This window comes from Felis catus, chromosome A1, assembly GCF_018350175.1.
Source record: "Felis catus isolate Fca126 chromosome A1, F.catus_Fca126_mat1.0, whole genome shotgun sequence".
In the NCBI taxonomy this organism is placed as follows: Eukaryota; Metazoa; Chordata; class Mammalia; order Carnivora; family Felidae; genus Felis; species Felis catus.
This window is the reverse complement of record NC_058368.1, coordinates 45,638,029-45,926,386: the sequence shown is the minus strand read 5'-3', so window position 1 is coordinate 45,926,386 and position 288,358 is coordinate 45,638,029. Positions and strand designations below refer to the sequence as shown.

Genomic DNA, 288,358 nt, shown 5'->3' with positions numbered 1-288,358 from the left:
CTTCAAATATAATTTCTGCTCCATTCTCTCTCTTTTCTCCTTCTGAGACTTCTTTAACTCATCTATTGCTAACTTGATGGTACCAAACTCTTTTTCAGCCTTTTTTTTCTTTTTGCTCCTCTAAAAGTATAATTTTAAATGAGCTGTCTTTGAGTTCACAGATTCTTTCTTTAGCTTGATCAAGTCTTTTGTTGACACCTCTACCATATTTTTCTTTCTCTTTTCATTTTTTGTATTCTTTTCTTTGGTAATCTTTTTAAAAAAATTTTTTTTAACGTTTATTTATTTTTGAGACAGAGAGAGACAGAGCATGAACGGGGGAGGGGCAGAGAGAGAGGGAGACACAGAATCGGAAGCAGGCTCCAGGCTCTGAGCCATCAGCCCAGAGCCCGATGTGGGGCTCGAACTCACCGACCATGAGATCGTGACCTGAGCTGAAGTTGGATGCTTAACTGACTGAGCCACCCAGGCACCCCGGGAATCTTTTTTTTTTTTTATAATTTTTATCTGTTGAAAATATTTTGTTTATGTATTGTTTTCCTAATGTTCTTGAATTATTTATTTGTGTTCTCTAGTAGCTCTCTGAGCCCCCTTAAAACAATTATTTTGATACTTGGTTAAGCCATTCATGGATCTCCATTTCTTTGAGATCAGTTAGTGGAAAACATGTGTTCCTCATGTGGTGTCATGTTTCCTTGGTATTTTATGTTTCTTGTGTTTTTTTTTTTTTTTTGTAATATCTGTACATTTGATGAAGTAGTCACCTCTCTTAAGCTTTACAGTTTGGTTTTCTACAGGTGAGTGTGAGGGACTACCTGTGTGAAGTGTAGCAGTTCTGGTTCCAGAGAGGGTATGGCAGTGTAATCTCTGTTCAGCTATAGTAGTGGATCTCAGCATCAGTGAAAATTGCAGTGGCCTGTGGTGGCCACGACTGGTGGTATCTGCAGCAGGGGCAAGTGCAGTTAGGTGTTCAGTGGCAAAGCCAGCTGGAGTCCTCCTGATGTCTTTTACTTCCATGGAAGCAGTCATGGTTGGAGCATTCTGTCTTAAACCTGGGTCCAGTTTGCAGGTGCACCTGCAGTGGCAGTGGTAGTAGTGTCTAATGCAGAGGCATCTGAGGAGTGGCCACAGAACTAATGTTTGGAACATGAATATCCTTGGAGCAGCCATGTATCTGGGGTCCAGAATGCAGGCACACATTGTTGCTCCAGGGTCAAAGGCATGGGCACTCTCACTGTGGCAGAAACTTCAGCATCTAGGTGCAGGGGTTTACAAAACCATGGAAACAAGGGCCAGGATGGGAGCTCGCCTACTGTGGTGGTGGCTCCAGAGTTTAAGATGTAGGAGTGCTTGAAGTGGCTGTGAAGCTGAAGTCTGAAGCCTGGTCATATGGTGCTCAAACAGCAGCTTCCTTGGTTGGGGGGAGTGGTTCTACAATGTCTTTCTCTTTAGGGGTCAGTAGTGGTGATGACCATTGAAAGCTGCTGGTGTCCTCTACAAAATGAGCTCTTCAGATTCATGCTGGTGAACACTATGTGGGCATTCACTGTGCAAAATGTGCATAATCCACGGCTGCTATCTGCCGTGAGGGTTGTTGAGGTCCTCAGTAAAGGCTGACAGGGTCTTACACACAGTAGGCTACTAGGGACCATGGTGGCACCCACTAAATAGGAAGTTCTGATAAACTCTGCCCCTTTCTTTGTTTCTGACCACCCCTGACATCTCAGCTATGCCAGTCTTTCCAGCAGTCCTTCATGTGCAGTGGTTCTCTGTTTTTGGCTCCATTGTGTTGCTGCAGGTTCTGAGTGGACTCTTGAGCCCTCCTGGGGGCTATTTTCATTTGTGGATGGCTATCTAATAGTTGTTTGTTTTTATGGGGGGCACAAAGTCTGATCTCTCCTATCCCAACATCTTGCTGATATCACCTAAAAATTACACACACACACACACACACACACACACACACACACACACGTGCGCACGCGTGACAATGAAATGCATTTAAAACAGTATCAAAAATATTACCAAGGGGCACCTGGGTGGCTCCATTGGTTAAGCGTCTGACTCTTGATATCGGCTCAGGTCATGATCTCATGGTCGTGAGATCTAGCCCTGCATTGTGCTCCGCACTGAGCACAGAACCAGCTTAAGATTCTTTTTCCTTCTGCCTCTGACCCTCTACTGCTTGCATGCTTGCTCACATATACTCTCTCTCCCCCCATCAAAAAAAAATTAAAAAAATAAAAAAAAATGACCAAAATATCACAATACTCAGAACTCCTATTTTTTAGATTTAAGTGTTACTTCATTTATAATTTAAAATATACATTTGAAGTTAGGATGCCAAGGTTTTATGACCGTAAATAGTTCTGTTAAGTTTTTATAACTTCTGATAAATTATTATAAATTTTCCTCTGAGCAACATTTTGGTTATATTTGATAAGTGTTAATACATAGGGATATGATTGGTTATTTGGTAAATAACCTTTTATTAAGGCTTTGATTTTTTTTTATCTGGGAGTGTCCTTAATTCTTTTTTTCATTTCCAGTAAAGGGAATTTCTTTGATTATAGTATTTATTGTGATTTCTAGTTTTGTTGCATTGATTTACTATCTAAAGTACTATCTAATCAATTTTTTAGATATTTAATGAGTGTGTTATACTCTTAACACTAATATTAGGATCATAATAAAACTGAAACCAAAAGTAAATTTGAAAACAAGTGGGAAACCTTTTTAAAAATAAAATAAGCTTAATTATGTTTATATTAATAACATAATAAGTAGAAGTATCAAATATTAAAAAAATGCAAAACTAAATGGACAGGAATAAGACATTATACTAGGCATCTTATCTCACCATATAAACTCATGAAACAAGTAGATAGAAAATAAATAATGGTGAGGAGGTTCTAATTGATAGAGCAGTGAAACTTGTAGTGATAATTCACATAAACTATCATTTTTATAAAGGTAATATATTAGTTATTTTTTTTACTTTATAATTTGAGACTTAGACATAACACCATAAAAGTAGTGCCATCAGGCATATAATAATTGATGCCTAGTTATTTTAAAAGTAATATAAATAGTTTGTCTTTGTCAAGCAAAGATTAAGTGGCATGCTGATGTGCTGCTTTAGGGAAGGACCTGCAGTCACTCAAATAGAGACCATTTCTTGGGGATTCAGGACACCGGACAGGAAGATGTTATATAATATAGACTTAGGAGTGGGTGCTATAATATAGAATTAGAAAACTTGAGCGGAAAGTATGACTAGGACTTTTCACAGCATTGGGTCTGTAGTAACATTTAAACAAGCATAGTACACGGTTCATCTTTTGTACATATCAACATACAAGAATTTATTAATAAAAAGGTTTAATATTTAATTAATAATAACATGTTCACAAGGAAGAAAATTGAGTAAATTATGTATTTAATGTTCAGTATTACATTTAGATTGTGCTCATTGAAATAAGGCCTATCATTTTAAAAAATATTTACTGTGTGTTTTCTAAATACTGGACTATCTGTAAAACAGACCAAAGCCCTCAACTTCTGGGAATTGTATTTTAAGTTGGGTACGGATGAAGAGATTAAAAATAATAAATATCAATTTTGAAACAAATATTGACTAGGTATATCTTTTTCGTTAAATTAACATGAATTATTTCTTATACTGTATCTGTTTGAATTATATTTTATTTTTATTTATTAAATCTTCAAATCTTTCAGTTTTAACCAGTTTCTGAAATCAATTTCATGAAATTGGTTTATCTCTTAAGTTTTTATGTTAGGGGACACTTTGTCACTTCTAGACCTTTTCCTCTTTCCTCTTTTCTTTCTCTTTAAAAAAATTCAATTCACTGAGCTTTGATAATGGGTATACATTATGATTATTATGTCAGGTATTTCATGAGATTTTTTAAAATGGATTTAGGAGTCTATTTTGAATTCCATGATTTTTCCTAAAGCTCTATGTATTTGGATTTTGATTCCTATTTTGTTTCCACAGGAGACTGCTGTAGCTGAGACCAAAGAAGTGACTTCAGGATCAGCATTTTAGGTAGCAAAACAGGTGAGCTATAATTTAAACATTCTGATGCTTCTCAAACTACACATTAGCACTCTTATCAACACCAAGTATGGACAAAGCAGTTTGTCTTTGTGGTAGTGATGGTTGTCTGTTGGTCACAACAAACACATAACGACACAAGCCTTTGTCATAATACTGAGAGCTATGTTCAGTTGCAGTGATTTTGTGAACATGCTGGAGTAAGGAAGAACAAAAACTCCATGTACCACAACCTCTTGTCAAATGCTTTTTTCCTTCATTAAGGTTTCCTGAAAAATGCATTTTGTAGCTGTTTGGTAAAATATGTGGCACGTAAAATTCAAGTACTAAAATATAAATCTTGTCAACTTACTCTGTTTTGATGGGGATTTGTATATATGTTTACTAAAATATAGGCACAACACAATTTCCATGCTATCTCTAAAATGTTTTATTAATTTTTAGAGATAGCCCAATATTAATTGTTACATTTTATAGGAAACTGTTTCTTTATGGTTAAAATTGCATAAATTTCTTGAAATCAATGAATTTACAAAAAAAAATTACATTGTAGGACACACAAAAAGTCTGGGAACAAAGTGGTATATAGATATAGATATATAATCTAAATTAATATTTTTAATGGGCTTTTAAAATATATTTTTGTTTACTGGTTTTCCTTAGGAATTACATCTCTGCAACTTAGGAAGCTGGAATTTCTTCCCATTAGAGATACAGTAATAACTTTGTAATTAGTGAAATCATTGTCACACGGCATAATCAGCTCATTGAACACATACATTATAGTAAGAAAAAATAATAAAAAATCCTTGATAGTAACATAACTGTCCCATTAAAGTCTTGATTAACTTTATAACAATAATGTAGTATCATTTTACTTTTATAAATTAGCAGACAAATTGGAAATATATCAAACAATGCTTCTGTATCTTTACAGAAGGGAGGGATGCTTAATTAAAATAATATAATGCTGGCAACATTAATTTCTTATTGTGGGGATTTAGCAACTCATTTCAGAATGTGAGGCCAAAATTATATTTCAGCAGTTTTATGTTAAATGTTTCAAGGAAAGCCATACGGCCCCTGGGCACCGCATGACAGACAGTAGTATCAGAAACAATTGATGTGTGTAATGACAATTGCCAGCATCCTTTCCAGATGAGCTGACCCACCCTGATTCCACCCTGCTGCTCCTGTTTGGTCAGCAGGTACCTTTCACCATCTGTTTCTCTCATAGCAGCTGAGTTGTTTCTCTTATTGTGCACCTAGATGGTAAAGCATGTTGAGTATGAAATATAGCTTGTAGGTCATGGGATATTCTAAATATTTGTTTAATTTGGTAAGACTAATTTTAGCTTTGAATGCATTTTCCTTTGGTGGTAGGAAAAGAGTTTTGATTCAGAGCATAATCAGACCAAGGCATGTAAATTTTTAATAGGGACCGTACATATAATTACAAAGATTGCTATAATTTGCTATTTGTATTATTAACATCCTTAGGACGATATAATAATCATTCCTTCTAACTAAGTACCTTGCATGATTACTAAACTGGCCATGAAAACTCTAGAGCCTCCGAGAAAACACGTATATATTCTGTTGGCTTAAAATCTAGACATAATTTTTGCTTTGTCCTTGTATGTCTTCCCAAAAGATCAAAACTTAACATTAAGTTTTTTAAAATCTTCAATTGAAATGAATTAATACTTCTTATATTTTAATAAAGCCCTGATTTTTAATATTATATTTAAGGGATTTAATTTACGTTTCCTTAAAACAATTCTTTCCTCTTGGTTTGAGTGAATGGGAAATAGGAAATTAAGTCATGCTAGGGGCAAGCCTACATTGGGATTCTTCTCAGGAGGGTAGGGTAGGGGCCCACGGAAGAGATGGGTAGAGGAATAGCTCACTTTTAAAATTTGTTTAAGCTTAGTTATTTATTTTGAGAGAGAGAGGAAGAGCAGGGGAAGGGCAGAGAGAGAGGAAGAGAGAGAATCCCAAACGGGCTCTGCACTGTCAGCACAGAGACCTTTGCAGGGCTCGAACTCACGAGCTATGAGATCATGACCTGAGCCAAAATCAAGAGCTGGATGAGATCCTTAACTGCCTGAGCCACCCAGGCGCCAGAAATGGTTCATTCCTGAGAGAAGGAGAGTAGCTGAAATCTGAACCTAGTCATTATCATCAACATTTCCAATAACATTGAATAATCTGACAGGCTAGTATTTTGAAAATGTTATTTTCATCACATTTGTCTTTATTTGTTTAATTATTTTAATGTAATGACAATGCAGAGAAAATCAAGAGTGTTGGTTTTGAGTTATTCCATTAGCTACTTCTGTAACCCTGGATTGATAATTCAAACTCCAAAGTATTTACAGTGGCCTTCCAGGTCTGGAATGATTGGGGCTTTAGTATTTCTGTGAACTTCCCGTTACTCTTGTCCTTCTCATTCACTTGGCTCTGTGTTAGTAGCTTCATCACTGTTCCTTGAACTTGCCAAATACACTCCAGCCCCAGCTTTTGCAGTTTCCTCTGCCCAGATCATACTTACTCCAAGCATTTTCACTTCCTTCAGTTCTTTGATCTAAAGTAACCTTATGGGGCGCCTAGGTAGTTCAGTCGGTTAAGGCTCTGACTTCAGCTCAGGTCATGGTCTAACGGCTCATGAGTTTAAGCCCAGTGTAGGGCTCTGTGCTGACAGCTCAGAACTGGGAGCCTGCTATAGATTCTGTGTTCCCTCTCTCTCTGTCCCTCCCCCGCTCACGCTCTGCCTCCCTCTCTTTCTCTCTCTCTCTCAAAAATAAGTATTAAACAAATAAATGAAGTAACCTTATCAAGTAGGCTTTCCTTGACCACTGAATGAAAAATTTATTCCATCCACAAGAACTTTTTCTCTCTCTTAAACTCCTTTAATTTTCCTCAAGCCCTTCCCAAGCATCTTGACCAAGTTTACATTTATTTATTTATTTATTTATTTATTTATTTATTTATTTATTTATTTTCTCCTCCTGTTTCCTAGAATATAAACTCTAAGGGGCACAGGCCTTGTCTGCTTTGCCTGTAGTATAACCCCTAGACTTTAGAACAATGCCAGGCATACAGCAGACATTCAATAAATAGTTGTTGCATGAAGTCATTCAGCAACCACTTAATAACCTTTTTATACAAGCATTATACTACAAGTGGACTAGAGATACAGTGCTGAATAAGACACAGGACTGCCCCTTGTGAAGATAAATTCTTAGATACAAATTATTTATAATCTGTTAAATCTGCACTTTGTTTAATTTTTCTTTACCTATTGCTCATTAATGAAGGGTTTAGTTCAGTAATCACTAACATTTCTTTTGGTTATAAAGTTTTATAATATTACTATTCTAAGGTCAAGTTAGAGTCCAAATCCTCCTTAATCTATCTTCATTTCACTGTTCTTCTTTATTTCTCTCTAAAGCCTCTTTTGTAAGCAGCAACCACTGTTCCTAAAAGTATGCCCTCAAAATGATCAACTCTGAACTTGTGTGAAAATTCTTCCTTGTACTGAAGGGCACTTGGGTGGCTCAGTTGGTTGTGTCAGACTCTTGATTTTGACTCAGGTCATGATCTCAAGGTTCGTGAGATCGAGCCCTGCATCGGGCTCCACACTGATAGTGTGGAGCCTGCTTAGGATTCTCTCCCCACCTCTCTCTCTCTCTCTCCTCCTCCCCACTCACATGTTAGCGCTCTCTCTCTCTCTCTCCCTCTCTCTCTCTCAAGATAAATAAACATTAAAAGAAAATTCTTCCTTGTACTGAGATCATTCTCTTTGCATATCTTTGTCTGTCTGAATTTTTATCTACTTTCAAAGGGGACCCAATTCCCTCTTATGTAGATTTTACTGAACCAACTCACAGTGGTTACAAAAAGAACCTGCTGATTCTTTTATTCAGTCTCGCAGTGAAAAAATAAATAAACTGAGAACTTGACACATTACTTCTTACTTAAAGTTTATAGCTCATTGAGGACAAATTTTACCTGTGTCCCCAGGCTTCCAACTCCGAAATCTTTTGCCTAGACCTGAATATCATGTATTCCTTTGTGTTGATGTCTTAGTCCTTTCAGGCTGCCATAAGAGAATACCACAGATGGGGTAACTTATACACAACTAAAATTTATTTCTCACAGTTCTAAAATATGGGAGGCTCCAGATCAAGTCACTGGCAGGTTTGTTGTGTGGCGAGGCTCTACTTCCTGGTTCGTAGATAGTCATCTTCTTGCTCTGGTCTCACATGACCCCTATCAGGGTCTCATTATAAAGGTTCTAATCTCATTCATGAGGGCAGAGCCCTCGTGACCTATTCATGTTGCAAAGGTCCTACCTCCAAATACTATATATCAGGGATTAGGTTTTAACATAGGAATTTGGGAGGAATATAAACATTCAGTTAGCTGAATAGATAGCTGTTAGCTATCTATTTATTTATAATACCAAGTAAATACAAATTAACTGAAGTATATTTTATATTGGAAGGTGCAAGACTGTTGACTTATGATAATTCTCAGAGCTTTCCAAGCTTTTCAAAAATATATATCTGATCCTTGTGTACCATTTCCTGAAAAAGATGTGTTATTTAATGACATCTCAGTTTATATAACAAATCAGACTACTGTAATTTCTTCTAGAAAAACATATTTACACACCCTTATATGTGTATATATGGGCAAATCTGTGTTTCATCTCTGTTTTTCTAAATGTAAAAAAGAAGACAGTAGAGATACTTCTTAGATCTATGCATTTTTCACTTAACGCTTTTTGGAGATTTTTTCATATTATATTCCTTTTTATTATCTAATGCTTGCAGACTATCCCATTATATAGAATATAAAAAGAATATAATAACTTAGTTAACTAAGTATCCAGGTATCTCTTAATAGACCCCTTAGGTATTTTCATTGTTCTGTTTTGCTATTCCTGATAAGTGTAATGAATGGAATATATATACTTATACATTTTATACACACACTCCACCTAAATATAAATAGTTTTTCATAAATTTATGGGCCATTGACTCTTTTTTGTGAACTACATGTTCCTATTTTTGGTTGATTTTTGTATTGATCCAGTCATCCTTTCCTTTTAAATTTGTGTGGGTTCTTTGTAAATTGAAGGTATTAGCTCTGTGTCAAGTGTTGTAAATATGTTTTGCCAGTTGTCATTGGTATTCACTTCTTTGAGATTTAAGACAACTCATGAAAGTAAGGCTGTGAAAGCTACTCAAAATTAAGTGGATATCCGAGGCAATTATTCAGCAGAGTCTATCCAAGAAAAAAATGCTCAATCACTTTAATATTTCAAAGGGAAATGTTAATTTGGCTTATTTTTTAGGAAATAAAATAACTGGCATAGCAAAATAATCTTTTCTTTGGAGTGCAATGGTATAAATAATATTTAATAGCTTCTGCAACACAGTTCATATATAATTTTAGATACGTTGTAGGTGTCACAGGAACCTTTTTCTTTTCTCACTTCTTGGTCATCTCCTGAAAGTAGTTGTCTCTGGTCATAGGGACGTGTATTGTGTCTCTTCAGTGTTACCATGCCATTAATAATTCTAACATAATTTAAAGTAAAAGAAGATTACATCTTGAGAATTAAATATTTAGCAAAGAATGATAGATAGTGACAATAATGTTAACCAAAGCAGTCATTTAAGACACAGGAATAAGTACCAAACACAGGTAGAATCCTCCCCTCTTGCCCAACATGGAGAGGTCTGCCTAATCTCCTGTGTTTCTCTGTCTTCATTTTTCCCACCACATACATGAAAAATCACAGTTCTTATTGAGAGAAAGTCAGTTGCATGGTCCCCTTTTCTGATCATTGTGCAGAAATTTTGAATCTTCCCTTTCTTATATAATGTTTTACATATGAAAAAATATTTACATCATTATTATTTTCATTTTCACACTTTCTGGCATGGTTTAGCAAATATGGTCAGGTTTCCACGTGAGCTCACCTCGTACACTTTTCTTCGTTTAAATCATGTTTATTGGTAGCATAGTGGTTTCGATTTTAATTTCTTTCTACTTGTAGTTTAACATAATTCTTCTTCCCATTTATTTGCTACATATGGAGATACCATTTAAAATGGTTTCTGAAAAACATTATTTATACACAGATGTTGTTACATACACATACAAAATCTTTTATCCACAATGCAATAACATAAATAATATCCAATAGCTTTTACCACAAAAGAATTAATTGAGAACACATAAATGTGTTCTAAATAAAAGTGGAATTCTTTTTCATATCTATCAATCATCTGTGTATCTATCCAGCTACATAACTAGATACATATAGATAAAACAAAACCAAGAAATACCTGAAGAGTATATGTATGTGTATTTATGTATATACTTTGTGTGGGGTGTGTGTGTGTGTGTGTGTGTGTGTGTGTGTGTGTGTGTAAACAGAGAGAGAGAGAGAGAGAGAGAGAGAGAGAGGATTTCACTTGCATTTGGTACATTTTTCATTATTGAAAATCCATTGAAAACACAGTGTTAGAGAAACTATTATGTTTAAAAATATAGAGTATCTGGAACAAATCTCACAGTTTTCTATGGAGAATTGAGGTAAAAACAAAAACAGAAACAAAACAATCTTTTTTTAAGGGGTTATTTATTTGGGGAGAGAGAGAGTGGGGGGGCGGGAGGAGGAGGACAAAAGAGAAGGAGAGAATCTCCACTCTCACCGCAGAGCTGGATACAGGGCTCAAATTCACAAACCTTGAGATCATGACCTGAGCCAAAATCAAGAGTCAGACGCTTAACTGACTGAGCCACATGGGCCCCCTGAAGACGACTTTCCATTACCTATAGCCAAGGTGTAAGCACTTTCCTGGGGGACGAGGGCCTGAGTGAGAAGTCACATGGTGCAGATGTTAGGAGGGTGGGCTCCTGATGCCTGGTGATTCGGTTCACTAGCAGTGTCTCATTAGCAGTGACATAACTGTTCTTTGTTTTCATACACTCATTTATAATATATGGCTCATAATAATCCCATCCCTTAGAGTGTTGTGAGGATGGAATGAGTTAATATATGTAAAGTTCTCTGAAATGTTTGGCATGTGGTAAATGCTGAATATCTGGTTGTGTTATTACTGTTATTATCCCATCTTAAGCCTGGAGAGAAGAGACTTTTTCCACACCTTCCTCACATGCAGCAGTCACCCCGCTTTATTTGAAGTTCAGCAGTGAGTTGGCTTTTAGAGGAATGCAAACCGAGTGGGAGAGTGAGGAGGGGGCATGCCAATTAGTGGATGGCAGCTGAAAAGCTTGGGCAGGACTGTTGCAATGAGACGGAAGCCTAGGGCACATGGGAGGGTTGGCAGTAAGGTGAGAAAGGTAGGCTGGCATCAAACTGTGACCAGCGTAATTGTCATATTGAAAACATTTAAAAGTCACTGAACCCCAGCTCCAGGGACAATTTCTACAATGTTCCCTGTGATAATAGCTGTCTTTCTTCCTGAACAGTCTCCTGATCAGATACTATAGGTCTTATAATTTTTTCCCCTATTTTTAAGCGAAGAATGTGATAGACAGGGTAGACTCTTGTGAGAATTAAACGAAATTAAATAGTCCGTGGCTATTGCATTGTATTGTATCGTATTGTCCCTGGCTTACAGATGTGTTCCATAAATTACAGTTGTTATTATTATTAGCAACATCATTATTGTTATCATTTGTATACGGTTTGCCAAAGGAAATCTAAAGAGTCAAAATTACGTATATAAAGAGCAGGACAAGGAGCAAGGCAACTAGTTTTGTCCTTAAACTACAATAAGACCAAGACTAGATCTGTGTCCCTGTCGGAGCGGCTCACCTTATGTAGACAGAAATATTACCTGTTACTGAATGTTGCATCATTTACCAAAATTCTCCTTGATTAACTTTATTCATAAAAGATTGTAAGTATGAAAAATATCCATGTGGGGACAAAATAAGAAAGCTAAAATGTACCACATCCAAGTGAATAAGATATCACATCAGCATCGTTACTATTTCACAGCCTGAAGACAACTGCAGTGTAGTCAACACAGGGGCAAATACAGGCTGCCAAGGAACCAGATGCTATTGCTGGAAAGAAAATTTTCTCGGCTCAGCATCTGGGTCTTGGAAATGCAATCCAGAAAGAATTAGGGCAGGCTGAGCTTTATAGAGGGGAACACAGTGTCCTTACCTAAATGCTGTATGTAGTATAAGAAGTAATATTTGTAATGATTTTCTTTTTTATTAATTGACAAACACAAAACCAGACTGGACTTTTACTCAATATTCCTCCTGGTCAGTGATGACATCTATGAAGACATTTACCGGTTATTAGGTTTGCAAGAATAAATATTTTTGTCTTTGGAGGAAAGTGAGGTTGTATACAACCATGTTTTCGGTATAACTTCTGTGGATGCAAAGATCATAAATGGAAACCTCTGCTTTCTGCTTGACTGTATCTTAGAAAAGTGTAGGACTTGTAGGTTTTGGAATTCTAGTGTTTTCTCCTAATGTAAACTAGTCTCCATAGGGATGAACACTTATGCACCGGAAACATTGACTAAATCAGAGATTCGATGGACAAGGCAAGAGTTAACATTGGCACCAGGTAGAACAATGTGCTTGTTTATTGGAAGTAATCTCATCATCTTTATTTTTTAGTATATTTCTGTTCAGACAAGGATAAAGTGTATATAAAATGATACAAGTATTTGCAAAACACACCCATGCATTTCAGATCCTTATATTTTGCCGTACAGGACTTGTTATTATATTCTACAGGAAAACTTATTTGAACATCTAGGTATCTAAGATTGGTTATAATGTCCTGTCCTTCAACGAATACTCTTATTTTTAAAATATCATTCAGTGTTTGGTAATGGAAGCATACAATTAAATTTCCTAAAAGCATGTACCTGGCATTTAATAATTTGAAGTTCAGAAAGTTGTGTCTTAAAAACTGTGATTTAGGGGTGCCTAGGTGGCTCAGTCGGTTGAACATCCACCTTCGGCTCAGGTCATGATCTCTCAGTTCGTGGGTTCGAGCCTCGCATCAGGCTCTGTTGACAGCTCGGAGCCTAGAGCCTGCTTCAGATTCTGTGTCTCCCTCTCTCTCTGCCCCTCCCTCTCTCACCCTCTGCCTCTTCCTCTCCAAAATAAACATTAAAATTTTTTAAATGTAATTTAAGTCAATAAATCCTAGTTGATAACCTGTTATGTTTAAGGCATTAAAAAACTGCTGGAGTTGACTCAAAGATTTGGAATGGGCTTTTCATGTCCAGAAGTATACCATATTTGACATAATTACAAATATGAGGACAATAGCCAAATACTGACAGATAAATAAAAATTGTGATATTTTTAAAATACAAATGTAGATTTGCTTTATTCCATTTTAGAAGTCTGCAAAATTCCTGTTATTTTAGGTTATCTGCTGAGCAAGAGGATTCATTTGGTCATTTGTTTATTTATTTATGTCTTCTAGAACAATTTTCTTTTAATTTGCCAGTGTCTTGATAACTTAAAAATAATGATATGGCTTTCTAATAGTAAAATAGTGATGTAAACTTATGCTGAATGTCATATATACACATTACTTATAAAATCAAATATGTGCTGAAAAAAATCAAATATGTGCTGGCTTTAGGCCTTCTCCTCTTTTATTTTAAGTGGTTTCAGTTTAGGTGGTTAGAGAAATAGCATCAATGAGACCAGGTCCAGTGATCAAATCCCCCACTTAAACTATTTAATTTCTTGGTCAAGAGCTATGCCACCAAATCTGGAAGGCAGTTTTGGAAAGATGTGACATTGATGATAAGATACACTTGGCGGTCCAGTGTAAATACAAAATTGTTAGGATTTAAAATTAATCCCACACACAAATAAGTCCATAGTGTTTTCACTTTAGGATCATGGATTATATGTGTGTGTTTGTGTATTTGTGTGTGCTTACATGGTAGATGAAAATGAGGTGAAATTGAAATATATCTGAAAAAGAAGACAGAAAACAGTATTTCACATGTGGAACATTCCATGAATAGTTTGTTTTCTGTTAAATCAACAGTTCTACTTGCAAACTCTCTAGGGTTTTCAAAGTCACTGAAGAGAGCCCAAATTAGATTACTTGAATCAACAGTCTTGCGGCTACCCATATATCCACCTCCCTGCTTTTTATTGGATAGAAATTGCTCCAAGTTTTCCAGCTGCATAATCTCTGTACTTTGCATACAAACCAAATCTATTAGATGCATAATAAGGATAGGGTCTGTGGCCATCTTGTTTTTTTCTTGGCTGTGTCCAAAACCGTGTTTACACCTTACTCTTGTAATTACCTCAGCATCTAGCATTGTGTATATTGGCCTTTACAGAGAATGTCTGTTGAATGCAGGAATAAATGGATGAATAAAAATAAAGAAATAGGACATGAGGAATTTACGTTTTACAGAGGTGAAGAAGCCAATGAGAGAAAAGGTGGAAAAATGTATACAGAGTAAACAACCTCACTTTTTGGCAAGGATACTGTAACATTGGCAAGAGAATTAGCAGTATGCTGGCAATGAAGGATGGGTTTCTAGCTGCAGCTCCGCGGTAGAGTGTTTGATAAATCATATAGCTTCTCCAGGCCACGGTCTCCTCATGCGTTCTGGTAGGTCATGAATTGGAACCAGGGCCCTAGTGACTTCAAGCGCCAATAGATTGGCAACTGTTTTCTGAAACTGTGTGCAATTCTAAGACCAGCTCTCTATGCAATGAGCAGTCAAGAGCACTGTGGATGGTTGGTTAGTAATGTCTGTCATGGGCCTTATGGGAATGGTGACATCCATGAGCTAGAAGTTTTTGGAGGGTTTTCAGTGTGTTCTCTGGATTCTTTAACCATTGTTTTTTGGGGGCCGAAATGCTTCTCTTACCTGTTTAACCTCTTGCCAATGCCTGTTTCTTACCAGTTTCACTTAAACCTTTTGGAGACAGAGATTCCAAATTCATCACTGGTGTTCCTTGTGCTATGTTGTCTTTTCCTTACAGTTTGGTTATCATGGATAAGAAGTGGTATTTTAAGTCTCAGATATAAGCAACCTCACGTAAAGCCATTAAAAATTTTAGTGCTATAAAAATGATTTGTTGTTTATTTAATAAGAAATGCAAAATTATTTGATATCATATAAGCTTCTTTGGTCACATAAAGCTAATGAGTTATTTGACAACATTAAGCAATGGGTGATTCTAAAATAATTCAGAGCTTTCATATAGGACTAAACAGTTACATTCAGTTTTTACTATAATTAATTATGTTTTGGGAAGGGTAATCCTAAACTTCCATCTATTATTTCAAGGCACTGATAATCCAAGTACCATGAAATGAAAATGTTATTAACTTTAAACAATTCACTTCAAATTTATATAAGTTTGCATATGCACTTGCTTAAAAAGCTGCCATTAAAAACTGTTTAGTCAGTCTTGTTACAAAAATTCTCCTCTGAATGGCACACATAACAATGTATTCGATCTAATGCATTTTAATTTATCAGTTTAATCAACTTCGGTAGCATGTTGCCAATTTTTTTCCTTTAAACAAGAATATATGGCAATTGATCAGAAAGAATATGCTTTCTGTGTGACTTTGAAACTCTGCCGTTCCTGCTGCAGTTGTGTTGCCGCGATGGATGACTTTCACAACAGGAAATCAGGCCAATTTAAAGTCCAGGCACCAAGCAATTTGAGAACCACCAGCTTTATGCAGTAATATAATTATTCCCTCCGAGGCTCTTAATTGTATTCATCACACCATGATTTCTGCACAAATTAAGCATGCATTTACTGCTATATATAACTTGCTTTGCAGTTAACATTCTGGAAACAAATTTCAAGGAGATAGAATTTCGGACTTATTCATGCCCTGAAATCACAAGTTCTAAATGTTCTATATACTTTAAGGTCATGTTTTCTACCTTCTAGCTTCTAAATAAATGAGATACCAAATTAAGAAAGAACAAATATCTGGAACTGGACTGGATATCTGTATATATATTTTTTCATTACTCCAAGAATTTGCAGAACTCCAAATTCTAAGTATTTCTTGCATGGATGCTGTTTTCCTGGAAGGAATTTGTAGCTAAATCTCATCTACATGTTAAATCACTCAAAAAAATGTTTGAATGTATACTCTATCAAATGTTAATTAATCACAAAATAGATGGCACACATATAGGACAAAAAATAATCAAAGACAGCCCAATGAGTATGCATAGGTAATCTTTCTGTGTTCAACCTAAATAATTTTGTCTGATATACTTAGAAAATGAATTTATATTCCTACCTATTTCTTAAAAAATAAATTGGAATAATGAAAGTTCTTTTTTTTTAATTATTTCATTTAAAAAATCTTAGCTATAGAAGCCGTTTGAATTTCTACAGTATTTTCTGTTTGATTCTTTTATTGGGTTATCTCTCCTTACCTCTTTTATTTTTAACCATATTAGAAACATAGCTTTTTAATATTTGATATGGTTTACTTATTTTCTCTATTCTTCTCATGAGGGCAGGAATCTCTGCCCTCCCCGCCCCACCATCTGGGTATATAGTCTATATGTACCTCTCTACTGCGGTATTACTAGAACTCCAAAAAATGTCTAACACATAGTGGGTATTCAGTAAGTATTTGTTGAATGAAATGCTGAGTAACATTTTCCTTCCTTAGTCTTATCTCATTAGATATATTGTAAACTCCTTGAAGGCAGGTACTCTACGGAGGCAGAATTAGTGCTCTGCATTCTTTCAGTTATTCAAAAACCTTTGTCAAGCAGCAACCATGAGCCAGGCAGCAAACTAATAAAAGACCTATATGGTGTTTGTATTCATAAACTGCAGTGGTTCAGAATGTGGGCTTGCAGTTCCATGTATATCTTTCTCATTCTTTCTAATTGCTGCATACTCTTGTATAGTTTGATGTATTATAATTTATCTAGTCCTTTCAAATGTGGTGGTTATTTAGGTTGTTCCTGTATATTTATATTTAAAAGCAGAGTAAAAGAAAAGATTTTATCTGGAAAAAAAAAACAGAATGTGGGCTTTCAAATGGCTTTGACCTGCTTTTGTTGAATAACATAATTTATTTAAAGCCACTAATATTCAGTTTGTCTATTTGTAAAAACAGGCTAATGACAGCTGTTTAAAAAATTGTTGGAAATTAGATCCTTTGCATACTGTTGGTGGGAACACAAAATAGTGCAGTCATTATGGAAAACACTATAGAAGTTGTTAAAAAACAAATAAACTAAAAATAGAGTTCACATATGATCCAGCAATCCCACTTCTAGTTATATGTCCATAAGAATGAAATCAGGATCTCAAAGAAATATTAGCAATCTCATGTTTATTATAGCAGTATTCATAGTAGCCAAGATGTGAAATAATCTAAATGTTCATTGATAGATGGATAGAAAGAAAATATGGTATATGCATACATGAGAATGCTGTTCAGCCTTTAAAAAGAATGAAATTCTGCAGTATTCAGTGACATGGATGGACTTTGAAGACATTAAGCTAAATGAAATAAGGAAGAGATTGACAAATAATGCATGATTCCACTTACATGATGTATCCAAATAGTCAAATACATAAAATCAAAGACTAGTATAGTACTTAACAGGGACTGAGGGAGGAGGGGGAAATAGGGAGTTATTAAACAACAGGCACAAAGCTTTAGTTAATTAAAATGAATAAGCTCTAGATGTCTAAGGTACAGCATTGCATGTATAGTCAACTATAAAGTATTGTAAACTTAACATTTTTAAGAGGTTAGATCTCAGGTTAAGTGTTCTTATCATAATAAAAATATAATTCCTATTTCCATATTGACTTTTACATTTCTCTGAATTAATAAATTACTTTAGAAGCAAAAAATAATGTTGGAACACAACGCAGTACTGAGTGTATATTGCAGGCAACATAGGTCTGGCAGAAAGAAAGCACTTAGTGGATGGCCACTTACTTCAGAAGAATTTTTCTCTTCTGTATTTTTTACCTAGTATTAAACATACTAGATGGGTAATAGATATTTTTGAAAGGTTGATTGATTTTTTTTTTCTAGAGCCCATCATCCAGTCAGTTATCCTTAGATCATGGGGCTTCTGGAAAAAGAAGGGGTGTCCTAATTTTAATTATAGCTCTGGGGGCAGCTATGAGAAATTGTCTTTGTCAGAGTGGGGGCACAAGCCACAGAGACATGAGAGCAGCTGAGGAGACGTGGGGTCTCAGTATTATAGGAAGGTTGAGGTTTCTTGTTAGGGCAGGCAGCTAGCTACAGATCTATGATAGATGTCTAAGGCAAGATAGAAAATACCCAGAGGTATTAAAAAATTAGATTAGAAAAAACTTGGTGACCAGAAATCCAATTGTAAGACTTCTTACTAATGCAGGTGTGAAATAGTGGAACACTCTATGAGAACAATTGTAAAATGATAGTTAAAAAAAGCAGGCAAGAGAAATACTCACAAGAACTGGAGAACTGAGTGGTAGGGCTTACAGATAAGGTATAAAAAGCAATCAAATATGTGGGCTCCTGGGTGGCTCAGTGGATTAAGTGCCTGATTCTTGATTTTGGCTAAGGTCATGACCTCACAGTCTTTTTTTTTTCTTTTTTTAATTTTTTTTAATGTGTATTTATTTTTGAGGCAGAGGGAAACAGAGCGTGACTGGGGGAGGGGCAGAGAGAGAGGGAGACACAGAATCCGAAACAGTCTCCAGGCTCTGAGCTGTCAGCGCAGAGCCCGACGCTGGTCTTGAACCCACAAACTGTGGGATCATGACCTGGGCCAAAGTCGAACGCTCAATGGACTGAGCTACCCAGGTGATCTTGGGGTGATGACTACATTGAGCCCTGTGTGGGCTCCACGCTGAACGTGGTGCCTGCTTAACTTTCTCTCCCTTGCTCTCCCTCTGCCCTTCCCCTACCTTCACTCTCTCTCTAAAAAAAAAAAAATAATAATAATAGTAATAAGAGTAATAAATAAAAAATGATAACAAAAAAATAAATTACTTACAGAAAAGTAATCAACTATAAAATACAGATATCTAAGTGAATATTTGTGCCATTTACAAAGGGAAGAGATATGCGATGAGGAATAAGTATCCTTTGGACATATTTCAACCACATGATTTTAAGCAGAAATAATATGCTACATAATTATTGGACAATATATTAATGTTCCCTTCCTATCTCTCACCTAAATGTAAGCTTTCTTCTGCTTACAGATTAAAACTTAAGGCTAAAAATTATTAGATATTTTCTCCGTTGTTATCTTTTAAAAAATAATCTATAAATTTAACTAATATTTTTGTTCAGGTAGAGAATACACTTACGCTGCTGTGGAAGGATTAGGAAGTCCAAACTGTAAAAGTAACATAACAATTGGTGGAAACTAAGCCTTCGCATCTATGGCATTTCATTTTTACATTAATGTTTGAAAGCTGATGATTAGAATAATTGATTCTCTGTATATGCACTTAATTGCAATATTTGCTACCATCTTATTGAGCTGAATATTAGATTGGCATTTTGCAAAATCTTTCATTTGCAGATTGTAAGCTTTTAAATGCTGTGCTCCCATCTGTCAACTTCAAGTCCATGCCGTCTATATCCTTTTAAAGTGGTGTTAACACAACTTCATTACATAGTGATGTATACTATACAAATGTTAATTATGTGTTTGCCCTTGTTAATGACATGGCAATGTTACAATTTTGATTTGCTTTTAAAACCTATAGATAAGACAAATTATGTAAAAGGATATAGAAAAGAATCATTAATGTAATTAGATCCAAACCCATTTAAACACATAAGCATAAAATGTCCCTAACATGTTATTAATTTATTCAATCTATTTTTAGGAGGAAGCAATAACATTTGTGATACATTGTTAATTTTTTTTTTATTTCATATACTATCATTCTTATGTGCTAATTAAGGGAAAAAACTAATATAATAACATGACATTGTTTCAAGGTACATCAAAAATAATGTCACGTGTTTTACTAAAATTCATTCTTCATATGTATTCCCTTTTTGTGGAAAGGATAGTAAGCACAATACTTTGAAATTGATTATTATCAGAGTTGTGTCTATTTTTATTAAAATATAACAGCCAATACATTCTGCACACTTCTAGATTTATGCTATTCACATGTCTTGTCATATAATAATTGACATAATGATAATGTAAGAAGAATCAGAGCTAGAGAAAGAAAGAACCAGAAACTGCCAGGTAGCAATTTTCCCAGTAAAAAAAAGAAATCAACTGGAATAGATTCCTGGTATTTTATGTGCCATCTCCTTTTAATAAGATCGCATTTTCAGAAAATCAAACCTGCATAGATAGGGTAAAATACAGAGCTATTAAAATCACTAAGCTCCAGCCTTCCTGAATGACCAACACAGATAAAGAGCAAACACGTGAACAAAAAAAGCTAAGGAATCAGTCGTCTGCAGCAGGAGAAACTGAATCATTACAAAACAAAAAAAAGCATTCTGTGGAAGTGTCAAGAAAGCAGAAATTACTGGCAGAGCATAAACTACGTACAAGGAACATTTATTGTCACGAATATTCATGCCACTTGTATTCCATTTGCAAGAAAACCTTAGTAAGAGTGCCTTGAGGCTTGTGGCACTGTAACCAGCAGGGTGAGTCCTGAGAAGAAAACCTCAAGCAAAAACTTTGCACTGAGGAAAGAGGAGAGTTGGGGGAGAAAGGAGGATATATTTGTGACCAGTGACACAGATCAGCGTGTTTTGTCCTCTAATAATGGGAATTGTGATGGACAGTTCATTGTGCCTTGCATATGCCCAGGTCAGTGCAGAGTGTGTTCGTGCTGAGGGAGACAAGTAGAGCCCCAAGTGAGCTGGTATCAGCTCTATTACTCCTACACTCAGTGCTGAACTTATGCTGGAAACATATCTGTAGTAAATTTTAAAACAATTCACAACACCTCCTTCTGGAAGATAACTTGCTTTGAATACTGCTGTATATATTTCAGTAGGCAGGTAGTGAAAGTTTAAATTAAAGAAACCCAGATAAAATGATTCTCAAGAATAACTATTACATAAACAAGCAATATTTGACTCTTAAATTTTCTTTATGCTATGACAATTTGTTAATTGGGAAACCTATCTCCTGTTTTTCTTTTTATGCAGAAAAGCACACTAGTTTCTTTTATTTTATATGATTTTTATACCTCCTGTGATGCTTATATTTTAAATAATAGCTACTTTAATTCTCAGTTATATTAGCTTATAAAATGACCAAGTATTCTTTGATTGTTTATGAAAAGGATAAAAGTTAAACTTTGTGGTTTTGAGAATATGCTGTAAATGTGCATAAACCAACCTTTTTTTCAACTGGTCCTTATATACCTTTAAAATAATAACAATATATCCTAGAACTTTTGTAATATATATACAGACAAGTTTTAATTAATTATAGAATAAAGACATGAATCATGAACTTAAAGATTATTTGTTCAAGAAAGAGAAACTTTTCATATTAAGAGCCACCACTGTATTAGGAGCTGAGAATAGAATCATAAATAAAATGCTGACCCTGCCTTTGGGAATCTCAAATCAGCTTAATAGCTAAACACAACACAACATATTTCTGGCTTCAGTAACCTGGATGAAACACATCTTACAAAATTGGTGAGAACTTTCATTGATGGAAGAGAGAGAGGTTCTGTGTATATACAGGATAGAAGGATTAAACCTTTTAAAAGAAAACAGTAAGCCCATAAAGATGATGCATTACAAAAACCCTTGAATGTGAGGTATAGAAATCACATTAGAGGCATAACAGTGCAGACGTGGGAATTGAAGTACAAAGAAAAAAAACCATTAATTACAAAATGATACATATTATATATGGTATAATAGTTTATGTGGCTCTTACTCTGAATTTTAGATTGTGTACTTTAGAAGATTATAATACTAAGGATAATATTAAAAACAAACAGGTGTGTGCACGCAATCCTTTACCTTTTACAAGAACCGAGAATCTCTACATGGGCAAGTTTGCAAGGAATTGGAAATGATGGAGTGCTAGTGAGGGAAAATGAATCTAAGAAGCATATCATAAAAATGTGCCCCACTTATGAAGGACCGAGAGTCTTACCTTAGGTCATCACTAAAAGCTTTTCTTCCCATCTGATATTCAAGTTATTGACTGGGCCATGAACTAGAAAATATTCTGAAGATTAAGTAGGGTTTTCTTATTCTTCCATAATATAATAATTTATCTTGTCCTCAGGACTGTTGGCACAAAGAAATTACAAACATATTTAGTATTGGAATTAGAAAAAAAATAGAAAAGAAATCAAAGGAGTGAACAATGAAGAGAAAACAAAGGGGCAGATGAGAGAATGTAAAACAAAAGCTAAAAACTCAAACTCAAAGCTCAAAACAAAATCTCAAAAAGCTCAAAATAGAGCACTGGAGATTCTGTCAAAATGGTCATGATGGTTTGATTTTGAGTAAGCATCAGTAAGATCCTGATTTAGGACAGTGAACATAAAAATGTGGACTTTAAAATGAAAAGAGATTTATGCCACGCACAAGGGCAGTAGTGGGCATCATTGGTTTACTTACCGCAACCTCAGTTTGCAAAAAAATCACATTAAAAAATAAATATATGTGTGCTTCCTTATATATTTACTGTGTTTACTCTCCATAATGAAGGTATTTCCAATTGTACTATTAATGTTTGCTCCCTAAATAGATGTAAAATATTAGTAAGAGCAGGAATCTTAAAAATTCTGGGTTCTGGAGCTGACTGTCATGTAATCTGACACTATATGATACTAATAAAATTACTTAACTTCTCTAGGGTTTTTTTTCTCAACAGTCTGTTGGACATTAAATAACATCCTTATTTAGCTCATAAGCTTTCCCTGAAATTTCTTTGTAAACTAGGAATAGTGATGTTCCTAGAATTGTATATATAAGTGGTCTGTGAGATCTGAAGAACTGTACAACTGTTTGGTATGATAATGATAATATGCTTCAGATAATGTTGATTTGCATCAATATAAATGTATCTTCTCCATGTAGAGTAATTATTGACTAATTGTAGATATTTGTGTGTATGCATAAAAAGCAATCATGTTAGAGAGGGAGGGACCCAAACCATAAGAGACTCTTAAAAACTGAGAACAATCTGAGGGTTGATGGGGGTGGGAGGGAGGAGAGGGTGGGTGATGCGCATTGAGGAGGGCACCTGTTGGGATGAGCACTGGGGGTTGTATGGAAACCAATTTGACAATAAATTTAATATTAAAAAAGTAAAAATGAAAATACAAGTATCTCTGTCTCTAAAATTAAAAAAAAAGCAATCACAATCAAGGGGTGCCTGGATGGTTCAGTCTGTTGAGTGTCCAACTTCAGCTTAGGTCATGATCTCACAACTTGTGAGTTCGAGCCCCACGTGGGACTCTGTGCTGACAGCCCAGAACCTGGAGCCTGCTTCCGATTCTATCTTCGTCTCTCTCTGCCCTCCCTGCTTGTGCTCTGTCTCTCTCTCTCTCAAATATAAATAAACATCAAAAATTTTATAATTATTTTTTAAAAACAGTGAGTAGGATCAGGCATATACATTTTCTTTCTTTTTTCTTCTTAACAGCTTTCCACACATGACAGAAATGTATGTGGGGGTGGGGCGCCTGGGTGGCTCAGTGGGTTAAGTGTCTGACTTCAGCTCAGGTCATGATCTAAGGGTTCGTGGGTTCAAGCCTCATGTTGGGCTCTGTGCTGACAGCTCAGAGCCTGCAGCCTGCTTTGGATTCTGTGCCTCTCTCTCTCTCTCTGCCCCTCCCCCGCTCTCACTCTCTCTGTCTCCAGAAATAAATAAGCATTAAAATATTTTTTTTGGATAGAAGAAATGTATGTGGAGGAAAATCACCCTTTCATGATCTCTAGTGCTTTGTCTTCTGAAATAATTTATTTTAAAGAGTAGTTACAAAAAAAAAAAACAAAAACAAAAAACAAAACAAAACATAGAATCAGCAGTGAGTGGAGAGAATTTTTGAATTATTTTTCATGATGTAATCACTCACAGAAGTTTGGTTAGGTTACTGTCGTACAAAATATCTAACTCTGTATAATGCTCCCAGAAAGACATTTTTAAAGGTCAAGGTAGTTCATGTAACTAAACGATAGAAATCATGATGAATTACATTCCAGTCTTTCGTTACACGTGAAAGAGAAAAAGAACTCCTAGAAAGATGTTACTAAAAAAAAAAAAAGTCAAATTTCTCTAAAAGCATAAAAGGAGAAAAATCGTAACAGAAATCTAAGGATTTTTCAAAATGTTATTGATGATCTCAAGAGGAAGATTCTTTGTTTTGGCTATTGAAATTTGAAAGAAGTAATGCTTTAAGAGTGTGTACTACTCATAGAGATTTGGGAACTTTTTTTAGTGAGCAAAAAATTTGAAGGAAAAGAACGTTTTCTAAGAGAATGAATTGATCTAAAAATGTTTTTTTTTCCCTAGAGTAATTTGGAAATATGTATGAAGAATTCTAAAGAAATTCAAACCATTTACTCTAGGATGTTAAGAAAACAATTTAGAATTGCATGGGGAAATAAACAACTACATATATTGAGGTTATAGTTTTAATAGGGAAATTTGGCTATAACGCATATATTCATTACCATCTTGCTTTTAAAGAATATTTAAGGTTAGAGAAAAACATTTCTAATTCTGTATGATTAATAGAGGCAAAATTTTAAACTATTTGTAATATAAAATATTTCTATATATAACATGAAAGATTGGAAAAATACACACCAATGTGATAACAAGGTTCTGTTTAAATGACAGCATGGTGTGTTATGGATAATTCAAGTTTTCTTATTCATACTTTTTCACATTTTTAAGATTTCCTATATTTTACAAATCCAATTATTTTTTATTGAGTGCTTATTAAATGCCTAGCAAAGTGCCGGGAATGTCAGTTAAAATGGTGAAACGGAGCTAATTATATTCAGGGTGAAAATGTACCACTTTTAAATATTATATTAACAATTATCTTTGGGTATAACTAAAATCTGGTTTGTATTTCAAAGGTGTATGTATGTGTTGCTCTTAGGTTTTCTGCAATAATTGACCTGAATTCAATTAATGGTGACAGAGTCTAGTGCTTTTTTTAAAGAATGATTGATGTAGAGTGTAAGAAATGACCTCACATTTGCAGAAGTGGTATTGTTGTGAAATAACTGAAAGCAATCCCCAAAATGCATAGAAATTTGGTATTATAGAAAGCAGCCCAAGTAAAATAAATGTTTGAGGTCTTTGTTTTGTTTTGTTGTTTGTTTAGTTATAAAGCTAAGGCTTTAGGAGAAGCTGAGTGTTAGCAATTTTAAAAGCTTCTTTTTTATTATTTTGATAATTTAAACCTTATTTTTTTTGTAATAAAAGACATATCCTTCTAAATAAGCCATCTTTTGTGAAACACAGTTTAGTTCTGCACAATAATCTGAATCCAGCAAAGCACACATGTAAAAACACCTTTATGCATTTCCCCTACTTGCCTCATTAGACTCGGCGTTCAAAAGAGATCAATGACTTGGCTGAATTGACAAAATATGCTTTTTCCCTTTTGCTGATGTGCTGTCTAAGACAGAAAATATTGCTTTCTTTTTTTTCCCCCATTCCTCTAAAGCATTTCAACTTTCATTTCTGTAAGTGTTATCACATTCGACGACTTCAACACACTCTCCATTTCACTAGCAATCTGTTAGTGATCTGCCCCTTTCATCTCTCCACAGATTTGTCCTAATGAAATCATTATGGCTGAACTGTTGTTTTTCATCCGCCTTTATTCCATCTCTATACAGTAATAATGATCTCATTTTATTTTCAGAAACACTGACACGCAGCCATAGTTTTGAGTCATTATTTTTATGTTTCTTAAAAGAAAAGTAATTGATTCTCTAAATATTTTGTTTTGTGTATTTACCGAAGGTGAATACAAGACAGTAATGCTGCATTTATTCTGAAAGGTGTTGGAACGGAGCGGATTCGGAATGAACTGGGTTCAAATCTTCTGTCTGCTATTTAGAACTACATGATCTTAAACAGGTAGCTTATTTCATTAAACTTTTGCTATTTCTAGGTTTACTCTGAGTATTAAATGAAAAATTTCATATGGAATAATTAGCTGAGCCTCCAGTAGATAGATGCCAAACTAGATACTTTTCAGGAATAGAGCCTGCTTTTATGACTTAAGGTCACTTGATGTATGCATCTAAGTCATGCTGCACTAACTAGGAGAGGTGCATGCATGCATGCATTTTAACTCATCTTTATCTGTCACTATCAAGTTACTCTTTTTTATATCTTCACCCACCATTGATCTTTAGTAAACTTAAAAACAGATAATCATGTTTACATAAAGTCTCCTTGAAATAAGTATGAATAGAATGTTAAAAATGAGCTTAACGATATGGTTTAAGGATGGAGGCATCAAGATGTTTCTAAACCCCTTTCATGTAAATGTAATTTTTTCCTCTTCGTCATCCTCCCAGATTTTCTACTGCCCCTTTGTAATCTCTCCCTACCCATCTCCACCTTACCCCAGTCCATTTCCCAGACATTCACTGAAGGGTTGTCTGTCAAAATAGATCAGTTTTCATATCTAGAATTTTATATAAATGGAATCATAATAGTATCTACCATTTGTCTGACTTATTTTGCGTGACTATTTTGAAATTCATCCGTGTGTGATGATATATCAATAGTTCATTTTAAGGCCAACTCATATTTTTCCATGGGATATAACATAATTTTTTTATTCACTTATCTGTTAGTGAAGATTTGGCTTGTTTTGGTTATTGCAGTTTTGGTTACTGCATTTTGATCAGCTGCTATGAAAATTTGCATACCAGTCTTTGTATAAACATTTGTTTTCATCTCTCTCGAATTAAAAAAAAAATGAAATGGAGTGGCTGATAATGGAATGGCCAGATTCTATGGTAATTCTTAATAAACTATCAAATTGTTTTTGTAGTGGTTTTACCATTTTACATTCCCACCAGCAGTGTGGGGCAGTGTTTTGTATAGAATTGGCAATATTTCTTTCTTAAATTTGTAGAATTTACCAGTCAAGCTTCCTCATCATGGAGATTTTTTTTTTATGGAAAGGATTTTAACTATATACCAAATTTTTTAATAGTTAAGGGATTCGTCACGTATTGAATGACATTTGGTCATGTTTGTGTTTCAAGGATTTGTCCTTTTTGTGTAAGTTCATAGAGTTGTTGATGATATTTTCTTACTATGCTTTTAATACCTGGGCCACCTCTCTATTTATTATATTGAAAATTTGTTGCTTTCTCTCTTTTATTTTGAAGATCAATCTGACTAGAGATTTATGAATTTAATTGGTCTTCTACAATAACCAGCTTTGATTTCATTGATGTTTTTTCCCTGATTTTCTGTTTTCTTTGTCATGGGTTTTCATTCTACACTTTATTTTTTCTTTTGTCAGCTTGTTTTAGATTTACTTTGTTTTTTCTCCTGTTGCTTTAAAAAATTTTTTTTAATGTTTATGTATTTTTAAGAGACAGAGAGAGACAGAGCATGAGCAGGGGAGGGGCAGAGAGAGAGGGAGACACAGAATCCGAAGCAGGCTCCAGGCTCTGAGCTGTCAGCACACAGCCCGACATGGGGCTCGGGCTCACGAACTGTGAGATCACGACCTGAGCCCAAGTCAGACGCTTAAGTGACTGAGCCCCCCAGGTGCCCCACTTTTTCCTGTTTCTTAAGGTGAAAACTGAGGTGGTTGAATTTGATTGTCTTTTCTCACGTAAATATTTAGTGCTCTCAGTTTGCCTGGAAGTACTACTTTAGGAGCCTCATCCCACAATTTTGATACATTTTTTCATTTTCATTCAGTTCAAAGTACTCTTTGATTTATTTCTTCTTTTGCCAGTGGGTTATTTATGAGTGGGTTTTATTTCTTTGTTTTTAGTTTGCACTCTCCACTGCTGCCCACCGCTCTACTCTCATCTCATTTGCGTTGTGTATAAGGCGGTATCTGCTGTTCTTCTACACCTTGTTCCTCTTGCTGTAACATGCATTTTGTTCTCTGGTTGCTTTTAATGTGTTCTTTTTTCAGTGGTTTGAAGTAACTTTATTATGGTGTACATTGATTTTTTTTTTTTTTGTCATGTTGCTTGTGCTTGGAGTTCGTGGAGCTTCTTGGATCTGTGCGTTTATTTTTTTCTGAAAGTTGGAAAATCTAAATATTATTTTTAAAAATACTTTTCTGTTTTCTCTCTCCCTTCTGTTTGGTATTCCAATTATTTGCACAGTAGACTGCTTTTAAAATTCTCTCACAACTCACTGATTCTCTTTCTGTTATCTTTTTTTCTCTGTTTTAGTTTGGATATTTTCCATTGCTGTGTATTCACTTTGCTCTGTGTAATCTGCCATCAATCTTATCCAGTGTACTTCTCTTTTCTTTTTATTATTGTTTTTTTAATGTTTATTTATTTTTGAGAGACAGAGCATGAGTGGGAAAGAGGCAGAGAGAGAGCGAGACACAGAATCTGAAGCAGGCTCCAGGTGCTGAGCTGTCAGCACAGAGCCCAACTCATGAGCCCTGAGATCATGACCTGAACCAAAGCGGCTTAACTGGTTGAGCCACCCAGGCACCCTCTGGTGTGCTTTTCTTTTCTTTCTTTCTTTTTTTTTTTAATATGAAATTTATTGTCAAATTGGCTTCCATACAACACCCAGTGCTCATCCCAACAGGTGCCCTCCTCAATGCCCATCACCCACTTTCCCCTCCCTCCCACCCCCCATCAACCCTCAGTTCATTCTCAGTTTTTAAGAGTCTCTTATGTTTTGGCTCCCTCCCTCTCTAACTTTTTTTCTAGTGTGCTTTTCAATGCAAATGTTTTGGTCTTCCTCTCCAGAAGTTTGATTTAGGTCTTTGTAAATCTTCCATCTTAACTTTTGGACATATGCAGTTCATAATGTCTGTTTTATGCCCTTGTTCATTAAGTCTGTTATCTGTGTTAGTTCTGAATTGGTTAGGACTCATTGGTCTCCTCATTGTGGATTGTGTCTTTCTACTTCATTGTGTTTTTGGTTATGTTTGGTTGGAAACCAACCAATTCATCTTGATAGGTGATAGGTATTTTTGTGTGCTGGATATTTTTCTGTTTCCATTAATATTCTTTATCATTGTTCTTGCTCATAATTAAGTTACTTGGACACAGGTTGATCATTTTCTGTCCTGCTTTTATGATTTGTCAGGTGGGACAAGAGCAGTGTTTAGTCTAAGGCTAAGTATTTCTCACTACTAAGGTAAAATGATTTGGAGTACCATGAATGCTTTGTGAATCAAGTTTCCCATTCACCTGGTGAGAAAAGGCAGGATTCTTAGCCTTGAGTGACTGCTGTGAACTGTTTCCTCTAATCTTTTCAGTTGATTATTTCCTTGGCCTTAGGCAGTTTGGTTACACACATGCACTGAGAAGTACTCACTTGAATACTCCAGAGGATTGCTTTGCATCCAGTTCCTATCTTTGTGCCTTGCTCTCCTCTGATTCTCTGGCCTGCACACTCTAGCCCCCTTGATCTCCTCAGATCTCAATTTAGACAGTCCAGTGGCTCCATTTGGGTGGGGCTCCTTAGCATGGAAATTGTTTCAAGGCACTAAGCTGACGCAATCATAGGACTCAATTAGTTTGTTTCCTTTTTCTCAGGGTTCATTGTCCATTAGCGTATTCCAAATCACTGTTTTATATATTTTGTTGAGTTTTTGGTTGTTTCAGGTGGGAAATTATGTCCAGTTTGTGTTACTGCCATCATCTAGACTTGGTTTTGATTCTGTTGTTTGCTTGTTCACTTTTTTGTTGCATTTGAAACATGCAAGTGGGATTTTATTATATTCCACTTTGTTGGTCATTGGTATATGTTGTAAATATTAGCATCTTCTAGTCATGTTGTAGGCATTAGATTGTTTTTTGTTATTTGAAGGGTGGGCAGTACTTATGTTTTAACCTTATGAGGGGCAATTTTTATAAATTAATGAATAAATATAGAGTAAGATGTGAATAGTATTAGGGAACCTTAAATTACACACAGTATGTAAATAGAATTGGAATTTTTAAAAATTAACTTTTTCAAAGAGTGCCTTGGTGGCTCAGTCGGTTAAGACTCAACTCTTGCTTTTGGCTCAGGTCATGGTCTCACGGTTTATGAGTTGGAGGCCCGCATTGGGCTCTACACTAATAGTGTGGAGCCTGCTTGGGATTATCTTCCCTCCCTTGCTCTCTGCTTCTCTCTCTCTCTCTCTCTCTCTCTCTCTCTCTCTTCTCTGCCCCTCCCCCACTTGTTCACATTCTCTCTCAACATAAATAAATAAACTTAAAAAAACAAATTTTAATCAAGTTTTAATGCCATAAAAATATGAACCTGGAATTTTAAATGTAGTAAATATGTAGAAATAATGGAAACTGCATTCAAATCTTGTGATTCTTCTAATGACCTAGACATACTCCATGATATAAAAATGTGTACATAATTTACCAAATGTTCCATTTCTATTGAGAAATGTGATATTAGCCACTGACAAAATAATCCTCAAGAAAATATAGAAAATAATCCACACCAACTGAGTTACTCATAGTAAACATACTCATTCTTTGATGCGGAAAAACATGTTCGACTCTGGAACTGAAGTTAAGACAGTGGTAGAAAATTTATAAATAGTGAACAAAATCATAAAGTACAAAACAGTCTTTACATACACCCAACAACATTTTTAAAAAATTAAATAGAGATAAATAATAGCTCTAACTATAGTATTTTAAGATAAAGAAAATGTGAGGGAATATATGTGACCAAATTTTCAAAAAAAAATGGACTTTCCTTAAAAAGAAAACTCTTGAGCCACGTTATCTATTTTTACTCAGTTTGCTCGCTAAAAAACAAGTATTCATCTGTATTTCTTTAGTGTATTATTTTAGAAAAGCACAGATGATGTTTGGCCCTCTAAATTTTCTAAGCCAAGAAGTAGTCTACTTAAAACTGGCTTCAGGTTTCTTTTCTGTTGTATATTTTTACTACATTTTCATAGCATGTTCTGCTTAAAATACAAACACACAGATGGCAAGATACTGTTACCAGCCATAAGGTTGAAGTATGTTTGTGTGTGTTGGTTGGAAAATATCTATAAAATGAAGTACTTGTAGACACTAAACAAAATCCACTCTCTCTAGATATTTTATAATATAGCTACATATGGAGCACTTTAATGACCACAATATATGCTTCTAAAATTAGGCTTGTTTACTTCAGTGAAAAATTATACAGCCTTTGGAGAACAAACCCAAGTTGCCTCCAATTTTTCAGCAAGATGAAAGAAAGGAGTTTGCTAACTGTAACCTAAGGAAATGAAAGAAAAGAAAAAGGGGGAGAGGTTTCAGAATTGAAGCTATTTGAAATACTTTGTGATGGATATTAAAGTATTTGGTATTATTCATGCATTTACATTATGTAAATGTAGTGACTTTTAGACAGATGCCTATATTTGAAAAAAATATCAATTTTTTAAGCCTGATAACAATAAAACATGACAAAAATCTGCTACCTTATTTTACCTATTCCTTTATACGTCAATATTAATTATGACATGAAAACAGAGAAGGTTGTAATGAAGAAGGTATATTTGTTCCAAAAACAGAAAATTAACTAATCTAAGCATTTTTGTTGCAAGATTCTAAACATATGGGTTGTTCCAAAATAATTTAACCAAAAGAGTAGAGAGAAAACCATACCATATAAAAGACCTGGCTAACTTCCAGAGTAATCTATCAGGATAAAATTTGTCCTCCAGATTCAATATACTGGTAAATTAGATCTAGAGAGATAAGTGACTTAATGGCAATAGAGAGACTAAACTAAGAAATTCAGTGGAAATATCAGATGCAGTCATTATAGGTGTAACACTGAAACATGAAGAAAAAAATCATATCAGTTGTATTTGTAAAAATATTAATAATAACAGTTTGCATTAAAACATCATATTTGGTATGGTATTTAAAAATATTCTAACAGTCAACTTTTCATTTTTAATCCAAATATTTCTCTTTGTCTCAACAACAAACAATACTAAACTAAACTAATCATTGAGATTTTGACAATGGTTTCAATGTCTTTGATTATATCACTTATGTCTATGTTAAGGAAAAGTTTCATTCAAGAAATAGGAAATTATTTATGTCTTTATACTTAAATCCTTCCTTGTTTATCTATTTTATCTCGGATATTAGTTATTTACAATACATTGCATTTTAGCTGGTTTCCAGTAACTAAAACTAGTTAATATGGGAATAACTAGATTTATTTTAGAACAAAAAAATAATAATAAATGCTATGTTATTTTGATGGAGTCAGTGGACAGTTGCTTAATTGTACCTAGAGATTCTATTTGTTAAAATGCATGTTATTCCTTTTTTTTCTTCAAGTTATTTTTTATGTATTATATTAATCTTTGGGATCTTGGAAAAAATATATATTAAACCTACTAATTGCTATTTATCCCGCATATCTTTTCTCTTAAACTAAGTAAATGACTGAAAATTAGCTTGCAATTTAAATGATATATTGATATTTAATAATAATTCAATGATAAATGTTAATTGGGAACAAAAATCAAAATCAAAAGTCATGAATTTGTTTTTGCTTACTTTGGCTTATTTGTGTCCTCTCAGAATTAGAGAAGTAGATAGGACACATCATTCTGACATTGCATTGGTTTTTTTTCTTTGCCTTAAGTCACTCATCAGACTCAGTCAATATAATCCAACTCAGGAATCAGACAGATAGAGGGGCTCAAAATGTAATAATAACCTTATAAGTAAGTGAAATAGAAAGTTTTGAATATGAAGGGATTTGAAGAACATTAAGGAATTTCCCGGGCAGCTCCTGAAATTTTATCATTAGACATTCATTGCTTTGGGTAAGTCACTGCCTCTCCCCACCTCCTTTCCCTAGGACTTTCCTTACAGGATTCCACTCAATGAGATTAGTTTTACTTTAGAATGAATTTATCATGCTATTTTCTTTGTGAAAAGGAACCAAGAGAGCATGGCAAATGTAGATTCATTATGAGACAAAAGGAGATACTGATACCTGGAAAGAATAGGCAAGCTTTGCTTTTTCAAAATTTTGTGAAATCACCTTTCTTATATGACTTCAGTTACCATTATGTATAATCTTGTCCTACCTTGATGCTGTAAAACTGAGATTAATTTGTGGATGCAGTGAGGCTGTAAGGAAAGGCAGAAATCCTATTCAAGAGGGGAGGGGATCTCCTTCTCTGGAGCTAGTGAACAGTTTCTACTTCTTCTTACTTTCTATAATTCTGACTCAAAAAAGAAAAAAAATGATTATTATATAACTTATAAATATGAATATATTTACTGAGTTTGTATCATTCAAAATAACCTTAAATTCACTATTTTATCCTCACAAATACATGAGTGGGCTCCTTTAAATAAGTCTGTGCATCATTATTTTTATCATCACAATCAACCTCATAATAGTGAATTTTGCATCAATTTTTGGGACAACACTCATTGATTAGTCAGCCTTTGTACAGATCCATGGAGGTAGGCGGCCTCTCTGACAATGACCATAAACCTCATAATACCCCTAGCCAATTGTGCAGGAAGTCATTCCCTCCCAATTTCTGCAATGAGCAACTTATTCCCTAAAGTGTGAGATTTGATTACCTTTTCTCAGCATGCATTCAGACAAATGTTATTATTGGTCATAAAATTATCCAGCCCAGTGACCTATGGTGACAGTGAATTTCACAAGGTGACTGCCTGCTGAGTGAAGCATCTCCTTTTATTTGTTCTAAATATTTTATATTATGTAGCTTGAAAATAAAGGGAGTAACTTCAGATGTTTAAATACAGTGATACTGGCATTCTAGTTTGGCCAGATTTTAACATACATTTTTCTCATTTGCCTTCACTGATTAAGATTGTGAAATTTTGCAAATAAAAATACAGGATTTTTCCAGTTAAATTTGAACTTATGATAAAAATTATCTTATTGTAAGTATACTCCAGACAATATTTGGGACATCTTTATGCTAAAATTTGAAATGTGTTGTTTATCTGAAATTAAAACTCAACAGGGTATTCTGTATTTTATCTGCCAACCTGCTATTGAGTGATTCATTTTCACCTTCTCTTCGCCAAAACCATCTGTATTGCGATAGGTTGTCTGTATTTAAATTGTTGATTCAATTAACTTCCTTTAGGTGTTATGTACAAAGAAATGTGACAGTGTGTCTAAAATTCTTCTTTGAATTTCTCAGATGGTAACTAAGATGGAATGCTTGATGGAAGTATGTTCAGTTCAAACCCCAAATCTATCTGTTAAAAAGGGGAAGAGAATGAGCAAGAACAAGTCAAATTAAGATTTTTTTTTTTTCTTCTTTGGGGCGCCTGGGTGGCGCAGTCGGTTAAGCGTCCGACTTCAGCCAGGTCACGATCTCGCGGTCTGTGAGTTCGAGCCCTGCGTCGGGCTCTGGGCTGATGGCTCAGAGCCTGGAGCCTGTTTCCGATTCTGTGTCTCCCTCTCTCTCTGCCCCTCCCCCATTCATGCTCTGGCTCTCTCTGTCCCAAAAATAAATAAACGTTGAAAAAAAATTTTTTTAAAGATTTTTTTTCTTTCAATAGACTCTTTTAGACAGGCATTGAAACACTAGCTCTGAATAAAAACACCCATTTCCTTTTTCTCCCCTCTTGGAACTATTTTCATGCACGAAATTGTACGTAAGATTCATAGATGCCTGCTGAACTGTGGCTTGTTGCATCACTGAATCTAGATTTCACTGTTGTCTGAATGCAATTGTCACCATAGGGAAATCTGTGTAGCACTGGAAAGGTCACAAGAGCACCTGCCCAGATGTTAGCACATTATGATTCTCTATGCTGGAACTGTGGTTGGTGGAGATTATTTGTGGAGAAGTACAGTATTCCCCCCTTATCCAAGACATTCCAAGACCTCCAGTGGATGTTTGAAACCATGGATAGTACCAAGCCCTATATATAATGTCTTTTTTCCTGTACATACCTACCTATGATTAACAACAACAATAATAAAATATAACAATTATAACAATATACTGAAATAAAAGCTATGTGAATATGGTCTCTGCCTCAAAATGTACTGCACTCAACCTTCTTTTTGTGATGAAGTGAGCTGATAAAATCCTTATGAGATGAGATGGAGTGAGGAGAATGACACAGGTATTGTGACTTAGCTTAAGGCTACCGTTAACCTTCTGACATATCATCAGAAGGGAGATCACCTGCTTCCCGTCTACAGTTAAATGCAGGTAACTGAAACCATGGCAAGTGAAATGACAGGTGAGGGAGGACTTCTGTATATACTCTCAGAGGAAGTTGCTGAGCAAGGCAGTTCACTGGGTAGGTACCCTGCTACAGTGAATAAACCAGTGTACAAACATTTCCTGCTTCACCAGAAAAAGATGGAAATTTTATTCTACTTGAGAACAATTCTGAAGCAGAACACTTGGAGTGATGGAATTCCGTCCGTACCTATGTGGGAGAAAATGTATTTCAATGGCTGACCATAAACCCTTTGAAACATGGCTAGAGATCTTTCGATAGTGACTGCCAGACTACTGTAATTGTTTATGACATTGTCAGTGTAAAGTAAGAGGCACTATATAGAGCCTCTTTGGAACATGGCAATGCAGATATTCTTAAAATTCTCTAGAGAAATCCAGATGCCTCAGTGTAATTTTTGTCGGGTGTGTTCTTTATATCAACTTTAGCTATAACTGAAGAGAACAATAATTACTCTGAGCAGAGGATGCCGACTACTTCATAAACATACAACACAGTAATGACTCAAAGTTAGACCCAAGGGAAGGCACAGTTGGGTCCCTGATCACATCTTTTGTGTGAGACTCAGGAATCCTATTTTGCTTTGAAACTATAGAATTCTATTCCAGAATGAAAAAAATAGTTATAAAAATGAACAATGTATCATGCATGTCGTGGTGGGTGTTATTGGAAAGAGATGAAAAGCAGACTGACACCATTGCTATCAGTGTAGCTGATGTTATGAAGAGGCCCAGGCACCTATGATGCTGTACAGAACTGTGTGCAAAAATATTTAAATAATCCTACTTCTCTTGTACAGGAGATCAGAATCTAAAACCAGAGTGTGGGGAATTGCATAGTCAAAAGGAGGCCTTAGAAACAGATAACTAAATACCTCAAAAGTTTCAGAACAAATGAAGAAGGGGAACATTTTTGACTTGGTATATATTGCCCTTATTTACAAATCACAATGATGACAGCCACTCTTTATTATGGGCATGCTTCAGTCTTTGTCTACTGGCCCTATCACTGTTGGAGATGATGCAGATAGAGATGAAGTATCAGACTGCAATTCCTTTTCCATAAAGAGGTCTTGTTTGAGTTCATGTATCACATTCCAGGATCAAGAACAAAAGAAAGACTGGAGTAACAAAAAAGAACCAAACCAAGTGAAAAACATGCTTTTCTTACTATACCCTCCAACCAGTTTCTGTACTGGGGGAGATTTTATCCCTCAAAGTGTATTTGACAATGTTTGGAGATATTTTTGGCTGCCACAACTGTGGGGAAGGGGAGAGGAAGAATATTAGGCATTTAGTGGGTAGAGAGGCCTGGAGGTTGCTGAACATCCTACAACGAGCAGGAACATGCCCACAACACAAAATTATTGGACCCAATTGCCAAGGATGAGTAACACTGATTTAGAATAAGCAGGCTGCTAAACTACTCTGGTACATATGTTAGCTTTCTTCTTCTTTTTTCTTAAAATTATTTTTAATATTTATTTATTTTTGAGAGAGAGAGAGACAGAGAGAGAGAGAGAGAGAGACAGACAGACAGACAGAGAGAGCAAGCAGGGGAGGAGCAGAGAGAGAGGGAGACACAGAATCCAAAGCAGGCTCCAGGCTCTGAGCTGTCGGCCTAGAGCCCAATGTGGAGGTCTAACTCATACTGTGACCTGAGCTGAAGTCCGACACTCACCCAACTGAGTCACGCCAATGCCCCAGCTTTCTTCTTTAAATGAGAAAATTCTCTGTTATACTCCAGAATTACTTAGGTAATGGGCCACAGTAACAAGAGCTCAAGTATCCCTGCTATTCTACCTAGTAGGTGGGTAGGTGGATTTGTATAAATCTTCCTAAGGTACAGATTTGGTTATACTGTAATTTTTATGATCCAGTTGCTTTTTCCAAGGAGACAGGTGAATTGTAATACATAAAATTATTGAGATTCTAAGGGCCATCCTGGTTAGGTCAAATACACACACATGTACATACACATGTACACACAAGCACACACGTGCACAAATCATCCTTTTCTCAAACTTAGAGGCTTCAGTATTATTCTAGACACCTAGACTCAAAATCATACAGTTATCTCTTGGGCATGAACTTTGTTGTCAATAGTCTTGTTTTAGAGTCTTATTCTATCTTACCTGTGTTTTTTCAAAAGCTTCTCCTTTTATCCGCTCCTGTCTATGCACACAAAACCTTAACGATGTCATCCCCTGGTTTAATAGGACAGACATACAAATAAAAAACAATTTGTTTCTGTATTAGTTGCAGCTGTCAGTGACCCACAATGCAACACAAAAATGGCTACAGCAGTTCAGAGCTCTGGCCCATAAAGATCTTAGGAATCCAGACTACTTCCAGATCACTGTTTTGTCATTCCTACAGTACAGGCTTAATCTCATGGTCCAAGATGAATAGTCCAGGTCCAGACTTCTGATCCATGTATAGGCTACAAGGAGGAGAGGACGGAAGGCAGGCCATGGACTCCTTCTCTGAGGACACTTCTTGGAATTTCTGCCTTTGTATCATTCCTAGTAACTGAGTCAGATGAGGGCACACTGCTGAAAAGGAGGCTAGGAAATGTTTTCATTTTGGGTAGCCAAACTACAGGGGTTCGGTTGCCAAGGGAACATGCTTAAGGAAAGACAGCCATCATTCCCTGTGACAAGACAGTGGGTATCAAGTTATTCATTCTAACAATTGAGGTTTCTAATATAAGCCCTGACTTAGCTTTTCAGCCTCCTTTTCCACAGCTTATGATCTCTGCCACTGCCAAAGCTTCTTTTTTTTAAATTTTATTTTTTATTATTTATTTTTTCAAAGCTCCTTTAAAGATGCTATTAGTTTTTAAAAGTTTTTATTTATTTATTTTGAGAGAGAGAGAGAAAGAGAAAGTGGGGGTGGGGGAGCAGAGAGAGAGGGAGAGGGAGAATCCCAAGGAGGCCCCATACTGTCATCACAGAGCCCAATGTGGGGCTTGAACCCACGAATTGTGAGATCGTGACCTGAGCTGAAATCAAGAATCAGATGCTTAACAGACTGAGCCACCCAGGCGCCCCTAAGCATGCTAATATTGACTGTAGTTTTTTATTCCTTGTCCTCTGTTGTCATTGTTTTCCAGTGACAAAACTATCCATATTTTGAGGCTGAGCTTCAATTTTTACCATCACCCCACAATCCTTACTGTTACTTCAAACAGCATCCCTGTCTGCTACTGAGACTGGAGGCACCTTCCGACCTGCTGGATCAAATGGCTCAAGCAGCAGAGCCCCCTGCACAGCAGCTTGGACCCTTTGCAGAGCGTTCTCTTGGTCTGGGCCCCCCTCAAAACTAGCAGCTTTTTGGATAGTTTGGTAAATGGGTGAGGGTGACACAGCCATAATAGAAATATGCTGCCTTTGAATTCCAAGGAGATCTTTTCCAACACATACATAATAGCTTTCTGGTCATTGGTGCAGTGTTTGAGCTGAGAAGTGTAGTCTGTACTTTCTCCAGTAATATTAGGAACAACCAGCCAACCTTATTATATTCATTATTTTGTCATGTGTGTTTGGACATATTATATACACCATCACCTAGATCCATGCTTTTTAGAGTTGGTTGATTAGTAGAAGTATTCAATGGTGATATTTTGAGAATCTCTATCACCAGATTACACACCATGGACTATCAGTGCCCTCTTTACTGCTGGGAATAGAGTCATTAGCATCCTTAAATTTTATCATATTAGAGAGATTCAGAACTCTAGAAAGAATTCAGAAAACTTATCCTTAACATTCCGTTTCTGTAGAACCACTTTCAGTACCAAATAGAGTTCTCCAGAGACCAGGACCAACAGAATACACATTTAACCCTTTAACAATGTAGGGATTAGGGCTGGTTGGAAATCCATTTATAACTTTGGACACCCCTGAAACTTAACCACTGATAACCTACTATTGACCAGAAGCCTTACTGATAACATAAACAGTTGATTAACACATAGTTTATATGTCATATGTATTACATACTATATTCTTACAATTAAAGTAAGAAGTACATTTGCAATATAGTACTGTGTTTATAAAAGAAAAATCTGCATGTAAGTGGACCCACGCAGTTAAAATCTGTATTGTTCAAGGGTCGACTGTATACATATGCACATACATATTTTTATAGTGATTTATTATAAGAAATTGGTTCCCATAATTATGGAGACTAGCAAGTCCCAAGATCCACAGTCAGCAATCTGGAGACCCAGGAGAGCTATGGCTGTGGTTCTAGTCTGAATCCTGCTTGAGACCCAGGAAGAGCTGATGTTTCAGTATGAATCCAAAGGCAGGAAAAAACCTGATGTCCCAGCTCCCAGGCAGTCAGGCTGAAGGAGTTTTCCTTGCCCCAGAGAGGTTCAGCTTTTTTATTTTATTCATGCTTTCAACTATTTGGATGAGGCCCACCCACATTAATGAGAGCAATTTGTTTTACTCAGTTTAGGGGTCTAGATATTAATCTCATTCAGAAACACCCTCACAGACACACCCAGAACATTGTTTGACCAAATGACCAAATAAGCATCCTGTGGCCCATTCAAGTTGACACATAAAATGAACCAGCTCACTCCCGTTGTAAAATTCTCTACTATGAACCTTTAATTTATTGGCTGTACCTACTAGTACTCATTGACTGAGTTTATTATTTCATTAAAGGGCACAAAATATTTACTTGTTTATTTCAACATGCCTTCTCTGAAGAAGAGAATTTTTCATATCAACTAGTGCCATTAGGTTATTCTGAAATGCCCATCACTTGGAAAATAGAGGATAGATGTTTAATTTTTTCTTCTATTTGCTTTGTTTCAGCATAAGGAGTTAGTTCCCTAGTTATTTCCGGTGGGGTTCGGTGAGTTGTTTTTGCCTTTATTTTGCTTTCTCTCTTTTAAAAGCAATATACTTTAAAACTCCTAGGTATCATTAATCAGTGTTTAAATTAGTTGTATTTATTACTGTTTTTTTCTGCTTACATTGTTGTATCTTTGCCTAGAGTCCCTTAATATTGGCTCCTGTGGTTTTTTGTTTGTTTGTGTGTTGTTTGTTTGTTTGTTTTGCATAACCAATTGGTCTTTGAAAATGTTCCATATTTTCTGGGGCAACAGTAGTTACAAATTTTGTATATTTCCTGTGTCAGACCTAGAATCAGCTCAAGGAGGGTTCATTCCTATTAAATACTCATAGCTTTTAAGTTTTAAGTATACACATATTTTTGAAAAGAAACAAATAGGTTCATATTTATATTTCCAGTTCAATATGGCCATATATGAGTATGCATAAGAAAAAAAAATAGAGTTGTAAAATATCTTAAAACTAATTTGATGTGTTACCGGTGGCAGAATCTGTTGTGTGAATGGAGGTCTCTGTCCTTGGATTCCTCACAAGAAGATTTACGTGGGCATCCATGCTGGAATAGACAGCCAGAAGGAAAGGAGAAAGCCCAAAGCAGTTTATTAAAGCAAAAGTATACTCTCAAGGTGGGAGAGCCAGCAGGTTCCAGGAGACAGAGCCAGCACCTAGGTTGTTTGGGAATTGGATGTTATTGAGTGTCTCTGAGCTGGGAGGAGATGTGATGTACAGAGGGGTGGTCTCTAAGGGAGGCTGCTTCCAGTCCTTCGGGGGACTCCTCCCACTGGTAGGGACAGGAAGCTTTTGACCCTATAGGGTTTGTGCCTTAACCTGTGGTGGCAGCCTTTCTCCATGGGCTGGGAGCTATAACTGCAGTGCGGATGTATTACAATGAGTCCAGGGGGCTGCCGTGGGACAGAGATGGAAGATGAGAGTGTATGCTCTGCACTTGTGTCTCTTGATTTGTCAGCCCCAAGGTCTTAGAAGCTACAAGGTCAGGATGTTGTGCCCTGGGCTTTTTATGCATAGCTTATTTGTTACCATCCTTGTCTCTAGCTTGTGTTTCTATTATTCCCCTTCAAGGACTTGGGACTCTACCTCCAGCCTTCCTTCCACTGCTCAGGTCTAGCTTCTACCTAATGTATGGTCTCATTTGTAGTAATAATATTGGTGTTAATCCTTAAGACTAATCCATATATGGTAAGATACTCCTTTTTTGAAACTAAATTCAAGTGTTATTTCCTGCTACAAAACCACCTCATGATCCTTGAAGCTTGTCTTTTCTCAGAGTACACCCAAAAGCTATGGGGTCAGCCTATTTGGGTAAACTTCTAAGTATGCTATCTATAAGATAAACAGTCTTGGAAAAACAACTTACACATTTGAGTCCCAGTCACTTTAGCTGGCAACATATGAAGAATAATAATATCTGTCTACCTTCCATAATTGAAGTAAGGATTAAGTGAGATAATAAATATTAAAATAATTGGAACAGTGCCTGACAAATAATAAGCATTTGGTAAATGTTAGTAATTTACAAATAAATCATGGAACATTCTAAATGGAATTATATTCTAACTAGAATTATTTATGTGCATTAAAAATTCTTAGTATACTTTAAGTTTCTTGAGGGCAGAATCTACATTTAAATCAACCATTACATTCTTATTTATATCCAAAAAAAATAATTGTCTGAGTTACTTTGCAGAATGCGCAAAGTGCATACACAGTAGTAGTTAATGTGGGAAAGTGTGTCTGTGTGTGCTTATGTGTGTTTATGTGGGAAGAGACAAGAGAGAGACAGACAAATAGGATAGAGAGAGAGATGTGGGGGAAGAGAAGGAAGGAGGGAGGGAGAAAAGGAAGCAGAAAAAAAGATAAAATTTGAGATTTCCCCCTTCATTCTTGTTGAACTTCTAAAAGAAAGTTCACTAGGTTTGTTATCCAGTATTTGTATAGAGATTGACCCACATACAAATGTAGAATTTCGAAACCATCTTTTGTATTTTTCCTTCAAATACTTTGGTAGAATGTCTGGCTTACCTGCTGAGCAAACAAGGCCAAGTTCTCAGTCAGTTCCCACACCTGACCTTGTGGAACAATATTCACTAGGGATAACCCAAGAAGAAGGGATTCCTCTTGTCCATCATGCTCTTGAGGGATCTCACAGTAATTGGTCAGGTCTGTATGTCAGACTGTGGTGGCACCTGGACAATTGAGTTCTGGGTTTTCAACTTGCATGATGATGGAAAAACCAGCCTTTCTGCTGGTGTGATTAGAGGAGGGGATACAGAAGACCTGAAATGGCAGAAGTTTGTTTTCAGACCTATGCTGTCAGTTCAGCACCATAACTGGGGAAAACATCAACTCCTCCCCTTGTGTGATCAGGGAACTCAACGTTTCAGTTGTATAACAGCATGGGAGTGGCAAGATTTGCCACATTAGTGATCATAGTTGAAGAATAGTGCACCCTTCCCTGCTAAGAAAGTATGTATATGTGTAGGGCAGGTGGGAGAATGTGGTTCTTGGAAGGAGGCTCTGAGGTGTGTAATTTATCATTATTATTGTCTGGAAAGAGAAATCCATAATAAGGGTACGCTTGTGAGCTTCTTCCTAACTCTTCCTGTTCTCATCTCAATCTTCTTTGCATGCTCTTCATTCTTTACTCTGACTATAAATGTTGGCACTTTAAATATCATTTATAGTCCAACAAATCCCACATTTATATTTCCAGCCTAGATATCTCCTCTGAATTAAAGTCTTATGAGCTGATTTACTCATTGCTTTATTCATATTTTCACTATTGAAATCCTCCTCTGTGCTAGGCCTTGTTATAAGCTCTGGGGATGTAGCAAGGAACACAAACATATCATTATTTTGTTCTTATCCATATTTTTATCTTTTTCATATATTTATATCTTTTTATGTTTTGAATTCTGGGTAATTTTCTTAGACGTATTTCCCACTATTTCTATGAAATAATATTTGAAACAGACATTTTTTTTCATGCATTTTGACTCTCACTAGCAGTAGTTTATGTTTCCCAAGTGTTTCATGATTTTGGATTTTGCACTCATCTGCAGCGCTGCCTGCAGAGAAGGCTGTCATTGCAGAGCAGTTGTACTTTATCTGTGGGACCTGTGCATCACAAATGAGTGACAGAGCTGCCACCAATGTTTTTTGCAAGTAGCAAGGTGGCTACTAACTTTCAAAATTGAATGGCCAATTTCCCTAAAATGCAGGACTGAGTTTTCAATTTTTCTGAAAACCGTTTTTTTAATACAGATATTAGATTGAAACAGAAAAGCTCTGTTTATGTTAACTTCAGATTCAAGTTTAAACCATATAAAAAGTATAGACAATAAGGCAATGAAGACCCAAAATGCCACATGTAGAGATTAAACATAAAATAGTATTGATAGAATTAAAGATTTTTGGGAAAAATAACCCAATCCAGTTCCACTTGCTTCAGCTGTAAACTTGATTCTGAAGTTGAAATTCATAAATTCCATGGAGATTTTTATACTTTTATCACATATCTATCCATGAGCCCCCAAATATGCATGTTTCTATAATATTAACATACAGTATATATCTTTCTGCAACTTTAATTTGGCAAAAAAAAAAAAAGCTGTGAGATTAAATCATGTTGATATATGTAGCATTAGCCATTCATTTTCCCTATTGCATTTCATTGTATAAATATGCCACAATTTATCAATCCATTTATTTTCTGTTTGTAGACATTTAGGGTATTACCACATTTTGATATTAAAAGCAATTCTCCAAGGAATATTCTTATGTCTCTTTGTATATAAGAGTTACTCTTAGTATTTACACCTAGTAATTGCTGAGTAGTGAATACATAAATTTTAAACTTTACTAACTTTTTCTAGACTAATTACTAAGGTTGTGTTTAAAATCAATTTATAACTACAAGCCAACAGTATATAAAGTTTTCTATAATTCTACATAGTCAATACAATATTGTCAGTTTTAAATTTTTACCAATTAATGAAACTAAAATATTTTATTGTGATTAACTTGTATTTCCCTAATTAACATGAGGCTGAACATCTTGCATATTTATTAATTTTTTTGTTTTATATATTTTTCATTGCCAACTCATATATTTTATTTTCCATTGGAATGCCTATCTTTGTTTAAATTATAAGAGTTCCTTATAAATTCAGATAATGATCTTTTATACATTGTGAATATTTGTCTCTGATCCCTTTTGTAATTTTATTTTTGTATGATTTGATAACTAGAATTTTTTAAATTTCAAAGCATCCAAATTTATCAATTTTTTCAATGGTTTGCATCTTTTATATCTTGTTCAAGAACTTTTTCCTATCCTGAGATCATTAAGATATTTTCCTGTTATTTATAACAAAAGTTATAAAGTTTAAGTTCCTGTTCAGGTGTTATAATCTGCATTTTTATCTATGGCTGGAAACAAGATTTCAAATTTATTTAGGCCACATGGATAGCTAACTATTATTGATGAGTACATAATTTTTCCACTGATCTGTAAGACTAAGTCTTCTATTTGTCAAGTTTGCATGTGAGCAAACACAAATGATCACAATGGCAAATCAGGCCCATACAAATTATAGATCTGACCTAATATCAAACTTTACCAATAATTTTAAACACACCCAAAATTGAGAAATCCACGTACAACAAAATAGTGATATGTAGAAGTACTGTGGCCCTGATTAACTGAGCTCTTTCAGGGAGATTTGCAGTCACATCCTTTACAAAGATGAGAGCTATATTAGTCATGAACAATCTCCGTTTTATATTCTAGTAGTTACATTTCCTTGGGAGCTGTGCCCTAGGAATTCATAGATTCCAAATTGTTTGTTCATAAGACAGCCTAGGCACACTAGAAAATGGCATTTCCTCTCCCATGAGCTAATATCACTAATGCATTTGCTAGAAAATCATTAAAATGTCTATGAGGCAATTTGATCAGGGTGCCTTCTTTCTTCCTTTTGTGGGGCATCTTCCTCTTAATGTTGACAATGGATCTCAATCTTGCTGTTAACTATTTCCTTTCTACCATGTATAAGTGGATAAAGTTCTGGGTCCCTATTATCTTTTAGCATTCTGCAAATTCCTATTCCAAAGTTACATTGAATTAATAAGGACACAAGAAAGTATAGCACCATAGTGAAGAATGCAAGCTAGACTGATTATATTTATATATTTTGAATATTTATATTTATATAATTTATACTCCCTCACTAAAATTAGTTATTCCACCTATTATATAGTTTTATAATAGTAAAAACTGTTATAAACTGTTGATATCTAGTAGAGTGATTTCTCAGCTGCCTCCTCCCAGACATACAACTACTTGTCACATGTTTCATTATTCTTCTTCAAAATTATATTGGCTGTTTTTAGCCTTTGGATCATCTCTATATGTTAGAGAATCAGATTTTCAGGAATTTTGAGATGAGAGTGATTATAATAAATAGATATCTTCTATAATGTGTCTTCCTAGCTTTGATTATAGAATATTTTTTCTACTTGTTATGGTCTTTTATGACTTTGATTAATTTTTAAGATTTTCTCCGTAAAGGCATATGTATTTTCTATAGATTATTGTACTAAGTACTATGTTTTCTTGGATGATATGACTAAATGTATTTATTTTTAGAAAAGTGTATTTCTAATTTATTCTTGGTGCATAGGAATTAAATTTATTTTTATACATTATTATTATATCCACTGACTTTATTGAATTCTAATTAATTTCTGAATTGGTCTATTTGATTTTTCTATAAAGATGAACTTATTTATGAGAAATGATTTTTCTTTCATCTTTTCCAATTATTTTACATGTTAGATATTTTCTTTGTTTAGCTGAGTTTATCCAAGACTTATAGTACTTGATGAATAGAAACTCTTTCTTCTTGACTATAAGGACAATTCTTATATTGTTTCACTCTTAAGTATGTAGTCTGGGTTTGTTTATTAAGTGCTTCTGTTAGATTAAAGAAGTTCTTTTTACTCACAGTTTGTAATGAGTTATCTTGAATATATTTTAAATTATTTCAAATATATTTTCTGATATTATTATATTTTTTCTTTAACTTGTTAATGTAATGGGTTGCAATAATAGATTTTTAATTAGATACTGTTATACTTCCAGGATAAACCAAAATTAGTCATGTTATAATATTAATTTTTGAATACATAATGGATTCTGTTTGCTAATATTTACATAGGACTTTTTTAATCTATAGTTATAATTTTATGTCTTAAGTTTATTATTTACATAGTGTCCATCTCTGATTTGGTATCATGTGTACTAATTTCATAAAATGGGGAACAATGTGTTTAAATATGACACCGAACTTGTAAGTGAGGTAGAGCTTGTAAAAATCCTTGACTGTTAAGAGCGCATATAAAGTGAGTACATTATTGATTCAACATTTAAGATTTTCTTAAGCTAATTCTAGTAATTTTTATAGTGTTCTCACATTTGATCATTTCCTACAAGTTTAAAATTTACTGATAGAAAATCCTTCAGAGAATTTCTTTAATTATGAACCATTTTCACTGTTAATGTTATTTATTGCTGCAATCTCTTTTCTTAATCTACTCTGGTATGTGATTGTTTTTATAAACTTTCATTTATGCTTGAATCAATGCACATTCTTGAGTCATTTTGGCTGGATTTTCATAGACCATAAATGTGTTTTTCACTTTTTTAATCTTCATTTATCAACTTTTAGTGTGACTTATTTACAAATATATAAGAAATTTATATTAATGTGGATACATAATTATGGCTTTAAATTTTTTTCTTCATAATATTCTCGAGTTTTGGTTTTGCCTTGCATTTTATAGAGTTGTTATTAGGTGTACAAAAGTTCAGGCCCATTTTATATAGTCAGTTCTTCCTTTTATCAGGCTGAAGTAACTGTCTTCATTTCTAATAACACATTATGCCTTAATGTGTATATAGTTTGATGTCTGCCTGTATATCTTATTTGCCTGTTATATATTTTCAAATTCCTTAATGTACTTTTGAATTTCCTTAAATTGTAGGGCTGTCTTTATATATAATTTGTGTCTATTGTAACTACTATATAGATTTTTACTTGTTTTTTTTTTCTGAAGTCTTTTTTATTTAACTGGATTAATTAATTAATTTATGCTTTTGTACCTGGGCTTTTGAATGCAATATAAATACAAATTTCCTTTCTTATATAGGCCAAAGGCTAGTAAAATAATTGTGGTAAATATTTCACAGTTGTTTTTTATCAAGGAAAAAAGAAAGAAAGAAAGAAAAGAGAAGTCCCAATTTGTAGCATTTGCCATTTACTGGGATATAAATACTCCTGCATGGCTGACTTCAAACTACCATCACTGAAAAGATAAATACTACTGGTTTTGTCCACAACCATAAATCTAGTGTCTAGGTATCTTGCACAGTACCAGACATACACTACGTTCTTGGTAAAAAAAGAAAAAAATGTTGAACAGTGGAAAAACCTGTGGCATGATGTAAGAAGGAAGATAAAAGTATGAAAGTACTTACAGGTAGGCTTACTTCCCTTGCGTATCCTCAAATTGCATTCCAAAGTGTGTCATAAAACATACTGTTTACAAAGCATCAATTTTTATTTTAAAAAATGATTACATATTTACTCATTTAATATCTCCTCCCCCTCAAGGGCCTGTGATATAATTCCCACATAATGAACAAACTAAACCTTGTTATCAGAATGGTATGTGATCATTTAAGCCCTTTTCAAACTTTATGTACTACCTAGATTATCTCTCTTAGCTTCTGTTTCATTACCTGTAGCATGGGTTTTTTAGCAACTACTTCACATAATTGTGGCAAGGAGTAAATGGAATAAAAATGAAATTACCTAGCACCTTACTTAGCCTATTGCAGATGTTCAAAGAAGCCAGCTTCCTTCAGTTATTATTTCCAACTAGTTTATGAATGTGTTATCTAGAGTTATCTTGAAGCTATCTAGATTTATCTAGAAGTTATCTAGATAGAGTATATTATCTAGAAGCATTATCTAGAATTACTCATTAAGTGTTGAACCTGTGCAGGGTACTGTAAGTTTGCTGTGTTTTAGGTTCTAGGGATAGTGTATCAGTTTTCTAATAAATGGCATAATAATTTTATATGTCAACACTAAGTGGCTCAAAACAAGTATTTATATGGCTTACCATCTGGCAGTAGGCTTGCTATAGAATAGAGATACTTGGTTCTGCACGCAGATTCTTCCAGCAGGCTAGATAGGTAAGTTCTTGGAGACAGCAAGAACCCCATATGATGCAATTACGTTATTGGCTACTGCCGCATTGGTCAAAGTAAGCTACATGCCCAAGTCCTGAGTTGGTGGGGAGTTGGGTGGGAGGGGGGGGCGGTGGGTAGTGGAAGGCTTGGATACAGGTAGGTGTGACCAGTTGTGGCCATTAATGCGATCTGTATGGCAAAAGTAAGATTTAACAATAAGGTGTTATCTCTAACCTTTAAGAATTCAAATATCCTTAATATGTAGGAGACATACAGATAACTTCATCACAAAAGAGTATAAAAATGGAGAAAAATAATCACTTCACCCAGAAATAATCAAGAAAACCATTTAATAGGATTTGCAGCTTGACAAGGAAAATGGCAGAAGGGAGCAAGCTCATTGGGGAAGAAGGGTAAATGAACAAGATGAAGCAAGAATGAGTATGGTATCTGGAGGAGAGGGTGGGAAGCCAGGCTGCAGCAGTCTGTGTTAGAGTATGTTCAAATATGGCTTCAGACTGCTTTGGACTCTGGTACCTAAATGCCTTATATCAGATCATAATTTATTGATTTTCCTTTCAAGATAAATAGAAATATGTAGGACATATTTCAGATACCTAAGCATTGAGGTTGAGATGTTTAAGGAAGGTAAGAAAATAAGCAACAAAAAAGTGTTTGGGAATGGAACTATAATCAAATTATTTATGACACATGAATAAATGCTTCAGATAATTAATAAGCAAATAGGGTCATGAAGCTAAAGTTATAAAATCTCAAAGTGTATTAAAATGTTGAAATATACCTAGATGCTATTTTTATTAGAGTATATTAAATAGTAGATATCATAATTTGTGATATCAAAATCATGAATCAGATCAATATTATTTTCTGAGTTGAGTACTCAACATAAAGATGGATTAAGGACACTGTTTACCTTGACTATTTTATTTTATTTTTTTAATATAGATACACTACTAGCAAAGAATGTGTTGGGATACTTTGTTATTTTATTTCAGTGCATGCTTTAGAATCATTTTAATACGTTTTATTAGAAATTCCATGAGAGGGGCGCCTGGGTGGCACAGTCGGTTAAGCGTCCGACTTCAGCCAGGCCACGATCTCGTGGTCCGTGAGTTCGAGCCCCGCGTCAGGCTCTGGGCTGATGGCTCAGAGCCTGGAGCCTGTTTCCGATTCTGTGTCTCCCTCTCTCTCTGCCCCTCCCCCGTTCATGCTCTGTCTCTCTCTGTCCCAAAAATAAATAAACGTTGAAAAAAAAAATTAAAAAAAAAAAAGAAAGAAATTCCATGAGATTGGTAAATTTTTCAGTTGAGAGATACTTTCTTGTCACTCAGCTAGGTAATTTTTGCCTTGTGAAGACAAAGAGACAGAGGGAGAAAAATATCAAAATGTATTACATAAATTTGTTTCCAAAGTCATTCATATTGCCCAGTGTATCTCACAAGTATAGAATTTATACAGTTTATTTTTAAGAGCAGTCTGATATAAATTAGAGACTATCTAAAGGCTCAAGGTTTAATTTGAACAAAATTATCAATTCTATTTTCTCAAATAGATTGGCAAACCCAAATATTGCAGTATTTCACTCTAATAGTAAATTTCATTTATTTTATGTTAATTCATTCCCTCTCTAATATACAGATTAGTTTCTCTTGTGCTATGTGTTCACATAAAGAGTCACTGGTAAAGTAATAGATTGCTACCTATACGGTGATCACATTTTTATTAGGTCAGTGCTCTAGGGCAAAGGAAGCAGTTTGAAGTTTTGAGGAACCAAGCTCAAGACTACCCAACAATAAAATTCAGCTGGAAGTACCACATCATTTATGCCAATGTGAATTGCAAAGATAAACTTCATTCTGAAATAAAACAAATTATATATATATATATATATATATATATATATATGTATTATTTTCTTATACCAATTTATTAGATCTACCTAAAACACTTGCATATTTTTGCATGTATTTAGATCACCCCAAATATATTCTTATATAGCAAAGGACACTGGAGACAGAAATGCAATGCTACAATCAGGGATGACATTTCAGGGTCAGTGAATAAATTCCATTAAATCCCAAATATTTGTTCTTCTGTTACTTCATGTACATTGACCTTGACTCTACACAACCGCCTAGGTTTGCTTGTGTATATAATCATACAGTTTGGTATGATTATAAAATTAATCGAAGTCCTTTGAAGTGTATTTTTTCCCTTCATTTCTATTGTTTTAAACCAACTGGTCCCTGTTTTTAAAAATTTTATGGCAGCATTTCTCAGACTTTGATCTGAGGATCCCTTTACGCTGGTAAAATTTATCAAGAACCTGAAGAACTGTTTTTTTATATGATTTATGTCTATTGATATTTACCATGGGAGAAATTAAAACTGAAATTTTTAAATATATATTCATTATTTTTGAACACAAATATAAACCCACCAGACATTAACATAAATAATAGACACTAATAAAAATAATACTTTTCTCATAAAAGTTAGTAAGAAAAATCGCACTGTTTGGCAAATCCATTTAAAATCTGGCTTAATACAAGACAGCTGGATTTTTATACCTCCTCCTTTCCATTTATTGAAATCTGTTTGGGTGGTTGGTTGGTTGGTTGGTTGAAAGATATGAAGATAATCCAACGTCACAACAGATATGTATTTGGAGAAGGGAGACTTAATTTGTCTTTTCCGACAACTGTGGCTTCTCTTTCTTGCCAGAACACCAAATTTAGTAAATGGTAACTTATTCATGTTGGTTTGCAGTGTGGAATATGCAACCATGTTAATGACCTTTATGTACTTAAATTGATGTTACGGGTCTGTTTTGCATTTCAAACAGATTTTTTCCTAAGCATGATTTGTTAACTATGCTTTGTTGTTTTGGAAAGTGTTGGATTCTGGAGTTATGCAGATCTCTTAAATGTTAAAAATATATATTCAATTATGTGATTTGTCTCAATTTTTTTTGAACTTCTTTGAATTTTGCACTTGGTCATGTGCCTCAGTAGCTCATCCTTGTCTCAGCCCTGCTGAGAGAAAAGTAACATTTTAGGCATTGGAAAGTGTATGTGCAAAAATTGGGAAACAAGAGAACACAGAGCTTGTAGTATTTTCATTAAGAGTTGTGACCAAATATTTCAAAGGATGCTGTAGGTACTGACCACATTCTGTTACTAGTATTCCGTTATAGTAACTGGAATTATTGTGATGTAGGCGAAAGAAAAGTCTATATAACTCCTGGATTTCCTACTCTTGAATTTATGATCTTCGACAAGTACTTAAGCTCTTTGAACCCTAGTTTTTTGAAAGGTGAGAACCATAATGCTTCTGTCACAGGTTGTTATCAAGTGAAGTAGGATAATGAACATGATACCACCTCGTTCATTAGAGGTAGGTCAGCATTTAATTAACAATAGTTCAGTTAGTGACTGTTGGCTTGACCCTTTGGGCTATTATAGTTGAGAGCTGAATACAGTATCTTTGTGTTAGAAAATAGTCTGGTTCTTCTGTTGCAAATTATTTTCCAAACCATGGTCTATATATTTTTATCTTCACAGACAATGTAATAAAGCTCTCTCGTAACTTGTTCTATATTAATATCTTATACGGTATTAGATAAAAACAACTTGAGTAATACTATGAAAAGTAAAAAGTTGACATTAGTTCCTGCTCATTGCATTCCAACCACAGTAGTTATTAGCACATTAAAGACACTTCATTTCATTCAGAAGACAGGTATTGTCATTACCCTATTATACAGCTGTGAAAACTGAGGTCTTGAGAGTTTAATAGATCACCTAGGGTTGTGCAGCTAGTACATGACAGAACTTGGATTTTCATACAGGCCTTCTCAGTTGGAGAGACTCAAATCTACCACTCTCGGTTCACTGCCTCCCAACATTTACGTATGCACCCACTTTTCCATTTGATTTAGAAAGCTCTTAATAACGTACTCTGAGTTCATCAAGGAAATGCTTGATTTTATTTACTTTTTAAAGTCATTTCTTTTACCATCTCAGATTTACCCCTGTAATTAATTCTGTTAAGTCACGTTTTAAAAAGTCTTTTGGAAGAAACCTCATCAAAGACCTTAAAATTTATAAATATGTGAAATTTATTGGCTGTTCATTATCGTTAATACCATTGGTTGTTCATTAGTGTCATTAGTCACTTAGCTCAAAGAAATTGATTAGATTTACAAGGCATGTTTGCTGATTACCAGTAAAAAAAACCTTTTAGATATTTGCAAAAATGGACAATACAGGATAGCACACAGGCTGTTGAGTGATATGTTCAGCTATTCTCTGTGGTGATAGTCTGGTCTGTAATGTTCTGGCCATTTTCGTTTAAACTAAATTCAGCAAAATTTTCTTTATTATAGTATCAAAGAGAATTAATTTGGATATGTTGAATTTTAAAATAACTCTCATTGTATCATCTCTGCTTTCCTTAGGTCTACTTCTCATTATAAATATATATGTATATATATGCATATATATATACAGACATACAGAAATATGTAAGTACTTGTATGTATATATACATACACACACACACACATATATATACAGATATTTGCATATTTCTATAGATACATCTTTATTCAAAATTTTTAAATTATAATTTTGTGTTTAGAGTTTCTGCTTAAATTAGCAAAACTGCATTAATTTTTCATTACATACTATCTTGAAGCCATTCAGTGATTTATATATTACACTGAAATGCTGTCAAAAGAATATATCTTTGGTTTACAACATAGTGTAACTGTTGACCTGGGCTATGTTCAGCTGGTGACCTAGGATTGATGTGCTCCACATGTTGTTACCAGAATAATTAATCACAAATATGTGAACATAAAGAGACTTTAGAGAAATTGGCATCTTCCTAATTATCAAGAGTACTTGGCTGTTATCACTGTTATAAATATTTGGGAGGGGGGACTTGAATAATTTCAATTTGTATTTACTCTTACTTTTTTTTTAAGAAATTGTCTTTCCTTACACTTGGATTTAAGTTATATTGAATAAATTTTAAACCCTTCAAAAATATCATTAATAGCCATGATTTCTTTTTCTTTATTGCTTTAAAATTTTTTTCAATTGTTATCTGCAAGCGTTTTTATTAATCAGGCAATTTCAAAGTTTTCTATATTCCTATAAAAATTTAACTGTTAACGTCTGTAACTAACTTTCTTAACAGACCTTATCAATTTTTGTTACAATACATTGCATTTTCCCTAGAGCAGTAATGCCCTTTTGTGGAGTGGTAGCTAGTACTGTACTATGGTGAATGAGGAAAACTGATTAATTGCTTTTAGAATAGTAAATGAAGCCTTTTAATTTAATGAATATTTCAACAGAATCAATTCACTTTGTCTCTCTAAAGGCAAAATCCCATAGGGAGAATTTCTTTGGGGTGACCTAGAGAGCAAATTGGAACCTCTGTGAGGTTGGCATACAATATGTTTTTCACAAGCACTTAGATTTTCTGAATACCTCTAATATATTACCCCTAACCTAAAATGCATTCAATTTGAAGAGTTTAGATTTACAAATTATCCCTGGGTATTGTGAGTTGTGAGGCCAGGGCATGAGTTCTCTCTATCAGAGATCTGTCTATTCTAAGTATACTGCTGAAGTTGGATCTCTTAAAAGGCTGAAGAGTGTAATGGATATGTTGGTAGACTAAGAGCATGTCTATGTGTGGTAAAGGGAATGAACTGCATCTTAAATCCTGTGAGCATGACACAATACAACTCATTTATATGACATAGCCAGTTAGATCTTTGAACTAGCTTGATCTTATAGTCTTAGATTATAAGCCAAAAATCAAGGCAATTTTTTTCTACTTTAACAAAATCATTTACTTATTTCATTTACTTCCTCTGTTCCATTCATTTGAAAATGTAGCAACCACATTGATTATTAAGTAGATTTCTCTGGACATTCTTTTTCTGTGATGGAAAATTTCATAATAATTGTTGATAATTTTTTATTTAATTTGAATAAACTATTGTGTCTTCATTAATGTATATACATAAATATGTATTAAGGAATATTTAAGACATTATTACCCTCAGAAGTAGAGTCAGTGTTTATGAAAAACATATGCACAGTTTGATCTTTTTCCTGTTCTTAGCAATTTAATTTTGCTGATTTTTACAGAAATTTCAGACACATGTCTCATGACTGCTTAATACAAATGTACTAAGAGTAACATGGAGCAATTTAAAAATTGTAAGATAATGGATGTTAGTATTCTACCACTCAATAAATGATAAGCCATGTTATATCCACAGCCATGTTAAAGTAGATTGCCATTTCTTTATTTGCATCTATTTTTTTAATTTACTTTTGATTATATATCTCCCTTGGCTGTTTGGTTTGAAATTAACTGATACATCTATTCTTCAGTCGAATAAGATGTTTTAATATATTCATTAAATTCACCTCAATGTGCATTCAATAAAATATACCGAGGTACAAAAATTAAGAGGACTAGTCCACAAGACATAAAGTTGAATGATACAATAAAGGAGACAAATAAATTACAAAAGCTGTCTTCAGAAGTCTTGTTTTTATATAAAGCAAGCCACAAAGATGTGAAAACTAGAAAGACATCAGAAACATCTCATTAGCCATTTGATTCCTTCTATACTACCGTCAACAAAACTGGAAAGTAATACAATTTTATTTATAATATTTAGGTATTCAAAATTAGAAGTTCAGATAAATATTTGTTTCAGGATAAGTGTAAACAATATTTTTCAAAAATTTTAGACCCAGAGCTTATATTTAGAAATAATTGTATAATGAATCTCAGAATAGAACATAAATCGATAAAACTGGATTTCTTGTTTAAACCTTAAGTGGAATATCAGATCCTGTGTATGTGTATTCCCTTCATCTTCACTGTCTCTCCCCAACAATCTTTGGGAGGTTTCTGAGGCTTTCAGTTGAGGTCACCTGAGAAAATTTGCTTAATCGAGACAGAGGAAATGAAAATTCCCAATGAGTAGTGTTCCCCAAATCAAGCTTATTTTCTATGTAACAGTAACATGACATTAGGAAATTTTTATTCTTCACTGAGCGGCTTTACATTTGATGTCATCTCAAAATCTCTCTATATTCTTTCAGAGCACTTTCAAAATCTCATTTTAGAAGTCATCATTATCCATGAAATGTTTTAAGTTGGACAACTCATATTTTCTCTTTGGAAGGTAATTTGAACAGCTTGGAGGAGAAGATTTATGGAAGACATGAACATACGAAGATCCTGAAGAAGACTAATGCACCCCATTTATGTAGTCTGAAGTTTATAGCTGCTCTCATTAAACAGCTGGCCTGGACTAAGCTGCAAGAGTTTTTGGTACTGCTATGAAAATGTGTTTGACCCATTAGGGTTGCTCCCAAAACTGGCCAGGAAGCATCATCCTATGTCACTGTTTCTCATTTAATAATGAACAGAACTCACTTGAAAATGAATAGCTTCTGCAGTGTTGAATATCTTCGTTTGGGCTGCTGTAACAAAATATAAAGTAGATAGGCTTATAAACAACATGGCCTTCTCTGTCTCTCATTTCTTCATTAATATAGCTAGGGGTATATTAATTTTGTTGATATTTTCAAATAAATAACTTTAGTTTTGGGTTTTATTGATTTTCTTTATTGCTTATCCCTTTTCTATTTAATTGATTTTCACTCCATTTTTTTCTTTCCCCATACTTATCTTGGTCTTAAATTGCTCTTCTTTTTCTAGATTCCTGAAGTCTGGGGATATATTTTTGGTGTTGGACAATTTTCCTTTTCTAATAAGAGCATTTACAATTGTGACTTACTCCTCAACAATTGCTTCAGCTTCATACCACAAATTCTGATATGTTCTTGGCTTTTATTATCATTCAAGATATTGTCTAATTTTCCTTCTTATTTTGTATTTGGCTCATGAGTTGTTTGGGAGTGTCTTGTTTAATTCCCAATTATTTAGAACTCTTTTCAAATATTTAATTTCAAAATTAATCCTGTTCTGCTGAGAGAACATACTTCATATGATTTTGAACCTTTTAAATGTATTGAAACTTATTTATGGACTAAAATATGGTCTATATTGGTTAATATCCCATATCACTTTAAAAGAGTGTATATCATACAATTTGTGTAGCAGTTAGTTGAAGGTGGTTTGTTTATTACTATGGATTTTTTTCTGGTCTAGTTTTTCTATTAATTACTGAACCAAGTGTGTTAACACTTCCAATTGCAATTATGTATATGTTCCTTAAGTTTTATTGGTTTTTATTTTGAGTATTTTAAAGCTCAGTGATAATGTATATCTATATTGATAATTATTATATCTTTACGAAATGTATAAATTTTATCATGACCAGGTGTTTTTTTATTATCGTCTCTAATAATATTCCTTGTATTTAAGTTTTATTTTTCTGATATCAATTTAACTACTCCAAAAATTTTTTATGTATTTTTTTCAAGAATTGTTTTCCCTTTTCCCATTCAATGTTTTGAAGCGTTTATTCTGTAGACAGCATAGATTGTCACTATTTGTCTTTTGTTGTGGTGGTTATGGTTGTCTTTTACCTCATCTCAGCGTTTTGATTTGAATCTCATTCTTTTGGTTAGAATGTCTGGTCAACTTATATTTAATGTAATTAGTGACATAATTGTATTTATTGTATCTTTTTAAAAAGTATTTTTTTGCAAGAGAGAGAGAAAGAAGTAAGTGGAGGAGAGGGGCAGAAGGAAAAAGAGAGAGAGAGAGAGAGAGAGAGAGAGAGAGAGAGAGAGAGAGAAGGAGTATCTTAAGCAGACTACATGCTCAGCATACTGCCTGATGTGGGATTTGATCCCATGACCCTGGGATCGTGATCTGAACTGAAATCAAGAGTCAGGGGCTCAATTGACTGAACCACCTAGGTGCCCCTCTTCTACTGTTTCTGATCTCTGTCAAAACAATCTGATAAGTATTTTATTTCAGTTATTGTATTGATTAACTCTCGCATTTCCATTTTTATAGTTTCTACATCTCTTTTTAGATCATCTGTCTCTCTCCTCTTTATGGCTTTTCGTTTCCTTTGAGTATTTGAATACACTTGTAATAACTGTTTTGAAGTCTTGCTTTGTTAGGTCCAACATCTGTGCTGATTTGAATCAGTTTCTATAGACTGCTTTTTACTCTCAATATAGGTCTTACTTCCATTTCTTTGAATGACTCTAAAATATTGGTTGAAAATGATCATTGCAAATAAGATGTAATAGTGACTGAAATTCTATTATCCTTTTCAAAGCATTCTTCATTTTTCTTCTCCCTTGCTGCTTATTTTAGCCCACCCCCTGCTTACTAATCTGCCTTCTGGAGTATTCCTCTACAGCAGCATACTTTGGTGGTCAGTCAAGTATATGGGTATGGTATATATATACAAGCTTTGAGCTCACCCTTTTTGTTTTTATGAAATGCCTAATAAATTTCTAGTTATTTGCCTGTCTTGGTCTTTGTCTTCTCAGACCTGAAATAGTGAGACTTTAGCTTCCTGCTGCCCAAGATGTGCAGAGATTGGAGATGCACTCAGTTAAAAACAATAGCAACAACCACCTCAAAAAATCTCCAACTCAAGCTTTGTCTCTAAGGAGTACATTCTTCTCTGGTTCCTGCTATGAAGGAAGGCCTTCATAGTTCATAGTTAAAATATTTCAAGCCTATAGTTGTACGGCAGGGTGGTTTATTTATTAAAAGTAAGGTTATCACAATAACATTTTCAGACGTGCAAGATCATAAAAGTTGGGCATCGCGTGTACCCTAAGCAGAAAGCTTCTAGTACAGATTCTTCCCTAAATTAGAGTGATTCTGGGACAAATTAATTAATTAATTAATTAATTTAATTTAAATAAAAATGTACCATGAGAGTTTATCTAGGAAAAAGGGAATCTAAAGAAAGTGGCAAAATCTAAGAAAATTCATAAAAGCCCAGAGTGATAATGAAGGAAGCATCTGTGTTTATGCTATGCATCCAAAGTAGCAAAGAAGAAACATTTCTAAGAAACAGAAAGTGATTGTCTCAAAGATAAACACTAAAAAAATTTTTAAAAGGGCACCTGGGTGGCTCAGTTGGTTAAGTGTCCAACTTCAGCTCAGGTCATGATCTCGCAGTCCATGAGTTCGAGCCCCATGTTGGGCTGTGTGCTGACAGCTCCGAGCCTGGAACCTGCTTCAGATTCTGTGTCTCCCTCTCTCTCTGCATCTCCCCTGCTCGCATTCTCTCTCTCTCTCTCTCTCTCTCTCTCTCTCTCAAAAATAATCAGTAAAAAAAAAAAAATAGAAACAGAAAGTTATGGAATACTCGGGGCATGTGAGGGAACCAAGAGAAGATTTGGGCTATTAAGAAAAATTTTGGCTATAAACTAGGTTTAATATCTATACAAATTAACAAGTTTAAGAGAAAGATTCCAAAGAAAACAAAAGATTGTGCCAGGAAGGTTACAATAATCATTGCAAATATAAAGGCTCATCTGTGAATAGTTTACAGGATCATAGTCATGTCCCCAATGACTGATGCTCTCATCAAATGCTTACATAAAGATATTGAAAGATTGGAGAGGAAGGGGGCTGCCAAGTAAAATACAGGATGCACAGTTAAATTTGAATTTCAGGCAAACAGCAGTTTTTTTGTGTGTAAGTAAACACGGTTTAAAACATATCTATACTAAAAAATATTCAGTTTTCCATGTCAAATTCAAATGTAAGGCTGTCCTATGTTTTACTTGATATATCTGACAACTGTAGGGCTGGGAGGTGCTGAGGTGCGGGTACATGAAGGAGAGCTAAAGTCTCACCTTACTCAGTGGAAGATAATGGAGAAAAATTCAAGTTTGAAATAAAAAATAGACAATATACTTACATTTTAGGAGACATGGAGGTAAATACCAAAAGAAATAGCTATAATAGTTGAAATTCATTGCCTCTAAGAGGTAGAAAATGTGTGGGAGGTGGCAGGAAATTATTTTTCTTTAGAAACATTCTAGAACCATCTGCATAAAAAATGTATTGAAAATAGCAACAAAATAAATAAGCAATTTAAATGCAACCAAAAGTACAGAAAGATAAAATTTAGAAAAAAATAATTTACTGAAAAACAAGTGTTTAGGGTTGAAACTGAAACCTCATTCAAACTATAAATATGGTATAACTCCCATAGCCATATTCTTTGGAGTTTGGCATGCCTGTACTACTATATTCCAGGTGTTCACTCTAAATGCATTATTTTACCACTTCTATTTTAACCATTACAGAACTTTATTGTTGCATATCAAGATATCACTTTGCTTTCATTTTATAATAATTTGTATTTATGTATTAAATATTCCTGTCACTTTCTCAATAACAAACATGAAAAATATTATGAGATGGTACTAGTGAGATCATGAACATAAAGACAGGAATGCTGGGGTGCCTGGGTGGCTCAGTTGGGTAAGCGTCTGACTTGGGCTCAGGCCGTGATCTCATGGTTTGTGAGGTCAAGCGCCTCATTGGGTTCTGTGCTGAAGGCTCGGATCCTGGAACCTGCTTCAGATTCTGTGTGTCCCTCTTTCCCTGTTCCTCTCCCACTGCCACTCTGTCTCTTTCTCTCTCAAAAATAAAGATTAAATTTTTTTTTAAATAGAAAAAGACAAGAATGTAAAAATGATTTACTAATGCTTATATTTAAGTAATTTTCCAGCTAACAATGTTTTATGTTAACATTAATTTTCAGTTTAATATTAAAATCAAAACATGAAAGTAAGATATACTTATGGAAATCTCAAATATCCCTTAGATAACTTTCAAGGATACCTAAAATTCATATATGCCACTTTGGAAAATGATCACTGCCTTCCCTTCCTTCTTTCCTTCCTTCCTTCCTTCCTTCCTTCCTTCCTTCCTTCCTTCCTTCCTTCCTTCCTTCCCTTTTCTTCTTTCCTAGATAAGAAAAATGACAAATTAAAATATTCAAGTTGTACCTCTAAACTATTACTGAATTGTCAATTGAAATGAAAAATCTAAATGACTTCTCAAGATTCAAATTTTCATATATATATATATATATATATGTATATATACATATATATACATATATATATACATATATATATATATATATATGAAAATTTGAATCTTGAGAACATATATATATACATATATATATATATATATATATATATACATATATATATATATATATATATATAGATAGATAGATAGATATATATGAGAAATGCCTTTTAGGGGCATCTGGGTGGCTCAGTCAGTTAAGCATCTAACTCTTCATTTCAGATCAGGTCATGATCTCCTGGTTGGTGATATGGAATGCTGCCCCCCCCACTTAGGGTTCTGTGCTAACCATGCAGAGCCTGTTTGGGATTCTCTCTCTCCCTCTGTCTCTGCCCCTTTCTGACTTGCCTGTGCTCTCTCTCTCTCAAAATAAATAAACATTTTTTAAAAAATAAAAGAAATACCTTGTAGATTCATAGAATTCGTATACAATCTTATTAAATAGGTTTCATTTTGCCCCTTTTAACAGATGGGAAAACAGAGCCAGAGAATTTAAGTATCCCGTAGTTAAGTAATCTACAGAGGCTTTCAGTTTAACTGCACATCTCTAATCACTTTTGAGCAAAAGCCTATCATTGCCATTTTTTTGTTCAGTGTCAGTATTCATTTCAATGCATTCAGTAATATTTTTAATAAAACTTGGTTCTATGAAATTCATAATAATGAAATATTTTCATAATAATATATAGTGAAACATAGGTTTAATGTTCATTGTCTAGTGAGATCATTATTATCAATTCAAGTATCCTAATAGAGTACAAAGTTTGGGGCCAATCTCTACCAATTATGTTTGTTTTGAATCTAATATGATTCCAAAAACTATTTCTTAAAGATGATTTTTTCTTATTTCCATTTAAATTTCTGCAGCTTGTAGCTTACACAGGAGAGAATGTGGGAAGGTTAACTGCGTAAACATTTATCTTTTTTAAAACAAAATCATATACTGCAAAAGACGTGTAGGGAAGTACCAACTTCAACATACCATGAGATTATCCACTTCTAGGATGAGAACCCAAAATGGATCAGGGTTGTATGTTTGGTTTACATCTGCCTTTTTATGTATTAGGAAATACTTACTTCTCTCAACCACTCCTATTTACTTCATCTTTTCAGATGGGAAAACACTTTTCTCTGAATTGATGACTACTTATTTTTCAGCTAAAGTAAATACAGGTCTATATCTCTTTTCATTTGTGTGAGAAGCTGACACATTCTGTCACAACATCGCTTGAGTAAATGGGAAAGTGACAGCTTCCTGGCAAAATTTTAAAGAGATAAACATCTATTTTTGTTTAAACAGCCACTAAAAAAATCAGATAGAAGCTTTCCAGGTTGAAAGGATAAAGAATGCATGAGTAGTGCAAATTGGTAAATGAATGCACGTTAGAAAACTTCTGATGTTTGCCTCTGCGATTTTAACCACAGCTCAGTATTTTGCGGGATTAAGTAATAAGTCTCCAAAGAATAAATTCTATCTAGATGATAGAATCATCCAAAAAGCAGATTAACAGTATGTTTTTTAAAAAATCAAACAATAAAATCCTTAGAAACAATTCTAAATTGAAATATCAAATATTTGCTTTTGAAATTTGTTTTAGTTAAATGCTGTTTAGTTAGTTAGTTTGAAATTTGTTTTAGTTAAATACTAGAAATTATATTACTGGTTTGAAAATGGCTCTAAGAAAACTACTGTTACTTAGTGTTTACATAGCACTTCTAAAATAGTATGTTTTTGAAGTGTTTTTCCTTTATAGGTATTTTACTGTTATATAAGCATTACTATTTTTTAGCCCAGCTTCTCTTAGAATCTATGCACATAGCATGTCAAATTTTTATCTCAGGAAACAGTGTTACTTACAAAACTTACAGTTTTTCTTCTTTATGCAAGTGAGCCTTTAAAGCAGGATTTTGCAATTCACTATCATTTTGTAAAATATAGGGGGAGTGAATGCTTTATATTTAGTGTAAAGAATTTATTAAATAAGAAAATGTTTGTTAATTATTGAGATGTAAGATCACATGAATGTCAGTCACTGATAGCTATTAAATGTGTCATTATTGGATCTTATAGCTCTCACATTTATAATTCCTATTGATAATAATCTTTATATCACTGCATGAATCTTCAGAATTTCCCAGAGCAAGTAAACTGATGTTTAATCTTGCGGATCCTATATTGTTCCAGTAACACTCAGTGAGCCTTGCACTGAAACAACCATAAGGTACTTCTGTGCTCCTGTCTCATCTCATCTCATTCCACATCTCTCCAGCCAATTCACAATTCTTAGAAGATGAGAATGGCAGGAGATTTTAATTTTCAGTTACAAAACAGAGGTTGAGAGTACTAAACTTTTTTTCTATATACTGTTCCTGGTTAAGTAGAATCATATACTGATAATTTTCAGTTGTATGACTGACACAATGATTGGCAAATAAACCAAACAAGTACAGTGTTCAAACTATTCCTACACCTAAGCTGACATGAATTTTTGTAGAAGATGATTGGAGAAGAGTAGTCAGAGATTATTAAATGTAATCTGGGCCAACGGTGCAAGAGTGCCTGGCTCTCAGGGTCCCAAACAAACCAAATTTCACCAGTTGTTATTGACAAAATCCAAAGGCACGAAGACAACCATAGTGAAATGAGAAAGGAGTATGTTTCAGTGAGGTCAACATCAGGAAGTCACTGAACTAATATCCCAAAGCTGTCTCCAAAGTGCTGAAAATATTTCTGGGCTTATATAAGGACTATAAGGGACAAAGGTTAGTGGGTCCATGCAGGGAGAAGTAAAGGTCAGGTCCATCATTTTCTTGGGGTCAAACATGTAGGGTCTTGCTGACATCAGGGCAGTCGTTATTGCTTGAGGTGGTAGTTTTGGTTTCCATCACGGGATGCTTTGTCCTTGGAGTCTTTTGCTTCAGTTAAAAGATAAGCTGGAAAGAAGAATTTAATCAGTTAGAAAGTACAAACTAAGGTCAAAGTGCAAGTAAAGTCCCCTATCATGGTTACTTCACCAAAAATTATTTTAATGAAATATTGAGTAAATTTGAAATACTTTATTACTGTCTTTAAAACAAAAAACTCTAGGGGTGCCTCAGTGACACAGTCTGTTAAGCATCTGGCTCTTGACTTTGGCTCAGTTCATGATCTCAATGGTTCATGAGTTCAATCAGGCTCTGCACTGACAGTGTGGAGCCTCCTTGGGATTCTCTCTCTCCCTCTCTCTCTCTCTCTCTGCCCCTCCATGACTTGTGTGCTCTCTTTCTCTCAAAATAAATAAATAAACTTTAAAAAAAAACATAAGAAAAATTTAAAAATTCTAAAATATTAACTAATTTCCTTTGAATCTTCTTGTTTAGAAACTTTTGTAACATGTATTGTTAAGGTTTATATGTGAGAAAAAAAATTACTAATGTACATATTTATAGATACATCTAATCTTGCACTTCATCATGGACTTTGTCCTGTGCCTCTTCTCTGACAGTCTTTCTGATTCACATATGCAGGGGGAAGTTGGGATTGCAGTCAAGATGTTTGGCAAAAAGCAGAAGTGGAGCAGCTAAAATACTACTGACTCTATGATGACCAGAATCTCCATTTCTCTGACCTTAGTAGTGAACTACTCTGAAACAAGAAGTGAGAAAGGTGGGTTGGCATTTAAATAAACAGCACATTCATTTTACATTGAAGTCTCTTGATTAACAGTAGAAGACATCACTCCTGAAAGCATCTGCGGTGTCAGTAATTCCATTAACAAAGAAGCCACTTTATTATCAACATACTGTAGATTCATTTTAATGTGTCATTTGCACTTCAAAGTCACATAACTTTTATTATGGTAAATCAATTAAAACTATTTCTCATGATAATTTATCTTCTGCAGAGTTTATCATCTCAGAGAATGCAATATTTCCCAATTTAACTTCCAAGACAAAAGTGATGTAATTTGAATGCCTTTTACTGAGCTTATTAAGCATAAAGATCACAGAAATTTCAAACCCTGAAAGATAACTGTTTCATCTATGTGATAAAATGGAAGCCACATTTTTTTGTAGCGTACTATAGGTAGTGGAGACAATATGCTAATTAGTAATATAACCTCATTTACTGATTTTCTATGTCTCCCATTCTAAAAGATAATCTAGTAAAAGCGGATAGTTTTCTCTGATATTACTTTTAAAGAGAACGTAAAGACTTATATAAAAACATTTTATTGAAGATTTGCAAAAGAACTGAATTTGAGGATGATACAGTCACCTGTTTTGTTACTTTTAACGACTTTGTGAGAGCATGCTTCAAAGATTTAATCCATATCTTATCTTTGAAAACTGCCAGTATTCTTTAACGTTCTTGAATATTTCTAAAATAAACAGTTTTAATATCCATTTGCAGCCTAAAAAATATTTGTGTGGAAATGAGGAATTTTATGTTTTTCTAAGTTGAGTAATCTTCAAGGATATTTTCAAACGCTTACCCATTTTATTGTAGTTTTATTGTACAATTGAATTGAACTAAAAATTCTATCAATAGAGATAGAAGATAAAATATTCATAATTTCTTTATGAGTGGCAATCAGAATATGTTAGCTAAGTACTGTATCAAGTACAGGGTATTTTACTTATTAATGCAATTTTAGTAAGGTGTGCTTTATTTTATGATAAAAATAAACAATTTAAATGACTCTTTTTTCTTCTGAGATATTTAAATTTCTTGAAACATCTCATTAGAAATTGATGCATCATGCATTTCTTATCATTGTCTCTAAATTCTCATTTTGGTTCTAAATGTTAAGAAATCTGTGCCTTACAAATCTATCTTTATCCATTCATTTAATCCCTGCAAGGAGATTGTTTATAGCATCTACAGGAGGAGTAGTACTTACAAAAATTAAGTTACTATACACTGTCAGAAACAGATAGTATCCTTAATTTCAGCATTTGTGATGGAAAAGTAGAATCTAATATAGAAGAGAATTTTGCTTATAAAAATGAACAGAGAGTTTAATTAAGTTAATTATAATAAACTCAATGCCTCCCACTATCCGAACAGTGCCTGAAGGACCCTTGGGTCTTGGCAGAATAATTTAGGCTCTGCTGATATTGTTGAAAATTATGAGGATTGAAACTGGAAAGGCCTAGTCTAAAACCTGATATATGCCCTGTGTTTGTTTTACTTTAAAAATTTTAGCCGTTTGTTGTTTTTGGTGGTGGTGGTAGTAATGGTGAAATGATATTAATGTCAATTATTTTAAGGATATGATCTGTAAAGCATTTGGAATCCAGTAGTGTGCAAATCAAAAGAATTCTGCAAGTTTGACTATGATCCCTTACCCAGTCTTTGCCACTAACCTAGAGACTTATAACATCCCTGAACCTCATGGCTATGTATTCCAAATGAATTAGGTTTCCACACCTAACTGATCTTGAATTTGATCAGTCCATCCTTCTTTTTCTCTAACTACCATACAGTGTGACTGCAAAAATAGACACATAGCATCCAGAGGAAGATTTGCAAATGAACTAAATTTCAAGATGATGCAGTTATCTATTCTGATAGTTTTTAATGACTTTGTAAGAAATTACTTTGAGGACTCATCTATTTTTTATCTTTGGAAACTGCCAGGATTTTTTCCTCCTTCATTTTTGAATCTTTCTCAAATAAGAACTGAAAAGGTTTGTGTGGAAATGACAACTTTTGTGCTTTTGTAAATTGAATCCAAATATTCTGAATTGGTATCCACACTTTTACATAACATACCTCCAATATATTATATGTATATTTATTGATGTATAGAGCATATATATGAACTTTTATACTATGAACTTTTATACTAATATATTTAGAAAATTACATTGATATGAGCCACTAATAATAGTGGCTTAATATTATCAATAATTGATATCTCAAGGGAAAATATACACTTAAGGCAAGGCTACTAATACCTGTGGGTGTAAATCTACTTTTCAATTTGCTTTTCAGTTGCAAATCCTTTGAACTGATAACTTTGAATTATTTTGAACAGCTTGTTAGATATTGTCATGTCACAAATGTGTTGCCTCAAAATGAGGCAGATGAAGAGAGCTTTGAGCAATAAACTAACCAACTCTGCTATAACCTTGTTGCCCTTCTGTACTTAAATCATTGGGACTATCATCGATCCATATTTTGTAGACATCCTGTTTAGCTCACTTGTCTATCTTGTATGGGTTAGTTTAGTTAAAAATGGTTGATGATTAAGTAGCAAATCCATTTAATTATGGAAATACACATGGACTGTTGAGCAGTACACCAAACCCATGAGGATAGCTCCTTCATTGTGGAAATCCTGCTCTTCCAAACCTTCCATTATAAACACAACAGACATGAAATAAGACCTGAGAAAGCTTCCCATGTCAATTAATGCATGAAAAACTTAAACACCTTAAAGGGATTATCATTTTAAAAATAAAAATTAAAGATAAGTCGAGTGCTTGCTTCAGCAGCATGTGGACTAAAATCAGAAAGATACAGAAAAGATTAGCACGGCCCCTACACAAAAATAACATGTCTGTCATTTGTGAAGCATTTCATCCTTTTTCTCTTTCAAAAATAAATAAACATTAAAAAATAATGATAAATAGAAATTGTAACATTTTCTTCATATATCTATGTAGTTTATCTTGCACAATTCCTGGTGTGCTTTAGTTCTATTTTAGAGCTAAACCCTCAGATGCTGCTGTTTGAATGCTGTGATTTAGTTTTCTTCCTCCAGATACCAGCATACACATTATACACGTTCTCCCTTCCCCTGGGAGAATGATTTAACTTCTCTTTGTTAAACTTGGTCGAGAGTCATGATTTCAGTTTCTTGTGTTGAGCTCCATCTGTTTCCAATGCAAACATCTTCCAGAGAGACTCCCAACCAGAGGAGAACTAAGGTGGAATTGGCTACTATTTGAAACCTCAAAAGTTTCCCTCTCTTCTTTTGAGAACCACACTGAAATCTTTCACAAGTTTTACTTTAACACCAGGGAAAAAGAGAGAGACCAAAATGTCAGAGCAGCGTGGAAGTTCTCTGCTTCTCTCAGCCTTGAAATGCAACATCAGCAGCAAACCATTTTGTACAGCTAGAAAATTGATTTGAGGATTAGTGCAACAATCTGCATAATTTGAGCCACAGAACTCAGCAGGTACGTGGCAGGGAGAGGTGAACTGGGGGAGAGAGAAGCACTAGAGGGTAGGGAACTGCTTTTGTTTGTGGAGAGAGGACAGAGACATGGGGGAGAGTACAGGAAAAGCACTCCTGAAAGCAGCTGGAGAGAAAGAGAAAGAGTGGAAGCACCTACAAGGGTCTGAACAAGAAAGGGAAAATGAAGAAAGGAGAGGGTTTCAATACCATTAGGACTCTATAAACAGGGGTGGCTCAGTCAGTTAAGTGTCCGACTTGGGCTCAGGTCAAGATCTCACAGTCCATGAGTTCTAGCCCCACATCAGGCTCTGTGCTGACAGCTCAGAGCCTGGAGCCTGCTTTGGATTCTGTGTCTCCTTTGGAGCCTGTGTCTCCCTCTCTCTCTGCCCCTCCCCTGCTCATGTTCTGTCTCTCTCTGTCTCAAAAATAAATAAAAACATTAACAAAATTTAAAAAAAAGGACTCTATAAACAGAGGAGCACAAAGTCAGAAATTCTGCAGCTCTAGTGGGAAGAGGGAATCCCCAGGAGCAGACAGCAAGGTCTAAGGGGTCCTTGGGCCACACAGAGAGAGGTGGTTCCCCAATTGGGAGGACACTTGGGAGAGGCCATGAAGCCGCCCCACAGGAAAAGGTCCCAGTGGGCCCTGGAGAACAGCAAGTTTGCTCGTGTTGGAACAAGGACACTGGGATGCAGTGAAACTTGGCACCAGTTGAGTGTTGTGATTTGCCATAATCTCCTGAACTGTTGCTGCTACACGATCATGGGAACTTTTGCTGGGGCAGGCTGGCACCCAGGGGCCCCTGCAGCAGCATGGTCACATGAGTGTTCCTGGGAGCAACCCAACACCTGACCATTGCTCAGTGAGACACTCCCACAGAGAATTAGAGCAGGCCTAAGCCACAGGGCCCTCAGAAGTGAGGGATTTGGAAGCACAGCGCCATCTGAGATAAAATTCGGGAGAGAGGTGCTGCCTGGCACGCTGACAGCTTGGTCACGGACAGTGTAGAAGTGGGAAGTGGACAGAAGCCAGAGACAAAGGAGGAGTACCTGATGGACAGTGGATAAGGGCAGAGTTCTGACGCTAAAGATTGGGAAGCTGGGTGATGTCATTTTCACCTCTCCTGCACCAGTGCATACACCTGTACACGTGCCACACTGATCCACATCAATAAGCTAAGCAGTGCCACCTAGTGGAGAAAGGAGCCATAACACCAAGTGCCATCCAACTGTGGCAACCTAGTCCTAGAGGATGACCACAGTTCTCTCCACTGGCTTAGTGAACAGACTATAAAGTGCTTCATAGTTTGACTTCTAGGGGAAAGTGGATGTAATTTCGTTTGGATTTTAATCTGTTTGCTGGTCTATCTATTCATGGTTTTTCTCTTTTTTCTTATTCTTGGATACAGAAAGAAAAAAATATTTTACATTTTTATAAAAAAATTAAATGTTTTCTTTCTTTTTTTCTCCTTTTTATTTCCTTTTTTTCTCTATATTATAAAGCTTCTGTCAACAACCAGACCAAAACACACCTAGGATCTAGCTTCCTTTATTTGATTTTTTGTGTTGTTTTCTAATTTTTTAATTTTAATTTTTTTATTTTATTACTTCTTTCTCTTCCTCCAAAATGATGAAAAGAAGGAATTAAACCCCAAAGGAAAGAACAGGAAGAAATGACAGCAGGGATTTAATCAACACAGATATAAGCAAGATGTCTGAACTAGAATTTAGAATCATGATAATAAGAATACTAGCTGGGTTTGAAAACAAGCATAGAATCCCTTTCTGTGGAGATAAAAGAAGTAAAATCTAGTCAGGATGAAATTTAAAATGTTGCAACTGAGATACAATCTTAAATGCATGCTATGGTGGCCAGAATGGATGAAGCAGAACAGCGAATCAGCGATATAGAAGACAAAATTATGGAGAATACTGAAGCAGAAAAAAAGAGGGAACCTAAGACAAAGGAGCATGATTTAAGAATTCGAGAACTCAGTGACTCATTAGAAAGGAATAACATCAAAATCATAGGAGTCCCAGAAGATGAAGAGAGAGAAAAAGGGGTGGAAGGTGTATGTGAGCAAATCATAGCAAAAAACTCTCCTAACCTGGGGAAAGAAACAGACATCAAAATCCATGAAGTACAGAGAACTCCCATTAGGTTCAACAAAAACCAACCGTCAACAAGGCATATCATAGTCAAATTTACAAAATATACACGTACTGGGGAAGAATCATGAAAGCAGAAAGGGAGAAATAAGTCCTTAACCTACAAGAAAAGACAGATCAGGTTTACAGCATACATACCTATCCACATAAACTTGGCAAGCCAGAGAGGAGTGACATTATATATTCAGTGTGCTGAATCAGAAAAATATTCAACCAAGAATTCTTTTTCCAGCAAGGCTGTCATTCAAAATAGGAGAGATAAAGAGTTTCCCAAACAAAAACTAAAGGAATTCATGACCACTAAACCATCCCTGCAAGAAATTTTAAGGGGGACTCTCTGAGGGGAGAAAAGATGAAACAAAACAAAAATACCAAAAGTAACAAAAGCTAGAAAGGACCAGAGAACATCACCAGAAACTCCAATTCTACAGGTAGCACAATGGCAATAAATTCATATCTTTCAGTACTCTAAATGTCAATGGACTAGGGATGCCTGGATGGCTCAGTGGGTTGAGCGTCCGACTTCAGCTCAGGTCATGATCTCACAATTCGTGGGTTTGAGCCCCGGGGCAGATTCTGTGCTGACAGCTCAGAGCGTGGAGCCTGCTTCGGACTCTGTGTCTCCCTCTCTCTCTCTGTTTCTCCCCTACTCTCACTCTGTCTCTCTCTCACTTGCTCAAAAATAAATAAAGATTAAAAGAAAAAGATCAGTAAATGTCAATAGACTAAATGTTCCAATCAAAAACACACAGTAATGGAATGTATGAGAAAACAAGATCCATCTATATGCTGTTTACAAGAGACCCACTTTAGACCTAAAGACACCTGAAGATTGAAAGTAAAGGGGATGGAGAACCATGTATCATGCTAATGGTCACCAAAAGAAAGCTGGAGTAGCCATACTCATATCAGAAATCTGTATTTTAAAATGAAGACTGTAACAAGAGATTAAGAATGACATTATATCATAATTTAACGGTCTATCCACCAAGAAGATCTAACAATTATAAACATTTATGCCCCCGACGTGGTGTCCCAAATATATAAACAATCACAGACATAACAAAGCTCATTGACAATAATTCCATAATAGTAAGGTACTTTACCCCACTTACAGCAATGGACAGAACATCTAAGCAGATAATCAACAAGGAAACAATGGCTTTGAATGACACACTAGACCAGATCGACTTAACAGATATATTCAGAATATTTCCTCCTAAAACAGCAGACTATACATTCTTCTCCAGTGCAAATGGAACATTCTCCAGAATAGATCACACACTGGGACACAAATCAGCCCTCAACAAGTACTAAAAGATTGAGATCATACCGTGCATATTTTCAGACCACAATGCTATGAAAATCAAAATCAACCACAGGAAAAAATTGGAAAGACAACAAATACTTGGAGATTAAAGAACATCCTACTAAAGAATGAATGGGCTGACAAAGAAGTTAAAGAATAAATTGAAAAGTACATGGAAGCCAATGAAAATGATAACATCACAGTCCAATACCTACGGGACACAGCAAAGACGGTCATAAGACAGAATTAAGATAGCAATCCAGGCCTTCCTAAAGAAGGAAGAAAGGTCTCAGATACACACTCTAACCTTACACCTTAAAGAGCTGGAAAAAGAATGCAGATAAAACCTCAAACCAGCGAAAGATGGGAAATAGCAAAGATTAGAGCAAAAATAAATGCTATCAAATCCTAATAAAAACAAAAAACAAACAAACAAAAAACAAAAGCAGTAGAACAGATCAATGAAACCAGGTGCTAGTTCTTTGAAAGAATTGACAAAATTGATAAACCCTAGCTAGTGTGATCAAAAAAAAAAAAAAAAAAGAGAGGAGCCAAATAAATAAAATCAAGAATGAAAGAGGAGCAATCACAACCAAAACAGCAGAAATACAAATAATTCTAAGAGAATATTATGAGCAACTATATGCCAATAAATTGTACAATCTGAAAAAAATGGACAAATTCCTAGAAACATATACACTACCAAAACGGAAACAGGAAGAAATAGAAAATTAGAACAGACCCATAACCAGAAAAGAAATTGAATTAGTAATCAAAAATCTCCCAAAAAACAAGAGTCCAGGGCTAGATGGCTCTACAGGGGAATTCTACTAAACATTTAAAGAAGATTTAACACCTATTCTTTTCAGGCTGTTCCAAAAAATAGAAATGGAAGTAAAACTTCAAAACTCATTTTATGAGACCAGCATTACCTTTATTCCAAAACTAATGACCTTATTAAAAAGGAGAACTACAGACCAATTTCCCTGATGAACATGGATGCCAAAATTCTCAACAAGATACTAGCCAACCAGATTTAACAACACATTAAAAGAATTAATCACCATGATCAAGTGGGATTTATGCCTGGGATGCAGGGCTGGTTCAATATCCACAAAACAATCAATGTGATTCATCACATCAATAAAAGAAAGGACAAGAACCATACAATCCTCTCAGAAGATGCAGAGAAAGCATTTGAGAAAATACAGTATCGTTTGTTGATAAAAACCCTCAAGAAAGTAGGGATAGATTAGGGCGCCTGGGTAGCTCAGTTGGTTAAGTGTCTGACTTCAGCTCAGGTCATGATCTCACACTATGTGAGTTTGAGCCCTACGTTGGGCTCTGTGCTGACAGCTCACAGCTTGGAGCCTGCTTTGGATTCTGTGTCTCCCTCTTTCTCAGCCCGTCCCCTGCTTATGCTCTGTCTCTGTCTCAAAACTAAATAAAAACCTTTTTAAAAATGTAAAGAAAGTAGGGATAGAAGGATCATATATCAAGACCATAAAAGCCATACATGAAAGACCCACAACTAATATCATCCTCAGTGTGGAAAAAGTGAGAGCTTTCCCCCTAAGGTCAGGATCAGGACAGGGATGTCCACTCTTGCCACTGTTATTCAACATAGTATTGGAAGTCTTAGCATCAACAATCAAACAACACAAAGAAATAAAATGCATCCAAATCAGCAAAGAGAAGAAAGTCAAACTTTCACTCTTCGCAGATGACATGATACTCTGTATGGAAAACCCAAAAGATTCCACCAAAAAAACTGCTAGAACTAATCCATGAATTCAGCAAAGTCGCCGAATATACAACCAACGCACAGAAATCCTTTGCATTTCCAAACACCAACACTGAAGCAGCAGAAAGAGAAATCAAGGAATCAATCACATTTACCATTGCACCAAAACCATAAAATACCTAAGAATAAACCTATCCAAAGAGGTGAAAAATCTATACACTTAAAACTATAGAAAGCTTATGAAAGAAATTGAAGATACAAAAAATTGGAAAAATATTCCATGCTCATGGATTGGAAGAACAAATATTCTTAAAATGTTGATACTACCTAAAGCAACGTACACATTCAATGCAATCCCTGTGAAAATAACACCAAAATTCTTCACAGAGCTAGAACAACAATCCTAAAATTTGTATGGAACCAGAAAAGACCCCAAATGGCCAAAGCAATCTTGAAAAAGAAAACCAAATTAGGAGGTGTCACAATTCGGACTTCAGGAGGTATTACAAAGCTGTAATCATCAAGACTATATGGTATTGGCACAAAAACAGACATTTAGGTGAATGGAACAGAATAGAGAATCCAGAAATGGACCCACAAACATATGGCAATTAATATTTGACAAAGCAAGGAAGAATATACAATGGAATAAACACAGTCTCTTCAGCAAATGGTGTTGGAAAAACTGGACATTGACATAGAGAGGATTGAAACCGGACCACTTTCTTACACCATATACAAAAATAAAATGGATGAAAGACCTAAATGTAACACAGGAAGCCATCAAAATCCTTGAGGAGAAAATAGGCAAAAACTTCTTTGACCTCAGTCGCAGCAACTTCTTACTCAACATGTTTCTGGAGGCAAGGGAACACAAGCAAAAATGGGCTATTGGGACCTTATCAAGCTAAAAAGCTTCTCCACGGAGAAGGAAACAATCAGCAAAACCAAAAGGCAGCCAACAAAGGGGAGAAGATATTTGTAAACAACATATCAGATAAAGGGTTAGTATCCCAAATCTATAAAGAACTTATCAGACTCAACACCCAAAAAACAAATAATCCAGTGAAGTAATGGGCCAAAGACACGAATAGACACTTTTCCAAAGAAGATATCCAGATGGCCAACCAGCACATGAAAAAATGCTCCATATCACTCATCATCAGGGAAATACAGATCAAAACAACAATGAGATACCACCTCACACCTGTCAGAATGGGTAACATTAACAACTCAGGAAACAACAGATGTTGGCAAGGATGTGGAGAAAGAGGAACACTTTTGCATTGCTGGTGGGAATGCAAACTGGTGCAGCCACTCTGGAAAACAGTATGGAGGTTCCTCAAAAAATTAAAAATAGAACTACCCTTCGACCCAGCAATTACGCTACTAGGTATTTATCCAAAGGCTACAAGTGTGCTGTTTAGAAGGAGCAAATGCACCCCAATGTTTATAGCAGCACTATCGACAGTAGCCAAAGTATGGAAAGAGCCCAAATGTTCATTGACAGAGGAATGGATAAAGCAGATGTGGTATACACACACACACACACACACACGCGCATGCGCGCGCGCACGCACGCACACACACACATACGCACACAATGGAGTATTGCTCAGTAATCAAAAAGAATGAAATCTTGCTATTTGCAACAATGTGGATGGAAGTAGAGTGTATTATGCTAAGGGACATTAGTCAGAGAAAGACAAAAATCAGATGACTTTACTCATATGAGGACTTTGAGAGACAAAACAGATGAACATAAGGGCAGGGGAAAACTATTATAAAAACAGGGATGGGGACAAGGTGGCCTGGTTGGCTCAGTCACTTGAACATCTGTCTTTGGCTTAGGTCATGAACTTACAGTTTGTGGGTTCAGGCCCCACATCAGGCTTTGTGCTTATAGCTCAGAGCCTGGAGCCTGGTTCAGATTCTATGCTCCCTCTCTCTCTGCCCCTCCCCATCTCGTGCTCTCTCTCTCTCTCTCTTTCTCAAAAATAAATAAATAAACTTAAAAAATTTAAAAAAAAAACAGGGCAGGGACAAAATGTAAGAGATTCTAAATATAGAGAACAAATTAAGGTTGCTGGAAGGGTGGGGGGATGGGCTAAATGGGCAAGGGGAATTAAAGAAGACAGTTGTTGGGATGAGCACTGGGTGTTATATGTAGGGGATGAATCACTGGTTCTACTCCTGAAATCATTATTGCACCACATTCTAGCTAACTCGGATGTAAATTAAAATAATTAATTAATTAAAAAAAGAAAAAAAATAGGGAAAAACAAAGGGTCTTTTGTCTTCAGTTCCACACTCATCCAGGACCACGGGAAGACTCAATAAACCCAGAGTGAGCAACCTATGCTCCCAGTGAGTTTTCCACTGTCCCGTAAAGAATCCATTTTAGAAATTCAATTTTTACTCCTTGTTGCTATTATTTTAAGGAAGATCTTATAAATGATTCCAAGATGCTAAGTCTGTTTTATATGAAAGTGGGGTGAGGGATCATTGGTCACGCTAAGGCACTCTTTACTTGCCCTCCCTGAGGGAAAGTACCCTCAGTGAGTAAAAAATTATATGTAGCTTATCCTTAATAAACAAGCACCAATGCAATTTTGAGAGAGAAGATGTCAAACCAAACCAAACAACGAAAACCTCTTTTGACATTTTTAATCTTTTTTTGTTATTGTCTCTTTCTTTCCACTGTATCGTAAAAATTCTTGAAAAAAATGGTGTCTTTCTTATTGACATGTTCCTAAATTCTGAAATCATATTCTTATAATCATCATATAAAAATGGTTCTTTGGAATGTCACCACTGTCTTCGTTTCCTTGGGAAAAGAAACCAGCCACATTTAATAACATTGAGGACCTGGAGATTGTCTTCATTTACATGACTTTAATATTCAACTGTCTCTGTTAATACAATTATTGGTATGATATTGATATGACCCTGACAGGAAACATGAATAAAGATATAAAGTTACAGATAACTTTATTGTTTGTTTCAGGAACTTCCTAAAAATCTATTTATCCGATAATAGCACTAGTCCTCTTCAAGGACCCTTCCCATAACAATAGATTATTCAAAGGAGTTCAAAAAGACTGTGACCTTTCAAGAGTTCTCTAAAACACTTTCTCAGAACACCCTTACCTTGGCCTAGGCACCAATTCCACCATTATCTAAAAAAATATTTCTCAATCTTGATCAAGCCCCTGCATAAAAGACCTACCTTGTACCAGACCCCCAAACATCTTGCCCTTATTTTCCATCAACCAAAAAAACAAAATAGCAAGTTTTTTTTTTTTAATAACTGAGTTTATAATAGACGAATTGCAATTTGCCGTGGGCAAACAGTGCCCACAGAGACAAGGGGAAGGTCTATCTTGAGGTAGCACTGAGGAGGATTGTTTTGTTTTTGTTTTTGTTTTTTTAAGGTTATTTATTTATTGTGTGTGTGTGAGAGAGAGAGAGAGACAGAGGGAGGTGGAGAGAGAGAAAATCCAAGCAGGCTCTGCACTGTCAGTGCAAAGCCTGATGCAGGGCTCGAACTCATGAACTGTGAAATCATAACCTGAACTAAAATCAAAGTCCAACACTTAACTGACTGAGCCACCCAGGCACCCCAAGGAGGATTGTTTTGAACAGAAATTTAGAGGCCTTGGAGGTGTCTCACTGGCCATGAGTGGTGATTAGTGCCTTACCATGGGGGCAGGGAGCAATCTTCCTTCTCTCTTCTAATTAAGCAGGCTGTAATGAGTGGTATGTACATGAGATGTTCCCCATTCAGGACTTTATTTCTTCATTTTAAATAAGGTTTCCCATTATTCATTATCATACTTGCCACTTCCAAAAAAGGCATTCAAACCCTAAGGTAGCATCTTCCTTTATTCTAGGAAGCAATAACCTCAACTTTGCTTTATCAACTAGTTATTTGGTGTTTTGGTTTGTTTGTTGTTTCTTACGGACTTAGATATTTTACATGTTCATGTGTTCACTCATTTGCTGTATTTTAAAATCAAATTGTATGGGGCGCCTGGGTGGCGCAGTCGGTTAGGCGTCCGACTTCAGCCAGGTCACGATCTCGCGGTCCGTGAGTTCGAGCCCCGCGTCAGGCTCTGGGCTGAGGGCTCAGAGCCTGGAACCTGTTTCCGATTCTGTGTCTCCCTCTCTCTCTGCCCCTCCCCCGTTCATGCTCTGTCTCTCTCTGTCCCAAAAATTAAAAAAAAAAAAAAATTAAAATCAAATTGTGTGTGTGTGTGTGTGTGTGTGTGTGTGTGTGTACATATATAATGTGTAGGTACATTATAAAGAATAGTGTTAATAATTAAATGTACATCTGCTTTCTGATTATGGTAAGATATGGAAGTGCTACATTCCTACCATAAATAATCAACAAGATCATTATTAATTGCACAAATTTTAAAAGCATTGTAGAGATATAAGACAATGGGGACTAGAGGGACTAACATTCCAGAGAAGGGAGACTTTTCTAAAATGAGGTTAGAGTTGCTTCTTCTGGCCTGAGAGAAGAATTAATCTTGGCTGGCCCAGGGTGAATTTCTGTAGCGGGAAGAGAAACCAACAAAATTGTTAGCAATCACATAGTGTGGAGTGAGAAACTAGAGAAGTGAGTGTCCTCAAATGTATGGTCCTTTGCCCACAAGACATTTTCTGTAGAGTGAGGCTATGCAGAAGGTTAAAATGCTATGTAGAAAGCCTGTGAAAAATAGAGCAAAATCTTATAAAGTTCCCTAGTATTGAAAAAAAACAGAGATTTATGATAAGGGATGGGGTTGGGGTGGGTGGAGTCTTTCAACAATGAAGAAATTGAAGTTCTAGAGGCAGAATTGAATGGATTATGAGGACCTGTAGCCATATTTCCTCTGGGGGCACTTCCTGATTGTGGGTGTAGGTGGAGACTAAGAATCTGGGCTTGGTCTCTAACAGAGGGCTGTTTTTGAGGAAAAGGAAACCAGCAGGGATTTTGCATTCTGTCTGGGTTACAGTGATGAAATTGGTGGCCAGATGGGCTAAAATGTGTGGCTTTTTTATATATCAGATATAATATATAATATATGTAATTATATATAATATATAAATATATTAAATATATATTAAATATAATAAGTATATATTTTATAAATATATAAATATTTATATTTATATGTATATTTATATATAAATATATTATATTAAATATATATTTTTATAAATATATAAATATATTATATTAAATATATATTTTATAAATATATAAATATTTATATAAATATAAATATATGTTAAATATATATTAGTATAAATATATTAAATATATATTAAATATATATAATATATATAAAATATATAATATATATAATTACATATATATAATTATATATATATATATATATATATATATATATAAGGCTTTTTTATATATAAAGATGTTTGCTGAAGTTTGAAGGTGTGTAGGGCTGAATGACAAAGAGCTAAACTAAAAACTTCTAAAGGATGGAACTGAGTGTCCTACTGTTTTCCGGGCTGAGGAAACAAAGAATGGTCATGTCCTAGAAACAAGGATAAACTGACTGCTACCAAAACTGCAATCCAGTGCCAACCTAACAAAATTTTTTATTTGATTGAGATATCAATTTAGATTTTAAAAAAATGTCTTAAAGAGAAGATGATGGGGGCGCCTGGGTGGCGCAGTCGGTTAAGCGTCGGACTTCAGCCAGGTCACGATCTCGCGGTCCGTGAGTTCGAGCCCCGCGTCAGGCTCTTGGCTGATGGCTCAGAGCCTGGAGCCTGTTTCCAATTCTGTGTCTCCCTCTCTCTCTGCCCCTCCCCCGTTCATGCTCTGTCTCTCTCTGTCCCAGAAATAAATAAAAACGTTGAAAAAAAAATTTAAAAAAGAGAAGATGATGGACTATCTTTGCTGGTTTTAGCCCACTCCTGAGTTAGGTGGGCAGTTGAATTGGAGACCCTTTACAAGATAGCTGGATAGCTGAAATAGAAAAGAAGAAAAAAATCACCTGCATTGTCTAGAGGTCATTGGAGATATTTGCCAGTCTCACCTTTGGGTATAGGTGAACTTTTTTTTTTAAAAAAACATTTTATAATTATTAAACAAGTGAAGGAGTAGTTAAATAGCTTTGCCAAAAGTATCAATTTATCACCTGTATTAAAGACCATTTTTTGTTTATATAAAATTTCAATGTGGGGTTGTTTACTTTCTGTTTAAATGTCATCTTTGGGCTTTCCTTATTCTCTTGCTATTTTTTTTCCTGGATGATAATATCTTTAACCCTCATTCTTAAGTAATATTTCTACTGAGTATAAAATTCTAAGTTTATAATTAATACTCCTAAGGTCTTAGGCTTACTCAATTGATATTTTTTAAGAATTTTGAAAAATTATCACCCCATTATCTCTAGATGCTGCTATTTTCTCTATTCTGTTAGGTACTTTGGGGTTTTATATGGACCTAGAGACGTGATGGTAAATGTTTAACATTGGCTTTTCAAAATTAAAAAAAAAAAAAAGCCCTGATTATGGGATTGTCAAACTTCCATGGTGTGCATATTCCCCATGGTAAATTTCAAGCTATCAAAGGTGATATTCGTAAACAGACTTGGAAAGAGGTATTGCAAGCTGATCAGAGCTGGTTATAGCAAACTATTGTGTAGAACTTGTGTCTCATTCTCTCTTCCCGTCTTCCATGTTACTCACTTTAGTTGTTCCTCCAGGTTTCTAACATTCTCCCTTAGGTACAATTCATCTGCTAATGCAGACCTTGAGTTTTAAATTTCAGTTTTAAATATTTTCATTTTTTGGGTAATATTGAATAGTGTTTATGCTAATATTCTGCTTTTATGTTCAAGCCTTGTATTTATTTCAACAAATATATACATGTTACATATGTAAAATTTATTTTCTGCTTAATCCTTTCAAAATTGTTTTTGGAAATTTTGTCTGTTTTTGTTGGTTTTAACTCAGCCTTGTTTTCTTTCATGTTTTGTGTTTTTTGACTGTGAACTACTCATTTCCCCTCAAACCTTATTTTTGGAAACTTGAGCTGAAGTTAAGTTTTTCAAAAGGGATGTATCTGTGTTTGCTTATACCATTAACTTTTTTTTTCTAAATTCTCTCTCAAGGTTTTAGACCCTATAACTACGATAATTTCCTAAAACAAATCTATATGGAAACCAAAACCAGATTACAGATTATAGGTTACAGATTTTCTAGAGATTTATCCCTCTTTCCACCTTGTTCCAGGATTGAAAATGGCATGTTTTCTTGCTGTTATTTTTGGCAAAATAAATTTTCTCTCTCATTAATTGTTATTCAAAGGATATAGCCCTTTGAGGTCTTAGTTTTACACAGATTTCTCCTATTAGAGCTTCCATGTTAAGTGTGCCTAGGGATTTATTTCCTATTCCCTGCAAGCTTTAAAATAGCCTTCAAATCAGAATCCCAAGATCTTTAGCATTTAGCAGATACCCTCAGGGCGAATCTTCAAGATGAAAATTGATTTGTTTCTTATATGACTTTGGGGTTCTGGATATTTCACTTGGGGCCTGAGAATTGACTTTCCTGTTTTTTTGTTTTTGTTTTTTTGGGGGGAGAGTCAACTCAGCGATGAATTTCATATACATTTAACTATTTTTTTACTACTTTTTCAGAATGTTATTTCTTTCACTGTAGAAAGTAAAATGAAATATCTAATCTCTCAAGCTAGATCTCAAAACCTAAAGCCAGGATTATTTATTTTTTATTTAAAGCCAGGATTTTAATCTAATGAGAATCCCAAGGACAGAATCCATCAGACTACATCAAAACTGAGAGAAAAAAACTTGTGCTTTTAATCTTAATCAATGCATGTTTTATTTTTTCACCTAATCCTTTTTTAAGGAGCATTTTCAATTTCTTTGTAATAAATTTAGAACTTTTTCAGATTGTTAAATTAGATTCAATTTGCCTAATTAAATTGACTCACCTCACTTGTTTTACATGAAGATTTTTCCAAGTATATAATGTAACAAGCTAGTCAAGTTTCTGTTAACCACAGACAACTGCATTTAACATGCATTAATCACACATCAAAATAACTTCTGAAACTGAATTTTACCCTTTAGTTGAGGCATTTAAGAAGCATCTGTTTTGGAGTTCCTTCTCTGGTGTTTAAATTTTCTCTCTCTGTTCTCTATGCTTTGTGGTAAACCAGGGTATTTCTCTACTTAATAAAAATTATTGTCTTCTCTCATCAGTAGATATGGATTATAAGACACTTAAAATTGAAGGATTACATTTTAATATTATACTTGTGTTGTGCTTCCAAATTTATCTAACAACAAACGGATATTTTTTTTTTGAGTACAGATATTAGGAAGCAAAACAGGAATGTTAGTCATTAATGATATACACCTGTTGGGGGGATGGCATCCAAAAGATGTGACCTCTGATTGACCTGTGAGCCGGACCCAGGCATTGGGAGAGTTCTCACCCCCTCCCCTGTCCTTGGTATGTGGCTTCCTCTTGCTTTTCCCAAGCACAAACTTAAAGATCAAATTGCATATCAAACAAATGATTTTAGCATTTTGGATTGTAGTAGATAGAATAATGGGGCCCACAAAATGTCCACGTCCAATTGCCGACAACCTTTGGACCTGGATGTTGCAAACTAAAACTTGGTGAGATACATGGCAAAGGTGCATTTTGTTAATCAATTGACCGTAAAATAGAGTAACCTGGGTTATTCACGTGGGCCCAATGTAATCACAAGCCTTCTTAAAAGCAGAGGAGGGAAGCAGAAGAGAACCAGTGGGAGTCTTGACCACAGAAGCATAGTCAGGGAGCTGCAATACTGGCTTCGAAGATGGAGGATGGGGTCGTCTATGCAAGGGATGCAGTTGTCTGCTGAAAGTTGGAAAAGGTGAGAATATGGAATCTCTCCTAGAGTCTTCAGAGAGAAAACCATTTCTGTCCATGTTTTGAGTTTATGTTGGTTTTATCTGAGATGAGCTTCTGACCTCCCGAATGGTAAGATAATATACTTAAATTGGTAATGTTTTAAGCCGCATAGTTTGTGGTGATTTGTAATTTCCAGCTTTATTGAGATACAACTGGCATATAATTCTGTGTAAGTTTAAGGTATATAGCCTGGTGATCGGATACACATAAAAAATGCAAAATGGTTAACATTCGTGGTGATTTGTGACAGAGAAAACTAACGTAGAAGTATTTGTTAGAATACTGTGAAATCTATACTTTCAATATTTAACACTTTATTGGCATTATCCAGAACTTATTAATAAACATTGTACAACTATTTGATACTATATTGAGAACTTCTTGCCAGAAATTAAAGGTACAACAGTAAACAAGACAAATCCTGTGCTCAGAATACATAATAATATAGATTTTCAGCATATTAACTTTATTAACCATAAAAGCAAGCTCATTGGGTATAATACTATACATAAAAGGATGAAAGCTGTCTCCTCAAAATGTCATTTAATTTTGAAAATTTTGTTGGTTTAGAGGAAGACTTATTAGAACAAATCTGAGGATGTTGGTGGAAAAATTTCTCAGTCACCGTAAATTTCAATTGCAAAATTAGCCTGTTTGCATATCTTGCACTACGCTTTCTTGCTGTGCTCTAACCAGGTTCTCCAAATGAAAGATGCTCCTTGGTACCTCTGAGTCTTTACGTGTACTGTTCCTTTTGTTTAATCTCCCCTTCCCTATGCTTTTCACTTAGCAAATCCGTGCATTAGTTCTTTTTCATTTTCCCTCCGATTCTCCGTCTAGGAAGCATCCATGATCCTCTTACCTAGGTTATTTAGTAACGCTTCTGTTCCCACAGTATTCCATGCTCATCACTATCCTATTAAAAAAATATATTGAAAAGAAAAAATTTGGAACTATAATAGAAAACGGGTGCAAAAATAAGTATAAGCAAGAAAACCGATTCAGAAAAGAAAAATATCTGAGAACTAGTTCATGACTAAGCTATAAGAGAAAAATTTAAAAATAGTCCCTTTTGGTAATACAGATAGCCTTCATGTTAGGATATCAAGAGGATGGAAATTTCCTTGAGAGAACTGTTGCTATTGTCTCTGATGCTGAGAGTATGTCCTTATAGCCAGGGAGGAGGATGGAAAGTTAACTATCTTCCTACCTCAAGAATAGTGCGAGGTTTTCTCTCAAGAGACCACTGTGGGAGATTGAGCATCTCCTGAAGTGGAGGGACTCTGCAAATTGGTGCCTGTTTCAAGACTGGGCTTATGGTGTGGCTGGAAGAGCAGGTAGATACTAGATTTGGCTATAGTACTTTTTCCCCCCAAACTTCTATTTTGAGAGGGTGAGAAAACACAAGTGGGGGAGAGGCAGAGAGAGAAAGAGAGAGCGATAAATCTGAGCAGGCTCCATGCTGTTAGTGCAGAGTCTGACGAGGGACCCGAACTCGGGAACTGTGAGATCATGAACTCAGCAGAAATCAAGAGTTGGATGGCTGACTGAGCCACGCAGGTCTCCTTACAGTACACTTCTAAACAAATGATGAGGCAAGGGATATGAATGTTCCCCATGGGTCGGAAAATCTGCTCTGGAACCATCACAGGCTCTTCCCATAGTGACAAAGTATTTGACTTTTGTATTCACACTTGCTTGATTATACAATCCTATAGATAAGTATTTATACCTCTAATACAGGACTGCTGCATTGTGACTGACTATAGTCAATTGAACATTGAATGTTGAATGAATGTATGATCAGTTAATAGGTGAGTATTTTTTTAATGTAAATCTAAGCTGCTCCAAAATAGAGGGCCCTTTTTTTTAAAGGCAAAGTGATTTGCAAAACAACCCTTTTTCTCTAATTTTCTTAGTATTTGTCTTATGTAGGTAGGGCATATTCTTTCAGATTAGGTAACTGGCTCAGGAAGAAGGAACTGATTATATAGTTAATAAGAACAGTACTTGTTTTTCTAATTCTTTTCCTCTTTTATTACATCATGTTGATTTAAAACGTCAATTGAATTGAAATGATGAAAGGGTCCCTGTTTTGTATACAGGGAAACATTAGATGAAGTTCTTGAAAATTATTTTTCCTTGTTATTATAATCAATAAATAACTTACTGCTTGAAAGTTGAAATGAGTAGAAAATTGAGAACTTAATGTACCAGTCATATTGTCACAAAAATACACATGAATAAAAAAATATCCCATTTCAAGTATTGTCCTACTTTTTTTTTTTCATTAATAACATTGCTAATTTAATAGCCACACCTTGACCATGCAGCTTTTTTATAGAATCCACTTTCATTACTAGTCACAGTTTTGCCAAGTAAGCTTCAGGGGGAAGTAATTAAATTTAATAGAAGCCACCTTCATTTTGAATCTGCCGTCAATTTAAAGCCATGGGGAAAGGTAATTACATTTAATAGACCCCACAGTTTCTAGACGAAGATGTACGGTATGTGACGTTAATCATTAGCCCAACAGTCTGAAAAGTAAAATCTCACTTAGAACAAACTCCCTCTAAGTAAACTAGACCTTCCTTCTGACTTTTCAACTTAATAGAAGTAAAAAATGATGCCTATTGGACTCTTAAGTATGTTATTGAAATTGTATTCTGAAGATTCAGTTCATTGATTTCAAACAGTGAAACTAAGGTAAATGGCATTTATGAATCCCACTGCAGCATTAATTCCTAAGGAAATATATATTGATAATATTTTTACTAAATATTCCTTAGCCTCCATAACATCTTTCTCTTTTCTAATTGCTGAGGCTGGTGTAATAAACGTGTGTGTGTGTGTGTGTGTGTGTGTGTGTGAATCCATTCTTGTATTTTTTTTTTAATGCTGTGGTTTATGTAAATTAAAGATGTTTACTGAGTTTCAGTATATAGGAGTCTTAAATCGGTGAAAGATCATAATAAATATGAAAGCAGAACATTCCTTTTTGGTAAACACATCTACAAGCCTGACTGCATTTCACTAAGCATTTTATAGGTTCATTATGCCATTTGGCTCACATTGAAGTCACCTTAGATCTAATTTTTATTTTTTTCTTCAGGGTGTATGAATAATTTTTGGCTTCTGTTTAGACATTTGATTTTAGAAATAGTTTTTAAATCAGATTTAGATAATGAGCTTTTATATAGTTCTCATAAAATCAAAAGGAATGTCCCAATAGTTCATGAAATTAGAAGTGCATCTAGAATTGGTAAAATTTACAACGCCATTTTAGGAATATAGGATTATTACTCTTCACTGATATTTTTATTCAACACATTCTTGTGCTTATTCGGGCTGGCATAGTCCTATATAGAGGCAAGGTGGAAAGAGCTAGAAGAATACGAATGAGCATATTTTTCAGTATTGAAGACAATAAGAGTATTTTGCAAAAATTGATCTAAATAGCATTTTGCCATCTTGCTACTTATCTAAAGAATAGTCCTAATTATAGATCTATAACTTAAGACACAATAACATTTTTTTTAGAACTAAAACATTATAGGAAGAGTTTTATAAGGAAACCTTAAGAAATTAACACTTACCAGTTGTGATAAAAAAGAAACCACTATTGTCCTTGTTTTTCAACGTTTATTTATTTTTGGGACAGAGAGAGACAGAGCATGAACGGGGGAGGGGCAGAGAGAGAGGGAGACACAGAATCAGAAACAGGCTCCAGGCTCTGAGCCATCAGCCCAGAGCCCGACCCGGGGCTCGAACTCACGGACCTCGAGATCGTGACCTGGCTGAAGTCGGACCCTTAACTGCGCCACCCAGGCGCCCCTATTGTCCTTGTTTTAAACCTCCATACTTTTCACTTATACTTTTAGCTAGCAATCTTTTAGCTAGCAAGGAATACCAGTGTTGTGTTTGCTCATTTTTCAAGCACCTATTAAGACTCTACTTTTTCATTATCTTTTAATAATGTCACTCATGGTTCTCTGGGATATGTTTCTCCAAGACTGTAACAACAGTTATTGGTCAGCTTTCACTGGATTTTCAAGAAGACTCCTCATGTTTAGTGAAATAAGTAAGAAGTTAAAACAGTCAAGTTTAATCATATCAGGTACCTTGGTTGGATGTCTAGGGCATCCTCCAAACTTAAGAACTATATTTGTTCAACATTTGCAAAAACCTTAAAATTTCAGTATTCATTTTTGGTTTATCAGTGGGGGTGGGGGGTGGGGAGAAGAAACCTAAACAACTCAAAACCAACTCCATGGTTTTCTTTTGGAACTCAACATTGCTTACCTTCCATGTTAGCAACAGCCCAAGGAATAGTTAGAATTCCTCCATTTTTTTAATATTAGTACAATTTTTCTATTCAACCTCTTTAAAAGTCCTATAGCTTATTTAAGTATAGAGGAGAGTTTTACGTCACTGTCTACAAAGTTTGGTTAAAACTCTTGAGTATAAAAACTTGTGTGAAACGAATTTTGGAAGGTTTTGAAAAGTTATGGGTTAAATTGATTAAAACCTATCTACTGCAAAGGGAGTGATCTAAGTGCTCCTATTTATACAGAATGTTCCAATGCTCAAGTATTAAAAAGTAATATGGTTTTGTCAAATGACAGATATTTCAGAACTACTGTTTAAAATTTACTGTCTGATATTTTCTTATGGATTTGGTTTTTTCCTCCAAATACTGGGTATAAAGAAATCCCATAAAAGCTGCTAAAACAAATAATCCCAAAAAACCATTTTGTAAACAATACATCTTTTAAACCCAATTTAAAATAAAGATGGCAAAATAGATTAGCTCTAAAATTACATAGTAATGACTTGGGAAAAACAATATTTTCAGAACAGTATTTTGGTCATCACTAGTATTGATGGTTTTTAAGCAACCTCCAATCTCCATATAAGCTGCCTAATATATTCATATAATAAAGATACATTTTCCTTGTACACTATATAGACTCATGCTACCTAAAGCAAGTGCATCCAAGAAAAGTTTTATCAGTTGCAGAGTATATTGGAGCTGAATAATGAAAAATACAAATTTACTAATCTGTAGCCCATACCCAGCTGTGTTATTGCTTATTGTTAGACACTTCCTGCTATTGCCTATTTCCTTAAAAAATGTCCATGTGAAACATTTTCTGCTTCTCTAAGAGGTCTGCCTACTATGGCATGAAACTCTTAATATATGTTCCATTAGTACTTTGTATCTCCATTAACATTGTGGTGATAGTATTCATCTGAAAAATAAAGGACTTTAAAAAAGAATGCACTGAATATAACCATCTCTCCTCACATGGATCATACAATTTAGTGTATTTTAATACTTGTTATGTGTCTGTTTATGCCACAGTGGGCGAAATACCTTGTTTATTGAAATGTTACTTATCATCCATATGTTACTGAGTATGTAGTTTCAACTAGTACAACAAAGAGCCCCCAAGAATGTGGTGCTCCAACAAGACCATTTACTTCTCAGTTAAATAATAGTAAAAAAGGAAATGAGCTATTCCCAGCAAGTAGATTTTGTTCCACAGAATTGTCCAGAGATCTGGGTTCTCTTCATATTGTTACCATAACAGTCTCTACAAAATGCTCATTGGAAATAAAATGCAAGCCAAACCAGAAATTTAAAAATTTCTACTAACTATACTAGAAGATAATATAATCTTTATTTTATTTATCCCAATATTTCAGATCTTTTCAACATGAGATCAATATAGATCAATTATTGAAATATTTTACCATTTTTCCTACTATATCTTAAAAGCATGTATATACATTATATTTGCAACTCCTGTCAATTTGGATTAGCCACTCAATTTGGACTAGTGTCTGCCATATTGGAGTGTGTAGCTGTAGTGTACTGCCCTTATGTAAATGGTGGAAATTGGCTCACGACCACTATAGTTAGTAGCACTCCTAGAGCTGGGCAGGAAGACCTGCTTCTTTGTATTCTGTGCTGCAAATGGTCCTGCTCATCACTCTGTGCTTCTCAGGATATGGCGGCAAGCCCAAGAGCAAGGGTTCATGTGTACCTGAATTCTGTGCTTCTACCTTTAGACTACAGAGTACTTGGGAACTCCGTATTCCTTTCCAAAACTTTCTTGCTTACAGGGCCAAGACTGTCATTCTGAAGGTAAATATGCAGTGTGTGTACCCGTTAACCTAAAGGAGTACTATTTGGTTGGGGTATAGATGGGGCTTAGACATGAGATCTGGAGTATTCATGCATATCTACAGCCAATCTTACTGTGCAGAACAGTACATGAGACAGTAGTATGCTAATCAGTCAGGGACCTTGAGCTAGGGGCAAGGTTTCCAAGTATTCCCAAGTTGTTACACAGAAAGTGGATAAGTGGAAATTCTAGATTTAAACCTGGCCTTCCAGGTTAAGAAGATGAAATTATCAAGTGAGAAGGCTAGAGAATACTCTATATAACTGTTATAATAGGTCTCTTAAATATTTATACAGGTATGCAGGTCTCCATTTTTATTCTTACCTCAGTCCTTACAGATGTTAATGAAGTTTTTGACCGTATCTGTACCCCACATATAAGGGAGAGACTAAGAGAGGAAAATGTATCCCCACTCATATTAAGTGTAATATTCAGAATTTCAGCCATGATCTCTACTTACAACCCATGATGAAAGCTTAATTACATAGATTCAATTAACTGTGAAAGAAGTGAGGATATAAAGTGTTGAGCTGAGAAGCCATGTGGCCAGTTAAAATATATCTGTAAATGTATTAAATGCATAAAAAGGAAAATGAATATTGGGAAACAATTAGGTATACGGTAGGCTATAGCAGATACCTCTAACTTTCTCATCAGATTTCATGGTGCTTAGTAATCACCCATACCATCAAAAAGTTGACTTTGTGGAAAAACTGAGCTATCATATTGCAGTGTAATGAATCTTGTAATAGGGTGTTAAACATAACCCAAGTTGCTTTGAAGGGCTGATAAGAGCAGGAGCCAGTATGTTTTTTGGCAGAGGAAAACTTGTCTAATTATATTGTTTTATCATAAACACATGATGGTACTCTGTATTTGATGGATGAGTTAGCTTTCATTAAACCCATTAACAAGCATGCCATAATTCTTTGCTTTTACATTGAGTCATTGAATCCTAGATCTTCAGAATTCATAGAAAAAGTTACATCCATTCAGCTTCTTAACCAAAAGATAATCCTTTATAATGATGGTTACATTTCCTCTAAGTTCTTTTAATTTCTTCAACTACTAAAAATGTATTCTTAATTACTCTAAGCCCTCAGGACATTCTGTGTATTCCTCTTAGAGGCACATTATACCATGATACACTTAGCTCTTCTCATCTATGTTTCACTTGCTAGATTGTGGACAATTCAAGACTTGACTGTATCATATTCATCTTTATTTTCCTAGCAGATGTCCCAGAAGACAACACATAGTAAATACTTAGTAACTGAAAATGTTTAAATGGTTTGTAAAAGATTTATCTTTCAAATATGTGAAAGGTATAAAATGTTCTTCTGCTTACAAACTAACAAATTAACCCAGACTTCTCTATAAGAGACCAGAGTTCACAAAGCAATCTAGCACCAGTTTCTCTAAATCTCCATGAAGCAACACAAGTGTTTAATATCACCTGCATGTACAGGAGTTGAACTCCATGTGAGGAACCCCAAAGTTATGAAACTCCAAGTTTATATAAAGTGGTCTGCTTATCTGTTCCTCTGCCCCTTAGGGGAGTTAAGAGAGAACTTTGTTCCAGAATATAAAGAAACTCCCTCTTTGCTCTCCATAGACCCTATTTTTAGCCTTCCTCCATCACCCTGAAATGTAAACCCATGGTTCCAAGGGCAAGACCCTCCAAAGCAATACACAGTATGACTTTCGTTTTTAATGTTTTTAAATTTACATCCAAGTTAGCATACAGTGCAACAATAATTTCAGGAGTAGATTCCTTAATGTTTCTTATTTAGCCAATCCCCCCTCCCATAACTCCTCCAGTAACCCTCTGTTTGTTCTCCATATTTAAGAGTCTCTTCTGTTTTGTCCCCCTCCCTGATTTTCTTTGCTTCCCTTTCTTATGTTCATTTGTTTGTATCTTAAAGTCCTTAAAGTGAGTGAAGTCATATGATATTTGTCTTTTTCTAATTTTGCTTAGCGTAATACCCTCTAGTTCCATCCAGTTAACTGTGAATGGTAAGATTTAATTCTTTTTGATTGCTGAGTAATACTCCATTGTGTATATATACCACATCTTTATCCATTCATCCATCGATAGACATTTGAGCTCTTTCCATACTTTGGCTATTGTGGATAGTGCTGCTATATAAACATTAGGGTGCATGTGCCCCTTCAAAACAGCATACTGTATCAATTGGATAAATACCTAGTAGTGCAATTGCTGGGTATTAGGGTAGTTCTATTTTTAATTTTTTGAGGAACCTCCATACTGTTTTCCAGAGTGGCTGTACGAGTTTGTATTCCCTCCAGCAGTGCAAAAGGGTTCCTCTTACTCCACATCCTTGCCAACATCTGTTGTTGCCTGAGTTGTTAATGTTAGCCATTCTAACAAGTGTAAGGTGGTATCTCATTGTGGTTTTGATCTGTATTTCCCTGATGCTGAGTGATGTTGAGCATTTTTTCATGTGTCAGTTGGGCATCTGGATGTCGTCTTTGGAGAAGTGTCTATTCATGTCTTTTGCCCATTTCTTCATTGGATTGTTTTTTGAGTGTTGAGTTTGATAAGTTCTTTATAGATCTTGGGTACTAACCCTTTATGTGATATGTTGTTTGCAACTGTCTTCTCGCATTCCGTTGGCTGCCTTTTAGTTTTGCTGATTGTTTCCTTTGCTGTGCAGAAGCTCTTTATTTTGATGAGGTCCCAGTAGTTCATTTTTGCTTTCATTGCCCTGGCCTCCAGAGACTTCCTGAGTAAGAAGTTGCTGTGGCCAAGGCCAAAGAAGTTGTTGTCTGCTTTCTCCTCAGATCTTGATGGCTTCCTGTCTTATGTTGAGGTCTTTCATCGATTTTGAGTTTTAGTGTATGGTGTAAGAAAGGGGTCCGGGTTCATTCATCTGCATGGTGCTGTCCAGTTTTCCCAGCACCGTTTGCTAAAGAAACTTTTTCCCATTTGATATTCTTCCCTGCTTTGTCAAAGATTAGTTGGCCATACATTTGTGGGCCCATTTCTGGGTTCTCTATTCTGTTCCATTGATCTTGGTGTCTGTTCTTGTGCCAGTACCATATATTCTCGATTACAGCTTTGTAGTATAGCTTGGTAGAATGTTTGGTAGAATTCCCCTGGAAAGCCAACTGGTCCTGGACTTTCGTTTTTTAGGAGATTTTTGATTACTAATTCAATTTCTTTACTGGCTATGGGTCTGTCAAATTTTCTATTTCTTCCTGTTCCAGTTTTCGTAGTGTATATGTTTCTAGGAATTTGTCATTTCTTCCAGATTGCCCATTTTATTGGCATATAATTGCTCATAATATTCTCTCATTATTTCTGCTGTGTTGGTTGTGATCTCTCCTCTGTCATTCTTGATTTTATTGGGTCTTTTCCTTTTTGATCAAACTAGCCTAGGGGTTTATCAATTTCATTAATTCTTTCAGAGAACCAGCTTCTGGTTTCGTTGATCTGTTTTTTTGGTGTCAATATCCTTGATTTCTGCTCTAATCCTTATTGTTTCCTGTCTTCTGCTGGTTTGGGGTTTCATTTGCTGTTTTTCCAGCTCTTTAAGGTGTAAGGTTAGGGTGTGTATCTAAGACCTTTCTTCCTTCTTCTAGGAAGGCCTGGATTGCTAAATACTTCCTCCTTAGGACTGCCTTTGCTGCATCCCAGAGGTTTTAGACTGTGGTGTTAACATTTTCATTGGCTTCCATGAACTTCTTAATTTCCTCTTTAACGTCTTGGTTGGCCCATTCATTCTTTAGTAGGATGTTCTTTGATCTCCATATATTCATTGTCTATCCAATTTTTTTTCTTGTGGTTGATTGTTGAGTTTCATAGTGTTGTGGTCTGAAATTATGCGTGGTATGATCTCATTCATTTTGTACTTGTTGAGGGCTGCTTTGAGTCCCAGTATGTGATCTATTCTGGAGACTGTTCCATTTGCACTGGAAAAGAATGTATATTCTTCTTTAGGATGAAATATTTTTTTTACTTAAAAATTTTTATTTTTGAGAGATAGAGACAGCATGAACAGAGAAGGGGCAGAGAGGAAAACAGAATTGGAAGCAGGCTCCAGGCTCCAAGCTGTCAGCACAGAGCCTGATGCGAGGCTCAAACTCATGAACCATGAGATCATGACCTGAGCTGAAGTCAGATGCTCAACCAACTGAGCCACCCAGGCACCCCTAGGATGAAATGTTCTGAATATAACTGTTGATCTAATCCAGTATGGCATTCAAAGCCATTGTTTCCTTGTTGATTTTCTGTTTAGATGTTCTGTCCATTGTTGTAAGTGGGGTGTTAAAGTACCCTTGTATTGTATTATTGTCAATGTATTTCTTTATATCTGTGATTGTTTATATATTTGGGACACCATGTTGGGCATAAATGTTTACAACTGTTAAATATTCTTGGTGGATAGACCCTTAAATTATCATCTAATGTCATTCTTAATCTCTTGTTACAGTCTTTATTTTAAAATCTAGATTTCTGATATAAGTATGGATATTCCAGGTTTCTTTTGGCAACCATTAGCATGATAGATGGCTCTCCATCCCCTTACTTTCAATCTCCAGGTTTCTTTAGGTCTAAAATGGGTCTCTTGTAAACAGCATATAGATAGATCCTGTTTTCTTTTCCATTCTGTTACCCTATGTATTTTGATTGGAGCACTGAGTCCATTGACGTTTAGAGTGAGTACTGAAAGATATGAATTTATTGCCATTGTGTTACCTGTAGAAGTGGAGTTTCTGGTGATGTTCTCCGGTCCTTTCTAGCCTTTGTTACTTTCAGTCTTTTTTTTTTTTTCCATCTTTTCTCCCCTCAGAGTCCCCATTAAAACTTCTTGCAGGGCTGGTTTAGTGGTCACAAATTCCTTTAGTTTTTGTTTGTCTGGGAAGCTGCTTATCACCTTCTATTTTGAATGACAGCCTTGCTGGAAAAAGAATTCTTGGTTGAATATTTTTCTGATTCAGCACACCGAATATATACTGCCAATCCTTTCTTGCCTGCCAAGAATCTGTGGAAAGGTCTGCTGTGAACCTTATCTGCCTTCCTTTGTAGGTTAAGGACTGTTTTTCCCTTGCTGCTTTCATGATTCTTTCCTTGCCGGAGTTTTTTTTGAATCTGACTATGATATGCCTTGCTAATGGTCGGTTTTTTGTTGAATCTTGTGGGAGTCCTCTGTGCTTCCTGGATTTGATGTCTGTGTCTTTCCCTAGGTTAGAAAAGTTGTCTGCTATGATTTGCTCACGTATCCCTTCTACCCCTTTTTCTCTCCATCTTCTGGGACCCCTATGATTCTGATGTTTTTCCTTTTTCATGAGTCCCCGATTTCTCTAATTCTTAAATCATGCTCTTTTGCCTTAGTCTCCCTCTTTTTTTTCTGCTTCATTATTCTCCATAAGTTTGTCCTGTATATCATGGCTTTGCTGCTCTGTCTCATCCATTCTTGCTGCCATGGTATCCATTTGAGATTATATCTCAGTTATAGCATTTTTCACTTCATCCAAACTAACTTTTACTCTCTTTTTCTGCACAGAAAGGGATTCTAATCTGTTCTCAATCCTAGCTACTGTTCATATTCTAGGTAGTATTCTAGTGATTCTAAATTCTGGTTCAGACATCTTGCTTGAATCTGTGTTGGTTAAGTCCCTGGCTGTCATTTCTTCCTGCTCTTTCTTTTGGGTTGAATTCCTTTGCTTCCTCATTTTGAAAGGAGAAAAGGAATTAATAAGGTAAAGTTAAATGAAAAAATAAACACACACACACACACACACAAATGATAGATTCTAAATGTGTTTTTGTCTAGTTGTTGAAAGGAGCTTTAGTAGATAAAGAAGGGGAAGTTTTGAAAACTTGAAAAAAATTACAATGAAATAGAATAAAATGGAAGTAAAACAGAATTTGAAAAATTTATAAAGTAGAGAAAAATCATATTTTTAATAAAAATTTTTGTCTGTTTTCAAGAAAATGAAAAAATAGATGAAATATGAAATATGAATAGATGAAAAACAGACTGAAATATTATTTGAAATTACATCACTTGACCCCAGATGTCAAACTATATAGCACTTTATAGTCCATAAACTAGGCAGGCACAGAGACTTGTGTTCATGAAGAATGGTTGGTCCAGTTGGGCGGGGCTTAGTGTAATGGCTCCATTCTCCACTAGATGGAACTGCTTGGTTTACTGGGCTGGATTGTTGTAGCGCTTATAGGTGTGTATGCGCATGTGTGAGTAATGAAAATGGCATTACCCAGCTACCCAATCTCTAGTATCAGAACTCTGTTCTCCCCAATCAGCAATTGTGCACCTATCAGTTGTCTTTGGCTTCTGTCTACTCCCTGCTTACACGGTCTGTGACCAAGTCCTCAGGTTGCCAGGTGGCACCTCCCTCCTGAGTTTTATCTCAGATGCTGCTGTGTTTCCTGACCCCTCACTTATGAGCGACTGTAGCTTGATCCACTTAGACCCAGAGGGTCTCACTGAGCTATGGCCAGGTGCTTGCCGCACCCACGAATGTTCATAGGACCGTGTTGCTGCTGATGTCCAGAGACTGCAGCTGGGCACCAGCCTGCCACAGAAAATTTTCATGCAATTGTGTAGCAGCAGTGTTTCAGGGATTATGGAGAATCAGAACACACATCTGGCACCAGGCTTTACCCTTAATGACCTTGTTCTGGCACCAGCAAATGTGGGACCAGGTGGCCACACAGCCTTTACCAAATGTCCTTCCAGCAGGGGAACTGCTTCTCCCTGTGTGGACCAAGGATTCCCGGATCTCACTGTGCTCTTGGGGATTCTCTCTTCCCACCAGAGCACCACCAGCTATTGAGCTGTGGAGTTTGACTCTGCGCTACCCCTGTTGATAGTCTTAATGGAATTTAAACACTCTTCTTTCTCCTTTCTCCCTTTTTAGTTCAGTCCCTGTAGCTGTTTCCACATTTCCACTTTCTCTCTAGCTGTTTTGGAGGGGGGATGCTTTTCCTGTACTCTCCCCCTGTCTCTGTCTTCTCTCCACAAGCAAAAATAGCTCCCTGCCCTCCACAACTTCTCTCTCACCCACTTCACCTCTGTGCTGCATACCTGCTGAATTCTATGGTTCAGGTTGTGCAGATTGTTGTGTTAGTCCTCAAATCAGTGTGCTAGGTGTGCAGATAGTTTAGTGTTGATCTGTCTGTATTTCATGGACACGGGACTCAGAACTATACAAACAACAAAAACAGAAACCCTTCCATGCTGTTCCACCATCTTGGCTCTTCCACAATCTGACTTCTACGAAAAGCTTATCATTTAGTCCTCCTTTAACCAAGAAGCCAAAATTCTTTGCTTAAGTCTTTACATGGGGGGATGTGAAAAATAGTAGTTTACCAACCTAGTTGATAATGGTCCTCAATTTTTTAGACTTATGTAAAGTGGCTTTGGTTTCTTTCTAATACTTCAGAAATAAAATCTAATATATATGTTCTTAATTCGAAGATCTGTTCATGTCTCCCATTTTCAGCTTAATGGCCTCCCAACTCCTTCAAATTTCTCTTAATGTAGCATCCAGAGTTCTTATTTTTATAGAACTTCTTGTGATTGAGGTGTCAGTAGGTATTTTGTAAAGAAAGAATTTTCCCATAAACCTATTTAACCTGCAGACAAAATATAAAATCCCATGATATGGGAAAAAATGGTATTAGAACAGACTGGTTTATCTGCATCAGGGATGTCTAGTTAGACTCCTTTTAACCTCTGTACTTTTTTTTTCTTGAGAGGGAGAGTGCTATCACACGTTTTCCCTCTTTACTTCCATTACTGCAAGTATGTCTTTTAAACATTTTACCATCTTACATACTTTTCTTCCCAGCCTTCATTTTTGAGTGTACAGTTCAGCAGAGATGGAACTTGCAAGTAAGTTTATTACATTACAATGTGACAAATGCTATTAAAACCTGGAAAATGGGCTTTCCTATCACACTACGAATTCAAGGATGATTTCCTAGCAAGAGTGATGCTTGAGTAGAGTTTGAAGGTAGACTAGGATTTAACACTAGAACACAAACCCAATCCAGTGAAGTTCTTTCCACAATCTCACAGGATAGACCTCTCTCCAGTGTACCATAACACACCTCACATTTTTATCTCCTGCGAATAGCCCTCACTGTCCACATTTCTAGCAATGTTCTGTTCACACTTACTTAGGTATGGTCTAAGAAGTCCAAGGCTTTTCTCTATTGCGCTCCTTTTTTTCTTGACTCTCCCTAACATCATCCATAATGGTCCGTTCACGGCAATGCAGGCTTTATCTAGCACGCAGCTTGAAACTTTTTCAGCCTCTTCCAGCATCTACCCATCATCCAGTTCCAAAGCTGCTTCTACATTTTAGGTTTGTTACAGCAGCAACCCCCCCCCCCCACACACACACACATACTTCTCAGTACCAGTTTTTTAGTCCATTCAAGTTGCTATAACAGAATACCACAGATTGGATGGTACAAAGAACTGACCTTTACTTCTGTTATGGAGGCTGGGAAAACTAAAACTAAGGTGCCAGTAGCAGATTGTGTCTGAGTCTACTTCCTCCTTCATAGATAGCTTCTCATTGTGTGAGAAGATATGATGGAAGGAACAAGGGAGTTCTCTGGGACCTCTAATTCATTTTAGTTTTTTAAACTGTAATTTCAGCAGAGTTAACATACATTGTTATACTTTCAGGTATGGAACATAATGATTCAACAATTCTATGCATTGTTCAGTGCTTACCATGATGAGTGCTTAACCCCCTTCACCTATCTTACCCATCCTTTACTGACCTCCTTTCTGGTAACTATCAACTTGTTCTCTATAGTTAAGAGTCTGTTTTGGGGCACCTGGGTGGCTCAGTCGGTTGAGTGTCTGACTTCGGCTCAGGTCATGATCTAGTGGCTGACGAGTTTGAGCCCTACATTGGGCTCTGTGCTGACTCTTCAGAGCCTGGAGCCTGCTTTGAATTCTGTCTTTGTCTCTCTCTGCCCCTCCCCAACTTCTGTTCTGTCTCTTTCAAAAATAAACATTAAAAAAAATTAAGAGTTTTTTTTGGTTTCTTTTTTTCCCCTTTTGTTTCTTGAATTTTACATGTAGTGAAATCCTATGGTTGTCTTTCTGACTTACTTTACTTAACCTGTATGTGTCTAGAGAGTATAATGCTATTTCAAGTGACAAGATTTCATTATTTTTATGGCTGTGTGCGTGCGTGTGTGTGTGTGATCTCACACTTTCTTTATCTGTTTATCTAACCATGGACACTTGGACTGCTTCCATAATTTGGTTGTTGTACATCATGCTGCATTAAACGTAGGGGTGCATACTTCTTTTTGAATTGGTGTTTTTGTATTGTTTAGGTAAGTACCTGGTAGTGGAATTCCTGGACCCTATGGTAATTAAAATTTTCATCATTTGAGGAACCTCCATACTGTCTTCCACAATGGCTACAACATTTTGCATTCCCACCAACACTGCATGAGAGTTCCTTTTTCTCCATATCCTTGCAAATCCTTATTTCTTGTGTTGTTTATTTTAGCCACTCTCATTTAAGGTGGTATCTCACTGTGATTTTGATCTGCATTTCACAGATGAGTGACATTGAGCATCCTTTCATGTGTCTGTTGGATAGCTGTATGTCATCTTTGGAGAAATGTCTACGCATACTTTATTCCCATATAAATTTTGTGTGTTGAGTTGTTTCAATTCTTTATATATCTTGGATCCTAACACTTTATTGGCTATGTCCTTTACAACCATCTTCTTCCATTCAGTTGGTTGCTTTCAGTTTTCTTGAATGTTTCCCTTGCTGTGCAGAAGCTTTTTATTTTGTAGTTCCAATAGTTTTTTTGTTTTTTGTTTTTTTTCCCCCTCTTCCCATAGGAGACCAAGGTCAGAGACCTTATTGTTGTGTACTCTTTTCTAGAATGTTTATGGTTTCAGGTCTCACATTTAGGTCCTTAATCCATTTTCAGTTTATTTTTGTGTGCTGTATGAAAATAGTCTAGTTTCCTTCTTTTGCATGTAGTTGTTTAGTTTTCCAAACACTGTTTCTTGAAGAAACTGTGTTTTTCCCATTTCATATTCTTGGCTCCAATGTTAAAGATTAATTGACTATATTATTATGGGTTTATTCCAGGGTTCTATGTTCTTTTTCATTGATCTAATTTGTTTGTATTTGTGGCAGTATGGTACTGTCTTGATTGCTATAGCTTTGTAGTATAGCTTGGTACCTGGGAGTGTGAAACCTTCAGTTTTGTTCTTTTTCAAGTTTGCTTTGGCTATTCAGGGATTGTATGGTTCCGTACAAACTTTAGAACTATTTGTTCTAGTTCTGTTAAGAAAAAAATGCTATTGGTGTTTTAATAGGGATTGCATTAAATGTGTAGGTTGCTTTGGGAAGGTTAGACACTGTAACAATTTTCTCCCAATCCATGAACACGGAATATTTTCCATGTGTGTTTGTCCTCCTCAATTTCTGTTACCAGTGTTTGATAGTTTTCAGAGTATAGGTCTTTTGCCTTTTTGGTTAGGTTTGTTCCTAGAAGTCTTTTTATTTTTGGTGCAGCTGGGAATGGAATGGTTTTCTTCTTCTGCTGTTTCATTATTAGTGTATAGATATGCAGTGGAGATTATATTTTTAAAAAATTCTGGGACCTTACTGAATTTATTAGCACTAGGAGGTTTTGGGTTGAGTCTTTAGGATTTTCTATATATATAGTATCAAGTTGTCTTCAAATAGTGAAAATTTTTCTTCTTCCTTACCAAGTTGGATGCCTTTTATTTCCTGTATGATTGCTGTGCCAAGAACTTCTAGTACTGTGTTGAATAAGGGTGGTGAACATGGACATCCTTGTCTTACTCCTGATATTAGGGGAGAGAGGCTCTGTTTTTCCCCAGTTAGGATGATGAAAGCTGAAGGTTTTTCATAGGTGGCCTTGGTTATGTTGAGGTATGTTCCCTATAAACCTACTTTGTTGAGGCTTTTAATCATGAATGGATGTTGTACTTTTTCAAGTGCATTTCTTGAATCTATTGAAATGATCATATTGCTTTTATTCTTCTTGATGAGGTATCATGTTGATTTGTGAATATTGAACTACCCTGCTTCCTGTGAATAAATTACACTTGATCATGGTAGATGACTTTTTTTTTTTTATGTATTATGGATTCAGTTTGCTAATGTTTCAAGGATTTTTGCATCTATTTTCATTACAGATATTGTCCTGTAGGTGGTGTTGGTTAGTGTCTTTCATCTGGATTTAGTATCAGGGTAATGCTGTCCTCATAGAATGAATTTAGAAGTTTTCCTTTCTCTATATTTTTGGAATAATTTAGAGAAAAGTTAATACCTATAATCAAATGTTTGATAGAATTCCCATGTGATGCTGTCTGATCATGGAATTTTGTTTGGGAGTTATTTTTTAATTTTGATTACTGATTACTGGTTCTTGGGTTTTGTTCTTTTTCTAGCTCTTGTTTTGAAGTAGTCCTGTATTGCTCTAAACTTCTTAGAACAGCTTTTGCTGCATCACAAACATTTTGGACCATTGTGTTATCCTTTTCATGTAACTCTATGTATTTTATTCCTTAATTTCTTGGCTGGCCCATTAATTGTTTAGTAGCATGTTATTTAACCTTCATATACTTCTGTCCTTTTCATATTTTTCCTTGTCATATATTTACAGTTTCATAGTATTGTAATAAGAAAAGGTATATGTTATGATTTCAATTTTTTAGTTGTTGAGACTTGTTTTGTTGTCTAATACATAATCCATTCTGGAGAATGTTCCCTGTGCACTTGAATAGAATGTGTATGCTGTTTTGGATGGTATGTGCAGAATAAGACGATTAGATCCATCTGGTCCACTGTGTCATTCAAAGCCACTGTTTCTTTGTTGGTTTTTCTATTTGGATGGTCTATCCAGTGATTTAAGTGGGGTGTTAAAGCCCCCTACTACTGTATTGATATTGATTGGTCTGTCTGATTACTAATGATGAGATGCTTTATGTATTGGGTGCTCACATACTGAGTACATAAATATTTACGATTGTTATCTTATTGGATATTCCTTTTATGTTTCTACATCCTCCGTCTTTGTCTCTTGTTAGTCATGGATGGTGCCTGAGATTTCACGAGATTTGGCCCTGGGTCACACAAGATGTGTCAAAATGGGAGCCAGGCCTCGTTTCAGGAGAGGAGTCTATTTTTTCTGACCTAAGTATTGTTACCCCAGCTTTCTTTTTTACTTCCATTTGCATAATAAATACTTTTCCTTCACTTTTTTTTTTCTTTTTGAGAAAAAGAGGTGGGCAGTGGGTGACAGAGGGGTGGAGGGGAGAGAATCTTAGGTAGACTCCATGCTCAGCACAGAGCTCAGTCCCACAACCCCAGGATCATGACTTGAAATCTAGATATAATTTAGAAATAATCTAGAAATAATCAAAAATCTAGAATTGGATGCTCAACGAACTGAGCCACCCAGGCACCCTACCATCCCTTCACTTGTTATCTTCATGTGTCTCTAAGTCTGAAATGAGTCTCTTTTGGCAGTGCATAGATGGGTCTTTCTTTTCCGTCTTTTTCTTTTTTTTTTTTTTTTTTTTTTTTTTAAATCCATTCCATCCCTTTTATTTCTTTTGATTGGAGCATTTAGTCGATTTTGGTTCAAGTTAATAACTGATAAATATTTATTGCCATTTTTTTCTTATTCAGTTGTTTGCTTTGTATTTCTTCTCTGTTCGTTCTTCTCTCATGGTTTACTTTCTTTAGTGATATACTTGCATTCTCTTTATTTTTGCATATTTATTACTGGTTTTTGATTTGTGGTTACCAGTAGGTTTGTATATAACTTCTTATGCATAAGAAGTCTATACTAAGTTGATGATCACTTAAGTTTGAATCCATTCTTTACTCCTCTTCCCCCCACGCCATACATTTTATATATGAGGTGTCACACTTTACAATCTATTTTGTGAAACCCTTGGCTGAATATTGAAGATCTACTTAATTCTACTGCTTTTGTGTTTCCTACTCCTGCTTATGGATTCAGCCAGGTATTCATTTCCATTGAAAGAATCCCCTTTAATATTTTTAAGTATTTCTTAATATTTCTTGTAGGGCTGGCTTAATGGTCATGAATTCCTTTAACTTTTGTTTTTTCTGGGAAACTATATATCCTTTTATTTTGAATGACAGCTTTGCTGGATAGGGTAGGGTATTGATTGCATGTGTGTGGTTTTTTTGTTTGTTTGTTTGTTTTTTTGTTTTGTTTCGTTTTATTTTTGCCAGCACTTTGAAAATATCATGCTATTTCCTTCTGGCCTGCAAAGTTTCTGCTGAAAAATCAGCTGATAGCTTTATGGGATTTCCATTGTAGGTAACTGTTTTCTCTTGTAAAATCCTCTTTATCACCACATTTTACTGTGTGTCTTGGTTTTGGACCTCCATGGGTTGATTGATTTTATTTTATTTTTTATTTTTTGTAGGGGCTAAATGTGCCTCCTGTATTTGGATTTCTTTCCCCTGATTTGGGAAGTTTTCAGCTATTATTCAAATAAACTTCTGCCTTTCTTCTCTTATTTTTCTGGGATCCCTATAATGTGAATATTACTATGTTTGATGGTGTTGTTGAGTTCCAAAAGTGTATTTTTTTTTCCTCCTGTTCAGCTTGATTGTTCTCCATTACCTGCCTTCCAGGTGCTCGTTCATTCTTGTCTATTTTTTCTATCTAGTGTATTTTTAATGTCTCTTATTGGGTGCAATAAACTATAAGTGAGTTCTTTATGATTCTGTGTGTGTGTGTGTGTGTGTGTGTGTGTGTGTGTGTGTGTGTGTGTTCTGTTAAGGGTCTCACTAAGATCCTCCACTCTTAAGGCCAATGAGTACTTTTTATGACCATTACTTTAAATTGTCAAGTATATTATCTCCATTTCGTTTAGCACTCCTGTGATTTTTGTCCTCTTCTTTCACTTGAGACCTGTTCTTCCATCTCCTCATTTTTGTGTAACTCTGTGTCTATTTCTCTGTTAGGCCTTCCTAATGGCCTTAGGAAGAAGATACCCTGTAGTGGCCTGCAAGACCATGTCCCCTGTCCACCAAGATCTGGTGCTTTAGGGGTGTCTCCTCTCTGGGTTGCATGTACCCTAGTGTAGTGACGGAGCTGCTTTTGCCTTCAGTCCAGTTGTCTGAAATGGCTATCTGCCTGTTGGTGTGGTTTGGTTCTTGTTTTGATAGTAGGCCAGTCTGGGGTCATCTTGGTCTTAAGTTGAGTCATACCAGGTATTTGGCAGAGATGGGAGATTTGGTGGCATAGGACTGCAGGGCCTTTTCCTTGTGTTGTCCCCTGAGAAGATTTTGTTGGGTAGGCCCTGCAGTCTGACCAGATGTCTGCCCCAGCCTACTGCTGGGGATGCAGTAGTACTGGCATGTGTGGTTCTGTTTCATTCTCCTTGGGTGGGGGTGGAGGGGAGGGCTCTTGGGAGTGGTGCTGGTCCCTGTCTAGGCTGCTTACACATTGTCATGCTTGTGACACTGCTTTGAATTTGCTGTAGCCATTCAAAGGGGTATTAAAAGGGGTCAGGTTGACAGGAGAATAGGTGTGATGTAGTGTTTTAGGCCTGTTGTGAGAGGGGAGCCGGTTCCACTTTCGAATAGGATTCCGGGGAGTTGAGGCATGTCTGCGTGGGAATGCAAGGGCAGTGTTGTCTGTTAACCAAATAGGTGGAAAGTGTTGACACTCTGTTTACCACAGATATCTGTGTGCCTAGGCTGGGGAGTACAGGAGGGAGAGGACACTCACAAGGTCCTCTGTTCCTGGAGAAATGTACTAAAGGTCCCTGCCCCTGTAGCACATGCTCTGAGATTAGTAAATCTCCTTCCCATATATCCCAGGTATTTTTCAAACTACTGCTTCTATGATGTCTCTCCCAGGGCCTATTGTGCTAAGGGTGGAGACTTGGGTCCTCTTGCCCTCCTGGCTCTCCAAGAGTGGAGCCTACTGATTTTTAATGTTCCAGATGTGAAGTGCCACTGACTGTGAGAACTTGGGAAATTATGCCCTTCTGCTTCTAATGTGGGTTCCCTGTGCCTGAGGTGCTTGGTATGAGGATTGGTTTTATCCCTGCTGTTTGCTCCCATGGCTTCACTCTCTCCTGCAGACAGTCCCAAAAATCCATTTGACTCCAGACCATGTCTCTGCCCTTTCAACTGTTAACTGCCTCTTCCCTACATTTTTAGCTGTGGAGGCTCTGTCCTGCCAGTCCTTGGATTATAGTCTAGGTAATTTACATTGATACTGGTGTTATGTAGTTGTACCCAGGAGTTGAGTTTAGGGTCCTCCTACTCTTTCACTTTCCCTGGAAGTCCAGGAATGCATTCTGTGGGTCCTCTTTATGAGGATGTGAATCCCATTCATCAGATTTCTGCCATTATGACCTAATCACCTCCCAAAGGGCCCACCTCAAATTCCATCACATTGGGGATTAGGTTTCAACATAGGAATTTGGGAGGAACACAAACATTCAGTCTATAGAAATCGCAAATTAGAACAGTTTTATATTTACACAAAGATTTTCTGTCGATTTTTCCCCCTGCGTTAGAAACTTACTAATGATAGTAATTATAGTATACTAGGTACAACGCTCCAATTATGTTGTATAGTTGCTATGTATGGAATTAGTAATATATCTTAAACAATACATGTAGTATTTTACATCTGTATGTGTAGATCAAGAGGTCTAACCACACTTTAAAAATGGAACTACTTCAAAATGAGCTCTAAAATACATCCAAGGCTGTAGGAAGGTGGGGGAGATTGGCAAAATTGGGGAAGGAGAATGGGAGGTACAATTGTCCAGTTACAGAATTAATAAGTCCTGAGGAAAAACACATTATAGGGAATATAGTCAATGATACAATAATGTTGTATGGTGATAGATGGCAGCTACACATGTGGTGAACATAGCATAACATGTAGAAATGTTGAACTGTTGTACACCTGAACCTAATGTTACTACTACACTCAAAAAACAGTAGATAGATTTTCCAGGGTACATTTAATTGCTAGACATAGATATTATATAATCTGTCACTTCAATGTTTCCAATATTTTTGTATTCCTTTTATCAATGCCAGTAAGTGGATTGACCACCCTATACAGAGTATCATTCCTCACCTTTCAATATGCCAGTGTTTAAATTAATTGAACTTCAGGAATAATTTGTTACATTTCCAGTTTAAGATAAATACATTGATATAACCTAACGTCTTGCTATTTCGTTAGTTTAACAATACTAAATAATTGTCTAGGTTTTTAATGAGTAATATGTGGAACTATAGTTAATGGATTTCCTAAACGTTTTAGAATAATTATGAAGCATGCTTTCAATGCAAAATGTGATTTTATATGAAGATAAATATTTTTTAATTTAAACTGAAAATATTTGAAGATTGAGAGTCAATAAACCTTCAGGTAGCTCCAAAGTTAATGCCTAATAAGGAGGACTCTAAAACCTACCAATGTGGGGTGCCTGGATGGCTCAGCCAGTTGAGCATCCAACTTTGGCTCAGGTCATGATCCCGCGGTTTGTGAGTTCGAGCCCCATGTCGGGCTCTGTGCTGACAGCTCAGAGCCTGGAGCCTGCTTCAGATTCTGTGTCCCCCTCTCTTTCTGCCCCACCCCTGCTTGTGCTCTGTGTGTCTTTCAAAAATGAATAAACATAAACAATCTTAAAACATACCAATGCTATAAATCTTTTTGGTTAGTTTAGAAAGTATAGAAAAGGTTTCCTTTCACTTGTCTACCAGTTGTGGATTAGAAAAACTTGTGCAAATCCTTACTAGTTTTGTCATTGAGACCTCGGAAATATAACTTAATCCCCATTTGACCAAGTGAGATGACATTTTCTAAGAAATACATTAATAACACAAATATTTATCATTTTACTTGAGGGAAAAATCCAAATGGTATACGTTTTATAAATAACAGGGAAGAAGAACCAGAACTCTACAGTCTTATGACCACTTTAAAAAGTTTCTGAATTCCATTGAGGAAGAAGAAAATACAAAGGATTTATATCTGTATGCACCATCCAAGCATCATTTCTCTATTGTATAGGTAGGATCTTATAAAATGGATTTTCCTACAGTAAGGGTGTATTTACATATGTGTGTTTTTACAAAGTTGAATGTGATTGATCTGATGTGTTTTTGTAGAAAGAGTATGTACTTTGGAATTGAAAATTGTTCAAATAAGATGGTAAATCTTGTAAATCTTTGGCAAACAGTTGAATTTGGGGACAACTCCATTTACCTTCGAAGGCCACTAAAAGATTATTATGGCTTTATTAAAAGTAATCAAAACAATAGTTTTTACTAATTCAGAAACAGATTCTGAGATTAAAGTTCAATTATTATCCAGGATACAGTCCACTCTGGTGACGGGTAGACGTTTTTTGAATCCTTGCTAAACTATATTATCTTGGATTCTCCACTGTGTGTGTCTAAGAGTGTGTGTGTGTGTGTGTGTGTATAAAAATGCATATTTATCTCTTTCGCCCTCTGCACCCCTCCGCGCCCCTCCCCCTCAAACTTAAAAAATGTATATATTTATGCTCAAAATACACAACATAAATGTAAATGAGAAAAACATGTATATATTTTAAGTTATTGAGGTTAGTTGACATACAAGGTTCTGTTACTTTCAGGTGCATAATGTAGTGATTCCATAATTCTGTGCACTACGTGATGTGCCCTGTAAGTATAGTTAATGTCTGTCACCATATATTACAATATTGACTATATTTGCTGTGCTGTACGTACTATCTTTATCACTTACAAGCAGAAATGTCTACCCCTTAATCCCCTTCCTGTATTTTTTCCCATGCTCCAACCCTCTCTTCTCTGGTAGTTGTCAGTTTGATCTCTATTTCAGTCTGTTATTGCTGTTGTTCATTTGTTTTATTTTGGTTTTCTTTGGTTTCATTTATAAGTGAAATCATAAAGTGACCTATTCCACTCAGCATAATACACTCTAGGTCCATCCATATTGTCATATGGCAAGATTTCATTCTTTTTTTATGGCTCAGTAATATCTCATTGCATATGAATACCACATCTTTATTCACTAATCTGTTGGTGGGCACTTAAGTTGCCTCCATGTCTTGGCTGTTGTAAATAATGCTGCAGTGAACACAGGGGAGCATATATCTTTTGAATTTGTGTTTTTGTTTTCTTTGGGTAAATACCTAGCTGTGGAATAACTGAATTATGATCTTTTTAGTAGTAACTCTTTCTTAGGGATCACTTACACCAAAAACTAAGGGGCACACCTGGGTGGCTTATTTGGTTGAGGATCTGTGTTTCTTTTTTTTTTTTTTTTCATTGTTTGTTTTTTGAGAAGGGGGTAGGGACAGAGAGCGGGAGACAGAATCCCAAGCAGGCTCTGCTCTGTCCCCATAGTCTGATAAGGGGCTTAAACTCACAAACCATGAAATCATGAACTGAGCTCAAATCAAGAGTTGGGTGTTTAAAGTCACTCAGGTGCCACTGGTTGAATATGACTCTTGATTTGGCTCAGGGCATGATCCCAGCGTTGTGGGATTGAACCCTGCCTCGGTCTTCATGTGGAGTGTGGAGACTGCTTAGGATTCCCCACCCCCCTGCCCCTCTCTCTCACTTGTGCATGGGCTCCCCCTGGGGCAGTGGCTCCCCCTGGGGCAGTGGCTCCCAAAAGTGCTTGTTCCAGTTCACATTTTTACCAACATAGCCTGGTGGTTCCCTTTTCTCCACATCCTTGTCAACTCTTACTTCTTGTCTTTTTGATACTACCCATTTTAACAAACATGATGTCATTGTGGTTTTGCTTTGAATTTCCCTGATGGCTAGTGATGTTGAACATCTTCTCATAGGTCTTTGGCCATCTGTATATCGTCTTTGAAAAAAATGTTTATTTAGGTCCTTTGCACATTTTTAAACTTTGTGTGTTTATCTGTGTGTTGAGGTATATGAGTTCTTGATATATTTGGGACTTTAATCTCTTATAACGTCTATCATTTGCAAATATCTTTTCCCATTCAGGAAGTTACCTTTTCATTTTGTTTCCTGTGTTTTGCAAAAGCTTTTTATTTTGATGAAATCCCAATAGCTTATTTTTGGTTTTGTTTTCCTTGTCTGAAGAGAGATCCATAAATATGTTGCTAAGGGTGATGTCCAACAGATTACTGCCCAGGTTTTCTTTCAAAAGTTTTATAGTTTCAGGCCTCACATTTAAGTTTTTAATCAATTTTGAATTTTTAAAAATTTTTAATGTTTATTTTTGAGAGACAAAATAAGCAGGGGAGGGACAGAGAGAGAGGGAGACAGACTCCAAGCTCTGAGCTGTCAGCACAGAGCCTGACAAGTGGCTTCAATCCACGAACCCCGAGATCATAACCTGAACTGAAGTCAGATACTTAACCATTGAGCCACCCAAGTGCCCCCTGTTTGGAGTTTATTTTTGTGTATGGCATAAGAAAATGGTCTAATGTCCTTCCTTTGCACATAGCTGTTCAGTTTTTCCAGCCTCATTTACTGAAGAGATGGTCTTCTCCCCATCGTATATTACTGTCTACTTTGTCATAGATGAATGAACCATAAAGGTATGAGTTTATTTCTGGGCACTCTATTCTGATCTTTTGATCTGTCTGTTTTTGTGCCAGTTACAATACTGTCTTGATTACTATAGCTTTACTATATGTATATTTTGGAATCTGGGGTTGTGATACCTCTGGCTTTGCTCCTCTTAAGATTAGTTTGGCTATTTAAGGTTTTTTTTTTTTTTTTTTTTTTTTTTTTTTTTTTTTTTTTTTTTTTTTGTGGTTCTGTACAGACTTTAAGATTATTTTAGCTCTGTGAAAATATTATTGGTATTTTGATTGGAGTTGCATTAAATTATAGATTTCTTTTCGTAGTATGGGCATTTTAACCATGTTTTTCCAATCTCTGATTGTAATACTTTTCTATTTATGTCCTCTTCAATTTCTTGGACTGTCCTATAGTTTTCAGAGTACAGCTCTTTTGCCTATTTAAAGTTATTTCTAGGGATTGTCTTTGATGAAATTGTAAAGGGGATTATTTTATTCCTCTTTCTGCCATTTCATTAGTGTATAGAAGTATCACAGATTTCTATATTAATTTTTTTTCATCCTGTAACTTTACTGAACTCACTTATTTTCATAGATTTTTAGAGTCTCCAGGTTTTTTTTTTAATATGATATCCCGTCCTCTGCAAATAGTGACCGTTCTTGTTTCATACTAACTTGGATAACTTTTTTTATTTTTTGTAGCTAGGACTTTCAGTAATATGTTGAATAAAAGTTGCAAGAGTGGATATCCTTGATTGTTAACGATCTTAGGGAAAAGGCTTTCAGTTCAACATCGAGAAGGATGTCAGCTGTGGGTTTGTCCTATGTGGCCTTTATTATTTTGAGTTCTATGTTCTCTCTAAACCCACTAATATTGAAAGTTCTGATCATGAATGGTTACTGAATTCTGTCAAATGCTTTTTCTGTGTCTATTAAGATGTGAATTTTATCCTTCAATTTGTTAGTGTGATACATCATATCATTTTTGTAAATATTGAACCATCATTGCATCCCTGGAATAAGTCTCTTGACTGTGCTGACTGATCCTTCTAATGTATTGTTGAATTGAGTTTGCTAATATTTTGTTGAGAATTTGTGTATTGTTCATACAGAGAGATTGGCCTGTAGTTTTCTCTCCTTCATTTGTAATTTTCAGGGCCTTAAAAAAAAAAAAAGTTTGGTAAAGTTTTAATCTATTTTATTTCCCTTTTAAAGCTTTTTTTTATCTTTTCTATTTTAACGTTTGATTTATTTCCACTCTGATCTTTATTGTTTTTCCCTCCATTATTTTTGGGCTTCATGGTTACTTTTCTAGTCCCTTTAGGTGGGAGGTTAGTGTGTTGGAGATTTTTCTCATTTCTTGAAATTAGCTGTATCACTATTAACTTCCAACTTTGTACTGTTTTTGTGTGTATGTGCGTCACAAAGATTTTATATTTTTTCATTTTCATTTGTACTTTGTTTTAATTTTTCTCTTTGACTTCTTCCTTGACCCATTGTTATTTAGTAGCATGCTATTTAGTCTCTGTGTGTGTGTGTGTGTGTGTGTGTGTGTGTGTGTGTGTGTGTGTGTGTGTGTTTCCCATATTTTTGTTGTAATTTCTAGTTTTACACAGTTGTGGTCAGAAATGATGTTTGATAAGATTTCAATCTTAAATTCATTGAGTGGCTTAACTCATTTTATGGCTTAACATGTGATCTATCCTGAAGAATGTTCATGTGCACTTGAAGAAAAGAATAAGCCTGTATTAAGGAATGTTTTGTCTATATCTAGTCCAATATGTCCTTCAAAGCTACTATTTCCTCATTGGTTTTGTTTGGATGGCCTGTCCATTGATGTAAGTGGGATATATATATAGCTTGTATATGTATTCTTGTTTGTCTCCTCGTGTGTGAGTGTTCTTATATAGTTTTTCTGTGTTTTTTCTGTGTTTTTAAATATGTAATGACCTATGACAGTAAAGAGAGCAAGACAGAGTTAATACCTTTATGAAAAGAATCTTAAATGATGATTAAAAAAAATTTATCTTTGGGAAGGCAGGGGAAAGAAATCCAGGGGAAAAAGTACAGGGTAAGGAAAAACCTGCAAGGGGATGTTCCTGGTATGTACTTAAAATGGCTGCAATTAAGCTCTCTAGAAAAAGCATAATATGAGAAAATAAAAATAGGCACTAAGGGGTTTGAAAATCGTGAAATCAGATATTTTGAAATTGGACTTTTCCTTTTATCTTTTTAATATGTCAGCTATACACCCTTGGACATTTGGCTGAATGTGTTCAAGACTGTTTCTGAATATATACAATGAGGTTAATAGTGGTGCCAACAGCATTGTGATGTAGATAATTTAAATATCAGCAAAGTGTTCACGTGTTCACTCTTAATTTTATAAGGTAGCTTTTTTTGCCTTTATTTTTTTATTTATTTATTTTGAGGATAGTCTCTGACAAGGAAATACTCATAGGTACACATATGAGAGCTCATATGTACACATGCACATGGGCAGGTGTTGAGATGATGTCAATATGGAGGCTAAGCGTTTATCCTCTATACTACTTTCTTACAGATAGTTTTTATTCAAGTGACTTTATTTTTTTTCAATATATGAAGTTTATTGTCAAATTGGTTTCCATACAACACCCAGTGCTCATCCCAAAAGGTGCCCTCCTCGATACCCATCACCCACCCTCCCCTCCCTCCCACCCCCCATCAACCCTCAGTTCTCAGTTTTTAAGAGTCTCTTATGCTTTGGCTCTCTTCCACTCTAACCTCTTTTTTTTTTTTTTCTCCTTCCCCTCCCCCATGGGTTTCTGTTAAGTTTCTCAGGATCCACACATAAGAGTGAAACCATATGGTATCTGTCTTTCTCTGTATGGCTTATTTCACTTAGCAGAACACTCTCCAGTTCGATCCATGTTGCTAAAAAGGGCCATATTTCATTCTTTCTCATTGCCACGTAGTACTCCATTGTGTATATAAACCACAATTTTTTATCCATCAGTTGATGGACATTTAGGCTCTTTCCATAATTTGGCTATTGTTGAGAGTGCTGCTATGAACATTGGGGTACAAGTGCCGCTATGCATCAGTACTCCTGTATCCCTTGGATAAATCCCTAGCAGTGCTATTGCTGGGTCATAGGGTAGGTCTATTTTTAATTTTCTGAGGAACCTCCACACCGTTGTCCAGAGTGGCTGTACCAGTTTGCATTCCCACCAACAGTGCAAGAGTGTTCCCATTTCTCCACATCCTCTCCAGCATCTATAGTTCCCTGATTTTTCATTTTGGCCACTCTGTCTTGAGGTGATATCTGAGTGTGGTTTTGATTTGTGTTTCCCTGATAAGGAGTGACGCTGAACATCTTTTCATGTGCCTGTTGGCCATCTGGATGTCTTCTTTAGAGAAGTGTCTATTCATGTTTTCTGCCCATTTCTTCACTGGGTTATTTGTTTTTCAGGTGTGGAGTTTGGTGAGCTCTTTATAGATTTTGGATACTAGCCCTTTGTCCGATATGTCATTTGCGAATATCTTTTCCCATTCCGTTGGTTGCCTTTTAGTTTTGTTGGTTGTTTCCTTTGCTGTGCAGAAGCTTTTTATCTTCATGAGGTCCCAGTAGTTCATTTTTGCTTTTAAATCCCTTGCCTTTGGGGATATGTTGAGTAAGAGATGGCTACGGCTGAGGTCAGAGGTCTTTTCCTGCTTTCTCCTCTAGGGTTTTGATGGTTTCCTGTCTCACATTCAGGTCCTTTATCCATTTTGAGTTTCTTTTTGTGACTGGTGTGAGAAGTGGTCTAGTTTCAATCTTATGCATATTGCTGTCCAGTTCTCCCAGCACCATTTGTTAAAGAGACTGTGTTTTCCATTGGATGTTCTTTCCCGCTTTGTCAAAGATGAGTTGGCCATACGTTTGTGGGTGTAGTTCTGGGGTTTCTATTCTATTCCATTGGTCTATGTGTCTGTTTTTGTGCCAATACCGTGCTGTCTTGATGATTACAGCTTTGTAGTAGAGGCTAAAGGCTGGGATTGTGATGCCTCCTGCTTTGGTCTTCTTCAAAATTACTTTGGCTATTCGAGGCCTTTTGTGGTTCCATATGAATTTTAGGATTGCTTGTTCTAGTTTCAAGAAGAATGCTGGTGCAATTTTGATTGGGATTGCATTGAATGTGTAGATAGCTTTGGGTAGTATTGACATTTTGACAATATTTTTCCAATCCATGAGCATGGAATGTTTTTCGATTTCTTTATATCTTCTTCAATTTCCTTCATAAGCTTTCTATAGTTTTCAGCGTACAGATCTTTTACATCTTTGGTTAGATTTATTCCTAGGTATTTTATGCTTCTTTGTGCAATTGTGAATGGGATCAGTTTCTTTGTCTTTCTGTTGCTTCATTATTAGTGTATAAGAATGCAACAGATTTCTGTACATTGATTTTGTATCCTGCAACTTTGCTAAATTCATGTATCAGTTCTAGCAGACTTTTGGTGGAGTCTATCAGATTTTCCATATATAATATCATGTCATCTGCAAAAAGTGAAAGCTTGACTACATCTTTGCCAATTTTGATGCCTTTGATTTCCTTTTGTTGCCTGATTGCTGATGCTAGCACTTCCAACACTATGTTAAACAACAGCAGTGAGAGTGGACATCCCTGTTGTGTTCCTGATCTCAGGGAAAAAGCTCTCAGTTTTTCCCCATTGAGGATGATAGCTGTGGGCTTTTCATAAATGGCTTTTATGATGTTTATGTTCCTTCTATCCCGACTTTCTTGAGAGTTTTTATTAAAGTTTGCTGGATTTTGTCAAAGGCCTTTTCTGCATCAGTTGACAGGATCATATGGTTCTTATCTTTTCTTTTATTAATGTGATGTATCGCATTGATTGATTTGTCAATGTTGAACCAGCCCTGCATCCCAGGAATGAATCCCACTTGATCATGGTGAGTAATTCTTTTTATATGCCGTTGAATTCGATTTGCTAGTATCTTACTGAGAATTTTTGCATCCATATTCATCAGGGATATTGGCCTGTAGTTCTCTTTTTTTTTTTACTGGGTCTCTGTCTGGTTTAGGAATCAAAGTAATACTGGCTTCATAGAATGAGTCTGGAAGTTTTCCTTCCCTTTCTATTTCCTGGAATAGCTTGAGAAGATAGGTATTATCTCCGCTTTAAACGTCTGGTAGAACTCCCCTGGGAAGCCATCTTGTCCTGGACTCTTACTCGTTGGGAGATTTTTGATGACTGATTAAATTTATTCGCCGGTTATGGGTCTGTTCAAGCTTTCTATTTCCTCCTGATTGGGTTTTGGAAGCGTGTGGGTGTTTAGGAATTTGTCCATTTCTTCCAGGTTGTCCAATTTGTTGGCATATAATTTTTCATAGTATTCCCTGATCTTTGCTTGTATCTCTGAGGGATGGTTGTAAGAATTCCATTTTCATTCATGATTTTATCTATTTGGGTCATCTCCCTTTCCTTTTTGAGAAGCCTGGCTAGAGGTTTATCAATTTTGTTTATTTTTTCAAAAAACCAACTCTTGGTTTCGTTGATCTGCTCTACAGTTTTTTTAGATTCTCTATTGTTTATTTCTGCTCTGATCTTTATTATTTCCCTTCTTCTGATGGATTTAGGCTGCCTTTTCTGTCTGCTTCATATTTCCTTTAGGTGTGCTGTTAGATTTTGTATTTGGGATTTTTCCTGTTTCTTGAGATAGGCCTGGATTGCAATGTATTTTCCTCTCAGGACTGCCTTCGCTGCATCCCAAAGCGTTTGGATTGTTGTATTTTCATTTTCGTTTCCATATATTTTTTAACCTCTTCTCTAATTGCCTGGTTGACCCATTCTGTCTTTAATAGGGTGTTCTTTAACCTCCATGCTTTTGGAGGTTTTCCAGACTTTCCTGTGGTTGATTTTCAAGCTTCATAGCATTGTGGTCTGAAAGTATGCATGGTATGATCTCAATTCTTGTATACTTATGAAGGGCTGTTTTGTGACCCAGTATGTGATCTGTCTTGGAGAATGTTCCATGTGCACTCGAGAAGAAAGTATATTCTGTTGCTTTGGGATGCAGAGTTCTAAATATATCTGTCAAGTCCATCTGATCCAATGTCTCATTCAGGGCCCTTGTTTCTTTATTGACCGTGTGTCTAGATGATCTATCCATTTCTATAAGTGCAGTGTTAAAGTCCCCTGCAATTACCACATTCTTATCAATAAGGTTGCTTATGTTTGTGAGTAATTGTTTTATATATATATGGGGGCTCTGGTATTCAATGCATAGACATTTATGTTGTTATCTCTTCCTGATGGATAGAGTCTGTGATTATTATATAATGACTTTCTTCATCTCTTGTTACAGCCTTTCAAGTCTAGTTTGTCTGATATAAGTATGGCTACTCCAGCTTTCTTTTGACTTCCAATGGCATGATAAATAGTTTTCCATCCCCCCATCTGAAGGTGTCCTCAGGTCTAAAATGAGTCTCTTGTAGACAGCAAATAGATGGGTCTTGTTTTTTTTTTTTTTTTTTTTTTTTTTTATCCATTCTGATACCCTATGTCTTTTGGTTGGCGCATTTAGTCTATTTACATTCAGTGTTATTATCGAAAGATATGGGTTTAGAGTCATTGTGATGTCCATAGGTTTCATGCTTGTAGCGATGTCTCTGGTACTTTGTCTCACAGGATCCCCCTTAGGATCTCTTGTAGGGCTGGTTTAGTGGTGAGGATTTCCTTCAGTTTTTGTTTGGGAAGACCTTTATCTCTCCTTCTATTCTAAATGACAGACTTTAGTCAAGTGACTTTAAAGTGTTTGCAAAAGATTATAAATGTTTCTTCTTTGAAACTACTTTTGATCCCAATAGTCAAGATAATTGGAAAATCAAGACAGAATAAAGTTGCAAAGGCCAGAGAGCAAATGACAAAAGTTACTTTCAGTCAAAACAGGTGAATATGCCAACTGGTGAGGTGAATGTCATGGCTGATGGACTTTTCACAAGTCCAAGGGGGGAGAAAAAGATTTTCAATGTATGCATCATTTTAATAGTTTAAAAAGTGAATAGAATGTCAAAGTATTTTAAAAAGTAATACTTCCCAAGTAACTTAATGACACTCCTCCCAAATGAGCTGCTTGCTTTTTTTTTTTTTTTTTTTTTTTTTTTTGCTTTAGCATCCTATCCTTGGTTTTCAAATATGTCCTCAAGATACTTGAGTACAGTTTTTAAGCATTATGCTCTTGTTTCCATTTTAAGAATTGAAACATGGACATGACAAAGTTATTTTGCTTAGCTTGAAACTCCTGGCTTTGTTTTCCCTTCTTGAAAGATAGAACTAAAATTATTGGGTTTTTTTCCCATTGACAAAAATGTCTTAAATCAGCTCCACATATCTGTACACAAATTGCATTAAACATTTTTTTTACTCTTTATAGGTAGAACACATTTCATTCTTGCAGAATTGAAAGATGTTAACTTCTAAACAAGACTGCTGACATTAGTGGTAATGTACTGAACAGGTCTTGTCCCTTTCTACATTCTATTCTGTCAGAATATAATTAAGCAATTAGACATGACAGTGTGTATTGTAATGTAGGAATAACACTGATCCTTGGATATGTTGTGCAGTACAAGACTGAATTTCATTAGTTCTCCCAACCACCACCTTGTAGGTGTGTGTGCACGTGTGTACATACACACACACACACACACACACACACACACACACACACACACACACACACTTACAAGAATAAACCTTACCCTTAACTGAGAACTTCAACAGAACAAGTCCATGTCAGGGGACTTTTGGTGGATTATGGTAAAATGTAGCAAAGCAAAGGCTACATGGTGGGTGGTTATATTTTTATTTACAAAAATATGAAATCTGTTCATATTTTACCTTCAGCTATTATGAAAGTCCATTGGTATACTAGAGCTACTATTTTAATTCCATCCAAATGAATGAATTTTCTAGTGTCACAAATTTCCAAGCATACATTATAAATACAATGCAAATTTTAGTTCTTACATTTCAAGTCATTGTTTCATTTGAAGTTTTGATTCTTGTTCCTGCCTAAGTTGTTAAAAATGGTATCAATGAATTTATCTGTTCTAAATATCATAACTAAAAGAGGTATATTTCCATATGGGTATGTTTGAAATTTTAAATTTATAAAACGAGTATATGTTTTATAAATTTAAGATTTAGTTATATTTTTAAAGGTATGAATTTATGCATGTCCAAATTTGACCATACCTTCAAATATAACCATGTGAATGTTATGTAATATTAGAAAGAAAGATGACAGGAGCTTAAATTTTTAAGTCTTTAGAATTTTAAATTAAGTCATCTAGTTGCAATAGAAAAGTATGAACGTTGACAAAACTTTAAAATTAGTTTCTCTTAAGGCAAAGACTCATCTTGACTTCTAAAGAATATTTCATTTTACAAGATTTACTTACAAGAGTATTTACAAGAGTAAACTTACAACGGACTGTGAAACTACCAAACAAATTCATTACATTCATTTTGTGTGTATTTATTTGTTTAAATGTGTGTGTATGTAAACATACACCTATCTGTATATTTATAGACATATATTCAAATCTGTACCTAAATTTACTTGAGACAGGGCATGAATGTATATATACACGCACACCTGTATATACATAATGTGTATGTGTGGGCACATGTATTACACTGCAGGTAGAAAAAATAGACCTCTAGGCTGAATCAGATGGAATTCAAAAACATTACTTGAGGTGAAAATTCTGAGAAGATTATTAACCACTTGTGAGACATTGAGCCAATTACTAAACCTCTCTGTTAGAATATGTATTTTTGGCTCTGTTGGGATAGGTGTGTCTAGAATATTGGCCAAATGTAATAAGAATAAAAGTTACTTCATGGGCATTAAATTATCACAGTCTGTCACAATGATTATTTAGGTATTTCAAGACATAACTTGAGAAATCTTATTTTTGAATTTTTACTTGGAGTAAAGTGGGACAGTGGGGTATGGACAGGTTGAGGGGTTGGAGCCTTGGCTCAAGTACACCCCATCTCTTTTGGCCTCTCAGGGGTGGAGGCAAGGGGGTATACCTGTTTCTCCTTTCATCATCCTGAGTGTGGTTTGTCTCTTTTGCCCAGCTTGAGGCACCCTCTAGCAGTGGGCCCAAAGAAATAAGAATTGGGTCATGTTAGTAATTCTGCATATGAGTGAAATACTGATATTTCCCTTTAAAACTGTCACTGGACACTATAAAGACAAAAGGTAAAAATCCATGTCTATTTAAATTTAGTTCTTAAAACCATATTAAATAGGAAATAAAAATAAGTTGAAAGAAGGAGGAAATGGGAGAGGAGTGAGGGACACAATAAGGAAACAAGTTTTGTGTATACATCTTAATGACAACTTTTAAACAAGGAGTCAGACATATTTATTTTGCACAAGGGCCCAAAATTTGGGTTGCTGGCTTTAATGAGAACCCAAAATCTTGTGCTCATATTAATTTTTTTTTTCTAATTTGAGAGAGAGCACACGTGGGAGGGGCAGAGGGAAGAGAGGGTAAGAGAGCATCCTAAGTAGGCTCCATTCTGCCAGTGTAGAGCCTGACACAGAGCTCAAACTCAGTGAGATCATGACCTGAGCTGAGATCAAGAGTCCTATGCTTAACTGAGCCACCCAGGTGCCAGTATAAAGATTTTTTTTTTAAAGTACACTATGTGACAGATTTGGGCTATAATGTATTTGATTTTACTTTATTATTTTCCCATGTGGATTTTTTTCAAAATTTTTTTTTCTGCTTATTTTTGTATGCATGCATTACATACACAAATGTTTGGTCAAACTAATAGAATTTTCATTTATATATATATATATATATATATATTTTAATTTTTTAATTATTTATTTTTCAGATGGAGACAGAGCATGAACAGGGGAAGGGCAGAGAGAGAGGGAGACAGAATCTGAAGCAGGCTCCAGGCTCCGAGCTGTCGGCACAGAGCCCAACGAGTAGGGCTCGAACCCACCGGCCATGAGATCATTACCTGAGCTGAAGTCAGATGCTTAACCAACTGAGCCACCCAGGCGCCCCAAGAATTTTCATTTATATTTCTGACAAATACTGAATGTTTGTGATGAGAAAATAGAATATAAATATGAATAGTAAATTGGACACATTGGATTCTCAGGTGTAATTGATCGAAAAGGAAAAAAAGTCTTGGGGCGCCTAGGTAGCTCAGTCAATTAAGTGTCTGACTTTGGCTCAGGTCATGATCTTGCGGTTCATGAGTTCAAGCCCCACATCGGGCTTTCTGCTGACAGCTTGGAGCCTAGAGTCTGCTTGAGATTTTCTCTCTGTCTCTGTCTCTGTCTCTGTCTCTTACTGCCCTGCTTGCTTGCTCACTTGCATGGGCTCGCTCGCTCTCTTTCTCAAAGATTTTAAAAAGTCTCAACTAAGCTTTTGACAGGTATTAAAGACACAACTGTTTTAAATGAGATTAATTGGCAGAGTATGCTATATGCACTTCTTATATTACGTATATTACTGTTGAGTTATATTGGTATGAAGACTACTTCAACAACTGAGAAATGAATTCTTAAAGTCACTTTTCAAAAACTTGTCCAAATTCAGTACTAAATTCAAGGTTTATTACAATGTAATCTATATTTTGTAAGACTGGTAGTGTTGCATGCTTCATAACAGCACTAATGCATTACTTTTAGGCTGAACATTCCATGCTGTGCTGCTTCTGTATCTTAGTGTGGCCATTCAAAGGAATCCACAGTTTTGCTGCTTAGAACTTTAATATAACTATGATAGGAAGATACCTAGATAATGGGTTCAAAAGTCCCAAGTTCAAGTCACAACTCAGTTTTCTTGTCTGACTTTGGGCAGGAAATTGGCATTATTGAATCTTAATTTCATAATCTGTAAAATGAGTATAAGAACATTTTCTGTGTTCCATGCATAAAATGTAGAAACTTACAGAAGAAATTAATGCAAAAGCACTCTGTAAGCCTTGATGGACTACACAATTAAGAGTTTCATTAACAGTAATGGAGTGATTTCCACTATGGGCTCAACTTTTACTTATCCAGAGAATAACATTGATAACTCATTGTATTACTGTTTGCTGTGTACAAATAGTGTGTACAAAATTATATTCATTTATTTTTGGGGTCTAAGACTAATTGTTAATTATAGCAAGTGACACAACAAAAATAGTTGAGATATAAAATAACTGGAGAGAAGGGAATAGAGATTTATTTCTCTATTTATTTAACAGAGGGTGAGTGAGGGGGGTGGTGGCAGAGAGAAAAGGAGACACAGACTCTGAAGCAGGCTCCAGGTTCTAAGCAAGTTGTCAGCACAGAGCCCAACGTGGGGCTTGAACCCACAAACCGTGAGATCATGACCTGAGCCGAGGTTGAATGCTCAACCAAGTGAGCCACCCAGGTGCCCCTAGAGTTCCTAATTTAAAATGAATGGTCTAATAGTACTGCTTTGGTGAGGGGGCATTTGAATTGAGTTCTTCTGGATTTAAAAGTTAACCAGAGAAAGTAAACTTAAGGTGGAAAGATAGTAAATGAAAAGAAAGGGACTTTGTATTTGAAATGAAATGGAAAACCATTTAAGGATTTTGAATAGGAAAATACAATGTACTCTATGCTCTTAAAGGATCACTTTCACTACAGTGTGGACAATGATTGGGGAAGGAGCTTAATGAGAGAAGACGAAATAGGGGGCTACTGCAGGAGTGCTAATGGGAGGATGTTGATGTGGGTACAAGGCTGCTGTGTGCAGTTGTGCAGTTTGGCACCACCTAGGGCTGTGCAGTATATGTCCTCATAGACTGCAAAGTGAATGGCTTGCTGTAGAGTTCAATAAAAAATGTACAACTATACATGGTCATCCTGCTCAGAGCAGAGTTTTGGAGTATTGGGTATTGGAGATGCAAGAGTTGGTAGAAGCAAAACCTAGCTCAGAATAGAATAAATTATGCTTCTTAATTGTATGGGTCTGGGTAGACAGAAGTGGGAGAATTACTAAGTTAGAACTTGACAGGTATTTGTTCTTGACCACTTCTATGCTTTTTTTTTTATTCACCATTATACACAATTGAATAATTCTTTAAATTTGTTAAAATGGTTCTTCTATTAGTCCAGGGGACTGAAAGTATTTGTGACATATGTATAGTTATGAGTTTGGTTTGTCAACATGAAAACATTCTAGAAAAGATTAGCTTAACAAATTGGAAACATTATGATCTTTCAAAAACTCAAATAATACACAGTAAGTGATCAATAACTATTGATGATGATGCTGTCTGCCCTTTGAGGAGCTGTTAATAATACAATGCAAACCATATGCCTCTGAAATGACTTGAATGGGATATTTAATAACATGATTAGACTAATTTGCTGCAAGATTGAAATTCTTATCTGGTATTAATGTAGACTATAGTGTAGGCATCTAAAAGTCACAGTTGTACACAATGCCATTTTTTTTTTTTTGAAAATCTGCTTTTGTAGATTCACATAATATGGCGTTGAGATTATTGATTTAACCTATTAAATTCAAAACACTGAGATTCCAGGCCTTTTCTCCTTTTCGTTCTACCCAACAAATCACAGCATGTTGATTCTTTATAGGGTTTAACACATTAACGTGGTCTTAGAGGATTGGTATTTAAAAGCAAACAAAAAACTTCATTGTAAGAAGAATCTTCAAGGCTCCCTTTTAGATGCTTGGCAATTGATTGAATATTTCAGTGCTGTCACTCTGTAATCTGTTGGTGTTCATAATTCTTCAGAGATATTGTAAAGATTAACCAAATAGTTTGTAAAGTACTTTATCTCTTCAAATGCAAGTTCTATGAGGTGAACATTTAGAAGCCTCATTATACCCAGGCTATACTCTGCCAGAACTCTTAAACTGTTAGTAAAACCACTTAAGTGTTGTACTTTATCACTGCTGTCTTGATAATGCAGGGCTGTGCCTGTCATATCAGTTTTTGTCTCTTCAAGACTGTTTAAGCATAGTACTATTTATATTTGACATTTATCAGAGTTGCAGTGATCCTTTTAAATTTGTAGAGTATAGAATTTTTACTTGATATATCACATACTATTACCTAACGTCAGGCTCTGTATGAGCACAACCCAGAATTACACAAAGAGCAATGCTGTTTAAAGTATAGCTTATGTATAAACCTTCCAAAGTTTTGCTCTATGACATAATGTGTTCTCCCAAGAGCTTCAAAGTACAGGAAACTTAAGATACTTAAAAAGTAGTGCCTTGTACCTCCTATCAACACATCCTATATCATTACCATAAAATAACTTTAATTCTAGAATGTAACTTCTAGAAAAGCCTTTAATTTCTAGAACAAAGGAAACATAAAGTTCTTCAGAATTTAGAATTACCTAATTCTACCTTGAGAAGGAAAGAGGTGATGAAATGGAAGATCTATTAAGAGAATTCTAGATTAACCCAAATTGTTATTTTTTGAGTGGTAGGGAAGTGGTTGGATCCTCATTCACAGAGCTCAAAAGGTTCTGTGAGCAGTCCTGCTCCACAAGGGACTACCACTGAACTTCTCAAAAGTCACTTATAGAATAGTATTTCTTTGGAAGAAAAAAACTTTAATCTGGTAAAACTTAGTTGTAAAAGGTTTCTTTTTGCTATAGTTAGAGGAGTAGGGTCACACTGTGGGATAGTGAGGTTTCACATTTTGTTCTACAATTCATCTAAATTATCTAGCTTAATGATATAAAAAGTGGAGATTATTGAGAATAGAGGATCTACATCCCCTTTCTGACTGGCTATATATTTGTCAAAGTATTTTGTAAGGTTAATAGTTTCTTATCTAAATCTATCAAAACAAGTACTACCACTGAACTGAAGAAAAAGTAGTGAAGACAAATGAATGAAATAACAGATATATGAATATAGGAATGAAAAGTCTAGGTGTTATAATTATGCGTTTAGAATATCTAATGCCTTGGGGCGCCTGGGTGGCTCCATGGGTTAAGCGTCCGACTTCGGCTCAGGTCATCATCTCACAATTTGTGGGTTCGCACCCGGCATGGGGTTCTGTGCTGACAGCTCAGAGCCTGGAGCCTGCTTGGAATTCTGTGTCTCCCTCTCTCTCTCTGCCCCTCCCACACTTGTGCTCTCTCTCAAAAATTAATAAATGTAAAAAAATAATTAAAAAAAATAATGCCTTTGTCACTCAAATACTGGTTATTAATCAAGGTATAATTATTTTTTAAACATGAATGTTGGGGCGCCTGGGTGGCTTAGTCAGTTAAGCCTTAGACTTCAGCTCAGGTCAAGATCTTGCAGTTCCTGGGTTCGAGCCCCACATCAGGCTCTATGCTGACAGCTCTTGGAGCCTGAAGCCTGACTTCAGATTCTGTGTCTCCCTGTGTTTGTCCCTCCCTTGCTCCAACTCTTACCTTTCTGTCTGTCTGTCTGTCTCTCTCTCTCTCTCAAATAGATATTAAAAATTAAAGCATGAATGTTACTTTAATCAAGAAGTGATCATGTTCCTCATAAGCCATTTTAAACCCATCTGTCACTTGGCGATCATCTTCAAATACCCTTTTATTGAAAGGAAAACATTTCATAGACCTATATTTTTAGTGTGCATTTATAGATTTTCTGAAAAATATTTTTACAAATCTGTTTCAAATTGTAAAAATTTATCCTCTACCACTGACCATTTTAGATGGCCTGTGATCCTCAGGTTTAGTTTAAGACCCAGTTTATTTAAGAACTTGATTTCTTTCCACCATCTAAGGATGTTTCTTAAAGTGTATCTTTCCCTGAAAGTTTCTGCTTACAATTAATATTTGCTACATATTCAAGGTTCATTTTATAAGGTTTCTTTTTAACAAATATCCTAAATCATAACCTACATTTATCATGATAGCGATATTTTTAGAGGCCCTATATTTCAGGTATACCATAATGCTACCTTGCGGAAGTTTTCTATTCAGACATGTAGGGAATAATTTAAACAGTAAGAAACTGAGGGACAATCTATGAATGTCTTATGAGTAAAACAATAAGATTTCTCTCTCTTTAGGTATAATTGTTGGTAGCAAAGTTTGATGCCTTAGAAGACCATTTTTAAAAGCCTGAAATAATGTAAATCCTTAAAAGCTTGTAAAAAAAAATAAAAAAAAAACTAATGTTAAACTATTTGGAGTATTTAGTATTTTGTAGGTAATATTGATAATTCATAACACTTGATAAAAAGTTAAACTCTACCAGAATTCTGTGATCAGAACCGTGAGAAAGGGGAAAAGCGCCACCTATTGATGAGAATATGCAAATTATTTGGTGGTCTTTGAACTTTATGTAAGCTGCACTGGAGTAAAATAATTCACTAGGTTGAATGTTTTTAGCTCCTCAATATAAAATTCTTTAAGTCCCTTTTTCTTAAAAACAGGATATTTCCATTTAAGGATCTATTCAATTCATCTTGAAACATAGTCTTGGCCTTTTGTTTTCCATATTGTCTTTATGAGCATCAAATCACAATGCTCTCAATAGTACGATTGGATTATCTTCTGAAATAATGGAACATAAACCCCTCTCCATTTTATTCAACAATAAACTTTATAAGTAGAATAAGTGTTCATAATCCTGGGAAACTGGTGTTTAAAAAAACTCAAATGTTAACGAAAGAGTTATATTAAGGTCAAATATGAATTGTCTGACATGACATCATGCATGTAGCTTAATAAATGTGTTTAATGTATATAATTATAAATAGTCATTAGCTACATATTTAACTTTAAAATCTTAGGGCTTGATAATGAGTAGTTAATTCATTGAGTGACATTTCAACAAATTGTATTAAAATTCATGGACCATGTAGGCTGTGTGGAAAGGTAACTGTTAGTATTTTAAAATAAGCTTTTATGTCTTCATAGAATTCAGAAAGATTGACCTTCATGTGGGAGATCTCTGTTCTTTTGTTACATCCCCAATATCAATAGAAAAGTGTTCTTCCTCTATACTAGAGTGTCTTTTATCCTTTCGATGCATGGGAGATTATCAGACTTAAAGCCTAAATGTATCTAAAGGCAGAAACTGCCCTCAATCTCTGAAGTTATGGGGAAACAATTTGGAGTAAAAATTTAATGTAGTTCTCATTCAGTGAAATCACTTAGCCTTCAAAAAAGAAGCAATACTGTTACAGAGTTGAAGGAACCATATCATTGTAAATATGACTAATGAGATGAAAATGCACTAAAATTTTCTTAAATGTAATTTTAAATATACAGTGTTTAGAAAGAAGGAATTAAATATACAGATGTGCTTATTTTCTAAAGATGACCTAGGATGTTTATAATTTGTGTTTCTGTTTTACTAAATGTGATTGTAATGCGTGCAATTTACTCGGCTCACTGTGAAACTTTACAGGTTATCTTTGTTCTCTTCCAGATCAATAAAGTAACAGCAGATAAGTATTAATATATTTCTTTGCATCTGCACAGTGAAAACTTTAAATATTAAAACGAAATATTGCAGCCCATATATCATCTACTCTTACAAGACAAGAATGACAGTATTAAGATGCACATTCAGGATAGCACTCTTTCTACTTTGAACGCTGTCAAGAACAAAGTGCTTTACAGACTTAAAATAAATCTAGGTACTAATCCATTGAATTTCTGACAACAGGAGCCCAAGGTTTCCATGCACTTAGCTGAGTACTGCATAAGAGCTTGTGCATTATTTATGTCCACTAATGGTGTTGCAATGCGCTTTGTGTGAAGCAGTGACAGTGCAATCTGCTAAGATAGCTGCTGCTGTGGACAAAGCCATACATTTTCTTGAGCTTGAATTTTTGACAGAATACTCTATTAATGCCAATTCTGCTTAAGTAAATGCTGAACAGGGGTCAGTTGTTCCTTTTTTTCCCCCTTCTCTTATTATTTAAGAAAACAGTGCCATAAAATTGAAAATGATGTTCTGAGGTTTGCTGAATTTTTCAGTACAATAGTAGCTGATAAAGGTCACTCTACTTTTTTTGTCTACTTTTATGATTTCGTGTGATGGTCCACAGACTCAATGGGAAAGCTCTTAGCACTAGGAAAGGGAGGTGCTATTAATTCTAGTTTCAGTGCCATTATACTCTTCAGTGGATCAATAGAATTAAATGAGCTGAGATATTAGGAAAATATTGAAAAAAGCAGGAGGCTTGTATTGTTTGACCAGGGTTGGGATGAGTTGAAAATAAAGAACCATCCACAGCAGCTGTCAATAAATCAGGAAGCCTATACTCTGCACCAAATAGAATACAGCATGAAGCCTCAAGTCTTAAATGCCTATAATATCTGTTGTGGTTTTCTAATTAAACACTTTTTGAAATATCTGTTGCAGCTACCTTTTTAATCCATCAAGTAAATTTTAAAGTGCTCACGAAGGAAATATTTGTAAAATTACATAAATGAGGGCCATTCCATTCACAAACTTAACGCTATTTTGGTGTATGAAGCACATCAGGAAAAGAAAGATGTTTCAGATTTAAAAATGCAAGATTGCACTCATTTTTTGATATCTCTATACATATGTAGTATACAACTTTTCATGTTATAAATACATGATTGATTTTTCTCCCCTATATTGTGGTAATGTTTTGCCATTTCAACTGTAGGAAATCAATACATCCTAGTCTTCTCAATGACCAAAAATAACTGTTTCATCTTAGCTAATAAGAGATACATATTAGATTGAACATTAATGATATAATTACCCTTTGAACAAGTAAGAGCAGAAAATACTCTTCACACCCTGAAAGGGTGAAGTATAAAGCAGAATATAAAGAGGTCATAGATATGTGTTTAATTCTTCTGTCATTAAGCCTTATTACATTCGGCCACATCTTCAAATTGTCCTGCAGTAATGAATCTAGGATTATTGTAATATCTTTATTTTCAAAGCAAACTTAAAAAATTTGAAGAAAAACATTTTTAATGTGTATCTAATATGGCTGAGATTGAAAATCGCTTGTCCAGAGGTATAGTCTCTTTAAAGGGCATACTTCTGGACAACATGTTCCTTTGCCTTTGCAGTATGGTCTGGGCATCTCTAGAGAAGAATGTGAAAGTGAATGGTATGTACCATTTCTAGGTTAGGATATTTAAGAATTGGCAGTGCAACCTCATGCCTTTTCTCTCCTCCATCTGAATGGATGCAAATGACAGTAGGAATAGTAGAGGCAAAAAAGGGAGACATAGGACTCTGGAATAGCTGTGCATTGGGACATAAGCTTGTTCTGTTACAAAAACAAGACTGATCATCAGTTGAGTCGCTGAGTCAGTTGTATTTGCCTTGTTGTCACTGCTTAGGCTTCCCAAAATAAGAGTCAACATTAAAGGGTCAGCAATTGTTGACATATAATGGTTGTAACGAACAAACACATTGGTTAAATTATCTCAGAACTTGGCCATAACCCTTACACCATCTTAAATTTAAGACCGAATTTTAAGAGAACAGGCTGAACTTTAAAAAGAATAATCAATTAGAAAACTTAAAGTTGTGTCAGCAATGTTTTTTTTCTTTCCAATTTTAAAGAAATTGTAACTGTGTGGAAGTAAAAAGAACAAGTTCTGTCATCTATAATCTCTTTCCTCAAGCCCTAGGATTTTAGATTCCACAGTATGTTCTTTTTCCATGTATATCCTTGATATAGGCCTATATATGGTTCTTAAAAATAGAAGTAATCTTTAATATGTACCTATATAATTTACCAGATGCTACAGAGTTGTCTTTCAAGGTTCTAATAAGAATGCATTACATATTTGTAGAATAAGTACATGCATAATATGTAAAATATTCATGTCAACAGGTATACATGGGTCCAAAGAGATTGTGGTTTCCCAGGATCTATTTATAACTCTTAAAATTTCCTATCTCAAAGCATAGAAGCAGTTTAAGTTCTTATAAACCATAATTGTTAATCAAGTAAAAAACCTTCTAATAGTGCCTTCTTTAGTGTGAAACTGTACAACCGAGTAGAAAGCCAGTGATAGAAGAGTTACTGTGCTTCCCATAACTGTTAATATGGTATAGCACATGTCAGCCCACAGAATGAGGAATTACTGTTAACCTTTTTGTTTGTTTACTTTATCTGAATTTCCAGGCTTACAAATGTATTTGGCAGAATCAAAATAAATGAGGAAAATTAGTGAGTCCTGAGAAGGATTAAGTTGGTTAAGATCCGATTTGTGGGCAGGAAAAGCAGGCTCTGATTGTCCTAAATTAAAAGTGAAACTTGTTGGGGGCATCTGGGTGGCTTAGTTAAGCTTCCAACTTCTACTCAGGTCATGGTCTCAAGATTCATGGGTTCAAGCCCTGTGAGCCTGGAGCCTGCTTCAGATTCTGTGTTTGCCTCTCTCTCTGCCCCTCCTCTGCTCCTGCTCTGCTTCTCTCTGTCTCAAAAATAAATCATTAATTTATTGTTTGTTTTGTTGTTTTAAAGAAAAACTTGTTAGAAATATATGGGAATATTTTACGGTTGCAGGAAGCTTTGAGCAACAGATTTGCGAGGTGAAGCAGCCAGGGCTGAGCAGAGTTTCAGCAACAGGAATGCATGTGTCCTTCTTCAGAGTAATGTTGTGGGTCCTGTCCCATTAGTGACTCCTGGGTTCCACTTAGTAGGCCATCATCAGTACTTAGATTTTCCTATTTTGTATTATATTTTATAATACTTAGGCTAATGATTTTGTAAGACTTTTTTTCTTAATATTTTTAATATATATTTGTGTTTACTAATTCTGTCCTATATTATTGTGATCCCAGTCGAAAAATTAAAAAAAAAACAACAAAAAACAAAACTGAGTTAAGTCTACGCGCTTCTTAGGAGAATCAATTTCAGTGTTTTTCCTTGCAACGTGGTATTTTGAATACATCTAATTATTTTATTCTGGGCCGTATGTCTACTCAAGTGTATTCACTCAACTATGTGCATCAATGCAAAGTCCGATAATATAGATGTGGGGCTGGCCCCTGGGCGACTGCCCAGGAAAGGTAGACTTTCTAGGAGATCTAATTTACTATATTCATTAAATTCATGGACCTTCTTCTGAAACTGATTTTTTTTTTTTTATTAAAATCAGAAATCTCGTTGGAACACTGCATCTATGAAACAATGTGCTCTGTTCAAGTCTGTATCTAATAATTGAAAAAACAGAACCGGGGTATATGGCAATGGTTACAGAGACTTATTCTAAAGTTACAGAAATCACACCCTTCTTGTATTAAGAGAAATGCAGTAAAACATACGCAAATATATAGCCTCTAGTTTGTTTTCTTGAAATGTCTTTTGTTGAACATGCTGCAAAACTATGCTTCCACAAGCTATTTTAATGTGATGTCAAAATTGATTTCCTCTTCTATCAGTCTGTTTGTGGAAAATAGCCTATCCTGCTAGAACAATAGTGATGTTTTCCTTGGTACTTAAGTAATTTCAAAATACAGATTTGCAATGTTGGTTTCAGTTAATACTATATGCAGCTACTGCATATCACTGTCTTCTTTTCCCCCCAAAATCAAGTTTCTGAAATTCATATGTAAAAAAAAAAAAAAGTATTTCTACCTTCTCTAGACCTTTCCTTCAAAAAGTAGAATCCCATGTGTTTGTCTTTGGCAACAAATTACTGGAAGTGGTTATAGTTCAGAAATCTATCAGTAGGGAATTACCTACTGATTGGAGAATTTTCCATCAGTTTCTTAGAGGGACGACTTCTGAAATAATGATGTAGACGATAATTTGGTACTTTCAAAGATTATTTTGAATTGTTTCTGCCCCTTGGTATTAATACACTTATAAAGTCTGTTTACAAAATTAATTGTATATGGTATTTTAAAGTTTGGCTTTAAATTCACCCTCTTCTCCTGAGCATTACTCATTTTTATCTGGACCAAAATTGTACATCTGGTTTCATATATATATATATATATATATATATATACACACACACACACATATACATATACATATATATATGTATATATATACACACATACATGATTTTTTAACATAAACACATTTTTACATGTAAATGTCTTATACACAAATCCTTCTCTGACTCCTCCCCTTCCCCCCATTTCCATTCCAGCTGGAATAAAAGCACAAGGATATTTCACAATCAACACCAGAAATACAGCTAAGGGTCAATAAAACCTAAAACAAGGCCCTTGGGTATTACCAAAAGTCTAGGTTCATTCCCTCCATCTCTCTCGGCACCTGCAAACTGTGCCCGCTCGTGCGCGCGCGCGCGCACACACACACACACACACACACACACACACACACACACACGTGGCTGCCACAGCCTGGGAGTTTTGCATCTCTCAGCTTCAGAGATCTTTTTCTGTGGTACTCACCTAGTCCTTTCTTAGTCCAGAACCTACATACCCAGTATAGGGCTTATTGTCCTGTGTTAGGTCAGATATGCAAGCATCAACCAAGTAACTGTAGCCAGTGTCAAAGTCAGGAAGTTGTTGTGATTATTATAATTACTAATTTGATGTTTTATAGGAGAAAATTTCTTGGTCTGGTTTAAAAACTATGGAATACATTCAGATGACCTAGGAGCTTAGAATGTGACTGAGTTCAGGATTATCTTGAACCATGTGGTTAGAGAAAAAGTAAAACCAAACTAAGTAGTGAAGTGTGAAAAAAAAAAATCCTACCTATCCATTGGAAGATGATCAACTGGGAATTGGCTAAATTAGTGTGATGCCAGTGTTGGTTAAATCCGTATGATGGAATAAATGGCCATAAAAATTGTGTTCTAGAAGAATGCAGAAAATGTAGAAAGTTTATGACTTAGAAATTGAAATGAAGTTCAAATGGTAGAATGATTTTTTTAAAAGATCTGTGTATGTGTTGTGCAGAAATCTGACTCATGTATGTGAAATCATGATTTCAAGTGAGATAATGTTTAAAACTTATTTTTCTTGTATAAAATTTGGTTAATATAGACCTAAATATCTACTTACTATAAATATGTATTTTTATATACATATTTAAATTTTAGGGTTTATATATCCTGTAGGAGTTCATGCCTACATGTATATATACTCACATACATATAGTTAAAGCTAGAGTGGTTCTTAGAAATCACCTAATTCAGAGCTTCAAATGGAGAAACTTAAAGGATTTTCTCAAGGTCAAGGAGTCCAAAAGTGACAGATCTGGTACGTCTTTACATTTAGATTCCAAGGCCTGCTTCTTTTCGATTGTACTACATAAATAATGTAAATTTTCATTAATTTTGCCATTGTGTGTATTTTTTCCTACAAAATGAAGTTGATAGGTACTGGAGGGTAAGAACTGAAAGAGTTTTTAAAACAGTAAAAGATTTTACTTCTTTTAAGTTTCATCTCCTTGCTAATTCCTTTCAGGGCTTGCTTTGTACCCAGTCTCTCTGAGTTCAGTGTGTTCTTGTAGCACTCTTCCTTAGGGTCGATTAAAATTCCTTTAAAGGAGCTATCAAGAGGAGTGACTAGTGGGTAGATTCAAACCCCAAAATAACACAACAACGTTATTTCAAAAACCCATAATAATGTTGTCTATTCTAAATGTTCAACTTAGCCTCTTAATTGAATCAGACTCCTAGTGAAATTCCCAGTGAAGTTCTTTATAATGCATTTATTCCTAACTCAAACATTATACCTCAGTGCAATACACAGGTCTGAGGAAGAAAGAAGGTAGAGTTGGAATTGTAACTTAAGAGTTGTTCATATGAACCAGTATCTCTAGTAAATATATAACAGATGTGCTAATGTGTCCTAAGGTAAATACATAATGGACAAAGATAATATTTTCTTCACAATAACATTTTATTTCTTTCACCTGTTCATCTTTTATGCACCTGTGTCTTGTTGGCAGTTTGCTCTGTTGGAATTTGGAAGATCTAAGTATCAACAAAGTATAACTCCTTTTTTCTCTTGTGTGTTTTAAATTGCTCACGAAATGTTTATGTAGATTTTTGTATGCCCTTATAATTATACTGAGAGTCAAGCTTATAGGTATTTATAGTTTTGTTTTTTAACTTCTTTGATTTTTTCATAACTTTTCTCTTATTTTTATCAGAATACCTAATTTGAGCTAGTATGTATTTAATACTTTTCAAATGCTTTGCTTTTGGTGACTTTGCTTTGTTTCTAGATTTGTTCTTTTTTAATCTCGCTTGACCTCTGCAGCTATGATTTTTAGGACCTCACCTTTTGTTCATAGGAAGGGGAAGAAGAGGTGTTGTATTTTGATTTTAAATCTCGTTATTTATTCATGGTCACAATTGTTATGCTTATGAGGAACATTGTTGGTCTAGCAGCCTGTGTCTAAGTTACGTAACAAAGGAAAGAGTTTGGAAAAATCTATATTTTCTTTTCACCATAAGGCATGTTCACTAAGGGATAGATTAAACATTGCCATTGGATATTACCTCTTGCTTACTATTGTTCCTCAAAACATTAATATTTCTACCTAATCCAATAATAAAACTGCACAGATAAACTGTATTAACCATTTCTTTTCTGATATATGTCCTAATTTGAATTCTAGAAACTAAATAAAATAGAACTACCAAATCTACCAAACAGGAAGACTACAAGTAAGCTTCTAAGTAGAGCACAATAACTTGTGTTATTTGTCATGGGAAAAGGAAGGCAGAAGATGATAACTTTATTATTTTCTACTGTAATAGGATATGTATGACACATGCATGAGTTATTTCCACATAGAATGTGGAAAGGATGGAGTTGCATGATACTACACATGAAAGGATTCCTTTTGTTAGCCAATAATAACCTACTAAAGTATACAGAAGGAAGCAAATACTTCTTAATTTCTTTTTTAGACAGCCTAAATGTAGCATAGCCAAAGAGTAGGGATAATACTTGTAAGCTTTTAAAATCTCTTCTAAAGTTACTATTTCAGTTCAAAGGTGGCATCATAAACTTCCTATGTGAGCTTGTGTACCAAGTATACCATGTAAGTAATATCATTATTCAGATAGTTTTTACTTAAATTTTCATGTGTATTTCATAACGAGGATTTAAATTCTCAATAGCTACATGTCGCTAGTGGCTAGCGTTATCAGGCAGTGCCAAAATTGTCAATAAAGCTTGATGCATGTAATGGGACATCACTGCTCTACACTACTTAGATGCTTCTCTTTGATGTTTGTACTTCAGAACAGTTTCTAAGCCCACCATTTCATGCCTCCTATAGAAAAGTAAACATAAAACTACAGGGTATCAATATACTTAACAAGTATTAGTGCCATAGATAAGAGTTTGGTCTGCTTTTTATAACCTGAATAACTTTGGAAACTGGATAGAATTCAGTTTCAGTTTCTCTGTGTACAAAATGAGACTGAAAAAGCATCCTCAAATTATGAAGATTATATAACCTATATAAAGTATATAGGGCAGGGTCAGGTCAGCTACCTAGCAGCTTTCAGTCAATATTAGCTATTAACATGTTTATTAATCAGGAGTTCTGTCAGAAGATGTAATAACAAATGGTTATATAAATTATAATAATCTATCCCTTTACCCTTCTATCATTAAATCTTTGGGGAGCATCAGCAGGTGCTATGAGGGGGAGAATCTTCCCATTTCAGCACCTTTTGGGATCTGAACAATATCCTTCTTCTGTAAACCCATGGAAAGCATTTAAGCTAGATAAGCCAATTAGAAAATTGAAACTAGTATTAAAGTATCATGGAATTATTAGTTGGTCTCCAGATTATTCAACAGAAGTTGTAGAAAGTAGGTGAGGGATTTCTAAACAAACAGTCTTCTAGTGAATGCAAAGTCCTCTTAATCATATACCTGTTCAGCTTTTTACACCAGTGGCCTTTGATACACTGTGCTTACCATAAATACACAATAGATTTCTTTTTTATAATAATTTCTTGCTTGCTCACTTAGGCATTAGAGCCTCACACCAGATGTGTGGCTCTTTTCATGTTGAATGTTTTATTGCTTTTCCACAAGCAGCAGTAGATTGGTTGTCTATAAATGGACTGAGTGTAATTTTCTATTTTGTCCGAAAGCAAAGCACTCTAATCATAGAAACTAGAATGAAGCATTTGCTTTTACTTCATTAAAGCTGTTAAATTCTAATGAATTACTTAGCAATTTAGGACGTGTTTAGTCTATATAGAAAGGATAAGTCTAGAAAGCTAATCTTATTCAGTTAGAGTAAGTATTAAACACTGGAGTTTGAATCATTCTACCACATTTAACTTCATGCCTAACGGAGGTAGATCTGAAATGACAGTACGTCATCTATGAAGAGCTGGTGTAGGAGCTCTCTACGTTCTTGATAATGTAGTTATCAAGACGTATGTAGCTACTATACGTTCTTGATAATGTAGTTAGCGAAAGCCAATTAAGTGAGCATTTGTTAAAACTGAAAGACCCTTTGCAAAAAGCATGTTTAATCTTTGACATAACATTGTGTGTATGTATACATATATGCATGGGTTAACATATACACACTACAACCTTATACGTCTCAATTCTATTATCTTGATCCAATTAGAAATACGTGTGTGTTGTCTTTTTCTACTGTATATTTTCCCTTTCCTTTGCTAGATATTCTCTCAGAATTGCTTGGACTTCCTCAGAGGTAAGCTGAAGATGTTGCTTCATTTTGTTCTGCTCAGGATCCCAGGATACTGCTTTGCAAATAAAAGATGGGTTTGAGTCCCAGAACTTCCTAGGCTATTCATGGGTCTCTGCTTTTTCATTCAAGATTCTTTCCAGAAATGCCAATATAGGAACACGTGATAATACATTCAACTCCCTTGCTACCCTGATGTCAGTCTCCTGTTAGCGTATCACAATTGAACAGTTTCTTTATGGGGAGATAGTTTGAAAAGGGGACTTCTAGAGACTGGTTTTCTTAAGGCATAAGGCTAGAAATGAAGGAGAATGAAAATTGAAGAACTTCTTACAGACTAGAAACCATCTATCTTTTGTCTAAGTAAAACAAATGTTGACTGAGTTCCAATGCCATGAAGTCCCAACTTGCATTTTTGTTTTCAAAAAAGTTCCAAGAGTAACCAATATACATATACAAGAACTTCAAACCTGAAACAATCATTATGGAAAATAACTTGTTCTTTCTGGATTTAACTTCTTAAGGCATGACAACAATGAGATGAGTGTAGTTCATATCTATCCTGAACGATTCTAATTCACTTAATTTTTTCAGTAGTAAATTTCCTAACACCTTACAGTAGAATTATAATAATCCATAGTTTTCAACATCAGGATTTTGATTCAGGATTATGATCATAGGCTATTACTATTGTTCATGATCTTTCCACTTAAATTTTGAAAAAAATTTATTTTTGAGAGTGAGCATAAGCAGGGGAGGAGCAGAAAGGGGGGATGGAGAGAATCCCAAGCATACTCCAAATGTCTGTTTAAACTGTCAGCACAGAGCCCAACACAGGAGCTTGAACCCACGAACCCGTGAGGTAATGACATGAACTGAAACCGAGAGTCAGATGCTTAACCAACTGAGCCACCCAGGTACCCCTCCACTTATATTTTACCAATAATCCAGATACATTTTTTCCTATCATGAAAAAATGTTAACTAAAGCATGGATCAAGATATACCACGTGTCAAACGATCCTCCCCTTTTTTTGCACCCATTTCCTTTGTATCACTTATTAGCTCTAGACATTCATAGTTAAAATTTTCTAGTTGAAGGAAAAAACATCAAGTTGCTTGGAGACGGTATTTAACCTTAAATCATCAACTAGAAAATCATCAGTATTTCACTAATAGTACCTAGCATAAGCTCATTTTCTTTCTGCCATGTCTGCACATTTTTACTTTCACTACCCATCCTGCCTTTGGTGTTTGTGTTACCCTGTAAGCTGACTCCATGATTTCTGGTTTACTTTCTAGTCTCAAACTCCAGTATTTCTGCATCATGAATTCTTCCTGTCTTCTGCCAGTTCCTTGAAAGCATGAGTAGCATATTGGCATAACTAAGAATGTTTCCACCAGAGCTGGGACCTATTCTTTCTAGGATATGTTCTTTTGACTGGAGAGTCTACAACTCTGAATTTAGGTTCCTGTCTCTTGGGCTGCTTGGATTTCGAATATCACTTTTTGCTTTCTTTCTCTAGACTATAAGGTCAGTGAAGGCATAGGTCTTGTATTTCTATCTGCCTGCCTCACTGTCATCAAGCCCCGAGACAAGTAAAACCTATCAAGAGAATCTAGACCATAGTTAGGCACTTCAATTTTCCTATAATGTCATAACCTCTATGAAAAGCAATAATTGGTCATTCACTCCCTCTCATTCAACTAATAAGTGTCATGCCCAGAATTCAAACAAAACTTTAATGACTGATCTTCTCACTACATAACTTTTATTCAATCAGGAAGAAGAAATAAGACAATGTTTACAAACTTCTGAAGCATAGGTAATTGCCTACGCGAGCGAAATGACTGATTCCCCACTAGGGACATGCCATTGGTAGCTCTTATTGTATTTAAGAGCTTGAACTTTGAGATCCAACACATCTGAGTTCAAATCCTGCCTCTTCCTTATACTTAAACCTCACTATTTTACCTTTTTTGTTTTTTTTTCCTTTGTAAAGTTAAATGAATCAGACGATGATTATAATATACTTGATACACTGTTTGGTATGTTAAGTACGTGAAAGCTCTTATTTCTGAGGCTTATATTTCTCCTATAAGAAAAGAAACTGACCAACACGCAAACATGTTTGCTCTTCTCTCATTCATTATATGTGTTTCTACCAGAAGGGAAGAATGTTATTTTTATAGCCATTGACTCAGTTTTGAATAAAAAGGATTTGACAATTTTTATCAAGACATGATAGACCATTTTTGTCAAGATATCATAAATCGATAAAATGAATTTCTAGGCTTATACCCCCTTCATCTTGTGAAGCAAATTTGGAGACTTCTATAACCCATTCACACACATTTTTAGGCTTATGTGTTATAATCCATTGCCTATTCATGTCCATTTTGTATAATTCGAGATGGCCAAATAATAGAAAAAGCAATGAAAAATCTCAGCACTTGGTTCTTCTCAGATTTACTTCTGGAAACACTCTAGCTTCAATAAAGTAAATACAGAAATCTAATTGTTCCCATAAGTGTAATATTTAATCCTATCACAACATGCTGTCTGTAACATTTCATACTCTACCTTGATAGAGTAAATTTGGCAAACAACTTTGTTAGAAGTGGTTTTGTGTTTATCATGTTCCTTTTTTCATGAGGTTTCCAAGAAAAGAGGGCTTACAAGCTTGACTAACTCACAACCAGCAGAAATTTTATTGCCGTTCTTTTTTAGTAGTTTTAACTGGTACTTATCCCAGAGGGATATATACTAAAAGACAGATGTTGGTTGATTCTTTTTTCTTTCCTTGTCCTTAGGCTAGAAACTTTTCTATTTATTAATCATTAAGGGTAACATATATGCTGACTAATTACTACTAAGACTCTAAAATTATACATGTTTTTAAATTTATCTCTTTGAAATCCTTGAAAACAAGAAACAAGGGGCATGACTCTTAAGCATAAAATAGTTTGTGAATTCATTTGAACTAGCTGGCACATAATTTTTTCTTTTCAAATAGTTGCTTTCTTAAGAGAAATGTTTTCTGAATGCATTTAACTTAATTCCCATTTGCTATCTTATCTTTTATATCCTGGAAAAAATTCTCTAGTAGCTAGAGTATATAGAAATAAAGATAAAAAAGGCAGTAACAAAAAAGTTCCTTCCTAATACCCCTAGGTGAAGCAGAAAATTTCTTTGTTGGCAACTGTGTTTTTTGTTTCTTAGCCAAAGAGTTTCTAGTTCAACAAAGGCAACTTCTACCCTTCCTTTATAGAATGAAACATTCGCATTATAAAACACTAAACTGTGTTACGTGAAAAGAGATCTACTAAGTTATTAGACAACTTAAATTTTAGAATGATAATGTCAGGCGTTTCTCAATACATCTAAAGCTATTATAATTTACCAGTATAAAAGTTATTATTGAAAGCCTAAAATACCACCACCACACATAAAAATTTTGTGCTTCACTTTAACAGAATCTCTTTTTTTTTTAAGAATTTTTTATTTAGATTTTCTACCTTTTTTTTTTTTTTTTTTTTACTGTTTTTGTGAGCATGCGAGCGAGCACATGCGGGGAGAGGGTAGGGAGAGAGACACAGAATCTGAAGAGGGCTCTAGGGTCTGAGATGTCAACACAGAACCTGATACAGGGCTCAAACTCATGAACTGTAAGATCATGACCTGAGTCGAAGTCAGACGCTTAACCAACTGAGCCACCCAGGCGCCCCTAACACAATCTCACTTTTTTTTTTCTAAGTATATAGGCATGATAATGACTAGGATAATGAAAAATTCTTTTTGTTTGGACAAATATTTCTCTTTAAAAGGGTTAATTTTAGAACCATTTCCTTGATTCTCCACTTAAAGCAAACAAAACTTCTCAGGATTGGATCTAGTCTGTGTATAAGTGTATTACATAATTAGGATCTGTTTTATTCAGTGTGTTCAAACTAAAATTTTACAAACTTTATTAATATCTGAAAGGAAGTATTGATCAAAAACTTCAGTATCACTCTTTAGAATATAAATCTGTGTTTGGACTGTAAACAATGTATACAACAGCTATATACTTATAAAGGGACATGTAATTTAGAGATACAAAGTGTTTGACATTAGAAATCTGTCATCATATTCTACATTTGAAGTTTGCAGATTAAAAAAGTTTACAAAAGTGACCATATACAAACAGTACTTTCAACATGGGCTTAACATCTAGAGTTGAAGAAAACAGAATAAAATTTCATGAAATATATGGGAAGTTCAATGGAGTCTGGAAGGTCTCTATGTGGATTCGTTTACTGGAAGTTGGTTTTTTACACTCCCTTATTTTAACATTTACAAACCTTTGAGTTTACATTCCTTAAAAATATATTCTACTCGTTCACTGAGAACATGCCATGGACATTTTGTCTTGATTTGTTTTTAAAATCTCTCCCTGCAGGCACCCCAAATATCCTATTTTTAGGATTAAACTTTATTTCCTAAAACATCAAATAGGCCTAATAATATTTCTAACTGACATTAAGGATATTTCCAAAGTTTCTAAAAGTTGTGTTTTTACAGCTCTCCAAAGAGAGAGACCTATAGAATTGTGACACATACACAGAACCCTGTTTTGTTTTACTAACAAATCTCTCTTCTGTGGCATTAAAAAAAAATAGGGCAGGTCTAGGTTAGGTTTTAATTCTAAGTACAGAAGTAGGAGAGGGGAAAAAAACAAGAGTACTTAAAAAATTTCTCCATGGGAAGCAGTATTTTGCTGAATAGCCAACAAATCAAAAGCACACACAAAGGGACTAGTCAAAAATCAATCACTAAGGTAGTCATGCACATCCTTACAGTCACGAGGAAGAACATACAGATGAGGAATATGCAAAATTTCAATTTGAAATTTCCTGTGATCTTTGGGGAAGCTAATGTTTCCCAACCATTTAAGGAAAAGTCAGTGGTCTTCTGAGGCAAACAGCTACTGGGAAAAACCCCACCAAAATATGTAATAGGAGACAGAGCACCAGCAAAGGCTTGACGCTGTCCCCGGACGGCACCCAGGTTAATATCTCAAGCAGCTGTCCTGATCTCTGTGGTCTAAGCTTTTAACTAACTTTAATTAAATGGAACCTTTGGTGTGCAAGGGTACATATGCCTGGGATATGAATAAAAGAAACAAACAGCAGAGCCTGGCATATGGTTGCACACACATGCATCATTTGATTTTTGATTTTTTGCAAGGATATTTTAACATTCATGAGAGGTAAAAAAGATGAGCGCAGAAATAGAATCGTCTCTCTGGACTTTGACTTTTTGCCTACTATTCTTACCATCACAACTAGTATTAAAAAACACTAGGTCTTAATTGTCAGATGCACAGTCTGCAATGTTTAAATGGACCCTGTGGATTTTGGTCCAAAACCAAACCAATTGGTTGTAAGCTATTTTCCTCTTCCGTTAGATGTTCTGCTGCAATATTTGCATAAATGTAACCGTGCTGTCCGTCTTTTAACTTTCACTCAATTAATTATGCTTCCAGCCCCCTGCTGATGGACAAAAATGAGACTTCATCTGCAAATAGCTTCAGCAGTTTACAGCTTATTAAATGCCAAAATCTAGTTAAGACAGTTTGAGAATTCTCATGTCAGGCATTTCAACATGCCATTTTTAACACAAAATTCTTATTAAAAAAAATGAACCTACTACTTCAAGTCAGGGGGAAAAATCACTGGTATAAAGGTAATGAACAGATTAGAATTTTATACAAATTGTGTACTTAGCATATGTAGCTTACTCTGAGCACACTTAATTGGTTTGCCTAATAATGAAACGGCTATGAGCAAGACTACCAAGTTGACAAGAAAATGGTCTCTACAAATTACAAACAGCTTTCATCTATGGAACCACCCTTTATAATTTATATAAAAGTCTGTGTATAGTCTGAAAAAAAAGATGAATAGGAGTTATATACTCAAATATTCTTTTAAAAATAACTTTTCTCTTACTTCCTGTGACAGGTTTTACATATTGCATCAGACATCTGGTGCATTCATGATCTAGTGTTCTTTATTCCATTTGGGGTTAGCTCTTCATCTAAGCCAGAAAGAGAAAGGAAGAAAAATATATCCATTAAAGCCATTAAAATGAATACATAAAACACACAGCATTTTGCATTCTACTATAAAATGATTGAAATAATTCTTTCCATAACTCGATGTGATAATTTGGCTTCCTTCATCCCCATGAATATGGCTATGCAATTCGATAAAATCAAGATGTCCTTGAGAAATATGTATTTTTCCGTCAGGTATCTGGGAGAAAACATTTTGTTTCTGTAGACACCTTATTCTTAATGTCATCATATTTTTAGTAATATACATTGGATTAAATTTCCTTAGTTTGGGGAGAGGGGAAAAGCATTCTAATTATTCCACTGAAGGAATACTTAGTAAAATATGCTTGTATTTAAGTGGGCTTTAAGAATATTTTAGCTGTTGTCACAGAAAATTTCTTATGGCAGTTGGCCATCGGCCTCAAATCTGAGGCTGTTGATTTCATTCTCCAGTCTTATGGCATGTCATATGGTACTCTACTGTACTAGATTTTATTGACAAATTGTGTCATGTTTATGTTCTCCTCTTATAAACTACCATGATAGAGCTGAATGTGACATGATGATTTAGGACAGAAATGTCAGATTATTTTAAAAGCAATTTATGTCTGATCATATACCAATTAACAGCTTTCATAACAAATCCCCAAATATGTAGTTGGCATTTGATCAACAAATTTTATTGCTGATATTTGAATATTTGAGACCTATTAAGGAATTCATGTTACCCCCTCCATGGCTGTGACTGTGGAAACCTGCGGTGGCTGCAGGTATCACTTTGACACACAGTGTCATTCGTTACTCCCAGCACCTGTTCTATACCCCCTTCCTAGAGCTTCTGGTAAGGGCGGGGGGAGGTACAAAAAAGTCAAGTGTTTTCTCTAAGTTTGAATGAATCTTGCTTGATCTCTTATATGTTATTAGCATCCAGAAGGGTAGACTTCTAGACCTAAAAGTAAGTGAGATAATGTTGCTGACCCAGAAGAAAGGAAACTTTAAGTTGCTTGAGCCTTATGTTAAATACAAAGTTTGGGAAGATGTAGAAATTGTGTGGTGGGTATGATTAAACAGTTCTGGGATATCTTGGGATTTCTTTCAATGGGTAATTTAAATACAGCAAGTGGGAGATAGAACCAAGTGTTTGACTATTTTGTTTCTTAGTTAAAAATTAAGAATCTTTGACTTTTTCGGGGCACCTGGATGGCTCAGTCGGTTAAGTGTTTGACTTTGGCTCAGGTTATGATCTCGTGGTTCAGGGGTTCGAACCCTATATTGGGCTCTGTGCTGACAGCTCAGAGCCTGGAGCCTGCGTCGGATTCTGTTTCTCCCCCTCTCTCACCTCCCCCCAATATTTAAAAAACAACACTTTAATTTTTCAGAAAGACTCAGTTGTGTGTGTGTTTTCAATTCTTGAGTTATTTTATGGTCATCTGTCTATTGGGATATAATAAAACCTAGAGCACTTCCTTTTCAGCAAGAGCATTGCAAGTTTGGTTTTTTGTTTTAGTTTTCTTTCTCTGCCTTTTTGTGCATTGTCCCTCACTCATTTCTGGGTTTCTGGTAGAGGATCTGCATTATTTATCAATTTGAAGTAGAGTTGAGAAATACTGCTCTAATTATGGAACGATTTTATATAAAATGGCCACAAAATCTATAACAAAAATTATAGCAAAAATAATGTAGAACAACTGCAAGTGATCTGCAAGGCAGGTGATTTGACCATTTTATCTGCTACAGTGAAATTCTGAAATAGTCCTACTAGGGGGTCCCAGATAACACAAATTTAGTGCCACAGATATAACCTAGGATTTGTTAGGGGAGAAAAACTTAAAAGCAGAGGAGTCACAGCACCCATGCAATCCTGTGCATTTCCAATCTTGCATAGCATAGACCAGACATAGGTGTTTGGCATGTGTCAAGGCCAAGGTTCCAGCAGATGAGGCCTGCCTTAGGCTAGAGGTGGGACGTATGATGGGGGATGGGGAGGGATCTTAAAGAGAGAACCAGTTTCTCCTAAACCCACCCCATTGCTTTACATATTTACAAGTTAGCCTGAGCGGTTGGGGGACACTTGAGTAAAAAAAAAAAAAAATCTATCCTCAAGGGGTCTTCATACCCAGAAACACCGCTTACGATGATGCATACTCAGGGCCCTTGTCTGCCAGGAATGAGGAAGTCAGGCCAAGGTCTTCTCTGTCTGCATATTGTCTTAAAGCAACTGAGCCAGCTCCCTAAGAAATCAAATGCAGGAAGGAAATAGGGCCTAGGACCATCCAGACCTCTCTAATGAAATAGAAACTTTGTCTCAAGACTTTTAATGAATTTTAGAAGTTCTTTTACCTCCTCCTACTGTTCAGGAACTTCACATATCAGTTACCTTATGCTTAAAAAAATTGCACCTTGTCCTCTTACATTCTTCCAGCTTCATGTTTCCTTCCCTTCATAGCCAAGCTACTCTGAAGAATTGGCTGCACTCACTGTCAGCTCAGTTCTCCAGCCTCTAAACAAAACTGGCTTCTAGACCCACTCCACTGAATCAGTTCTCACCAAGGCCACTAATTACTTTCAAAACTGCAAATCCAGTGTCCATGACTTAGGCTTCAACACTTTTTTGTAAAACACTCTTGGTTACTCTGTCACCACACTGTTTAGGCTTCCCTAATTGCTTGTGGCCGCTACCTTTTACATTTCTTTGTAAATTCATTGTCACCTGACCAGTACATACTGGAGATCTGTAAGACTTGATTGTATCCCACATTTTCTCTTAGTTTCTGGCTAGGCAACTGCATCCATGCCTATACATTCAATTAGGATCTTAGACTCTAGGCTTCCAAGCCATAGTCCCAACCAAGAGATCACCCTTGGGCTCCAGAAATGTGTATATTCTTGTGAAAAGATATTTGCATTTGGATTTTTCAAAGATACCTCAAACTAAATTCTGAGACAAAAACCCATGATTTTCATCCCAACAGTGGTTTTCTTGTGTTCTCAGAAACCGTGAGTGAAAACCCAAAACATCCAGCTGGAGTTAACTCCTGCCACATACCTCTCCCACTGTTATTCTAGCCATCTCTCAGCGAGCCCTGCCACTGTTACCATTTATATATCTCCTAAATTTATACATGTCTATCACCACATTCTTTACCCTAGTCTTACCTAATATTTGCTTAGATTATTTCTAAACCCTTGGCATTTCCTCCCTTCAAATAAGCACCTATGTTGCAGCTAGACTATATTTTCAAAATAAAATCTTATCATTAAAGCCTCTCAATGACTTTCCATTTTCTATAGAATAAATTCCTCAACCCAGGAAAGATTTCTGTGATCATAACCATGTTTATCTTTTCAGTATCCTCTTGTACTACTTGTTGCTCTTTGCCCTCTAGCCTCTTTGAAATTCATTCTAACATCTAGAATTATATAGCACATCCACTTCTCATCTCTTCCACCTACACCAAGGTTTTCCCATGTTGTGTGCTCACTTTGTCAGAATAGAAATCAAGTGTTAACCAGTTTTGAGGCCATTCCTTTAGCTTTGTGGAAGCCTGTGAATTTTCTTTGACCTCATCCTCCTTGAAAAGGTGAAATCAGAGTCTATAGACAGGCACGGGATCCAAGATAAATGAGAGCCTGAAAATACTATATACAGAAGCCAAGCACCAGTTTTCATCATTAAGGTAACTTCTTGAGTAAGGAGCTACTGGTATTAATGAGATAACAGCTGCACTAGAGAATAGGTTTTATTCACATATCTGAGGGATACAGAACTGTAAAGTCTAAAAGCCAAAGGGACGCACAGCTAATAGATTCCCTCTCATGAGGTGGTTTGCCCCATCCTACTCTTATGCTGTGTCACACTAGGCATCTCCAATGTAGCGGCTAGGAGGCCTCTACTATGCTATTATCATGAACTTTGTGTTCATACCTACCTGGTCAGCTCCCTTAAAGCAAAATTAGTTGGTGCTGGGTGAAACTTACCTGCATTTTGTTATTAATCTGAACCCAAGAGCACTGGTGCTGGATAAACAAAATAGATGCGCCACATGGGGGTGCATTACTGTGTGTTATTTCTATTCCTCCTCCTCATCTCCTCTCCATTATTTCTTCTGTGTAGCATCCCTTAGTATGATTCTTCTGCCATCATTTTACCATCTTCCTTGATTTAAGTTCCAGAAGAGTGGGTACCATATAGGTTACATTATATCTCTGAGTATCCCCAACCCCTAACATTATGACCAGTGTGTAGGAGAGTAAGTACTTGTTACATGAAAGAATGCAGAGCCAAGTTCTGTGCTATCTTACGTAAGAGGAGTTGGCTCCAGTCTACAGTTATTGCATATTGGTACCCTGCTAGAAGAAGTAGCATTAAGCTATGACCTAGAATATTGTATTTCAGGCAGAAAAAAAAATCTGTTCAGGCTCTGATACATGGGGAGGGAGGATGGGGAATCTTGTCACATTAAAGAAATTAAAGAATTGTAGGGTCAGATTGTAGCTAATAAGAATGTGATGTAAGGAGAGACTGTAGAGTTAATCAGGGGATGTATCAGGGAAGTTTTAATGGCCACTTTGAACATACTGTTGTACAACTTAGGTAATGGAACTCAGTGAAGGAAAGTCAAAAGATTTTATTTTTCCTTCCGTACAACCTGAACCCTAATTATTAGCCTAATTCCTAACCCATTCTACCGGTACTACCCTTTGCAATTTCTTAGTCTCATTTCCGTGTCTGTTATTGGTACATATTACTTTAGGTAAGCCAACTTTTATAAGTCACAAAAAGCTCAGTAGCTTATTACAAAGGAAGCTTATCTTCCAGGTTACTTAATGGTTGAAATTGATGTAGCCGATGGGTGGAGATTTTTTTCCCTAATTTTCTCAGGAAACTAGGATTCTTCCTTCTTGTGACTCTTCCACTGACTAAAGCTTTGGCCAAAATAGGCACACATTTCTTCCATTCATATTTCACTGGTAACATTATAGGCCACACTTAATACAGGGCGACTGGGAGATATTGAGCTGTGTACCCAAGAAGGAATTCTGTTCCTGGTAGATACTTGGGAACATCTTTGTTACCTACAAACATCTGTGCAAACTATACTTACCACAGACAGAAAATACTCCTCCTTTCCACAAAGTATATGATCTAAGATTGCATCGAGTCTGTGAATTTGGTTCAGTGACCAGCATCGTTTTCTCCTTCAGGTCTAATTATAGTTATTTTTGAGCTAGTCTAAAAGATTTGGTATCTAGTCCCATCCTCCAGGCCACAGTATATGTTTCTCTCAAATACTCCATGTATGGTTGTCAAGCAGGGATAACAAAATACAGTTAAAATGTGTTCATGAAAGGGGAAGGTGTGAGACCCAAAGAAGTCAACTGTTAGCAATAGCAGAGATTTTCTGGGCGGGCGTTGTAAGGCACCTTCCCTTGTGTGTGTGTTTTCTCGATTACCTCCTTATGCCTATTAATGAATTTCTGCAGGTGCTGGATCCACAGATCCATGAATCACACATGTAGAAAACCTGCTTTCTTGTCCTAAATGCCCGTTTTGAATGGTTATAGGAGGAAAAAAATTGTTGTGTTTGAGACCTACATTTTGGGAGTCTGTTAGAGGAAATATCATTTCTCCAACGAATCCTGCATATTGCAAAAGCAATGCCAGTTTGGGACTAAGGACATGTTTTAGGAGGGAGTAAGCCGTTGCTGTATGGAGATGAAGTAGCAGGAAGAAGCAGGAATGCAAATGCTGTGACTAATTCTGTTGACCAGTTTGTAACAGATAATATGGGAAGTGATAAAGATTGTAATTTAACATATTTAAAGATTGCTGTGTGGTTTCGAAAGAGAAGAACAATTACTAACAACTAAAAGCTTTCTTTCCATTAAGGAGAATCTGAAGTGAGTTAATAAAAGTGATAAGCGTGCATTGATCCATTGGGGGAAGATGATTAATATAGGCCCTGAACCATAACGTTCTGAAGTTAAGTCTCAAAGTGACTGATTTGTGCATTTCTTGCATTAAGAAATAAGACGTTAAAATGTAAGAGCATTTAAAGGAAAATTAAATAGTTGTATGTAACAAAATTTCAAAGTTGTTTATTAGAAAATCATATAGTATTGCAAAGCATTTTCCTGAATTAGTGCAAATTCTCTTTGTGCGTGTCACTGTAGATGACTTTTATCACAACAACTCTGGGAAAACGACCAAACATATTTTGGAGACAAGTTAAAATCAGGCTCAAATACAATTTTAAAAATCTTATATTTGTCTTATTCTGTCCTTTATTCCCAATTTTTAGATATTCAGAACCCACTGCCAACTTATGACACCCTACTCTCGCCAGCCTTCATTCAATAGACCATTCTTAGCCTCTTCTTTTCTCTTCCCAAACTATCTGTTCTGTGTCTCATTCCTTCAGAACCCTCTGTATTTTCTTGCATAAGTCTTATTTTTTTTTAACGTTTATTTTTGAGAGAGCGACAGACTGAGAAGGAGACAGAATCCAAAGCAGACTCCAGGGTCTGCGCTGTTAGCACAGAACCTGATGCAGGGCTTGAATTCAAGAACCTCAAGGTGACGACCTGAGCCAAAGTTGAACGCTTAACTGACTGAGCCACCCAGGTGCCCCAAGGCTTAATTTGATAAATATGCAGTGTTGATTTTGAGTGACCATATATTAAAGTGTCTTCTAGGTTTTTATGGGTAATATCTATCCTACAGAGTTTCCTGAAGACCTAGCATTATTCACATGAAGAACATGAAAGATAGGAGAAAAGTTATCTTCAGGGACTTCATACTTCCCTTCTCTAGTCCACGTATTCATTTTTTTATTCTATGTCATATGTGTAGAAGTATGTAGTAATTTCAGTATTACCTGTTTACATTCTCCACTCTAGTCCATACATATTTTGCAGGCTCTACAGTATGCCACGTTCTCTTACCTGTGAGTTTTTGGACATGTATTTCCCCTAAACAGAGATTCTCTGAAATAACTCGTGTGCTTTATCCTCAGCAAAATTATTTAATACAATTAAGATTGCTTCTTCATGATGGTATCTTCCATTCCTGCCTCCTACCTATCAGAATATGCACTAGCCCTGTCCTCTACTATATTGCTTACCAAATTTTATAACGGTTTTCTAATTTATGCATCTTCACAGTAAACTTTATAAGTTTGAAGACTTTATCTTTGTAGAAACCAGCACTTTCCTTATCTTGGTAGTCAGGTTTAAAGTGGTGTTTGTGGAATGGGTGAATGAATGAATGAATGCAAGAGTAAATATGTAGTGGGAACATTGTGGTGGATAAACTACAATAAGACGGAGCCAATACATGAATTAGAGGTGACGTGCAAATTATGTTTGATCAATTGAAGGTATCTGAATTGTGGCAGACTACCTTTTCTTTCATGATTATAAAGTGAAATATTACAAAGAACACCTTACTTGTCATCCATAATCCTTTTGAAATTCATATTAACATTTTTCTCTTCAATAGAATCTTTCCAAGCCATCAGAATGACCCTATTTTTTGTTTTGTTTTACCAGTGGCATGAGGACTGTAAATTGACCTTAGACCAGTTTCAAGGATCTCCCAGTTCAAAGGAATCACTATTGGATCCACCAAATTATCCCTCCCTTGGGCACTAAAATGAGTCTCAAAGTTTTGTCGCTAGATCTAGCCGTGAGAGACATCACTCACACTTTCATCCCTTGTTACCTGTGTCTGGGACAGACATACATCCTATAATATACTGTCATATGGCACGTACTGTATGTCATAAGAAAGAACCTCAGCCTCGCAAGATATTTCCTTTCTGCTTTAGCAGTAGACAGATTTTCAACAGGTCTTCTAAATGGCCATTTGGTCCTGCATTAGATAACTAGGTGCAAATTAAAAACCATGAATTCCAAATGAGTTATCTCATTACTTCACACTTAGAAGTAAATTTGGATACTATGTTTTATATAATATCATTCAATGAGTATTTCTGGAAAGGATACGACAAAAGAACTTGAAATTAAGAACCTGTCTGTTATAGTGAAGAAGTATTGCTGTGTACGACTTCCTCCTGATGGAAGGGTCCAATATGACCAGTATGCTAAAGACTGGCAGTGTGGAGTAGTTATCAGGAGCTGTGGGCTCTTTAACAGTGGAGAACTCTGCAGTGAGTCTAGTGAGCTCATCCTTGGTAAGGCAATGTTAGTGTGTTTGACACCATGAAGATCCTTAACCATTGGAACGCAGTTTCCATGAGAACAAGCTTCTTTGTTGTTTGGTCTGTTTTAGTGCTTTCTTCACTGCTTCAGAGCCTAGAGTAGGGTTTGGCACATGATAGAAACTCAAATATTTGAATTAATATATTAATTTCTTTGTCCATGGATGCTTTGTTTTTCAATCTATTTTTTTTTCATCCCAGTAGGCTAACCCCCCCCCCCAAAAAAAGGCAAATAACATCCTTAGTGTGTGTTATTCTATTTTATTAAAAAATACGTCATCCCTGGGGTGCCTGAGTCACTCACTCAGTTGAGCGTCTGACTTGATTTCAGCTCAGGTCATGATCCCATGTGGTGGGCTTGAGTCCCACATAGGGCTCCAGGCTGAGTATGGAGCCTGCTTAAGATTCCCTCTCCCTCTGCCCCTCTCTCCACTTGCACATGCATATGCTCCGTCTTGCCCTCCATCTCTCCTCTCCCTCCCTCCCTCCTTCCCTCTCTCCCTCCCTCTCCCCCTCCCTCCCTCTCCCCCTCTCAAATGGATTAAAAAAGGAAAAAAAAAAACACAACACATCATTCCTGGTACATGTGTTTGAGAATTTGCAACAGAAATGGGTGTTCTCAGACTCTGGGATATTCCAGTGTACATCTATGAACCTCTTCCTCATCTTCCTTATCACTAATCATTGTACAACCTTAGCTACTGGCCAAGCATATGTATAGCTGTACCTCATCCTTTTTTTTTTAATTGAGAACTGTAATACTTGGAATTATGTTTTATAAGATTTCTTTCTCCACTAGCCTATACAGGCTCCAGAATCAAGGCTCTAATTCTGGATTTTTATTCAGAAGCTTGATTTTTGTTTTCATTATCAGACTATTGGATAGGAGTAAATTCCCTATGTAGCATAGATTGGAGAGATAACTTCCAGACTAGTATCTTTGCTTTTCTTGCATGCCAGAGTAAAATCACCTGATAAGCTGGAATTGACGTGGTTTCTTTAATCTTAGTGGAGGAACGTGGTTGTCAGAGACCAAGTGGCACAATGGCAGCAAGACAGAGTTAACAATTAGATCTCTGGAAATGAATGGACACTGGGGTGCTTGATTATGGCCAATGGATTAGTGGATTCCCAGGAGTAAATGTGACAAAGTGCCAAGGCCTCATTTGACTTTTGTAACTACCCAAACAAAAAACATCTAGTCTTGGCAGACAGAAGGTTCGGACACTGTATTAGAGATTCATGGCTCTTTCTTCAATTTTATATACTTGAGTCAGTTCATAGGGTTCTTGAAAGAAGGATAGGCAGGTGCCCTTGCACAAGGACTCCATAATGGTCTTCTGAACAAACAAGAACAGGTGCTTTTCCCTTCTGTGTCTTGCACAACTTAGGCCTTTACCAGTAGCTCAGAAAATTTCAGCTCATCATTTCTGTATGATAAATAACTATAATTTCATTTCACACTTCTCATGTTGAAATCTTCCATTTTAGAATTTATATTATTCCCTTGACACACAATTATGAAGTCTTAGAAAGCTATAATCAAGTTTTACTCATTTTTCCCCCAACATCCTCTCTTTCCATATATTTGCTGCATTGCACTGAATGGAAAATGTAGTTCCTTCCAAAGTTTTATTCTACCTAAAAACAACCATGATAAAGCCTATTTTAGAAATGTTCTTTCTCTCAATTTCATCATTTTTTAGACTTACTGTGTCCCTAAACCCTGACTAAATGAAGGAAAAATACATGGGAAATTCCCAAATCTTTGCATATGGTAAAATGCTGTTACTTAAAAATGGAAACGAATGCACTTCAAAATATGGATAAGGGCAATGTCTACCTTCAGTATTAACACTGTTGGACTTTGCAGACCAACCGGTACATTGGCCAACTGACCACTGAGATCAGCTGTGTCAATGGTAGCAGAGAGGATGAGCAGAAAAGAACCATTTGAATCAAAATGTAACATGACGAGATGGAAATTTGAAAGCATTTTCCCAGTTTTGATACCCTAGAATACATCAATGTTTTTTTTTAATTTTTAAAATGCAAATATATTGTATAATTTCTTACTGAAATTAATCATTACCTTTCCAATAAAATCCAAATTCCATAGCATGATATATGAAACCTGTCATGATTTCGTCTCCATGTAAATTCTGTACCTTTATATCTCACTACAAGCCATCTCTGTTTCCAGTTTTTTTTTTTTCTCTCATCCTTTGCCTTGATTTGGGTTTTCTAGATGCAGATCCTTAGATGAAATTTAGGAAAAACTGGTAGGGAAGTGGGAAAGCGGGACAAAGTAAGAGACCAACTGTGTGCAAGTTAATATTGAGGGCAGCTGGAGCTGCATTCTGTAGGAACTCTGGCAACATGCAAAACAGGAGCCATGGGCCTGTCCTAAAAGAGGAGTGACTGCACTAAGGTAATAATTCACGAGCTTCTGGCAGACATTGTCTAGTCACTAATTCATTTCTAAAAGTTTGGTTCCCTGAATTTTCTATATTCTCCCATGAACATTTATTGCCAGGTTCCTTTTTGGCTTTTTGTTTTATTTTGTCTTGGGAACAAAAGCTCAAATTTCTGAAAATTGATAATTACGTTGTCAAAAAATAGAACCCTCAAACTGAAAATGTGAATGAATACTTCCAAATCCTGGTTTTTATAGGGAAAAAAAACCACATATTCATAAGGAGCATAATGAAAGTCTACATATCCAACCTTATTTCTTTCAGTCTTTTTCAAAGTTACTCTGGAAAATTAGAACAAAGTATGCAATTTTAGCAAAGGTGCTATGCAGGTTTATGTTTTGTTTGGGTTCTCGATGAGAATGGAGAAAACTCTTCATTATTTTGGTTTTCATTTGCTTTTTACCGTTATAATGTCAAATCATATACAGTATATCACAGTAAAAGCAAACATGTTAACCTTATGGTGCTTTTTTGAGTGTTAATGATGATGTTTTTCATTATTTGTTTTTGTAACAAAGCATTATAGCACCAATGGAAAAAAATAAACCTTGTAAAACATTTTATCACCTATTCATCTTAAACAAAAGTTTCATATATTTCAATATGGTGTGATATTGCACTACAGAATTATGCAAACTAAAAGGCATTTCCACCTGCAGAAAAACTGATTGTTATTATAGAAGCGGAGGAATGAAAGCAGATGAAGAAAGTCACCTGTGTTGTATTGAGGCAATCAGTTTTAAAACACTCATAATCTAGTGATGTCAATAGCTCCGTTGTGATCAAATATATATTTTCATTTTGTGTGGATGTGCTGGCCCATGCTGCCAACAAGTAAGGTACCATCAATCATAAAGGGAGAAGATAAAGCTAAATTCAAGTGGCACAAACTACAATACTGAGTGTTATTCTATACTAAACAAAGTTTGTAAATCATTTTGAAAGATAGAAACCAGTCTTTGATTCCAGAAGAATGTATATAAAATCTAAGATCCAAATATCAAATCCAAACCATGCTGAATAATATTTTGCCCATGTGGACTGTAATAATCCTATTTAGATTTCTGGATTCCAATATTTAACTGGTATAAGTCTTAGCTCGCTGCATTCACTGTCTCATGTATAAAATGTGAAAAATAAAGCCCCCTAGAAAGGTTGCTCTTCAGAGCATCATTTCTCAAGGTAGGCGCTGTGGGCTTCCTGCCTCAATCACTCACCTGTATGCTGCAAGAGCATGACTGTCTAGGTGAGACCTATTGAGTGAGACTCCGAAGGGGCCATTGGGAAAGGGGGCAAGCTCTACTGCTGATTTTTGAGACCTCACTCCCATACTAGGGAAGGGTCAGTTGGGACTTTGTTATAAATTTATTATATTCTGACATACTTTATCAAGTATTTGAATACTGATGTTACAAAAGATGCTAACTGATTTTTTCCTAAGCCAAATAAATAAAAGACCTTTAAAAATACTAGAGTCAATAATAAACGTATTTTCCATAATATGTCAGCAAAAAAGACCATGTTTCAAAACTATCGGGGAAGAGAATTGAATTTCAAAGTATTTGAAGATGTCTCTAAGAAATGCTCATTGTTTTCCATCTGTATCTGTATATATTTATCTTTGTTTAGGATTGCTTACCTTTAAAATTTTGGTTCTAAAGTCTCATAACTGTTCCGGTTCAGGCATGGCTCTACTACAGGTACACAATTTCAGGTCTGGCTGTAAAATAATATGATTAGGCATTTAGATAACTCTCCTGAGTACCAAAGTACTATTTATTCAGTCTTATTCCAGCAAGTACTTAAAATGTTACATAAACTTTCTAAATGAATGTTTTTAAAATTAGTACAAAGGGTAAATAAGAAAAATGTATTATACACAAGTGCATTCTCTAAGTTACTTTGTAGACCCCAAATTCAACTTCCACCCAAAGCAAATAATAAAAGGACAAAAGGATACTTTTGATGATGATAGATTTGTTAATGGCATAGATGGTAGTGGTGATTTCATGGATGTATATTTCCATATTTCCCAAATTGTGTATACTAAATATGTACAATTTTTGTATGTCATTCATACCTCAATAAAATGTAACAGGCAATTGATGAATAAATTAGTAATGAACTAGGAAAAAATGTGAGGTAACAAATTTTTCTTTCTGCTCCAAGTTGGATCACGTGACTCAGTTCATATGCCATAACACACAAAAATTAACAGTATAGAGTTCACAGGAAGTAAGCCAGCTTCCAAGATCTGTGGTCCTTGGACTGTCACTCATGGTTTGGATGCCACACCTACTGGCTCCCATAATCTGGGAATAACTCTGGAATACACAGTCTCCATCCAACATTTTAATTTTCTATGAATTGTCATCACCACTGGAATACAAACTCCCAGAGAGCAAGAAATGTTTTTCTTGGCATCCCCAACACCAATTTGAGTACTCAGTAAGTGTTAATTGAATATTCTAAATAAAGAAGCACTCCTTATACAAAAGTGGAAGCTACCTTTGTTTAATCTCTTCTTTGAAAGAAATAATTTCAGTGTCCCAGGTTCCACTCATGAGTGATAAACTCCTGTTTTGCTAAGAGATTCATTTTATCTGTATGCAAGTTAAACTGCTGGCAGTTTATCCCGATATGAACTAACAATTTAGGTATGTAGATTATCTTCTCCCAGGGACTTCCTTAAGTTCACAACAAGTAATAGATATGGAACTTAGATCATTTAACTCCCCTAAAATAAATTACATGGTGGAGAGAGTGAAGTTAAACTCCTCATTGTGAATTACAAACTTAAACCATTGTACGAACTTTTAAAATTTCATACCTTAAATTAATACATAATAAAGTTATATAAATAGGAACTATTTTGGCCAAGAACATTTTCTTTTGATTACATGTATTTTATAGTTGTACCAAAGATATAAGTATGATACCACATGAACTAGTAAAACTTACGAAAAGTGCTAAAAAATTAAAGCTGGCAAAGCTCGGTTGCAAAGAGAAAAAAAAAAAAACTGAGGTAGCAATAAGGTTGATGTCACCATATTCTCTGAATCTTAGAACACCTGAGGATATTTATTCTTATATCATTAAACTTTAAGTGGGTTTTTTTTTAGACGTGAGTTTTCATAGATAAATGAAGTTTGCTTATATTATGTTTTAGGTATTTTTTATCTGGTCCTTTGTAGAGGTCTCTGTTACAATCCCATACTTCCTTAGTAGTTTCTAGATGGGAATTGCTTTTGCTGAAGTTATTGGGGGGCCCCTTCATCTGAACATTTGGGACCCTTTTCATCTCAGAAATGTTATGGATTTTTTGTCTCTGTTCTTATTTTTTCACAAGAAATATTACTTTACCTGCATGGTCTCTTCACTTTTTTGTTGTCCAGATCTATTGCTTTCTCATTTTTACATCTGTTTTTACCATGGGTTGTTTGAATTCTATCAATATTTCTCAAGTGTGAACTGTGTATCCATATTTTTCTACTTTATCAAGTTTGGCATTATAAATATGTCTTTTTTACAGGATTAATCCTCTCCCACCCACCCCCAGTATTTTTTTTTTTATCTGAAATTGTCATTTATTCTCTTCTGAGGCTTTTGTTGTTGATATTTTCTTTTATTTTGGTTCTTTTTTTCATTTATTCTAATTTTACTTTTAAGGGAGGTTGTGAGTTCTCATCTGTTGGAATCAGTGAATAAGTTTTCAAGGACTATATTTATTCTGATTTCTTTCAGCAACATTCCTTTGTTGTGCTATGGAAATTTCACATAGGACTGTTTTTCTCCTTTCACTTGATTTGATAATGCATTTTCTGCCCAACTCTGTATGTTGCCCTTAGCCCATTCCCTGTTCTTGTGATCCATGCAGGTGTAAGAGGAGAGCCTGTGAAGGAGGCAGACAGTCTCCCATCTTCACTGCACATCCTCTGTGAGAAGTATACAGACTGTTCCGAAGAACCAGAGGAGGTATGTAACTTTAGAAAGTAATACTTCTACTAATTACAGCAACCAGTATAATTTAACCTCTGCATGCTGGGAACTATACTCATACTGACTGTCATTCAGTTATGAACCCTAAAGTTAAGGTATTGTTATTACTGAATATTATAGATGAGAGAAATGGGGGTAGATTTAAATTGTTCTTTTCATGTATTGAATTTTGATAGAAGAAAAATTATGGATAATCAAGCAATAATGGAAAGAAAACAGCTTTCAGAAACAAATATGGGGTCAAATTATGTAGCTTTCAGTATTTGTTCCAAAATATTCTTATGAGAGTAAATGCAAATTAAAATGTGTTAGGATCACTAAACATGAGTGATTTGGTAATGTCTGTAAACTTAATCAGAAGTGATATTTAAATAAGTGGATCTCAACTCCTGATCAACTTGTGCAGTTTTATTTCTCCAATGCTGTCTAAGGTAAGTGGACGTTTATGCAATAAAACTATTTTTAAAGTATTGGTGTCAGAAAAAAAAGTATCGAACTTTTTTTGGCCATTTCACCTGGTAAGTTTTTAGTTTCGTCTCCTATATACAAATGTCTTCTGAATTTCAGTTTATCTTGGGGAAATGTGCTATATAGTTCTGTTTAATAATGTTTGCTGTTTCTATTTAAGCTTCTTGAAAATAGGTTAAGGGCAGTTAAATGGATCAGGATTATGTTGTAATTAGTAAAATCTAATATTTCTTTGCCTAAATCATAGTATGCTTTTCCTCAATTTACTTTCATCAAAGTAAGTCATTATTCAAGAACATATAATTAGCTTGTTTTAATCTTATCATTTTCAGATACCTGCTAAAGTAATTAGCTTTCTCTTCTTTTTAGTTAAAAGATTGCTAAAGGATCAATGCACAATACATCGTTTTCTATTCCACAACACCAATTACTTTCACCCTTAGTGAAATTTATTGATTTTTCCTAATAGTACATTATCACCAGTTACTCACAGCATGGTGTTTATTAATTAGTAAGAGAAATATAGATTCATTTATGAAGAGTTATCCTTTTAAGTTTCTCGTCTAGAACACATGTGGTAGTATGGTTGGTACCTGCTAATAGCATGTAGAATTTAAGAATCAAGTTTGTCATTCCCAAGGTTTCCGTATTTTTCGTCTTGAGATGCATTATAACTCAAAGTTAGAAATAAAAAAAACAGAACTTCTTACGTAATTAACTTCTCATGAAGTTAATAAGTTTTTTTTTTCCTGGTCTTTGTTCTGAAACGAATTTCATTTTCTTATGGCCAAGAAATACAAAGCAGGTGCATTGAATACCTCTTTATATAATATTGGTTATTGCAATATCATATCAAATTGAAACAATAAAGATGAAGTATATATAGCTTGGTATAATGAAGGAATATACTTCTTGGTTATTTGTATATTTATGTACTTACTAGATTGAAACTTTCCGAACAGCTAAGAATGAAAATGAAAGATAATTTTGAATTTCCTCATCGACATTCAGGGCTTATTTTACCATTTTTTCAGTTTTGCTTGCTTATCTGACGTTAAAAGAAGCATAGTTTTTGCCATAAAAGCCTTAGACAGTTCTTAGTTTATTCTTAGATACCTTATTGATGTTATTGATAGCATTTATGGAATATGTTTGTACAATTGGCTATTTGTGTGTTATTTAATTCCTTTTAGTATTTTAGTAGATTTGAAGGGAGGAGAAAGTAAAATGTCTTTATCTGCTATTTCATTTTTATCTAAATGTGAATTTTAAAACCTCAAACTTGAGCTGCATAATTGCACACATATATAATAAAATTCGTATTGCTTCAATAAGCTGCAGAAACTGTAATTTCATATTGAAGATGGTGTATGGCTTCAGCAGACTTCCATGAAGGAATTGAGTTTACATAGTAGAAATGTTAACATTAGGGTTACCAGTGTCTATATATTTTCTACATTGTTTTACTGAGTTTGCTAAGAAGAGTTAGTTCCTTGTAAGTAGCTTTGAGGGTCAACATCCTCCATGTTGTTTTACATCTCTCATTACTTACACTATTGATCTTGAATAGGATTTTTATTTCCCCTGCTGTTTAAATCCATTATTATTGATGATTATGTAAAATGCAGTTGGAAGAACCATTGAATGAGTGAATACAGATGTACTCAGGCATTGCTGAAGATAGGATGAATTTTAGTTTACATTTTGATTACCAGAAAAGTGTGCCTTGTATGTGTGTATAACAACAACATAGATATCTTTCGTGGACTTAGTACCCTGAATATTTCTTTAGGGCTGGTGTTACCAGTTAACACTTTTGACTAGGTCACTGTTAACTCTTAGTTCTTAGTTTATGGAAAGTAATTTTGAAAGAAAAATCATCTAAATCCTATCATTCACATAGCAGGATACTAATATGTTGATTCAGTGATGACTGTTAACCTCTCTTTTATATGACCATTCCCTTCTTAAAAGCTCTAACTCATATGAAGGGACTTCCTGTATCTCCATCTGTCTCTGAGCACTCCGTACCTTTCTCCTGTTTTGACAGCCTTGATTCTCCAGCCCATAAATAGAATTATTTCTCACAACTTTTCTTGGTATTGTTTCAGAATTTAGGCTCTCCAGCCAGACTTGGCATTTCACAGTATTACTGTGTACTAGTTTCCTAATCTTTATATAAACAAAGTAGTAATTACCTCATTATTATATTTCTATCAGTAAATACATAATTTTGCATATATTGACTAGTGTGATATCGGACATTCTTAGAAATTATATTGTGAATTTATACCCTTCCCACTGGGGCTTTCACTTTCTGTATTGGTTCAGATTTTACTGTTACAGGTAACTCCATCAAATGTCATGATCTTCTAAGTTTTATAGCTTTCAGATTTAATGATTCAGTGAAATTAATTGGATCAGTTTTTTTTTCTAGTGTTGAGCTGTATAAGTTTATGTGAATTGGTTGAAATTTGTTAGAATTCCCTCATTTTATTTTCATTTAAAGTCTATCACTGATTGTCCATAGTGAATATTAAAATTTCTAGTAACTAGGGTTTAGTGGAATTGAAATGGATTTGTGTAAAGGTTTAAAATGTTAAAAATCCAGCTTAAAACAAGAATTTGAGGATTTTTTTCTTTTATCATACATAGTTATTGGTATAAAATACTTTGACAATATCTCATTTTATTATACCTTTGAAATTTTTGTGTGCCTTCGCAGTGGAATGTATTTCTAAAGTTCTAAAATACTCTAAGTGATTACAGTTTATCTGAGTTTAGGTATTTAAACTTAGTATGGGCCACTTAGCTTTTCACCAAAAACAATCAAAGTTGTAGAAATAACCAGACAAAAAATTAGTGCATAAATCAGGGAAGAAGGCACGTATATGTAAAGGGAATGTGCTTAGTCTCTGATCAGCTCCTCCAAATAAAGTTTTCTGTATTTCTATTTCTTAGGTGGCTCATTCTGTTTATGATAAGACATAACTTCTTCTGGATAAGAGTAACTTCTTTTGGATGTGACTTTATTGTGTTGGGAACTTTTGTTCCACCCTTTCCCTTCAACAAATCTTTTCTGTGCTCGACAATAAAGTCCATTTTCTAATAAGGCTGATAGGACCCTGGCCTGTGAGGATGGTTCTTTGTCTTTGTGTCAGTCCAGACAATTAAGATGGAAAGCACATTTACATGAAAGTAGAAAATTGAGATTACAGAAAGCAGTGTTAGCTTTTGTTATCTTAGTAATATTCTAAATTTTATTTGCTCTGGTTGGCAAGAATAGACTGAGTACAAGGGATTTTTTTTTCACAAAAGTTAGTTCACCTGAAAGTGAGGTCAATTTATTTAAGAGGCAGGAGGGGCATAATTGGTGGAGCCTGTGGCCCTGCTATCTATTTTGCATGCTTGCATGATTTTGTAGGGTTTTTCCTATATGAGTGGCTATTCTTCCATGTGTTTGAAATGGTTGGATCAAGGAAAATGGTGAGGGAGGTAGGAGAGGAGAAAATTATTGAAAAAATGTATAATCCCAATGGAATAACTCCTGGGTTGTTGCCAACCTAATTTCCATCTGTCTTATTTGTTGTATAGTGTCTGTGACTTCATTATGAAGTGATACTAGAGTATTCTAAGTAAATATATTATTTTTAGAGTATCTTGAAATAATACATACATGTTATATATATTACATCTGTATTACATATAGCTATGTTATATATTTATATCAACACATAAATTTTCCATTTATGTGTATTTGTATAGTACACACACAGATATAGATATGGATGATATAGATATGATTCGAATCTCCCTGCCTATGGAAATCAAAATTGTATGCATTATTACATTTCCTCAAGAAAATTGGTTTTATGGGATGGTTTTCCTTTGTTGTCGTAAAAATAGATGTAGCAATCCCAGGAATGCCAAACTATTTTCAAACAATGTTTCCATTCTAAAGGATTGCTGGTAGTTTCCTGAAACCTTGGTCTAAGGAATTGTGAAGCCTTGGTCTGGTAAAGGAGGACTGAGCTGTGACTAATGTTCAGTATCTGAGAGATGTATATAGCACTGGGCTGTATGCTTTCCACCTCTGTCTGGAGGATCAGGCATTAAGGAATTGTTCATTTCTTCATATTTTAAAAAGTTATTTTAATCTTGCTTAGCACTTAGACTACATTTACTTACAAAATCAGTTCTTTCCAGAATGTTTTTGCTTTCATACATATTTCTCACAGGTGTTTAATATCTGTGACCTTCAAATCTGGAAAAATCATCCTTTTATTCTTTCATTCGATACATGATTCAATGCAAACAGTAGACCGCTACGCATCTAGTTGTGCAGCTCCTATACCTAGGTCATCATGTTTGACTCCTCCCACTCTGTGCCTCTCCCATCATATTCATTACTGAGGCACATTGATGATATAGCCTCTAATTCAAGATACACAAATGTATAGAATGCCACCTTACCAAAGTCTCAGGCGACTAACCAATCAATATTGTGGCCCCATCAGTGAAAATTTATGTTTGTATTAAAATTTGTCATTTGGGTTCCAAGTGTTTATCAATTGTATCCACTCATTCCCAGCTCAACTGCTACCATCCTCATTCAGGCCGACATGAACCAGGATTGTGATAGCAACTTCTTAACTGGCATCCTTCAATCCAGTCCCATTATCCCTTTCTGTTAATCTCAGCAAGTCACCAGATTGACCTATATGAAACAAAGTCTTGAAATTATACTCCCTTCCTGAATCAACTTCACTGTCTCTCCATTGCCTCAAAATACAGAGAAACTCCTTAATACGCTCACACAAAAACACCATGATCTGATCCTTGCCTACCTCTGCATTCTCAGCTCAACCTCCTGCTTCACCTTTATTCCTTTATATGCTTTATATTTGTCATCCCAGTTTTGATTGTTGCTTACTTGTCTAAAATTAGTGATTCAGTCAATTAAAAACACACTGAAGAACTTCTCTGTGTTGGAATAAGAATGTCTATACTTTCACCTTCCAAAATTTCACTTAGCAAATGCTTATTTTTCCAACATCACTTCACCAAGGGATGTTCTTCTCATTATTTGTCTTCCCTCTGCAGACTGGATAATATAACCATCCCCTGTGCCCTTTGTATCATTAACATCGTGTTCTTTGTATAAATGGCGTTTTGTTATATAACTCCAAGTATTTTGCTAACAACGTTTATGTTTAAAATTTTCTTTCTGAAATATGTGATTTCTAGTGTATATAATCCTAAAACAATGTTTTACAAAAGTTACTTATTATCAAAAAGCATAATATTTCTGCAATAATTGGATACAAACCTTAGTTTTACTTATTACCTGTGTAACATTATTTGAATTCAGAGTGCCTCAATTTTTTTCATCTTCTAAAAATAAGATATCACATGTGCCAAACATGTACATCAATAATAGTGACTTAGGATTCCTATTCAAATGTAATGTTATGTAAACTCAGTGGTGAATTAACCTTTCTGAATTCTAGCATACTTCTATATAAAATATGGTAAAATTATATACATATATATATTTATGTGTGTGTGTGTATGTATGTGTAAGATGTAAGATCACGGGAAGAACCCTCTTTCTACAAAAGAGCATACATTTGTAAAGGTGGATAAGGAGGGCCAGAGTGCTTCAGACATTGGAAGGGGAATTCTGTGCAGTAGGAAGTGCCTAGCACCAGCTCCTGTGCTGTTCCCAACTGTATCTATGTATTTATGTATCTGTGTATCTACCTACCTACCTACCTACATAGATCCATTGATTGGTCTATCTATCTATAGTGTTCCTATCTCTAACATAAAATTGTGCATTACAAAGTATTTCAGAAATATAATATGACTGGATATTTTGGGTTAATATTTCAGTGGTAGTTGTAGCATTGTTGGAGTCTTCTTCTGATCCCCAGTGTACCAGATGGCCAGTGTACCATACCCCAGCTGCTATGACTGTTGGCTGTTAATGGCAACCTTGACCTGGCTCTGTCTTTGCAAATTTGCTCTCAGGCTGAACAAGAGCAACTCCTCAAGGGAGCTTGGACACCACTCGCAGCCTGTATACAATAACTGATGGACAAAGCGATGTAAAAAGCAGGGTCTCCCTCAAAGTTTGAATGGCTATGAGCTGTAGTTCCCATGTGGATATCCTGCCCTTATACTGCTCCTTCCACTGCTCTATCCTGCTTCCTTCACTCTTTTTCTCTTTACAAACAAGGCCTGAATATATCCCATGTTCCTTGACTCTTCTCTCAGGGTCTACTTCTAGGGAAACCCAAGCTAAGATGGTGCTTTATGTGAATTAGCACTTGCATTCTCCTCTATTTTCTCCTAAGCCTCTTAACATACTTGTTAAATAGTGAATCCATTTTGGAGAGAGCAGAACATTTTAGAACACAATTAAAAAGCAATTTGGAAAAAAAATTGTCAGTGCTCTCACTTAGGATGTTCAACCTTTCGAAGTACATTCAACAATGATTGGAAAGTAGAACTATATCTGGATCAGGGGAGATTCACAGAGAACGGACATGTTTGTTTTGGGGGAGAAACCTCTTCGGTGGATTTTTTTAATGATCATGTGAAAAAGAAAAATTCTTCTCATGATGAAGACTGTCTCCTAGATTCTATTTCTTAATCTACTTATTTTGCTTTCTCCAATCTTTTGTTTATTTTTAGTTAAGGATTAAAACCCATAATTTCTGCCTACTTATTTTTCTCATCTTAAATGATTTGAAGTAGCTAAAGAGTTATGCATATACCTTGGAAAAATGTGCCACCCCCAAATATAGACAAGGAAAATATAAATGCATGAAAAATTTTTTCTCTTTATAAGTTCCAAAATATTTAAATGTGCCTTTCAACATTAGCAAATGACTAATCCCATTATCATAATTTATTAACCAGATCTTTTGTTCTATGTAGTAATACACTGTGTTTCCATGCTGTGTGTTTTTTATCCAGTGACCTAATTTGCTTAAAAGGAAACTCTTAAAACTCCCTTGTTGTAATGAATAAAATGTTAATGAAGAACTACAGAGAAATCCCCTCTGCATTAGTTCCATATTCCCAGGAACATCATCATAAATTTGTTTGCCTGGTTCTGACAATGGTAGTGATGTTCCAGCTGCGCAGAAGCATAGTAATGCTAAATGGTTCTGATGGAAAAGTTAAAGATGTTCAAGGCACTGTCATCTGGGATGGACTCTGGGAAGTTATCTTTTGGAGGGAGTATTTGATGGATTTGGCTTTCGTCCAATTTTTTAACATTTATTTTTTGCATTGGCAACTACTAGAAGCTTTTTCAAAAATTACAAATAGAAACTATGCAAACAGACATGTTTCCAGCAGAAAATGAAAGATTTTAAATTGGTGCTTTTTCTCCTCCAAGTTAATATAGCCCTCACTAATTTCTTAATAGTGTTGGTATGAATATTAAATTTAATGACTAAAGCATTAAACTGTTTTAAAATTATTCTTGATTATGCTATTTAGCTTAATGTTCATACTTTTGTGCCTTGACCTCTGCTCTGCATCATGAATATACAATTAATTTAAAAAGTAATTTGCTTAATATTGATAAATTCCTGTGGATATTTTTCAATTTAAGTGTTGACAAGTTTAAGTGTCACTGATAAAAATTTCCAAATGCAGGTAGGAAAATTGATACTCATTTTGAACCTTGAGTGTCTAAATAGAATTTTCTACTGTATCAAAATCTAAAATATATTTACACTCACATTACAAAAATGTCATTTTAGAAACATTAAGATCATCATGTGTTAGTATCAATTTTAATTCCTCTAAAAAGTGATAAACTGACAAGCAAGTGGGCACATTTTTATGCCCACGAAAGAACTCAACATATGTTTCTGCATTTGAAAATTGAAAAAACTCAACATCAAACTAAAATAGCAATTAAGGAAATAGAAGCTGTAAATCAGAACGAAGACTATATATAGTTAATCTCTTTTACCATATCCCTAGGGTTACTGTGTGTAAAGGGAAATATTTTTTCAGTACTTTTGCTTAGGGGTATAAAACTCGACCATCCTTTCAATTTTGGTTGCCTACATTCTTATCAACTTTTCCAACAATCAAAAACCTCTTTCTCTTGTTTTATACTCATAGGATCTGTATAGTCACTGAGTTTTTCTACCAACTTCAAAGAGAATACCTTGTTTATATTCACTTTGAAACAGATGCGAGATAAATAACAAAGAGGCCTATAGTGTGTGAGCAACATATTTACCTTTGTGAAATATTCAGAAAAACGAAGAAAAAAACCCCAAAATATGTGAAAAAACAATCATGTTAATTAGTCCTCAGTGCTTCATTTGAGTTAAGAGCTCAGGGGAATAGGATATAATAGGATGTCTTTAATATTGAACTATAATCTTTCATGTTGAGAAAATCTCCACATTTCTGTAGACATTTTGTCAGAGATAGTTTCCTTTTACTTATAATAGAAAATTCTGTTGAAGTGGCAAGAGTTGAAGGTGAAAGAAAATCTACATTTGATAACTATTGTGAGTTATGAGATTTAAATATATTTAAATATATTTTAACTTTCAAAGATCCTATTATATAGGTATTACTGTACCCATTTTATAATGGAAGGGGACAAGATTTGAGAGTTAGAACTTCAGTTTGCAATTATATAGGGACTACAATTTGTATTCAAATATATCTGACTTGATATCCCATATATTTCCCACTACGTCATAATATCACATTGTTAATAGAAAGCTTTAATACACTGCAAGGCTGACTCACTGTAAAGTTATGAAATTTTACCATCAGTAACTTTCAATTGCTTGGGCCTCCAACAAACTGTGGGTCCTATATTGACATAGTAATATACCTTTCCAAATTTGTGAAATTAAAATATGTTGGTATGTAGTTTTCACTTCAATATTTTGGATGGGAATCACCCAAAATAGAATGTATCCCAGTTTCTGTATTTCTAGGACAGAATCGTAACAGTGCTACAAGAAGTGGATGCATTCGTGTAAAGTTCCTTGGTTTCTTCACATGTAATAAGACACTTGGGGTTTATCTCCAATGATTATGAAATTTTGTGTAATTAATTCAGGTGTCATGTTCTCACCATTTATGCTGAAGCTATTACCTTTAGAAGAAGGAATAGTATCTAAGAAAACCTAGAAGGTATTAGGAGATTCATCTTTTTGTTTTATACACACACGTATGCGTGTATGTATAAATACACACATGCACATACATACAGGCAGAACAAAAAGGCATGGGTCTTGCTGACAAGGCCATGAAGTCTATACAATGAGATTAATATCAAATGGAGAAAGAAAATCCAGGTAAAACCTAATATAATGGACGGCAAGAGGTATTATTAAACGATGTAAGGAAAAAGCTAAAAAATGCTCATGGCTGTATCGTGGCCAGAATCCAAGGCAAGAACATGGATATTAACTCAAGTAAATTAGAAATTTTTTTATTAAGCTATTCCTTCGGCCTCCTAGGTGTTGCTAGAAGTTGATAGAATGGTGCTTAGCACTAATATATGGTAATGGAAGAAAACATATTTTGCTTAAGACATGTTTAATTTTTTTTTTACAGATGCATATCATATATGACTAGAGCTTATTCATGAATGTGAATCCATGGAAAATACTGGAAATGATGACATATCTGCTATCTATGTATAAATATGTAATAACAATGACAGGCTTCAGCCCTGCAGATGTCCTCTATAAGGAACTGTTCACTAAAACATAACGATTTGCAAATGTTAAAATATTCCCAATCAAATTCTAAAATACCCAGTTGCAGTGCTTTTTGTGAAACAAATTCCAAAATGTGCTCTTCACTGTCCCCACCCCCACCCCTCAGAGGAGCAAAATACTGGAATATAGACAACTCAGATTTTAGAGTCTCATTGGTTTCAAATGTTGCTAAACTACTTCATGGTTATGTGAGTCTCCTAAACCAGAATTTCCTCATGAAAAGTAGAGATACTAATCTATAACTTGTCAATTTTTTCTTTTTAAAAATGATTTAAGGAATGTGTGTGTAAAGAGTCTACCAAGTTGAAGGACAGTAATAAATAACAGCCATTATTCCTCCCAGGTGTTTAATTTTCAAACCTGTGGTCTTCACTCACTGATTCATTCGGTTTTCCTGGATTTACTTATTTCTTCCTATATTGAAATTGCTTTTGTGTACATACATACTGAATCACAAATGGCACATGAGTCTGAATCCCTCCCATTCTAGAAGTTCACATGCCAGTTTCAGTTGGTTGATTAATGCCTGTCTAGCCATGGTGACTGAGAGTTTATTTTTTGCATTTCAAGTTATTTATCAAAAGGGGGAGGCGATGATGTTTTCACGTATAGGGTATATTTGACCTAAAACATTCAGCTGTATCTGTTGAGCAAGAGTCATATAAACCAGGCAAAACAGAACATGCAAGAAAAAGCAATTTTCATGAGCAAATGTCTTCTAATGAAACTAAAATAATAGAGGTGTTTTTCCCTCTCAGCATTTCAGATTCTGTATTATTCCCCATACTGAGGGAGATCCCGCTGAGGACTGCTGTTGTTGGGTTTGTAATTTTAGGTTGGGTTGGTTGGTTGATTTGTTTGGATATGATGTGGCTCTTAATGCAAATGGACTACCTCAAACAGTGCTCAAATGAGAAAACCTCACTTATGTGAAGGCTAATACTGAGAAATGGGATTTTTGAAGCAAAGAACCTACACCATATGAAGTCTTATTAAATATTGGAGTGCTCTCTCATATAATAATATTTGATTTTTGAAAATATATATTCTAAAGATGGAAGGGAGAGCCTAGAATGCTTGTGAATTCAGGAGGATACTATAATCTTCATAATATCTTATGCTACTAGTAATGGAAGTATCGAAAATTCAACAGTAATTATATATTTAAGTATATTGAGATTAACAATAGGAAAAAGGGGCACCTAGGTGGCTCAGTTGGTTAGGCATCTGACTCTTGATTTCGGCTCGGGTCATGATCTGATGGTTTGTGTGTTCAAGCCCTGCGTTGGACTCTGTGCTGACAGTGCAGAGCTTGCTTGGGATCCTCTCTCTCTCCTCTCTCTTTCTGTCCTTACCCCGCTTGCGCTCTTTCTCTCCAATAAATAAACTTAAAAATTACAAAGAAAAACAATAGGAAAGAAATAGGACTCTTGCTTAGGATATATAATGTAATGGTGCTGAAGGGGTCTAAAAACATGTTCTACAGAGTGATTGAAAAAGCTAAGGTCTTGAGAAAACTGGTTGACCATGCTGGCTGTGATCAAATATGGGAAGTGTTGCCGTGAAGATCAATTTAAATACTTAGGTTTCTTCAAATAGTAGAAAAGAAACTTATGTATAAAATTGTTTGGAATATAATTAAGTTCAAAATGAAATCATTTTCTAAATATTAAAAATTAGAAATACATGACTTTCCAGAGAATGATTATGTGTAGTAATAAAAATATTCAAATAGAAAACAGGCATCCATTTGTAGCAGGTATCTTTTTGTTTTTTCTTGGTGAAAAAAATTGTTGGTATTTTGATAGGGATTGTATTGTGTTAAGTCTGTATATTGTTTTGGGTGGTATGGACATTTTAACAATATTGGTTCTTCCAAACTATAAGCATGAAATGTCTTTCCATTTGTGTTACCTTCAGGTTCTTTCATCAGTGTTTTATAGTTTTCAGAGTAGAATGTATTCCTAAGTATTATTTTTGGTGCAATTGTAAATGGGATTGCTTTCTTATACTTCATGTTAAATAACACAGCAGATTTCTGTATATTAATTTTGTCCTGCAATTTTACTGAATTCATTTATTACTTCTAGTGTTCATTGTGTGGAGCTTTTATGGTTTTCTATATGTAGTAGCATGTTATCTGCAAATAGTGATAGTTTCATTTCTTAGTAATTTGGATGCCTTTATTTCTTGTCTGATGGCTGTGGCTAGGACTTTCAGGACTGTGTTGAATAAAAATTCTGAGAGTCGACATCCTTATCTTGTTCCTGACTTAGGGGAGAAGCTCCCAGTTTTTCACCATTGAGTATGATGTCCGCTGTGGGGTTTTAATGGCCTTTATCATGTGGAGGCATGTTTCCTCAAAACATACCTTGTTGAGAGTTTTTATCATGAATGGGATGTTGTGCTTTGTTAAATGCTTTTTCTGCATCTATTAAGATGATCATATGGTTTTTATCCTTTCTCTTGTTGATGTGATATATCCTGTTGATCAGTTTGTGAATACTGAACCACCCTTGCAACTGAGGAGTAAATCCCACTTGGTCATGGTGAATGGTGGTTTAAATGCATTATTGATTTGGTTTGCTAATATTTTGAGGATTTTTTGCATCTGTGTTGATCAGAGCTACAGACCTATAATTTTCTTTCTCCTCCCCACCCCCTTCCCTCCTTCCTTTCTTGTAGTGTCTTTATCTGGTTGTGGTCAGGGTAATGCTGGCCTTGTGGAATGGGTTTGGAATCTTCCTCTTCCATTTTGGAATACTTCCAGAAGAAGAGGTATTAATAACTGTTCTTTAAAGGTTGGGTAGAATTCACCTGACGAGCTGTCTGGTCCTAGGCTTCTGTTTGCTGGGAGTTTTTTGATTATTGATTCAATTTCATTGTTAGGAATTAGTCTGTTCAAATGTTGCTTTCCTTCCTGATTCAGTTTTGGAAGATTGTTTATAGGAATTTATCCATTTTTGATAATCTCTTGTAATCCTTTGTATTTCTGTGGTGTCAGTTGTGATGCTACAGTGTTTATATAATGAACGACTGTAATATATTGTTTGGAGGATAAACTAAAAAAACCTTCAGATTTCATTTGCCTTAAAAATTCCATGTTTCTTTAAAAATACTCGTTCTGTGATTTCCATTTTGAGGTTCCTATGTGTCTTAATTTACATTATCTATGATTTGCTCCAATGTCTAAATTATTGGAGACAGTGGAAACATGAGGAGGGAGTATCTCCAGCCATCTTTATCAGGCAAAAGGACTCAAAAGATCTAAACCAAAAGGAAATTCTCGTCCATAGTCTTATTTTTTTCCAGTTTATGTACTGATTAATGAATTTTTCTTCTCACAGCCAAAATAACTGAGTTTTCATCTACCATTTCAGCAAATTAAAGAATTTCTTGTATTGAACACACACTATGTGCCATGTCTTGTTCTAGGCATATACAAACACAAACCTATGTATATCTGTCTAAATGTGTGTATATATGAGACTGTTAGGAATGTATACATCTGTCTGTCTATACCTCATAGTCCCTATACTCATAGAACTTATATTTAGTGAGATGTTGAAAATGTTCTGATAAAAGAAGTACAGTGTTATGGGAATCCACAGAAAGGACATCTAATTCCAATTTTGAAACTGAAAAAGTCTTGGCAAATTTCTAAGAAACTATGAATTTTCTTCAGGAAATTTCAACAGCCTAGAAAATAAAGTGGAAGCTTTCAAACTGGCCATTAAATCTCCTATATGTGTAGACCACCAATAAAATGTTACTGCCTTCTGTACAAAATACATTATTATTTCAGGTGGGTTTTGATAGATGACTTTTAAAGATGTTAAAGGTGTAGTTTTTTGCTACATCTTTTAGCAGCTTGATTCCTAGCTGGGTAGAAATATCTAAGCACATGGAATGTGTGAGGTGGGCGGATGGTGACAGAATGGAGTATGATGTTGTCATAAAAATACTGTTGATACATAACAGATTATAAAATATTTTCACGTGTATTTAAAATGTTTGTTAGTTACTCACATGAACTTTGATCTTAGCTTTAATTTCAAACTACTTTTCAATGAAAATTTGCATTATATATCAATTCACTTTTGTTATTTCAAAACTCATGCCGGAAAAATAGTTTGATCCAAATTTTATAATTGATAGATTACATGACTTGTTCAAATCATAGGGGGTGTAGGCTGACACTTCTGCATGTGAACTTAGATATGATGACTTAAAGGCTATTTTCTTATAATGTGAAAACATGTTAAAATACAGAGAGTACAGAAATAACTATTGTAAGAGATGGAAGGCTTATATGGAAAAAGTAGTGACACTGCTTTTAGCGAAGAGGAATATACTATATGGAAGGTTATGAAATGTTTTATCTATTGGGTATCAATTTACAGGGAGCTCATAATTAATGTCTTTTTGTATAAAGGAATTGCTGGCTCATAAAAGATTAGAAGAAGTCCTTAGATAACTTTAATTATACCCAATCAGGAGTTATTTACAACTGCCTTTTTGTTCCTAATGAATTTATAAAGTGAAGACCCCTGAAAACAAATGTGCCTGCTTCCATCCTGATATTGGTAATTTTATATAATAAATATTTTAAGTCATTCCATTATCAAAAAATTACTGATTAGACCAATTTTGCTTAAATCGATATGTTCTGTTACTCACCTTATTAAAATAGTTGATTTTTCACTATAAAAACAAATGAAAAGAGCTTTTCAACCAAGAGGCACTAACTTAAAATAGTTTTCTGGAGTTGTGTCCTTTTTTTAAGAAAAATTTAAATAAAAGTATAACCTTGATTCCAAGGCATAGCCAAAGGCTAAGAAAAGAAAAGTTTAGTAAATGACTCCTATTAATCTAGCTTTAAAATGGATGAATAATATGTTACAACCTCTCTGACATATGGTGAGGTTTGCAGCAAGTTTGGCATAATGGTTTCACTTAATAAACACCTGATTAGCATTGTTTAACAGGTTTGGAGTGCATGAAAACAGTCAAATAGCAACATTCTGTCTAGTTAATTCCTCATTAGCAGACTCACAGTCACTGCATTTGACAGATTGTATACCAGTCTTGACACAAGGTGACCTCTTGCTTGGACCTGTTCATCACCTTCAGTCTGTCATAAATGAAGTCAGTATAAATGTCAGAGTGAAAGTGACATCACCAGAGAATTCATCTGATGCCTTGAAGGTTATTATTTTCCCAATATTATTATGTATAGACACAGTGAAAATATATGTAGCTACAAACCAAATGAGAATGATAAACCAGAAAAACCTACATATGAAAGCTTTTGAGTAATATTTTAAGGCATGTGATCCATAAATAAAATTCAGCAGAATTATTTAAATTACTTGACATCAAATATTATTTTTGAAAATAATGTTTAAGCTACAACCTAAATTGACGATGTGTATAGGGTTTAGAAGATTAATTGTGAAGCTCAGCTAATTATTAATATTTCTATTTAATCTACCCATACCACTGCCTTTCCTTCATAGTTTTTTTTTGAATAAAACCAAACATTGAAAGAAAGGTGAAAAACTGAATCGATTAAAAACTGTAGGTTTGAGGAGAGTTTAAAAGAACAAATTTTGAAAGAAAAATCTTTAATCATTATAACATTGAACATTTGTAAATTGAACATTTCAATGAGAAAATTCTTCAGATTCGAAGGAAATACTCATTTACCATTTTTGTCATCCTTGATAAATTATCTCTACCAAAGAGCCCCTTTTGAATCACAAAATCAATTATACAATTGTACAACATTTATATTTGTCTCCTTGACAAGAAGAAATTGAACCAGTTTCAATTTATCTGAATGAAGCCTTGATTAATGCAACATGTTATTATAAACAAAACAAAATAGATATAATGCATTCTTGCTTTATTCCATTCCTTTGTAAATTTTTCACAAAGTATTTTTTTTATTTCTAAATCTTAAAACCTAAAACAAATATTTTAAAATCAGAGGATGCATATTGCAAAGAAAGAAAATAATCATTGGTAAAGACTAATTTTAGTGCATAGAAAGAATTGTCTATTGAATTGGAATTTTTGTAAGTATCAAAATTAAAAATCTTATTTTCATTTTAAGAAATAACCTTTAAGGCATGGACATAAATAAGAAACATATATTTCTGATAAAAAACATATATTTTAAAGCTTATTTATTTTGAGAGGGGGAGGGAAGGGTGGTGCAGAAAGGAGGAAAGCGAGAATCCTAAGCAAGCTTCATGCTGTCAGTGCAGACCCTGACTCAGGGCTTGATCTCATGAACCATGACATCGTGACCTGAGCCAAGATCAAGTCAGATGCTTGACCAACTGAGCGACCCAGGTATTCCACATATATATATATATATATATATATATATATATATATATATATATATATATATATATATATATATAACGTGTGTGTGTGTGTGTATATGTATATATATGTATGTATATATAATATATTGAAGAGAGGATTTTAAATCACATTTTCTGTGAAGTTCTTCTCTAGCCTTATTTAAATTTTGTGATTTTATTTTTTTTTTAAATTTTTTTTTCAACGTTTATTTATTTTTGGGACAGAGAGAGACAGAGCATGAAAGGGGGAGGGGCAGAGAGAGAGGGAGACCCAGAATCGGAAACAGGCTCCAGGCTCTGAGCCATCAGCCCAGAGCCTGACGCGGGGCTCGGACTCATGGACCGCGAGATCGTGACCCGGCTGAAGTCGGACGCTTAACCGACTGCGCCACCCAGGCGCCCCAAGTTTTGTGATTTTAAATAAAATGGTTATAGTTACAATTATGTAACTGTAATAGTAGGAAAGAGAGTTCCGGGCTTTTATACCCCCTTTTAATGTGTATGCATTCATTAATTGGATATGTTTTCTGAGGTACTGATTTTGAGGAATTTAGCAAAGAAATCACAGTAACCAAAGAGACACCATTCGAACAATGTATGAATAAAGGAGGAGTTAGTTTAACTCACTTTAGGCTTGAATAGAATCCATATACCAGTTTCTCAATTTAAGCTAGGTCTTTTTAATACCTTGCTGTATCAACTCCTGATACAGATCTTTGTGTCTTTAACAGGGCAGGAAAGTGAAGATCAAAAAAGGTAGCAGCCTGTCCAAAGTCATGCAGCTAGTAAATAACAGGTTGGGATTATAAATTTAGCTCTGTTATTTCAAGGGTCATGGCTGCAGAACACCTAGTCATTCATACTATCCTGTTACAACTTCATGACACCTGCTTTAGATCTTCTTCGTAGCTCATTCTGTTATAACTGTTTCATCTTTTTTGTTTACTGTATATTTTCCTTCAATGATAGTCTTTCTGTAATTGTTTCCTTGCTAGGTTTATATATGTAGTATAAATGTAGACTTATTTTCTTAATTTTATGTTTTTATCTCATTTATAACTTATAAACATCTTCCATTGAATCAACATCTTTCATTGTCATAACTAATTAGGTATAGTCCATTTTCCTTTTGCCCCTAAGCTAATTGCAATTGATTCAGTATACTGGTATACAATTTTCTTAATAATCTATGATATATCACATCAGGGGCAGCTGATCTATAAATGCTCATTTTTTCAAGTACAGTATTCCCTTATCTGCCTTTGTCAAATGTCATTCTTGAATGCTTTTCATTATTTTCTAATTGTCCAAATGTATTTTGTACATTTTTATTGTCAAAGGTTTACCTGAGACAGGGATTTAAGGATATGAAGCCATTCAGACCCATTAATAATTTTATTCCCTGGCTTCATTGTCTTTATTGTCATTTTAGTCATTATTTTCTAAAAATCGATTGAAATTTATACATAAAACTCTTAAAACTAACCTTTTATATGTTTCCCCAAATTCTTGTGAAATTGAATAAAAATCAACAAGTTCCCTGTTGTATTTTGCATAAGAAATTAACATTTTAAAAATAGGACTTCAAGAACCCCACCTTGTGCTGATAGTAGCCAGAAGTTTAAGGGAAAAGATAGCAAACAAACCATCTAATTTATATTAAGTAAGTTTTCTTAGAGATGATCTGCCTTATTGGTTTCTCCTGATCATGACAGGTCTTGTTATCGTAGTTTTATTTACTTTGGAACTTTGGATGGTAATATTTAAGACATAAGCACAAACCTTTGGTAAAATTACTGTCTGCTTTCCCTCGTTTTGTGTAGGGGAAAGTTGAGAGGCCAGCCCTGACCTGGAGAAGACAGCCACTCTTCTCTAAAGGGGTACCTTCATATAAACTCAGATTATTTTTAGTTTATAATTTTGTTATTACTGTAACAATTTTGTTACTACCTTTACTACTCCAGAATAACAACAAAATCTCGAGCTTGCTGTAGACTATAGGCTTGGTCCTTATTTACCATAGCCATTGTTCTGCTTTCTCGTATGTTCTGTGTATCTGATCAATGTTTTTCATGCTGGCCAAATCTGCGTAGAATTAATCAAACATCTTGCTACAGTCTTAGTCTCCCTCTCCATTCTCTCTCCCCTCTCCTTTTCTTTCTTTTTGTGTTTGTTTTAGCTTCCTTATAAAATTAGAGGCTACAGGGTGTAATTATTTCAATTTTTCCCTTGGTCCAGTGTTAGGGCCTGAATATAAACTAGAATGCATACTGTTGCTTTATTTACTAAAATTCATTTTGTTTAAAATGCTCACTTTGCTTATTTTCTTACTGGTATTATTTGGTCAAATTAGGGCCCTAAAACATTTTTATGGGCCTCGTATCTCCTGAATTTATGGACCAGATACTTATCATTGGATTTCTATTTGCCAAGAACTTATAGGACTTCAGTATATGCTTCAGGAAAATTACACAAAACATTTGTGAAATTTGGATGACTCAAGTGTTTGACAAAAATGCTAAGTTGCTCAAAAAATTTTGGCAGGGAGGTATGTGGAAAGGTCTTTGCAATGAGTTGAACCATTTCTGAATCTGATTGTCAGTATAGACTGAGCCATTTATGGCAGGATGTGTATAATGCATCATGAGTATTATGAAATATTACTCATTTCTAATTCATTACAAAAATACTTTCCCAAACTTGCATATGTGATAGATGGCAAGAAACCAGGTATTCACATCTAATTATAAAGGTTTTTCTTTGTGCTAAAATGGACTCTATTTATCTATCAGTGCAATCAATCCATGCATTTTCTTTATGCCTGTCACCATACTACCTAAGCACTTAGCAAAGATATTAAATTAGCCAAAAAGTGTGGAGTGGGATGTTTTCCTTGTCTTTACTACATTTATCTAAGCCAGCCTAAAGCTAAGCAGACTGTGACTAATATTGGAAGCCTTATTCTTATCGCAGACAGAGTTGTTTTCATTCTTGTTATTATTAATTGGTTGAATGCCAACAATATATTCAGCACAGGACATAATTGCACAATATGTTCTTTTTCCTCCGACCTAGAAAGGGATCAACTGCTTTCATCTGCTAACACTGATGCCACAGTGACGAATGCCTCTTGATAACCCCCAGTTTCCTCTCCCACCTCTCTTTGTGGATCTACTTCCCTCACCAGTTTTCTTCAAAAAGAAACCCAATCATCATTGCCTCTTAATTTTAGAAAAGGATTTTAGGGGAAAAATCACTATTTTTTTTAATTTTATGATAATTTTTTCAGGATTACTTAAAAAATACTTTTAATTCCAGCATAATTTAACGGTGTTGTATTATTTTCAGGTGTCCAATATAGTGTTTCAACACTTCTCTACATTACTTAGTGTCAAATTTTGAGGTACAAAAGAGCAAATATATTTGTCTGAAGATAATGCATATAAAGTGTACATATGGCTTATAAGATAAAAAGCTATCTATTATGGATAGATTATGGATCAGAAACTATGTTTCATAGAGACCACAAGATCTTCAGAGACAGATTTTCATACATCCCCTTTTCTCTAAGAAGAATTTGTTGTTATTTTGAACATTTCACTGACTCCAAGGGCATCCTCTAAGAAAGAACAAGGATTGCTTCTATTTCTTTGGTTTAGTTTCAGAGTTGCTTTTCTGGAAAGACTGAAGGGTTTTTGTTTTTTTGTCTTTTTTAAACTATGTAATTCCTTGAGAATTGTATTCCTTACATGTAAAACTGTCACATTTGTTACAAGTAGGGAAATGTATTACTTTTTTGCTCATTTATATAGACAAATATTACTTTGAATAGTTTTATATCGATTGTAAATGGCCCTGACCCTTAGTAAATTGAAGTATACTTTCCTTCTACATATTGAATTTGGTCAAGTGGAAATTCAGGCTGGATGGGTTTAACAGGGAGCCAGTGGCTGCCAAACCTAGAGTGTGGGAACCATGAACAGTATCAGAAATGCAAACTTTACATTAGATAGAAACTCAGGAGTAGGGGAGCCTGTTGATAGTGGTGCAGCCATCATGACACAGAAGTTCTCCTTTGTGATTTGTGTACTACCATGATATTCTTTAAAATTTAGTTCCAGTCATGTTCTGGTACGGTGCTGGACCTGAAAGAGACCTGGTACATAAATAAATGGGTGCATTAGTATATATTATTGAGGAAAACAAAAATCCAATTATAACATGTTGCAGAGGCTTGAAGATACAGGACAAAGGATGAACCAAATGAAAACATTCAAAGAGCTTTCTGCAATAAGAGATCCATAAAAGAAACTATAATATATGGCAGAAAGTATAAAGTAATATAAAATTACAAATTGCCATGGAAGCTCAGAAGAATATAAATCACTTAGCTGGCGTAATCATGGAACTCATCTACTTAAACTGAGCTGATAGGCAGAAATGCATTTTAGCAAGTAATAATATTTGTAACTTCTATGACTGCAATAAAATTGATTCTCAGGTGAAGTTTTCATAAATTGCAAAGATCTTCTTCAGCTTAAATTACAAATAACAAAGTAATATAAAAAAACTTAATTTGGGGATGAAAATCTACTCAACTATACAGGTAAACAGGGATTAGAATCTACAGGAAGCCAAAATGTGAATCTTTCATACATCCTATTTTATATATAAATTTAAGTATTTCACACAAATTCTGAATCACTGATATATCTAAATATAAAACATAGTTGGCATTTCTTGGCTATTCCAGTACTTAGCTGTGTTTAATTTTCTATAATTCCTTGAAGTAGAAGTTTAATCATCAGTTTTATTCATGGAGTCATAGTATCCTCCTTCAAAACATGTTTTTTTTTTTCTTAGCACGAACCTGTGGGCTGTGTGTGTGTGTGTGTGTGTGTGTGCGCGCGTGCGCGCCCACGCGCGCCACGTGAGCAGGGGGGAAGGGCAGAGGGAGAGAGAATCTTAAGCAGGCTCCACACTCAGCTCAGTGCAGAGCCAGATGTGGGGCTGGATGCCACGACCCTGGGATTATGAACTGAGCCGAAACCAACAGTGGATTGCTCAACCGAGTCACCCTGGCACCCCCCAAAAATGTTATCTCATCCTTCTATTTTGTAGTATTTTTCAGAACAGGGAGAACCAAGGAACATGAGTATTAGATTAATGCTAAGTGCTTAGAAATTTTGCTTCATAAATCTTTAATGTTCAAAAACATTAGAAGTTTATCATGCTCACGTAAAATCCTGGGCAGATGCAGAGGTCATAAGAGAGAGATTCTTTTCCACAAAATTATGCAGAAACCCAGACAAGAGATGATCTGTCATCTCTGACTTTTAAACATGATGGTTATCTACCAATCGTCAAGTTACCAAATGGAAAAAAAAAACTATTTTAGGATAGTTTTATGGGCCAGGCCCTGAAGTGGTACACATTTCTGTTCATACTCTTTAAGGTAGATATCAGGCACAGTTTCATACCTCACGGCAAGTGTAGCTGGGTTCAAGCTGAAGACGAAAATGCAGATTTTGTGACAAAAAGCATTTTCTATCACTGGCCACCTTTAAGGTTACCAAAATATGTGCCCAATAAGAGACCTAAAGCTGTGCTGGTCCATAGCCATAATATAACCTCTTGGTATTTTGAAGACCCTCTTCTCTTTCCCAGAGAAAATTCCTTCATTGTACCCAGATTCTGCAACACAATACACTCTTACCAGTTTTTCTCTCTTGCCCCCTAGTTCTACCTACTGGGAGGTCCTACTTATTCATTACCTCTATGGCCACATCTGAAGTAGGCACTGGGATTGTTTTCCTTGAGGGCCTCACAGTTTATGTGATCTGTCCTCTTCTGATGAGAGTTTGCAAATCAAATTTGCTCACAGAGGCTTCCTCAGGAAAGAGTCAAAGAAATAAAATCCGCCCCCCTCCTGGCCTCCTATCTGGAATACTTTTGACCAACTTGTTTTAAGGCAGTTTTAAGACCTATAAATAGACCCAAAGCTTTTTACTTGGCCTAGTTCTTAACTGTGTTTTCTATACATCTCTCTTCTCATCCTGGTGAAACATAGGTAACAATAAATTTTAATGGGAAGGTAGCAACTTTTCACTAAGCATCTGATCTTTGCTCAAGGGCTGGATCCTTTTTTTTTTTTTTTTTTTTTTTAAACTTTTGAAGCTGAGAGGTCTTTACGAAATTTGTTGATCTCCAGCTTTTTTAAGACTTAGATCCTACTGTTTAGGATCCAGAAGCTGCTGACTTTTTTTTTTTTTTTTTAACCCTGGGAGTTTACAGTTTTGTGAGTATTCTCTCTTCCATTTCATTGTTTTTAAAAAAAAAATAATGTTTATTTATTTTTGAGAGAGCACACACGCACACGGAGTGCACAAGCAGGGGTTGGGGGGGCAGAGAGAGGGGGAGACACAGAATTGGAAGCAGGCTCCAGGCTCTGAGCTGTCAGTGCAGAGCCTGATGTGGAGATCGAACCCATGAACTATGAGATTATGACCTGAGCTGAAGTCGGACGCTTAACCGACTGAGCCACCCAGGCACCCCTCTTCCATTTCATTTTTATTTGCAACCTGGACAATTCTTTAATTTTTAAAAATCATTTCTTCAATATATTGCTGAAAACAATAAGTAAAAATGTTACGTAATACCATCTTGGCTCTTTCCAAAAATTTCCTCTAGAGCCACAAGCTTGGTGAGTCCTTGTCTTTCTTTCAAATTGTTGCTAGCAACAGTTCCTTTCAAAGCACAACATAAGTCAACATCCATAATTTGGTTATTTTTACAACAATATCCTATTTAAGGTACAAACTTCTGTATCAGTCAAGATAATGATAGCAATTCTCACAAATAATAGGTCAAATATAAATAATAGCTTAAACATAGTGACTATTTTTTGCTGATATAATAGTTCTGAGTGAGCAAAAAAGCAGGGCAGGGCAATTCTCCTTCATACTGTCAATCAGGGACTCAGGATGGTAGATGTTAGGGCATCTCCAGTATTTGTCTTTCCCCCTCCCCCCTTGGGCCATGTTCATTGCAGACAGATGGAAAGGGAACAGAGCATGGGTGAAAACATAGGGAAATCTTTGGTAGTTCAGCTCTGAAATTGTTATATGTCACTTCTCACAGCCTATTAGCTAGATCTTAGACACAAAGTCATACTTTACCACCAGTGAGTTGGGATCATGTCTTCGAGCTCTGTCCCCTGGCAGAATCTGAGATCAGTCCCAGATACATGGTAAATTAAGTGAAACTTGGATTCTACCCTGTCTGCCAACAACTTATTTCATAGTTGGTCTGTGAATTCTAAAACACAGAAGCAAAATAAAAGCCTTCTCCCAGACCACATTGAGTACTATTGTACTCACTAGTCTATAGAAATGCACAAATATTATTAGTCTTATTTGAAAGTTATATAAAACCGGTAGCAAGCTCTGTCACTTCCGTCAGCATATTTAAAAAACATCAATAAACAGTGATTTGATGGTAGACTGCAGTAACTTCTAAGCCTAGAGCACTTTAGGTTTTACTACTCCCTGAAATAATTACAACTTACTAAACTAATGTGTATTGGCTTTCTGTTCAAGTGGCCTCATCAACTTTTGGACATAACCATATATTCTTAGGAAGAAACCTCTTCTCTCTCAAACTCCTTAGGTGTGGTATGAGCTGAAGAAATTATTCTTGAGTATGAGGTCCTTTTATTGCAGGGAGAACATTGCCTATAATTTTAAGTTAGTTGAATAGACGGCAATTTCAATTTAGATATTAGAGGAAAACCTTCATTATAGCAATGAACTTTCATTCTGTTGGTATAAAGGATGTTCCTGACAGATTATACTTCTTGCTCCATTAAAAATGATTCTGAAAACTTCTAGACTGGTGGAAAGTACCATTCAGTTGCAGTTGATACAAAATGGGCTTTTTAAAGTGCCATTTTTCTGCTTAACAAAATCAATAGTCTTTATTATATACAATAAGCATAACCCGCTGCCATTTCCCAGATCAATAAAATCTCCTCTTCCTTTTTGATATTCAAGTGCCTTGGAGACAATGTAGCCATTTGAATATTAATTCTGCTAGTGGAGGCTATGTCTTTATTAACTCTTAAGTCAGCAACCTACATCTTAGTTTTTTTTTTTGTTTTGTTTTGTTTTTTTTTTTTTAAATTTTTTTTTTTCAACGTTTATTTATTTTTGGGACAGAGAGAGACAGAGCATGAACGGGGGAGGGGCAGAGAGAGAGGGAGACACAGAATCGGAAACAGGCTCCAGGCTCTGAGCCATCAGCCCAGAGCCCGACGCGGGGCTCGAATTCACAGACCTCGAGATCGTGACCTGGCTGAAGTCGGACGCTTAACCGACTGCGCCACCCAGGCGCCCCCTTAGTTTTTTTGAAAGTAAAATGGAAAGCTTATTTGGGAAAAAAAGTTATCTTATGGATAGTAAATATTTACCACGTTCCCTCGATTCAAAGATTTTTTTTTTTCTGAGACCATTCTAGACGTTCCACTTGTTGATAATCAGAAGTGGTATGCCTAGTTGCCTACTTGGGGCATGATAATCAGCTACCCCTTCATTTAGATTGACTAAACAAAATGCATTCTGCATTTACATTTTTCTCTTAAAAATTGTTTCTTAATTACAACTTATATGTCACTATCACAGAGTAGGGTGCACGGTGGACAGTAGTAATGCATGAATTCAAAGAATTTTCCAGCTCCATCCAGTCAGAGAAAAGTTCCATCACTTTAATTTTCTCTTATTTACAAAGCTTAGAAGCTTTGGATTTATTTTCTCTGTATTGATATTATCTGGATTTCAATAAGCAAGATGTGTGTTAAAGGAACTAGCTAAATACATTCTATTAAAATAATACATAGGATGTATCACATACATGCTGTCTCCATCATAGAAAACACTGGTCTTTGCAGCATTTATGTATTGTTGAATTCTTTTATGTGGAATGCTTTATTATATAGTGAGAGTCTATATTTACTTATTTTAAGTGTATCAAATGTGTAGGTATATAGCAAAAATGTTTTTTAGGTATATTACATAAAAGTGCAGTCTAGTAAACTCAATGTATAGATGAATAAAGTGAGGTCTATAGAGACTAGGTGACTTACTTATGATCACTGTTACTTTAGAAGATAGGATTAGAAAATAGTTCTTCATTTCAAGCTGATGCTTTTTATATCAGCTATATTTTAATGGAAATATATTAATCATACAGAAAATAACCCTGCTGTAGAAATGTTTTGTTGAACTTTCCCTTTCAAGTTTAGAGACACCTGACAGATCAACAGAGGAAGTAGATTGCTGGGAATAAAATTATTAGCATTATTAATAAATTCAAGTTGCATATATGTTTTTATATGGAATAAAAAGTTGATTTCTGCTGCTCCTAAATAATAATTTCTCAGCAAATATGGCACTACTTTCTACATTTTAATATAACATAATTTTCATCTTACAAAGAATGGAAGTATGGTAATGGAGCTTTCACCTGAAGAGGCTCCCCCCTTTTTTAAAATATATATATCCAAGTTAGTTAACATATAGTGTAATAGTGATTTCAGGAATAGAATTCAGTGATTTATCACTTACATATAACACCCGGTGCTCATCCCAACAAGTGTCCTCCTCACTGCCCCTTGCCCATTTAGCCCATCCCACCCCCCCCCCCCCCCGCCCAAAATCTCTCCAGCAACCCTCAGTTCTGTGTATTTAAGAGTCTCTTATGGTTTGTTTCCCTCTGTTTTTATATTATTTTTGCTTTCCTTCCCTTATGTTCATCTGTTTTGTATCTTAAATTCCACATATGACTGAAGTTATAGGAGATTTGTCTTTCTCTAATTTTGCTTAGCATAATACACTCTAGTTCCATCCACCTTGTTGCAAATGACAAGATTTCATTTTTAATTTCCAAATAATGTTCCAGTGTGTGTGTGTGTGTATGCATACATACATATCACATCACCTGAAGAACCTTTTGAAGTGTGGAGAAGGGACATTTGAGGTTGTTACAGTTACTCAGGACATTCCCACATGTAAGTAAGATACTAGTTGAGAATCAGCTATCCAAGGAAGCAGCTTTTTTTTTTTTTTTTTAATGTCCATTGTTTCAGGCCAGAGAGAGGAAGTCTTGAACTAGGCCTCTCTACGCAGGGACAGAGTACAAAGGAGAATGCAGCCTGTCTCTGGGTAGGTAGATCTAAAATGATGAGAAAGGCATGAGTGGAATGAGGATGTCTGCCCGTGCCCCCACGCTCACCATTCAGGCGACTCATGAATGTATAACTGGAAGCTGTGTTCTTCCTCCTCTAGAGAACAGGAAGTAGCTGTTCATATCTGTTCTTTTTTTCTTCATTCTTTGTTTTTTCCTTTATTTCTACTCCTTCTGTTGCCTTCTGTCTCCATTTCAGTGATGATGAGAGATTTGTTCTTTAAAGGACTTGCAAAATAAATAAGCAGCTGAAGACTTAACTCTCACTATGATTGACATTTCTGGGGGCCTAGGTGGCAAAGCCTTAGCCATCTGGCTAATCAGTATCTTTGGTACCATAGCATTGGAGAGTCAAGATTTAAACTATATCATTAACAAATATAAGGAGAAATTGACAATATAAGGGGGAAAGAGAAAATGATTGAATATCTTTAAATGTCCTTGTATTTTGTCATGTGCAAAATAAAACTCTTAAGTTGTGTGTTGCATTTAGGTGGGCCACAAAAAATATTAGAGGCAATGTATCAAACATGAATTGAATGAAGGATATCACTGCCATGCAATAAGCTATAAGTTGGCAAGGGAAAGTACACGCTTAGCAATATGATTGGGAGAAACTAAAATGTATTAGATTTTGTATTATAATAGGTTAGATTGTGAACAACTAGTCTTTTGTCTTTGTTTGGAATTACAATTCTCTTTACCACTAATAAAACAAAAGCAAAACACACACACACAGACACACACACACACACACACACACACACACACACACACACAAAAACCCTACCAGAGTAGAGTTCCCAATTACATAATCAAAGAGTTTTATTTAGTTTTACTGTCTGAACAGAAGCCACTGTGATTTCACCTAACCAAATACTAGCACCCTTTTAAGCATGGTAAGGAGAATAAGAAACATCACTGAACTTTCCCGTAACTATTCCATTATCCCCCACTTGTGGAAGCCTAAAAATTAAAAGTATCTTCTTCCTTTATAAAGTTGAATATACCCTGCTCTAAAGAATCAGCAGAGGATAAAATTGCAAAAGAAAGGAAATTTTTTAGACTGTTGCAAAAATTTGAATCTTCTTAATGTTGTTAAGCTTTAAAAATTAAGATAGTGATACATGGGGTGTGTGTCGGGGGTGGGGGGATGCTCATTTAATCCACAGCATAGTTGGAGGCAGAGGTTATCACCTCCACTTACAGAGAAGAATCTGAGAATCCTAGAGTTTAAATAACTTTCATAATGTCAGTAAACAAGTCTGTGTTGAAGGTAGAAATACCCAAGTTTATCTGATTCTAAAGCCAGAATACTTGCTGTTTTCCACTGAAGAATCCTACATAACCTAAAACTGAATAGGCTTTGTACAATGCTTGTTAGGCAGATATAGACACAGAAAACTAAAGCTAATTTACAGAACGGTATTTGTGTTTTGGTGGGGAACAAGACAAAGGAAACCTGTCATTGATTAACCCCAGGGGGAAAAATAAACAACTATTCCTATGGATCTGATAATGCAAGTTCCTTTTTTTCCTTTCTTGTAGGTAAAATATGTCCTTTCAAATATAATCTTTAAATTTTCATTAGCAATTAGAGTCAAAACAGTATTTGATTTTATTCTATTAGTTTCAGGGTCTATGATTATTCATTATTGAAGCTAAAGATCATTGGTGTTAATTTATAAGGCATCTAATGTTATGAATGGGCTATACCAATTTGGAACGTTAATTTGTTATGCTAACAGGTATTGAGGTGATCGTGAAAAGATAAACACACCAATAGAAGTTTAGTTAAAACAGATATGGTTCACAATGTGTACTTCTTTTTGCCAATAATATACTATATTATGCTGTCAAATATGACCCAGCGGCTTGCTCATATGTGCTCTCGAGCTGTAGGGAGAGGGCAAAGGAATCACTATGTGTACCTTTTCTGATCTGGAAAACATATGTATGCTATTTTAATTCTTGAATAACCCTAGAGAAATAATTGCTCACTTTCTCTTAGAAGTAGAAACTGAATTAGTTACTTAACTTACCTAAAAGGCAAAGATATAAAGTATTGGCCCTAGAATTGGAGCAGGTCGTTCTAAGTCATTCAGGCCTGTTCACCATATTATGTTAATTCTGCCCTTGCTCCCAACTTCCCCATCTTCCTCACCTCCATAATTGGGCCTCCCCTAAAAATCTGTATATCCTATTAGGGGCACCTGGGTGTCTCGCTTGGTTAACTGTCTAACTCCTGGTCATCATCTCCCGAGTCATGAGATCATGTTCCATGTTGGGTTCTTTGATGACAGTGTGGAGCCTGCTTCAGATTCTTTCTCTCCTCTCTATCTGTGCCTTCCCTGCTCATTATCAATGTCTCTCTCAAAATAAATAAATATTAAAAAAATAATAAAGTAAAATTTGTATACCCTATTGGTTAAATTGTGGCCTTAGGAATCAGACAGACCTGGGGATGAATTTCAGGTATGTCACTTACTAGCTGTGTTACTTTGGGAAAAATGACTTAACCATTCTTAGTCTCAGTTTTCATATTAATAAAATGATGGCAGTAATAACCAAGGAGGATTATCATGTGTATTAAGGATAATAAATACAAATCACTTAGTAGAGCTCTTTCTACATTCTTGGTATCTAACAAATGCTGTTGAATACAAACTGGCTATATATATTTTTTTACTTGCAGAAGTTTTATTTTTCTATTTTTTAAATGTAATTTATTGTCAATTTGGCTAACAAACAGTGTATACAGTGTGCAGTTGGTTTTGGGGGTAGGTTTCCGTGATTCATTGCTTGTGTACAATACCCAGTGCTCATCCTAACAAGTGCCCTCCTCAATGTCCATCACCCATTTTCCCCTCTCCTCCCATTAACCCTCAGTTTGTTCTCTGTATTTAAGAGTCTCTTATAGTTTGCTTACCTCCCTCTCTATTTTTTCCCCTTCCCTTCCTCCATGGTCTTCTGTTCAGTTTCTCAAGTTCCACATATGAGTGAAAACATATACCTGTCTTTCTCTGACTGACTTATTTCACTTAGCATAATACCCTCCAGTTCCATCCATGTTGCTGCAAATGGCAGGATTTCATTCTTTCTCATTGCCAGGTAGTATCCCATTGTATATATAAACCACATCTTCTTTATCCATTCATCAGTAGATGGACATTTGAGCTCTTTCCATAATTTGGCTATTGCTGAAAGCACTGCTAGAAACATTGGGATACATGTGCCCCTATGAATCAGCACTCGTGTATCCTTGGATAAATTCCTAGTAGTGCTATTGCTGGGTTGTAGGGTAGTTCTGTTTTTAATTTTTTGAGGAGCCTCCATACTGTTTTCCAGAGCAGCTGTACCACACACTGACCATTTTTAAAATTGAGTCTCATTTTCTTCATCATTATCATAGCATTAGTGTAGGGCAAAACAAGATAATTTTTAAAAAGGACAACATATCAGTCAATGTGGAGTGCATTAATTGAAACAGCAGTGAAACAACTCTAGATATTTTGGGTGGAATGGAATTTAACATGGAGTGTTTGCTTGCTTACAAAATTTTCAAATGGCAAGAGAAAAAATGCATTTGAGCATACCCTTCAGTGAAGGAGCCAGGCCACCAGCACTGAAGTTGCAACTGTCACTGATTCCATTTTGTAACAACTGCCCTTGACACCATGAGTCTGTTACACATAAGTGGAGCACAGGGTATGGCTACTCCTCACCCACTTTTCCATGATCTCATGCTGTGGAATAGCTGTGGGAAGATGGCCTCAGCTTTATTACTGTCTTCAAATCTGGCATCAGTACTCTATGCTTGGAGAAACCTAACTATGGTAGAAGACAAGAAAACAAGGACATGTTAGTGAAGTAGCAATGACCAAAAAGCTGGCTGGTAGACCTGAGGATGCTATTAAGTTGCTTTTATGATTTCATCAAACCTAATCTTTTTTTTTTTTTTTTTAAACGCTTATTTATTGTTGAGAGAGACAGAATGTGAGTGGGTTGGGGCAGAGAGAGAGGGAGGCACAGAGTCCAAAGCAGGTTCCAGGCTCTGAGCTGTCAGCACAGAGCCTGATGCGGGGCTAGAACTCAAAAGCTGTGAGATCATAACCTGAGCTTAAGTCGGTTGCTCAACCGACTGAGCCACCCAGGTGCCCCTCATCAAACCTAATTTAACGAGCTATTGGTAGTATTGTCTCACTTGTTAGTTCTAATTGTCACTTCCTGAAACTCCTGTATGTTTGTATATTGACTACAATGGATATCTTCAACAAGTTATCGATAAGTGTTTCACATTCAAATTTTCTAATACTGAGAGCTAAATTTTCAGTGGCTCGAACCTCTACGGATTTTCACGTAAAACAACAAAAAAACAAAACCTCATCTCTTGTCATATATTGCCAAATCACAAATCAGATTTGAGCACAGCATGACTACTTGAAAAAAAGTTGTACTTGTTATTCTTTAAGTGAATTTATTTCTTTTCCTTAATCAGAAATAATTTGTGTCTTTCTGTGATTCTTTTTTAAGGCAGAAGGTCTTTTAGTAGGGATAAGTTCTGATGACATTCATTTCACCATTTGTGAGTATGTTTTGGTCTGGAATCTTAGATGTTTAGAGCAACACCAAACATTTTGCAATTTAGTCTTGGCAATTTAGTTTAGAGATTATATCACTATGTATTATCAATTGCCTTTTCCCTATTTTGTTCTTTTTTATGGTACTGAATTTGATTCCTGAGACCATCAATGGAGATATTTTGTTCTATCTAAAAAACGCATTTTATTAAAGCTATAGAACAGATGCTTGTGCTTGATGCCATAGGTATATAACAGAAAGTGAGATGCAAATGTAAAGCAAACACCTTGAGAAAAATAATCTGGAAAGAACTTTGAGATCATTTGACTAATTTTGACGATTTGTCCTTTTAATGGTCCTTTCTTTTCGTTGATGGTCCATGCTTAGTGTTTCTGGAACCCTAACACAGTAGATTCTTTTAAATATCTTTGCAGCCACTTTGCACAACTTAAGTCAATTACACCTAAGCACTAAGTTTTACTAAAGAGAGGTGGAAGCCTTAAATGCCTTGCTCAAGGATTTGTGATGGCAATCTCTTTTTTCCTCTTCCTTCATTGCCATGTTAGTAGCCACCACTTGAATCCTCACTATAAGCCAGGTACTAAACACAAACACACAAATTTTGTTCAGTTCTCACAAGAAACTAGGATTTTATTTTCCTCCTTTTGACAATGAAGAAACGGAGGCATGACTTTCCTTCATTAGTTTTGTTTCCCCATCTTCATACAAAGATGGTTTGAAACAAATCATCTTTTTTAAAAAAAGAATAACTCCCTTGAACCATGTTTACCTACTGTTTGCTCTGCTTACAGCAAATTTTACCAGAGAGAACTGTAAGGGGTATTCCTTGAAGACCTCTCTTTTTCCCATTTCAATTTGAATAAAAACTAAAGTGTTTCCTTGTGGATAAGGCCCAATGGAATCCAAGGCCCATGTTAAATACTAAAACCATGCATGGCTGGCACATGTTAAATATTCAGTGCAAGTCAGAAGAATTGTCATTATCATGGGGCACCTGGATGGCTCAGTCTGTTAAGTGTCCAACTTTGGCTCAGGTCATGATTTTGCAGTTTGTGAGTTCGAGCCCTGCATTGGGCTCTCTGCTGACAACTCAGAGCCTGGATCCTGTTTCAGACTCTGCGTCTCCCTCTCTCTCTGTCCCTCCCCTGCTCACTTTCTCTCTCTCTCTCTCTCAAAAATAAACATTAAAAAAAAAAGAATGGTTATTATCTTCCATGCTATTTGATTTCTGCAAGCTTCTTACATCCTCTTTTCTCATGATCTCTTCTGGCCATGCTGACCTTCCTGTCCCTGTCTGTCTGTCTGTCTCTCTGTCTCTCTCTCTCTCTCTCATCCCCAGATCCTTTCTCTGGGAACTTTTATATCTCCTATCTCAGTTCCCCTCACCTAGTATGCCATTCAGTGATTTTCACATCTTTGCCCTTGATTGCTTTCCTTCTTGGCTTAATAGTAACTTCCACAAAGGCCATCTGTTTCCTCTGTCCATCCATTCTCTATATAAGGCTTAATTTTCACAGTATCCCTTCCCACTACTGAAGTTACCCTGTAAATGGGTGCAATATTGAACCATAGTCAGAATTTTTTTTAATCTAACGGCATATTTACTCTTTATATAGGAAGTCTTCCTTTTTATATAGAATTCAAAAGAAATGTTTCTGTATAAATTAATAGCAGATAAATACAGGGTCATTTTGTCTTGTATGTATTGCACTCATCTACATTTTTTTCCCCCTCACATGAAAGAAACAATACCAAGACCATGTATCTTCAAATTTTACCTTTCTATTTCTTTAAAAAAACTTTTTTTTTTTTACACTTAAATTTCTATTGCAACATTCACCATAGGGCAATATTTTTTGTTTGCCAAAATGTGATGTTCAAATCCTACTGCAGATGTTGCCCAAACACACTTTTATATATACAGCTGATGCATGTGACTATCTAAATTGATTAGAGTAGAAAATTGGGAAATGGTAAACATGAAAAGTTATAAACTAGCTTAATATTTAAGTGATGGAATTATTACAATTACACTCTCTGGAAATTGGGTCAAAGTGTTAATATTACAACTACCAAAATAGAATCTATTGCACTGTGTTCATTTGTTCATTAACTGGAAGTAGAAACTTCATTTTAATGGATTGCTTGTTACAGCGGGAGCTTTAGGGTTCTTTCGTAACTATTTCATCTGAAATTTTAAAAGGCAATTACTATCAACTTTGTAATCCTAATCCATATCAAAATTCCTTTAGGTACTTGTCTTTTCTTCTCTATTTATAATGCATCTGTCGTTAAGAATTGTAAAAATTTACATACATACCACTCCATTCACCCTTTTGGAACTCTGTAGTAGTCTTCTATTAATTTCCTTTGAATTCTCCATTGAACTTTTCAAAGCATTCTGTTGTAACATGCTAAAATTTGTTAGAATTTTTTATTGCTGTTATAGAGCTAAATGTTTCATGAACATGCAGTATGCAGCATTATTTTCTATCTACTTTAATAATGTCAATAGCATTTATTGTACAAGACAAAATTTTGCAGCCACTATCTTTATTACAAAAACTAGAATGAGTGGGACACCAGGGTGGCTCTATGGGTTAAGTGTGTGACTCAGCTTGGGTCATGATCTTGTGGTCCATGGGTTTGAGCCCTGCTTGGGGCCTTGTGCTGACAGCTCAGAGCCTGGAGCCTGCTTTGGATTCTGTGTCTCCCTCCACCCCTCTCTACTCCCCCACTGGCACTCGGTATCTCACTCTCTGTCTCTCTCTCAAAAATATTAAAGACTAGAATGAATATTTTCCTATCATTTTGCTCTATCATCTCACCTTAAAGATGGTGTTAAGTTTAATACTCCAAGTCTTCAATGAGACTTTGCCAAAAAAAAAAAAAAAAAAAAAAAAAGGTATCATTAACCTTTCAAGCAAACCAACACAGCTAGTTTTAAATGTTTGTCAAGGTATAAATGTTCTACAGCAGAAGTAAAGTTCTTAGTTATAATTACAGGAACTCAAATGGTCTCATCAATAGCCCAACTCCTCAGGGACTGTTCTTGTGATTTCTAGGCTTTGCAAATAGCACCTTAATAACTGGGTAAAGCAGTCATAACTATGTATTGGGGGATCCCTGGAAAACCATTCAATACATAAATCTTATACCACCAGTCTAACCAGACTGCATTTTTAAATGGGTTTCATAATCTCTAAATTGATACCTATTTGAAGGTCACCATAATTGTCCAACTGTTAGACATTAATTTATAAAATTTCGTAGGCTAATTGAGTTTAAACAAACAACCATAGAGTAAGTGATTGCATTTATATAATATCACAGACAGTGGTATTAATTTAACTCCAGGTCATAAAAATTATATAAATGATTCAAGAAAAAAATGCTTACCACATGACATTTCTCACCCTAGATTACCTAGATAATTACTAGTATATAAACTTTCATGGGGGTACAGGGAAGACAAAATGCCCCCCCCCCACCAAATGGAAATAAATCAATGTTGTTTTAGCAAATGTTATTCTAATTTTCCATCTCAGTATGAATGGTTTGGGTATTATATTAAAATTAAATTTAAGTTTTAAGCTAGAAACTTTTTCTGGAAGTCCATGGTCATCCATCTTGAACTCCAAGCATGTAGGAAGACATAGGTAGAAGTATATTAAATCTGACAAATGACCTCCCATGTGCAAAGGAGGAAATAAAGATTCATTCTCCGTGTTTGTGAGATCATTTTGATGAAGGAAAGGCTAATTGAGGATGACATACATTCTAAATCTAATTCAAATCAGCATTTTTACATGAAGACTCATCACATTTCCAATGGTACACGCTACCATAAAACAGCTTAGTAAAGACATTTTGAATTTGATTCTTAGAATTTTTTTAAATGCTTCATCAGAACTGACATTTTTAGGGGTAATGAGTTTCCAATCTTAGTATTAGCTCAAACTGGATACCAGTGGTATTTTACACCTTTTATTTAAAAAGGAGCATTTTTCTTTAGCATAATTAAGTCTTATGTTGCAGAGAAAATTGCAACTAATATGCGATTATGCCTGGGAAACATGTGGGGAAAGTGCCAACACAGGGTTTCTCACAGTAAAAGCAAATCACCTTGAAATGATTAAAATGTTAAATTATGAAGGACTCCTCCTTTGGCATTCAAAGAATAATCCTATTCCAAGACCGAGTAGCACTAGTGTTGTTTTTAAAATGAAAAGGTGATTGCTAACTCTTTCCTTTTGAAATGCTCCAAAATTAGCGTTAATATTATCTTATTAACACACAGTTAACAGCTCACTCTGTAAAAAAGACCACCACATCTTTTATCTAATAGGTAGTTCTGTTAATCCTGCAAATTTCATACTATGGATGTCATTTGCTAAAAGTCAGGGTCATTTATATTTTATGCTTAGATAAAATTGTATCTTGGCTATATTTACATAGTGACAACTCAAACCATGGAGGACAGCCACTTACTAAGAGGTTAGAGACAATATCCAGGAATTGCTGCTTTTAATATGATACACTATATATCAGTAATTCTAATTACATTTGGAAACAAACATTTGTATGCAAGTCCGTGGTTGTAAACATGTCCTATACAAAGATCATCAGCATGGTCTGTTCATGGTACTATATTCTCACCCATGTCATGGCCGTTCCGCTTTCTTCCAAGAGTGGAACAAAACAGAATGCCTAGATATCTAATTTTGAATTCAAGAAAAATTTACTTTTTTATAGTAGAATTTATTTATAAAAATAGGTCAACTATATTTTCAAGATTGATATTTTGGAAAAATTTGATCTCACCTCAGGATTGAACAGTGAGCCTTTCTATCCTGTGTATCTGTGAAATACCTATTGTATCTCTGGAAATTATAACGTATAGGTATGTACCCTGCCTCACCTTAGTTTCTAAAGTTCAAAGGAACTGAGTATGTAACTCATCTGCTTATTGCCAAAAGGAATCTCTAAGCAATTCTGCTATTTGTTTCCAAAGATAACAGGGAGAATGTTATGGACATCACCTGTGGTCATTTATGTTGATGGAACGAAGTATTGTCAAATCATTTTTCACTTATAGGTTAAAAAAATGACTATGAATCTAGATTAATTTTCTGTTAACTTCACTTCATATGTAGACATAACAATGTGCCCATAACAGTACCAGAGATTCCCAGGATAAGTTGCAATTAAATTTATTTAAAACAAATATTCATTAGATGACTTTGCTGGTATGTTGTCATTAAAGAAGTTGAGAGAAACACAGAACACTGACTCTATTTTATGACAGAAAATTCTTTGGATTTCTGTAGCACTTGATGTGTTTTAAAAATATTTTTAGAGTTCTGAATCCTTTCACATGAATATAGATAGTAGTTCTACATATTCATATACCCCTTTTGTTTTATGGACAAAATTTATCAAGTATATTTTGAATTTGGGTGAAAAATGGATTTTGGGGAAAGCATTACTTTAAAAATTCTTTTTAATATTGGTTTATTTTTGAGAGAGAGAGTGCAAGTGGAGGGTGGGCAGAGAGAGAGGCTGACACAGAATCTGAAGCAGGCTCCAGTCTCTGAGCTCAGAGCCCGACACAGGGCTCAAACTTGTGAACCCTGAGATCACGACTTGAGCCAAAGTAGGATGCTTAACCAACTGAGCCAACCATACACCCCATGGACAACATTACTTTTAGGATCTTCTTTGATAACAGTGGTATTGAAAGCAGTAATAATATTCAATATTTATTGTTCTAAACCCTTTTCTCAAAAAATTTATAAAACATTTACACCATACACCTATGAGCTTATTAATAGTCTATACATGAGACTGAGGCATCGAAAAGTTACATAACTTGACAAGAGTCTCCCTCTAGTCAGTGGCAGAGCTGTGGTTTGCTTCTAGGTATTCAGACATCAGGGTCATGACTCTTAATTGATAAAAATAAATTAATGAAAGGAAGAAATACTCTAACATGAGAAAATACAATTGTAGGAAGGATATTATATTGTTTTAGGTTTTGTTTCTTTTTTTAGAAAAGTTAAAACATCGTTCATTCATTTAAAAACACACTCTTGATATTTAGTATGTTCCTAGAACAATAAAAGGGACTCACAAAATATTAAGAGCAACATAGGCAAGTAAGAGAAAAGGGAACAACTTATAAGGACATAATGGCAGTGCAGAATAATCTAATTGTTAAAGAGATGGAGTGGGCTGAAACTTAGCCAGGATGGGGATGAGTCAGGGAAATGTGGCATTTGAATCCTAAATGGGTGGGAGTAGAGCGAGTACTAGGGGGGTGAATGTTCTAGACAGAAAAAAAACAGGCTTAAAAATCTACACTGTGATGTGGAAACTGCACGTTTCAGTATGGCTGGAGATAACATTAAGGGGGCTGAGATGGTAAAGTTAGGCAAAAACTAAGACTTCAAAGGGACTGGCTTCGAATCTTTAACAATAAAAACAATGTTTATTTTTGAGAGAGCATGAGCTGGGGAGGGGCAGAGAGAGGAGACACAGAATCTGAAGCAGGCTCCAGGATCCAAGTGTCAGCACAGAGCCCCATGAGGGGCTCAAACTCTCAAGACCTGAGATTATGACCTGAGCTGAAGCCAGACGCTTAGCCAACTGAGCCACCCAGGTGCCCTTCAAAGGGCCTGACTTAGAATCTTAAGAAAGGACAAACTTTTCAGCAAAATAATGCATAACAAATTTAATGTTGCAGAAGTATGACTCTGGAAGCATCAAATGAGGCAGATTGGAAGAGAATATTCCTAGAAGCAACAAATCAGCCTGGAAACTGATTAGGAATAGGCTAATTGATGAATGTTTTGAAGGTACAAAAAACATCAAGACAATGGAATTGGATTTAAAATATGTTCAGGGGATGCCTTCCTAAGACAAGGTGACTGATTAGACTTGGGTGTGACCACTTAAATAAAGGTATCTTTCAGGTTTCTGATTTGGGCAACTTGAAGTGAGTTGGGAAATAAGGGTGTGATTCCGTGAGATAAAAATCCAGAAAGAGGGATTAGTTTGAGGAAAGCTGTTGAGTGATAATTTGTCCATCCAGATGAGATGTCAAAAATCCAACTAGATACACAGATTTGAAATGCATTAGAGCTCTGGGTTGAAGAGCCAGAATAGAGAAATCCTTTGTTGATTGCCAACTAGGTACATTTTGGGTTCTCATAAAATCTGTGAAAGGATTAGACTACATTCATATGTGTTTTATTGAGGAAACTGATGCTCAGAAACCATAAGGGGGGGGGTGGATTCTGCAGTTAGAAAGTAGTAGTGCTGGAATTAAAGCCGTAAGTGACACTAAATCCATTTGTCTTCCCCTCATCTACATGTTGTCATTCATTCCAGGCAATGCTTGAAGCTATGAGATTGCAAAAGGGAGGGTATTAAGGAAAGAGAAAGATACTGACAAATTACTGAAAATTTATAATCTTTAAGAAGCCAGAGAAGGAGAATCAAGCAAAGGAGAACATAAGAAATAGAGAAAAGAAAAAAATAGTGTTACAAAAGCAAAAACAGAATAGAATTTTTTAAAGGTAGAAAGATCCACAGCATCAAATAATGAAAAGAAGTTAGAAAAACAATGTTTTTTTTTTTTTTTTTTTTTTTTTAGTTAGCATTGGCTTGCTACCTTAGACTAATACTTCCTAGAAGTTAAAATTTCAAACTTTACACATCATTTAAAACCATTGGTTTTGAGGGTTCCCTGGGTGGGTCAGTTGGTTGAGCATCTGACTCAGGCTCAGGTCACGATCTCACAGTTCGTGGCTTTGAGCCCCATGTTGGGTTTTGCACTGACAGAACAGAATCTGCTTTGCATACTCTGTCTCCCTATTTATCTGCCCCTCCCCTGCTCACTTACTCTCTCTCTCTCTCTCTCTCTCTCTCTCAAAACTGAACATTTACAAAAACATTTAAAACCATCGGTTTTGAGAAGATAGATAAAACTATAGGTAATGCATATATTTCTGGCTGTTTTGCACTTCTGTGTTGTGAGAGAAGCTGTGCACAGGATATGAGGTAAAGGTCTTCAGCTCAGATTCCTTTCATGGGGCTGGCATGTGAGGCGGGGGGATGATGACATTTTGAATTAATGCAAGATTTTTCTGGAGATATTTTTTTAAAAAATTTTTTTTTCAACGTTTATTTATTTTTGGGACAGAGACAGAGCATGAACGGGGGAGGGGCAGAGAGAGAGGGAGACACAGAATCGGAAACAGGCTCCAGGCTCTGAGCCATCAGCCCAGAGCCTGACGCGGGGCTCGAACTCACGGACCGCGAGATCGTGACCCGGCTGAAGTCGGAAGCTTAACCGACTGCGCCACTCAGGCGCCCCTGGAGATATTTTTCAAGGCAGGTGCAGTTTGATGTTTGGAACAGTTAGCTTTAAGATCTAGGGACTTTAGGGTGCTCTATTTTAGCTCTGTGGCCTGCTATAGATTACAAGCATCAATTATCAAGTTTTCAAACAAACATTCACCCAAAGACAGCCTTTGAACTTTTAAGAAGCTCCTTCTACTTTCCCACCTTCCTGCTTCCAAAGAAGTTGTATGGTTGCAGTATGCCATGTGCATGAGGTTTACCTGAAAGCCCTTAAAGCCCTGATGTAAGTTCTTCTTTCTCACTCTGTACTCTTTGCTTAGGAAGGCACATCCACGCCCTTGCTTTTAATTATCCTCTATCCTTCAAAGACTTCACACAGCATTTCTGCTCAGAAATCTCTTAGCACCACAACATACCTGTCCAACTTCTTTGTCAGTTCTTTCATATGAATGCAGCAAAGTGATTTTGCATCTGGTGTATCTAAAGGTCATCATGGTCATTCCATCAGATCTTCATCTCTTCTCTGAGGGAATTTGATTACTCACTAAATTGCACAAGGGGATCCTGGAAATGGCCTTTGGTTCATCTCTATTTCACTCTCTCCATGTGTTCTCTTTCACTAGGTCCTACTCCTTTCCATCTAAATATATTGAGCATGTTGTCCATGCTTCTGTCATCTTTGGTTTGAATTACTTCAACAGCTCTTAGCTGCTTTTTTTTTTTAAGTTTGTTTATTTTGGGACAGAGTGTGTGTGGGATGGAAGGGGTGAAAGAGCAGAGAGAGAGAGAGACAGAGAGAGAGAGAGAATCCCAAGCAGTCTCCACAGTGTTCCTATGGAGCCCGATGCAGGGCTCAAAGTCATGAACAGTGAGATCATGACCTGAGCCAAAGTTGGACACTTAACCAACTGAACCACCCAGTCATTCCTTAGCTGCTTTCTTATAATCACTTTTGTAGATACCCACCCCTTCCAAATTCTTTACATTGTAATCAGTTGGATCTTTTTAAAGCTCTACCAGAACTACTTTAATTCTACATTTAAAATACTTTAAGTTCTATGCATTTTTCCTAAACAAAAAAATGGGAAAAATATCTTAAGGTAGTTATTAAGCCACGCATATTGAACCCCAGCCTACCTGCCACTTTCCCTGGGCATTTCTGTACTCCAGTCACATGGACTCTTTCTCCATCCTAATGTTTGTTTCTGCTTCCTGGTCAATGAATGAATTCTTGCTATTCCTTAAAATGATCCTCACCACTTTGCCTAGTTAACTCCTGCTTGTCCTTTGGTCTCAGTTCCACAGTTTCTAGAGAAGTCTTTGCAACCCCTTTTCCAATTGGTTCAGGCCTTCCCTGTTTATGGTGCTGTACCCAGAGAACCCTGTTTTATTCCATGACACTTAAAGTAACACTTACAATTTTTAAAATATTTATGAAGTTTACAATGATGTGAAATAAATATTGAAAAATAGGTCAGTGTTCCCAGGAATTTATTTGATATGTTAATGAGAGGCAATTCAGATTCTTCCAAAACACATATATATAATTTTATAACTATATATAACTTAGCATATGTAATTTTTTTTATTTAAAAAATTTTTTTTAACATTTATTTTTATTTTTGGGACAGAGAGAGACAGAGCATGAATGGGGGAGGGGCAGAGAGAGAGGGAGACACAGAATTGGAAGCAGGCTCCAGGCTCTGAGCCATCAGCCCAGAGCCTGATGCGGGGCTCGAACTCAGGGACCACAAGATCGTGACCTGAGCTGAAGTTGGACACCTAACCGACTGAGCCACCCAGGCGCCCCTAGCATATGTAGTATTTTATATACCTATGCATATAGTATTTTACATACATATTTTATATATACAATGTTACAAAAATCCATGGCATAGAGAGGTCTTGGAGACCCAGAAATTACTAATTAGCTTTCAGGTTTATACACACATAGAAGTCACTTAATGACTTTTTTCATTAAATACATTTAAATATGAGAGTATGATCTATAAATATACCTTGGAGGCGCACCTGGCTTGCTCAGTTGGTTAAGACAGCTCAGAGCCTGGAACCTGCTCTGGATTCTGTGTCCTCCTCTCTCTCTGCCCCTCTCCTGCTCATGCTCTGTCTCTCTCTGTCTAAAAATAAATAAAAACATGAAAAAAATTTTTTTTTAAAAATATACCTTACAAACCAGGAATTCTAAAATAAAGCTCAATGAGTCAAAGAAATCACTTCCTTTATCAATGTACACTCCATGTTATTTGGTGTTTAAAAATAGGGAAGTTGATGCCACGTTCTGTTCTGCTCTTTCCCTGCATCTTCAACATGTTTTCGCTTTGGCTGAATAAATTAAGTGCAAACAACTGCTTTTACTAGGTTTTCATTGAGCAACAAGAGTGTATTAAAATTACCCATGAATTGCTCAGGCACTCAGAGATCTGCTTTGGGTGCCTGAAAATGCATGCTTTAAGAATCTTTAGTCATTAATATCAACTCAGAAAACACTAAGGGTAAAAGGCCCAGTATAATATATATCTTAAGATGCTCCACTTGTAATGATTGCATTGTTCTTTTAAGGCTTCATTTATTCTTGACAGAAACAATTATGTGAAGTAATTATATCTAAAGTCAGGCATTGTGCAGTGTTCAATTTGGAAGGTAAAGAGCATTGTTTGACTGTTGTTACCAGGCACATTCCTGATAGAGAACAAATGCTTACATCAATAGGAATCATGCACTTCGTAATTTATTCTTTTATTCACATATGCTGTTATCATAATAAGTGCCAGGTTAACCATCTTAAACACAAGGACAAAATTACTAGAATAACATCAATTGGGGAAAGCAATATAGGAGCAACTCATCAGTATTTCGCTTGCATGGCTTGTTATTTTATAGGGCTCTTTTTCCTTGCATGACCAAATGTTGCATAATTGACTGGACAGGATTATTCCACAAGACATCCGAACAAGATTGAAAGGCCAATGCCCTTGGTGAATAAACTGGATAATACGTAGAATTTAAAACATTTAATTTGACCAGATCCTGAAAATTAAATGAGGTACTCTTTAGACAGAAGTATTTTCGCACAATAAAATTATTTCATTTTTAAAGATAGATGATTGGATACAAATTATCTACATTAATACATAATTTCCTTATAGCTTGAAGGAGTTCTCAAATTCCCTAAGGTCGTCTAAATTGTAATGAGCCAAACTGACATATTGATCCTTTGCTTACATCTAAATAACTCTGCATGTTATATGAGTGTATTAAGCAATTTTTGGTAAAAGAGAAAATATACATATTAAAGCGTTCACCCTTGAATCTAAAAGTCTTGTTTCTTTTCATTGTTTCCCTTGAAAGGTATGTATATATTTCAAGGTGTTCTATATTTATTTAAAACTTTGTTACAACAAATCAATTTTTTATAATTATGATCTTCAGACTAGCAAGCATCTCCAGACAGTGTCTTGAGTATACATACCAGTTTACCTTGTCAAAAAAGATTGTTTCTTTATATCAAATACCTTAAGTATGAATATTAACAGCATTTATTTCATTCCATAAAAGTATCATCTGTAATAAGGCTACTTAATACCAAAAGGAACTGGCCAAAATAACCAGGCTGAAATGATTAACAACTTTGAGTACACGTTTCATCTTTACTCCAAGTGAAAGTGAACAGCAATTAACTTTATAATTATATGTAATATAATGAAACCTTTTCAGGGCTATCCTTCTTCTTACTGTCCTAGTACCTTCAATAGTGAAGGAATGAAGCCTTATTATAGTCTCTAAACTAAAGGTTAATGCCAATAATTCTAGATCCTACATGTGCATCAAACTCTCATGTGAGAGTTCTTAATTTGAGTTATATAGATTTCTAGGATCCAGAGATTACATTTAGGGATCTATGAACTCCTGATATGGTGTGTAAGTTGTTGATTATGCATTTTCTAGGGTCAGGGTAAGCAATATTGGGCATTATGGCAACAGTGAATCCTATAACTAGTTATAATGGTTGATCATTACTTTGATTCTGTAGGACCTTCATCTATCTGTTCATCTGGAACTAACATTATTCATCCAGATTTCATCCACACAGTTATGGTGGAAATTGACATACTGAGTGGTGGTGATGGGCACATGACCCACACTTAGCTAGTCCCTAACTAGGAAATGTATGGATAATATTGTGAGACGTAATAGTCTCTGTAGCTGAACTAAGTTAGAGTATATAAAATCTGAAGCTATAAGAGGCCACACTTATTTAACGTAGTGAAGAAATACAGGAAGTAAGCTGTTGATAGACAAATACTGAAGGAGACACAAAACAGCATCAGAAGAAATGATAGTCCTAATGATATTTGAACAACAGGATCCAGTTTATGAGTTCCTATAGAATACCTGACCTCAAATTACATAAAAACCCCCAATATATGGGCTCAAATTGTTTCTTGTGACCAACAGAGCAATAACTAATCTGTTAAACATCTGATTTTTTAAGCCACTGTTCTTAAGGAAAGATGGTGATTTAGAAATAAAATCACAAAACTAACCCTCTATTAAGACAAATACAATAACAAGATGTATACAGGAGAAAAAGTTTCAGGAACTGTCAAACTAAGGAAAACTAGTAAGGAGTAAACGCCAAAAATATAATATTGTAGGAATCAATTCATGTCTTATACCACTCCTCAGATGTGGCAGTGAGGGGAAAGAGGGGGAGGGAGTGAAAAGAAAGTACAAACAAAAGTCTTAAAAATTTCATTTGTGTCCCTCAATTTAGACTACAGTGAATGCAGGAAATGAAGAGGAAGTAATATTAATAGACATCGAGTGGCATTCTGCAGTGGAAAAAATTTCCTACCACCATGGAAAAATACTGACTCACTAGAATTGGAGCGGGCCAGGAGTCCCCGTTTTATTGTTTCCTTGGTTGGAGGACTTCATATTAGGGCCCAAAGCATGGTTGTTCACATTTATAATTCCGCAACAACATAATGGAACAGAATTTTTTTTTTAAATTAGAAAGTAGAAGACTGCTGTAAAAGATGGACAGAAGTAACTATGTGAAAATAGTTCTATGGGAAGTACGGTGATGACTGAGATATGAATTGCATGTTTGGGAGACATGACACTAAGAGATTACATTTAAGACCCTAATAAATTCCCATTCTTTCCTAAAAACTTATTAACATGATGGTTAAAAATAGAATCTTTGAAATACTCCTTTTTCTAATTTAGAGAGATGACTACCTTAAAAAGAAAATTAAATTCCATTTCAATGTGGAATCAAAGAAACCAAGAAGGAAATGAGGAAAATATAAAACTAAAATAATAGAAAAGAACATAATGAGAGCAAATTACATTTCAAAAATCATATTTCCAAGTTACAGAAAAAAAAAAGTCCAAAATCTAACAACGTTTTTTCTTTAGAATTCAAAACAAAACAAACCTGTAGGTCAAAAAGGTGCATAGGGCTACACCAACATTGTTACATCATCATTATTCCTCAGATACATCTTAGTGAATTCTGTGACTTCAAGTTAAAGAGTACTTTAAGTGCTTAGGTAGAAAAAGAAAAATGTGAAGTAGGGGAACCAAAAGAAAATGAAAAAACAAGTGAATGCAGGCATTATGAGAAGATTCAGTATGAGAGGGTATTTAATGACATAATTCTGACACTAATTGCCTGTAGTTAGTGTAGACCACACACTTTAAGGGCTCCGTCTTACGAGACTGTCCCCAAATGCAGGCAGTGGGTCCCCAGGTTACCCACAGTTTTGTTACCTACAACCAGAGGTTCCCACAACTTCCTCCCCAGTTTTGATCACTTGCTAGAGTTACTCACAGAACTCAGGAACATCGCTTATTTACTATTACTGATTTATTACAAAGGATGTCAAAGGATACAAAAGAACAGGTGAAGAGAGGGAGGACAAAATCTGGAAAGGTCTTAAGCACAGAAGCTTCTGTTTCTATGGAGTTTGGGCTGACCACCTTCCCAGTACCTGGATGTGTTCTTGTTCACCAAGAAACTCTGGGAACCCCATACTTTTGGGATTTGTATGGAAGTTTTATTATATAGATATGGTTGATTACACAATTTGTCTTTGGGGATTAATTCAATTTCCTGCCCCTCTTTCCTTCCCAGAGGTCAGGGTTTTCCAACAGTCTAATGATTTGGCTGGTTTCCCTGGCAACCATCCCCCACTCTGTGGTTATCTAATGGGCTTTCCAAAAATCACTTCATTAGCATAAATTCAGGTGGGGTTTGAAAGGGCTTTCTATGAATAACAAAAGACACTCACCTTTATTGTTCTGGAGCTATTTCAGGAACTGAATACAAAAGATCAAACATTGTAACAAAAGATGCTCCCATAGCTCTTATCACTTAGGAAATTACAAGGATTTTTTTAGGTTTGTGTCAGGAATGAGATGAACACCAAATATTTCTAATTGTAAATCGCAATATCACACACAAAAATTAACAGACTTGACAAAAATAGAAAAGCCCAGAAAATTAAATGCCAAGATTTTAAATAACAGGAAAAAAATACTTAGAAGTACCTTAAAAAATAGTATGCCAGAACTTTACTCAATAGATTTTGAAGATGTGCAAATGATGCAAAGTTGGCAATAAGTGTTCAATGGTAAAAAAAATAAAAACCACTAAATATGAAAAATTTCAAAATATATGTCTAATTTCAAAACAGGTATATAGGAATAGTTGTCATTTTTATTGATATAATTGTCTTTCACATTGTTGAGGAGGAAACACTTTTGTCATCCCTTCAAGATTCTTCTGTCTGGTGTAAGAATTAAACTGACAAGACTGAGTAATAGGAGAAATTAAACTGAATTCATACTTAGGGAGATATCCTATGTACGGGACCTAAGAAATGACCAGGTCAGGAAGTTGTTACACTTTTTTAGAAAAAGAAGCATAAATCTGTGAGGAATTGACAGGACAAGGAAAACGTAGGTTTGGGAGCTTCAATTAGCATGGAATTCTAAACAAAAATTGGCCCGAGGTAGTAAAATCAGCAGAAGTAGGAAATGTTTATATTGTCTTCTCTGGCCCTGAACTCCTTGTCTATGATGATAAGAATGTCTTTCCCCTGGTACAAGGAGGGTAACTTTCACATTGGAGATTTATTTTCCTGACTTCTGGAGATAAAGGAAGGCCAGAGTGTTCTTGCCCTGCTTGTTTCTTGAGTAAATGTAATTCAAAATAACCAATGTGATACTGTGGCATATCTGGGGGCAGCCTGCCCTGAGCCCCAGTAGCATTGTTACATTGCAAAAGCAGAGAACATGTATATTCTCAATAGGAGATCATTATCAGATTTTTGATTGGCAAGTATTCATGGAGTTTCATAAACATAAATTCATGTAGCTTATAAAAACTTTGTCTTCATTTTTCACTCAGCAGTTGTTTTGAGATTTATCCATTTTATTTAATCATGCACCAATAGTTCCTTCTGTTTTTTGGCCAAGTAATATTCCATTGTGTGGATGTTTCACTATTTATTTATTTATTTATTTATTTATTTATTTATTTAACCAGTGATGGATGTTTGGGTTCTTTCTAGCTTTTTTTTTTTTTTTTTTTGTCTTTAGTTTGTTAACATGGTGAAATACATTGATGTGTTTTTATGCTTAAAAAAGTCAGTGATTTGTGTAGTATCTATGCCATATGGCACTCTTTTTATGAAACTTGAGGCAATGCAAATTTATAGTAATAGAAAGTTCAGTGGATATGATGGACTATGGGTGGGAGTAGGGGAAGAAGAAAGAAGGTTTAAAAAAGGACAAAAAGGAACTTTAGGGGAAAAGGAAATGTTCACCATCTTTATTGTGGCAATGGTTTTACACATGCATCTGTTTGTCAAAACATAAAAATGTACACTTTAACTACAGGGAGTTCAATGTACACATTTATATCTTAATGCTGTTAAAAACTGGCAGGTTTCATCTTTCAATCTTGGCTTGTAGATGTCATCTGAAATGCTTCTGAAGTACATTTGCATTGATGAGGACACAGAGGGGATCATCCTTATTTTATAAGTCTTCCCCATCAATAAGTTCACCAAAGTCCATGGTGACATCTGCCAAAGGCTCTGAGTTCTGTAATCTGTCAGGGCTAATGCCTGGGTCCTCTAAAGCCTGAAACTAATGGTTATACAAATTATAGTTCATGGTTTGGCAATAAATGGATTTTACTTTAATTTGTTTTAAGGGGAAGGCAATTTTATCTCATTGATTTTCAATCTTTTTCTACTCACCTGTTTATTAAACATTGCTTTATCTCCCTTTGCTTCATTTTTATCTGTAGTAAATATTAGTTGTTGATAATGAAGGCTTAATGTATATCCTATTTTCTTTTCAGAAGGAGAGACTTCTTAATGTAGACCTTCACTTAATAAATATTATCTGCCATATGTAAACATTAGATGTTCATTTTACAGATGAAGAAAAGCAGATACTAAGCAATTGCTTTTTGTTGTCATTTGTTTTGTTTTTATCATAGTTCTAGTAAAACCAAGATAAATTTTAAGAACTCTGGAACATCAGCCTCCTGTCGTTTTGCCTTCTCTCTACATATAACCTATCAGTAGTAGTCTTTGCAAGTGCCAAGTGTGTTAAACCAATGATGTTTCCTCGATTATTTCAGAGTTGTCTAAAAATATACACCATTTTAAAGGACTTGTGTGGTATGGATGTGTTTATAGTCAATCCAGTGAAAAAGAGGGACTATTTCTTAGTGAAAAGGCTTGGATATATAATTAGATGAAATAGTGTATAAAAAGATTAAGATACAAAAGGGAAGAAATGATTGATACAGCAAGAAGAGAGGTGGGGTGCTGGGAACAGCTGATGTCTAGAAAGCACTGGTGTCTGGCTGATGACCTTTGCACAAACCCTGCTGTCTTCCAGAGTGAAGTTAAAGGCTGTAGATGTGATGAAATTTGGAAGTTTTGGGTTCAAGAGCAAATGGCTAAGAAAGAATTTTTCAGACATTTTTTACTACAAAAAGATGATTTTAATGTAGTGTGGGGACAGGACTCATGGGCAGAAAAAAAGTGCTCTGGGGTTGTAAGAAGTGAGTGATTCTCTACCTTTAAGTTGGCAGATGGGTGAGGAATAGAGATAAAGCAATTGGTGAGGAATTTTGAGGCAAGGATTTCAAGACCTTGAGGGGCTAGATGCTGTTAGGATAAGATTAATTTTAGTCTCTAGCAAAACATCGACATTAAGGTAGCCATGAGTTCCTAGAGGAATGTCACTCTGAACATCTCAAGTATTTATTAGTGGGCTGCAAGTTGTAGGAGATTTAATTTAAGCTATAGTTCTCTTGCCTTTATTTTCCTCATCAGATGGGTAACCATTCTACACCTGGCCTTAAATTTATTTGACCGTAGTATCTTCAGTGTTCATCTAGTTATAACCAAACTGGGACCTAGTTATCCACCCAGAGTACTTTATCTTAGAAATACATTTAGACGTTTCAGTGTGTAATCACTTCCTCTTACCCTTTTAGCTTTCTATTTACTCCCTCCTAACAAATTTCTATCTGCAACTTGTATTCAACTCTCTTGTGAGTGTATTCAACAATATGTTCCATTACTTTTTAGTCTAATTTTCTCACTACTCCTCAACTTTTAAGGAATATAATTTTGTTTGGCCTCTACTGGAGCTGGGGGCTGGGGGAGGGTTCAGAGTTTCTAGAAAAAATTTTAACATCTCCACCTATCAGCATCTTCTCCAATGCATGATCAACTCTCTTACAGGCCCCAATATTTTATTTTGTAGTTTGCTCCCCCATATGCAATAGATATTTCAGACATTTTCGTGGTATTTTGAATCCCACTGCCTGCCCTCCCCACCTTCCTCTTGTTCTTACTGGCTGCTTTCAATACTCTCAGCACTGCAACAATAGTGACAGAGAAGAACATCCTCTAGATCCTGTAATGAATTCCACAAATTCAGAGTCATCTGCATTTGTGTTCTCCCTTTCCTCCTCTTTTCCTGATGAAGTGGAAAAATATGTGGTTTCTTCTTAGCCTTATACTGCTATTTTCACTCCAGATGTTGTCTTCTTCAACCTTCTCAAGTAAGAAAATGCCTCTCTTCTGTCTCTTGTCTCCCTCTGTCTCCCTTTCTCACTCCCTCTGTGCTTTCAACCCCTTTCTCTTTTGATAAAGTTTTGTTACCTGTATTGTTTAAGGCATACATTTCTTCATTACAGATTGATCCTTCTTGCCCTGTCATCATTCTGCATACACTTGCCTTCACTTTTTTACCTTAATCTATTACAATTTCCCTCCTGTCATTTCTCCAAAGAGACAGTCTTCATCTAAATTCTCACCCATGATGTCATTAATCAAATTATCTTGGTGCTTATCACACTTCAACTCTAATAACACTGAACATTGTTAACCTGTTTATCTTTTTAGAAATTCTCCCTTTACATCCAAGAATTGCCTAGTTTTCTCCTAATACTTTAGCTGTTCCTTCTCAGTCACTCTTTTGCAGAGTTGCCTCCCTTTTCCATTTTCAACTGTGTTGAGGTTCCTCTGGATTGTAACTTCTGACTCCACAAACTACGTCCCCCCACACCCCATGAATGTCATCCAAATCCTGGCATCAAATACTATTTATATGCTGATGACTAACCTCTAACTCAGAGGGCTCTCCTGTCTCCTGAATCACATTACGTACGTAGCTACTGAACTTCTTCATAATCGCAAAACTAAAGATATAATTAACCATTACACCATTTCCACCACTATTATGTTCCACAATAATGAAAAATAAAGATCAGTAACACCATATGCCCTGTTATCACAGCCAGAAACCAGTTCAGGTATGATTTTTCCCCCCTCTTTCCCTCATCTTCCCATTCTGTTCTCAAGTCCTGTCAACCGCAAGTTTGTCTCTCAGATCCATCTAATAATTCTCTCCCCCTCTCTGTGGCTCTCTCCCTCCCCTCTCGCTCTAGCTAATCCTTGGATTCATGTTTCCAAGACCTCTCAATCTACCCCAGCCCTAACTGTTACATAGAATTGCTATCTTGACCTTCTTTTACAGGTCCTCTCTTTAGTAGTAGGAGCATCTAGATCTGGAATCAGACTAGTTTTGGGATTGAGTCCTACACATCTTACCTATGAGCTTGTGTGACCCTGGGAGATGGGCTTAACCACTGTGTTGTCTCACCAGTAAATGTGAGTAATGATACTCACTTTGTCATGGAGCTGTTGGAAGAATAGACGAGACGAAAGCTTCATAAAAATACCCAAATCCTGAATTTCAAATATGATCAACAAATGCTACCTTGGGGAAACATTATTTCATTAAAACAGAAATTGCTTCATGCTGCTCTCCTGCTTACTAGCTCCACTGTCCTTCGGTAAAATCTCCAGCTCTTCCGCATATGTAGCCATGCCCTGAATCCTGCCAGGCTTCCTTAGTTGTGTCACATACCTCAGCCCTGGCGCATTTGTGTATACTACTCTCCGTCTGAAATGGGACAGGAGAAACTGTTTCGGGCAGCAATAATGACCAAGGCTCTTTAGGTAGGGAAAAGTTTGGCAATAAGGAACCAGAAAGGAGGCTGCATGGCTCAAGTAGAGTGAGTGAGTGAGGAGATGAGTAAACATTCTGCTGGATTGATAGGAAGGCTCCAAAGCACTGAAGACTTAACAGGCCAAGTGTTCTCAACTTTAGCACTATTGAAACGTAGGACCAGATAATTGTTTGTTGTGAGGTGTTCTTCTGTGTATTTTAAGATATTTAGCAGCATTCCCAGCTTCTACCCACTGGATGTCAAAAGCACTTTTCTAATTGTGACCATCAAAAATGTCTTTAGGTATTGCTAAATATTCCCGAGGGGACATTTTGCTTGGGGGCAAAATTACCCTTGGTTGAGACTGTTATGGGCTAAGGAGTATGCCTTTTTTAATCTAGGAAAAAGCTGTTAAAGATTCTTGGGAGTAGTCTGACATGCTCTGTTTTACATTTTAGAAACATGACACTGACAATGAGGTTGGAGAGAATGTTCACATAAACATCAGACCCTTCCAGGCTGGTAATAAGATTGATAATTTACTGGGAAACAGTTGCTATATCCTCAATTAATAAGATATCAAGGAAGTTGCCTTGGAGCTAATAAACAGCAGCATGGATATGAAATAAGAGCACTGTGGTATTTTCAGGAGGCTTAAAGGGAAAATGAGTTTTGTTTGTTTGTTTTAATACAGAGCAGTTGGGGAGGTTAGAGAATATCATGCCTATTCCCCCATGGAGGTACTAAGGGACAGAAAAGCCTTACTAGAGAAGACTAATGCAGAAACACTGTCTAAGGGAATGAACTGATGTCTAATCCCAAAGCTATGGTATGAAGGTTGGCTCTGTGCAGGTTGTTTCCAGTATTGGAGTTGGTGTGTGTATGAAAACACAAGGAGTTCAAAAGTAGGAGTAATATCAGAAAAGGAGTTTAGAGCAATAAGCACACAAATCTCTTCATGTTGTTTTCCTGAAAGAACCATTTTCTGGCGACTTTTATCCTTCAGAAAGCAATGGAGCTCTCTGACAGGATATCTGAAACCTGGATATGCACTCCTTTCTTATCTAGCTTCCAATCATTCCATAGGTGCCCTGGGACCATTGCACTGTTCCCAGTTTCCTTGGGGTCTATTCATCTATTTCTTCATTTTGATGATTGTTTTCTACTTTCCTCTGAATATTTAGCAGAGAAAGGATGAAAATTAAAGAACATGGGTAGGAACTAAAGAGGAAAGAAAATGGATAAAATGGAGAAGGAAAATGCAAGACTATAAAGTCTTCTTTTTCTTTTATTCTTGGGCCTGTTACCATTTTCAATTTTGGTTTACAACCATGTCTCTAGTCTTCATTCATTGATTAAGAAATAATGATGGGGGGTGGGAGGGAGGGGAAGGTGGGTGATGGGTATTGAAGAGGGCATCTTTTGGGATGAGCACTGGGTGTTATATGGAAACCAATTTGACAATAAATTTCATATATTAAAAAAATAAAGAGAAATATCAAACACCATGCTTTAATCTCTTGGTATACTTTGGTGCTCGGGACAGAAGATCACAACAAAGATAATCTCTGTAGAGCTTACATTTTAGTTGCAGGTGTGTGCATATTAAAGATTAAGTTATATTAGATGATAAAAAGAGGCAAAAAGGGAGGATAGTGAGTTGGTAGGTTCTGTGTTTCTATTTTACATAAAAGCATTGGGGACAACCTCACTTCCAAGTGATACTTGAGAGTAGGAACGCAGACCCATCTACCCCTGAAGGCACCAGTGTCTCACTCAGCCTCATGAGAAACAATATTGTGGGAGATACAGAGTAGGCTGGCATAATGCTGAATCACCCTATAAAGGTTGAAGATTGAGAATCTGTAGGAAAGCAGTTGATATAAAAAAAGATCGTGGGTTTAAAAACAGGACTCCTATAAAAAACCAGAACTCATACAAAGATACAAAGGACTCATAAAAACAGAACTCAAGCAAAGGTTTAAAAATAGGACTCATACAAGATTTTCAGACTGGCATCTATCCTTTTCATAACTTTTATTGCAGTTTTAAATTATATATACACATGTATGTGTAGTTATATTGTTTTGAGTTATCCTTGTTTATGTTTGACTTCTCTACTAGCCCAAACCCTGTTACATGAGGACTTGATTTCTTTACTTGATTGGATTTTTACTGCCCAGGAGAGTACATGGAATTAAGGAGGTTCTTAATTCCATTAAAAAATGGAATTAATCCAATTAAAAAATTAATCCAATTAAAAATACCAATGGTAAGGTGTTGATTATAATTTAGACATTTTATGTATAATGCTCATGAAAAGTAAGAGAATGTAGTGTAACTATTTTTACATGGGTGACATGCTATAGTTAATAAAAATCAAGCAGATTGCTTATGGTTATGTATCTAGAATATGAAAAAGGGCAAAATGTAACCAAGGTCTCTGAGCTCCAATATCTACATTCATGCCATTATATCTCCATCCTCCTCAATGTAGACTGGAGATTGCTTTCAGAAAACCCATAATGAAATTTAATATTGTATTACATATATCCTTTTTATGTATTTTCCCTCAAGAGCTCTCTTGCTTGGTGGAATCTTTAAAGTTCAATGGAGGATTACAGTTAAGAGTATAAACAAAAAAATGCTGGCTAGTATAAGAATAGGTATACTTGAATATAACTTTGAGAATACTTAATAAAATCATAGGTCTTTTTAGACCTCATGTATTAACTGAGGATTGTATGTACTGTTTTTCTTCTTCTTGCTATTTTTTTATTTCTATTGGGAACTAATATTGATAACATGTCATAATTTTCACCTGAAAAATCATCTTTTTTATTGTTCTTGATTTTTATTGCCTCTGGACTTAACATTTTCTCTTGAATATCTGGTCCATTATTTTATTAAGTATTGATGTCATTCTTCCAAGTTATTGGAGATCATTCTTTTTAACTCTTAAGAGTAATCAATACATCATTTGTTTCCCTCCAATCTTCCTGATCTCCCAAGATCCTAACAATTTCTAAAAATATTTTTAAGTGGTTTAGTAAGTAGGTTAGCTACTACTTTTAAAAACCTAGTACATAATTCATCCATCACTTATATTTGCTATGCATGACACCCTTCATGCAAACATCTCAGAATGCTTTCCTGTTATTACTGTATAACAGAATATACAATTAAATAGCAAGTTGCAATCAATAAGTCTAGACTTGATTTAAACTTAGCCAACTCTTTGTATCAATAAATATGATAGGGGAAAGATAAAAAAAAAAAAATAAAAGCAAAGGTAAGCACATGATTATCATTCAAAACCAGATAAGCCCAAGTTTTGACTCCAGCAAAAGTTTGACTTGTGCATCTTTTTCCCCCCAAACATAATGGAAAAATCATATGAGAGTCATTGTTTTATTTCTTGGAGGATCCATTAGGAAACATGGAAGTTGTTTTATCCCATCTCTTTAACCAGATTAATGAAAATAAAACCCCTAAAGATTCTACATCTGTCTTATCTAAAGACCTAAAGGTCTTGCCTCCTTTGGTGACAAATGATCATTCCTATGCTGTAGACATTCTTTTGGGGATGAATTGGAAAATTTCTATGGCCCCTCTGTGTATAACTATGCAATTATATTATCTCCAAAGATCATCTAAATGAAAGCTTATAGAGAAGCACAAAGGCATGTCAAAGACAGTCACAACTTAAAGCTAGTGAATTTTTACCCAAATGTGTTTTTTTCTCCTTCAAATTATTAACCATTCTTTCTTACCTGCCAATAGGAAATAGATTCAATATAAAGCATGACTTGCTAAAAGAACCATAAAAGATTTTAACTTTTCATATGTTTTTCTTTCTTGAAAGCTAATAATGCTGACTTATTTTGATTCCTTAAAATATACTTTTAAAATAGGATTCATTTTTTTATAGTAGCTCAGGCATCAAGGACAACAACTTTAAAACAATTTGTTTGTGAGCAGAAATGCAAGTGGACTGGGGGACAGGACTTGAAAAACTGGACTTTGACATGGTGTTCAGCTTAGGACTACACATATGTTGAAAAACTAATCATTTCAATGATATATACACTCAAACAGGAAGTATAAAAAGTTCTTTATTCTAAGAGGCCCTCTTCTCAAGTCTTTCATTTTCGATGTTGTAGTCCAGTTCTTCTCCCTGTTGAAATAAAGCCCCAAGGATCTAACTAACAAAGATGTTTTTCCCCCTGAAAGCATACTGAGATTTGAAGACATTTAGTTGTGTACATATTGTATTTTAAAATTACAATTCTAAAGGCATTTCTCTTTTGTACATACTCTATAGGTCTTGTTTAATTCTTCTACTCTTTCATATTTTCTTTTTGTCACTACCAAATTTTATTCTCATTTCCAATTACTTTTCCTTATCTTTCCTTTAAATTTTATTTGTGCTTGTGCCACTTTCAAATAGGGATATCCTAATTAAATCTGAACCTAATCTCAATATTCAACACAAAAGAAGAAATTAGTTTCAAAATTTCCAGGTGAAAATTTGTTTCATAATATAGTATGCTCACATGCATTAATTAATTATAACAAAGGCAAAAACTAAAAGGAATTGAATAAATTGCCATGAATATATGTATTTTTGTTAGATAAGCGCTTTGAAAAATAAAAAAATAATTGATCTTCCCTCTTGAATGATATTGGCTCAGTAATTTACTGGTATAATAAAGAATATGAGTTCTTAGATTTAATTCCTATGACATTATGACTTATACAACTTAGTTTCTTTTGTTGGAGTATATTTTTCCCATTTTTAAATGATACACTTTGCTGAGATTATTTCTAAGGACCACATCCATGATTAAGGTTCTGTGATTTCTCTATTTTTTTTTCTCCTTTTCCCATGATAAGACAATGTTTTTATTATTATTTGTTCAGGCCATTTTGATAATATTTTGTCTACATAATTTTAGAGATACTTAAATTGCACCTAAATACAAATGGGGTTTACATGCAGAATTTGGTGGTGCAGTTAAATATTATGAATTTTGTCTTATCACCATTTTATTTCCAGAGCTCCATTACTTGGTGTCAGATTTTGCTTTATTACTTGATTATATGCTTTCTATCACAAAGCTAGACTAATTATTTTTGAACTAGTACTATTGAAAGGATAAAACCATAACTAAAAACTCACTCTTTTTTTTCTTAAATATGGTGTATTGCACATGATTCAGAAAGAACTATATGAAGTTGAATATTGTTTTTCCTATTAGTTAATTCCCTTATGTCCATTTGCCTGTGTCTCTGAGATTCATTATAGTGGCAATGAGAAATCACTGAAGTTGAAAACGAAATAAAGGGTGAAAGTATATGTAACATTATGCTTTGAATTAATTTTATATAATAGGGCATTGTGACATTTGTATAAAAGTTCAAAGAGAAATGTAGACTATGACTTCATTGAGAATTTATTTTTAAGACTCTTAGATAGTTCAGCAGAGAATTCAGCCCTGGAATTCAAAGGGCAGAACAAGACCTATTAAGTAATTCAGTCCATTCTATAAAGCCAAAGAGAAAGGGTATGAAGGTGTAATCACTCATTTTCTGAAAGCTAAGATGTAAGAATCAGCTTAAGGATGGCTAGAATATTAGCGGGAGATAGAAAGATTCAGTGGCTGCGTTAAGTTGACAGCAATTGTCTGCCTGCTTCTATGAACTGAGGTTACTAAACAAAATTATGCTTACTCAGAGAAATCATAACCAACATCATTGAAACTGAAAACTACAATGCAATTTATTTTTTGCATTAAGGTAATACCATGCAGAGAACTCTGTGATGCATTATTTTTCTGTCATTAACTTCCATCTATAAGTTGATTTAGGCTGATAATGAACTCCATTATATCATCATTTTTTCAACATTAAAAAAGGGACAAGGCAAAGAGAAGATAAAACTTACTTAAGTTAATGGACATCCTAGGCTTGGTTTCATTTCTGCATATGAAGGCATACAGTCCTGCAAACATAGTTTTATTTTAAGAGTGATCATCCAAGAAATAAGGTTTCATACATAGGGTACAGAATTGGGACAATATCCTAGATCATCGTCCCTAAAATCCAGAAAATATATAACCTTAGGATATCTTTTTGAAAGAGAAACCTTGAAAACATCAATTTATAGTCCACCAATTGTTTATATTGTAAGTAAGTGTAACATTCTTTGAGAGTAGGACTTGTCTTAGTAAATTTTGTAGCTGTTCTTTGGTTATTAAGCTATGGAAATAGGAGCTATTCAAAGATTCTAATCCCCTTAAAGGCATTATTGGTTAATACTCATTTTTATATCTGATTTTATGACCTATATATGTGTATATCAAAATATTTATAAAATGAATGAAAAAATGAAAAAGTACATGGGTTAAAACCTTGATAATGTGCTAAATTATGGTAAGGAAGACCAATAAACAGTTTCAACAGTCAGCCTATATTTACACTTTTATCAGGAACTTTAAAATGATATGTATTTAATATGTCCTGTATTTTTGATTTTGGTCTATATCAACAAATGTTAACGCAGGTTAATTTTCACAAATTTATTTAGCTCTTCTTGGGTATAGGATAATATGACTTAAAATATACTGTAACATCTTTGAGGACAGGAACTGATAATCCACTTCCTTGGTCTATGAAAGTAACTGACCTCTCTAGGTTGAGTTTAAAACCTTCTCCTTCAAAGAATTTCATTCATGGGGCGCCTGGGTGGCGCAGTCGGTTAAGCGTCCGACTTCAGCCAGGTCACGATCTCGCGATCCGTGAGTTCGAGCCCCGCGTCAGGCTCTGCGCTGATGGCTCAGAGCCTGGAGCCTGCTTCCGATTCTGTGTCTCCCTCTCTCTCTGCCCCTCCCCCGTTCATGCTCTGTCTCTCTCTGTCCCAAAAATAAATAAACATTGAAAAAAAAAAATTTAAAAGAATTTCATTCATTTTCATTTTTACAGTAAGGCTTGAGTTCTGATTCTATAAGTTAATATTCTCAAACAAATAAATCTTTATCATGTTTATCTTAAGCTTATTTAAACTCAATTTACTTTACTTTATTCAGGCATTAAGGAACACTATCGACTTCTGCATCCAAAATGAGAAATCAAAATTCGCATAAGCAGATTTTTACTAAGTTTTGCTGCATAGCAATTTAGATTGAGTGAAGCAAGAAAGGAAATATTTCCAATAATCCATAGTGTAAATTGATAAATATATCATGAAGCTTTGTGGAAAATATAAATTAAATTCCTACCTAGCACCATAAAAAAGTAAATTTCAGACACATTGAAGTTTACAACTTTAAAATATTATAAATAATACAGATTATTTTTATAATGTTGGACCATTAAAGGCTTTAGCATGATGTTACATAGAAAAAAATGTTTTCTAATGGAAAAACCTAACTTTAAAGGAACCAACAATTTGGAATGTATGTAACTCTGACCTATGAATTCTCATCATTTTTCATCCAGAAAAATAATCTCACAACTTGACAAACACATATTTGCGAGAATGTTAAATGAAACACTATTTGTAATAATAAAATCCTAAAAATGAGTTAGGTTGCCATTAAAAATTCTGTTATGTAAATTATAGTCTATCCATGTAATGATTTATAATGAGTTTTCATGAAAGATAGAGATACCTTAAAGTAATAAAATACATAGATCTGTATATATAATAGTATCCCATTTTGAGTTAATGTGAAAACTTGAATATATATTGAAAACAGTCTGAAAATACAGACTGCAAAATAATGATAACTATATATTTTGGGTGAAATAACAGTATGTTTTCCATTTCTGTTTATACACAATTTGTACAATGAAATTGTGCTTACTTTCAAAAACTTTAGAAGCATGTTGGCCGTACAGTGTTAGAGAATACTATATGACAGAGCATTAAAAAAAAAAGTTTTTTAACATTTATTTATTTTTGACAGAGCATGAGCAGGACAGGGGCAGAGAGGGAGGGAGACACAGAATCTGAAGCAGGCTCCAGGCTCTGAGCTGTCTGCACAGAGCCCCACGCAGGGCTGGAACTCACCAACTGTGAGATCATGACCTGAGCCAAAGTTGGTCGCTCAACCGACTGAGCCACCCAGGCACCCCAAAAACAAACATAATTTAATTCTAAAATTATTTACATTACTTTCACTAGCTTACCGATAATATATCTTAGCCATTAAGGTAAAAAAGTCATAATTATTTTTTAAAGATGTAGAAGAAAAACAGTAGTTCTTCCAAAAATTAAATATGATTCAGCAATTAATTTTTAGATATGTATCCAAATAATTGAAAGCAGAAAAGTAAACAAATACTTAGTTTATAGCAGCTCATTCCTAATAGTGGAAAGATAAAAACCCAAAGGCCCATAAACAGATTAATAGTTAAGCGAAATGTGGTATATACATACAGTGTTATGTTACTCAGCTTTAAAAAGGAATGAAATTCTGATATAATATAGATGATCTTGAAATCATTATGCTAAATGAAATAAACAAGACACAAAGGACAAATACTGTGTGGTTCCACTTATATGAAATACATAGAATAGGCAAATTATAGAGTCAGAAGATAGAATAGTGGTTTCTAGGGCTGGGGGGGGGATGGGGACACAACACTGGGGAGTTATTTTCAGTTGGTAATGAATTTCAGTTTGGTGTGATAAAAATTTCTGCAGGTAGGTGATGTTGATGGTTGCACAGCGCTATGAATGTATTTGATGCCTCTTAATTGTATCCTTAAAAATGGTCAAAATGGTATATTTTATGTGTATTTACCACAATAAAAAAATTAAGAATATATAGGCTTTTTTACTTTAAAAAATTTATTTACTAAAACAAGTGATGTTATGTTAAAATTGCGTGCAATTTAATGTGCAAAAGACACTGTATTTTTTTTTTAATTTTCACTCAGATTCATTTGCAGAATCATGGCAAATTAACAATGTAATTTTCTTTTTTACATATGCTGGCTAGATTTATTGCTGGTTGTATAAATGATTCTGGCCGTGTTTTACCTGAGGCAGTTGTATGGGCTATGTACCTTTAACATTTGTTTAGCCTATACTAAATGTTGCGCAAATCAATCTTCTTGATATGGTATTATGAACAGTAATGCTTTTATTTTTAATGAATTTCCTTGCCAATTTGGCCAGAATCCAAGAGAAAATTAGTTCTAAGTTACTGATTTTGAAAAAATAAAAATCAAACAACAAAGAATATAGTCTTAGTTCATGTGGGAATTGAATTTTCATTACTCTAGCTTTGTTAATTCTAAACTGAAGGAACTTTACTAAATATATCTTTCTTCATTTCAAATGACCTATTGGTTTTGATATAAAAGGCTTTCTTGTATTTCACACTTCTGTGAATGCATAGTATGTTGGAATTAGGAATTATATGCTTTTTTATTTATAGCTGTGTTCACTGTGCCTCTTTAAAGTTTGGCTTTTTGTAAAGTTGTGTGTGTGAATTTATACTAAAATATTTTATATATTAACATGAATGTACTCTATAACTCTCTTTTGAGACAACTTATATACTTTTAATATTTAAAACATGCCTAGATAATTGCTTTATGTAATGCCTTTCACAACAATGAATAACATTATCATACTAGCAGAAGCAGAGAAGGAAGGACAGTGTTATACTTAGGTGGTCATGCTGTGGAATGAACTGAAGCCAAAGATGCACATACTAATATATATGATTGCTGTTAACCCCAAGTGTGATTTCTGGGGATGTACTGGTAACAACCTCTTAAAAGTAACTCTTCATATTACTGTCACAGATCTGGATGAAGACACAGGATATGTATTTACCTTACCCTAGCCTGATGAGGATTGCATATTAAGTCACAGAAATACATATCTCATGGGGATACTCTTTAAAAGTAATTGTCACATTAAAAGTTAACAGGCTTTAAAATCTTATTTATTCTGCCACAAAATAATATTCATGCTTTTTATTACAAAATTAGGAAATCTTAATTCTGTCAATTCCGAGGTATTACAGTTCGCAAACTGCGTGACTAGAAGAGATCATGGTTACTCACTAAACAGCTGTAGGAAAATAAGGCTTAAGACTTTGAGGGTTTATGTAATTCCTACTTACAACTTCCTTCCAGGAGAAGAATGACCAAACTTAATAAAAACGGCTAGACATAGTGTCCAAATGGAGCCAAGCAGTAACATTGAACTTCATGTATATTTAGATACTGAAGGGGGTGTCCTTAGGAGGCAGATCTTAGAACCATATTTTCAAATTGTAAATAATTGGCAGTAAATTACAGAGGAGGGGGCATTTGATGAGTTAAACTGGGATGATTACAGTTGCCCAAACCAAAAGCTAGGCAGAAATGTTCACTTAAGAGTACAGAATAATCCATCTCATTTCAAGATAAGTAACTAAAAATACTATGATTAAATTTTATGCAATGGTATTTTAAGGAAAAATGTGTAAGACAACCGAGTTCTAAGTCAACTATATGTGAGAGAAAAACGCAAATATAAAGCATATGAATTCAAACTAAGCTAAAAGAAATTCAGAGAATTATTGAATCTCCAAGAGAATTTTGATCAGAAAAAGTAAAGCTTTTAGTAAAACAAAGTAGGCTGTTCAGAGGACAGATTTAAAACAAAATGAAACTAAAATTATTTCATAGACATTGAACTATATGGAATACAAAAGTGGATAGACACAATGACCAATATAATTAAGGAAACAGCACAGAACAACAAAACAATCAAATAAATGGGTAAATTAAGAAAAAACAATTTGAAAGATAATGGAATAGAATTCATGTAAGGAAAAAGCAATGCAATTAAAAAGAAGAAAATAAGTGCATGTGTGTGTCAGTTTCTGTGTATTAGTGTATTTGGAGAAGGAGGAAGAAAAAGAGGAATGGAACATTCATACTGCTAGGGCATATTAGCAGGAAAATGGTTTTAAAACCAAATATATTCTACCTAAACTGCTGAGTTTTATATATATTGTTGGGAAGGAAAAATTTTCCTTTCATCTTTAAGCTTCATCTGGCAGGTCTAAAAATTAAATTGACATAAAACAGATTAACAGGAGAAAAGTTTAATTCATATGTATGGAGATCTCACAGATAAGGGACCTAAAGTGACCAAGGCAGGCATCTTTTCTTCTTTTCTTTTCTTTTCTTTTCTTTTCTTTTCTTTTCTTTTCTTTTCTTTTCTTTTCTTTTCCTTTCCTTTCCTTTCCTTTCCTTTCCTTTCCTTTCCTTTCCTTTCCTTTCCTTTCCTTTCCTTTCCTTTCCTTTCCTTTCCTTTCCTTTCCTTTCCTTTCCTTTCCTTTCCTTTCCTTTCCTTTCCTTTCCTTTCCTTTCCTTTCCTTTCCTTTCCTTTCCTTTCCTTTCCTTTCCTTTCCTTTCCTTTCCTTTCCTTTCCTTTCCTTTCCTTTCCTTTCCTTTCCTTTCCTTTCCTTTCCTTTCCTTTCCTTTCCTTTCCTTTCCTTTCCTTTCCTTTCCTTTCCTTTCCTTTCCTTTCCTTTTTTCTTTTCTTTCGTTTTTTTTTTAAACAGAAGTCTGTGAGGAATCGACAGGACAAAGAAAACTTCTGTTTGGGAGCTTCAATTAGTACAGAATTCTACGTAGATTTTTGGGGTCGGGTAGTAAATCAGTAAAAGTAATAAACTTTGTTTATATAGGCTTCTTTGGCCCTGAATTCCCTGCCTCTGATAAGGATGTCTCTCTACCTCCTGGTACAGGGAGGGTACCTTTCGCATGGAAGATTTATTTCCTACTTTCTGGAGACAAAGGAGGGTCAGAGTGTTCTTACACTGGCTGTTTCTTAAGTAACTTTAATTCAAGGCAATCAGTATGCCATTGTGACATATTTTGGGGCAGCCTGCCCTAGGCCCCCACAATATCAACCAAGACAAACATGTAAGTCTCTTAAAAAGGAAAGAAACTCCCTGTAACACTTCATCCCAAAACACAATGCGTAACACATTTGAGGTAGTCTAGGAATGAAAATATGAACTAAGATTTTTTTTTTTTAATTTCAGCCAAGCTGGCTTTAAGTATAGAGGCCAGAGAACAATAGTTATTAAGTTACTAACATGTCAGAACTAAAGGATTACTCTCTTGAGAGCTTCTTGAACAATCTCCTAGGAATGAACTTCAGACAACCAGGAAAAACCATAGAACAAACTTCAGCAAAATGTCTGGTGGGATTGTCGAAGTATATATTTTACAAAATTACATAGATAAAAATGATGGAGTTATATTTTCTAACAATGTACATAAAACACTAATTTTAAAAGTAGGTTGGAATTTTTAAAAATAATACAATAAACCTGGGGGAAAGATTACTAATTGCCTCATAGGTATTAGTTTGTGAGTAAAATGGTACTTTTAAATGGGAAAAATGTGAGTAAATAGTGAATAAATTACGAGCAAGTTTAATTATTGCATAGAATGTGGATATAGGAAACTTTAAACCTGTTAGGAACTAATTAGTAAAATTATAATTTTGCAAACTAAATACAAATATAACAAAGGAGGGACAGCTAATTTAAACAAATACATGGGTCCTATTAATGAATATAAATGTTCCTATCTTACTAATCAAAAGTATAGATAGCTAACAAAGCAAAATCCAACTCCATTTCACTTCATATTATATAATAAGATACACATAAAATGAAAAATAGACCCCCTAATATCCACAAGGGTAAAAAAATAAAGCAAATGTAAGGATATACTAGGAAATGAAAATTAAAACAAGGTAATGATGTTGACACAGGACGAGATATAATGTCTTCAAAACAATAGTTTAAAAAAGACCCTTTATAGTGCTCAGGACCATAATCCATAATGAAAACATACCAACAGCTTTCATAGAAGCTACCAGACAGGCAAGGAGAAGTACATAAAATACAGTAATAAGATGAGATACTAACACACCTCTCTCACCAAGATGAATTGAGTTGGCACCAAATTAATAAGGATGTAAAAGACCTAAACAGCATAATCAATATGGTAAATATCAATAGTGATATTTATCTAACTATGAACTCCAGCTCTAATGAATGTTTTTTCAGTACATAGAACATTCACAAAAGCTGACCATATGTTAAAAAAAAAGCTATGAAATATGAATGACACAACCAGCATTATCTAACCATAACCTAATACACATTAAAATTTCTAAAGCTGCAATTGACAACAACAGAACACTTCCTTTGAATTAGAAATCCTAAAGAAATGCTAGTAAACAACTATTGGTACAAAAATTAAATTGGAAAATACCTAGGAAAAATAATAGAGATGACAGATATAGGAGAATCTATGGGACATTGCTAAATCAATGCCTAGAAATAATTTACAGCAATCAATAGTTCTACAATTAAAAAAAATAAGGGAACATGATTAAAGGAAAAGTTCAATTTATAAAGTATCAGCAAAGGAAAGTAAAGAAGAAAGTATAAATTAAAACTAATGATTTGAAAAACAGAGCTAATTAAAATAAAATTGTTTTATGGAAAAAATATTTAATCAGTCAAAACCCCTGCCAACTTAATTAAAAACTTTAGGGGAGGATATGAAGACACCAAAAAATAAAATCCGTGACAAAGGAGAAATAGCCATCAGAAAGTAAACACCTTAAAAATGACATTAAAAAACTCTGCATATAAATTTGAAAGCCTTTAAAACTTTCAAGAAAATATACTTTACCCAAATAATACCTGAGTAATATTGGAATGTCTCAACAGAACTTACAGAGAAGAACAAGAAAGATGCAAAAAATTACCAGACCCCCCACCCCCCAAAATACAGGAAATCCATAAGACAGGAGGCTTCCCAGGGTATTTTAATGATTTACAACAGATCGGGTAATTCCATTGTGACTTAAACTATTCTAGAGTATAGAAAAAGAAGTAGAAAACAAATCCTGAAAGTCACAGTAGAGCAAAAGAAAACTTAATGGCAAATATTCTAAAAAGAAAATTTAGTGAGAGGAATATTGTTTGATTTTGTGTTTCCTTTTCTCTTTCCCTCCTTTTTCCTTTTTTTTCTATGAAGATTAAGATGTTTTCACTTCTTGGATTTTACAGTCAATCTCGCAACGAAGATCATTGCAGTATGTCTTTGGGCACATGTTCATCTTCTGAGGACATAAACCTAGAAATAATCAGTCATGTGCATTTTAAAACTTGATGGAAACCACAGATTTGATTTATAAAAAAAAAAAACTGTTCAAAAATAACTATAGCCACTAAGACATGTAAATGCAACATGTGCGTGCATGTTCTTCCACATTCTTCAACAGTGGATATCTCCATGTTCTTTCGTTTTGTGTATTTGTCAGGTAAAAGATGTATCTTTTGATACATTAATGCATATTTCTCTGATTTTTAGGAATAATGAACACCATCGTATATTTTTTGGGTCAAGTCTCAGCATGGTTCTAAGAAAAGGAAGAATATTCATAGAGGAGCTGCAGGGGTCTGGAAAATATATACAGGCAGAAATTCACAAGTATGCTTTCAAATAGACCTTGAAACTCCTGGTCTGAGGGGACAGAATTTAAGTTTGGATAAGGGACAGTTTGTTGATATGGGAGCATGCTCCCCGTGGCTCAGGATTTAATATCCTGGCAGGGGTACCTGGAGCTCATCCTAATACATTCTTGGGTTTCTTCCTGAGCACTTGGAAAAGAATGTTGGCCCACATTAAATGAAATGGAGATGTCATGTCTCCCTTGGTACGATGCTGAGGAAGTGATCAAAAGGCTCTGAGGGAGAGCTCCATGTTAGATTGAATATGTAAGACCCAGGAACATAGCAGATTATCTGTGTCTTTTGGAAGATTCCAAGATATTTCCCTCACTAAAGTCTTAAAATGTACTAGTCAGAGGACTCCAGCATTATCCATGAACTCAGTAGTATCTGTGCTAAGACAAGACTGAGAACAGGACATGCTCTTATAGAATTAGGTCTTCTAGTGTCATCACAGAATTCTGGAATAGCAGAAGCTGTGACAGCACTTCAGTCCTCAGAGTAAAGTGGACATAGCTACCATCATAGCTGTAATGGGTAAGGACAAGGCTGGAGTGGAGGGAGGCTGACTTAAAAGAATCTATGATGATAGCTAATACTGATTGGAATTCCTGGGTTTTAGATAAATGTCTAGGTTAAGAGAGGCAGCTAGAAAGAATATTGTTTATAATAAAGTGATCGACGGTGGGAAGGAGCACCTGGGTGGCTCAGTCGGTTAAGTGTCCAACTTGATTTTGGCTCAGGTCATGATCTCTTGGTATATGAAATTGAGTGCAGTGTCAGACTCTGTGTTGAGTGTGGAGCCTGCTTGGGATTCTCTGCCTCCCTCTGCCCCTCTCCTTGCACATATGTGCTCGCTTGCTCTTTCTCTCTCTCAAAGTAAATAAATAAACTTAAAAAAAAAAAAAGTGCATGGAAAAACAGCCTGACTTCTGGCAACAGTTGCCAAAACTTGGCCTCTCTTGTTTTGGGTCCTGTTACTCCCATTGCTCTCAGAGAACCCGGTTCTGTACCAGCATCTCGCCTTGTCAACCATGACCTGCACAGGGAAGACTTTACTGAACTTCTTAGTGTTGGTATTTTCCTTCTCGCCTATATATTGCTTGTACTTCAGTAAGCAGTATATCCTGTGGGCACTGTAATGAAACAAGGTCATCTGGTGAATTTTCTGGCTTTCCACCAAATTCACTCTAATATTACTCCTTAAGCCTCCTATAATACTTTCTCTCACTGTCTACCAAAGTGGAGTTTTTACCTTGTTCATTGGGGACTATTGCTCTTTCCACGCTTTCAGATCCATCCAGAAGCATATTAGCACCATTTTCCAGGGTATTTGATAAGGTCTTTACATGTGTAGTCTGAAAGAATGTCCCCATCCTGATAAATGTTCCCTTATGTAACATGATCCCTTGATCCACCATCCCCAGAAACCTTCTGATGGCACAGGTTAGCTCTGTCTTGCAGCTCCTCCTAGATAGTCCCTTTCCTTCCTTAGCAGGCCTCGCATTACCCCAGGTGGATTCTAGTATGATTTGATTGTGCCCTGGCCTGGTAAAAAGGAGGGGAGGTGTAGTCAGATCCCAGGGTCACGTGTTGTTTACAGGGGTGAGACATATGCACTGTATTCAAGGAAGGGTGATGTGCCAGATATTAAGGAGAAGATGGCCACATCTGCAGGCTCAGAGGATTCAGGGGAATTGGAAATTCAAGATTTTATTATTTTTATACAATTTTTTTATAATTATTTTTTTAATATGAAATTTATGGTCAAACTGGTTTCCATACAGCACCCAGTGCTCATCCAAACAGGTGCCCTCCTCAATGCCCATCACACACTTTCCCCTCCCTCCCACCCCCCCATCAACCCTCAGATTGTTCTCAGTTTTAAAGAGTCTCTTATGGTTTGCCTCCTTCCCTCTCTGTAACTTTTTTTCCCCCCTTCCCCTCCCCCATGGTCTACTGTTAAGTTTCTCAGGATCCACATACGATTGAAAACATATGGTATCTGTCTTTCTCTGTATGGCTTATTTCACTTAGCATCACACTCTCCAGTTCCATCCACGTTGCTACAAAGGGCCATATTTCATTCTTTCTCATTTCCAAGTAATATTCCATTGTATATACAAACCACAACTTCTTTATCCATTCATCAGTTGATGGACATTTAGACTGTTAGGAAGGGCTAAGAGGCGGTGCGTGCTACAGGGACTGGCGGGAGGGATCTGGGGCAGAAATTCAAGATTCTATATGGCCTCATCCCCATTACTTAGCCTCATTCCTCCTAAGCAGAACCTGACCTTGGTATAACAGATCTAACCAGATTGAAATTTTTTACTTTCTTTGGAGTTCTTCTAGACGAGTAAATAAGTCCAGAATTTGGGCCTCAGCTTCCTCTTCCCTTGGCTGCAGACGATGAGCATCTTTTTATTTGCTACCACTATGGAGTTTAACTGCCAATTAATCATTACAAGCTTTTATCTTTTCAAAAGCATCAATGACAAAGGCTATCCAGTTCCAATGTTCTTTTAATTACAATCCCTCCCTTGTTAATCAAAGACCTGATATATTACCTTCATTAGTTAATTTCTTTCCATTGGTGTACTATTCTACTTTACCATCAGTGGAAGTTCTACACTGCATTTCCAAATTCCGGGGGATGTCTACTCTTTTCCTATAACAAGCAATGAAGTCCTCCTTGCCAGGTGGCTGGCAGCTTTATCAGCTGCAGAAACTCATCTTAACATCTGCTCTCTCAGACAATTCTTGGCTCCAAACTTAAAGACTTACCTTCCTTGAAAGGAGATTGATACAGAGATTGATATATAGGAGATTTTAGAGATAATATTAGCATCCTTTAGGTTTGCCCTCAATTGGGAGTAAGGAGGTGAGTCTTCATGTGCCTGTAATTTCTATCATTAGATGCAAGTTGCTGGTCCAAAGAAGCGTTGGCATATTGAGAGAAAGTCCTATCACCCACCAAGGACAATTTCTCCAGATGGCTGACAGCTCCAGAGGACTTTCAGCTGACAGTAGTTACAACTAGAGAAATAAGTTGTTTGGTTCTGAAGGGGAATCTTAGTCTAGAATACCGTGTCATCAAGCCAGTTACTACTGTAGTTAACTAAAGAATAATCATACTGGTGAACTCTGAAAGTCAGTGTGGAATACATGTTTGAGAATTATCCTACCTGAGGGGCAAGGTAGCCGTGTATTTAAAGAACAACTCCTATTAGTCATTGCAGTGGCGGGGGGTATTCTGGCACAAACTGGGAAGGAGAGTCAAAGTGAGAATTCTCTGGCCTGTCAGCATGTGTGTGTTGAGAGTAAAATCCGGCTGCCAGAATATACTTCTGAAGTTAGAAATCTACAGTGTGTAAGTCTATAGATTTGAAACTTGTAATGTGTGCAAATTATAAGGTATAGGAAAAAAGGCATATAACCTTGTATGGGATGGAGAACTTACACTATAATAAAATGAGGGATAAAGTAAAAAAAACTATTTCTTCTTTATCTCCTTAGAGAATATCTTCTTGAGAATAGATGGAAAAAGAATTCCTATAATAGTATAGACCTTAAAAAACACATTATGACCATACATATTCCAATTGTACAAATATATAGAAGTACATATGTACATATATATGCCAATATATTTAATATACTCCAATCTAACATAGGAAAAAATCTCATGTTTTATATATACATATTTATTTACTTATTGATCCTTGGCCATGATTGTCCATGAGAATGTACATTGTTCTGGCTGTGGCTCTGGTTCAAGAAAGGAGGAGCTAGGGGCACCTGGGTGGCTCAGTTGAGCATTTGACTCTTGGTTTTGGCTTGGGTCATGATTTCACAGTTGGTGGTTTCGAGTCCCACATTTGGCTCTGCACTGACAATGTGGAGCTTGTTTGGGATTCTCTCTCTCTCCCTCTCTCTGCCCCACCCCTGCTTGTGCATGCTCTTGCTCTCTCTCAAAATAAATAAACTTTAAAAAAATAAAGGAGGAGCTATGCCAGATCTATGAAGATCAAGGGGAACACACTTCAAGGTACTCTTTAAAATGTTAACGCAAACTGAGAAAAATCAAGGATGACCCAAAATATCCCCTTTAACTTTTTGACATTTCTTCCATTGGGAATTCCCTACTTATCTCAAAACAAGTATTTGATAAACACTAAATTATTACAGCAGTCAAAAATAACTCTTTTTCTTGGGGGCACCTAAGCATCTCCGTTAAGTCTCTGACACTTGATTTTTACTCACGTCATGATCTCACAGTTTGTGAGTTCAAGCCCAGCATCAGGCTCTGTGCTGACCATGTGGAGCTTGCTTGGGATTCTCTCTCTCCCTCTTTCTCTTTCCTCCCCTGCTTGTGAGTGTGCACCTGCTTTGTCTCTCTCAAATAAAAAAAAATTAATATATTTTTCTGGATTACTTTTTATTATTCTAGCCTTACCATGATTATATTTTATTATAATTTTAATGTAGCCTAAAATTTCCTTTTAACCATCTCCATTATCCACTATATTTTACATCTATTTGGGGAGAAATAAGATATTAAAAACTGTTGCTGTATTGTGGGCATGGAAGGAGAATGACATTTTCTTTTGAAACAGAATTAGTGTATTGTTGGGGGAAGAAAAAATTATGATCATGAAGTTATAAAATATAAAGCATGTGAGTATAACATAAATTGGAGAAATTGTAGATACAGGTTTACATTCTAAACCTTGTACATAATAAAGTAACATGTGTTTGCAATTAACTGGGATGGTTTTGTAGAGTATGTCTGCTTGTTTTATTTTAGATTTTATTTTGTGGGAGTTGTTTGTTATGGATTCCGTAAGAAGCAGACAAAAGTCTTAGGACTGCAAGTAGAAATGGTGAGGCATTCCATGTGGAGAGAAAGGCTTTTATATTTCTAGGAACAATGTGTGTTGGAGTGGATTCAAAATTATTTCTTACTTGACTGGTAAATCCTCTTTTACACATCAAAAGTCAGTAAATGTTTACCACACATTCATCTAATGGACATAGTCCTTCATTAAGTGAAGGAACAAAGATGAACGTTCTGGTGTTCCTAGGCAGTGGCAAGGGGTATAAAGGGAGCAGCAGCCTGAGGCAGAGCTGGGCACGGTTATGTGTTCAACCATCGTGGATAAGTGAGCTAAAGAAAGATGTGACTCAACATAAGAAAACGCCAACCATTTTCCAGTATCACGAGTGACCACTTCCACAGGTGGGGTAGATAGGTGGGGAAGGGACATGACCCTCTTCTGTATAGAATGAGCACTTGAACAATTTAATTTAGTAAGAAAAGGGAAGGGTGATGCCAGAAAGCAAGAAAAAACCTTGCAGTATTCAGGTATCACACTTTCTGATTATATATGTGTAAGTTGTGTAAAACGTTTTGACACATGTTATTGATTTGGGTTTATTAGATTTGCAAGTCTTTCTTAACAAGCAAACAAGGAAGTAAATTGTTCATCATTGTCTCTAGAGAATCAGTTACCTTTGGGATAAACAAAATAAGTTATTTTTTCTCCTGGGGGGTTGGGTGGGGTGAGGCGGGTGGATATAGACACATCAATACATATGTGTTTCTAACAATATATAATTAATATAATATATAATAATATGATTTTTCTTACTGGTCATAGATTCACAGTTCAGTAGACCCACATATGCAGAGAGTTTAAAATATTTTCCTTTTTTGCCTCTGACCACTTTGATACTTGTTATCTCACGTAGATCAGTCATGCAATGTACAAGCAGAACAGTTTGCAAGTATCAAAGGAAAGCTGTCACTGCTTGTTGCGTTCTAAATCATGTGTGACAGAATTATTTTATTGTTCTCCAAAATCTGGAATTGGTCTGTCTCTACCTAGGAAATTCTTGCTTGTAAATTGGCTTCTTTTTCACATTCTTGCTCACTGCAGCCATGATGTCTGTCACGGAGAGACAGGCAGATGAGCCTCTGAAGGGAATAATATTATCAACCTCTCACTTGGTAATATCTTATTCAACTTCTTTAGCTAATTAATTCTTTCATTTGCTACTTTCTTTTACAAATATATATGACTTGTAAATTTGAGATAATCTTATTTTGTAGAGGAATTCAGAGTTGGCAATATGTATTAAATAGTCACAACACTGAAGAAGTTCTGAACAACTACTGTTTGGGTTAATTCAGCTTCTTAGTCATGGTGTTCTATTTATTGATGATGTTTACCCCCAGTTTATAATATATTTCCTTTTCTATAAAAGAGTGTTTTTCTTTCGAGTGAATGACTGAAATCTTACAGATACAGATTTTCAATTTTATCTAAATAATTTGTATTATAGGAGTCAATGAAATTTATGTAAAGCCTATCTCTAAGACTAGGATTCTCTCCTGTGATTGATTCAATTTCCCTATGGAGTTTTAATACCCAAAAGTGATTTTTTTTTTTGCAATTAAGATTTAAATGCCAAGTCTCATAAATCTTGGCATATAGTGAAAGACTATTTAACTGATTACTATCCCATCAAAACACTGTCATATTCTGACTTTGCAAGTCTTAACAGAAGGACTTCGGTTGAATGAAGAGACTTTATAAGTCCAGTGCTCCAGTGGATAATATATGATATCAAGAACAGATAAAGAACAATTGGATGTGATTGAATTGCCGGTGCTACAACTTAGAACTTTATTTCTTGTTCACAAACATATTCTACATTTTAAAAGATCTATCAATTTTTTATGAGTGACATTTTTTCTTCCCGTCTCAATTATATTCATTAGTCTATTGATCAATAAAATATCATTGTCCTGTACTGTGCAAAGCACTTTAAAAAGCATATTCACAGAAGTAAGGGCAATGCCTGAATATAGTTGACTCTTGAACAACATGAGTGTGAAATGCACAGGTCCACTTATATGGATTTTTTTGCTAACTACAACACAACATTGTAAATGTATTTTCTTTTTTTTATTATTTTCTTAGTGTTTTCTTTTCTCCAGCTTTATTGTAAGAATACAGTATATAATATACAAAATATGTGTCAATTGACTGTTATTGATAAGGCTTCTGGTTAATAGTAGGCTATTAGCAATTAAGTTTGGAGGGAGTCAAAAGTTCTAAGCAGAGTTTCAATTGTGTGGGAGGTCAGCAGCCCTAACCCCCACATTGTTTAAGGGTCAACTGTACTTCATAATTTATAGATGTGTATAATATAGGAGAAATTCTATTAAGCAAAGAAGTATGTGTATAATTATTTAATTTGAAGTAAATATATTATGGATCAAAGAATGCTACCCAAGTAAGTGGTTTTAACCTGAGGTTGGATAAAAATTAGGACAATTAAAGGGTGAGAGGAAATTTTGAAGGTGGAAACTGTTAAGGGCCTCTGGGAGCCAGACTAAGGAGGAAATTACAACAAAGGGCCTGTCTGAGTCTGTGTGTGAACCAACACAAGTTCTATACAAAATCCCACATTGTGCAGTTATGTGATAGACCAGCAGCATAGAAAGTAATTGATAACTGTAATTTAAACTATGCCCCAAGTCTCAGAATAACCCATGAATGGTGCATGTGTAGGATAAACCCAGAAAACAATGCAAAGATTTTGATAACTGCTCTGATATTGAAAGTCACAGAAGGTGAAGATAGAAATGGCTATACGAACCTCACTGGACTGGGGGAAAAAAAAAAAAACTAACAAAAACAACACAACAATCCTAACAACAAGCAGTTTCTCCAGAGGATATGTAACAAAATTAAAGAGTCTGATATTAGATTATTCAAAGTGGACAGTTACAATCCAAAATCACTAGATAAAGATACAGGGACATCTAACAAATATTCAAAGGAAAATCCAATGAACAAATGCAAAGTCAGAGAAGAAGAAAGCACATTCTTGAAACAAATTGAAATATGGAAAAACTGAATGTATATAAAATCACCAAAAATAGATTTTAGAACTGAAAAATATAACACTCCAAAAAAAAAAAAAATCCCTGCTATGGGTAGATGAGATCGGTAGTAGAGTGGAGAAGACAGCTGAGAGTCAGTGACATTTAAAGATAGAACAATAGAAATTGTTCAGTTTGAAGAACAGAAAGACAAAAACCTGGTGGAAAAATATTGATGCCACTGAAAATCAGAAGTGGAAAAGAAAGATTGCTACAGAAAAAAAATACATATATAGGAATAAGTTTGGGAAATTTCACAAACTTGTTAAAAGACATAAGAGGATCAGCAAACCCCGAAGAGGATAAAATGAAAGAAAAGCACATCCAAAAATATTGTAATCAAGCTGCTGAAAACTAAAGATAAAAGAACATTTTGAAAGCCTCCAGAGGAAAATTGCATATTATGTATTAGAATATAATAATGCAAATGTCTCTGAGTTCCTATTCAGAAACAAAGGAAGCCAGAAGACAGTAGAACAATATTTTTTTTAAAGTGTCAGATGAAAAAAACTGTCAACCCTTAATTCTGTGTAAGGCAAAACTACATTTTGAGAAATGAAGGTAAAATACATTTGTAGATATAGAAAAGCTTAGAACTTCTTAATGGCCAAACTGCTCTAAAAAAAATAGTAAGAATTTTTCAGTCGGAAGGAACATGATATGAATGGGAAATAATACTTCCAGAAGAAAGAATAGATCAATATCTGAATAAATACACTATTTTTCTCACTTAAAACTTTTAAGAATGTGTGTGACTATTGATCCTACACTGTTTACCTTTAGTAATGTCCTGGATATAATATCTGATGTTGGCAACAGTTAGATTCTCTTTCTCCCCATCAGTCTGGTTAGAAATGTGTCAGAATTATTGATACTCTCAAAAAACTAGCTTTTCTTTTGTTTTTTCTCTCTTTTTTTGCTGTTATTTTGTTGACATTTGCTTTGTTCTCTTCTGCTTATTTTAAATTTTATTTGATATATATATATTTTTTGTTTTTTAATATAAGATTTCATTTTCATTGGATCCTTCTCTATATTTATATAAAGATTTAATGCTATATTTTCCCCAGAAACTACTGGCTGCCCTAGGAGGATACCACAAAATTTTCTATTGTCTATTTTCATCCACTTCAAAATACTTTATATTTTCTTTTTGATCTCTTCTTTGATCCATGAATTATTTTGAATTTTCATTTAGTTTATAAATATTTGGGTTGTTCCAGATATCTTTCCATTAATGACTTCTAGTTAATTGTGAAGAGGAAAGATATGTTTCAAATCTTTTTAATTTATTGAGATGTATTTTATGATCTATCAGACTGTGGTCTACCTCAGTAAAGGCAACATGTGTCCTAGAAAAAAAAAATACTGCTCTTAGGGTGGATAATTTGAAAAAAAAAATCAGTAAGACCCAATCAATTGATACTGATTTTCAAATCTATATTGCTGATCTTCTGTCTTTAAAAACTGTCAGATATATTGATTGTGTATCAAAATATCCTGTTAGAATTAAAGATTTGTTTAGTTTTTCTTTTAATTCTGTTTTGATTTTATATGAAACTCTTCAATTACTTTCTTTTAATATTTAGGATTGTTCTTCAAGAATTTATTCCCTTTTTGAAATGATCTTTACCTCAAGAAATATTTTTTTCCTGAAATCTATTTTACAATAATAGAGCAATTTAAGTGTGTTGATATTCAGATTAGTGTTAACATAATATATCTTTTTCTATCATTTGTTTTTAACTACTCTATGTCTGTATATTTAAAGTGGCTTACTTGTTGGCAATATATCATTTGGCCTTTTTTTTTTTTCAGTATCATCTTTTCCATTTTAGTTTGGGAGTTTAGACTATGCTTAATATATTATTGAAATGATTGGGCTTTTATCTACTCTCTTGCTATTTTCTAATTTTTCTGCTTTATTCTTGTTATTTATTTTTACTGTGTTTTATAAATATGGCAGTCAACACCAGAATAGAAATGTAAAAAGATAAATAAAACTTAGTTATTCACCATAGGCAGTTCTACAAGGAAGATGTTTAATAGAATAAGTTTGAATAGGAAGGGAGGCAATTAAGCTGTCATACAATAGTGATTAGGTTAGTATTTAAATTTTTTATTAACAAAAACTTTATCCAAAGAGTCATTGAAATACAAATGTTGAAAACATGAGCTTTACATTTTAATGGGACTCTTGGATTTCTGTTTGAAGAACATGTTGCAGATGGTATCTACAATGTGAAGATATTTATATTTGATATTTAAGGAAGCAATCATATAAACAATTACTACTATTTGGCATAAACCAATAAAGAAAATAGAAAAAAAATCAATGAAGCCAAAAGTCTATTGAAAAAATTAACAAAATTGACAAATCTTTATACTGACAAAGAAAAAATAGAGAAAACACAAAGGATAAATATAAGAATTGAAAGAAACTACCTCACTACCAACCTTATGGAAATTGAAAATATTAAAAGGTTATTATTGACCATTTATGCCAACAAAATTAGATAAACGGCAGAATTTATAAAAAGACACAAATGACCAAAACTAACTTGAGAAGTAGAAAAATCAGAATAAACCTATAAACAGTAGAAATACTGAATTTAAAAAAAAAATCTAGGCTTAGAGGACTTCACTGTTGAATTCTATCCAATATTTAGGAAGAAATAACTCTACTGTTTAAAATCTTTCAGGAAATATACAGACTGTTTACCAATTTATTCTGTGAAACCAATATTACTCTGATATAAAATTCAGATAAATATATTACAATGAAACTATACAGCAATGTTCCTCATGAATACAAACATAAAATTACTTAAAATATTAGCAGATTTTAATAAAAATTAGAAAATATGGTAGGCATACATGTTGTATTAACATCCAAAAATGAATTAATATAGTAAAGGATCTTGAATAAAGGGAGAAAATACCATCCCAATAGACAAAGTTTTGATAAATTCATATACTCATTTATGATAAAGCTCTCAATAAACTAAGAATAAAAAGGAACTTTTTGTTCTGACAAATGATATCTATGAAAAACAGCTAAATCACAGTCATGACAATGATGTCTTCTCTGTATAAGTGTCAGGGTAAAGGATTACAAAAATCAGTTACACATCTCTATATCAAAAGGAAAAGACAAATCAGAGTTAGAGATAACAATTACGAATCCATATATCTGTTAAAAGATTTATATCCAGAATATATTTCTATAATTATGCTTAATACTCCAGTGTCTTGATTACTGTAGCTTTATAAGCTTTATGAGAATATTCTTGAGTCCTCGAACTTTACTCATCTTTTTAAAAATGGTTTTGCCTATCTTTGGTCCTTTGCCCTTTCACATCAGCTTGTTAATTTCTACATAAGTCCTGCTAGAAATTTGATAGGTATTATACTAAATGTATAGTAAATTTAGAAGACAATTGTCATCTTGACTAGACAGGGTCTTCTAACTCACAAACATGGCAGGTCTCTCTCCCTTTTTTTTTTTTTTTAATGTTTTGTTGTTTTCAAGCTACATATCTTGTGCTTCTTTTGTTCAATTTATTCCCAGGTATTTTATTTTTAGATGCTATTATAACCTATTTTCTTGATTTATCTTCAGATTATTAGTTGCTAATATAGATATTTTTATAGGAATAGCTTAGAAGCACATGAAAAATGCTCAACACCATTAGTCGTTAGGAAAATGCAAATTAAAACTACAGTGAAATACCATTACACACCTAATGAAATGGCTGTCATCAAGAACTGGTGATACCAGGTATTGATGAAGACGTGGAGAAACAGATGGGAATGTACAACGGTTTAGCCACTCTGGAAAACACTTTGGCCTTTTCTGAGCAAGGTAAACATATTGTATAGTAACATACAATTTAAGAACTCTAAATATCTACTCAAGAGAAAGAAAATATTTGCCTACACATATTCTTGAACATGAATGCTTCCTGCTGTGTTATTGGTAATAGTCAAAACCAGGAAACAGTCTAAATGTCCATCACCTGATACATAAACACAATGTAGTATACTTTTAAAAATGTTGAAACATGGATGAACTTCAAAGATACTTTAAGTAAAATATACCCTAAAACTGCACAATGAGTAATTCTACTTAATGTGAAATTGTAGAGAAGGCAGATTTCCAAAAAACAAAAGCAGAGCATTTGCCTATGTATAGGAGTGGGCAGAGTGATTGACTGCAAATGGCACAGTGAACTTTTTGGTGTGAAGGGAACGATCTATTACTAGATCGTGGTTATGGCACTATAAATTTACTAGATGGAGCACCAGAGTGGCTCAGTCCTTTAAGCATCTGACTTTGACCCAGGTCATGATCTAACAGTCCTGGATTCGAGCCCTGCCTTGGGCTCTGCTGAGAACTCAGAGTCTGCAGCCTGCTTGGGATTCTGTGTCCGTCTCTCTCTCTCTCTCTCTCTCTCTCTCTCTCTCTCTCTCTCTCTCTCTCTCTGCCCCTCCCCAGTCACCTCCCTGGCTTGCTCTCTCTGAAAAATAAATAAACATTAAAAACATTAGAATTATAAATTTAATTATAAGAGATCATTGACATATCCATTTACAATGGGAGAATTTTATTGTTTGTAAAAGGTGTTAAAACATACTTTAACAATTTAAACATAATTTCTAATATTTCTTTGAATATATTCATATGCTTTGGCATTCTTGCTAAACTTCTCTGCAAGTTGAGCTACATAAAAGGCAGGGGATGTCAGACAAAAGAGCAGCAAACTACATGGAGTGGTTTGATTTTTCACAGACTGCTCTCTTGTATGGCGGCTGTTTTCCTGGCGATTCCTACACACGCATCATTTTGGAATTAGTTGCTGAACCGGGCAGAGTTTGTAATCAGATTTTGATCCCATTCCCGGGAATTTCTCCCTAAATTTTCGTCAGCTCTGCTGATTCATGACTGTGTCCTCTGCCACCTAGATCTAGCAAGATGGAGTTTTCACTTGCAAGATCTGATAGAAGCAAGAGCACCTGCAGACACAAAAAAAAATCACAGAATTAAAATTCTTACGTGTCCTAATCTGATTCACTTAAAAAGCTCTGCTGCCTGCATAAACACTTTCTCGTACTTTCAAGTAGGTCTTTTGGTTTGTTTTTAATGCTTTATATGTTCTAGGAAATAGCTTTTTATTTTTTCTAAATTGATAAAGTTTGAGACCTACTACTATTGAAGGTATAAAATTGTTCCCATTGCATACCATGGAAACTCACAGGACCCAAGTATAACTGGGGATTGAATGGAAATGTTTTGCTTGAAATTGTGTGAAAAGAACTTGGTGAGAAAGATGATGTTTCTCACACAAGTGTGGTTAAGAAATTGAGAAGTTTTGGGGCACCTGGGTGGCTCAGTCGGTTAAGTGTCCGACTTCAGCCCAGGTCTGCTTCCGATTCTGTCTCCCTCTCTCTCTGCCCCTCCCCTGTTCATGCTGTCTCTCTCTGTCTCAAAAATAAATAAACGTTAAAAAAATTAAAAAAAAAGAGAAGTTTTAAAATCTTCAGTCATTAATAATTAAAAGCTAATTTCTCATTTATCTATATTTTGCATTCTTCATTAAATAAACACTGGAGGTTTGGGATAGATTTTTGTGCTTTCCATCGAAAGCAGTAAGAAGCTTATGCTAACTTGTCAAAAAGGAATTTTTTGGGAAGAAATTAGGAACACATGGAAGAAATGGGAAGGCTAATTAAAGTAGGTCTGAATATGAAAAGGCTCCAGAAAGACTCCAGAGGGCTAGGAAGGAGGAAGAAATTGTTCACCATTCAAGGTATAAACACTGGGAGAATGAATCACAGCTGCCTTGGCTTTTCCTTTAGTTAATCACTCAAGATTTGAATGTTGAAGGACTCAACTGGCCAAACTCAGATCATGTGCCCACCTTGGTTTTCCTGGGAATTGATTGGACAGGTTATATTTAGATTGCTTTCAATATTCTCAAATGTGCATCTGTATTTATTTTTTCTAGTCTAGACACAAGTAGAAGAGGCACCCAAAAGGACGTTGTGATTCTATAATGTGAGGGATACGCAGTCTATACATTCAGTGATTTTTTTTTTCTCCACCATTACAATGAACTTCTAAGCTCTATCTTGTTCAACTTCCAACTCCCAATATGAGACAGTGCCTGACACATAGTGTATGTTTTTGAATTGACTTACCATCCTATTAAATTGAAATCCCTAAAATAGAATGAGAAAATTTTTATTCACTAACCTTAAAGCTGATAAAATAATTCATGATATCTTTGCTTACAGTTTTATTATGATTAAACAATGTAAATAAGGAGTAAATTCTGCAATTATAGACTTCCTTCACTTAATTTTTAATGTTTTACTAAGAGAGAAAAAGTAACATTATAAATCGATTGGGAAAGCAGAAAATGAAGTCAGGCATGCCTGTAACAGATGGTAAAACAAACTCATCATTGTTATTTCATCATTTCTCTCAAATTCATTATTGATTCTAACACTTGTATTTGCACCATGTTTCCCAAGATGGAAGAAAAAAAAAAACACTTTTTATATTACTCAAGGGGAGAGAGAAATGCCTTTGATGATCTTTACATTAATAAAGAATGGGGTTTGATTACTTAGAGTTACAGATCCTTGCTATTCACATAATATATCTGGAGACAAAATGAACCAGATCCTGGAACAGGGTATAGGAAAAACTAGGGCAGTACAGTGAAGGCAACAGGTAGAATTAGACAGGGGCGCCTAGGTGGCTCAGTCGGTTAAGCGTCTAACTCTCGATTTCAGCTCAGGTCGTGACCTCTCAGTTCATGAGATTGAGCCCCATATTGGGTTCTGTACTGACAGTGCAGAGCCTGCTTGGGATTCTCTGTCTCTCTCTGTCTCTGGCCTTCCCCTAATCATGCTCATTCTCTCTCTCTCAAAATGAATAAACAATTTTTTTTATAAATAGGTAGAACCAGGGACACCTGGGTGGTTCAGTCAGTTAAGCGTCTGATTTCAGCTCCTGTCATGATCTCATGGTTACTGAGTTTGAGCCCCATGTTGGGGCTCAGCTCAGAGCCTGGAGCCTGTTACGAATTCTGTGTCTACCTCTCTGTCTGCCCCTTCCCCACTCATGCTCTGTCTCTCAGAAGTGAATACGCATTAAAAAAAATAAATGAATAAAATAGGTAGAACTAGACAAATTTACCCCTCTTGCAAAAACAAGTAGGAAGTGTCTAGGAAAAGGTTCAGTTATGCTAACATTATTTTACTTAATATGGAGCAGTAGTGGATATTTCCTCTTGCTTTACTGAAATCTTCCTTTGATAATAGAAAATACAATCCATTGAAAAATTCTAAAAAACGAGGATTTGTAGTGTATTAATGTCTTAAGTTGATAACTTGTTTCCGAAGACCTGTGCCATTTAAGCATTACCATAATCATATCAGTGGCATTTAAAAGCAGTCAGTTTCCTTTCTGAGTTCTGTTATTTCCTAATTCATTTTGTGCTTTTACACATCCTTCAGGTGATTCTTTGCCAACACGAATAAGAAATTCACGTGTTAGCCATATTAGCAGCAACTCACCTAAAATGAGTTTGCCTACTCTGGGCTGACAGTGTGAAATTCTCAGTAACAACTGTCAACTCCATGTGAATCATGTAAATGACACACTGACACATCATTATGGAATAGACTTTAAAACAACTCTTGAATGCTTCACAAACGTAATTTCTCTTATGAATTCAAAAGTACCCCTATGTCTGAGAATGTTGACATTATTCCTTAAAGCAGAAATGGGGAATGGGGGTCTGGGTGGCTCAGTCATTTAAGTGTCTGACTTCAGCTCAGGTCATGATCTCGCAGTTCATGGTTTTGATCCCTACATGGGGCTCTGGGCTCTGTGCTCTTTGCTGAGAGCTCAGAGCTTGGAGCCTGTTTCTGATTCTGTCTTCCTCTCTCTCTCTCTCTCTGCCCCTCCCCCACTCACATTCTGTCTCTCTCTCTCTCAAAAACAAATAAACATTAAAAAAATGGAAACAATACAAGAACAAATGTCGAAAAAATAACTTATGGCTTTTTTGAGACTCTGGGCCAGAATAGACACTGGGAGAATCAGGGGATGGAGAAGAAACAACTAGTGAGAAGATTTAAAATGATATAAGGAGAATTTCTTCTTTTTTTTTGTAGGTGTATTTTTTTTAACATTTTTTATTTTATGGAAAAGTTTGAATTAACAGGTTATACTTTCTGTTCATTCTGATTTTATCTCACAAGTTTCTTTCCTTTTAGAAAGACAAAACTGAGGGGCTCCTGGGTGGCTCAGAGGGTTTGGGTCAGGTCATGATCTTGTGGTTTGTGAGTTTGAGCCCCACGTCAGGGTCTACACTGTCAGTCTGCTTGGCATTCTCTCTCTCCCCGTCTCTTTGACCACCACACTTGTGTGCTCTCTCTCTCAAAATAAATAAACAACAACAAAAAAAGACAAAACTGATCAGAAATCCAAGTGAACAGACAAGCAACATGATTCAATATATCCATTCAGAGCAAAATGAAAGGCATTGGTTGGTAAAACATAAAATTTTATCCTACAAATATTAATTTTATTTTCTGAAATACAATTCACAAATCATAAGCATCCTGAGATTACACATAAATGGCAATGCTTTCCATTTGTGAAAAAATTAGTGTATCATTTTTTCTGAATTCCCTTTTTCTCACTTGTCATTTTACAATATTGTAAGTTAAGCAGGACATCATTAACCACAATTGCAGAAGAGGAAACCGCGATTCTGGAGAGTGAATTAACCTGATTATTGAACATAGTTACATATGAACAGATTCAGATATAGAATTCCTTCATTCTGTTTCCTGGCCCGCAGTATTTTATTTTGCATTATACTTTCTGAGTAGAGGTTGTTTGAGTAATAGAGGAGCTAGAAAGCTAAACTCATTTATATTTTATTTCCTTGCACTATAGAAAGCACACACAGGTAAAAGTACAGATCCACATCTGGTGGCCTACATAACCCTTGAAGCTGGGGTTTAACATAGAAATGCACCACCAAATATGGCAATCTTACCTTTTCATGGAAAATATTGCTTTCTTTAGTTGGAACAGGTGATAGGCACTAAACAAATCAGAAGGTTAATGGTATTAATTAAAACAATTATAGAAGTAAAACCAGAAGCAGGTCCTAATTGGATTCTACATGTTACATTAAATTTCAGATTCATAATGGAAAATAATTGTTGAGCTAAATTTAAGAGACTAATGCTTTATTAAGTGTAGGAGGCAAAAAAAGTCTGTGTTGCAGGATATTTCATTCTTTTTAATTCCTCAAGGTTCATGTTAAGGAATAACAAATTATCTATTAGTCTTTGATACTGTTATAATTTGGTAAGATGAATCTAGGGGCTTACTATTAATTTTTCCGTATATTTTTGGGAAATTATAAACGAGTTTTTCCCATGCAATGAAACGTTTTCTCTTCCATGATGAGCAATTTGATAGATGCTATGAACAACTGAATAATTCAGTTCAGTAGTTTTGTGTAATAATTGAAGTAAAAAAAAAAAAACAATGTTGTTACCATGAAGTTGAACAAAACAGGTAGAGAACTTTAGAGCCTATCCAAGAAATTAACAGTATAATTTTTATGAAACCGTAAGTGTGGAATATAAAATGCAATATTTGTCTATTTACAAACAGTTGTGTCCAGGAAATAGAACGTTAAATGAAACTCTTACCTTGGTATACCTTTGTATCCTTAGACAAATTACTTAAATTTGTAATTTGTAAGATTGTAACTTTTGGCAAATTCCTTAACTTTTCTGATTTTTCATTAGTAACAATAGGTAAACATGTAGAATTTTGTGGAGACTTATAACTTATTAATCTAAAAATAGGTACTTCCATACAATCTGTGTCAAAGAGCACATCACTAAACTATTATTTCATAAAACATACATTTAAAGTCCTGAAATATTTAATATTTAGTAATCTCAGAATCAGTTATTAAGCACATGCCATGTATCAGTTTAGTATAATTATACACACGTAAAAAAACAAACAAACAAAAAACAATGGGTTTAATTGTGCCCAGTGCTTACCTGATGAGACAGAAATGTTAGTTGTCTTGCATTTCATGGCTAGGAAAAAGAAGACCTGGGGTTTGAACTTGTGTGTGACTGACTTGAAAATTAAGGCACTTTTCATTATACTACATAAAATTTCTGAAATGATCTATTAAGTACCTGTTCTATGGAGTGCAATCATAACACACTAGGCATTCTATCCACACCAAGGCTGTTTTGTTGTCTCTTGAGCTAGCCTTATGAAATTCTTGAAGTTAAGCACTAGATTCTGTTCATACTGAATCTTCATGTCTCATAAAGGGGCTGGGAAGGGACATGGTGAGTTTCCCATAAGAAATTGTTCAATGAGTGAATTGGTGTTGACTCTAAATGTGAAAGAAGCAGAGAAAGAATAAAGCAGATAGCAGGAGATTTAGGGAAAGTTGGGAAAATGTCTAGTGGAAATGCTTAAATATGTGATGGCCAACCAAATATATTCTAATAACAGCATTGACCATTTTAATGTTCGTATGGTTATTTTAGTTTCCTAAGATTCAAACCTGTCCTTTATCTCTCCCACAAATCTTTTAAAAATTCTGTTGCACTCCTAAATTACTTGCATGGTATTCATTGTGGGGAGGATTTAAAAAAGGGAGTTCATTTCTGTTCATTTGCATAGCACAGAATGGAGCCAGAGGTGATTGAGATTATGTAAATTTTGTAAAAATTTGCAAAAAGTGTTAGGATGGCTTTGCATCTTTTAAGGATTTTCTTCATTCCTTTGGCTATCATCTGGGTTACTGGACGACTGCACAGTTCATTGAGGTTTCTTACAATTGGAATGTTACAAATTAGATGCATTATGAAATTTCATACAAATTTTACTTTATGACAAAATGGATTTGTTTTACATCAGGATTTACTTTTTTATATGAAACTCAGAGGTTAGAGGGTATATACCATTATTATTATTTTTTTTTTATGAAGAGCTTACACATTTTTCATTAGAGAAAGTAATCTCTTGGCAAATTATCCTGGTGACTCTGTAGAGGTGACAGAATATTTCCTCTCCTGGCTGTCATAGGCATAGAGCCAATGATTCTAAATTCAAATATAACATCATCTGAAGCTTCAAAAAGCCATGTTATAATTTGAAGTGACGTTATTTTGCTTATTGAAGGGACTTTATTTTCGTAAAATTGAAATTTTAAAGTGACCTACAAACATATAAAGTGAAAATTTCTCTAAATTCCTCTAAAACATTATGAAATATATAACAAATAAAATATATATACAGTACAATACTACACAAAATATATAATGTTATAATAAATACAGTATAATGGATGGAATCACACAATGAGATAACGTGAAACATTTGCTTAGGTGAAAATGACCTCATCCTTTTCCATTTACAGTTATGTACAGATTATTTTAATTTTTTTAATGTTTATTTTTGATAGAGACACAGTGAGAGTGAGGAAGGGGCAGAGAAAGAGGGAGACACAGAATCTGAAGCAGGGTCCAGGCTCTGTGCTAGCTGTACAGAACCCATTGTGGGGTTCGAACTCACAGACTGTGAGATCGTGACCTGAACTGAAGATGGACGCTTAACCAACTGAGCAACCCAGGTACCCTTAAGGTTATTTTTTTTTAATGTAGGTGTGCTCAGATTGCTTCTCTTCCCCTTTAATACTCTGCCCTTCTCTTAAGATAAAAATAAAAAATATTTTACTTCTTATACAAGGTTTTATCTAATCTGGTTTCTGTCTTTTCTTTGTACTCCTTGCTAATCAGCGTCTCCTTCACTCTTGTCAAATCATTCATATTGACCATATTATAGCCACCATATCTTTTATTTTAAGGATTGAATGAAGTTTTTTTATCTCTACTCATTTTGCCAGATTGCCTGTTACTTGCCCAATACATTGTATTTGAGATCTTCTCCCTTAAGGAGATGTTGTTAATTATCCAGATTTTTACCTATCTCCCCAGATAATGTTCTCATGGTTTTCTTTAATTTTTTTTAAATTTATTTAAATAATTATTCCATCAATATGTGCCTCCAACTGTAATCTCTATGAAGGTAAATGCCATGACCAATTTGCTCTTCACTCTTTACTAAGACTGTTCCTGATATTTGTTGAACAGAAGAATCCTTAACAAATATTTGACCTGTCTAACTTAACCTAAAGAATCTTATATTTACAACTTTATTGAAATATTATCAATAACGGGATAATTGAAATGACAAAAAACACATGTGGCAAATAGTAACTAAATGTCTAGTTTTAACATTTAATATAACTGTTGCTTCCTAAACCCTGTGGAACAACCTTCTCCACGTTTTCAAAGATGAATACAATAAGTTTAAGAGAAATAAGTTATTAAACATAAAAATCAATATATGTATTTTCTTTTAACTATATTTCAGTACCTTCTTTTAATGAACTTTATGTATCAGATAAAACTGGTGTTAGATAATTATTTTTCTTTTTTTTTTAAATTTTTTTTCAACGTTTTTTATTTATTTTTGGGACAGAGAGAGACAGAGCATGAACGGGGAAGGGGCAGAGAGAGAGGGAGACACAGAATCGGAAACAGGCTCCAGGCTCTGAGCCATCAGCCCAGAGCCCGATGTGGGGCTCAAACTCACGGACCGCGAGATCGTGACCTGGCTGAAGTCGGACGCTTAACCGACTGCGCCACCCAGGCGCCCCAATTATTTTTCTTATTAAGGAGTAGTCAAAATAATGCTGCATGAATTCCCAGTCTAGGATAGAAAAGGCATCACTTCTTCGCTTAGCCATCTTGGGATGTTCACTCTTAAGTGCAGCCACCATGCAGTGAGGAAGTCCAGGTGATGTTTGTCGGGGTTCAGGTAAGAACCCTGCTGAGCTCTCCAATCACTCCCCGAATCAAATGCCAGATATGAGTGAGGAAGCCTTCGAGATAACTCAGGCTCTAGCTGCTGTGCTGTCTTATCACAAATGCGTAGAGAAAGTCTAAATAAGGACTACCTACCAGAGTCCATTTAGCCCGCAGAATTCTGATAACAAATAACTATAAATGATTATCATTTTTTATGCTACTAGGTTTTGGGATTCTTCACAGCAAATTAATCACAATTTTAAAAAAGACTAATGAAATAATCGACATTGCAATAGAAACTATCTAAACTGAGGTAAAAAGAAACATAAAAGAACATTAATTACCTTAGGGGAAATACTAAATGTTGCAAAGGAAGTCCCAAGAAAAAAAAGAAGAAATATTTGAAGAAATAGCAGTCAAACATGATGAATTTTATTTCAAATTATAAATTCAGAAATCCAAGAAGCTCCACAATCTGAAACAGAGGGACCACACGATTAAAAATGTGACAAAGCACACTGCAAACTGCTAACAACACAGTGATAGTTAGATAGATTTTAAAAGAACCAAAGCAAAAGGAAACACCACACACAGAGAAACAGGAAAAAAAAAAAAAAAAACAGTAGATATGTTATCAGATGCCTTTATATATACAAAGACCTTTTTACAACAGTGAAAAACAAAACAAAAGCCTGACAAAGTAAATCTTCACTGAAACTATCTTCCACAAATGAGGTGAAATGAAAACCTTTCCAGACAAGCAAGAGCACAGAAAATTCATCACTAAACAGATCTATACTTTAGGAAATACTTTTTTTTTTTAATTTTTTTTCAACGTTTATTTATTTTTGGGACAGAGAGAGACAGAGCATGAACGGGGGAGGGGCAGAGAGAGAGGGAGACACAGAATCGGAAACAGGCTCCAGGCTCTGAGCCATCAGCCCAGAGCCTGACCCCGGGCTCGAACTCCCGGACCGTGAGATCGTGACCTGGCTGAAGTCGGACACTTAACCGACTGCGCCACCCAGGCGCCCCAGGAAATACTTTTTTTAATTTTAATCCATTATAGTTAACATACAGTGTTATATTAGTTTTAGGTGTAAAACATAGTGATTCAACACTTGTATACATTACTCAGTATTCATCATGATAAGTATATTCCTTAATACCCATCACCTATTTCAGGCATTTCTCCACCCACCTCTGGTAACCATCAGTTTGTTCTCTATAGTTAAGAGTCTGGTTTTTTGGTCTCTCTTTTCCTTTCCTCATTTGTTTTATTTCTTAAATTCCACATATGAGTGAAATCATATGGTATTTGTCTTTCTGTGACTGACTGAATTAATATTATACTCCCTAGTTCCATCCACATCATTGCAAATAACAAGATGTCATTCCCTTTTTATGCCTGAATAATATTCCTGTGTGTGTGTGTGTGTGTGTGTGTGTACTTGCACACGCACCACTTCTTCTTTATCCTTTGCCTATCAGTGGACACTTGGGCTGTTTCCATAGTTTACCTATTGTAAATAATGCTGCAATAAATGTAACGGTGCCATGTAACCCTTTGAATTGGTGTTTTGTATTTTTTGTGTAAATACCCAGTAGTACAATTACTGGATTGTAAGATAGTTCCATTTTTAAGGTTTGAGGAACCTCCATACTGTTTTCTACAGTAGAAGCACCAGTTTGCATTCCCACCAACAGTGCAGGAGTGTTCTTTTTTCTCCACATCCTCACCAACACTTGTTTCTTGTGTTGTTGATTTTAGCCATTCTGACAGGTGGGAGGTGATATCTCATTATGGTTTTGATTTGCACTTTCCTGGTGATGAGTGATTTTGAGCATGTTTTTATGTGTCTGTTGACCATCTGTATATCTTCTTTGGAGAAATCTTTTCATATCTTCTGCCCATTTTACTTGGATCATTTTGTTTTTGAGTGTTGCATTGTAGAAGTTTTTTTATATATTTTGGATAATGATCCTTTATCAGATACGTCATTTGCAAATACCTTCTCCCATTCAGTAGCTTGTCTTTTAGTTTCGTTCATCCTTTCCTCCACTGTGCAGAAGTGTTATTTTTTTTATTTTGATATCAGAATAGTTTATCTTTGTATATTATATTTTCTTTGCCTCAGGAAAAATATCTAGAAAAATGTTGCTACAGCTAATGTCAGAGACATTATTGCCTCTGCTCTCTTCTAGGATTTTTATGGTTTCAGGTATCACATTAGGTCTTTAATCCATTTTGAATTTATTTTTGTTTATGGTTTAAGAAAGTGGTCCAGTTTCACACTTTTGCATGTAGCTGTCTAGTTTTTCCAACACTATTTTTTCAGGAGATTTTTCCCCATTGCATATTCTTGCTTCCTTTGTCAAAGATTAATTGATCATTTAATAGTGGGCTTATGTCTGGGTTTTCTGTTTTGTTCTATTGATCTATGTGTCTATTTTTATACCAGTACCATACTGTTTTGATTACTACAGTCTTGTAATATAACTTGAAATCTGGACTGGTGATACTTCCAGCTTTGCTTTGCTTTTTCAAAGATGCTTTGGCTATTGTGGTTCCATACAAATTTTAGGATTGTTTGTTCTATTTATGTGAAAAATGCTGTTGATGTTTTGATAGGAATTTCATTAAATGTGTCAATTGCTTTGTTTAGTATAGACATTTTAACAGTATTCTTCAAATCCACTAGCATGGGATGTCATTCTGTTCGTGTCATCCTCAATGTCTTTCAGCAATGTTTTATAATAGTACAAGTCTTTTACCTCCTTGTTGACGTTTATTCCTAGGTATATTTTGGTGCAGTTGTAAAGGGATTGTTTTCTTAATTTCTTCTTCTGCTGCTTCATTATCAATATACAGAAAGACAACCGATTTCTGCACATTGGTTTAGAATCCTGCACTTTACTGAATTTATTTATCAGTTCTAATAGTTTTTCTTTTTTTTTGTGGAGTCTTCATCTTTTCTCTATATAGTGTCATGTAAACTGCAAATGGTGGAAGTCTTACTTTTTCCTACCAATTTGGATGTCTTTTATTTCTTTTTGCTGTCTGATTGCTCTGACAGGTATGGGAAATTTAACTTCTTCAGAAAAAAGGAAAATGATGACAGATGGAAATTTTAATATAAGCAAAAGAATAAAGTGTCAGGAATAGTAAATGTGTGTTAAATGTAAAATACATTTTTTATTTTAAAATCTTTTAAAAATAATTGACATGTAAAAGGGATACATATGGCAGCAAAACCACAAGATGGTGAGAAGAGAAAAATTCAGTGTACTGTTTTAAAGTTCTTAGAAAACAGATGATATATCATTATTTTAAGATACACTATGGTAAATTAAAGATTTATTTCACAAGGCATAGAATAACCACTAAAAATATATAGCAAAGTATATAGCACATGAAACTAATGCTCAATTAAGCTTCCAGAAAGTAGAAAAAGAAGAGAAAGGAAACAAAAATGGGGCAAATAGAAAACAAAGGACATGATGGTATATTAAGACAAAACTGTATCCGCAATTCTAATAAAAGTATATTTGGTAATACCCCAATTATAAGGCACCAACTATCAGATTGGATAGATATATAAGAAGTAATATACTGTTTACGAGAAACCCATTTAAATATAAAGAAGTTTAGGAAAAGTAGAAGAATGGAAGACTTCTATGAAAATTGTAACCCACATTTTGAGTGGCTATATTAATGTAAGGCAAAGTAGACTTTAGTTAAGAAATATTAATTAGGGATAAAATGGTCAATTTATCAAGAGACATAGTGGTTCCTAAATATGGATTCACCTGATAACTGGTTCAAAATATGTCAAGTGAGAGGTGATTGACTAAAGAGAAACTTAACAGATTTAAGTGATAACATTATAAAATAAGTATTAAATTTAGTGGCCTAAGCATCTACTTCAGGAAACTAGAACAAACAGAAAAGCATATAAAATCCCATGTAATAGAATGAAATAAATTGAACAGAAATCAAGAAAATAGAAAATAAACAATAGAGAAAAATCAATGATACCAAAACTGGTTTTCCAAAAAAAAAAAAAAAAAAACTGGGGCGCCTGGGTGGCTCAGTCGGTTGGGTGTCCGACTTCAGCTCAGGTCAGAGCCTGGAGCCTGCTTCGGATTCTGTGTCTCCCTCTCTCTCTATCCCTCTCCTGCTCATGCTCTGTATCTCTTTCTCTTTCTAAAGAAGAAATAGACATGAAAACAAACAAAAACAAAATTAAAACCCAAATAAACCTGTGGCCAGATGGATGAATACACACAAAAAGAGAAAAAGGAGAGAGATGCCAATACAAATCCTATGAATATTTTAAAAATGAGATATTTCAAGCTTATACCAATAACTTTGACATTTTATATGCCTTGAGAGACCTGTACTACCAAAGCTCATTCATGAAGAAATAGATAATCTAAATAGCTCTACATTTAGATGATAATACTTCTCTCAGATTTTCCCACAATATATATTTCTAATAATAAACCCTTATGCACTCACAGTGGATTGGAAATAACTGAATCTCTTTGTAGTCGAAGGTTTTTCACATAAATCCCTACTCTCTGATATATTATTTCTTAGTTCATACTTGTTCCTTCTTGATGAGTAAATCTATACTTAATACAAACTATTTTTTACATCTCAATTCATTTTCTATCCTAACATTTTCTATAGTGAAGATTTAAAATAACTTTATTAGTATGATAACATATTTCCTTAAATTAGAAACTATATCTTGAAATTTCAAGCTGTAAATACTTGTTTTAAGTGATATCTTTTAAGTGGTACAGGTCTAATTAGTATATAAGGCAGATGGTTATTTGGCAGTACACCAAAGTTATAATTTAAGTAAAGACTGTTTGAAAATCCTAGTTTGATCCTTTTCTGCTTTCTGTGGCATATGCTTCTTCTGATGGAAGATCAGAGTATGTGATGAAGTGAATGATAAATAAGGACATATGGTATAGATCTGTCCATTTTTAATGAAGTCCAAGAGTTTAATAATTGTGTTTAAATGCTTCAATGAATCCCAAACTTAGTAATGTGTTATAGCATTTAATTATTTTTGTCTTTTCATAATTATGAAGTTATTTTAGTAACTGATCTCTTCAGTCGCTTTCCAATAAAACTGCTGTGTACATTCTGGAATATGTTGAACTATATTATTGTCACTATTCTACTCTGTCAACTATTCTATCGTTCCATCAACATGATGATGTTAGTTTTTGTTCTGGTAGTTAAAAATCGATGAGGTATCATTTATTCAGACCACAAGTTTACATTTTATTCAATTCACTAGAAAATTTTCATCTGGTTAGATAGCCGTCTCAAGTTGAGGTAACATCAAAAGATCCAGTAGTCCCTAAACAACAGTGACTACTGTACCTGCTATAAAATTTTCTAGCATTCCATATATATAGCCTATAAGCTGACAACATACCCAAATGGTTTTGTTCATGCTTTTTATTTTTAGTTTTGAGTATATTTGATGCACAGTGTTACATTAGTTTTAGGTGCACAACAGAGTGATTCAACTTCTCTGTGTAAAGCTACGCTATGCTCACCACAAGTGTAGCTGCCATCTGCCACCATACAAGCCCATTAGTTAATTACTTAACACAGACAAGCTCAGCATGGTGTCTGTCATCTGTGTCAAAGAACCAGAGGGACTAGATAGTTGGCATAATGAGCCAGTGGTCTGTTCTGCCATCCGGAAGCCAATTCCAGACAAGTAGTTTTATAAGGGAGGGGAGACTGAAATTTCCATGTCTCACTAGCTCTAGAAAGGTAGATGAGAAACTGCCTCCCACAAAATAGAGAGGTAGATGGAAGATGTGGTCGCCTCTTGGAAGACTGCCTCTCTTGACACGTTCCTGGAGAATCAGAGGTCACCTGCCAAGTAAGTCTTGGGTGAGACTGCAGATAACCTTCACCTGTTTCACTTATATGGAAACGTACAAGGTCACCACCATACCATGGCCGACCATTCAACCACATGTCTATGAGCAATATTTTCTGTTTTTGTATGCAATTGACAATAGATTTCAGAATATTATTTTTGTTTCAAATCTTTTCTGCATTCCAGGTTATTTTATCCCCATTGACACCACCACCTTCATCATCATCATTGTCACTACAGAAACCTTTAGCATTCACTGCCTTCTAGACACTGATATAAATACCATGAAATCACAACAGTTCTCAATGATTGGTAGTGCTGATATTCTCAGTCTACAGATGAGAGATGTTTAGTAAGTCATGAAACCTGAATGCAAATATACGGTCTGTCTTTTGGGGAAAATATTTTTATCAGACATCTCAATTTCCATTTAGTCTTTAGCTCTATCTCCAGATGAATTGACTTTAAAACATACAGCTTTGTATTCTTTGGGCAAATCCCTAGCAGTGCAATTGCTGGATCATAGGATAGTTCTATTTTTAACTTTTCTAGAAACCTCCATACTGTTTTCCAGAATGGCTGAACCAGTTTGCATTCCCACCAAGAATGTAGATCCCCACATCCTAACCAACACATGTTATTTCTTTTGTTGTTGAGTTTAGCCATTCTGACAAGTGTGAGGTGATATCTCATCATAGTTTTGATTTGTGTTTCCCTGATGATGAGTGATGTTGATCTCTGTTGTTAACTAGCCATGTGAACTAGTTGATGACGGCAGAGATCATTTTCATTTATCTCTGTTTTAGAAAAACAAAGTATATAGAGGTCATCCTGATGGGCATTCAATTCACTCTGTAAATCAGTGTGTGCTATATAGTTTTCTCACTATGTTCAAGACTAACAGAAGCCTTACAAACTAACCTTCATTATTTTGCTTCTCTTAATATTGTTTTTGATTAATTGTACTGAGCCTTTATAATATCGACCTATTTTAAAAGCTCTTCTTAAAAGAATTCTGAAGCTCTTTGCTATAATTACAAATACTGTTAAGAATATTGTTAAATATATTATTTTATCTTTACATAAACATACGAGATAAATTCTGATTTTCACTGAAGATGTTTTGTCCCTTTGTGAGTAGCTAATTTGTTTCTCCGTTGGGAAAGTGTGAATAATTTAATTCAGGCTTTCCAAATTCCTTTTTGAGGAAAGTCTGTCTGTCCTTGTTATGTTTCTTAGGTGTTTTAGGGTTAAAAAGTCTCTTTCTAGGATTCAAAAATCCCTTTCACTGATAAGTACGTCAGCTTAACCAAGAAGTAGAGTTAATATGTCACTTTTTCTCTAGGGTTTTTCCAATCTTCACTATGAAATTTGAACTTCCTAGAGAAGAGTATAACGTGTATTAAAAAGAAAAAGTTTACTTGATGAAGTATCTTATTTTCTCAGCATATCAACCAAAAATCAATTGTGAAACTGATTTCATTGACCATACTTTTCATTACCCTAACTGCTAAATAGTAGATAGCCTAGGTTATGGCCCCATATTAGGAAATGGGTGAGACTACATAGTAATCCTGGTTTCCTATTTTTATTGCTCTTTGCTCTGAATTTCTTAAATAATAATTTCAACTGCAATTTACTTTTATGGGCTGTATGTAAATAATGTCATACAACTTTCAAGTTAAAATAGTTGATAATACAATAAATATTGAACTGATAATCTTGTTCTAATTATAGAATTATTCCTATTTATTACCACCTCTAGTCACCTAAAACTTATGGCACCACAATAATGGTATAGATTAGGTGTTTTGTTTTTTTTTAATTTTTTTTTCAACGTTTATTTATTTTTGGGACAGAGAGAGACAGAGCATGAACGGGGGAGGGGCAGAGAGAGAGGGAGACACAGAATCGGAAACAGGCTCCAGGCTCTGAGCCATCAGCCCAGAGCCCGACGCGGGGCTCGAACTCAAGGACCGCGAGATCGTGACCTGGCTGAAGTCGGACGCTTAACCGACTGCGCGACCCAGGCGCCCCAGGTTTTTTTTTTTTTTTTTTTTAAGTGCAGTTTTATTATCTGGAATATTATAGAATTTGGTTCAATTTTTAGACTTGGCATAAACTGTACCATTTGAGCCTAGTATAGAAAAAGTATTTCTTTCTAAATTATTTTTTACATTATAATAAGATTGTGAAACAAGCATGCGTTATTAGGCCAATTGAAATCCCTTAAACATTTTCAACTCATACCACAAGTTCACAAAATCTGCCTCAGGCACTAAAAAACTTAAAAGCCAGTCTGATAGTGTTTCTTACAAATATTCTTTGAATTTTATGACTTGTCTCCCACATGAGGCGTAATAGTTTCAATGTTCTAATTAGTACTTGTGTATATTGCTATTACTTTGTCTCTTTAATCACATTATTAAGACTGTTATGGAGATTCCTTATAGAATCACACTTTATAATAGTGTTTCTAATTTGAATATGTCCTTTTTTATGTTGTCTGATTCTGAAACATCATAAACTCTTTTTATGGGTCCTTTGATAGTAGTCACTTTCCTTCTTTATGCTTGATTAGAACATACAGTACTAAGTAATAAAGAAATTTCCTGAAGCTTTAGAGTTTTAGCATCAGGAAAAAAAAAAAATGAACCTCCTCTCCCTTGTGATTTTATGCTGGGACAAGAAAAGGTATTTTTAAACCAATACCATTTTTGAGTGCTTTATTGGTATATATACAAGCAATTCTGTTGTTGCATATGATTATTTTTTTAACTGTCTAAGCCTTGATATCCTTAGGATTCCCCTCTGTAAATCAATATTTTGTTAGCTAACATGTATTATTAAAAAGAAAAATCCTTGGGGCACCTGGGTGGCCCAGTCAGTTAAGCATCTGACTTTGGTTCAGGTCATGATTTCATAATTCATGAGTTTGAACCCCGCATCAGGCTCTGTGTTGATAGCTCAGAGCCTAAAGCCTGCTTCAAATTCGGTGTCTGCCCCCCCCCCTCTCTTTCTCTCTGCCCCTGCTCGCTCGCTCACATTCTCTCTCTCTCTCAAAAATAAATATTAAAAAGAAATCCTTGGTTTTTTTATATAAATGATACAGTAAGAAGAGGGAAAGCATGATGATGCCTCTCTAAAACCTCTTGAAATGGGACTGGAAGATCATTGACTAGAATAGTCTGTGCCTTTATTTCTATCATTGTCCTTGAAAAGAAAAATGGAGAATTAGAATTGGAAACAATTTTGCAAAAACTTTATTAGATGTCTTAGCCTACATGTATTTAAGAATAGTTTCACAAAATACTTTGCCAATATAGGGAGTTTTAGTCTTAGTTTTAAACTTTCAAATGTTTTGTCAATCACTTGGAAAATATCTTATATGCCATGACATAGATTTACTGTAATCGGTGAAGAGATATTTTAAAGGCTTATGTGTATTTTCTACTAGTTCAGTTTTGACTCTCCAGAACAGAAATTCATTACCATTTGCTTAAATTCTTTCCCTGCTTGAACCTTCCAAATCCCTCATATTAAAATAATTTCAACCATAGCTGTGTGCCTCCCATTAATCCACACATCTGAGACACATCTGAGAATTGCATCACCATTATAGTCAAAATAGATATGCACATTGATTTTGCTAACCATAAAAAGCTTCTAGAATTGTTTAGTTTTGTTTATCAGTGTTTTCTTGCACTGCTTTGGAATAGAGTTTGGTATAGGATTACCAGATTTAGCAAATACGAATATAGGACACTGGTTAAATTTGCATTTCAGATAAACAACAGGTAATAGTTATGTCCCATGAGTATTTGGGACACACGTATACTAAAATGTATATGTGTTGTATATCTGAAATTCAGATTTAACTAGATGTCTGTTCAACTCTACGTACAGACAGACACAGAACAACTCTTCACTAATTATGTTCTAAAGATGGAAACGTATGAGAATAGAGAGAAAGCTGATGTATAAGTGCCTTCTAGTTTGCCAAGATAGTTGGATGATCCTTGTCACACTATTTCCATTTAGCATATGTAATTTAGAATATAGTCAAAAGTCCCTTTAACTTTAAAATTTAAAACTTAAAATATGACTTTGGAAATCTCAGGCAACAACTTTCATTGCATCTACTGAAAGATCAGAGAATGACAATTCTGGCCAATGTCAAAAATGCTTTTGCATCTCAACTGAAGAAATGCTGAGCTTTAGTTGAGCCAGTGGAGGGAAGTTATACAAGTGGTTGAACAATGAGAGAGGTGAGGACCACCAGATGGCACACAGCTTGAGGGCAATTAAACATAGCCCATCACCAAAAAGCAACTTGGAAAGAAGAGCCAACCAGTTAGCCTCAGTAAGAGCACAGAAAACAGTTAGAACTGCAGTTTGAAAGTGTGGCTCTATGTCCATTTACAGAGGTGAGAAAGCCTGACAAAAGCAGATTGGTGAAAAGTGGAGGAATTAACATGAGAAATTACATATGCCTGGATCCACCCTAGAACATTTTAGTCTAGTATATCTACTAGGGCAGCTGTCATTTTTAAAAGTGCCAAAGGGGGCCACTGGGTGGTTCAGTTGGTTAAGCGTCCAGCTTTGGCTCAGGTCGTGATCTCATGGTTTGTGAAATCGAGCCCCACGTTGGGCTCTGTGCTGTCTAGAGCCTAGAGCTTGCTTTGGATTCTGTGTTTCCCTCTCTCTCTGCCCCTCCCCCCCCAGTCTCTCTCTCTCAAAAAATGAATAAACATTAAAAAAAATTAAAAATAAATAAATAAAAGTGCCAAAAGGGATTCAATTGTGTAATTGTAGTTGAGATCTCTGGAAAGATCTTCTTTGTTTAAAATATTTTAATAGTAGTACAATTACTTTTTTCCAGTGTATCACTTCTATTTTAAGACTCCTTATTTTAATGATTATATTGTATATTCCACCTGTAGAATTTAAATTGCTATATTTGTGTGTGTATTATATAATGTAAAAATATATAAAATATATAAAATATATATATGATAAAATTTTATTTAAAACTTAATTTTCTTCCCTTTGTAGTTTCAGGGAAAATTTACTTAGATCAAGGGTATTTTCCCAAATATTCTTAGATTAGATGCACAAATGAAATATGCTCTGAGTTCTTATGCATATTTTAATAGCTACTTTAATGATGACATGCAAATAATATCATGATGACTTAGAAGGTTTTAGAGATTTCTGACTCTTTGTTTTGTTAGGTGGTACACGCTACTCTATGCTTGTTTAGTTTCCGGTGATGGAGAAAGAACATAAAAGTTTAATGCAAATTACCTTTTTAATAAGTTTTTGTTTCTGCCTAAGAGGTTGTGGGAAAATCCCTTTACATTTAGATTTCAGGAATCATGAAAAGTTGCATTGTAACAACTTTTAAAATTTTCTTTGTTGAATTGGGAGTATGTATTGCTATAGAATGTTCTATTAGTAAGATTTATGTGCCCAAGCTAGCAAAGTAAATTCTATTTGATCTATAATATAACATGATATTCAGAACAAATGTTCAATAAGAAACTGAGTTTCACCTAAGAAGGCCAGCTAGTCACTGAGAATAATCCACACATGGGAAATGGGAGGAACTCACCATTATCCATGGAGGTTTCACCATTGTTCCCTAGGTTGGAAACTTGTGACTGAGGAAAGTATTTTTGTTATTAACCCAAAGTTGACTATGTCCCAGATACTGCTTCAGTTTGGAAAGTTCATAAAGTGTAAAGTATATAAAACAAATGTATTCATAAGTGGTAGAATGAATGGGAACACAAGATGTTGAAATTAGCAAAGCTGTCATATTCTTCTTCCTGTAGCCAAACTACACTTAAATCCGTAGTGTCTAGAGGTCAGATAGTGAGCACTCTCTTATTTAGGAATAAAAATATTATTGAAGTTCTACCATGTGCCATGTACTATCCCAGGTGTTGGAAATACATCATTAAACAAGATAGGTATGATTCATGCCATCAGTAAGCTTATATTCTAGTGGGAAAGACAGATATTTTACAAACAACAGAGGTAAATGTCAAATCACTGGGACAAAGAGGCTAACAGTTTTCAGAAAACATAAAATGTGGAGACATAAGATTATTTGGAGTCAAAAGGAAGTATGTCCTGGGAAGATGTTGTTCTAAGTTCTGAAAATGGTTCATCAGGTGAGAAGGTTAGAAGAAACACAATGAAGACCAGGACGGCTTGTATGCTGACTCCAAGGTAGGAAAGAGTTTGATTTTCAGGTCACTGAATAAAAGTTCATATGCCTGGAGGATAGAAAGCATGAGAGCTAATGGTGAAAAATGAGATAGAAATACAGAAAGGGGGCAGATCATGCAGGGTCTTCTAGGCAATAGGAGTTTTATTCTGAAGGCAATTAAAAGTTGCTGAGCCTTTTTAAGGTAGTAAATAATCTGACTTTTATTTAAAAAGAAGGAAAATGCTCTCAGTGCTGGATGGAGGGCAGAGGCAAATGTAAATGAAAAGATCAGTAGTGGAAGAGAAAGGAACCTATGCAAGTTGGAGTGGGGTTGTATCAGTAGAGATGAGAAATGAAAAAAAAATTAGATATATTTGGAGATAGAAGTCACAGAATTTGGTAATGGTTTAAATATGAGAACAAAATAAAGAATAAAGTAGTTAGTTGGTAATGAGTTTGAGCAAGCAGATGGATGGAACACTCATTTAAAAATACAGAGAATGTAGAAGATAAAGACAGATGATACTGAGATTTTAATTTTGGAGAAGCTGAAGTACAAATGTGAGTAAGATCTAAGTATAGAAATGTTAACTGAAATTTGATTAGTTAGGTAGATGATAGATAGATAGGTAAATAGATAGATAGATATAGATAGTGAGCTGACCTAGCACTACAATTTCAGAACCACTGACAAAATGATATTTACACCCATGGAGATAGACAAGATTTTCTCTTGAGGCCATGGAAAGTGGGAAATAAAAAGAACTTAGCACTGATTCTGAGGAAATTCTAATACTTAAAAGGTGATAAACAGACAAGACAAGGAAGGAACAGCCTTATGAGACATATGAGAAAAATAAAAAAAGTTGACAAAGCTTGCTTACAGGAGATTAAGAAGAAACCTGTTGCACTATATGCTAACTAACTTGGATGTAAATTGAAAAAAAATAATAAAATTAATAAAGAAATACGCATGAATAAAAAAAGGAAGAAACCTAACAAGTTGCTTGAGCTTAACTAAATAATCTTTCATGATCTGAACAATTGCTAAAACCAGTAGAGACTGAGTCAATAGGTGAATTGAGTAATGGGAGATGTAATGAAGATTATTCAAGGGGACAGCTTGTTCAAGAAGCAATGCTAAAAACAGAGAAAACAAAGCAACTGAAATGAGATTGGAGGCCAAGGGTCTGTTCTTTTTCAGAGGGAGGGAGATTACAGCTGTTTTGAATATTAAAATTATCCAGTAGGGAAAGACAGTTTTTGAAACCCAATAAAGAATGAAGATAAGGATATTGGGAATGGATGAGGTTCCAGTATATATGAGGGTGTTGATAGTTGAAAAGAGCCGACTCTTTATTCCCTATAACTTGAGTGACGATTATTCTGGAAAAAAAGATACCAGTGTTGATTGTTTTTGGTGTAGAGAAGATGGGAAGTCTGAATCTTACAGCTATTGTTGGCGTTTTTTTTTTCTCACCAGATTATGAAGATAGCTGAGGTTTGGGGGAGGGAGGCAGACAATGTGTACTTGGTTCAGATGACATTAGAAAACAGAATGAAATATTTGGTGTAGTGAGTAGGGGAGGAAGCTTACAAGAGAATTTCATCACATTTCAGGAGTATGTTGAATGCCTATCTGAGGCTGGTAAACATGAATGTATAATAATTCTAAAATTTCATGCTTTCTGTTTCATCAGGCAGAGAGGAGACTTTGGCTTAATCTGAGACTAGATTATTACAGGCAGATGACAGGTGTGTGATATGTAGAGAAATCAAGGGACTCAAAGCTATATGTAAGGTATGATTAAAATATCTGTATTTGGATGCTACTTTTATTGCACTGAATAATGGACAAATGTCAGTGACTTCATACTTTTTCATTAAACAGTCTAACATAAACAGCCAGAGTTGATACAAGAATTCTGTAGTGATAGGGACCAAAATTTTCTTGGCCTTTGCTATGCAAACATCAATACTGGCTTCCATACTGTGTTCTACTCCCATTGCACCTACTTTCTAACCAGAAGGAAGAGGAGAAAAACGAGAGGACACCTGCCACTTTCTAACTAATGGCTTGAATCAGGATTTGAACTCAGGACTTCTGTCTGTATCCCATTGAACAGAATGTATTTATATGGGCACATGTAGCTGCAAGAGAGCCTAGAATATGTAATCTTTGTGACTGTTCCTGTACCTAATTGTAGTTGTTACTTGAGAAGAGGAGGGAAACTAGCAGTCTCTGCCACAGGCAGCATGGAGTGTATGCTGAGAAAACAGAAGGGGAGGAAAGCTACTTAACAGCTTCTTCATGCATTTGTCTCGCTTTTCTTTAGAGAAAGGTAATCAAAACAATACGGATTTCAAGTATAAGTGTTTTGCAGCAAAGTGTTAACTCACTTGGGTTTGGGATGCTTAACCCCTGCCTACTCCAAAGAAAGGAATCATTAGTTAGAAATGGCATTAATTATGGAATCAACAGGAGTTTGAGAAATTCAAAATACATGTCATATTTGATATATTTGATGAGTTTTTTAAATCATGGAAGCAGAGTTTTGTTTTTTCCTGGATATGTATTTATGTACCTTGACCTTATTTTTGTTTACACTTTAACAATAAAACTGTGGATTAGTCCATAATAGGACTAAGTTATTAGAACATGATCTAGCCTCAAAGGTTAATGAAAATATAATTAGTATTGCTTGTGCTACATGTAGATGAAAAGAGTCATAAATCCTATTAATCCTTCTTAGTTCACAAATTATTGACCTGATGGGCAGTAATCTCTTAGCTTTATTATGTCAATTTACCTAACATATTTGAAAACTATCTTGAGCTTACAATTCTTTCCCATTATTTCAGTGATTTAAAGAAACAAAAAGTATTTTTAGTGAAAAACAAAGAATAACAGAAATCTTAATAAAATTATACATAGGTCTATAATAAACATGTATTTATGTACATGTACATAACATAAGCAAAATATTTGGATGCAAAACATTTGGATATAAAACATTTGGACTTAAGCTAGGAAGTACAAGAATATATCTGAATTTCTGAAACTAATAGTAAATCAAAATATCTTAGGAGTTGATACACACAATAATTATGGTTTTTATTTAGTTACATTGGAAGAGTCTATATTCATATTACTCAGATTTGAAACTTTCTTCAGCCTACGCCGGTCAGGTGAACAGCTACTACTATATAGATTACATGTTGTAGTGAAATTAATACAAACTTGGGGTAAAGGTTTATATTCTAGGACCTTCCACTACCAGCTACATAACATTGGTTGAGTTTTAAAAATCTCGATAATTTTCAATTTCTCATTTGTAAAATTGGATTGATAACCAGGACCACACATTTTTGTTACCGAGACCGATTTATCATTATAACCAACCCTCGATAAATACTAACTGAATCTGAATCTGTTGAATGAGCACTGACCTGTATTTCCAGAATGCCCACTTAATCTTTAGAGTAGAGCTCTTGTCTTGCTACTCCTGATACTTCTCAGCGTTTATCATGATGTGTTTTTCAGTGCTATGTTAACTTGTGTGTTCTGTGCTTTAAATGCCCTTCAGCTATTTGTAAATGAATATGTATATAAAATGGTTAGCTCTCTTCAGATTCATTTTTATCCTTTATCCCTCAAAGAAACATTTACTTAACTTCATTTGTCATTAGGTCTTACGATGGAAACTTTGCCCTGTCATTTAATTAAGAGACAAAGCATAACATTCAGTAGTTGAATCTTTTCATAGTAATGAAAGCAAATCTTATACTTTTAAAAGACATTGAGCTACACTACATACCATGATAATACTTACTTATGATGAAAACTGAAACTAAAAAGATGGATGAACACTAATATAGTCTGTAATTTTATTATGCCTTAAGCATAGGCTTTTATTAGCTTTAATTGAGGGATGAATTAATCCAGAATCTTTCAGTTGTAAATAATAGAGATCTAACTCAGTCTTGCTTAAGTTGAAGAAGGAATTGTTATTGTCAAATAACTGGCAAGTTCACAAAAATGTCATTACCGATAAGTGGCAAATACTAGATGAGCACTATTTTTGCGGTGCTGGGGGGCATTCTCTTACATACAGTCTTTCATCCACTGCTCAGCCACAAGAAAGAAAAAAAGTGGGCCTTGGACCTGGAGCATTCCCAGGTCAAGAGATAAAGAGCCCACAGAGCGTATCACCTTGTGTGGAAAACTCTTTCCTGGTCTCAGGCTCAATGAGTCGTCTTTGGTCTTTGCTGAACCCATGTGTATCGTGTGGCACCTGGTTAACACCAGTGCAATATGTGGCTTCTGCACATAGACCAATTGCCCCATGTTGACCACAGAGAGAGACCTTCTGGCCATCCTTCTGGGGTGATCACCTGCCATTGGAGCTGATTTTGCTCTGTCTTCTCAGTAGTGTTTTTCTATCCAGTGCTTGACTGTGTTATTTTCCTTGATGACTTTGATACCAAGATGCAGTCGCCACAGGGGCTAGATTCCTCCCTTGGGATTGTTAACTGGTGCACAGCACTCTGCTCGACTCTTAAAGACAGAGACCATCTAGGGGCGCCTGGGTGGCGCAGTCGGTTAAGCGTCCGACTTCAGCCAGGTCACGATCTCGCGGTCCGTGAGTTCGAGCCCCGCGTCGGGCTCTGGGCTGATGCCTCAGAGCCTGGAGCCTGTTTCCAATTCTGTGTCTCCCTCTCTCTCTGCCCCTCCCCCGTTCATGCTTTGTCTCTCTCTGTCCCAAAAATAAATAAACGTTGAAAAAAAAATTAAAAAAAAAAAGAGACCATCTGAGAATGGTTAATGCATTTTGTTTGCCTCTTCTAGTGCACAGTTCTAAGACTTCCTTGGTTGATTGAATTCCTGCTCCTTTTCCTGGAGCTGTAACCCTGATCAATACCAGGGTTCCTTTAGGCCTGGTTTCTGTCCAGCTTGGGACGCATCCTCCTTCCTACAGTCACTGTCATCCTGGACTAGGATGGACCAGGATGCCCATGTGCTGACTCTGAAATTCAAAGTATTTCCTGACAGAAAGTGCAAATCATTTTTCATATCTTGTGTCATCTACTTGTTAAGATAACATACTGCCTCGTAATCGATCTCCTGGCTCTTGGTAGATGCTACTTACCTTCTTGCTATCTAGATGAAATTTTCTGTCCTAGAAATGGGCTTTCTTGTTGACAAACGTTCCAATCCGTATACTTTCTTAGCAAAGGTACAAAATCATCCAGTGTATTGCAAGTCTGGTCATTTGGAAATATATGGCATACCTGTGGAAAGGCATATCACTGTTTCTGAAATCCAAAATAGTGCTCATTTATGGAGCAGGTCACAAAAAAATTTTTTGTTCCTATTAGACTGATTATGAGACTTTTTTTTAAAGAAGGAAAGGCCTGTCTTCGTTAAAAAACAAAAAACAAAAAACAAAAAACCTTTGTGAAGAGTAACTGGGATAGAAAGCCAGATCTCAAGGGGGCCTGGTACTGTCGTGCATGAATTCAAGGGTAGATTTATTCTGCATCACAGAAAAGGGAGAGAGATGGAAAAATAGGACTTGGAGCTACAAGATAGTGCAATGAATGCCGCAAATGACCTAAACTCCTTCCTCATAACATCCTAATCTTCAATAAATTCCAAAACTCATTAGATATTTCATGTGAATAGATATTTTTCTCAAAACCACTGAAGGGGATATCTGCAAATCCAGGTTAATGTGGAAAAGAACTGATCCAGGAAATGAGAATTCAGAACAAGAAACTAGCCAGTCATGAGGAAAGAGCTGTCATAAAGTCACAGTATCTGGACCCTCACAAGTTGTGAATTTGGTAACTGAGTCATTTTTCACAATCTCCGTGTGGCCAGGGAGCCCCAGCTAACTCTGAATTACATGTAGGGGGATAGCTCACTTATAGATATCAGATATGTTTAGAAAGGGTCACCCTACCTCTGAAAAAATATATGATGTACTGTTTTCAGTGATTTGTAAATAATTTGGTATATATATCTTAGAATAGATCCTTCAATGTTGATAATAGATACATGCACACATCCCGCTACACAAAGAAAAGTAAACTGTCTTTGTTTACACAGAATAGGCAAGTAACTGTGTGGTCAGACATCATTTCAGAAAGGATGGGAAAAGTCCCGAAAGACCAAAAAACACTACCCTCCAAATGGAACACATGAAACTCTTGAATAAACTGTGTGATGTTTGCTATGTGCCAGGTCTCTTAAACCACTGTAAAAAAGGTTTAAACTCATTTAATTTTAGTAACAATCCGTATCAACTATTACCTGTCAGAGGAGGAAAGTAAGGCAAAAGAGCTGAAAATCTGGTTGAAGTGTCCCAGCTAGTAAGTGACAAAGGCAGGATTTAAACCCAGGCCACCTGGCTCCTGAGCTTTTGCTCTTAAACATCAGGTATAAGGCTTTGGAGAAGCAAATGATGAGTTACTGGTCATTTATAAACGTGGCAGTTTTGAGCAGAGTGTGACATAGTAACGATTATGTGAAGTTGTTCTTGCTGAGAGAGAATAGAGGTGCCCCAGAAGGAAACAAAAAAGCAAAAAGTGTGGCAGCACCTTAAAACTTTTTATCCTTCTCTGTGAATCTTTTATCTCTGTACAGAGAGATCATATCAGAAACAAGAATATATTTCTTGTTTCAAGGAACATTGCTAGAAATAGTCACAAACTTTACTATTTAAAAAACTGGTTAAGAAATGAAGACACAGGATTTTTTTTTTAAGTTTATTCATTTTTTTTCCAGAAAGAGTGAAAGCATGAGTGGGAGAGGGGCAGAGAGAGACAAGAGGGAGAGAATCCCAAGCAGGCCCCGAGCGGCCAGCGCAGAGCCGGAGGCAGAACTCGAACCCACGGCTAAGCCACTCAGGTGCCCCAAGACCTAGGATAATTTGGAAAGAGAAGAACAAAATAGATGCACAGAAGCACTCTAAGGAAAGGGAGTTATTGACAGCAATTTTGACAAAATAGGATCACTATTTTTAAATAGTACAAGCTATTTCTTTAAGTGTTTTGAATTCATATACTACATTAAAACATTTTGCCATAATCTACAGTCTGCAGTTCTGCTCTGTCTCTGATTCACTTGGGCAGTAAACAGTTTCTCCTTTGTTTATGTTTGTTTTAAGTTACTCTCCGATAACCTTTCCTAATTGGAGAAGTTATTTTAATAGTTGTTAGTAAAATAAACTCAACTATTCATGTAGAGTAACCAGTGAAACTAATTGACAACCTTTCTGTCACAGTTGATTTCAAACATCTCTGTAATGAATCTTTTGAATAATTAAATGAGTAAATTCTTAGTAAAATAAAAGTAACTGCATTTATAAGACAAATTTTAGGTAATTCAGTAGAGATATGGCCAGGAAGAGGCAGTGAGAGAATAACTGAATAAACTGTTAACATCACAAATCCAGAAAAGCAATTAAAAACAACAAAAAATAGAAATAGAAATAAATATTATTTTGGTTTATTCCTTCTTGTTGGCATGCTTACAGTTCTAAATATTTAGCTAGAAAATAAAAATATGTTATGCAAATGAATGAAATTCATGAAACTGGAAGATGGAAGTATGAAAGAGGAGAGACATTTAATGAATATGAAATGAGGAAATAAAATTTTAATGTGTCTGGATTTTATACATATGCACACACACACAATATTTTGTACTTGTACGTAGGAGAAACTAAATATTCTTATACTATTTTAATAATTAATAATTAATTTATATACTTGTTACTAAATAAGAAAGGATAGGAAAACAGTAAAAAGCAATTAGATACCATAATTGAGGTCTTTGTTGGTATAGACTATTATAGTTTCACACAATGGCAACACTTAACTGTAGAACACAGTATAGGTAATAACCTTCCACAGTAAGACCCAACTAGGTCATGTGGATAATTTCCAAATACCAAGGCTAAGGGCCAATTCGATCTTTTTTTTTTTTTTTTTTTTTTTTGCTTTTTTTTACTGTTACAGAAAATAGTTGACTCTTGGTACCTCTCTTTCACAATAACTCAGATATTATTCTATTAATAATCAAAATCATTGTTAGAGATAGAGATATGTTAGGGTCCTAACTTGATGAATCTAATACTCTGTGGTAGACCAAAATTAGCCTTTCTCACTTGTCAAATATGATGGTATATTTTGAAATAAACTTTCCTTCAATTTACCTGTTATATATTTTTTTCATTTTAAAGAAAATTTGTCATTTTTTAAAAAAGTTTACTTATTTTGAGAGGCAGAGAGACAGAGTGAGTGGGGGAAAGGCAGAAAGAGAGAGAGAGAGAGAGAGAGAGAGAGAGAGAGAGAGAAATCCCAAAAATCTCTGTCAGCACAGAGCCCAATGAGAGGCCTGAACCCATGAAACCATGAGATCATGACCTGAGCTGAAACCAAGAGTCGGATGCTTAACCAACTGAACCACCCAGGCACCCCTGTAATTTTTAAAAATGAATTATTAAGCTACCTCTCTTTTACACTAATTTTAATTGATTTTTTTGCCATTGGTTATAACAATACTCCCAACTACTGTGTAGCTCTTTCCTTCAATGTTTGAATTATCATAGACCTTGACTGATCTTAACTTTAACCTAGAACAAACACTAAACCAAAATAATATAAATTGTTAATTAAAACAATATAAAGGTAAGGTATTGAAAAATATATAATCTGGGGCGCCTGGGTGGCTCAGTCGGTTAAGCCTCCGACTTCAGCTCAGGTCACGATCTCACGGTCTGTGAGTTCGAGCCCCACGTCGGGCTCTGGGCTGATGGCTCAGAGCCTGGAGCCTGCTTCTGATTCTGTGTCTCCCTCTCTCTCTGCCCCTCCCCTGTTCATGCTCTGTCTCTCTCTGTCTCAAAAATAAATAAACGTTAAAAAAAATTAAAAAAAATAAATAAAGAAAAATATATAATCTAAAATATGTTAGGAAAAAATAAAGAAAAATTGGAGACACACACAAAAAGGAAATATTATAATCATGAATCTATATTTTACCATTATATTAAATGATACGGACAAAACAATCCAATTAAAAGGCAGAGACTAACAGAATGAATTTAAAGAAAATCAATACCTAACTATGCTTTCTATAAGAAACATGTTAAATAAAAAATTACAAACATTTTGAAAATAAATTGATGTAAAAAGATATACCATGTTTATGCATAAGAAGCCTAAAATTGCTATGTTAATGGTAGTGACATATGTTCACGAAGAAGATTAATAAGAGAATAAGGGATATTTGTGGCAATAAATCCATTCATCAGGAAAACACAGCAATTGTATATGTACATGTGACTAATCACATAACTTTACTGCACTTGCAAAAATAAAAAGGAAAAACATTACAATACCGTAATCATTGTTAGAGATTATAAGCCCATCTGTCAGTAAATTATTAGAACAAATCGAAAAAGCCACAAACCGTAAATGATTGAAAAACACTGTCAACTACATTGATCTACAGTACAATCAACCATTTCAGAATAATCCTGATTTTTAAATGAACATGATTGACCATATGCTGAGATATAAAACAAATCTGGTTACATTTAAAGGGTGCATATCATTCAGAGTATAGTGAGAGGACAGTCTTAAATTAGAAATGCATGTTTAGATATCTTTTTTATGTTTAAATAGGAATATGGGAATGATAGAAATTTGGGGGATTTGGGACGCCTGCATGGCTCAGTTGGTTGAGCGTCCAACTCTTGATTTCGGTTCAGGTCATGATCCTAGGGTCCTGGGATTAAGCCCCAAGGCAGGATCTGCACTGACAGCACAGTGCCTGCTTGGGATTCTCTCTCTTCCTCTCTTTCTGCCCCTCCCTGTCTTGATCCTGCACACGTGCATGTGTGCACTCTCTCTCAAATAAATATTAAAAAAAATAATTGGAGGATTTGAAAACTATAGCTCAAGAACATTCTATATATCAATAACATCTCTGAAGCAATATTTACATTGATAAACATGAGTTTTACATATTATGTTCAACCATTGTAATTAGATAGTTGAAGATTAATTATGACTGACTCAAAGTTACAAAATGTTTTAAGATTGTACTACTAGATCTTTTATCATGTCTTTAACCCTCTGTTAAAACAATATATAGATCCAGAAAGACAATATTAAATGTGTACTTATTTTACATTATAAAATTATAAACAACACTGAAAATAATACATTTCTTAATTTGTTCATATATCTTGCCAGTGGAGAGAATAACTTGATTGACAATGGCTAATGCTAGAATCTGCAGAAATTACATTGAGGAATGTTAGCACATGTCTCATTTTAGTTACACAGATATTTATGCTTCTCTGTTCTTGTTTCCATATTTTTTATTGGAATGATTTTTTGGTTATGTATTTCACAAACTTTCTTTTTTGATTAAAAAAAAACCCAATGCTCTAAAAAAAAAAACAACAATGTTATTCTTTCAAAAGTGAAAGAGCAGATAGATATGTTAGGTGTTTGTAAACTTTTATCACAATATTAATAGCAAACAACTGTTTAAAACAATATACCTATAGATAATGCAGACTCAATTTTAATTTATGTCAAAAACTAAAATTTACTGCCTAGTTCCATATCTTGTTTTGCTTATAAATTCTGCATCATACATCTTAGGTAAATGCAAATCAAACCTAATTGTCTTAACAGTGTTTAGTTGCCATTTTTATTGTGTATCTAGGAATGATTGTCAGATCAAATGTTTTATATGTTACATGTCTTACATTTCATGTTTTAAATTCTCTTTCCTATTTCACTTAAAAGTGTAAAATTAGTAATATCTCAAGGACTCTAAGAATTTGAACCACCCATCGGGAAGTAGGAATGTTGCCTATAGATTGTTCAATGTGACCCATGCAAAGAACTTTTGACATTTTTTTTTGCCATATAAATTATTCATTTCCATTCATCATTCTCAGTTATTTGAAACATGTTAAATATATTGGCAAAGGCATGTAATTGCATGTATGACATTTTCCTAAAGCTCATTTTTGTTCTTCCTTTTTCCTCCTGCCCTCCCACCCTTGTTCCCTTCCTTCCTAGTCTGTTTCCATCAATAGGTTGTTTCAAATTGGTGTCTCCAAATGTTTTGTCTTTTTGAAGTAGTATTGTCTACATAAATCTGATTTTTATTTAATACTACCAGTGCACGTTTAAGCCCTTTGTTTTGTTGTATACCTATGGAAGATAAAGTACATATCAGTTAAAATAACTATTTTATTTTTCATATCTTCCCAATAGAAAATATTTCCATATACTTTACATTCACAATGATTGGTATTATAACTGGAGGTTGTTGTTAAATAAATTCTAGATTCCCTGTGATTTGTTCACATAATCCCTTATCAGACTACAGATATTTTTTTTTAATTTTTATTTATTTTGAGAGAGAGCAAGAGAGTGTGATTGAGCAGGAGAGAGAGAGAGAGAGAGAGAGAGAGAGGGAGGGAGGGAGGGAGGGAGGGAGGGAGAGAGAATATCCCAAGCAGGCTCCACGCTGTCAGCATGGAGCCCCACATGGGGCTTGATCTGGGAAACCATGAGATCATGACCTGAGCTGAAATTGAGTTGGACACTAAATTGAGCCACCCAGGCACCCCCAGACTACAGATTTTTATAGCAATATGGATTATAACATGAGAATCAAGTCAAACTTAAGTAAACTACCTGTTGATTGAGGTAAGGAAAGAGCTATGTCTTTTAGACAGAGCTCATAAATGAGTAGTAAGCTAATTCCTCTTTTCCAGGGAAAATTGGTTCAGTGTTTTCCTCCAGAATTAGTCATTGTTGAGCACCTGATCTGAGAGGTGTGTCTAAGAATAGTTAAGTATTCTCTTGCTCTCTAGTGCTCTCATGGAAAAATTGGAATTATGTTTGACTTTTTCCAGAAAAGTGACAGTGTTTAGATTGAGGCCCTTTGTTAGTTGAAATTGGTTTTATAAATTGATATGTGTTTTGCAATTTAGCTACTTACATGTGTATTGAGATGAACTATCTCTATTCTCATACCATATTGCAGTACCTGGCAACTGGTTATAAAAGTAAATGCTTCAGTATATGTTTAATAAAATATATATATGTTGAAAATTATAAAATTTAGGAATAGAAATTAATACCTAGATAAAGGGAGAAAGCTGCATTCATGGGTTGGAAGTCTACCATGGAAAATATGACCATTTTCCCCGTATTGGTCAATAGGTTTAAAGCAATTCCTATTGAAACGCTAGCAAGGTTTTATGTATAGATAAACAAAGCTTATTGTATTATTTATATGGAACAACTCCAATTTTTTTTTTAATTTTTTTTTTCAACGTTTATTTATTTTTGGGACAGAGAGAGACAGAGCATGAACGGGGGAGGGGCAGAGAGAGAGGGAGACACAGAATCGGAAACAGGCTCCAGGCTCTGTTATATATATATATATATAAACACACACACACATATATATATTTTTCACCATTCAGTGTTAGGTTCTTTAGTTATACACCTCAACTGAGTTAATGTGTCCACAGGTGGGATTAAGCTTAAGTAATGGCTTTCATAATTTACAAGGGACCTAAAGCTAAGTGACTACAAAATGAGAGAACGTAGCTACAGAACTTTTTCCAGAATAATTTTAGTGGAAAGAGCATGGGCTAAGAAGTCTTGAAACAGGAGTTCTTTATCTTAGACTACCTAAGTATTGGCTCTTTCATAAGTCACTTCATCTTTCTGGATCTCCGCTTCAGCATCTGAAAAAATGTGTGGAGGTTGATACCAGTTTTGTTTCCTGACAGGATTGTGGAGATGATTAAATAAGATAATTAACATATGCCTGTGAATTTCAAATGTCACGAAGCACAGTATCGTGAGCCATGCTGAGTAGTTATGAACAAACCTAATTGCCACCCTATCAAATGCCTAAATGTCTTTGATAGCAAGTGCAGTTAGGTGTGCATCTGGTGGCCAGATGAGGCATGAACAACATTACAAGTATTGAGTACAAAGTATTAAAACATTTTTTTTTTTTGGTTTTAAAAATCACAAAGATCAGAAACAGTATAACTGGTAAAGCCTGTTGGTAAAATGCATTGCAGGCCAAATATAGTAATTTGTATGGGGGAAAAAAAGTAGTCACTAAGATGAAAAGTCAGGTCCCTCTAGTAGTGATGTGTGAAAGGTCCTCTAGTTTAGCCAATGATTACTGAAAAACAAAGGAATCTGATGATACTATAATTGATTAGAGAACAGGTATTAACAGTGTCAATGGGAAACAGTTATATGTTTGACATGATGCTTCAGTGTAACTCCCTACCCCCTACTCCCACTGATAATCAGAAGATAACCTTGAAAATCAGGATCAGGAGTGCCTGGGTGGCTCTGCTGCTTAGACCTCTGACTCCTGATTTCGGCTCAGGTCATGATCTCATGGTTCATGAGTTCTAGCCCCACATAGGGCTGTGTGCTGACAGAGCAAGACCTGCTAGGGATTCTCTATCTCCCTCACTCTCTGCCCCTCCCCAGCCTCAAAACCAGATAAATAAGCAAACAAAAAAATTAAAAAAATAAAATCAGGATTAAAGGGTAATATAAAATTTCTGGTGAATAAATCAACTGCATACATTTATGTACTACTGCCTGACAGAATGTGTTCCCACTGCCTATCATAACACTATTTTTCCTGTTTAATTATAAAACCAAAAAAAAGATAAATTTCAACTTTTAGAAGAAAAAGATGTCACTTAAACTTCTTTAATGTGCTTGGTTTCAAGAATACAGAAATATAGAAACACTCAAATGATAGCCATATACATTTTATTGAAAATAATAAAATTGACATTATTCCATTTTAAATAAACTCTTTGAATTTTCTAACAGGCACTTACATTAATCTGAAAAAGGACTGTAAAGGGACAGGCCATCATCATTACATTAAGCTAGTATTTACGATAAAATAGGCCTCTGAAATTTCAAAGATGTGCCTTAAAATCTATAATAGGTAGTAAAAAAAAATACTGAGAAAAATCTGTGGTTACATGGATTCAGGTGAGTTAAAATTGCTTTTCCTGTTCAGAGAGAGGTCATTTCAAATTGCCCAACCGTGAATAATGTAAATTCTAAACCAGGAACTTCCCTGAGTTAGAACACAAAACTTTAAAAATTCATTAAATGTTAAATAATATTTCTAAATGTATTTTAAATCACATTACTACATATTTGAACTATAAAAACTATAACTGCCACTACCAAAATGCAAATAACAGAAAAGTGGAAAATCAAAATCAAAAGTAGAGAGGGAAAAAAGGCATCCATATTCCCCATTCCACCCACTTTCAAGTCATTATCACTGCTAGCATCTTTGAGAAATGGTTACTCTCATCTAGTGATTATAGGGTAAATGGTATCCTTTGGACACACAATGTATCTTAAGATCCAGCTCTGACATTGTTTGAAAATAACATCAGATAATTTATGTGCATCATGAAATAAAAAAATTTGTAAGAATCAAAATCTGTATATATCAGATCTCAAATGTTAACATTAGTATTCAGATTTGAGAAATAAGATTTACCTCTATTGAATATTTTGAAGGATTTCAACTCATACCTATAAATATTTAGATTTTTATTTGTTTATAAGAGAGTAAAATCCAGTATAGCACAAAAAATGACTTATTTCTGATATATTTATTTGTTAGACTTGGGTGATACTATACCCTACCTGAATTAATCAATGTTGTGATGCCCTATTAATTGTCACAAAATGTACTGGTAACTCACAAGCAACCAAAAATATGACAAACTCAGAATGAGCATACAAAATGCAAAACTTCCAACTATATGCACTTACCATCTGCCTAGTTTTCTAAAAATTTTGCCCCAGAGAAAATTGCCAGAAGTCACTTTAGAAAAGTACGTATATGTCAATTACAGATATTAAGAAAGCTTGGAAGTGGAGCTTACAGTTTATAGGCTATGCTGATACCCAGCTTGAATAGTAAAATGTGTATTAAACGGGGCAGGGATAGTTTGGGATGAGTTCCTGTTTACACATTATTCTCTAAGGACTTCTGAAGCTATCAGCTTTCTTTTTGTTTTAAGTCTGTTCAATGTGTACTTTTGATATAAGGGGAAAGATTGATTGAACCCCTAGTCCATATTTATTTTACTAGCTAAGAAGCCTAGGGGAAACCTGAAGATTTATATATCACTAATTCTTTAGGCCAAATTCATTCATTCATTCAAACATTCAGTCAGTTGATTTTGAAAACCTATGCACTATGCCCACATTTTCAATGGTCTAGTTATTTTGACAAACACTTTCAGTTATGTTATTTATTTTCAATTAGGAAACAGCTGTCATTTCATAAACTTCAAAAAATTATTTTTTTTATTTCTGTGAGGAAGCATGGGACTGTCTTATTTATTTATTTATATTTTTTATCTTCCGGGTTTATTCTGTTTAGCTTAAGTCATCAGAGACCATGTTACCTTGGCATTTTTATCAGGCCTTTTCTAAATGTGTTGACATTGTTATCCCTGATCATTTTTATTAGAATAGAGACTTCTATTTTGGAATGCTTTAAATGTCTACCACCATGTAACAGAGATTTCACCCAGTATTTTTGAGCATAGATAAATGAGCATTCTAGAACCAACTTTTCTGCTAAAGGGTAGCCTTTTCTAGAATAATTGTTCCACAGCACAAATGGATTAATTCTTACTCAAATAGTCAACTAACCTAAGCCTTTTTTTCTTAACTATATTTTCCCTTATGAACTGAAATAAAATGTAGACAAAGAAAATATGAAAATTTAACCCACATAGTATTTCATACTGAAGATGCGTCTAATAACACACGGCTTATGTAGCAAGCTCTGCCCATGGTATCTCTGTTTAGGATTATATCATACCAAAGATCATTTCTCTCTCTTTCTAGAATTTTCAGAAAACAACAAACCCAATTTCTAAAAGATTAAATTCAAGGATGTAATAACTGACTTTGGTCCATTTGTAGCATTCCCACTAACGAGGCAGTAGAAACAAGGAGATGATATTATATAATAAACAGGACATCAATTCATGCTATGAGAAGCTACAACTAAATACTTAAGTGAAATGAAACTTTAGATCTAATTTCTCTTTTTGACAGCTTAAAAGGTAAGATCTTTTTGATAGATGGAAGATTCTTTTTGATGGATCTAAGATTCTCTTGTTCATGTTGATAGCTTGGCTGGTGTTCTTAAGCTTCAGCCACTCAAGGACAGAGAACAAGTAGAGCTGATTGGTTAGAAACTTCCTCCAACATGATTTCTTTGTTTTATTGAAACTAAAAGAACCCAAGTTTTCAATTTTCCGCTCTTAACGTGAAAACACTTAGCTCATTTTTTTCATGAGTTAGATTCACGTATTGGGGAATATTTAAATATGTAATTGTTGCTAGACAGTTGTCCATGGGTCTCATGCATTTCCATTCATCTTATGAAGCAAAGTATTAACTGCACTCTGTTACAGACTAAGTTTTTTTAAAGATATTTACATAGTGGACATCTTTGGATGATAGAGATAATGTCTCCCTCCAAAGAAAAAGCCAAGCATACTTAGAGTCCAGTGTTAGAAATATGTTGCCTCCCTTTGGGCTAAAGTCATGCATGTACAGCCCATTAAAAAGATTTGTGTTTCTTAATTTCCTGTCCTTCAGTGCAGCTCACAGTGTGTCCAGATATCCGTGTGGTCTATTTGTGTTCCTCTTGTGGAACTGGGGAGAAAGAATAAATGACAGTAATAAGCTGATCTCATGCTACTTTCTCGGAGTCATGTTTCCTTTTACCCAGGATATTCATGCCTTATGCCAGCCTCCAAGAAACTGAGGCAGGCTAATTTGAAAGTAAGGTGATATAGGTAGGAAGCTTGTAAATAGGGGAAGATATGAAGCTCTTCACGGTTCTTGACAAATCTGGGTCAGAAACTCAGGTTGATGCCAGACTAAAAAGATACATGTGATCTCATAATTGCCTTTGAGAAGCTTGATCTATAAATTACTACAATTCAAGTTATGCTGCAAGTGAAATGTGGATGGATTTGTGGGTTGCAGAAGGAGGTTTTATTTCTCCTGGGTGAAGGGAAGATATGCATTGGGCAGGTATCATGTGTTACATGTATAATGCTCATCTTGTATAGAATGCATTTACATTCTCCTTTAAAAAATATTCTTCTTCGTGGAATTACTTATCAAGGATGGATCTTGAATTTTTCCAAATTCTAGGTTGAAGTTTATCAAGATATTTTTTCCTAACACAATTGTGATAATTATATCATGATATAAGAATATAAGAATGTAGGATTTATTCAAATATTGCAGCATCCTTACCTTTATGATATAAGCCTCATTTCATCATGGCTCACTACTCTACTTTTAATATGTGTGTTCTCTTTGTGAATATTTTTTTTACATAAACATATGTAATGAGAGTTTATACCTTTTTTCATTTAAAATTTCAAAGTTTTAGTATTGATTATTTTTACTTAAAAAAGATTTGAAATGTTTTTATTTTCACTGTATGTGACTTGTAGCTAGTTTAATATCATTAAATTTATCCAATTTTTAAATTTTTATTTTTAAATTCAGAATTCCCCACTGAAAACATACATGCTTGGCGCTTGTCACCAGAGAGAGAACGGGAAAGGGTTGGTCTCCAAACCTTTTTATATTTTTTACCCTGGAAATTTAAGTTTGCTTAACTGTTCCAGAGTCACTTTTGCCAACTATTTCCATAGGAAACTGTACAGTTCATACAGGTTTTTAAATGCTTATTTATGTAAAGTTTAGAAAACGTAACTCATTGCTCTTATGTTTCCTTACCTATGGATAATTTCCCTTAAGCGTTTTTGTGTATTTGTGACCTCTTTCCTGAAATTTCTTTCCTTAATTAGGTTAGCCGTTGGCTTCTCTGTTTTACTATGTCTTTGAAATGAGTACTTATAACCTATTTATTCCAGTATCTTCAATACATTATTTTCCCCTTTATAATATCGCTTTTTTTCCCATTTTGTTTATATATTGTTTATATATTTGTTTATATATTGTATATATATTGTTTATATATATTTTTTCTAACTAGTCAACCTGGATTATTATTTAACTTTATATTTCATATTAGTGTAAGCTTGAATGCTCTGCGTGTTTCTCTGAGTTCTGGTCTGGATATGGTCAAGTATACAATGGAACATAGTTGTCGCATTAAAACATGTTACCTAAAAAAATTAAAGGACCATTATAAGAGTGTGGGATGGGGAAAATATATTTATCATTGTGTATTGTCAAGATATATACAATTTATATTCTGTAATTTCAAAGTTCACATTAGTTTTAGTTAACAGCTGCACCATTAAATGTATTCATTCTTACCAGTTCTTGAGCTTTTCACAATCACATTTTCATTCCTTGATGTTTGTTTTCTACTGGATTTCTCTATAATGGCTCATAAGATTAATACTCCCCATGTCTTTGCATGTTTATTGCTGTTGAATTTGAGTGAAAGGAACAAAACTTTGATTGCATTTTCTTTCCTTGAGAATTCTGTATGTATTAGTGTGCCACAAGATGAAACTTTTGCTCATGGAAGTGACTGTTTTTGCCTGTATGCAAAACCAAAATATCCTCCCATTTGAATTCCAGAAATATTGCTAGGATCTGAATCAATATTTGTTATTTTTATCTAATTTATCCCGACATACAATGTGGCCTTCACTATTTTAAATATTTTTTTTAATTTTTTGGCAAACCTTTTTAATTATACAATTTGTCTTTTTTTTATTTCAAGTTTTTCTGCAGGATTGAAAATTTGTGGTTTGTTTGCTTATGCTATTGTTTTCCTTCCAATCTTTGAAATTACTTTTATTTGCACATTTTTGTCATTAAAAAAATTTTAGATGTTTATTTTAGTTTTTTGAGAGAGAGGGAGGGGCAGACAGAGAGGGAGACACAAAATCTAAAGCAGGCTCCAGAGTCTGAGCTGCAGCACATAGCCCGACCTGGGACTCTAACTCACAAATAGATCATGACCTGAGCTAAAGTCGGATGCTTAACTAACAGACACCCAGGCACCCCTGTCATTTCTGTCCTCTAAATCTCTTAACAAGTGTATCACAATCTCTTCTCTATTTTGTTTTTTTTTTCACTTATTTCCTGGATGCTTTTAACGCTTTGATGTGAATTTCCATGTTCTATTTTTTGCCATTGAGTTCTGCTAATTCTTTGAGTTCCTGCATTCTGCTTTGTCATATTTTCATAGGAATTATCACATTTTTGATGGCTTATCTTTTTGTTTTATTTTGATAATCCATGGGTTAAAACTGGTCATAAATCTCCCTCTAATTTTTTTCTTTCTGATGAAGCTTCTTTGTAATTATTTCTATTGTGGTTCTTTCCTTAGCACCAGCCTCCTTTTTCTTTTTTCCATGTAGTATCTTTGTAATGGTACTATATTGGTTCCTTTTTAAAATATATATATATTTTTTTCAATCATTGAAAAGTGTAGATTTCTCCAGGTATTTGGAGTAGTGTGTATTTGGTTTGCTCCACTGGTGGTGGTAGGATGAAATAGGACTCTACTCCAAATTAACTGAGATTTTATTTTTTAATGATAGATGATTTTTTTACATGTTTTTATAGTTATTTTTTCTTCCCTAACCAATGGAGATAGAGAATATGTTTTCTTATTTAGGCATTTTCATTTCTTTTGTTGCAACAGAGACAGACTGCTTCTTGCAACCATGGCTTGTTGATGATATTCTTTGCTCAGCCCTATGTGACAGATTTTACTTTGGTGGCCCTGGAGAACCATACAGTCTATTGTACATGCTCTTCTGTAGTACCCTCCTCTTGAATCTGGCTGACATCACTTTCCCCAGAGCAATGAGACAGAAGTCACAATGTGAGAGTTTCAACGTCAAGCCTTGAGAAGGTCTGGCAGCTTCCATATTTGAACTATTGGAATCTGGCCCCCATGTCAGAGTTCTCGCTACCCTGAGACCATCTTCTGTTGGAATCTCAAACAGCCACATGAAGAGGCTCAATTAAATCAAGGCCACTGCAATGTCAATTGCCAGCCGTAAGAATGAGGACACTTTGGACCTTTCAAGCATCTCATCTGATACCACCTAAAACAAAATAATTCAGTTTACTCACATAACCATGAGGTATAATTAAGTGTTGTTTATTTGAGCCACTGTATTCCAGAGTGGTTTGTTACATTGTAATAGAGAACTGAAATGGCCAGTTAGTTGAAGGACACTGCTACAGTCACTCTTTTGTTGCTGTTAGAAGCTTTTGGACCTCAGCATTAGAATTTATTTGAGAAGGTATAATTTTTGTGTTCTATCGCTACAATTATTAGTCTCTTTCATTGCTTTATTTCTCTTTTGGTGGTATTTTCTTGCCGATTCTGTCTGCATGGAATCTTCCTATACCTACTGTACCTCTGTTGAGTTTAGCTCTTACATCAACTTGAGAGAACAGGAAAACTTTGAAGAAAGTAAAGTTGTGTTGTCACTACTGTTTTCCTTGTTTCTTTTAGATGTTTTTCAAGAGAAAGATGAAATAGATCCCTAATGGTAATGTGTCCAAACCTTAAATGAAAGTCTATCAACAGTGCTCTTAGCACTGAGGTTCATTAAGCATTCTAGATTTTATATTAGAAGACATTTGTTACTTTTGTTGCCACTTTGTTTTTTTTTTTTTTTTAATTCCAGTATAGTTAACACACAGTGTCCTATTACTTTTCAGGTGTGCATTACAGTGATTCAATAATTCTATGTATTATTCAGTGCTCACCATGACGGATGTACTCTTCATCCCCTCAACCTATTTCACCCATCCCCCCACCAACCCTTCTGTAACCATCAGTTTATTCTTTATAGTTGAGAGTCCGCTTTTTTTGGTTTCTCTCTCTTTTTTTTTTTGTCTTGCCTATTAAATTCCACATATGAGTGAAATGATATGGTATTTGTCTTTCTCTGACATCTTTAACTTAGTGCTATACCCTCTAGATACATCCATGTTACTGAAAATGGTAACATCGAATTTGCCACCTATTGGTTGATGGACACTTGGGCTGCTTCCATAATTTGGCTATTATAACACTGCAATAAACAAAAGAGTGTATATATTTTTTCATATCAGTGGCTTTGTGTTTTTTGGGTAAATACCTGGGACTGGAACTGCGTCATATGGTCATTCTATTTTTAATTTTTTGTGGAACCTGCATACTGTTTTCCACAATTGCTGCAACAGTATGCATTTCCACCAATAATGCATGAGGGTTCCTTTTCCTCCACATCCTTGCCAACACTTGCTGTTTCTCGTGTTTTTTATTTAATCATTCTTACAGGTCTGATATCTCATTGGTTTTGATTTGTATTTCATTGATGAGTGATATTGAGCATCCTCTACTGTGTCTGTTGGCCATCTGTATTTCTTTCTTGAAAAAATGTCTATTCAAATTTTATACCCATTTTAAATTGGATCACGTGTATGTGCGTGTGTGTGTTGAGTTGTGTCAGTTTATATATTTTGGATACCAACACTTTATCAGATATACCATTTGTGAATATCTTCCTATTAAGTAAATGGCCTTTAATTTTGTTGGTTTTCTTTGCTGTGCTGAAGCTTTTTAATTTCATGGGGCCTCAATAGTTTCTTTTTGTTTCCTTTGCCTCGGGAGACATCACTAGAAAAATGTTGCTATGGCCAGTGTCACAGTATCTACTGCCTATGTCCTGTTCTAGGATTTTCATGGTTCCAGATCTCACATTAAGGCGTTTAATCCATGTTGAGTTTATTTTTGTCTATGATGTATGTGAGAAAGTGGTCTAGATTTATCTTTTGAAAATAGTTGCCCAGTTTCCCAGTGGCATTTGTTGATGAGATTGTCTCTTTCCCATGTGTATTCTTGCCTCCTTTGTCAAAGATTAATTGACCATATAATCATGGGTTATTTCTAGCCACTTTATTCTGTTCTGTTGATCTGTATGCCCATTTTTGTGCCAGTACCATGCTGTTTTGATTGCTCTTATTATGTAGTGTATCTTGAAATCTGAGATTGTGATACTTCCCATTTTGTTCTTTTCAAGTTTGCTTTGGCTACTTAGGGCCTTTTGTGGTTCCTTGTACATTTCATTAATTTTTAGTTCTGTGATAAATGCTGTTGGCATTTTGATAGAGATTGCATTACATAGGTAGAGTGTTTTGGGTAATATAGACGTTTTAATAATAATCTTTAAATCAATGATCATAGGATATCTTTCCATTTGTGTCATCTTTAGTTTCTTTCACCAGTGTTTTATAGTTTTCTAAGTACAGGTCTTTCACCTCCTTCGTTAAGTTTATGTCTAAGTATTTCATTTTTTTGTACAGTTGTAAATGGGGAGTATTCTCATCCTGTTAATTATAATGTATAGAAATACAAGATCTCTGTACATTGATTTTGTACTCTGAGACCTTACTGAATTAATTTATCAGTTCTAATAGCTTATTGGTGGAGTCTTTAGGGTTTTCTTTGTATAGGATCATGTCACTGCAAATAGTGAAAAGTTTTACTTCTTCCTTAGCAATTTGTATGCCTATTTCTTGTCTGATTACTATGGCTAGGACTTCCAGTGATGTACTGAATAAAAGTGGTAAGAGTGGAGGACATCCTTGTTTTGTTCCTGATCTTAGGGAGAAAACTCTATTTTCCACCATTGGGTGTAATGTTGGCTGTGTTTTTTTCATAAATGGTCTTTATTATGTTGAGATATGTTCCCTCTAAACCTGCTTTGTTGAGGGTTTGTAATCATAGATGGTTTTCTGCATCTATTGAAATGATTGTATGGCTTTAATCTTTCTATTGATATATCACATTGATTGGTTTGTGAACATTGAACCACCCTTGCATCCGAGGAATAAATCCCAATTGATAATAGTGAATAATTTTAATATATTGTTTGATTAGATGTGCTAATATTTTGTTGAGGATTTTGCATCTATGTTCATGTAGTTCTTTTTGTTGTTGTTGTTGTTTTGTTTTTATCAGGCTTTAGTATCCAGACAATGCTGGGCTCATAGTTGAATTTGGAAGCATTTTTTTGTGGGGGGCGGGGAGTGTGGGGGAAATAGTTGGAGAACAGGTAAATATTCTTCTTTAAATGTTGGGTAGAATTCACCTGTGAAGGCATCTGGTCCTGGACTTTTGTTTTTGTTGGGATTTTTTTGATTACTGATTAAATTTCATTGCTGGTAATCAGTCTGTTCAAATTTTCTCTTTTTTTTCTATTTTGGGAGGTTATATTTTTCTGAGAATTTATCCATTTCTTCCAATGACTGTCTAATTTGTTGGCATACACTTGTTTGTAATTCATGGTGTCAATTATTTCTCCTCTCTCATTTCTGTTTTGTTTGAATCCTCTTTTTTTATTATGAATCTCATTAAAGGTTTATCAATTTTCTGGATCTTTCAAAGAACCAACTCCTGGTTTCATTCATCTGTTCCATTGTTTTGTTTGTTTTATTTTGTCTTTTAGTTTTTATTTATGTATTTCTGCTCTATTCTTTATTATTTCCTTCCTACTGTTAGTTTGGGTTTTTATTTTATTTATTTATTTTTTTTTTCTAGCTCCTTTAGATGTAAGGTTAGGTTGTTTGAGATTTTTCTTGATTCCTTTGACAGGGTGGTTTTGCTCTAAATTTTCTTCACAGAACAGCTTTTACTGCATCCCAAAGTTTTTGGACCATTGTGTTTCCATTTTCTTTTGTCTCCACCTATTTTTTTTTTTTTATTTCTTTGATATCTTTTTGATTTCATCTTTGGTTGACCCATTCATTGTTTAGTAGCAAGTTATTTTACCACCATGTATTATTTTTAGATTTCTTTCTTGCAGCTTATTTCTATTTTCATAGAGTTGTGGTCACAAAAAATACATGGTGGGGCGCCTGAGTGGTTCAGTTGGTTGAATGTCTGATTCTTGATTTTGGCTCAGGTCATGATTCCAGGCTTGTGGAATCGAGCAACACACTGGGCTTAAGTGTGGAGTCTGCTTAAGATTCTCTCTCTCTTTCCCTCTGCCCTTCTCCCTGACTTACAAGTTCTCTCTCTCTCTCTCTCTCAAAAAACAAACAAACAAAAAAGCATGGTATAATAATTATCTTTTTGAAACCTGTTTTTGTGGCCTACAGTGTGATAAATTCTGGAGAATGTTCAATGTGCCCATGAAAGCAATATGTATTCTGGTGGTTTAGGATGCAATGCATCTATTAGATCCATGTAATCCAATATGCTGTTCAAAGTCATGGTTTCGTTGCAGATTTTCTGTTTGGATGATCTATCCATTGATCTAACTGAGGTGTTAAAGTTCCCTGCCATTGTATTACTGCCGGTTACTTTAGTTTGTTATGAGTGTTTTATGTATTTGGGTGTTTACATGTTAGGTGCATAAATATTTATAATTGTTGTATTTTCTTGTTGGATTGTACCCTTTGTGATTACACATTTTTCTTCTTTGTCTCTTGTTGCAGTTTGTTTTTAGTCTATTTTGTCTGATATAAGTATTGCTACTCTGGCCTTATTTTCACTACCATTTGCATTATAAATGATTTCCCATTTTGTATCCTCATGTGTCTTTAGATCTGAAATTAGTTTCCTGTAGGCAGCATATAGATGAATCTTGCTCTTTTATCTATTTCATCACCCTGTGTCTTTTGATTGGAGTGTTTAGTCCATTTACCTTCAAAGTAATAATTGATAGACATGTACTTACCGCTGTTTCTTGTTTTATTGTTGTCTTTGTAGTTCTCCTCGGTTCTTTTCTTCTCTTGCTCTTTTCTCTCATAGGTTGCTACCTTTCTTTAGTGATATTCTTGTATTGTTTCTCTTTATTTTTTGCATATCTATCACCATTTCCTGATTTGTGGTTTCCAGCCAGTTTATAAATAACATCATATGCATATAGCAATCTATATCAAGTTGATGGTCACTTAAGTTTCAACCCATCTTAAAAGTACTAAATTTTTATTCCTCTCCCGTCACATTTTAGGTGTATGGTGACATATTTTACATCCTTTTATTTTGTGAATCCCTTGACTGATTTTTATAGATATACTTAATTTTACTGCTTTTGTGCTTCTTACTTTTCTTACTTCTGCTTATGGTCTTTCCTTTTTACTAAAAGAATCTCTTTAACATATCTTGTAGGGTTGGTTTAGTGTAATGAACTCCTTTCACTTTTGTCTAGAAAACTTTTTATCTTTCCCTCTGTTGCAGGATTTTTTACATCAATATCTGGAATTTGTTGTCTCACCACTTCAAAGAATGAAGAGATGGACATAAAATGAGAAATAGGCAAAAGTTTATTAGAGTATAAGATCGGAAAGGAAAAGTAGTATGAAAGCTCTCTTTACAGAGAGGGGGCATTCAAAAGTGGATGCCCATGACAATAGGCAGGGATCTTTGTTTTATAAGGTTTTGGTCAGCCCTCCTTTCCCTTCCCTCTTTTTTCTTGTCTGGTCCTACCCTTATTGGCTTAATAGCTGTAGGTGCTGGGTTGTCCATTCCTGATTGGCTCAATTCCACTGTGTGAGGGTGGTCTACGGCCATATCAGTCCTTGTGGGTTGTATGTTTTATGGTCATCTACTTATTTGTAGTTAGGTCTTTTGTTAAATTCCTCAGGGGAACCTGAGGGGAAGTAGGTGATGTCTGTTACATTCTTAAGAGGAACCTTACACCTGAGGGGCTTTGCTGTGGTCAGATGCTCCCAGCATTTGTTCCAAGATATGTGTTTTTCCCCACCCAGGGACCTCAGGTCCTAATCTTTCCCTCTCTGACTACGGAATCCTCTCTTTTCCTATCATAACTCTATTCTGAATGATAGAATTGCTGAATAGTGTATTCTTGGTGGCAGGGTTTTGTTTTTGTTTTCTTGGAGCACTTTGTCTCATGCCACTCCCTTTCTTGCCTGCAAAGTTTGGCTCATAGCCTTATGGGGTTTCCCTAGTATGTAACTGGATGTTGGTTTTTTGTTTGTTTTCTTTTGTTTTTTTCTTGCTGCTTGAAAATTCTCTCTTTATCACTAGTTTTTGCCATTTTAATTAATATCTGTCTTGGTGTGGACCATCTTGGGGTGATATTTTGGGGGACTCTCTGTGTCTCCTGAATCTGAACTTCTGTTTCCTTCCCAAATTGGAGAAGTTTTCCACTACTATTTCTTCAAATAAATTTTCTGCCCCCTTTTCTCTCTTCTCCTTCTAATATCCCTATAATGCAAATGTTATTACACTTGATGGTTTCACTGAGTTCCCTAAGGCTTTTTTCATTTGTTAGTATTATTATTTTTTTCTCTCCTGCTTAGCTTGATTGCTTTCCATTACTCTATCCTCTAGGTTGCTGATGCATTCTGCTTCCTCCAGTCTACTACTTATTTGTTCCAGTGTATTTTAAATTGTATTTATTGTGTTCTTCGTCTCTGATTGGTTCTTTTTTATATTTTCTGTCTTTTTGTTGAGAGTCTCACTGAGGCCTTCCATACTTTTCTCAAGTCCAGTGAGTTTCTTTATGATCATTACTTTATATTCTCTCTGAGGCATGTTATATGTCTTCATTACATTTAGCTCTCTTTCTGTGATTTTGTCCTGTTCTTTCATTTAGGATCTATTCCTCCGTCCCCTTATTTTGTCTAACTCTCTGTGTCTCTTCCTGTGTGAAGGAAGTCAGCTAGGTCTCTTTCCCTTGAAAGTAGGGGCCTTAGGAAAAAGAGGTTCTGTAGTGCCCTCCAGTGCAATGTCCCCTGTCCATTGGATCCTGGTGCTGCTGGGTGTCTCATTATGTGTGTGGCGTGCACCTTATTGTTGTGGCTGAGTTGTGCTTGGCATTTGTCCAGTCATCTGAAATGGCTCCCTTTGCCTGTTGTGGGCAGGTTTGGTCACTATGTTGTTAGTGAGCCATCTGGGGCTACCTTGGACTTGAAGTGAGTCAGACCAGGCATTTGCCAGAGATGCAGTAGCACAAAACTGCAGCACCCTTTCCCTGTGTCGTCCCCTGAGAAACTTTGGTTGGTAGGTAGGGCCTATAGTTAGAGCAGATGTCTAGCCCTAGCTCACTGCTGGGGCTTCCATCCAACTGGTGTGTATGATTATCTTCCCCTCTCTCTGGTGCAGGACACTCTTTGGAGTGGTGCTGGCCCCTGTTGGAGCTGCTTGCATACTGCCAGGCTTGTGGCACAACTTTGGATGGACTCAGGCCAAATATGTACTTGAGGGGGCAGGTCCCCAAAAGAATAGGGGTGGGGCATACAGTGTCAGCAAAGTCTATGCTGGTCCACTGTGGGAGAAGACCTGCATCTGTCTGTGAAAACTACTTCATATACTGGCTGGATTGGATGGGTAGGAAACTGCAGAAAGGCATGGCAGTGGTATTCACAGTGCTAGCATTGTCCTTGCTTTTCTGCTTTGGGAGAGAGGCCTGCAGCCACTTGGGAAAACTTTGTTCAGGCCAGATGGAGGGAGTAGATCTGCTGAAGCATGCAGGGGCAATGTGTGCTATTAGCAAGTTGGGTGGAGAGTTGGGGTGGTGCTGTTTTCTGCAGTCGTCCATGTTTTTAGGCTGGGGGGTGGGGAAAGGAAATGGTGCCTGTTAGATCTTTTGTTCTTGGAGAAGTTTCCCAGAGATCTCTGCCCATTCAGCACACACTCTGAGGTAGGTAAATAAATCTCTTTCCGTGTTTTTCAAACTGCTGCTTCTATGCTGTATCTCCTCAGGGTTGTTTGTTCTGATGTCCCTTTAAGAGTGGAGATTCAATTTTCCTCCTCCCTGCTCTCCCAGAGATGAGTTGACTGGTTTTTAACATTCTAGGTGTTAAGCTCCACTGATTGTAAGAAGTAGCAAAGTTAGCCCCCTCTTATTTACAAAGGCAAATGTTATGAGGATTAGTCTTCTCAGTGTAGGTCCCCTGTGCCTGGGGTGGTTGGGGTAGAGTCTGCTCCTTACCTCTCTTTGTGCCTGCCATGTCTTTCTCCCCCCCATGGACAGTCCCATGTGTTCCTTTGGCTCTCGACCACATCTGCTTCCTTCCTACCCTCTTCAATGGGGCTTCTTCTCTACATTTAGCTGTGGAAAGCTGGTTCTTCCAGTCTTTGGGTCATTTTCTGGGGTATTTACACTGATGTGAGTGTTATCTAGTTTTATCCGTATTAGGAGGTGAGCTTAGGGTCCTCCTTCTCTGCCATATTCCCCAGAAGTTCTGTTGTTTTGTTTTTCTTCTTTAAAAAAATAAGTTTTGCAACTTATTCCAAGCTCATTAGCTCAAATCCAAAACAAATTGAGATTTCATATATAATTGCAATTTGAGATTTTGAGATCTTAGCTCATTGAAATGTCAGAAATCTCCTGAGCCAGTGGGTCAGTTTTGTTCAAGTTTCTTTCCTCAGTGATAGAACTTTCTTCTCCATTCTCCTTAAAATTATACTTCATTTTATGCAATAACCCTAAGGACATAGGAGGGTCACAATAATATTTACAGCTAGGTAGTGAATCACTGGCTTGTTTTTTGTTGTTGGTTTTTTTTTAGTTGCCTGTTCCGAATTAAAAGTGAGTCTCAGGTGTGTCCCTGTACTTATTTCTATGTCAATCAAAAAGAAGTTCTGAGAGTCTTAAAAAATAGTCCAACTTCCTTCATAGAAATTTCTAAACAAAGCTATAAACCAATACCAACGTTGGTATTAACCAGCATTAAGTAATGATGTAAGAAGACAGCTGAAGAGGAGACTTAGATGGGTCCCAGTTTCTAGAGGACAAGCTAGAGGAAAATGCTAAGATAACACTCCATCTCTACCAACTATCAAAAGAGAAGATAAAACACTTATTAAGATTGTAATTCCTCCCATTATTATTATAACAGTCTAAAGAATTATAGCAGATGTATTAGCCTGACAATTACCCTTTAAAAACTGCTGAGGTCTTTTGTCTTATCAGTGTTATGAATAATAATAAATTGTATTACCATGATCAGTAGCATTATAGAAGTTTAACACCAAATATTTAGAGTTTTGAGATATTTAGGGTAAAGAAAGGTAATTAAACTGATTCATTTATCAAAGTGCTGTATTTGCTCACAAAATCAATTGGGCTGGTAGAACAGGCACAGCATTCACAGCTAAGATAGCAGATGTGGAGAATAAGGTGCAGGAAACCACATGTCTAATAAAAGGAGATTCTTCATTCCCAACACTGAGACTTATGCATAATCCATTTTTAGTATGTGTTCATAACATCGATAAGAAAATAATACACAAGTATTCACAATCCGTAATTTTTTGGCACAGAGCCCTAGAGGCAGATATATTTAGAGACAGCAACTATATTCATAAAAAGAATAAATCACAAAGGTAAAAGATGAACATGCAAACATGCAACCAGTTTGTACCAATAACATATGTTTTCCTGTCACATTATTTTCATTCACTTTTGCAAGCTGTATAATTTGATTGAAATATGTTATGTTTAAAAGTAGAAATGTATGCTAGAAATCCCACTATACATCTTTTTAATTATAAATCTGTTCCTTATATAGCAATACTCAGTGTACCCCAATTGTATCTTGTTGCTTGTCTGACTGAGCACAGACCTTATAGAATTTAATAAAACAAGCATTTGACCTGTTTGTGGCCATTCTGCAGACTATAAAGGATGCAATGCTTTCTGGTCTAAAGCCATAGAGATAGACTAGACAACTCCGTAACAGTACAATATTTTTGATTTCCTTCTTCCGGGACAATGAGTCCAGGCGGAAGAGAAATATACACTTAGAGTAATAAGTAGTAACTAAGTACATAACCATGGTATATTTTAAAATCTATAAAAGCACATTAAACACTATGAATGGAGTGAAATAAAAGTTTTTCAAATGCCAGTTAGAGAACCGAAGGAAAGAGCAGAGAAAGAGAAAATTCTGCCAAGCTGAGAGCATGTTTCCTCCAAGACTGAATATCTGCAGTTACATAGGGAAATGGAATGGAATAGTTCTCTTCCCAGTCTTAGTGTTTAAGAACAAATAAATCAAATTGGATTTTCATGATCAAATCACAGATGTATCCAAATTCCCAAAGATGTTAAGAAATATAATGAAAGTGATGGAAAGAGTACATGCGATATACACTCACTAGTCAATTCTTTTGAGTTTAGAACACTTGAAGACAGACACAATTTTAATTTTATTAGTGTAAATAAGACAGATTTCTTCATTTCCCTGGTGACATTTATGCTTGATAAAAAAGGGGAAAAAGTGTTTTTAACAAATCCCAAACCCTTTACCTCACCCCAGCTGTGAGATGACTAGGGAACCAGAAATGCAGATATTTGTTTGTACACACTAGCATAATTGTGTGCTAGCTTTATTTGTATTCATTCCTGTAATAGTACAGTCCTAATGTATTTTACTTGATAAATTTTTATGCAGATCTTACAGCACATTTTTTGACCACATGTTGGAACATTTGTGCACAAAAAATTCCCATCTTTATGTTTGAAATTTATGGGAACACAATTAAAATGAGAGGGGTCCAAAGGTATCAAGATAATTACATTTTTCTAATCTTACTAAACAAGATAAATTACCTGCAGGCCCTCTTATAAAAGATGAAATCTTCATAATAAGTGAATTAATCAAGCAGCAGCTTGCTACTGCACTTGCATTTATAACAGAAATGATTCAAAGACTTATTTTATGGGGAAATTAATGGAAACAGGCTTTTCATTCTTCTGCACCAATTGAAAACCTCAGCAACCAGCTGCCCACTTGTCAAGAAAACAGAAAGAAGCTGGAAACAAAGATAAATAAAAACACCTTTTTCCTGGCACTTTTGAAGAGAAAAAGGAGCTCTCATTTACAGCAGCCATCTGTTTGTTATTTAATATGGGTGAATTACATGCTGTAATGAGTTTGTTTCTGCATCACTCAGTGCAATGGAACACAAGTTCACTCTCATAATGTGCAGCAGTTTTTAAAAGCTAATCATTTAATTGGACACAATCGTCAATGACAAATGGAGATGTAAAAACTTCAGCCAGCTGTAGAGTGAATATGTAATCATTGTGAAATCATATTATTTTACACGCTTGAAGACTTCTTAATAGTATCTGATGTTGGTCATCACTGCAGACCGAAGAATTGAAGGAACATGGTGAAAAACAGCCTTTCAAAATGGCTTTATGTAATTGGCCCGTGTTAATGTTGGTGTTAGAACCACCATTTGACTTTGGTACCTATGGTCTCTCTAAAGTGTTTATTACTGTCCTAATTTCAGTTTTGATTTTCATGTATTTTTCGAATATTCCATGGTTTAGTAGGCAAGAATTATTGTTTAAGAGCAGCTTGGGTATTTATATTTTTGAATTTGTTTCATTAGAGGCATCCACTGATTTGTTGCTTTTGCATGTGACCTCACATACAGATAGACACAGACCTGGGAGGTTGTGCGCCTGCAGATTTTTTTTTTTTTTAAATCACACAAAAGCTCTACTTCAGCAAACCAAACCTGAGTGCCTACACCTGCATGCAGTACAGTCAGAATTTACCCAATGCTGCCATAGTCTTTAATAGAAGAATAAAAATCTCCATTACAAAGAATTTTCACTTTGGATATTCCACAAAGACACTATGCTTATTAGCAAATTTCTGCAATGACAGTCATCTTCCAATTGCTAGGCATCACGAAGAAATAGAAACAAAATATCAAATCAAGACATTGAGTAGACTATTTTTGTACTTAATTATGCAATTTGCAGATGTTTTAGATGTTGTGTTATTGGGGGAGACACTATAACAATATATATTTTCATCTTTATTGTCCTTCTAATAATGAGACTTAGTGGAAAGTTCTCCTAACTGGAAAATGTATTGGGTATATCAATCTGTTTGGATTAAAAATCTATGGGGCTGTCTCTATACTCCATTTAATCTTAGACCTTTAAAACATTTCAGAAAGGGAAATAAGAGAAACCCTCATTTCAGAAATCTCCTATCTCTTCTACAAAATTATTTAAACCATTATCGTTAAATTCCAATAAAACACAAGAGTTGACGTCTTATAGAGCAACGCCTATCTCAAAACATTATGCTTCATTTGGCATGTAATATTTTTTGGCTCTAGATATGCTTTTATATTCAAAATCAAAATTGTTTTCCAGGTGTGCTAGCCCATAAAGAATGCATCAATTTTGTTGGTTTCTCTTTATAGTCTGGTAGGAGCCAGCCTTTTAACATAGTGCCCTTTAACATAGCTACCCTTTAATAAATAGTGTTCAACCAAACTTGCAATTTGTTAAAGAGAAAGCAAGTAAACTTTGAACTATCTTGGAGAATAAACAAATGAAAAGGGGGAGGGGCATGTTTTAATGTTTCCCTTAAGTGTCACATTATTGTTTATAGAAAATCTTGACATTGAAAATAAAATACTAAATATGTAAGTCCACAACCAGAGAAAATTGCATTAACAAAAAGAAAGAAACACAGATGTTTAATGACAGAACACAAAAGCAACTTGAACATACTAGAATAATCATTCAGGAAATAAGATAAAGACTTGTAAATTAAGAAAACAACCCAAATATGCAATGCAAGTGTGATATGAAAGAAACACTGTCACATTGTTTCTAATGAATGATTAACAGATAGGAAAGGGAAGATAGGAAATCTGAATAAATTAAGAAATGGAGTATGGAAAAAAAATTCAACTCTAAACATAAATTCCAACAAGTGCAATAAGCTGAATAATTATTCTTTGGTGAACTTCATCTAATTACAATATTTAAGTTGCACTCATTTGAACAAACCTATTCTGATATGAAGAAATGACGGCATGCCAGAGAGAACCTCCTTTGAGCAGTAGACCCATGGACTTGGAAGGTTGTGATATATTTAAATGCAAATTACCACAGGAGACAATGCCTTGTTTCTCACTTTGCCTCGATTTATTCTCAGAAGTAGTACTTAACAATGGAGATCAGAGAAGAATCTCAAGGCAAATAGTAGTTTAAAGAGAAGAAATGTGGGTTGATTCCCAAGTACCCTTCCAAGGAATAGAGAAAGTAGTGTTCCAGGATTTATGGTCTAGAAAGGTCCATGTAATCACCATCGTCTCAAAACTGAAAAACTTTCAATAGCACCTCATTGCCATGAAATCTCCTTGAATTCACAGAGACCTTCCATAATAAAATACTTTAAATCTCAAATTGCATGTCGACTGCTGTTTACAGAAATACTTCAGCTAAACTGTGATGGGAAGACGTTATAATCATTTATGATTCTAAGCTGTTAACGCAAGATTGTCTCTCTTTTCCAAAATATTGGGTTCTGTTACTCCAAAGCTGTGTTTATATATCATCTCTTCTGTTGGGATCTTCTCCATGGTCTCAGTTCACAGTGATGTTTTCCTAAGCTAAATCTCTCAAGGACTTGTCTACACCATTTATGTGGAGTTACTGTATTGTTTATGAGCATGTTTTATTCTGATTATTCTCTTCATATTGTAAATGTTAAATACATATTTGATTAGGTGGTCATGGAACCTTTTTGGAGGACAAAGTTAAATACTGTTTGCATGATACCTGAAGTGCACCCAGCCACTGATACTAAGAGTGGCCATTAGGGTTCAAGCAATGGTCATCTCAAATATCAACTTTTTCAAAAACTCATGGGCCTTTTCAGAGTCACTCTTCCTATTATGCCCCATAATGTGTTGTTAAACATAACAGTACTTATCTTGTTATAATACAGTTCTTTAACTATTTTAGCTCAAGAGTTTGTCTTATTCATTTTTGAGTCTTTAATATCTTGCCATAAATTCTGGAGTGATTTAGAAGAAACTATGGATATTTACTAGTATCTGTAATGCAGAGTAAATTATCATGACTTCCTTCCACTATTTCTGAACAACTCTGGAAAAAAAACAGCACCACCAATCATACATTTTTCCATCTTATCTCACAGAGAAATAAAATGCATTCATACAGAGATTATTATAAGTTTGGAAACAAGAATTTTATTGTAACTAATTATATGTGTGAATATCCTCTTTTTTATTAGGTATTAGATTATTTATATTCTAGTATTTAATATTGAAGAAAACTACTGATTTTGTAGCCTGCTGTTTAGTTTCCATGTGTTTGTAGTCTTTCCAGATTTTGTCTTGTGGTTGACTTCTAGTTTCGTAGCTTTATGGTCAGAAAAGATACATGGTATGAATTTAATCTTCTTGAATTTGTTGAGGCTTATTGGGTGATCTATTCTGGAAGAAGAATGGTACTGAGTTTTAAATCTTGGGTAAGTTAAATGACACAGAAGGAAGTTAAAATAAGTAATAATTTTGAAAACATAATTCTATCCCAAGCTATGATCAGAGGAAAGTTCTCTACAGATGGGAGCCTCTCAGATTTATTTTCCCTTCTATAAGCATGCTTCCTAAGGTATCACATGAACAGTGGCTTTCGTAAGGATGTAGTAGCCCTCATCATTGTGAAGGTGATGAATTAAATAATTACAAGGATTTCAAAATGCACAGTTTGTGTAAGAGAGAAAGAAGTGATTAGATTAAGAATATTTTCTGTGTGTTTACTCTTTAGACCTCTGTATGAAATATAAGATACCGTCTGTGTAAAAACCCTACTTTCACTTATGTATTTTATTCAACACGAATCAATGTGTAATATTATTACTGAATATTTTCATTGAAAAAAAGTGTTTTCATCTAATTGCCAAAGTGAAAACATTCAGTTTAATCTTAATCTATATTTTATACGGCTATACCAAACACAAAAAATATTTCCAATAGAGGTAC

The 288,358-nt window shown here is 35.1% G+C and overlaps 2 long non-coding RNA genes and 1 other non-coding gene across 4 annotated transcripts in view; all 3 read left to right on the top strand.

Annotated features, from left to right (window-relative positions):
* The window catches only part of LOC123384442, an 82,046-nt gene extending 17,306 nt beyond the window's left edge, over positions 1 to 64,740 (top strand). Inside the window, exons 2-3 of the long non-coding RNA XR_006595537.1 lie at positions 4,019 to 4,081; positions 64,331 to 64,740. This is a non-coding gene — a long non-coding RNA (uncharacterized LOC123384442). The remainder of the gene's footprint in view (positions 1 to 4,018; positions 4,082 to 64,330) is intronic.
* A 2,550-nt stretch (positions 64,741 to 67,290) lies between these two features.
* Positions 67,291 to 67,400, top strand: LOC111556923. The gene has a single exon (XR_002736625.1). It is a non-coding gene; the product is annotated as a U6 spliceosomal RNA (small nuclear RNA).
* A 14,577-nt stretch (positions 67,401 to 81,977) lies between these two features.
* Positions 81,978 to 274,679, top strand: LOC123384441. 2 transcript variants are annotated; one of them, XR_006595534.1, is made up of 3 exons: positions 81,978 to 82,127; positions 154,314 to 154,411; positions 273,251 to 274,679. It is a non-coding gene; the product is annotated as an uncharacterized LOC123384441 (long non-coding RNA). The 2 variants fall into 2 exon arrangements; XR_006595533.1 differs by lacking the exon at positions 273,251 to 274,679 and adding an exon at positions 164,519 to 164,801.
* The last annotated feature ends 13,679 nt before the right edge of the window (positions 274,680 to 288,358 follow it).